Raw genomic sequence first — 288,358 nt, 5'->3', positions numbered from 1 at the left:
CCCGGTTTTTGAATATTCAGACTTTTTGCTAGACATTTTAGTTGGAGGCGTGGCTTTGTTGTTCAGGAGACGCAGGCGAGGAAGACGAGCCGGTGTGCTGGTCAAACTCCGTCGGCACGGATTTCGAACAGCGCTGCCGAGTATTCACTTAGCGAATCTCCGCTCTCTTCCTAACAAAACGGACAAACTACATCTCAGCCGCACAAACAAGGACTTTTTAAACTCTGCTGCCCTGTGCTTCACAGAAACCTGGCTGAGTGAAGCCATTCCGGACAGCGCATTACATCTGCCGGGCTTCCAGCTGTTCAGAGCGGATCGCATCACGGAGTTAACGGGGAAAACGAGAGGCGGTGGAACATGCTTTTACATCAATGAAAGTTGGTGTACAGATGTAACAACGTTAAAGAGGATGTGCTGTCCTAATTTGGAAGCGCTCTTTATTAACTGTAAGCCTTTCTACTCGCCGCGGGAGTTTTCCTCGTTTATTCTGGTGAGTGTGTATATCGCACCAAACACGTGTGTGAACACAGCGCTGCAATATCTGGCTGATCAGATCACAGACATGAAACAACAATACTGGGACTCAGTTATTATTATTCTTGGGGATTTTAACAAAAATCTCACACGTGAACTGCCAAAATACAAACAGCACATCACATGCCCCACCAGAGACAGGAACATACTGGATCATTGTTACACAGCAATAAAGGATGCATATCGCTCTGTCCCTAGAGCAGTTTTGGGACTTTCTGATCACTGTCTGGTTCATCTTCTTCCAACCTACAGGCAGAAATTAAAATCAACCAAGCCAGTAGTAAGGACTGTAAAGAGATGGACCAATGAAGCAGAGCGGGAACTACAAGTCTGCTTCGATTGCACGGATTGGAGTGTTTTTGAGGCTGCAGCCACAGACCTGGATGAGCTCACAGATACTGCTACATCATATATCAGTTTCTGTGAGGATATGTGCATTCCTACTAGGACTTATTTAAAGTTAAACAACGACAAACCGTGGTTTACAGCAGAGCTCAGGCAGCTTCGTCAGATCAAAGAGGATGCTTACAGGGGTGGGGATAAAGTCTTGTACAATCAGGCCAGGAACACACTGAACAGGGAAATCAGAGTGGCTAAAAGGAGATACTCTGAGAAGCTGAAAACATGTTTTCAGCTAACGACAATGCATCAGTGTGGAGTGGCATGAAACAACTCACAAATTACAGGACTCCTACCCCCAACCCTGTAGAGAACCAACAACTGGCTGACGACCTGAATGTGTTATACTGCAGATTTGAAAGGCCCAATCTCACACCCCACACCCACTCTGACCTTCACTTCACACAAACACCAACACCTCCTGCAAGCCCCCCTCCTCCTGCTACTCAACCTGCACTTAAGATCTGTGAAGATGATGTGAGCCACGGCTTTCGGAAACAAAAGACGAGAAAGGCTTCAGGCCCAGATGGCGTCTCATCAGTGTGTCTTCGATCCTGTGCTAACCAGCTGGCCCCCATCTTCACACAGATCTTCAATAGATCACTGGAGCAGTGTGAAGTCTCATGCTGCTTCAAACGCTCAATCATTATTCCTGTCCCAAAGAAACCAAAAATCACTGGACTTAATGACTACAGACCTATTGCCCTGACGTCTGTGGTCATTTTTCCCTCAGGCTATCCATCTCATAAACAGTTAAATTGCCCCATTGAGCAATAACTATATGCAATAATCAGTTTAGTCTTTTCTTATATTTATCCAACACATCCAACCTCTTCTGCTATTTCATTCCTCTGAAAAAAAAACAACAAAAAAAAACAAAAAAACATTTGCACTGTACATAACAGATTTGTATTAGATTTGCACTAACCATGTGTATGTGTGTATGTATGTATGTATGTGTGTGTCTGTACATATGTGTATAATTATTTTTTATTATTATCTATGTCTTGCTGCTGTTTTTGTATTGTTGTACACTGAAAGCTCTTGTCACCAAGACAAATTCCTTGTATGTGTAAGCATACTTGGCAATAAAGCTGATTCTGATTACAAGCTCTAAAACTGCTCCAGTGAGAAATCATTAATATCTATGATTTGTTTAATGTCTTTGGCGTTTTGCTGTAACACAAATCACTAATTATTAAGCAAATGCGTGAAGACGTGTGCCATTATGTTTAAAATGTAATTGCTGTGATTAGTGGTAATGTGACCATTTATCTGATTTCAATTGGGATCCTCACAGAACAGCGCTGAGATGAGTGGCTGATGAGACATGACGTGACAACTCACGTTACATCACGTATACTCAGATTTGTATGTGCATGTTTATTTGTTGTTTAATTCATTTTTATACCCATTTGCAGTCTCTTTATCCTCTCCATGCTCACATTGCAGCGAGTCAGAATAACTACTGTAATAACTCTAGAAAATGGGCAATTTATTCATACACGTGTAATTCTTACACATTTTAAAAAACAAACCTGTTTATTCATCCAAATAACAACGTCTGAAAGCTGAAATTCATGAACACTTAGAATTGCCAACATTTCACCCTCCAGGGGCGACACTGTCATGCATCAAGGGCTGAGAATGCACTAATTCATTAGAGTAGCAGTGTATGTGATTCCCTGCATGCTGCAAAAAAGATCGGCCCTGATTCTAGGCATGATCGGCCGATCTCCGATCACAGACTTAAGATGAAGATCGGTCGATACATTTTCCCGTTTGGCCGATTTGTTTCTTAAGGGCACTGAAAATCGCCTGCTTGCATTTGAAGCGACCGAGACATGTAAATGACAATTCGCGGTTTGTTTTGTTGTTATGTGTCATCGTGTTACTACAATAATAGACCAGCCTGCAACACAGTGTCATTTAAATAGTCTGCATTTCAGAGCCGTGGCAGATTTGTTTGAGCTCATAATGTTAAAGTGCTCGCCTGTTTCATTCTCCCGCTCTCTCCACAACAGTTCCCTGGATCATTTAAATGTCTTGTCTAATGATAAAAGGCAAAAATCAATAAAACTAATAACATACGCCGTCTGCAAATATGCGCATATCTTGTTTAAAGAGATGTAATAAACCTCACAAAACTTGGGCAGATCCAGCATCCTGTGGAGCGCTCATTTATTTACCTCTAAAGCACGCATTTTATCAACCTCTCCTCAGCAGTTCCCTGTCACTTAACTTTCTTTTCTAATGATAAAAGGCAAATATTAATAAAACTTCTATTATATACCATTTGCAAATATGCAGATATCTCGTTTAAATAGATGAAAATCCAGTGTTTTCTTCCCGTTGAGCACTCATCTAATATCTTCCTCTGAAGTGCATATTCTATCAGCCAGAATCAAAAACTTCAGGATCAGGATCAAAAGTTCCACTGATACACAAATCATGATGGTCAGTCAGTGACAAACCAAGCAGGCGATCCAGGCCATTTAAACTGTCAGGAGATTGCTGCTCACGCTGGATCCGCACGGGAGTGCAACTTCAAAGTAAGAGCGCTTCACGTGTGCTATAAGTAAATGTCTTATTCACTGTGTACTGTATGTACAATTGGTTTGATTTGGTATTTTTTGAGAGTGCGATTGCTAACGTGGACATGCCATCCATGGTTGCTGGACTACTTTGTGTACTGTTATTTCCTTTTTCCTAATATATTAACAATTTCTTAATGAACTGTATGTGGAGTTTAAAAATCAGCACTCAGAGTTAAAGATAGGGAGATCCAAGAGTTTTTTTTTGTTTTGTTTTTTTTGTTTTTTGTTTTTTTTTTAGCAATGTTATGTTTGTTATTTACTATATTAAATTGTGTGATATATCGACATTGTATCGGCCTAACGGTCACCCTGCTCTCTGGATATCGGCATAGGCCATTGGAAAAACCCATATCGGTTGACCACTAGTCTTGAGACACTTTTTTTTTCTCCCAATTTTTGGAATGTCCAATTTCCAAATGGCGTAGTGACTCACCTCAGTCCGGGTGGCAGAGGACGGATCACCGCTGCCTCCACATCTGAGGCCGTCTCCCATCTTATCACATGGCTCGCCGGGCGCATCACCGCGGAGGCACAGCACATGTGGAGACCTCACGCCACCCACCGCGGCAACCACGCCCAACTCACCACGCACCCCACCAAGAGCAAACCACCTTATAGCGATCTTGAGGAGGTTACCCCGTGTGACTCTATCTTCCCTAGCAACTGGGCCAATTTGGTTGCTTAGGAGACCCAGCTGGAATTGAAATGCGGCAAAACAATCAAAGACGTTTGTGTAGTGCATGTTTACATAGAAAAACAAATGGTAAACTGGATGGTTGCAATAGCATTCTGTGTGAACAACCCCTTTGGTGGACAACCCCTTTTTCTTGCTCTATCAGCATTTCTTAGATTTAGCAGTGAGTTTTTAAAATGCTGTGTATCTCAAGATCCTTCCATTCTGTTCATTTCTGTTGTGCTTCATCTGTTTGAACAGCCCCTGGGCTCATAGTCTGAGCCGCTTCACCACGAGTTCAGCCGAATAGAACTGTGTGATGAGGGGGAGGGCGTGGCCAGTCCGTGAGAGTGCACGGCTGGCACTGAGTCAGCGGGAGAGAGAGAGAGAGATAAAGGGGAGCTGGAGACATCAGTTAGAAAGAGAGAGAGAGAGACGCATGTGCTGTGTGTGTCTTCTGTTTGTTTTGCTGTAAAGCACTTTGTTATGATTAAGTTCAGTTGTACCATTAAAAGTTTGTTGATGGTCCACCCGGTTCCCGCCGCCTCCTTGCCCATCCTGAGAACTGTTACATTGGTGTCGAAATCCGGGAAGGAGGAGAGATGCGCTGTCATGGAGTCCTCACTATTGCCGTCCGTCTGGAAGCGGAGGAGCTCGCTGCCATTTTCCTGGAAGGGGAGGAGCCTGCTGCTGTCCATCAGGAGGTGGAGGAGTCCACTGTGGACCAGACGACAGTGTGTCCAGGGACCGGTGAACCACTTTTTCTCTCTCTCCTCTCTCTCTGTCTCTCCCGCTCACTCTCTCTCTCCCCTCTTCCACCCGTCATCTCTCCCCAGGTTCCAAGGAGGTGGGGAGGACCACCGGGTGTCGGAATGGCCAAAAGTGCAGCATCTCCCGTCCAGAGATGGGGGTAGTAAGCCGGTCCGGATGGCGCCCCGGCCTTAATCAGGCGGTGGAGGAGTGTGACGAGGAGGAGGGGGTGGCCAATCTGTGAGGGTGCACGGCTGGCACTGAGTCACTTAATCAGCGCGAAGGAGAGATAAAGGGGAGCCGGAGACGCGGCTGGAGTTGGCGAAACAATCAAAGACGAAACAATCAAAGACGTTTGTGTAGTGCATGTTTACATAGAAAAACAAATGGTAAACTGGATGGTTGCAATCAGTTAGAGAGAGAGCGTGAGACGCACGAGCTGTGTGTCTGTGTGCGTCTTCTTTTTGTTTAGCTATAAAGCACTTTATGTTTAAGTTTAGTTGTACTATTAAAAGTTTGTTGATGGTCCATCTGGTTCCAACCTCCTCCTTGCCCATCCTGAGATCTCTGTTACACACTGCTATCTGAGAAATACCATCCTGAGATCTCTGTTACACACTGCTATCTGAGAAATATTACTACCATAAATACAACTGTAATGGGGGGGCCTGGGTAGCTCAGCGAGTAAAGATGCTGACTACCACCACTGGAGTCACGAGTTCAAATCTAGGGTGTGCTGAGTGACTCCAGCCAGGTTTCCTAAGCAACCAAATTGGCCCGGTTGCTAGGGAGGGTAGAGTCACTTGGGGTAACCTCCTCGTGGTCGCTATAATGTGGTTCGCTCTCGGTGGGGCACGTGGTGAGTTGTGCGTGGATGCCGGAGAGTATAGCATGAAGCCTCCACACGTGCTATGTCTCTGCGGTAACTTGCTCAACAAGCCACATGATAAAATGCGTGGAGTGACGGTCTCAGACGCGGAGGTAACTGAGATTCGTCCTCCGCCACCCGGATTGAGGCGAGTCACTACGCCACCACAAGGACTTGGAAGGACTCCACTGAATTTCCGCATTGGAAATTGGGCATTCCAAATTGGGAGAAAAAAAAAACTGTAATGAAGAAATACTGTGGTATTGCCATTTTTATGAAGTTTAAGTCTGGGGTAGTACAACCAGTGCAACACCATGTTAGCATACAACTTGTCTATTGAAGTGTTTTCCCTGCTTCTTTCACTTTTTACTTAACATTTGAGAATATGAACCGTTTTTTGATCTGCGGCGCAATATCGAGGGAAGCCAGGTTGAATCCGGCATATGATCAGTTCTGCGCTATCCTATCACTGTGGCAGGCTTAATGATAATGCGTGGATGATGAGAGAAGCCTGGTTGACGTGCATGCTCCAGATGTCGAATGTGCACTCCAGACATTATGAATGAAGCACTCTTGTTTTAAAATCTGCCCCCAGTACTTCCAGTTGTTATGACGTCCCCTGAACACTAGCTAATAACACTTTGACATCAACACCATAGGTATCTATATTGCAACCGCTTGACCGGAAGTTCCAAGACAAAGTTTTCAAGATGGCTGCATGCTAGTTTCTTTGATGCATATGGTGAATAAAGCACTGAGCGCAAGATGAATATCATTTGTTGCTTCAGCGGCCCAACATTCACACTTAATGCAGGAAAAACTCTGAAAATGTCACCCATTAAAGTGGCTAGTAAGAGGGATAGTGCTTCTCGCCACTGCTGATTACTATCCGCATTTGGTAGGTGGGTGGGTGTTAATGTCAAGCCCTGATATCATGTAATTATTTTTATTAAACTATTGCTATGAAAATGTAAAACAACATTAAAGGAAGAAACATAACTGATGTAATAAAATCATCATCATCTCTCTGTTGTTCCTCTGCTGTGTTTTATTCTTTTATCTTCTCCTGCTTCACTTCAGTCTTCACTCTCATCTTCATCAGGTTCCTGCAGTCCAGCAGCTTCACTGAACACATCTTCACTGGTGTCTGCAGCATCTGCTGTTCTCCAGTGTTACAGACAGATAAAAAGACTCTGACACAAACATCTGCACACAAACAACAAGAACAGCTTTGTAGGGGGACACGTGACGCCATGTGAGAAGCAGACGTGTGAGTGACTAGCTCTGCACACTTTGCTAGTTTTTTAATTATTTTCATGATATAATCTAGTGAGATTCGATACACCCAGTTACATATTTGCTCTTTGAGGTAAACATGGCAAAGAAGTCAAAATCCTCAGACTCTGGAGACATTAAAAGACACTTACGTGCTCAAGCTGAGGCCTCTGACGGAACTGCGAGCCGGGGACTCGATTTGGAATGCACGTCGGGAGAAGAAATTCAGCGTCAACTGTCCAACATCTCTGTGATGCTGACGAAGGTTGTTGCTGACTTGGAGGATCTCGCTGTAATAAGTCGATCGATTACGGTGATGGAAACAAAATTTTCTGAGTTGGTCACGAGTGTCGGTTGTTGAGAAACGGATCAATCATCTGGAATCACCGGAAAAGGAATTATCCGCTAATCCGCCCGTGTCCAAAACAGTCTTGGATCACATTTTGGAAAAACTTGAATATTTCAAAAATATGAGCCGAAGGAATAACATACGGATTGTTGGAATTCCTGAGCATGAAGAGGGCAGAGATATGGTGAAATTCCTTGACGAGCTCTTCCCGAGTCTGCTCGACATAACAGGCCATAAACTGGAAATCGAGCGAGCTCACAGAGTCCCGGCTCGCGGATCTGCTGGGGGAAACAGGCCCCGATCAATTCTTGGCAAATTTCTGAGATCATCCGATAAAGATCTTTTGTTGCGCCAGGCGAGGAGCAAAGGAAAGCTTTCTTGGAGGAGTCACAATATTTTCTTGTTCCCAGACTTTGCGAGTTCAACAAGAGAGAAAAACGATCGGTTTAAGGAATGTAAGAAACCGGCCAAACTGAGAATAGACACCAGGGACAGCAGCAAAGTATATACATGTCCCAAACAGGCACTCTCCTTTATAAATACATTGGAGTGAGTAAGCCATTTGATGTTTTTTATGTTAGTGGACTAACTTGCTGTTCAGTGACTCGATTGTCTGAGGAAGCTGGGTGCCAATTTTGTTTCTTTTTGCGTTGGCTCTGCCTAGTGGCTGGAGTTTGTTTTGTGGCATGACTCCTTCAAGAAACTTTTGCATTGACGGAAGATCGCTTTTACACTGAAGTTCCTGGCCAGATTGAGAATGGATACTATGGATAACTGCAAAATATCTACATGGTCACATAATGGACGTCTTTTATAAAGTTGACAGGCTGAGTAAGTCATGATGTACTTTAATATGCGGCCTCCGAGTGAGTTTGGCTCTTAATCATCCGAGGAACTGGGATGCCTGTTTTGTTTCTTTTCGTGCTGGTTCCACGTAATGGCTGGAGTTTGTTTTTGTGGAGTATTTTCGCGAGACATTGGAATGATTTTGTCATCTGCTGCACTCATAACGGCCGCCTCACTGAAAAATTGTCTGTCTGTCCGAGGAAACTGAATGGCGTTATATCAGCTGGAAGTTGTTTTGTGGAGGAACACACCTTCAAGACAGTTCTGTGAATGAATCTACATGTTCTTTGTGTTTATTCTGCCTGTTGGCTGGGGTATTTTCTGTATGTAATTTTGCTTCACAAAATTTGTGCAGAAGCACCGGACTTGAGCAATCCGATGGAAAAGTTGTCATGGGGGCTCTCGTATGCATACATGGACCTTCTGAGTTTAGAGGGATTGACGGCGGTTGGCGCTGTCATGCGCGGGGTTAATGCGCACGTTTTTTTTTTTTCTGTTTGTTTTGTTCGGGGGGAAGTTCGGGGTTTGATTATTCCATCAAAGTGGACTGTATAATCTTGCTTTTGACACACAATGTATTTTTTTATTTTATTATATCAATATGTCATTAGTTAATATGAGTGGATTATCTCTCTCCACATGGAATATGAATAGGTTGGGGCATCCCATAAAAAGAAGGAAGGTTATTTATTTTCTTAAGCGTAAGAAATATGATAGTCTTTCTTCAAGAAATGCACCTTTCTCCGCAGGAAGCTGAAAAATTTGGGAAGATATGGGGTGGACATGTTTTCTTTAGTGCTGGCTCAAGTAAGAGTAGGGGAGTGATTATACTGATAAATAAACATCTACAATTCAAATTTCTCAAACAGATTAAATATAAAATGGGAAGAGTTATTATAGTTTTAGCAGATTTTCAGGGGCAAAGGTTGATTTTGGCTAATATTTACGCACCTAACGCTGATGATCAGGGCTTTTCATAGATCTTGAATGGATGTTGCAAGCCACTGGCACCCCTCCCAATATTATATCATGAGGAGACTTTAATATTTTGTTGGACTCAGTCCTTGATCATAGCGAAGCAAAAGTGTGTAAGCCCCCTAGAGCAACATTGATGCTTAACAAGATGTGTAAAAATCTTGGTCTTGCAGATATTTGGCGACTTGTGAACCCATCTGGTAGGGATTATACATTTTTTTCATCTAAGTCCCTTATTTCATCTGTTGTTGACTGCTCAATTGGAAATATCTTAGTCTCAGATCACGCCCTGGTGAGTTTAGAGGTGTTGCCACATACGGAGAAAATAAATCATATAGTTGGCACTTTAATTTATCCCTTTTGCAAAATCCTGATTTCCAACAAATGTTAAAGACTGAAATCAGTGTTTATATGGAGACCAACTGGTCCTCAGTATCCTCTGTGGGTGTGGCTTGGGATACACTTAAGGCAATTTTTAGGGGCCGGATAATTCAGTATGCCTCATTCACCAAAAAAGCCAAAGCACGAGAACTCGTGGAGTTGGAAGGGAATATTAAAAGTGCAGAGGCGGAGCTGAAGCGCTGAATGTCGTCTGATGGCCTCAGAGAATTGACCCAATTGAAATACAGATATAATACTATTTTGTCGCAGAAGGTGGAGTTTTGGTTATTCAGGGAAAGACTGTCATACTTTGAGTCGGGTGACAAAACAGGGAAGCTTTTGGCTAGATATATTAAGCAGAGAGAGTCTTTTTCTACCATTCGCTCAATGAAATCAGCTGGTGGTGAAATTTTTACCTCGGCCATTGATATTAATAATGCCTTTAAAGAGTTCTACAGTGCATCCAGAAAGTATTCACGGCGCTTCACTTTTTCCACATTTTGTTATGTTACAGCCTTATTCCAAAATGGATTAAATTCATTATTTTCCTCAAAATTTTACAAACAATACCACATAATGTCAACAGGAAAGAAGTTTGTTTGAAATCTTTGCAAATTTATTAAAAATAAAAAACGAAATAAATCACATGTACATAAGTATTCACAGCCTTTGCCATGACACTCAAAATTGAGCTCAGGTGCATCCTGTTTCCACTGATCATCCTTGAGATGTTTCTACAACTTGATTGGGGTCCACCTGTGGTAAATTCAGTTGATTGGACATGATTTGGAAAGGCACACACCTGTCTATATAAGGTCCCACAGTTAACAGTGCATGTCAGAGCACAAACCAAGCCATGAAGTCCAAGGAATTGTCTGTAGACCTCCGAGACAGGATTGTATCGAGGTACAGATCTGGGGAAGGGTACAGAAAAATTTCTGCAGCATTGAAGGTCCCAATGAGCACAGTGGCCTCCATCATCTGTAAATGGAAGAAGTTTGTAACCACCAGGACTCTTCCTAGAGCTGGCCGCCTGGCCAAACTGAGCGATTGGGGGAGAAGGACCTTAGTCAGGGAGGTGACCAAGAATCCGATGGTCACTCTGACAGAGCTCCAGCATTTCTCTGTGGAGAGAGGAGAACCTTCCAGAAGAACGACCATCTCTGCAGCACTCCACCAATCAGGCCTGTATGGTAGAGTGGCCAGACGGAAGCCACTCCTCAGTAAAAGGCACATGACAGCCCGCCTGGAGTTTGCCAAAAGGCACCTGAAGGACTCTCAGACCATGAGAAACAAAGATTGAACTCTTTGGCCTGAATGGCAAGCGTCATGTCTGGAGGAAACCAGGCACCGCTCATCACCTGGCCAATATCATCCCTACAGTGAAGCATGGTGGTGGCAGCATCATGCTGTGGGGATGTTTTTCAGTGGCAGGAACTGGGAGACTAGTCAGGATCGAGGGAAAGCTGAATGCAGCAATGTACAGAGACATCCTTGAAGAAAACCTGCTCCAGAGCGCTCTGGACCTCAGACTGGGGCGAAGGTTCATCTTCCAACAGGACAACGACCCTAAGCACACAGCCAAGATAACAAAGGAGTGGCTCCGGGACAACTCTGTGAATGTCCTTGAGTGGCCCAGCCAGAGCCCAGACTTGAACCCGATTGAACATCTCTGGAGAGATCTGAAAATGGCTGTGCACCGACGCTCCCCATACAACCTGATGGAGCTTGAGAGGTCCTGCAAAGAAGAATGGGAGAAACTGCCCAAAAATAGGTGTGCCAAGCTTGTAGCATCATACTCAAAAAGACTTGAGGCTGTAATTGGTGCCAAAGGTGCTTCAACAAAGTATTAAGCAAAGGCTGTGAATACTTATGTACATGAAAGATTTCAAACAAACTTCTTTCACGTTGTCATTTTGGGGTATTTTTTGTAGAATTTTGAGGAAAATAATTAATTCAATCCATTTTGGAATAAGGCTGTAACATAACAAAATGTGGAAAAAGTGAAGCGCTGTGAATACTTTCCGGATGCACTGTATCTTGATATTTATAGTTCCACGTCTTCATCTACTGATGAAGATATTAGAAATTTTGTGGAACCATTAAAACTCCCTAAACTGACGACTAAGCAAAAAGATTCGCTTGATTCTGAGATAACCTTGGAGGAGCTTGCCGAGGTAATTAAGAATCAGAATCAGAATCAGCTTTATTTCCAAGTATGCTTACACATACAAGGAATTTGTCTTGGTGACAGGAGCTTCCAGTGTACAACAATACAAAAACAGCAGCAAGACATAGATAATAATAAAAAATAATTATACACATACGTCCATACACACATACACATACGTAGTGCAAATCTAATACAAATCTGTTATCTGTTATGTACAGTGCAACTACAATCGGTTATGTACATTGCAAATGGTTTTTTTTTTCTTCTCTCTCAGAGGATGGTTAAGAGGTTGGATGTGTTGGAGAAATATAAAAAAGACTAAACTGTGTATTGCACAGAGTTATTGCTCAATGGGGCAATTTAACTGTTCATGAGATGGATAGCCTGAGGGAAAAAACGTTTCCTGTGCCTGACGGTTCTGGTGCTCAGAGCTCTGAAGCATCGGCCAGAAGGCAACAGTTCAAAAAATGTAATGGGCAGGGTGAGTGGGGTCCAGAGTGATTTTTCCAGCCTTTTTCCTCACTCTGGAAGTGTGTAGTTCTTGAAGGGGGGGCAGGGGGCAACCAATAATCCTCTCAGCAGTCAGAACTGTCCTTTGTAGTCTTCTGATGTCTGATTTCGTAGCTGAACCAAACCAGACAGTTACTGAAGTGCAGAGGACAGACTCAATGTGTCAAAGTGTGTCTCCCACTTCAGGTCCTGTGAGATGGTAGTGCCCAGGAACCTGAATGACTCCACTGCTGCCACAGTGCTGTTTAGAATGGTGAGGGGGGTCAGTGTTGGGGTGTTCCTCCTAAAGTCCACAGTCATCTCCACCGTTTTGAGCGTGTTCAGCTCAAGGATGTTTTGACTGCAACAGACAGCCAGCAGTTCAAACTCCCTTCTGGATCCTTGCATGTGTCCCTGATCTGCCCAGATGTTGCAGAATATGATGCAATCCCATGTTGACTGCATCCTCCACAGACCTGTTTGCTCAATAACAAAATTGAAGGGGGTCTAGAAAGGGTCCAGTGATGTCCTTCAGGTGGGCCAACACCAGTCTCTCAAATTATTTCATGACCACAGACATCAGAGCGACAGGTCTGTAGTCATTAAGTCCTGTGATTTTTGGTTTCATTGGGACAGGAATAATGATTGAGCGTGGGACTTCACACTGCTCCAGTGATCTATTGAAGATCTGTGTGAAGATGGGGGCCAGCTGGTTAGTACAGGATTGAAGACACGCTGGTGAGACACCATCTGGGCCTGAAGATTTCCTCATCTTTTGTTTCCGAAAGACCCGGCTCACATCATCTTCACAGATCTTAAGTGTAGGTTGAGTAACAGGAGGGGGGTTGCAGGAGGTGTTGGTGTTTGTGTGAAGTGAAGGTCAGAGTGGGTGTGGGGTGTGAGAATGGGCCTTTCAAATCTGCAGTAGAACACATTCAGGTTGTCAGCCAGTTGTTGGTCCACCACAGGGTTGGGGGTAGGAGTCCAGTAATTTGTGAGTTGTTTCATGCCACTCCACACTGATGCAGGGTCATTAGCTGAAAACTTGTTTTTCAGCTTCTCAGAGTATCTTCATTTAGCCACTATGATTTCCTTTTTCAGTGTGTTCCTGGCCTGATTGTACAAGACTTTATCCCCACCCCTGTAAGCATCCTCTTTGGCCTGATGAAGCTGCCTGAGCTCTGCTGTAAACCACGGTTTGTTGTTTTTGAACTTTAAATAAGTCCTAGTAGGAATGCACATATCCTCACAGAAACTGATATATGATGTAACAGTATCTGTGAGCTCATCCAGATTGGTGTCTGCAGCCTCAAAAACACTCCAATCTGTGCAATCGAAGCAGGCTTGTAGTTCCTGCTCTGCTTCATTGGTCCACCTCTTTACAGTCCTTACTACTGGCTTGGTTGATTTTAATTTCTGCCTGTAGGTTGGAAGAAGATGAACCAGACAGTGAGAAACTGAGACAAAGCTGCTCTAGGGACAGAGCGATATGCATCCTTTATTGTTGTGTAGCAGTGATACAGTATGTTCCTGTCTCTGGTGGGGCATGTAATGTGCTGTTTGTATTTGGGCAGTTCACATGTGAGATTTGGTTTGTTAAAATCCCCAAGAATAATAATAACTGAGTCCGGGTATTGTTGTTCTGTGTCTGAAATTTGATCAGTCATCTGTTGCAGCACTGTGTTCACACACGCGTTTGGCACAATATACACACTCACCAGAATAAACGAGGAAAACTCCCGCGGTTGTTACATATGTACACCAACTTTCATTGATGTAAAAGCATGTTCCACCGCCTCTTGTTTTCCCCGTTAACTCCACAATGCGATCCGCTCTGAACAGCTGAAAGCCTGGAAGATGTAACGCGCTGTCCGGAATGGCTTCACTCAGCCAGGTTTCTGTGAAGCACAAGGCAGCAGAGTTTAAAAAGTCCTTGTTTGTGTGGGTGAGGAGATGTAGTTTGTCCATTTTGTTAGGAAGAGAGCGGAGATTTGCTAGATGAATACTCAGCAGTGCTGTTCAAAAGCCACACCGACGGAGCCTGACCAGTGTGCCTGCTTGTCTCCCTCACCCGCGTCTCATTGCACGTTTAAACAACACAGCCGCGCCTCCAACTAAAATGTCCAGCAAAACGTCCAAATATTCAAAAACCGGGAAAAGGTTGTCTGGTATATGCTGCCGAAAGTTCAGCAGTTCGTCCATGGTAAAACTGACTGGAAAAATATTACTAAACACAGGACAAACAAACAAAAACAACAAAAGAACTGAAGAGCTACACACCAAGGCGGCAATCTGCGGCGCCATCTTTTATACTGCCTACAGGCAAGGCTCTGGGGCCAGATGGCTTTGCCGCTGAATTTTTAAAATCTTATGCTACAGAATTGGCTCCACTTTTGTTAGAAGTTTATAGGGAATCAATCCGCCAACTATGACACAAACCCGGATTAGTCTGATTCTTAAAAAAGGACAAAGATCCAAGCGAGTGTAAGAGTTATCGTCCAATTTCCCTGATCCACCTAGACGTTAAAATTTTGTCAAATTTTGGCTAACCGATTAAGTAAAGTTATGACATCTCTTATACATATAGATCAGGTGGGGTTTATTCGGGCCATAGCTCTTCTAATAATATTAGGCATTTCATCAATATCATGTGGTCAGTAGCGAATGATCAGTCTCCGGTTGCTGCCATCTCACTTGACGCCGAAAAGGCATTTGATATGGTAGAATGGGATTATCTTTTTAAGGTTTTGGAAATATACGGGTTCGGGAATACTTTTATTGATTGGATTAAGTTACTATACAGACACCCGATAGCAGCAGTACAAACAAATGGATTAATTTCAGATTATTTTACTCTGGATAGGGGCAATCGGCAGGGATGCCCTCTTTCCCCCTTATTGTGCTGTCTTTCCCCGGAACGATTAGCAGCCACAATAAGGAAGGAGGATGATTTTCCAGGGGTGGTGGCGGGAGGTATGGTGCATAAGTATCTGCTTTACACAGATGATATTTTATTATTTGTCTCTGACCCTACCAGATCTATGCCTTGCCTCCACAGAATTATTGGTTCCTTCTCTAAGTTCTCGGGATACAGAGTCAGTTGGTCTAAATCCGAAGCTTTGGCTCTGACAGCATACTGCCCAGTAACGGATTTTCAACCAGGCACCTTCCAGTGGCCTAAGCAGGGCATTAAGTATTTGGGAATTTTATTCCCAGCAAATTTGTCCGATTTAGTAAGTTAATATCGACCCTTTAATAAAAAGGTTTTCGAGTGATGTGGGCAGGTGGGCTTCATTACATTTATCTACGACTGGGAAGGTCAATGTTATTAAAATGAATTGTATTCCAAAATGTATCTAACTGTTACAATCTCTCCCTATAGATGTCCCCCTCTCTTACTTTAAGCAATTTGATAGCATAGCGAAATCCTTCATTTGGAATGGTAAATGTCCCAGGTTACATTTCAGCAAATTACATAGGCCAATTGACAAAGGTCGGCTAGGCCTACCCAAGATTTTGTTTTATTAGTATGCATTTGGTCTCAGACATTTGGCTCACTGGTCACTTCCACCTGAGAGAGCCCCTCCTTGGTTTTGTATTGAACATGAAGTTGTTGCCCCATTTCGCCATTGCAAAGCCTTTCTATCAAATTAATTGAAGTTAGGTTACACCCCGTTATCTCGCATTTGCACTCGGTATGGACAAAAGTGTCCAGAGTGTTTAATTCAGACATTTATTTAAATGTTGCCTCAAGCATATTACTGAACCCAAAATGATGTATTGATAGGTCACCTTTCTGCTGGTCGGAGTGGATTGTGAGGGGGGTTGCTACACTTGGTGACCTATATGAGAGCGGAGTGTTGAGGCCGTTTGAAAATATGGTTCAGCATTTTGGGATTAGGGGTGTTCAGGGTAAGGGATATACAATTTTATAAACTGATTCAGTGTGTGTATGTTCTGTTTGTGTAATCCTGTTTTTTTTTTTTGTTTGTTTTGTTTTTTTTATCAATAAAAATGTTAATAGAAAAAAAAGCTCTGTAGAACAAAATAACCTTCTGAGATGGTATACACTGAAATGTGTGCTTTGTGTTTGGTTTCATTTACCTGACAGCAGGAATATTGGATATTAGCCTATAAAATGGTTCATTCAACATATAATCGACTATATTGAACTCATTTAACATCTGCTGAATTTAAAGAGCTCATTTATCAGTGAGTCCTGTGTGTCTCTGGATCTCTGTTCAGAGAGATTGTCCAGCAGTGGTGTGGAATGATACTCAACATGATATTCTCTGCATGATTTCTGCTCGTTTCTCCTGAAACTTAATATTTTAAAGCGTCCGTCACAAAACTGCCACATACAGCGATAAGCTAATTTTACGATCATTAAAACGGCAATGAGAGAAAAATAACATAATAAATATAAATCTCACAAATGAAATGCCCTGAACACACCAAACTGAGTGTTCAAACAGTTCTACTTGTGTTGTTTAATGGCGGTTTGCAAAAAACTTCTGATGCTTTTCCACCTCCTACTGCACTGGAGTGTTGAGTGATGCGTTTGGGAAAACCACTGCTGTGTGTGTGTGTGTATATATATATATATATATATATATATATATATATATATATATATATATTGCTCATGACGTCATATCAGTGAAGCCACTGCGCCACCATATTGGTATGCCCAAACATTCCAATGTCCCTATTGACTTAATAGGAAATCAGCGAGTAAACATTAGTCATTCAATCACCGATTTTATATCTGAAATAGGCGTGAACATCCCTACAATGCAAACGTCCCACACATGTAATTATTTATTTAAAGTCAGAATTTTTCCTGTTTCTTGAAAGCCCAAGTGAGTTATATATATCTTCTGTATATCAAACAGTATCCACCACTAACAAACTTCATCAGTGAACAGATCAGCTGCACCTAAACACGTTCACTGAGGTAAAAAGCTACAAACAGACATTTTCAGACTTATTTATTGTGATCATCTAAGTGTTTGTTCAGAGTTACTTGTTTTATGTTTTTATCAAAAAGTGGCTTGTTCTCGTGGTCACTTGAATAAGAGCGTGCACGCTATCTCCCTCTAACACATGCGCAGAGAGGGAGACACGCAAACCAAAGTTGGTTAAAATTAAACTGATATGCTAGATTGAAAATGGCAAACGATCACGTATTTATGACATGTATCCAGAGAGAACTTCAATATGAAAACAAGCATTACAGCTTATGGACAGTTTTGCCACTTCCTTTGGAGATCGTTGTGCTGCACTGATAGACTGAACACCAGGGCAGGTGAATGCTCTGACATTGCGATCCGCGGATATCTTCTTCCTCATAAGGAATATAATCGATAACGAACAAATTAAACATGATTGTCACTAGAGGTCTATTATGAGGAGGAGTGCGTAGCCGGACTGAGAGGATGCACGCCCAGTACTGAGTTGTCCAATCAACAGGAAAAGTCAGACCCGGTATGGAAGGTTGCCCCGGCCTGAATAGAATGTGACGAGGAGGAGGGCATGGCCGGGCCGAGAGGAGGCGTCAGTGATCCAGTTTTATATATATATATATATATATATATATAATAAATAGCACTGGCTGTTCCTCCCCTCCCACCTCCTGCAAGAGCACTGTGCCCTGCCCCTGTCAGATGCATCAGTCTGCAAAATAAAGGGGAGAGAGAAATCAGGTGCATGTAAAAGCAGCCCCCCACACAGTGCAGACTTTACCTTAAGGAAGGCCTGTTGGCACGAGTCTGTCCACTGGACCGGATCGGGAGCCCTCTTTTTAGTAAGGTCAGTCAGCGGGCTGGTGACATCAGAATAACTAGGCACAAACCTTTGGTAGTAGCCAGTCATCCCCAAAAACTGCTGTACCCCCTTTTTAGTCTTGGGCGCTGGGCAGGCTGCGATCGCTGCGGGTTTGTCAACCTGTGGACGCACCTGCCCGTGACCCAAGTGGAACCCTAGATACCTAACTTCCACCCACCCAGTTGCACACTTCTTCAGGTTGGCCATGAGTCCCGCCTGTCTCAGCGCTCTCAAGACAGTCCTCAGATGTAGAATATGCCACTGCCAAACATTACTGTAAATGATGATGTCATCTAGATATGCGGTGGCATATGCCGTGTGCAGTCTGAGGATCTTGTCCATAAGGCGCTGAAACATGGCCGGGGCTCCGAAAAAACCTAACGGAAGAGTCACAAATTGGTGTAATCCGAACAGTGTGGAAAAAGCCATCTTTTCTCGGGACATTTGAGTTAAAGGAATCTGCCAATAACCCTTCGTTAAGTCCAGCGTTGAGTAAAATTGAGCCGCGCCCAACCGATCGAGTAACTCGTGGCACTGGAAAAGCATCAAATTTGGACACGTGTTCACTTTCCGGTAGTCAATACAGAAGCGTACCGAGCCGTCGCTCTTCAGTACCAGAACTACCAGGCTGGCCCAATCGCTGTGCGACTCTTGTATTACGCCCATTTCGAGCATTGCCTCTAATTCTTCCTGAACAATCTTTTTCTTGTTTTCAGGAAGACTATAGGGGCGGCTATGAACCACCACCCCCGGGGTGGTCTCGATATGGTGCTCTATGAGGTTCGTATGACCAGGTAGGGGTGAAAACATGTCCTCGAATTCCTCTTGCAACCAGGCAATATCTGTATGATGCGACAGTGAGAGGTGGTCTCTGCAAGGGACCGGGGTGAATGAACTTGATTTGGGAGATACCTCCGGCCCGAGCTCCGCCCTTTCCGGAACTACCATCGCCAAGGTTACAGGTACCGCCTCCTTCCATGGTTTGAGGAGGTTGAGGTGGTAGGTTTGACGTGCTCCTCCCCTATCTGTTCGCCTAACCTCATAATCGAGATCTCCGACTCGTCATGTGACCTCAAAGGGTCCTTGCCACTTGGCAAGTAATTTGGAGCTCGAAGTGGGCAGCAATACAAGCACTTTATCTCCCTATACGAATTCCCATAGTTGAGTGCCCCTGTCGTAAAGTCGGCATTGATGTTCTTGCGCTTGGAGCAAATTCTCCTGTGTTACCTGCCCCAAAGTGTGGAGTTTTGCTCTAAGTTCAAGAACGTATTGAATTTGATTTTTACTATTCGAAGGTCCTTCCTCCCAAGCTTCCCATATGACGTCAAGCACACCAACTAATACAAAGCGATGGCCACGTGCAGTCCGCTCTAATGGCTCCATGAGATCCATACCAATTCTCTCGAAGGGGATCTCGATCAACGGCAGTGGGTGCAATGGCGCTTTTGGGGTAGCCAGTGGATTTACCAACTGACATTCACGGCACGCCGCACACCACTTGTGAATGTCCCTGTGAATGCCCGGCGAAAAGAAATGGGCCATTATACGGTTCAAAGTCTTTTCATGACCTAAGTGGCCGGCCATTGGATTATAGTGAGCCGCCTGGAAAAGTGTTTCCCGATTGCTCTTTGGTACTAACAGCTAAGTCGTATTCTCTTTGGTTTGAGTGTCCTGCGTCACTTGATACAACCGCTCTTTAATAATAGAAAAGTACGAGTATGTGAGCGCAACACCGCGCTGGAGCTGTTGACCATCAATTACTTTCACTTTATCAAAGGCGTGCTTGAGGGACTTGTCACACGACTGCTCCAGAGGGAAATCCCCCTTAGGGAAGCCCCTGAGAACGGGAATTCCCTCGTCTGTGTCATCCTGACGTGGAGCTGACGTTGACGGCCCTGGCACCGCCTCACCAGCCATAGTATCACACGTCACACCCCACGACACTACTTTGCAGAACCCATCCACACACATTACCCTCAATAGATTTTTAAAGCCGGGCCAATTGGTTCCCAGAATTAGTGGATGGGTGAGGTGGGGATTAACCGCAGCCACAACTCTATACCTTTTTCCCCTGAATTGTATCTCAGTGGTAACCACCGGATACCTGTGAATGTCACCATGTACACACCTCACCCTCACAGTTTATTTTTATCCAATGCCCCGCCTTGCACCAAGCTTTGAGAACAACCTGTATCCACCAAAGCGTGATGTGTATCCCCTTTTACTCTTACCGGTATTCGATACGCCCCTGCCTGATCGGGGGCAGCCTGTGGAGCGTCGGGGATCCGGACCAGTGTCCGGACCAGTGTACAATCTTTAGGTTGTTTCTACCCTTTACATGCATATCAACCATACTGTCACACATGATTTTGAAAAAAAGGATTTCTTTATTTCTCTTATATTTGATAATATTTTTACTGTTTAAAATCTACCATACAGTATATATAGCAACATTGGTTTGATGGTTTGATCTCTACTTAGTTACTTTTTTTTACCCTACACTTTGATGGCGGGTCAGCACCCTTCTTCCATTTGTGTGAGGCACTGAAGTTTGTGAACAGCTGGTGTCACAACAGCACTAACAGGGCCCATCCATCCATCCCAGCAGATGATAAAGGGGCGGGGTAGTAAACAAGTAGGGTGACTGCTCTTTTGTACCCCCAAATTAACACTTTTTTAACACCCAAACTAAGGTCTATTGTATGGTTCATATGTCAGTTAAGATGCTTAAAACCAATCCAACACAAATGTGTTTTCCCAAACTCATCCACTTTCCGGTCCAGTAGTTGGTGGCAAAGCACCATACGTTTTGTTGGTTTTGTTTTGCAAACCGTCATTAAGTTAAGAGTTTATTGTCATATGTACAAGATACAGTGTTACACAGTACAATGAAACAAGAAGATGAGAGAAGAACTCAAAGATTTAGCACTAAGTCGGTACGTGTTTAATGTGTTTCACTTAATTTGAGAGATTTATATTTATTTTGATGTGTATTTTTCTGTGTATGTTGTTTTTCTCTCTTTGGCAATTTAATTATCATAAACTGAGCTCATTATCACTGTATGTGTTGGTTTTGTGATGGACAATTTAAACATTCAAGCAGAAATCTGAGAATGTCTTCTATAATTTCTGATTATGAGCTTGTTAAATCCAGAGGATGATTTTAAATGAGTTTAATAAAGGTCATTGTATGTTGAATAACCCTGTTAGAGGCTAATATTCAATAATATTCCTGCTGTCACGAAAATGAAACCAAACACATTTATATTTACACCATGTCAGAAACAAAGATATTTTAATTAACAGAGCTGTTCAGGTGTATAATTATTTAATAATCTTTTTGAGTTCAGATGTTCATCATGAGAGAGCAGGTGGATGTGATCTGCTGTAAATCAGTAGGAACTGATCTGTCCATGCTGGATATTGATGATTTCATCACAGAAATCTCTCAGCTAAAGAAAGAGATGACGTCACTGAAGGCAAAGCTGATGGAGAGAGATGGCAGTTTACAGGTTAAACATTCATTTCATCCTTTAACTGAATCACTGTGTCTGATTGTTTTTTTGTTTTTGTTTTTTTTTATGAAGAAAAGTCTTGTAAGATTTTGATGAACATGCTTTGACTGATATCTTAAAATCTATTTTGAATGAGTTAAAGTTGAGATTGTAAGCCTTCAAATGATGTGATATGACTGTGACTCTGTGATGATGAATGGTACAGATGTGATTGTGTGTTGTCAGGAGCTGGAAAAGGTTTCCTGTCAATCTTCAGTGTGTGTAACTGATAGGACCTCTACAGAATGTCAGGATTCACTGTGAGCCCAGGAGAGACAGAAAGGTAAGGATTGACACCAGTGGGAAATCACCTCTAATAGCTGTTTGAGGTGATTTCCCACAGATGTCAATCCTTACCGTTCTATCTCCCCCAGCCTCGCTCTCATGCCCCCATCACCACACTGTGCTGGTACTTGTTTTGGCTTCAGTAAAGCATGTGGGAGGCCTTCAGGCCCTGTCGGTCCATGACTCTTGTCTAGACTTCGGACCTGGCTACAGGAAAGCCGTGCTTAAGACTAGGCATAGTTATGTGCTTACGAATTTAACCACTCAAAAACTGCAGACGCCCTGCCCTGTTAGGGCCCTGCGTGTGTATGCTAAATGAACGAGTCAGTTCAGACTGATAAAAGAGCCCTTTGTTTGCTTTGGAGGAAGCTCAAAATGTTTGGTCATATCCAAGCAGAGACTTTCTCACTGGGTTGTTGACACCATTGTGCTCACTTACAATTCGCAAGGTGTACAGTGGCCAATAGTGGGTATGGGTCCATTTCACCAGGGGCATGGCTTTGTCCTGTGCTTGGGTGAATGGTGTGTCCTTGCAGGACATTTGTCTGGTGGCTGGCAGGGCTTCCTCTAACACCTTTGCCAGGTTCTATAACCTGGATGTTTCTTCACTCTCTTCCAAGGTCTTGGCTGTGATGGATGGTTAATTTCCTTGTGTCCGTCAGGCACTGTGTAAAATAACTGTGTGTGAAAAAGGCTTGGAGGATCATCAGAGACTCCAGCCACCCAAGCCATGGGCTGCTCTCACTGCTACCATCAGGCAGGCGGTATCGCAGCATCAGGACCCGCACCAGCTGACTTCATGACAGCTTCTTCCCCCAAGCAATCAGATTTTTGAATTCTTGATCTCCAACAATCAATATACATCAGCACTGCACTTTACTAATCTTATTATCTCACACTGGACTGTCATAAATTATATTCTCTCTTAACAACACACTGGCAACTGACTATCAACCAACAGCCTGAATGTAAATACAGCACAATACAACCTACTGTATATTTTATATATACAATTTTTTTTATTGTATACTGTGTATTCTATATTGTGTGTATGTGTATTCTACATTGTGTGTATTTTATACTGTACATTGTATATTATTATTTGTATATTGTGTTGTGTAAATCTGATGTTTATTGTTAATTGGTATATGTCTCATCACTGTCATGACTGCTATGTTGCTCAGAACTGCACCCAAACTTTCACCCACTGTTGCACTTGTGTATATGGTTGAGTGACAATAAAGTGATTTGATTTGATATAACCCTTATGTCTAACTACCTGGTTGGCTGTGGCATTTGTTATGCATTTTCAGTCTGTAACTGTTCTATGCTTTTCCCACCACGGTTTGGATGCACATTTGCACATATGTGCGTGTTTGCTCTATACAATTAGGACTGACTTGACAATGTTTCACTACCTCGAGGCTAGTGTAGTTGTTTAACTCTGCCCCCTTCAAGAGGACTTTTTGGTTCTCCCTCCTTACTATTCTTCAGTATGAAAAAGGAGGCTGTGTTTGAGCTTGTCTACCCTTTTGACTAGTAGAACAATATGTGAGTGCAATTATTAGCATGACGTGATGGTATAGGGCCCCCATAGCATCAGCAACTGAAAAAGTGTTGAAGTGACTGACTTGAAAGGGAACGCTCAGGTTACAACTGTAACCTCAATTCCTTGACTACTACTGATTTCTTGCTGCAAAGGGACCGAGAGATGCACTCTCCTTCCTTCAGGAAATCCTGATGATATGGTGTTGTGTTCCCACTTTTCTGCCCGTGATGATGTCCAAATTGGGGCGGAGTTTCAAGCGCCATCTGCCAATAGATTGGTGTGATTGTTAAGGGTTTCAGAGATCATTACTCCTCGAAGGAACTCCCCGTAGCATCAGCAACTGACGCAGTGTCTCGTTCCCTCCTTTCAGGGAACTGGAGTTACAGTAGCAACGTTTCATCATTCAAATGTCAAAAAGTTCCCTGTCTATTTTTATTTTTGTTTTAGTGCTCAATTGTCTTTTGAAAAGGTGCATGTTCTCACCCTCATGTTTCTCCAAACATATATGACTTTCTTTCTCTGGTTGTGGTTCACATTCAATGACTATAATCATGAAATGCAAATATAAGTTAGAATTGACAGCATAAATATATACCTTTTGCACTGCAAAATAACAACAACAACAACAACAAAACCTGAAAGTTTGTCAGCCATTAAACAAGGGTTCAAATGTGAATTCTTTTTACGTTTATTCCTCCTGACTTGATTTTTGTCAATTACTGTGTTCATTGAAGAGCTGATGGAAGTGAAAAAGGAAAGTCAAGAAATGAATGAAGTCCAGAATAAAATTCAGTATCAGAAATATCATGATTTAATAACTGTTGAAGAATCTTTGAGTGGCTCAAAGACTAACAAGAATTTCTCACCAGAAAAGAATCAAAGAAGAGCAGCCAAAAATACTTTCACCTGCTCTCAGTGTGGAAAGAGTTTCAAATGTAAAAGTTGGCTTAGTATGCACGTGAGAGTTCACACTGGAGAGAAGCCTTTCTCATGCCATCAGTGTGGAAAAAGTTTCACTACTAAAGCACACCATAATGTAAACATGAGAATTCACACAGGAGAGAGGCCTTACACATGCAATCAGTGTGGGAAAATTTTTGCATGTGCACACCATCTCAAAGAAACATCTTCTCTTGCACTCCGGTGAAAGGCCATTTGAATGTGATCAGTGTGGTAAAATATTTGTTTTGGATTCAGGCCTAAAACGACACCTGAAAACTCACACAGATGAGAAGCATTACAATTGTTCTTTTTGTGGAAAGAGTTTAAACACCTGTACTATTTTAAAGATCACTAGAAACTACATATCGGTGCTGGAGCTCATACGTGCTTTGAATGTGGGAAGATCTTTACTGCAGCCGGCAACTTGAAACAGCACCAAAGAATTCATACTGGAGAAAAACCTTACAAGTGTTCACACTGTGGAAAGAGTTTCACTCAATCAGAACACCTGAAAAAACACGAGAGAATCCATACTGGAGAAAAACCTTACAAATGTTCACAAAGTGGAAAGAGTTTCACTCAGTCATACAACTTGAAAACACACGAGAGAATCCATACTGGAGAAAAACCATACCACTGCTCTTCATCTAAGAAAAGTTTCAGAGCAGCAAGTAATCTACATAGACATATGTAAAAGTAAATTGCCCAAGTAGTCACAGTGAGCAAAAATCATCTTCAGGTCCAACTCTATCAAGTAAATAGTTGGAAATTCAGATAAACCCAAAGATTGATTCCCAACCAGGGGGTACACAAAATAAACTGGATTGTCCTTTGTTTAACCCAGGGACGAAAAACTAAATATTTTTCATTTTGGTTTGTTCTGAGCAAAAACAAATTTTTTTTCGTTCCGGTTCAGAAGTTCCGCAGCCTCCTTTCCAAAAGAATTGCAATACCAATTGAAATACCAATTGCAGTGTTGCCAGATCTCACAAGAGAAACAAGCAACATGGTCTGGAAAAACAAGCCCAAAATAAGCCACTTGCCTCACCAAAATAAACGAAAATAAGCAATATTGTTTTTTTCCTGTGTGGTAGATTTATCGGCATAGAAATCACAACAAGCAGTTAATTAACAGTTAAGTATAATTTTAATTACAGATCTGCTTCTGAGTCAAATCCCGGCAGCATCAAATCTGTATTAATGTGTCATATCTAACAATAATTCAGTGAAGACTTGGAAACAACTGAGAAATGTACTTTTTGATCTCTAATAATGTTGTTCTACAGGTCTTCATTCTGAGAATGTGACATCCACAACGGACAATTAGGCAAATAAATGTGTGATGCAGCAGTTTCCTTCAGGTTCAAAGCACATTTTTCATTTTTTCGGGCAACATGAAGTGGTGTAAATTTACTATGATAAACCCTTTGGCCTTTAGTTTCATGAAAAAAATTTCAGAACAAAATTAACCGGTTATAACCGGTTACCAGCATTTAAAAATACAATTTTCATGAGAATGTATGACAAAAAATGACTTAAATATTGATCTGTTTCTCACCCACACCTATCATATCGTGTCTGAACACATGGATTTAACCACTGGAGTCATATGGATTACTTTTATGCTCCCTTTATGTGGATTTAGGATTTTCAAAATTTTGGCACCCATTCACTTGCATTGTGAGGACCTACAGAGCTGAAATATTCTTCTGAAGTCATACATATCTGGGATGGCATGAGGGTGAGTAAATCATGAGAGAATTTTCATTTTTGGGTGAACTATCCCTTTAAGCATATTTAGCAGAATACCTTTGATAATTCATTGATTATTTGTCACATTGGCAGCATGCACCTGACGTACGTTCTCTACTGGTTAACCCCCCTTCTTTGAGATCGTTTGAGAAATACCTTGCTAGTGATGAAAAAAATGGTTGAAATGCCTGACTGCCACACTTTCAACCGAGAGAAAAGACGAATGTGAAGAGGCTACAGATTTTTTTATTATTTTGTGAAAATTATGTAATTATTTAGGAAACACTGTTATTGCCACTAATTACGTCTAATCATAAGTTGACTCATATGAAACGATTTATTTTTTGTTGTTGATGAGTAGGCTAAACGTCATCAGCAACTTCGCCTTTTCATTATTGGTCATTCTGTGAAATCAGTGCCTTTTCCATTTCAAAAAGGTTTGTTTTAAAACAATTTAAAACAAAATTCTGGAAGGTGTAAACATGCTATCAGAAAAAGAATGTCTTTAAGTGTTAATAAGTTGCACTGTTCCATCTCAAGCTAAATGTATTTTTCTAAAATATGTTGGGATAGGCCTATAGCTATGCCTTTAAACAGTAACAGTGTTGCCAGTTTTACAGTTGATTTAAACACCATAAGGTTTATGCTCAAGATCATGGCACTACAGTGTCATGTTTAGCAGAAAGATAATTTAGTGCTGATATTACAAATGTCCACTTTTAATTTATCAGTTGTTTTCTGTACAAAATCATTGTAACAGGGATGACAATTTAAGAACATCCCCTTCTGAAAAAAACTAAAAAAATAAGGAAACAAGCTAAAAGGCAGCCTCATAAAGAAATACAATGTAAAAAAGCATTCTAGTGTTCTTCCAGGATCTTCCTTGTATGTGGCTTGATTCATGCGTAGACCTGGAGAGGCCTTCAAGCCACAGTGTCTCGCACCCACTGTGAAATTTGGTGGAGGATCAGTGATGATCTGGGGGTGCTTCAGCAAGGCCGGGCAGATTCATCTTTGTGAAGGATGCATGAATCAAGCCACACACAAGGTTGTCCTGGGAGAAAACTTGCTTCCTTCTGCTCTGACGATATTCCCCAACTCTGAGGATTGGTTTTTCCAGCAGGACAATGCTCCATGCCACACAGCCAGGTCAATCAAGGTGTGGATGGAGGACCACCGGATCAAGACCCTGTCATGGCCAGCCCAATCTCCAGACCTGAACCCCATTGAAAACCTCTGGAATGTGATCAAGAGGAAGTTGGATGGTCACAAGCCATCAGACAAAGCAGAGCTGCTTGAATTAGTCAAAATGTGTGATTGAAAATCAGGTTTATTCCACCAAATGTTGATTTCTGAACTCTTCCCAAGTTCCCAATACTCTTCCCAATACACATTAGTATTGTGTTGTATAAAAATGAATATGAACTTGTTTTCTTTGCATTATTCAAGGTCTGAAAACATGGCATCTTTTTTGTTATTTTGACCAGTTATCATTTTCTGCAAATAAATGCTCTAAATGACAATATTTTTATTTGGAATTTGGAAGAAATGTTGTCAGTACTTTATAGAACAAAACCAAAATGTTCATTTTACCCAAACCCTTACCTATAAATAGTAAATCCAGAGAAACTGATAATTTTGCAGTGGTCTCTTAATTTCGTCTCACTTCTATAAGCTGTCAACAATGTAAAATACTGTAGCTAAGGTTATATTGGAATAATTGCTGCATCTGAATAAAGACATTACATTTTGTAACTGGATCACTGATATTGCCTGTAAACTATACTGCTTACCAATTAAAATGTAAATAAACAATAGAAATTCAGAACAGACAGACATGATATGAAGTAAACATGTAAAAGTTTTATTCATGAAAACATCCATAGAATTATTCTAATGACAAAAAATGCTTTGTTAATCTGTACATTATTCCTCATCTACTTCATCCTCCAAATACTTTTTTTTTCAGAGAGCCTTACAATGTTTTAAATAAATTTTTTTTTTTTTTTTATTTTTATTTTTTTTTACTTTGGTTTAACTACAATATCTGTGACTCCATGCACCTGAGTGAGTTGACGACAGTCCATGGATGCAAGGAGTTTCTGGATGCCGGGAAACGTTGGAACAAACTTCTCCATCAATGTAACTGTTGCAAGCTTTTCCACATCACTGAGAGAGAGAAAATACACTTGAATTTTGAAAACTGAAAGTTTTTCACACTTTTAAGTACAGTACACTTCCATCAAATAATTTACATTTAGATTTTTGAGCAGACACTTTTTATCAAATCTAAAGTGCATGATAAAATCACTAATCTAAACTTAAAGTAAAATAATGAGTCTTACCCATACACAATCTTTCTGACGCTCTGCATTCCCAATCCCTCTATACGAAACAAAACATTCTTCAACACTTGTGGCAGTGGATTCTGGAATGTGATCTTGACAGTCAACTCTTTACCCACCACAGCATCCCCTAGAGACTGAAAGAGTAAAAACACATTTACAAAATCAGTGTAATAGTAAGTGTTACAGTAATTGCATTTTGAACAAGCGTAAATGATAGATAATTTCTAAATTCTATTTGTGAAAATGGAGTTACAGATATCAGTAATTGTGCTTTTTAATAGTTGAAATTCCATATTTCACATTAAGTAGTGTTATTGTCTTTTTTGAAAAGAATTAATGTTTTGACTAGTGCAAACCTAAGTACTGATATCAGGAATCAGCCTTTTCAATAGTAGTAATTCCATTACTGATATCAAGAATTAACATTTTTACTAGTAAAAATGTAATTGCTGATATATATACACTACCAGTCAAATATGTATATATATATATATATATATATATATATATATATATTTTTTTTTTTTTTTTTTCCTTCACATTTTAGAATAATAGTAAAGTCATCAAAACTATGGAATAACATAAATGGAACTATGGGAATTATGTTGTGACTAAACAAAATCCAAAATAAATCAAAACTGTGTTATATTTTAGCATCTAGTCCCCCTTTGCCTAGAATTTGCAGACATGTACTCTTGACATTTTCTCAACCAACTTCTTGAGGTATCACCCTGGGATGATTTTTAAACAGTATTGAAGGAGTTCCCATCTATATGTTGGGCACTTATTGGCTGCTTTTCTTTATTATTTGGTCCAAGTCATCCATTTCAAAAACGTTTATTTTTATTTTTATAATGAAATAAATTAATATGGTGGCACAATTATATTTTTGTCTACAAAACTAATTTTAAACATTTAAGCATACACCTTCAGATCAAAAGATTTTTAAGATCATGAGAAACATTTCAGTCAAGTGTTTCAAAACTTTTTACTGATAGTGTAATTCATATCCTGCACATAATTAAAAGTCAATTCAGCTTGCCATAAATCATGATGCTCAGCTGATCATGACATCAGCCAACACAATTCAGATGCTTATCAGAATGGTTCTATTTAAGTCCTCCATTTATTCATTGTCTAAGCTGCCTTTCCATTGCATGGATGCAAACTGCACTTAATAGGACATGCTGCTTTTTTTATCTGTTTGGGTAATGGTGACATGCTTGATGCCATAAGCTTCTGTCTGGCCAGATATTGATGACATGCTTGTTGCTGTAAAATCCTATCCAGGAAATGGCGAAATGCTTGTTGCTTTTAAGATCATTTAAGCTTTGCTTTCATCCCCCAGCAGGTTATCTTCAGCATTTGTAAATATACATTTGGAATTGCATTCCTTCGATCTCTCAACATTCCGGCTGTTAAGTCAGCAGGCAGCAGCATCTGTTGGTTTGGATAAGTTTGTCATAAGGTTTTTGTTTTGTGAGGGGGGGGGGGGGGGTGGTTGCAGGTATGGTTCCCAGAACAGAACCATACCGCCAACACCAACAGACTGATTCAATTGTCTATAAGTGAATAATAGTAGAGTTGTCAAAATTAATGCATTAGGTATTTATAATTAATGCGTCAGAGTATATATTTGATGGAAGGGGTCCTGACTGCAAGGGTTCATGATTGATCATGCAGTTATTCATTGGGACTCAGGAATAAAGAATGTTAATTTCTTTTTAACTTGACACTGTGCCTAAAACACGTGGTGGTCCTGCGCAAGACACTAAAAAAACAAAAAACAGCATGATGCAGCACCTAGGTCAAAGACATCTGTCCAGCGCATGTTTACATAGAAAAACAATTGAAAAACAGTGCACATGTACACAAAAATGCATGTGAACATCCCCCAACTCGCCTCATACTTAGTGAGACCAGTCCCGAAACTGGAAGCTTTGTCCCACAAGTCATAAGCAGTGTTGTAAAATAAAACCACATAAAAAGTGCATTTTCTATCATCTTCCCCAAAATTACAATCCCACATTTAAACAAAATAAATAAATAAAAACAAAAATCAGAAACTGTGATTGCCATTTAAAATCGATTTGCGCAGCTGTCATTTTCTAGCTAGAGTGTGGGAAATTAGGCTAACCGAAAGAAAATGGATCAATCCTGAGCTCCCAAAAAGAAAAAGAGACTTTCAGTGCTGGTAGCTTTCGCTTTGAGCATTCCTGTCACCAAAGCATTCGTGGAGAGAGAGTTTTCGCTAATGAGGGCTGCATGGATGGAACCAAGCCAGTGTGGACCTCAACAAAAGTGAACTTCTGCTGAAGGTAACTACAGCTGCACCTGCCAGGAGTTCTACAGAAACATACTGAAGGAGAAGTTCCTGCTTGAAGCTGCCAGATCCGACAAAAAAAAAGAAAAAAAAAAGAAAAAAAAATACAAGATTAAGATGCACTGAATCCGGTAAGAATGCACTTAATCTTTGTATAGTCTAATAAAGGAGGATAACTTAGTCACTACTTAACGAAATACATTTTTGCAAAAAATTTTGATTTAAAGCACATTATCATCCAACTTCACGGCAAATAGATGTTCCGTCTAATATAAAATCAACATTTACATAGTCAAATAATAGTAAGTTCTCTCTCTCATCCATGTGTCCCACATTGTCCAACAAAATCACGTCTGCTGTCCTGCAACAGAGCAAAAACCAGGTGATCCCCCTACTAATTCTTGAAAAACGATCCTGAAATCCGGCCCAAAATGTTGGGTCCCGTCAGGCTTGGGTTGGGTTGAAAACCTCTATTGCACATGTACAATAACTGAATAGTGATTTAGGTTATCGAATACAGGTGCATTGAAAAATTAACCAAATAACGACTATCCATGCACATTCCTAGTATATATTTATTTATCTTATCCTTCATGTGTTTAAATGTCAAATGCCTTTTTCTCTTTCTCTTATTAGTGTAAAGGCATCATTGTTATACCAAATCTAAACACTCTCTAGGCTCTATATTTTATCACTACAGTCCCAGTTTGGTCTGATTTATTTGTATTATTATTATTCCAAAAATTGCACGTCATGTGTAAAATACACATTGCAATTTCAAGAATGTTTTAAAAATGTTTGTTTACAATGAGACGTATCCTAACTGCAACCGAAATGCAAAGTCATTAAATGACTTCACACCATTTTTCTACATCTTACACTAGACTGACATGAGAATGACTGTAAAATTTGAGGTCTTTAAATAATTTCCCCCAAAATTCCTTATAAAGTCTAGAAGTAGAAGTAGCGTTAGCTTACAGTGAGGGTAAGATCTGGTGTGCGCAATCTGAAGTTGAACTGGGTGGCCAGAATCTGTCTGGTCTGATTGACCCGTCCAGTGACTGTGAGCATCAAAGCGCCCTGGTCCACCAGCTGGTCCATGTAGTCCCGATAATGTAGCGTCCAAGGAATGGTCTTGACTGAATGAGACAAGGAATAATGCATTATTGACAATGCTAAAAATTCTAGAAATGAAATTGGGGTTGGAAATTGGCCTAAATTTTCATTTAAGAGACTAACTGTCTGTCCATCTACTGATCATTTCCTTATCTAGATTTCATTTTTATATACTTTAGATCATTTTGACTTGTTCTACAGTATATACATGCTTTTGGAAGCCTTTTGTTTTAATAGACAAACTGTGCTGCTGCTCCTCACCCTCTTGTGGTTTGAGGACAACAGGACTTTGTTCTTTCTTCACGGTAGCATTCAGAACTCCAGTGTAGTACATGACCGCCACCTCAGAGAGGAGCGTTGCAGTACGCTGCACGGAACTTTTGTTCCTCAGAATGATGGACAGTTTGGCATCTCCACCAATAAGAGGTCCAGCCCCCTCCATTATGATTTCAATGGTCACATCATTGGCGGTGGGGGAGGGATACACCGTTGGCTTGGAGCCGTAATGACTGGCAGTTTCCACAGCCATACGCTCCTCCTCTGAACCTGACAGAAGTGTTAGGAAGGTCAAGAGAAGTGTGAATTGTTGCTTTCATTCAAGATGTCCATTAAGCACATTTATGTAAAAAAACAGCATTGACAAGCCAAAACATGTCTGGTCTGAAGGGAACCTAGAGCATTATCATAATTGAAATGGAACCTGATAAGTGACTGATTTGACTCCACATAAGGGGGCTGGCGTAGTGGGCTAAAGCACATAACTGTTAATCAGAAGGTTGCTGGTTTGATCCCCACAGCTACCACCACCACCATTGTGTCCTTGAGCAAGACACTTAACTCCAGGGGGGAGTGTCCCCGTAATAAGTGCACTGTAAGTCACTTTGGATAAAAGTGTCTGCCAAATGCATAAATGTAAATGTACATAAGCAACATATATGGCAACACAAAGAGTGCTCCTGATGTGAAGCGCAAAGGAGACTTGACTTGCAATTTATTCCAACAGTGTTTGATGTTAGCTAACAACATGACACTATAATTATCATAAATATACAGAGCACGCACAAATATTGAGTAATTTTTTATTTTATTTTGCTCTACTTGTCGTCTATCTTGGATGATTTTTTTTCTCTGAGCTTATCATTATACCTTCTCCATAAAGGATATACGTATGTGATGCTGCTTTAGAATTTGGGCAAAATGGGGTGTCTTAAACCAGGGGTTTATGAACTGGGTCCAGGGAAATCCCCCTTTCTTAGAAAAAAGCATACCTGCCAGTACCGCCACTTCCTATACGCATATTGCGTAGTCTGCGTAGGGCACCAGCTCCCTTGGGGGGGTACCAGAAACACTATCGGCTGCTGTTCCTCGCACGTTATTCAAGTACACAATAGCAGTCACGGAACACAGACGATCGCCTTGCAGCATGTCAGATTATCGCCTCGCACCCTCAGCCCCCCACCCCCGTCTGATGATCGCTGAACTCTGCATAGGGCATCAATTTGGCCAGCCCAGGCTCTGATACCTGATAAACTATTAGAGCAGCTTTTGTGTTAGGCAACGCACCAGTGATGCTTTAAAATGCTGTTTAGGTAGGCATATCACTCAGTTTTAGAACAGAGCTACTGTGTTGGAACAGAGTTAATGCAAATAGACGTTTTGCTACCCTCGGGGTATTTGTAGAGGTGCGTGATCTCGATACGTTGGTCGGAGCCCACTGCTTTAGTACTGATGCGCTGGCCAATGGAATTCTTCTCCACCTTGACTTGAGTGAAACTTCCATCTGCTTTCCGCTGCCAGTAGATTTTATCACTGTTCACCTGAAATAAACATGTTAAACATTTAGGGGTGAATTTACTAAACTGTGCAACTTTTGTGGAACATTTTTTATCTTCTCCCTGACTAGTGCATGTAAATGCAAAAATAACCTGATGTAAAATATTTTTTATCTAAACATGGCTTTTGATGGCAAACTTTATCAGTGACCATTTTCTGACTTAAATAGTTTTGTATTTTTTTATTTATAATTATTATTACATATTTTATATATATATATATATATATATATAAAATGGCACTGACTTATTCATGTTCCATCTTGGAAAAGTATGAACAAAAAAATGTGATTGGTTCATCTCCATATTTCCAATATCATACAGTTTTTAATTGTCATTCCAATTGTGTATTTCAATATCACACATTATACAACAGTTAGTTCTGTTCCTTGAAAATGATTGGACAAGAGGTGTTGTAGCAATCAGAACCAACCTGCATGGGAAATTGCATAATTCCTTTAGTAAATCAGGCACTAAAGCAGTGCAGAGAGTGCATGCAAAGAAACCATGCTATCATCGGGCATAATTCATTCTGTGTTTGTAAAAGAGTAAGACAAATGAAGGTACAAATTGCACGTAAATATGAAAGCTCTTACTTCAGCAAAGACGAATGGAGTGTCATACTTCAGGTTGACTTGTCCGTTGCGGACAGCGGTGACAGAGCTCGGACCGCAGCGGTAGGATCCCTGGCTGGGCTCCTGGGGGGTTGCATCCACCACCTGCCATCCACCATTACCTGCTGGGAGATCTGGACGGGACATCCAAGACTCGTTCCACACATGGAAGTTCCTACAGATGGAGAGCGTTTCAAAACAAAGCTGATTTAAACATAATTTATTACAATGAAAAATAAACTTGTGGTTGTTGTGGTGACAGGGTAGGGCAATTTGAATCTTACCAGACAGAATCATTGGTAAGTTCTTTAATGAGTTCAAGATTCTGGTCAATATAAATGTCTGTGGTCAAAGAAAGGTCCGTGTCATGAGCCGAGTTGAAGTTGGTCACACAACGGGTAGGAATCCCAAGACATCTTAACACTAAAAGAGAGAGACAGACAGGGAAAGAAATATACCTGAATAATAAGACATCCGGTTTAATGGCACAGACATTGGAAGGTAACTCTATCGCCCCCCTTGAGTACAGAGGTTTATTACCACCACAGTTAAGCAAGAACGCACTTTATGTTCAATGGGACCACACACTTGCAATACATTGACTAAGCATTTGCGTACTTGCACAGAGTATACTTCTGGCCTAAGTCAGACAAACAGGTTGGAGGTTGTCATATTTAGACACTAACTTACCCGAGTTAGTGACTCCAGCATAGACCCAGCACTGGGCGAATTTGACAGGCGTTCCTGAACTTTTGAAGTACTGTCTCAGAATGTCACCACTCCCACTCCAGGCTGTGGGGGAAGTCCCGCCCTCATAGCTGTCTGACCAGTTACCTTGCAGCACACCACGATCATCATTGGAGTTAACCTGTCACAGAAAAGAGGTGAAAATATTGCCCAGCAAGCACAAAACATGTTTACGGCATTGCATTATGGTTGCAATTAGGTTGTCACCGCACAACATTTTAAAAGCCAATGCATTTTAAGCTAAAACACAACATTAAGTTAATGTTTTTGACCTCAAATGATTGGTTCTTTGAGAAAAGTTATTTTTGAAATGGTGTGAAATACCTGCCTGTTTAGTTTTCATTTAGTAGCCTCAAAAAATAATTAAAGCATTTTCACTACGAAAACAAAACCAGGCCAAACTGCACCGTTTGTGGGTCTGCATGTTTTGTTTAGGTTTTTAAAAATGTAATCTAAAAATAGTGATGTTTTTAAAGTGTGCATTTTATAACCAAAATACAACATTGCAACATTTTGGAACTTTTTTTTTTTTTTAACTAACAAATCATACAAACAGTTAACTTAGTTAAATAAAATTGCTGATAGTGTTTGTAAAAGCAAAAAATAACCCCATGTAAAATAACTACTGCCAAATATGGCTTTTAATGGTAAACTTTGTCAATGACTATTTCCTGTCTTAAATAATTAACATTTTATATTTTAAAATTTTGTATAATTTATTTATTTATTATTAAATATTTGATACTTTTTTTTTTTGCAAAAAAAAAAACAAAAAAAAACTGGTACTGACATCAACAGGTTCCATCTCAGAGAAATATTTGCAAAACCATTAGATTGGTTCATATTCATAATTTCAATACCACACAGATTTTAAAGGGGGCATCAAATGGAAAATTTTCCTTGATATTTAGACATATAAGAAGTAACTGTACCATAAAAACATACTGTACATTTCAGAACTCAAAACTTCCTCCGCATTTATAGTTTCCACCCAGCTGAAACGCCTCATTTGGAAAGCTGTGTGTTCGTGACATCACAACGCCCCACATCATGTGTCATCGCACCCGCCCACTGGCGTTCAGTTCGTATCGTAAACAGAGAGGGAGAGACACAGGCCTAGTGTGACGGACTATTCCTGAACACAAAAAGTGTACCCATCTGGACTATTTTGAAGTTTTTTGTGCATGTAACATGCATTACACAGACGTCTTTGACCATAGTCATGCCGCTTTTAAAAGACGCGGTGTCAAATTACAATTCAGAAACGGAGATGTCATTCAGTTTCATTCAGCTGCTCTGCGTCTTGCTGTTCTTGCACCCATCTGCGCTATTTTTAATAGTCTTTGACCGTTTGGATGTGTTTCTGGCAATCTGCACCTCAGTGCACTATGTGTGAGCGTCATATTTCACTTTGCTATGGACTGTGTATGTGCGGCTAATGTCAGTGTGAACTGCTTGTGAACATAATATGATTCAAGCTTTGCAAAGGAACTTTTATTGAAGAATGGGGCAGTTAAAAACACTGCAAACCTGTGAATAACAGTTTCATTCATGAATATTTCAAATGTCATGACTGTTTGATAGTTATGGTGCTGATGTGCTTGAGTGAACAGTTTAATATACTCCTATGCAATGTGTTGGATGTGCGTTATGTGTAAACGCTGAAATTGAGTTTTATAATGTTGTGGAGAGCTTGTTTATTCTCTTCAGATTGAGTTTTAAATATGGCTGAATTTAAGGGGCTGCACAATGTTAGCAAATTAGAGCAGTGGGCATATACATTGAAGTTTAAAGGAGCCGCTGAGGCCAAAACCAAGTGTTTCAGTCAGATGGCCAGATACAGGGTGGAAAATAATCATTTATTTCTAAACTATGACAGTTTTGGTGGAAAAAACTTTACTGACATTCAGGGAAGATAATAAAATTATTTTTAAAAAATTACCATTTCATGACTCTGTTGCGAGGAGGAGGGCGGGGCCGGGCCGTGATGAAGCACGCCCGGCCCCTAATCAGGCTAATCAAGCCAACGAGAGGGGTAAAGGAGGCTGGAGGCGGCACATCGAGAGAGAGAGAGAGAGCTACAGGGAGCTGCCCTGTATGTGTTTATGTTTATGTGTTTTTGTTTAATTAAATATTACTTTGATGCTTCATCCGGTTCTCGCCTCCTCCTTTACATTTTACCCTGTTACATCGGTGCCGAAGCCCAGGAAGGAGGATGGATGTGCCGTGGTAGAGTCCTCGCCACTACCATCCACCCCAAAGGAGCAGCTGCGGCCATCCACCGGGGGACGGAGGAGTTGCTACCGGCCGCCTGGACGCGGAGGAACGGCCGCCATCTGCAAGGGGAGGAGGGGCTCACTGCTGGCCGCCTGGAGCGGTAGGGCCGCTGCCAGGGGCGGAGGTGTTCCCTACCAGCCGCCGAAATGCGGAGGGGCGTTCTGTCCGCCAGGGGTCGGAGGACTGGCTCCGGTCTGCCCGGGGAGGAGCGGCTGTTGTCCACCAGAGGGTGGAGGAGTGATCGAGGACCAAGCGATGGCGTGTCTGGGAACCGACGAGCAAGATTTCCTCTCTCTCCTCTCTCTCTCTCTCACTGTCGCTCTGCGTTGGCCTTTCCCTCTCTTTTTTTTTGGTGCTTTTTCCCTCCCCTTGTCTCCCTCCCAGGTCCGAGAAGGCGGGTAAGGCCTGCCGGCCGGAAAGGGGGAGGGGGGGAGTACGTCATGCCGGAGGCTCCCCGGCCTGAAGCAAAGGAGGGAGGAGTGTGGCAAGGAGGAGGGCGGGGCCGGGCCGTGATAACGCACGCCCAGCCCCTAATCAGGCTAATCAAGCCGACGAGAGGGATAAAGGTGGTCGGAGGCAGCAGGTCGAGAGAGAACTACAGGCAGCTGCCCTGTATGTGTTTATGTTTGTGTGTTTTTGTTTAATTAAATATTTCTTTGATTCTTTGTCCGGTTCTCGTCTCCTTCTTTCCATTTTACCATGTTACAGACTCCTTTAACTGTGATTCCAAATTTGTATTCCAATAATTCACACAGTAAATTTGAATAATATTATTCTGCCAAATGTATTTCCCAAATCATTGTCAAATCCATGATTTCTTGATTTATGGCATCTGAATATGTCTCACCAGAGCAGATATCACTCTGGTCACGTTCACAGGGTCTCTCCATGCTGTCACAGCAACCCGACCCCTCTCCAACAAAAACAGACATGCTTCCAGAATATTCTCTTCAAACTGAAACAAATAAAACAAGTTATATAATATAATTAAAGCAATTGAGATTTATTTTGCAAACTTTGCTCAATCTTAATTTCGAAGTTTGTAATGCTCTGATTTGGAGCTGGATGGGTTTGGCACATGGATTAGAATTTAATGAAATGGGGAAAATACTTCCTAAACCAAGGCTGCTAAAACTGTTGTGTTCTCTGAAAGAATTTCTCACTTGTGCAAAGTTCCATGTTCTGGTTCCAATTTGTTGCTCGGTTCCATAGTAAATTCTGCCCATGTTATTCAGAACATATTCTCTCCTCTCAGCCTCATTATCCATATACACAGAGTCATCTGAGGGAGGGAGAGAGAGACATTTAAAGATACAGTGTCACTTCAGTGAAGAAAATAATGAAAACAGAGTTTAATTCTCTTTGTCTTTCGGTCCTTACCTTCACACCAGGGGTTGAACAGCATGTAGAAGTCATCATTTGCCGCGTATGGTAAAGACATACCGTGCTTCAGTGAGTATGTCCCAACGGAGACCGTGTATCGGCCAATAGGAGCGGTCGGTAGGGTGTTCACTGACAATCTGATCTTGGTGTCTTTCTGCTCGACGATTTTCATCTCCCAGCTGCCGTCTTGCAGTTCATCTACTAATGGAACAGTGATGCGTATCCCCCTTATGCTCGTAAAGATGTAATCTGTGTCAAATATAAAAAAATAAAAAATACTTGGAATATAGTACTATAATACTTTTATGACACTCTTTATGTCCTTTTTTGCGCATTCTGCTAAATATCTCCTTTGGTGTTCCACTGAGGAAAGAAAGTGACATGGGTTTGAAACAACATGAGCTTAATAAATGATGACTGTTTGTTATTTTTGGGTGAACTGTCCCTTTCACATAGCATATTCATCTCAGGAACAGTGAGGCCTCAAGCTAATAAACATTAATAAGTGATTCTAATAAGTGCTGGCAGTCTGTTAAATGTCTTAACGATTTAACTGTAACCAGATTGTCTGTCAGTGAGTCAGTTTTAACTATTAAGAAAAGAGAATTTAGGAGTGGTGTGATTATCAACGGATTAGATGTCATAACTCGTCCTGGCCCAAACCCAAATGTTATGTGACTCATCTCCTTCAGGAATCAGAGCAGGAATGCAGTGAATGCTGTGAATTAATTCTTCTGTCAGTTTCACTGTTTTGAATAAACAGAAAGTTGAGCTGATAATTGAGGTAACTGTTGAAATGTTCAGTATTAATCTTTCTTTCTCTGTCACAAAACTGATTTACTGTTCAAACAAACGCAGTTTAACTCCGGATGGAAAACATATGACAAGAAACACAATAACTCATTCTTTCATTTCCATAGCTGCTGCTTTGACAATGTTTTATGAGTGAAAGATGAATACAGAATATAAAACAGGATATTGTGGCAGCGGGGGCGTGGTCAAGCATCTCTCCGGAGAGAGAGAAAGCGGTAAGGGCGCTTACACCTGAGTTAAATTATGTCTAACACCTGTCTCTAATTTCAGTGAGCACGGGGAGAGCGGCATAAATAGAGCCACACAGCAGGTAGACGAGAGAGAGAGCCTGGGCACCAGAGAGCCAATTGTGAAGCCAAGAGTTTATTATTTCAAGAGTTTATTTTTGTGAAGTAGTTTGTATATTTTTAGAGTTAGTCATTGAAGAGTGTAAGATCCCTGAACGAGTGCATTTGCTGCAGTAAGGAGAATAAAACGCTTACCTGAACCAGGAAATCTGCTTCTTGCTTCCTCCTTTCCACTGAACCCCTTACACATATCTTGTCAAATTCATTTCTTTTTAAATCAGATCAAATCCCTTTATTGTCATTTAACCAGACACACAAGTGCAACAGTGTGTGAAAGTCTTGGGTGTGGTTCCAAGCAACATAGCAGTATGAAAGTTACAATAAACATCTGATTTACATATAACACAGTCTACACATCTTGTAACACAACACAATATACAATATACACCTAATAATTCACAATATACAGTATACATTCAGCTGTCAGTTGATAGTCAGTTGCCAGTGTGTTATTAAGAGAAGTATGAAATGTAAGTCCAGTCTAAGGCTTTTATTGTTTTGTTGTACCTCCATTATATCTATCTATCTATCTATATAATCCTGTTTTCTTTCTTTCTATTATTAAACTTGAAATGTTTTTCATATTTATAACATCTGTTCAGCTCTGTGGAGCACTTTGGTTCAAAATCTGGCTTTTTAAATAAATGACTTGACTACATAAATGACCAAACAATGCATTTTTAAAAAAAAATGTATTTATATTATTACCATTTTATTTTAGAATGAGTACGAGTACTGTTACTTCAATTTTGCTACTCGCTGATACCAAGTCCAATAACATATTTTTTTTTCTGAACTCCATATCAACAGTTTATTTCAATAATATCATCAAAATGGTGTTTAAATAAATTAATTCATTAAAACTTTAATCAGATGAAAATATTTGAATTAATTTTCAACATAAAATGTTATTATTTTTTATCAAATTAAGTGCTTATATACAGAGCCTCACAGCACAATCCAAAATACAACATTGGAGTTATAGTTTGTCAAATAAAGTGCTGCATAACAGAGCATCAGAGATGTTAGATACTGCTTAAGTTATTAGTAGTATTAGTTGTAGTAGTAGTACTACAGTGAATATTATTATATATTATAATATTATATATTTCTGTCATACATTTTCCCTATAAATGTAGATTTTATTTTGAATTTAAATAAGTATGTACTCTGTATGTGCCTCGTGCTTCAATGTGAATTTGCACTCTGTTTACTGTCATCTGCTGCAAACAGAGCATGCGATGCTCATGACGTTGTTTTCCCTGTACGAGTCTTGGAGGAGCTTTAAAAGAGGTATGAGCAGTCGGTGTCAGTACAACACTGTATCCACACACTCACAAGCGCTCACATTTGAATTACATGCAACTATATATTTATCTCATTAAATCACAGCTTTTGCGGTTAAATAATCTCACTAGGACATAATGTGACTTTAATTTGTGGGCTGAATGTTTACGTAGTGACAGTCATACGTCAGATGGTATCGGTTTTTGGTATCGGAGCATTTTTACAAGTACCAGTACATGAGCGCGGTATCGGACTAATACCAGTACCAGTATCGGGACATCCCTAATTATTATTTAGTATTAATTCATTTATTTAAGTGTTCCTAATTATCTGCTTCTGTTTCTGATACTGATTTTAGTTGTGATTCAGATTCATGTTCTTTTCTGTTACTGATTTTTATTGTCATTATGGTTTTGATTGATAAGCGTGTTCTTCTGATTTAAATTATGATTCTGAATTAAGTTCTTCCTATACTGATTTTTAAATTGTGATTCTAAATGTGATTCTGCTTTTCGTTCTGATTTGGATTCTGCTTTTGATATTTAAGTTTCATTGTGATTCTGATTCTGAAAAATCAGGATTTTACTGTTAGTAAAGAGAAAAGGAGCTGATCGAGCTAAAAACACAATCCGTAAGGCAGTCAAACTCTCACCCAACTTCAGTTGCAGTTGCAGTCTGTCAGATTTGGGGTTGAAAGGTCGTGAAAGCTCGATCCACATCTGAAAGGTTTGCCCTCTGCGGATGATCAGTTTATCACTGAAGAAACCGTCTGTGTGATGCTCTCGCCGGTTCTGTCCATCCTTGGATTTCAGGAGGTCGATGGATCGTACGGACAAAAGAGTGTCTGGGAAAGAACGAGAAATAGAGAGAAATCATTTAGAGACACAGGACACGTGCACACAGCAGATAAATTCCGTTATTTAACAGGGTTTCTTTTGTGCAGCACAAAAGAAGATGTAAGGCTGAATGTCTCAACCACCATTCACTTTCATTGTATGGAAAAAAAGATGCAGGAAGTGAATGGTGACATTGAAGAAAAAAATAATGTAAGTTTGGAATAGCATGAGCTTTACATGCAGTTGTCACTCCCAAAACTTTGCTCTATGTTCTTGTTTGATAACTGAAAACAGTTGTTTTGTTAGGGTAGATATATAGCACACCTCTCTTTTGATTATAAACATGGACATTAATACAAGCTTTAATGGTAGCATTTCATCTCGAAAGTGCGCCACCTACATGTAAGTGGTGGTACTATTTTAAAGTAGACTCATTTTGAGTGAAAAAAGACAATAACTAGAATACTTACAAATTGTATCTGTCTTTTAAAAATATAAAACCATGATTTATATTCGAAGTTTTTTTTTATTTCAGAATATAAACGTCTGCCTGGTGGATGAAAAAATGAACAAAAAAATCCCATAGACTTCCATTGAAAAAGTCCCCACGCATACAGTATCTACATATCTTCGTATCTCTTTTGACTTGGGCCAGTAAGCAACGATCTTGCAACCATTTAATAATGCTGCCCTAGTAACGTCCTAGAGAAGCAACACCCCAGTAATAACCCCATCTGTCTACTTAGTACTTTCCTGACAAGATTACATACATTTTATGCAAATTAGCTGAACTGGAGCCACACCCACAATTAGCCATGCCCCTCTTTCTCATTTACATTTATGCATTTGGTAGATACTTTTATTCAAATAAAATATTCCCTGGGAATCAAACCCCTAGCGCCTTCAGTTGAGAGAGACACTACAGGAATTTTATATTTTCTCCTCACCTGCTGCTACCGCTGATACAGGCGCAGGCACAGACGCAGGCACAGGTGCAGACGCAGGCACAGGTGCAGACGCAGGTGTGCTGGCCCTGGTACCATCAGTTGGTTTAGGGTTAGGCGTAGACATTTTTGTGCCGACTGAAATATATGGAAAAGCATGAGATATAAACAGAAAGAAAGAGACTTTAAACTACATATAGGTGTAAAGTAACAACACAAAACAAATACTAAGACATTCTAAAATGAACTCATAGGCTATATATAATGTCTGGCACTACTGTAAAGTGGTGTGATGTAAATGTCTAATTATAAAAACATTATCAAGAATTTCCTGATTCTTGAACATTGATCAACTCCCACACGGAATGTACAGCAATTATCATAGTTCTTCTGCACAAAGGTGTCTATAATGCTCTCACATTAATAATGGCCTGCAGGGGATCTGCCTGTCACCTGGAAGCTTAAGTAAAAATCCCATTACATAATTCAGAGGTGTAGAAAAGCCCTCAGTCACTTCAATAACTCATCAGTTTGGTGTGTTACCCAGAATCTATAATAAACCAAAACACAGAGTGCAACAAATCTGTTCTGAAATTAGTTTATCAATCAATCAATAAATAAATAAATATAGAGATAATGTGTGCTGGTTTAAAAAAAAAAATAGAATCATTTTAAAGTATTATAAAGTTATTATAAAACTTTTACTTAAAAAAAAATTAAGTAGACAAAACAATATAACTATTTTTTATCCAGTGGTCTCATAATGCAGACCAAAGTGTTAATAATCATTCTTTAAAGTCTCATATACATTTAAAGTACATGAAAATTTAACTTGGCTGTTTGAATTCATGTCTAATAAGTTTATTTGATCTGTTAAGCTTTAGTCTATATAAGTTGGAGATTGAATACTGTCTAAATATCGAAAGGTAATAGTAACACTTTATGATAACTTTTATTAAAAGCTTTATTATTTTTATTAATATAACAAATAAAATAATGTAACAATAAATAGTGATCTATTAAGCATTACATAATGTAATGACATTATTTCATACTTAATATATCACTATTTACAATACATTACTTTAGAAAAAGTTTAAAACATTTATTCATATTCAAATTTAATACTGACTGATCATTTAATATTTTTTAATATTTGAATGTTTTATTATTTTTATATACAGCTTGTTAACAATAACTGAAACAGTCTCATAACACAAGTACCCACCCCCTCAAAAAATGAATGCATAACTAAATTAATAAGGGGAAAAAATGTCATTTTTATTTGTATAGTGCTTTTCACACCAGTCGTTTCAAAGCACAGTGTATTATGATAACAAAAAATAAAGCTGTATTATCTTAGTCATCATTGCGCGATTTGACAAAAATGTGATTGCAGATTGTGCTTTAATAAGTAAATAGTATTTGTTTTTTAGACCCCCAAATTAGCAAGCCAATGGCGACTGTGGCAAGGAATAAAAAAACTCCATAAGAAATGGTACCGTTCTTGTATCTGTATAAATTCGTACAAAAATGTCAGATTTAAATTGGAATTTGCATGAAGTGCTAATCTGTCAGGCATGTGTCACCAAGATAAGCAAGTTTATTTATACACTGCGTGGCCAATTATTAGGCAAATTGTATTCCTCAGGATTCATTTTATTGTTGAACAAACACAATGCTCTCAGTCAATCCAAAATGTTATTGAACCTCAAACCTGAATGTTTAACAAAGAAAAAGTGAGTTTTGTCTTTCTCAGGGGAATATATAAGTGTGCACAATTATTAGGCAACTATTAGTGTGCACAGTTAATATGCAACTAAATTACAAAAATAATTTCTCCCAACTCAATTGTTTATTCTCAATTTTTAGAGTAGGTGCAACAAATAAGTAACACAAAATGACAATTAAATAACATTTTTGGCCAATATAGCCACCCTTCTTTTCAATAACTGCCATGAGCCTTCTATCCATGGAGTCTGTCAGTTTCTTGATCTGTTCATAATCAACTTTCACTGAAGCAGCAACCACAGCCTCCCAAATGCTGTTCAAAGATGTGTATTGTCTTCCCTCGCTGTAAATCTCACGTTTGAGAAGGGTCCACAAGTTCTCAGTAGGACTTAAGTCAGGTGAGGAAGGGGGCAAAGTCATTATTTGGGAATCTTTGAGGCGCTTGCTGGCTAGCTAAGCAGTGGAGTACTTGGATGCATGTGATGGAGCATTGTCCTGCATAAAGATCATGGCCTTCTTGAATGCTGAGGACTTCTTCCTGTACCACTGCTTGAAGAAAGTACTTTCCAGAAACTGGCAGTAGGTTTGAGAGTTGAGTTTCAGTCCATCTTCAACTCGAAAAGGTCCAACTACCTCATCCTTAATGATAACAGCCCATACCAGTACCTCTCCTCCACCTTGTTGGCACCTGACTCGAAGTGGTGCCCTGTATCCATTAGTGATCCAGCCATAGGCCCATCCATCTGGTCCATCAAGAGTCACTCTCATTTCATCTGTCCATAAAACCTTTTAAAATATGTCTTCATGCATTTCTTTACCCAATCTTGATGCTTCAACTTGTGAATATATTCAGTGGTGGTCGAGTTTCAGCATTCTTGACCTTGGCCATGTCTCTGAGCACTTGACACCTTGTACTTCTGGACACTCCAGGTAGGTTGCAGTTCTGGAATATGGTAGCATTGGAGGATAATGGGTTCCTGGTAGCTTCACGTTTAATTCTTCTCAAGTCTTTTGCAGTTAATTTGCACCTTTTCTTCTCCATGCGTGTTTTGCGCCCCAGTTGACTATTCGCAACAAAACGTTTGATTGTCCAGTGGTCACACCTCAATAGTTTAGCTATTTCAAGAGTGTTGCATCCGTCTGAAAGGCATTTTAACATTTTTGATTTTTCAGTGTCAGTTAAATCTCTTTTTTGGCCCATTTTACCTGAGGTAATGAAACTGCCTAATAATTATGCACACCTTGATATAAGGAGTTAGTCACTTTCGCCACACCCTCCCTAATTACACAAATACATACCACCTGAAAATTATTGAATCCAATAAGCATTCAAGTTTATATGGTTTGCAGTTGGAAAATGTGCATGGAAATAATGATAAGATCAGAATACTCACTTGCCTAATAATTGGGCACACAGTGTATAAGACATTTCTTACTCAATAGTATTTAAACTGCTTTATATAGGAATCATAAAGAAATAGAGAAATAAATATACAGTATATATGTCAAATTTAAAATAATTTAAGAACATTGAAATTAATACATTTTTACCAAGTTCTTCTGAAGCGTTTCCTGTGATTGAGATCGCTGTGAATGTCAGGTGTTGGATGACCTGCAGTCTCTCCACTCGTCTGACTGCTGCAATTCAAAGAATTTTTGGCAGAGTAGCACATGAGACGGCAGCTTTTATTTACCTGTGTGTCGCCCCTCCTACTTAAGCACACTGTGTCTCAAAGAAATTATGAAAACCAATAATTGATTTTACAGTTGTTTTGTCTGTGAAACAAGATGTACCTGTCAGTGTTCAAATGTTGTACTGGAAATATTCAAGGAAAAACAGACAAACATAAACCAAAGAGCTCAAAATCTCTGCATCACAAATATATGCAAATAAAAGGCTGATGAGAGAAATATTTTTCAATAAAATTTAGCGATCGTGAAATTTTGAATTTGGAGCATTATATACAGTAAACAATAATAATAATAATATATTTAAAATATCGCCATTTTATTACATTTACACATTTGACAGGCACTATTACTATTAAAAGCAACTCACAATGCATTAAGCTATACAGTACATTATATCAGTATGTGCATTCCCTTGTTACAGGAACACAGAAAATGTATTAGTTCAAAATGTATAACATTTTTAGTATTTAATACAATATGTAATAACAATAATTATTTATTGTTGCCATTTTTGTTTCTTTTTTTGTAGTTTTTAAAAAAACACCATAGCTCTGTTTCACTATCAAAACATCGCTCTGTTTGTTTGAGCGTCGCAAACCAGCCCGAGACAGCAACATGGACCTGTGGCACGAGTTTGGGGCGGGACTATCTGTTAGTTCGATCAATGGAAGACTGGGGGGAAACTTCGGGAAATCTTTCTGAATATGGTCATTTTTGCAATTATGTTTGGTTCTGCCATAAATTGTTTTACTTTTTTATTTTTATTTGTATCATTTTTTATCATTATAAATGAAATATTTATTTTCTGATCAGGGGAAAGTGTTAGGAAAACCTATTTGATAACTATCATTAATTATTAAATTCCATTTGGTGACTTTACTACCACAGAAACAATCTACGTGTTTACTCTTAAAAAATGAAAACTCCAGATACCTACACCCAGAATACAAATACATACACTTACTAAAAAAAAACATAAAATGTTTAATAAACACGTTTCCATAAAGCCCTGATGTATGTTACATGAAGTCACACAAAATAAATGAAACCTGTTTAACACAGGGGGGGAAACAGAGGGAGAGAAGGATTAGGAGGAAGAAATAGAAAAAAGGTGTGTCCTTTAATTTTCACTACTCTTTCAGTGCTATCATCACTGTGGAATGTGTATTGTATGTATGTGGAGGGTGAATCAGTTCGAGATCTGGGGCTGCACTGAGAAAATTCAATACAGTAACAAATGCTTTTATCTAAATGACTTGTTTAGGCTATTGTTCACAAAAAATGGAAATCACTAGTCTCTCAAAAGGGTCAGACCTTTAATTTAACTATCCTCAACTATCCAGGTAATTCAAAACACAAATTTATTCAAATAGCCACCAGTGTTTCTAAACTAAGAAGTGAAGGTATGAATTATACTTAATAAAATAACAGTCCAAACTAGAAAATAACATTCAAATTACATTGTGTTACAGTGTATCAAACTTTTGTTAGAATTGTGTTGCAAAAGAACACATCAGGCTCGACAGTCTTCACTGTAAGCTAATGCAAAGCAATTCAGAATTGAAATATGACAAGTGACCTGTCAAGTTTTTTTCTTTTTAAACCGAGGTGAAATATGCTGTTTTCATTGTTATAATTTTTCTACATTGCCTTGGGATCAAAACAGCCAAACTTTCGCAATGTTTTTCAGATGAAAGATTGCAACCTTTTTTAATGTTAATTACACAGTTAAGAGGTACGAAATGATCACCTAGATTTTGTACTTCAATTGTAACATTTGAAGCTAGAGATTTTTCTTCTACATTTCTTCTAGATTCTCTGAATCTTTGAATTCATTATTAATATCTGACAACTTCTGATTTACAGTAAGAGTTGAATAGTATAGTGACATCCATGATTAAATGTTTTTATTGTGAGGAGGAGAGATATAACTGTAGCCAAAAGGGAAATTTCATGTAATTTAGCTCTGGTCGTGGATTGGACGTGGCCTCTTTAAGAGCTTTGCGACACCCGCTTTTTTAGAGACGTGAGACAATACGTTGGGCAAGAGAGCTCCCGGTTTTGTTCATCATTTGAGAATCAAATTTTACACAAAATGCTCATAAATTGCATTAAATATGTGTACAGAAGAGTTGCATATTAAAATTGAATGTTTATTATGGGTTATTTTTGAAGGATGAATATGGAGTGCATGTGTGGAGTATGACCACGTTTTGCATACATGTGAGGTATCTTATTTATTGATTTATAGCTCGGGTGAATAAGTGTAATACATGTTATATGTGGAAATATTAGAGTTCTTTTGTTTTTAACTGTTGTACATATCCCTAAAGGCTTTTCAAAATGCATAAAATGCTTTGAGTGATTTAAGCAAGTACTTGAATGTATAAAATGCTATAAATGATATAAGCATGTATTAAGATGATGTCTCTGCTGAAGCATATGGGTAGGCTAATGCCCTGTTTGTATTTTCTTTTGACATTATGAATGTCAAAAAGAATGTTTTGGACTGACAGCCTCGGTCACTATAATTGAAAAAGATGCAATGAAAGTAAATGGTTACTGAGGTTGACATTCCTCCTAACATCTCTTTTTTGGGTTAGAACTATTTTTTCTAACTATTTCTGTATTGAAGGCAGCACTGATATCAAGCAAGACCAAAACAGACTAGACTTGTAAGACATTCACCATAAATGCAAAAGAAAAGGCATGAGAGGCAATTAAGATTTTGTGTACTATGGTCAGAAATTAGGATTCCTTTATGGAACAGTTTGCCTCGCCAAACACACACCTACATATGACATGTCCACAACCCTATACTGACTCATGAGCTTATTCATTAAGGGCCCTTTTGAATTGTATAATTATAAAATCAACACACTTCCTTGAATCTTTAATTATGGTGATTAAAGAAGTCACGCACCTGCATGAATAACTGATCAGAAACACCAACATCCAGAAGGACTCAGCGGACCCACAGAATGAATCAGTACTTCATTACAATGATTTGAGACAAAATCCCGGAAGCATAGAATCTTTGTTGTCTTGCCAAGTTAAGCACAACATCTCATACGCCTCATTCAATAATAATAATAATAATAATAATAATAATAATAATTACAGTGCTGTGAAAAAGTATTTCCTGATTTCTTCTGTTTTGGTGTATATCTCATACTAAATTGTTTCAAAAATTCAAACAAAATCTAACATAAAACAAAGGCAATCTGAGTAAACACAAAATAATTTTTTTTAAATGATAATGTTATTTATTGAAGTAAAAAAGTTATCCAATACCAACTGGGCCTGTGTGAAAAAGTGTTTGCCCCCTTAGTTACTAAATCCCCAAATCTATGAAACTGCATTCATAATGGGTATGACTAGACACACCCAGGCCTGATTACTGCCAGCCCTGTTCAATCAAATCAACACCTAAATAAACGTTTTCAGCAGCATTAAGTTGGCTAAAAGGTCTCACCCAGTAGCACACTGTGCCAAGGTCGAAAGAAATTCCAGAAATGATAAGGAAAAAAGTTATTTAAATACATCAGTCTGGGAAGGGTTACAAAGCTATTTCAAAGGTTTTGGGACTCCAAAGAACCACAGTGAGAGACATTATCTCCAAATGGAGAAAACTTGGCACTGTAGTGAACTTTCCCAGTAGTGGCCAACCTTCCAAAATTCCTCCAAGAGCACAAGGACGACTCATCCAGGAAGTCACAAAAAAGCAAAGGACAACATCAAAGTAACTGCAGGCCTCTCTCTCATCAATAGACGACACTGTTCATGACTCCACTATCATAAAGACACTGGTCAAAATTGCCATCCATGGAAGAGTGGCGAGGCAAAAACCACTGCTAACCCAGAAGAACATTAAGGCTCATCAGAATTTTGCCATAACACACCTAGATGATCCTCAAACCTTTTGAGAGAATGTTCTGTGGACTGATGAGTCGAAAGTGGAACTACTGTTTTTGGAAGACAGGGGTCCCGTTACATCTGGCGTAAATCAAACACAGAATTCCACAAAAAGATCATCATACCTACAGTCAAGCATGGTGGTGGTGGTATGATTGTGTGGGGGTGCTTTGCTGCTTCAGGGCCAGGGTGACTTGCAATAATTGAGGGAAACATGAATTCTGCTCTCTACCAGAAAATCTGGTCATCAGTCCATGAGTTGAAGCTCAAGCGCAACTGTATTATCCAAAGTATAGGAGTAACGCCCGTTTCACACATGATCCGTCTGCAGTACATATGTAGTACATATGCAGTACATATGTGCGCAGTACGCAGTGCAGAAGCAGCACACGCTTGATTGTGCTTTCACATAAGAAGCGTTTGCATGTGCGCCACTGATCCGCGGCTTCTTTATACCACAAATACAACAAAGGGTAAGTAGTACACCATTATTTTGATTTTAAACATTTAAACATGGTACTTCTCTTACATGAAAAAGTAGTATCACAAACATTTTAAATTAAAACTAACCATCCACACAAACAGCCGAGGAAACTGCCTCCCATGCCTTTTCTTTTGCATTTAAATCTTTACAAAAGAAATCCTGCAGGTCATAGAGAACTTTATGTTCCCTATCTGTCACTCACTCGACGTTGTGTCGATGTAGTGACACTAGGGGTCACTCTTGGGAGCCTGAGACACCTCTGGTCTTTGATAAAAGGCCAATGAAAATTGGCGAGTGGTATTTGCATACCACTCCCCTGGACATACGGGTATAAAAGGAGCTGGTATGCAACCACTCATTCAGATTTTCTCTTTGGAGCCGAACGGTCGATGCTTACTGAGCTGACTGTTCATTCACCTCTGCTGGATCTGATGGCGCATTTCAGCGGCTTCTCCCTCCTCTGCACTGGTGCACTACAGAGAACGCCCCTGGGTGCTTTGGCAGAAATAAGAGAGTACATTTTTCTAAAAGAGTATATTTCTCTAAAAGAGCGGCACACACGGAAAGTCTTTTAAAAGACGCGTCTTTTTAAAGATGCCTTTCTGTTTGTGTGTTATTCCTGGTTGCGGTCGTTATCTCTCAACTTCTGACGGTCACGATCGCTGTCTGGGCGTGACCCACATGGAGACAGCGTTCATGAATGGATCATGTATTCATTGCGAGAACATGACCATGGCAACGTTGCGGTTTCAGCTTGCTTTCGTAAGAAACCCGTCTCGGTCCTTCTACCCAGCGTGGCTAGCACTGAGGGAGATTTGGGGACCCCAATGTGACCACCTCCGCCGGGTATCCCCCCACGGACCTCCCACTCCCCAGCATGCTCGATTGCCCTGATCGGGCTTCCAGATGAGTCTGCCGGCTCGTCTCACGGTGAGTTCGACCTCTTGTTCGGAGCCCGCGAAGCTGATGAGCTCTCGAGCACAGCATGGGAGAGCGGGCTTGTCCAGTCGGACGCAGAAGCCTCAGCTGGGCTCCCCCTCTCGGGTACGGTCGCCCTGTCACAGACTGACGCGGAAATGACGGACATGCTTTCCCGGGCAGCCGTGGGCATCAGGCTAGAGTGGAACCCTCCGCTCTCCCCTGAACCCTCGCGGCTTGATGATTGGTTCCTGGGCTCGCAGCACCGCTCACAGCCATGCCCCACTCCAGTTCCTTTCTTCCCGGAAGTGCACGAGGAGCTGACAAGGTCGTGGGAGGCACCCCTTACTGCCCGGTCCCAATCTTTCAGCTCCCCCGCCCTCACTACCCTCGATGGTGGGGCGGCTAGTGGCTATTTGGCGATTCCCCCGGTGGATAAGGCATTTGCGGTGCACCTATGCCCGCGGAGTGCTGCCACCTGGTGTGGGCGTCCAAAGCTCCTGTCCAAGGCCTGTAGGTTTATGTCATCCCCGATGGCCAAAGCCTACAGTGCCACTGGACAAGCCGCCTCCGCCCTGCACGCCATGGCTCTCCTCCAAGTCCACCAAGCCAAGGCGCTAAAGGAACTGCACAAGGGTAATTCCACCCCAGATTTAATGCAGGAGCTGCGCTCGGTGACCGACCTCAGTCTCAGGGCGATGAAGGTCACGGTGCGGTCTCTTGGGCAGGAGATGTCCACCTTGGTGGTCCAGGACTGCCACCTTTGGCTCAACCTGGCGACCGAGATGGGAGAGGCCAACAAGGCACGGTTCCTTGCTGCCCCCATTTTCCAGGTTGGCCTATTCGGCAACACCGTTGAGGACTTTGCCCAGCAGTTCTCGACGGTGAAGCAGCAGATGGAGACTATCCGGCACATCCTGCCCCGGCGTGGTTCAAGATCCCGCGCCCCACCTGCTCGTCACCAAGGGCGTCTCCCTGTGGTGACTGCACCGGCTCTGCCACAGCCCGCCCCTTCGGTACGGCCCCGGCGTGGAGCCCACCGCAGGAAGCAGACGTCACCCGTCTCACGACCCAGGGATGAAACCCACTGCCTTGGAGCAGGTAAGCAGACCACTCCATCCCCCGTTGGAGGGCCGGGAGGAGAATCTTTTGTTGCCTTTTCATTTAATTTCGCCGCATGCCCAAGTGGCTGCGGTATCCAACAGTTCAGCAAAAGAGCGGTTTCCTCGTTCCCTGGGTCACATACCCGGTGTGCACGGCCGTCATCACGACCACCATCCACCATTCCATTTTGGCAGGTTTGGCGCTCCAGCAGCGGTCTCCCCGCCCCTGCGTGCCCAGCTGTGGCACAAATCCACCCCCGATGTGACAGTCTCCACAGGTCACAAGGACAGACCTCTTCCTCCCCCATCCCAGGCTGTTCCGGGGGTGGTCACAAGGAGCCAGGTAAGTGCTTTGATGTCCCTGAACTCAGCACGGCCACAACATGCGTGGCACCTCAGGCTCCGCCCCGCCACGAGGCCCCACCCGCGTCACCCCACCATTGTCCCCTTGGTGCCCCTCGCCCAGAACTTGGACGCATGGCTTGCGCTTTCCAATCTGTCGTGATGGCTGATCCGGACCGTCCGACTCAACTACTCGATTCAGTTCGCCAGGCTTCCACCAGATTCAGTGGTATCCACTTCACCTCGGTGAAGGGCGAGAACACTGCTACCTTGCCCGCGGGGATCGCTACCCTCCTACGGAAGGAGGCGATAGAGCCTGTCCCTCCGGCCGAGATGAAGAGGGGTTTTTACAGCCCCTACTGCATTGTACCAAAAAACGGTGGTGGGTTGCGGCCAATCTTGGACCTGCGAGTACTGAACCGGGCTTTGCTGATGCAAAAACGCATCCTAGTGAGCGTCCGGCATCAAGATTGGTTCGCGGCGGTAGACCTGAAGGACGCGTACTTCCACGTCTCGATTCTACCTCGACACAGACCCTTCCTGCAGTTTGCATTCGAGGGTCGGGCGTATAAATACAAGGTCCTCCCTTTCGGCCTGTCCTTGTCCCCTCGCGTCTTCACGAAGGTCGCAGAGGCAGCCCTTGCCCCGCTAAGGTAAGTGGGCATTCGTATCCTCAACTATCTCGACGATTGGCTAATCCTAGCTCACTCTCGAGATGTGTTGTGTGCACACAGGGACCTGGTGCTCTCGCACCTCAGCCGACTAGGGCTTCAGGTAAACTGGGAAAAGAGCAAGCTCCTCTCGGTTCAGAGCATCTCTTTTCTCGGCTTGGCGTTGGACTCAGTCTCGTTGACGGCGCGCCTCAAAAACGAGCGTGCACAGTCAGTGCTGACCTGTTTGAAGGCATTCAGACAGAAGACAGCAGTTCCACTGAAACTGTTTCAGAGGCTCCTGGGGCATATGGCATCCTCAGTGGTGCCATAAGTCCGGGACAGCTAGCCGGGTGTATCGCTTGCGCATAGCGCCTTTCACCTCCCCTGAGCTGAAGACGTGCGCTGTTTACTCCCAGTAGTTTTCACAAACTGTGTTCCCTGGATGATTTCCTCCAAGCCCTGTGGCAGACGAGTTTGCGGAGAAATTCGCTGCCGGCTCAGTACATGTGCTAACTAAGCCCTGTACTGGGGTAGGTGCTCCGCATGTGGTGGTTCCCCGTAGGTAACCCCATGTGACGTATATCTTTCAATAATTAGTTTCCCTGTTGGTAAACTGTGTCTTTCTTGGGCAGAGTCCCCTCTGCCCCAGTCACCATGCTTGTAGAAACTCCTCCCCCACAGGGTAGGACCTACTATGGGACTTCTCCACATGACATACTTCCGACAAAGTTCGGCAAGACCATGTGACGTATTTCCACTCAAAATACCCCCCCCCCCCCCACCTTTGGGCGGGTGTGGTCTCCGCGGTGTCTTCCCCTTTGGAGTGACACCCCCCCAACTAGATCTGGTGGCCCCAGTCGGTTAATTCCTTTTTTTTGGGGAGAGGAAAAAAAGAGGATAAGAGGCCACGACTGGGCTAGCCTGTCTCTATCTTTTGAGCAGTCGACTTGGGAAGTTCATGATCAAAAACCCTCCAATGTGGCTGAACTAAAGCAGTTCTACAAAGAAGAGTGGGCCAAAATTCCACCACAGCTTTGTGAAAGACTGATCTCCAGTTATCGGAAGCCGCTCCACCACGAGGACCTACTAAGTAATGGGAATTGGGCATTCCAAACATTCCAACATTTTTTTAAATAAAATACTCACCAAATTTAGGCAATATTATGCCAAGGCATTGTAGATGCTAAATTGTGAACAGATTTTTGATATTTTGAATGGTGTTGCCATGGCAAAGCAATAAATTAATGGGAAAAAATGGGAAACCGGAAGTGCACTGTATGATTTTGGTGAAAATTCAGCTGTATGTTTGGTAATGGGGCTGATTACATGGATGCGGCTATTAAGGTTCACGGTCATGGCACCACCAACTGGAAACAGGAAGTGTGGAACTTACAGCAGACTTTGAAATAGTCCTCTTACATTTACCCATATCACTTCAGAATTGTTAACAGTAATGTCAAGACACCGCTGATGTAAAATTTTGAAGGGATTCTTGATAACTTGAAAAATGTAGTCATGGCAACGGATCAAATTCTATGATGTTGTAATGTATTTGGGTGTATTTGACAAACTCAGCCATATGTTTAATAACGCTTATGACATGAATGTGGCTATGGTGGGTCACCTTTATAGGGCCTCCTGCTGGCAACAATAGATGTTCAAAGGTATTCCAAAACTTGCCATAATTACACATTTCATTTGCCACACACATCAAAGTTGTTAACCATTATGTCTGAGCAGAAGGTAAGACATGGTGTCTTACTTATTTACTCGACCAAATGCATGTGTCTATCATGCATTGTTTTCCGAAAGCCACAGGGTGAAAATGGACCCATGGTGCTTGGGCCCATCATCGCTGCTTGCAACTATGTTTATCTATAAGAAAAAAGAAAGTAAGACAGAAAGACAGACAGGCAGGCAGAAGAAAGAAAGAAAGAAAGAAAGACAGAAGAATGAAATAAAGACAGAAAACACAGAAAAGACAGAAAGAAACTAGAAAAAGAAAGTAAGAGAAAGACATACAGACAGATAGAAAAACAGAAAGACACAAGGAAAGACAGAGAAAGAGAAAGAAAAAAAATTAAGACAGAAAGAGATAGACAGACAGACAGACAGAAAAGACAGACAGAAATAAATACAAACAGACAAAAAGAAAGACAGGAAGAGAGAAAGAAATGAGAAAAATAAAAAAGACAGGCAGACAGACAGACAGAAAAAAACGAGACAGACAGAAATTTAAAAGACAGACAGACAGACAGACAGACGGAAAGAAAAAGAAAGACAGGAAGAAAGACAGACAGAAAAATAAAGACAGACAGACAGACAAAGGGACATACAGAAAAGACAGAGACAAAAAAGAAAGACAGACAGAAACGTAGACAGACAGACAGAAAGAAAGAAAAAAGAAAGTAAGACAGAAAGACAGGCAGGCAGACAGGAGAAAGAAAGAAATAATAATTAACTGCCTTTCATCTAGTTCATTAACACTGAGCTGAAATATTAATTTAATTAAATACAAAATATCCAGACAGGAAAAGTAAGTTTCTTGAATGAAGCAGAGAAGAGACTGTGAGCTGCAGCACATTGTCAGAGGTCTGAGAGTTTTCATTATTTGGGTGAACTATTCCTTTGATTAAATTATGGTAATCTGAGACATTTAGTAATATGGACGGTCTACACTCTGGTCACAGTAAATTGCAGATGCTGAAAGAGCAAAAATGTGCCAGATCATCCTTATTCACCCTATGTAAAGTGAAAGACTTTGTTTGGAATAAAATACTGGCATACTGTTTACTGCACAATAAACACTACTAATACTTAAAAAAACTAAAAAAAAAAAAAAAAAACATTTGAGTACATATTATAAAGACATAAATATTTCAAAGAGTAGGCTAGTGCAGTAATAATTATCTTTGAAAGACATTAATCATTGACAACAGGTCAAATAGAGAGATAAACCAATTGTAAACAGCTGGAAACAAATTTATTAAATTTTCAACAAACATTTTATTACACTGCGACAACACAAAAGCGTCTCTCCAGATCGAGATAGACATGCCTGAACATGATTACATCATGGGCTTTTTTTTTTTTTTTTGGATCAAATACTTCCTTAAGAGTTGATCACCGAAAAACAACTTTACGTGATGTTATCTTTACATTGGCTCGTTACTACATCATGTGATCGTCAATGAAAACAAACAACCTAAACAGTAACACATCTGTACACACACACTTTTACATTTGCATTGAACACACCATACATGTAACAACCTGCTAGTCATTACATGCATGCAAAATACTTGTTTATAGTAGAACAGGATGTACTGTAACGGCAGCTAAACTAGTTACAGTATTGGCATGATAAAACATCAGTATAAAGTCCAACTTGAAATATTCAAGTCTTGAAAAATAAATAGTAATTTCTTTACATGGTATGACTCGTGTGTAGTAATACATTGAATATAACAGTGGTTGAGTGTTAGTTACCTTTATAACACAGTGGATTATCAGTGAGGTTGTTCAGGTTAGTGGATTAAATGCAGTTTTAGATAAGAAACAAATTCTACACAAGTACGCAAATGTCATGGGCTGTGTCTCGTTTGGAAGTCTGCGTGCTAGGTAGGACGTGTCCTTTGAAGGCTGCAGTTTACCGAGCGTCCTCCTTTAAACAATCTTGTTTAAATGAGACAGCCTTCGTAGGAGAGAACGGAAACGGAACATAACATGGTTATTATGACAGCACGCCACTCTTTAACAAGCGCGAGCGCTTCGAGTGAGACGGTAACAAAGTCCCTTTAGAAGGGAATGTTTGAGGTAAATTTTAGGAGAGTTATGTTGTAAAGAGAAAAGAAAATAGATTTTACAGGTGTACTTTTAGTCTAATAATTTGTTTTAATTATATATTAATATAATTATACATATTATAAACTCTGCACCCATCTACTGAGGTACTTCAACTTGGGAATTAACATTACTTGCGTTTGAACATCATATTTACGGGCAAATTGGCGTCATTTATTTTTAGACATTTCCATTGAAGCAAAGAATTGTGGGTTGTGAGTGCCCACGAAGGATACACCTCATGCATCCTCCGAATTCCCGTGAAAGGAGATCACATTCAAAGGCTGCATTCGAAGTGTCCTACTCGCTTTTATGAAACGAGACAGCCTCGATGACATATGCGGCCGAGAAATGCAACCTCCGGAGGACGCAGCCTTCCAAATGAGACACAGCCATTGTTTCGCGAACACACTGCAAGCATATGGTCCTGCGTTGCGGTACCAGTAACAAACTCAAGGGGGCAATAGGGTTCCCTTCACATAGCTAGCTAAAAACATATCGGCAGTTTATTTAACACACTTTTAATTCAACATGAAATCAAAATTGACCCTATTTACTTCCTTTTTACACATTCCTGGACTTATTGTGCATGATTTGTGTCGTGTTATTTCAAGTAAAATGAGTTGCAAATGACATTTCATGCTGACTTAAATTAACTTGCTCAACAAGATTCTCTTCACACGTCTGCTCAGCCATGACAGTAGTAAAGAAGCTGGTGGTAGTGTTGAGATACAAATTGCATTCTGACACATTTCAGATTGCAAAAATGTGTGAAATTGAGCTTAGAGTAGCTAGAAGCGTTTGTGTTCACATACTTACGGAGACTATGTTTCAGGCCTTACAAATGCACTCTGCACACAGTGTGCTGATTTTTACATCTAACACACAAGGTTAAAGCACTCTTTGGTTTGTGAATATATCCCTTTTTGTTTTTTGACCACTTCTTTTCTATGGGTTCACATGTGATAAATCACCAAGGATCTGTGAAGGTAGTAGATAATTTATCGAATTTCCCTCCAGTTTGTGTGTGTAGTATGTATACAGCTGGGATATTTGATGATATTAAACCCAAATGATGAGATAATCAAGTGTAATTGATAGGCCATATCAGCACAGTGTGTGGGACAGAATGCAGTTATAAGAAACAGCGAGTTTTCTTCACAGCAGATGTACGTACAGTAAACGTCATGATTGAATCTGTTTCAGGCGATATTTGTGTGTGTTGTTCTAAACTCACAGACTACGTACAGATGTGAGGTGACTGGTTAAAACATAAACACATAGTAGTGTGTGTGTGTGTGTTTGTGTGTGTGTGTGTGTGTTTGCTACATTTTTAAGTGGACAGGCTCGCAGTGTGTGTGGGTTTGGGAGAGTCGTTTCAGAGAGTTTATGTGAGTCCAATCTCCTCTAGGACGCTGCGGGGAGTCTCTGCTTCCTGTGAGAGGGAAATTAACATTTTCTCTTATTACATTTCAAATGAGTTTGTTTTTGTTGCACAGACCAACATGTAACATCAAATACAATTATTTTTTTTTTTTTTATAAATAGATCAAATTAAAATGTTGGGTTTGTTTTTATTATATATACCTAACAATTAATAGCAAACAGCAAACCAAATCTTTGGATTTGTTTTCATTTTAAAAGTCCAACATTTACCAGCAAACCCTAAATAATCGAAAAGTTTGGTTAGATATAGTAAATAATCTAAAAATGTGGTTTGTGTCCATCTAGGCCCAACATTTACCAGCAAATAATAAATAATTGAAATGTTTGGTTTGTTTTCATTATAAAGACCTTATATTTACCAGCATATACTAAATTATCCAAATGTCCAGGTTGTCTTTGTTATATCCACCTTTTTCCTGAATGTTGAAGTGTTCCATGATTTGATTGTTTTCAATATCCGGTCTCCAGTGTTTTCACTCGCATCGGCATATACTCTTAGCGAGTAATATAATGTTTAAAGGCATAGTTCACCCAAAAAAAAAAATTATCTCATTATTTACTCACCCTCATGATATCCCAGGTGTGTATGACTCTCTTTCTTCACCAGAACACATTTGAAGAAAAATATCTTAGCTCAGTAGGTCCTTAAAATGCAAGTCAATGGAGATTTCTCTTTTGAAGCTCCATAAATCACAGACAGTCAGCAGAAACGTCATCCATACGACACGAGCTGTTAAATTAATGTCTTTTAAAGTGATACGATCGCTTTTGGTGTGAAAAAATGATAAATATTTAGGTATTTTTTAACTATAATCAAACGTGAGGGTAAGATTCACGAGAGGGTGGAGTTCAAGCGGTCTCTCGTGTGACGTATTCGCGTTGCCATGATACAGACCTAATCTCACGTTCTCCTCTCAGTTGAGACATCCAGAATAAGCACACAAATGCACCATTGTGAATAAAGAAAAAGATAAATACAGAGCTGAACCAAAACCAACTAAGCTACTGTACAGCGTTCAGCGCTGCTCTTCCGGTTGTGAAGCACATGCGTCAGTTCTCGCGTGTTTCAAATGCCAATGCGATTATGTCACACGTGCGTACCGCTCCATGACCGAAGCATGATTTAGAGTTTAAAAAAGTACTGAAATATTTATCTTTTTGCACCAAAAGTGATCTTATCGCTTTAGAAGACATTAATTTAACAGCTGGTGTTGTATGGATAATGTTTATGCTGACTGTCTGTGATTTTTGGAGCTTCAAAAGAGAAACCTCTATTCGCTTGCATTTTAAGGACCTACTGAGCTAAGATATTTTTCTTCAAATGTGTTCTGGTAAAGAAAGAAAGTCATAGGCACCTGGGATGTCATGAGGGTGAGTAAATGAGAGAATTTTCATTTTTGGGTGAACTATTCCTTTAATGTTTTACATTTGTAAAAATTGTCAAAAAACATGTGACCGGGGCGGACTGGCCATAGGGAGAACCGGGACTTTTCCCGGTGAGCTGGCCGTGAAACGGGGCAGAATGGGCTGCGATAAGCTGAAATGGGCCTGTAACAGGACTGGTCAGTATGGGGAATGAGGAAGCATGGTTCAGGTATCTTTAAACTCTTTATTCACACAGTAACACTCGGGGTCATTACTCTCTCTCCCTAGGCTCTGGCGTGGGCTCCCCTTATTGCTCTTTCTGGATTACTGCAACAAGAAACAGCTGTTAGACCTAATTGTCACCCAGGAATGAATCCTTACCACTTCCCTTTCCCTGGACAGACACTCAACCACACCTTCGCCACACACCCCCACTGCCCGACTCAGGCCAGGGAGCCATCCGGCCTGCCCATCACTCCTCCCCCCATTTCTGGAGAGGAAATCCATGACAGCCATTTGCTGCCCCGGCGTGTGGACCACCTCGAACTTAAAAGGCGGTAACGCCAGATACCAATGGGTGATCTGCATGTTAGTATCCTTAATGCAGTGGAGCCACTGGAGCTCAAGGTTGGGAGTAATACAAGCACTTTGTCTCCTGGTGCAAATTCCGTAGCCGAGCTCCCCTGTCATACAGCCGGCTTTGGTGTTCTTGAGCTTGGAGCAAATTCTCCTGTGTTAGTCGACACAAAGTGAGGAGTTTTGCTCTAAGATCAAGAACATGCTGAATTTCATTTTTACTGTTTGAAGTCCCTCCTCCCAAGCTTCCCGCATGATGTCGAGCACGCAACGTGGCTGATGCCCGTACAGCAGCTCGAAACAGGAAAACCCTGTGGAAGCTTGTGGGACCTCTCGGACTGCGAATAACAGGGGTTCGAGCCACTTATCCCAATTTCTAGCGTCCTCGTGCACGAACATACAAATCATATTTTTCAGGGTTTTATTAAATCATTCCACCAACCTGTCTGTTTGTGGGTGATAAACACTAGTGAGAATCGATTTAATACCCAATAATTCGTACAGTTCACGTAGTGTATGTGACATAAAAGTAGTGCCTTGATCAGTGAGGATTTCCTTTGGAATCCCCACTCGGGAGATAATTCTGAAGAGTACCTCTGCAAAATTGCAAGCTGGCATGTTGCACAGAGGCACTGCTTCTGGATATCGTGTTGCGTAATCCACCAGAACTAACACAAAGCGATGTCCGCATGCTGTCTGTTCAAATGGCCCAACAAGGTTCATGCCAACTCTCTCAAAGGGGACCTCAATTAATGGCAGAGGGCGCAATGGTGGTTTTGGGGTGGGCAGTGGATTCACCAACTGACATTCACGGCATGCCGCACACCACCTGGGAACATCCCCGTGAATACCCGGCCAATAGCAACGGGCCATTAGACGGTTTAGTGTTTTTTATCACCCTAAGTGACCCACCATTGAATTATGATGAGCCGTCTGGAATAGCATTTCCCAACGGCTCTTCGGTATAAACAACTGGGTTGTATCTGTCTATGCGTCCTGGGTCACTCGATACAACCTGTCTTTAATAATTGAAAAATACGGATATGTGAGTGCAATGTCTGGCTGGAGACACTGACCATCAATCACTTTTACTTGATCAAAGGTGTGCCTAAGGGTCTCGTCTCGCGACTGCTCCAGAGGGAAATCCCCAGCAGGGAATCCTCTAAGCGCTGGGGAAGCCAAGACTTCCCCCTCCTTTACATCATCCTGATGTGGAACTGATATCCGCCACCCTAGCCAGTGAGTCACACACCACACACAGATACGCTTTGTCACAGGGGTGGTTGGGTAGAGAGGGAGTGTGAGAGAGAGAGGTAGAGGGAAGAGAGAGTGAGGAGAGAGAGAAAACGAGGGCTGCTCCACCTGCAGGTACGTCACCATATGGTCCCGCTGCCTCTTCCAGCAGTGCCAGGCAGTGGCACTGGACCCATTCTGTTGTTCCGGTCGGCAGACAAAGAACGAACATAACAGTTTCCCTCGCGGGATCAGTAAAGTATGTCTTATCTAATCTAACGAACTGCTCCAGCACCACCAGATTGACGACTCCCTCGGTGTTGCACTCCTCCGCCAGCAGCCACTTCCAGCAGTTGTCAGGGAGCTGTTGGGTGAGTGCTGTCGTTGTTGCTCAGGGCTGTAGCCAACCCATTGCATGATGGCTTTCTTTAAGTCCTCATACACCAGGAGGTTCACAGCAGGCAGGTGTTGGGCCATGAGCTGGGCTTCCCCAGACAACAGCAGCAGGAGGCAGGCCACCCACTGTGATTTTGGCCATTTCCACAGCTCTGCCGTTTGCTCGAACAACTCGAGGAATGCCACTGGTTCATCATGCGGGCCTATTTTCATGAGGGTGAGCAGGGGCATGGAAGGTGTTGGGTCCAGTGTCACAGCTGAGTCTGGCTCCTGGTGTATGAAGCTCCGGAGCGCTTACCCACCCAAAGTAGACCCAGGCACACCCAGAATATTAGACATTATTCTTTGACTTCAAATATATATTTACAAAATAGTTTTAAAAAAAATGCATAAATTCTGATTTCTGAGAGCATGAAAGAACTGTTTGAATGCACCGCTTCTCTACTGTAAAGGAAAATTTGGTAAAAAAAAAATAAAATAAAAAAAGTATACGAAAATTTGGCCCATCCATTTTTATTGGGGCCCACCCAATAGTAATTTCCTGGCTACGCTCTTGCTTGCAAACACTACAAAATCTACAGTGCATCCGGAAAGTATTCACAGCGCTTCTCTTTTTCCACATTTTGTTATGTTACAGCCTTATTCCAAAATGGATTAAATTCATTATTTTCCTCAAAATTCTACAAACAATACCCCATAATGACAACGTGAAAGAAGTTTATTTGAAATCTTTGCAAATTTATTAAAAATAAAAAATGAAAAAAATCACATGTACATAAGTATTCACAGCCTTTGCCATGACACTCAAAACTGACCTCAGTTGCATCCTGTTTCCACTGATCATCCTTGAGATGTTTCTACAACTTGATTGGAGTCCACTTGTGGTAAATTCAGTTGATTGGACATGATTTGGAAAGGCACACACCTGTCTATATAAGGTTATAACACAGTTAACAGTGCATGTCAGAGCACAAACCAAGCCATGAAGTCCAAGGAATTGTCTGTAGACCTCCGAGACAGGATTGTATCGAGGCACAGATCTGGGGAAGGGTACAGAAAAATTTCTGCAGCATTGAAGGTCCCAATGAGTACAGTGGCCTCCATCATCCGTAAATGGAAGAAGTTTGGAACCACCAGGACTCTTCCTAGAGCTGGCCGCCCGGCCAAACTGAGTGATCGGGGGAGAAGGGCCTTAGTCAGGGAGGTGACCAAGAGCCCGATGGTCACTCTGAAAGAGCTCCAGCATTTCTCTGTGAAGAGAGGAGAACCTTCCAGAAGAACAACCATTTCTGCAGCACTCCACCAATCAGGCCTGTATGGTAGAGTGGCCAGATGGAAATCACTCCTCAGTAAAAGGCACATGACAGCCCACCTGGAGTTTGCCAAAAGGCACCTGAAGGACTCTCAGACCATGAGAAACAAAATTCTCTGGTCTGATGAAACAAAGATTGAACTCTTTGGCCTGAATGGCAAGCGTCATGTCTGGAGGAAACCAGGCACCGCTCATCACCTGGCCAATACCATCCCTAAAGTGAAGCATGGTGGTGGCAGCATCATGCTGTGGGGATGTTTTTCAGTGGCAGGAACTGGGAGACTAGTAAGGATCGAGGGAAAGATGAATGCAGCAATGTACAGAGACATCCTTGATGAAAACCTGCTCCAGAGCGCTCTGGACCTCAGACTGGGGTGAAGGTTCATCTTCCAACAGGACAACAACCCTAAGCACACAGCCAAGATAACAAAGGAGTGGCTATGGGACAACTCTGTGAATGTCCTTGAGTGGCCCAGCCAGAGCCCAGACTTGAACCCGATTGAACATGTCTGGAGAGATCTGAAAATGGCCGTGCACCGACGCTCCCCATCCAACCTAATGGAGCTTGAGAGGTCCTACAAAGAAGAATGGGAGAAACTGCCCAAAAATAGGTGTGCCAAGCTTGTAGCATCATACTCAAAAAGACTTGAGGCTGTAATTGGTGCCAAAGGTGCTTCAAAAAAGTATTGAGCAAAGGTTGCGAATACTTATGTACATGTGATGTTTTTTTCGTTTTTTATTTTTAATAAATTTGCAAAGATTTCAAACAAACTACTTTCACATTGTCATTATGGGGTATTGTTTGTAGAATTTTGAGGAAAATAATGAATTTAATCAATTTTGGAATAAGGCTGTAACATAACAAAATGTGGAAAAAGTGAAGCGCTGTGAATACTTTCCGGATGCACTGTAACTATTGGGTTTATTTTTTATATGTATTTCCAAGATTTATCATCAAACACTAAAAAATCAAATGTCGGGTTGTTGTTCTTAAGCATGACAAATAAAGGCAAGTAGAATATCAGTTTAAACACACAATGTTCCTGTAGTTTGTGATCCTTATTTAAATAGATATTATCATTTCCCAATAATAATTTTCCTTTCCAGTTGGAATGTCGATCTTCACACAGATCTTCAATAGATCACGGAGCAGTGTGATGTCCCATGCTGCTTCATATGCTCCACTATCATCCCCATCCCAAAGAAACCAAAAATCACAGGGCTTAATGACTACAGACCTGTCACCCTGACATCTGTGGTCATGAAGTCATCTGAGAGACTGGTGTTGGCCCACCTGAAGGACATCACTGGACCCTTTCTAGATCCCCTTCAATTTGCTTATCGAGCAAACAGGTCTGTGGATGATGCAGTCAACATGGGACTGCATCATATCCTGCAATATCTGGACAGACCAGGGACATATGCAAGAATCCTTTTTGTGGACTTCAGTTCGGCTTTCAACACCATCATCCCAGCTATTCTCCAGACTAAATTACACCAACTCTCTGTTCCCACGTCTATCTGTCAGTGGATTACCAGCTTTCTGACAGACAGGCAGCAACTTGTGAGACAGGGGAAATTCACATCCAGCACCTGTACAATCAGCACTGGTGCCCCCCAGGGATGTGTGCTCTCCCCACTACTCTTCTCCCTCTACACCAACGACTGCATCGCCAAGGACTCCTCTGTCAAGCTCCTGAAGTTTGCAGACGATACCACTGTCATCGGCCTCATCCGAGATGACGATGAGTCTGCATACAGAAGGGAGGTTAAACAGCTGGCTGTCTGCTGCAGTCAAAACAACCTTGAGCTGAACATGCTCAAAACGGTAGCGATGATTGTGAACTTTAGGAGGAACACCCCAACACTGACCCCCCTCACCATTCTAAACAGCACTGTGGCAGCAGTGGAGTCATTCAGGATCCTGGGCATAACCATCTCACAGGACCTGAAATGGGAGACCCACATTGACTCCATTGTGAAAAAGGCCCAGCAGAGGTTGTACTTCCATCGCCAGTTGAGGAAGTTCAACCTGCCACAGGCGCTTCTGATACAGTTCTATTCAGCAGTCATTGAGTCTGTCCTCTGCACTTCAATATATGTCTGGTTTGGTTCAGCTACAAAATCGGATATCAGAAGACTACAAAGAAAAGTTCAGACTGCTGAGAGGATTATTGGTTGCCCCCTGCCTTTTCTTCAAGAACTATACACTTCCAGAGTGAGGAAAAAGGCTGGAATCACTCTGGACCCCACTCACCCTGCCCACTACCTTTTTGAACTGTTGCCTTCTGGCCGATGCTTCAGAGCTCTGAGCACCAGAACCGTCAGGCACATGAACAATTTTTTCCCTCAGGCTATCCATCTTATGAACAGTTAAAACTGCCCCATTGAGCAATAATTAATGTGCAATACACAGCTTAGTCTTTTTATATTATCCAACACATACAACCTCTTCTGCCAATTCATTCCCTTGCACTGTATATAACCGATTTGTATTTAGATTTGCACTACGTATGTGTGTATGTGTGTATGTATGTATGTATGTGTATATATGTGTGTACATACATACATACAGACATGTATTCTTGACATTTTCTCAACCAACTTCTTGAGGTATCACCCTGGGATGCTTTTGAAGGAGTTCCCATCTGTATGTTGGGCATTTATTGGCTGTTTTTCTTTATTATTTGGTCCAAGTCATCAATTTCAAAAACTTTTTTTTTATTATTACATTTTAGATTTATAATGAAATAAATTAATATAGTGGCACAATTATATTTTTGTCTACAAAACGAATTTCAAACATTTAAGCATACAGCCTTCAGATCAAAAGATTTTTAAGATCATGGGAAACATTTCAGTCAAGTGTTTCAAAACCTTTGACCGGTAGTGTATATGTGTATATATATATATATATATATATATATATATATATATATATATATATATATATATATATATAATGTATGTATGTGTATGTATGTGTGTGTGTGTATAATATATATATATATATAGTCTATTGTGTATTCTATATATACTTTATTTTATTTTCAATATTTACTTATTTCTTTTTATTCAATTTTTTATTATTTTTAAAAGTCATGTTGCTGTATTTTATTGTTGTGCACTGGAAGCTCCTGTCACCAAGACAAATTCCTTGTATGTGTAAGCATACTTGGCAATAAATCTCATTCTGATTCTGTAAATCTGGCACTGAATAATGTACTCAAAATTATTCAACCATTTAATTTTCATGAACACACCTGTAAACAGTCTATTTAACATACATTTTTTAAAAGGCTGAACACCTTTCAAAAGATATAACACAATATTACAAACACAAACACTATATGTGACTTGACAGATATGATGTCACACAAAACACAAGCCGTTTCTAATGGGTTTTAGTTGCTAGCCAAGAGATGACACCCGATAACAATTTTTCCCAACTTGTAAATCACATTCATGATTTAGAGATTTAGAGTCTATTCCATGTGACTGCTTTTACAACGTTGTGGTGTACATTATTATTATGTTGTTTAGGATCTGGCATGTTGCTCGGTGTCACCCCTCTGGGCACAGCAGGTTTGTATGAAGCACAGGGAAATGAGATGAGCCAATTTTATCCTCTCAGAGCTTAAAATAATCAGTATGTAGGCTGGCACATAGAATGAGTCACTGATGACACAAACATTTACGACACACACACACACACACACACTTACTTTGGCGTCCTGAACAGCATTGAGACATACAACAGAAGAAGAATAAGAGATTAAAGCACATAAATGATTTCAGTTTAAAGGTTTAAATTTAAATAAAAGATTCTAAAATGTGATGTCATTGGAGAACCATTTCCACAAAGAACTTTATATTATTTTGTTCTTTAGAAAACCATCTGCTGTAAAACCTAGAAACCATTTCCACATTGGAGAACCATTCCACAAAGAACTTTATATTATTTTGTTCTTTAGAAAACCATCTGCTGTAAAACCTAGAAACCAAAAGACCCAGTGAAACATCAATAAACTTTATAATCTCCAAATGACTATATAGCAATTTAAGAACCCTACTGTGGAAAATAGTTTTTGATTAGAAGTGTGTTCTATACTGAACAACCACTGAAGAAACTTTTAATTTTTTAAGTCAATATGAAACCAAGGTTCACAAAGTATTTTATTTCTGTAATTACATATTTCGATTGATATTCTACTATTTTGAAGAGAGCAACAAAAAAAAAATGTAGGAAGAGAGAAAAAAAGTTAAGACTTAGGCTCAGGAAGGAACTGAGACACTTTTTCTTTTTTTTTCATCGTTATTTTTTTTTTTTCACCTTGCGGTTCAGGGCTTCCGTAGAAAACAAAATATTGCTTCTCAAAGTAATTGTATCTTGTTTTAAGGATGTTTAAATAATTTTACAGGAAAACAAGACAAATATTCTGATTAAGAAAAATATTTGCAATGTACATCCAACACATTCTGAAGTGTAAAACGGTCACAAAATAGGACATACTGTAATGAGTAGAACTCATTTAGATATTTATTAAATATATTTAGTATTCAAAATAGGATATACTGTATATGGTAGAATATAAAATAGAATATTCAAGTTTATTTACTTACCCAACTGGAAAGTGAGCAATAATGCACACCAGCTGTTCTATTGGTTGTATGTTAAAGGTGCTATCTCTGTTGTATATAGTTATTTATTGTCATTTATTGTTCATTTGTATATGTTCATTTGCATATGCTCAGAAACGGCCCTGAAATACAGTATCAGCTCAGTGCTGTATAGACATATTTAACATTTGCTTCTCTTCAAGAGTCTTGAATCATTCATGATTACTGAGCTGCAAACACTCCCGTCGGAATTAAAACCCAATTAGTGTTTCACCCCCCTGGTCTCGAGCCAGAGGAGGATTCTCTCCTCTTGACAGCTGACGGGCAGGAAGAGCAAAAATGAACTTGAATGATCACACTGAACACACCAAACCACAGGAAATAACCAAACACACAACACTCATTTCATTCAGTTCAACTGTGTTCAAGCTATACTCTATGGATGAATCTCACAAACACACATCTGGGTCATATTTCACCCCACAATTATGTATCCAGAACTTAAATTTTACATTTAAGTTTTTTGCATGCTAATTCCCAATATTATCACTGATGATTATTACTCATTAGATACTCAATAATACAATGATTTTATAAAATCAGTATAAATTCAATACAACAAATAAATTCTCAATACTGTAGCGTATTTTTACTATATCATACAGTATTGTAATACAATGATTTTTCATTTAAATTGACTATCAACATAAATTAAAGCCATTGGAACAAATCCCACCACAACACATGGCACAATTTAAACGATTTATCATTATTTTTTTAAGATGAATATAATGAGAATTTCAAAGTGTGGGGAACATGTGCTTAATTTTCATAAAAAAAATGTCACAATACAAAAAAAAATCTCAATGGTCATAAAAATAGCTTAATTTTCTTTAAGCAAAATACAATTTATGTCTTTTGATTTGGAAGCAAATATGATCTGGGTATGTTCTTGCCAGGTTTTGTTAGATTCACCCCCTACAATCAAAAATAAAGCAATTATAAAAGCAGGCAAGTCACTTTTAAATTTAAATTTTATTTATTTGTATTGCATTACAAAATGCACAACAATTAACATCCAAATCAGCCTACGTATTTCACTGACCAAATCACGGATAATATTTTCATGGGTTGATTCATAATGTACTGTGCAAACTAACGCTAATGTTGATTTGTTTTTAACATCTAATTCTATAAATATAGACCAAAATCCATTCATAAATTGTACAATGAACATTTACTGTAAGTGCAAATTTCTAGATTTCTAGTGCAAAACATCTATAATGACATCAGAAATCCAGATGCCCCAAAACGTATTGTGATTCATGAAAACAAATGACTCTTTAGTTTGATATTTTGTCATCTAATGCAATTACATTTGTACATTTTTATTAAAAAAAAAGGAGCATCGCTTCATTGACCCATACACTAAACACTTTAAAATCATTAAGTGCTAAAATAAAAGAATTTGCAATAATGTCAATTAGTGAGCTAAAAAAGAAAGATTCATTCCTTTCATGATTCTTTCCATGTCTTGTGACCGTTCCTCATCGATGTCGCAACACGTCTTGATGCACCATATTTGAATATTCGCAAACGCAAATGAGATTTGAGCGCCACAGCAAAGGGGAAGATTATAATATACAGTATATTATACTTCTATGGACTACTTTTATCATGGTTTATTTAGTCATTTCTGGAGCTTGGCAATAAAAATCACCATCCACTTTCATTGTAAGAAAAACAGCAGCTTGGACATTCTATCTAATATGAGTAAATGCTAACAGAATTTTCATTTTTGGGTGAACTATTCCATTAAACACACTGATAGCCCCAAAGATGAACATAATGAGAGAGAGAAATAGGTGTGTATGCAGTGAACACAACATGCAACACACGATCTGACAGCATGGAGGTGAAACTGGTTGCCCCAAGATGCAGTTCTTTGTAGGACGGTGGTGGAGAGAGGCGGATCCAGAAGGCGTGTTGTGCGGGGAGCAGGGCTCAGCATGCATGATGGACATCAACCAACATCCGTGACAGCCAATCAGTACACAGGCACGTTAAAGTATTCATGTCGTGGCTGAAGAAGAGACACACACACACACACACACACACACACAACACACACACCACTGAAAAGTGTGCAGTTAACAGTGCCAACAACTGTGAGAGATACACACATGCACAGTGCAGGACACAAGACAACATGCAGTGGAAAACAGACAACAACACAACTGAAAGTGCAACCATCGACAGCACACAAAGGAGCTGTAACATGGTTATTTATAATCGATTCTACAACTAATTTCACTTTGAGCCTGATCTATTGAAAAATGACTATGGCGATGTTTTTGCAAAATCACATTATGTGGTTCCTTACACACATCGCAGCAGTTCCGATGTGAACTTTTTTGTGCGGCACTAAAAGTGAGTTAAATTTTCTCCTAAACAAATGAGGTTTTTAAGGTTAATGCTCTAGTGAGTTTTATATCAACAAAACTGGCCACCCTACCCTAAACCTTAAACCTAAACCTAACCGATAGTGTCATAAAAAGCAAATGTGAGATGAAAACACAATTGCTGAAACACCAATGTCATTTTGTGGCACTTCTATGACACTTTTGGCCCACGTGTCGATTTGCGAGCTCCTCAGGACTCGTACCCTGTTCTTACGGGTACATCGCAAGTGCAACGCTCTATCAGTTGAGCTGCTGTGCAATTTGATCCCGCTCGAACAACCTTGTAAATGTAATTGTTATGTAAGATTAAAATGTATTCAAGAGCTATAGTAAAGCTGTTTAGATATCATAAGATAGCACTGTGTCAGGAACAGGACAAAATGTAAGTGTTTATGAACTGATAATCTGCTGTTTTACTTGTGATTTGTTTGAAAGTAATTGTTGTGTACATTTCACCAGGAAACTGCTACGAAACATACAACAAGTCACGTAAGAACAATTCTATTTAAACATGGAAAATGTAAAAAAATGAAACATGGTAAGTGTCTAAAACATGGTAATGATATGGTACATTTGTACAAGTGGCTGTAATGTAGTCTGGTTTTACTCCAAGCTCTTTGTCACTGTATTTCACTAAGGCAGCTGTATTTACACCTCCTGACCAGCAGAAGCCGCTGTCCTGCTCAACTTCAGTTCATGCTACAATTAACAGACATTATTTAATATTATAAACACGTTTTCAGTTTGGATGTAAACTGAGGGACAGGTTTGACTGTAATCTTCCATGAAACAAAAACCAAACATACATAACAACTGGGCGCTAACACAAATCTGCCTCTATGTGCACAAAGACAAAAACACAAACACTGAAGAAATGTGAACAATGAATTACATCTACATAACCTGGTCATCTAATCACCATTTCCTTACTCCTATGCTGACAACGGTGAGACCACTCTACAGACTAACGGAAATCCACACACACACACCTGAATCATGCTAACCTGAACCGGTTTAACTCTAGAATAGTCCAGAGGACTCAGCAGACATGTTCTGACCCCGAACACCTGCAGGACAGATTTTACAACAGATAAATGGCAGCATCAGGTGACTAGCATCCAGTTGCTAACCACTTCAGCAGTGTGTAGTCAGGGTAAAAATTCAGACCTTTTAAATGTCACCCGTCCGTCCGTCTGCCTACATGTTCTATCTACCTGTCTGTTTTTTTTGTCTATCATTTATCAACCTGCCTGACTGTCTGCAAATTCAAGCCTCTTCTTATCATGAACTGCCTGTAGAAAAGCTATCACATCACATCCTGTTTCACTGTTAAATCTATATTGGATCCTGCAGGTTTCTCATCAAAGACTAATTCAAACTAACCTCACTCTAAATGTGCACCGCTGTGTCTCGTCTGTCCCCAATAATTAATTGGAATCACACTGCATACTGCAGGGGCTTTGAGCACTGAGTCTGTGAGGAATTTCTTCTGTTCTTTCAGGAATGTTCAGCAATGAATTTCCCAGATCGAGCGCTTTTATTAGCCAGCGGAGTACTGTGGTACACAGAATGAGGGATTGTGTACTTTCAATTAAAAACATCTCAGGAAATAGAGGGAGGGGATTTAGTTGGTGGTGGTGGTGGTGGGGGGTTAAAGTAAAGCTACTCAGACAGCATTTCAACAGCATTATAAAGTAGGACAGATGCCTCTGCTATCTAATAGAGTATAATATGGTAATCAGATTATTAATATTAAAACGAAGCTTGGGTAAGTGGGTGAATCTCACAATATACGAGTCCGAGCCATATTTCTCCCCCAAAGTAGTACATTATAATTATATGCAAAATATGATTATAAATAGCCTATTATAGAGTATATACAGTTGGCAAGGAAAGATTATTTATCTTAGACAATGGTAATTCAAAGTGTTTTACATAAAAATGATAAAGAGAAGGAAAAATAATGAAACATACAAGTCAATTTTAAAATCATTAAGAAAATAACTAATGAGGATGAATGAGAAAATTTGCTTAAATGTCATGCAAATAATGTCACAGAACTTCTTCCAAAATTTGTGTTATATTATGTTTGTGGAGTTGAAGGCGTGGTCAAGCGCCCATCTGGGGAGAGAGAAAGTGGTAAGTGGTATCTCGTGGTGCTGGAGCAATTCATCTCCCGACTACCGAAAGGATTGGTGGAGTGGGTCCAGTGCTACCGTCTGGCATTGCTGGATGAAGCAGTACAGTTGGCGGAGGACCATTTAGCGGCATACCCAGGGGCCGGCGTGCCCCGCTATCTCTCTCTCTGTGATCCCTCCCCCGCCCCTTCCTCTCCTTCCTTCCGACCTATCCCGTTCCCCCGGAAATGGTGGAACAGTCCCTCGAGACCGGTGCCCAGGCCTCAGGGGTGTATTAACCCTCCTGTCTCCCTCTCCCCTGGCTCTACCCATTCTTCCTCTCAGGTGGGGGAAGCTGCTGCCACTGGTGTGGGTGTGAGGTTCGGGCCGATCTGTTGGAGTTGCGGGGAGCCAGGTCACGTCCACGAACAGTGCCCGGTGATGGAGGTGGGGACATTGATCCGGGTCCCCGACACTCCACGGGCTGCCCCCGATCGAGCTGGGACATACCAAATACCTGTGCGTATTAGGGGGTACATACCAAGCCTTGGTGGATTCAGGATATAACCAAACCTCTATTTATCAATGCTTGGTTCAAATTGGGCACTGAATACAAATATCGGGTGAAGGTGAGGTGTGTGCACGGGGATATTTACGATTATCCTGCCATGACCATCACTATTTTATTTCGGGGTCAAAAGCATAACATTGAGGTTGCGGATGGTTCCCCCAGCCTGAGTTGGGCGGTGGGTGTATGTGGAAGTGAGGGCGTGGTCGTGCACCTGTCTGGGGAGAGAAAAAGTGGTAAGGACATCCACCTGAGATGAACTGTTACTAATTACTGTTTCTGTGTGCACAGTGAGATTCGAGGGAGATATAGGACGGAACAGTCCACAGAGAGAGGGGAGAGCTGCATGGAGCAGAGTGTTCCAGAGTGCCATTTGTATTGCTGAAAAGCATTAATTTGAGTGTGCCCACTGAAAAGTGGAATATATATATAGACTGTGAAGCTGTGGGAAATAAAGCCCTTTTGAGTTGGATCTCGCCGTCTCCCGCTTTCTCCCTAGCCAGGAAAACTAAGAACTTTTTTACAATGTTATATTATATATGTAATTATTTTTCATTTCTGGGTAACCTGAACATATTCTTGCCAAATTTAGTGAGATTCATCCAATGAATGTATTAAAAGGGATACTTCCCCAAAAATGAAATTTCTGCAATTAATATACACAGTCATGTTGTATCGAACCTGTATGACATTCTTTTTTCTGAGGAACACAAAAGCACATGTTAGGCAGAATGTTAATATCAATCAGTCCTTAACATTCTGTCAGACTTCTTCTTTTGTCTGTCATGGAGGAAAGAAAGACATACAGGTTTGGAACAACCTGATGGTGAATAAATTACAGAACTTACCTTTTATTCGTTCAACTATATCTTTAAAAGTCACTGAATGTGATGTGAAAATTCAACTAAAACTAAAACAAGAACCTCAGCTGGAAGAGACAGCAAAAGAGAGACTGAGAGAGAGAGAGAGAGATCACATCATAAAATGCAAAACCTTCAGTCGCATAATGTGATTTACACTGATGCAGTGGGATATGTATGCAGAACCAAAGCCCCAAAATGAAAAGAAACACACACACTCTCTCTTTCACTCATCCTGAGCTCAGACACACACATAATCACATTCCTCTCCTCAGACACTTCATCAGTCCTTTACTGAGGGAATATTTCATATCTTTTAGCAGGCAAAACTGGAGAGCATAAAAATGCAGTTAAAACATTTCTCCTCATCCACTGTTTTCTCAGCCAATTTAGTTTCAAGCGTTATCATGCCAAGCGTCAACACACCGACACCAAGAGTGTCTGATTGTGGAGGGCGAGTGAGAGGAACCAGCAACACGCATTCAGAATATGACATGCATGTATTTGTAGAATATGTGTTTGATCAACTGCTGAATTAAATACAAATTTATGACTAAAGGCCTTACAGAAATGACTTTAACTAGGCCGTATGACTGATACTGCATTCCAATTCACATAATATTTGTTTTTGTATCGTATGCCAATCTGTAGTATGTTCCAATACGCACTTCCCCATCACCAGTAAAGTACATACTTTTAGTACATAGTATATTGATAGAGATGCAATGGAATAGAAGCAAACTGCTTAATGCTTACTGTATACTGCACAGTATACACCATAACTGCTTAGAAGCAGTATGCAGTATGCAATGATGACATTTCAATGAGTAGTTTTAACACTGTATTCACATCTAACAGTATGTTACATGTTTAATTCTGTGAGTGCTGTCCAGGCATCATTTTGGAAATAAGAACAAAATAATAAAGAGTTCACACGCTCCCCCTCACGTTACCACATGCCCAATCAGCAATTAGCTCAGAAAATTTACCAACAGGCAGACAGGGTGGGTGGGACTCCAGTCCCTTATAAGATCTCCTCATTGGCCAAACCTCCCTAGTCTTCAGTCTGGCTCTATATGGACAGAAACACCAGCCAATCAAATGGCCCGATTCTACGAAATGACGACAATCTGTGCAAATGTGTTTCACAGACAGGCAGGAACTGTTGGAAATGGATTAAGATTGTAATCCATTTAATGTGTACGCTGATTTAGTGACTAAATAAAGACTTAAAAACAAAGCTTAATCTCAACCTGAATGTAAATGTGGTGGATTTGGACACTGACATTCCTGGAAAAATCATTATTAACATTAAATATTTAGTCATGAAATTCTATAAATTTCTATAAATATAATGAAAAAAAAAGATATCTTCAGATCATAATTTATATTTACCATTAAAAGATTTTAATGGATTATTTTAAGACATTATTTTCATGACAATTAAGTACATTTAATTTAAAATTATCTAAATTATCTAAAGGATCGGTGATGATCTTGAGGTGCTTCAGCAAGGCTGGAATCGGGCAAATTCGTCTTTGTGAAGGACACATGAATCAAGCCATGTAAAAGGTTATCCTTGAAGAAAACTTGCTTCCTTCTGCTCCGACAATGCTCCCCAACTCTGAGGATTGTTTTTTCCAAGAGGACAATGCTCTGTGCCACACAGCCAGGTCAATCAAGGTGTGAATGGAGGACCACCGGATCAAGACCCTGTCATGGCCAGCCCAATCTCCAGACCTGAACCCCATAGAAAACTTCTGGAATGTGATCAAGAGGAAGATGGATGGACACATGCTATCAAACAAAGCCGAGCTGCTTGAATTTTTGCCCCAGGAGTGGCATAATGTCACCCAACAGCAATGTGAAAGACTGGTAGAGAGCATGCCAAGACGCATGAATTCTGTGATTGAAAATCAGGGTTATTCCACCAAATATTGATTTCTGAACTCTTCCTAAGTTAAAACATTAGTATTGTGTTGTTTACAAATGAATATGAACTTGTTGCATTATTCGAGGTCTGAAAACACTTATTTTTTTTGTGTTATTTTGACCAGTTGTCATTTTCTGCAAAAAATGCTCTAAATGACAAAATTTCTATTTGGAATTTGGGTGAAATGTTGTCAGTACTTTATAGAATAAAACTAAAATGTCCATTTTACTCAAAAACATACCTATAAATAGTAAATCCAGAGAAACTGGTAATTTTGCAGTGGTCTTTATTTTTCCAGAGCTGTATTTTGATTTTGGTGTGAAACATGAACAAAAACATTTCTTAGTGAGATTCACAGTTATGCTCATTTATAAAATATTTAATCAGTTAAAAAAAAAAAAAAAAAAAATTTGTGAGTGCAATCACTGTAAAATTTAAAATAAAAATCCAGTTATCACAAACAACTGGAAAAATCATGGATATTCATTGGTTTTAAAAACTTAAAGTATATACAGTGCATCTGGAAAGTATTCACAGTGCTTCACTTTTTCCACATTTTGTTATGTTACAGCCTTATTCCAAAATGGATTAAATAATTATTTTCCTCAAAATTCTACAAAAAATACCCCATAATGACAACGTGAAAGAAGTTTGTTTGAAATCTTTGCAAATTTATTAAAAATAAAAAACGAAAAAAAAAAAAAAATCACATGTACATAAGCATTCACAGCCTTTGCTCAATACTTTGTAGAAGCACCTTTGGCACCAATTACAGCCTCAAGTCTTTTTGAGTATGATGCTACAAGCTTGGCACACTTATTTTTGGGCAGTTTCTCCCATTCTTCTTTGTAGGACCTCTCAAGCTCCATCAGGTTGGATGGGGAGCGTCGGTGCACAGCCATTTTCAGATCTCTCCAGAGATGTTCAATTGGGTTCAAGTCTGGGCTCTGGTTGGGCCACTCAAGGACATTCACAGAGTTGTCCCGTAGCCACTCCTTTGTTATCTTGGCTGTGTGCTTAGGGTCATTGTCCTGTTGGAAGATGAACCTTCACCCCAGTCTGAGGTCCAGAGCGCTCTGGAGCAGGTTTTCATCAAGGATGTCTCTGTACATTGCTGCATTCATCTTTCCCTCGATCCTGACTAGTCTCCCAGTTCCTGCCACTGAAAAACATCCCCACAGCATGATGCTGCCACCACCATGCTTCACTGTAGGGATGGTATTGGCCAGGTGATGAGCGGTGCCTGGTTTCCTCCAGACATGACGCTTGCCATTCAGGCCAAAGAGTTCAATCTTTGTTTCACATGGTCTGAGAGTCCTTCAGGTGCCTTTTGGCAAACTCCAGGTGGGCTGTCATGTGCCTTTTACGGAGAAGTGGCTTCCGTCTGGCCACTCTACCATACAGGCCTGATTGGTGGAGTGCTACAGAGATGGTTGTTCTTCTGGAAGGTTCTCCTCTCTCCACAGAGAAACGCTGGAACTCTGTCAGAGTGACCATCGGGTTCTTGGTCACCTCCCTGACTAAGGCCCTTCTCCCCCGATCACTCAGTTTGGCCGGGTGGCCAGCTCTAGGAAGAGTCCTGGTGGTTCCAAACTTCTTCCATTTACGGATGATGGAGGCCACTGTGCTCATTGGGACTTTCAATGCTGCAGAAATTTTTCTGTACCCTTCCCCAGATCTGTGCCTCGATACAATCCTGTCTCGGAGGTCTACAGACAATTCCTTGGACTTCATGGCTTGGTTTGTGCTCTGACATGCACTGTTAACTGTGGGACCTTATATAGACAGGTGTGTGCCTTTCCAAATCATGTCCAATCAACTGAATTTACCACAGGTGGACTCCAATCAAGTTGTAGAAACATCTCATGGATGCACATGAGCTCAATTCTGAGTGTCATGGCAAAGGCTGTGAATACTTATGTACATGTGATTTTTTTTCGTTTTTTATTTTTAATAAATTTGCAAAGATTTCAAATAAACTTCTTTCACGTTGTCATTATGGGGTATTGTTTGTAGAATTTTGAGGAAAATAATGAATTTAATCCATTTTGGAATAAGGCTGTAACATAACAAAATGTGGAAAAAGTGAAGCGCTGTGAATACTTTCCGGATGCACTGTAACCACCAAAAATAAAGTAATTTGACTACAGTTTAATGTGTTTTAAACCAAGCCTTACAACTGATCTGTCCCTGTTTTACAAATGACATGCATTTCACATACATACACATACACACACACCCACACACACACACACACCCACACACACACACACACAAGATTTATTTACAAAATCTAAGAACAATATAGTCATAAACTCTCAACACAGGGTAGCAGCAAACTTCACAATTCTCTCAGACTCATTAAAACCCAAACATGAAACACAGAGGTGACCTAAAAACAGCACGTAAAGGCCAAAACCCCCCAGTCGAGACTACAGCAGCCTGCGTGGCTCACACTGCATGCTAATGCCTTCAATGTTAACATCACTGCAAAGCAGCTGCACTTTTATACACTAATTATCAAACTCACACTGTAACCTGAACTAAACAGGTGAGAACAACTGATTAAATTGTTTTAGCATTGCTAAACCGTTTCTGCTCCATCAGTAAATTGCACATTTAGGTCATGTCTCGCTGTTTAAGTACGGACAGCATGTCTTTGTGCTCTCGTTCTCTTTTGTCTGCCTGTAATTTGAATAAGTCTGTCAGGAACAGTCAGAAATGATGAACCACACCTCTGTTCTGCTATAGGCTCAACAAACTTGGATTCAAATCTCAAGTTCTGATACGGACAGCGAATTAATGTGTCTATTTGGCTTCAACGGTAACAAATCCCTAAATCAACTTTAATCTAGCATTAATTCAACCTTTTCTGAATCACATCACTTATTCATTCACAAAGCCTTTTGTAGATGCATTTAGTTAATGTCAAGAAATTCTTGGGGGAAAACTAGAAGCATAAGTTATTTTAGATGGTAGGAATAACTGATCTGTTTGGTTTCATTAGTGGGTGAATCTCATGAAATCTGTCGAGAACATGTCCATGTTATATTTCACTTCAAAATCAGAAGAAAACAAAGCTTATTTTTAGCACCAATTTTGAATTTTGTCATGAAAATTAAGCAAATTTTCCTCCTAAGTTTTCATTACTGTAATGCATCCAGACGTTTTACTTTTGAGTAATTGCCATCGTTCTAAATGATTCACAAAAGATCAAAAGTAAAACATTTGTAAGCATTACGGTAATGAGAATGAGATTTTTTTTTACATTATTGTAATGAGAATTTGTGGAGGAAATATGCCGAATTGTCATTAAACTAATGTCACCACTCAAAAAGAAGTATTAATTAGGCAAAATTTAATGTTTCTTTTGTTTTTGGGGTGTAATACAAACCTGGTGATGTTCTTGACAGGTTTTGTGAGATTAACCATAATAACTGATTATTCTATAGTAACTAGTAACACTTTTCTGACTGCTGTGGGTTTTATTGAGAAGGATTCAACATGCCATCAACTTTCTGTGTCCAAATCAGAACAATCATTTTCATTCGGAGGTTTTGGTTCAGGCTGATGTGGTGTCCAGTGGACGCTGTAGCATCATTTGGGAAGTGTTGACGTTCATGACATGTTGAAAACACTCACTTTCGGCTGGGCTTGTTGTTGATTAATGACAACTACAGCTACAAGGACTACACACGCTAACATCTGACGGGAGTTTCCAAATCAATAATCAATAAATCATACCTGGAAGCAGATGGATCTGAAAATCTAGATTCTGTATAGAGTTTGGTGGGACAGAGAGAAAGCAAGAGAGGGAAAGACAAAATGTCAAATAGTGTAAAAATTTACTGCAAATTAGCATTTTTGTCTTGTTTTCTAGTAAAACATCCTAAACATCCTTAAAACAAGATACATTTACTTGAGATGCTAAACTGCGTGAGATAAAAACACTAATTTTCAGGGACTACAGTATATCTTGAATGAAGTCTATTCTTCTTAACTTGCTGGCAAATTCATTTTGTTGTGTTTTGTTTAGTTTTGAGCATAAATCTAACAAGATATAGTGAGGTTTTTTTCTTCCTTTTTCACCCAATTTGGAATGCCCAATTCCCAATGTGCTTTTAAAGTCCACATGGTCACGCAGTGATTCACCTCAGTCCAGGTGGCGGAGGATGAATCCCATCTTATCATGTGGCTTGCTGAGCACAACCATGCTCAACTCACCATGTGCCCCACCAAGAATAAACCACATTATAGTGACCACGAGGAGTTTTACCCCATGTGACTCTACCCTCCCTAGCAATCGGCCAATTTGGTTGCTTAGGAGACCTGGCTGGAGTCACTCAGCATGCCCTGGGGTTTGAACTAGTGAGCTCCAGGGGTGGTAGCCAGCGTCTTTACCACTGAGCTACCCAGGCCCCCAATATAGTGAGTTTTATGCTTAAGACAAAAATGCCAGTTGGGTGATAAGAATAAACTTTCCTAGATATATTCTCAGAAAAAGCCATGCCAGCTTCAAAGGCTTTTTTCCTGGTAAAAAAAAAAAAATTAAAATACAATAAAAAGTATAGTCATTAAAAACCTATACGGTTTTAAAATCTACTTTTGATGAAAACTAAAACAGACAGATTTGTTAAGAAATCATTTCAAGAGTGTAAGCTGAATAATTTGCTTCTTAAGTAAATTTATCTTGTTTTAAGGATGTTTGACATTTTTACTGGAAAACAAGAGAAAAATAGAACGAGTAAGAAAATGTATTTAGTAGAATTCAGATACACTGTTGAATAATTCTGCATGACAGTAACAAAATAAGGAGGAAGAAACAGAGAGATTGGATATTTGTGTGACAGCTGACAGCAGCCCCTGAAATACCAAAAGTAATTACTGAGCTGTGATAAAAACTAGCATCAGTTTCCCAGCATACCTGAATTTAAAGGTGAAATGTGTCATTTCTGTGCCACTGGAGGCAACAAACAGAACTGAAAGAGTGCAACAGTCTGGTTCTGGAAGTAAAAAACTATTTTTCTCCATAGGGGAACTGACTATAAACGATAACTTACAAACCTTTAAAGACAGACCTACTGTGTGCTCCGAGGTTGTTTATCGATGGTATATGCTTCTGCTGAAGCCATCAATGGGTGTCATTTCAGCTTCATTTAAAAAAAAAAAAACATGTTTAATAGCAGAATTCCTGCTGATGAACTACACTACCCATGATCCTGAAGAGAGATCCACCAATCAGAGAAACGCAGCCAACAAAGTGTGCCAAAAGAGCTCTGCAGCGACCACCCACTCCCATGATGGACTCTGAATATCGTCGGTCTCCCTACACTATTAAACTACTTATATATTTGTAAATATCTGAATATGTTGCAGTATACTTCAAATATATTGTTGCTATACTTATAATCAACAACTTTAAATTGATAATTGTATATTTTTTTCGATTGCGTCATTCGCAGTGCTTCATGGGATTGTAGTTCGTTCCCTCATTAAAGACGTTCAGTACACAGTCTTGTTCCTTTGTCTTTTTGTGCAATTTTCAAATACTTTTTTCCTTCAAATCAAAGTTTGTAATGTTGTGAATGTGATTCACCTCGGAGCTGGCTGGTTTGGTTCATGGCTTAATGCAGGATTTTATTAAAACTCCACAGAATCAAATGAACAGGCGGGCACTATTGTGCTCTAATGTAATTTTAGTCACGTCTCAAACTTATGGCATTGGTTGAGTCAGAAGTTTACTTGTTCGGCTGATTTTTAAAAGCATCACAGCTTTTTAGTTGACCCTACACATTAAACTGGGATATGAAAAAGTAAAATTACACAAGTTAGATCAGATATTGGAGCCTGTACTCTACAGTAAGACTTTGTCAGTTGAAGGGATATTGTGTTTGAAAGCTTTGATGCTCTACACTGTAACAAACAAAGAAGTGTTTTGTTTTGCAAGTGCCGGGAAGACTCGGTAATACACACATTTTCAGTAAGACCAGTGTGTGTGTGTGTGTATGTGGCTGTTGTTTGAGCCAATAACCAATGAGTCATTGTGAACCTGTGGCTCAAGGGGGAATATCTACCTTTCAATTCATAGAGAGAGAGAGAGAGAGAGAGAGAGACCAAACTGCAGCCCTAAAGCCAGAAACATAAACTTCACAAGTATTCAAATGCAAATGTAATCCAATTTACATTTATATTATACTGTATATCAAGTCATTTAGCAGATGCTTCTGTCCAAAGAAAACCAAAGAAAATTTTAAATGACAAACATAACAAGCAATTCGTCATACAAGAGCCAATTTGTTCTACAGTAGTACGTACATAATGCACGTTCTTGCGTTACCTTGGTGGTAACAAACCACCAGGCTTGGGGAGTAACGGAATACTTGTAATCAATTACAGTTACATAAAAAGCCAACGTATTCAGATTACAGTTACATTTGGTGAAAATTGGGATTACTAGCAGGATTAAAATTTTTTAATTTATAACAAAAACAAAACAAACAATCCTCCTGACATAAAATGATAAAGACCGCTGCTTGCTTTAGTACAGAATACAGATATGATAAGATGTACAATTGAGATCACATCTGGTTCTCTCTTGTGACTCTAGCTCCACTTACTGTCGCATGCACAATTAATACATTTGCACATATACAGTCAGAGTGCAGGGTCCGCCATGATATGGCACCCCTGGAGCAGATAGGGTCAAGAGCCTTGCTCAAGGGCCCAACAGTGGCATGTTGGCAGTGCTGGGGCTTGAATCCCCGACCTTCTGATCAGCAACCCAGAGCCTTAACCGCTGAGCCACCACTGCCCCCCAAATAACAGCTGTCTCACATCAACACAGTGCTTTTGAGGTCAAACGAGGTCAACCATTAAAAGGGCTGTTTCATCGCAATGGCGACTGGAGAAATATTATAATTTTTATGGAAATTCCAACATTCTTGTCTCTTCAATGGAGAAAAGGGAAACAACATTACAGTTCAGTGCAATTTACCTTCCAGCTGTGAAGATGCAGTGATTTTCCAAGGACTCGATACATAATTTAAAGAAGCATTTAAAGGTAAGACCCACACGAAAATTATGTTAGCTAGGATAGCTAAAATGAGTCATAAGTGTTCCCTGATTTCGCCGTCCGACCATCAATCGTTTTCGCGGGAGCAGGAATAGAAGCGGAGAAACGACCACTCCCCCCGGCGAATGGCCAGTATTCACATACACGAGACCCCTACTGTCGAAACTTTTGTGTGACTTCTCATTTCCATCTTAACATCAGTTGAAACTCTAAAATTGTTCTCTGAAATGAGTTCATGTTGTAATGACAACAGTAATTGGGACAGCATTTCTTTTTTTATTTGTTAAAAAAATCCAGATTGTACACATGAATACCAAATAATTTGAAAATGTTAATAAGTTCTTAGGGGAAAGTGCAATGGATCATTTATCTGATTTTGATACTTATTATAAATGTACGTAAAGAAGTTCAAAAGTATGGGTGAGGGAGAAAGTGGCAAATGTAACATTTGAAAACTCATAGAAAGTAGGAATATGTAAATCAAGACACACTAAAAAGGTTTGAATCTATTTTGATCTATTCTTTAAAACAAGATATTTTTTAAAATATTTTCTTATTATTTTCTTTATTTTTTTTGTGAAAATCCTCCTTAAATATAAACATAGAATCACCCATAAACATTAGCTGGTGATGTTTGACTGTGGATCATGAGCAACCAGAGGACAGACACTGGAGGCATTAATAATAATAATGATGATGATGATGATGATGATGATGATGATAGCCTGTGATCTACCTATTGCAGTCGGAAGTTAATGAATGGTCAGTGCTAATTAGCCTACATGCTAACTGCACTACATGGCAGAATTTAACTTTGTGGTGTTTTTGAATCTGAGGTATATCCTGTCATATTTTGTTTAATGTTAACCAAGTCATAATTCAGTGCATCTGTTCTAACTGTATTTGCTTGATGAGAAAATAAACCATTTTCTGTAACAGATCAGCTGATTTGGTTGCTGAGTTTTTAACATATTCTGTTTTCCTAATAAGGAGGCACTGTCGCTGTTTTTCATTTTTTTTCTTATATATAATAATAGCTACATTACTCAAACATGGTTTGTTTGCATTCAGAAGGCATGATTAAATGTCTTTGAGAACATATTGCTTTTCTCTTTATTCACATATGCAATCTTGAGGAAATCAAAAAGTAACAAAGTAATATGATTACATTATTTTCTTATTGAGGTAACTGGATTAAGTTAGTGATTACATGTTTACTAAGTAATCAGTATTTGTAATAGATTACATTTTAAAAGTAACCCTCCCAACCCTGCAAACCACAATACTCAAGAGGGCGATAGAGTTACCTTCAGAAGTCTGTGCCATTAAACCAGATGTTGACTAACTTGACTAACTAACACGCCATGACAATAGTTGACCTGAAAGAGAACAACTGATAGAAGAATTTAAACTAATTTCCACTATAACGCCCCTAGTGGCAACGCTGAAATTAGAATGCATACTCGCGTCACGATACGAGTTGCAGTCTGACAACTTTCCAAAAACATAGTCTACGCGAGTACGTGAACACAAACGTTTCTAAATACGCAAGCTTTTCATCGTGTTTTGGAATGTGTGAAAATGCAAGTACGAATTGCTTTCTCAGCATTACCACTAAAGGAAAACCGATATATCGGTTTTAGCAATTAATCGGTGCCGATAGTTGCTTTTTGGCACTATCGGTTATCTGCAAAAATATGGCGATAGTTGCTGATATTTTTCCCCCTAATTTTTTATTCCTTATCAATAAACCTCATCTGGTGACATATACACATACAAAACACTTCATTTGATGAATATATCTGCTATAAAAAGCATAATTTGGTAAATATTTACATACAGAGCATTGTAACGAAGCCAAGTCTCTGTAACTTCAAAATAAGTCAAGTCAAAATAAGTCATGTGCATATTTCGGTTTGTTTATACTTAAAAGTCCTGCATTATGCACCAAATCATAATTTTTCTGGTTATTATTGGGATTTTGGTTGCACAATATACTGCTTTTGGGGTTTTATTAATTCATTCTTGTAGCCTCAATGTCTGTGCCCGTCATAGTAAGGAAAGACTACATTCATAGCTATAATCAGTTATAGGTCTTTTCCACAAACTAAGTTATCAGTATCGGCAAAATCCACTATCGGTCGACCTCTAGTTACATTTACATTACATTTATGCATTTGGCAGACACTTTTATCCAAAGCGACTTACAGTGTACTTAATACCCCCGGAGCAACCTGGAGTTAAGTGCCTTGCTCAAGGACGCAATGGTGGTGGCTGTTGGGATCGAACCAGCAACCAAGATTACCAGTTATGTGCTTTAGCCCACTACGCCACCACCACAAGTTACCACAAGAGGCTAGTTAGTTTAACTCGACATGCTTATAGCTAGCTATCTGAATAATAACACGTCAAATTAATTGGCACAAATGTTTTGAAGGTAACTCTATTGCCTCCTTGAGTACTGAGGTTTGTTACCACCACAGTAACGCATGTACGCAAGTATGTAAAGCAGGGATGTGCGGTTGCAATGCATTTGTCAAGCACTCACATCTGCGTTCATGTAATTGTATAGAGAATGTTCCTGGTATAACATGTACAGAACGTTACGTCACTCAAATTTGACTCGGTTTCCTTCAGTTCAAACAAGCTCCTCCACACAAAATTCCATTTAAATCTTCAGCTTTCACATTTCCTTGGAGTCTTTTTCAATCAGCACTATTAAAATCAAATCAGAGTTCTCCAGAGTTCTCTAAATCAAAGATCTCTGCATGAATGGCAGTTAAACTCGACATGAAGTTGATCATGCTCACCTCCTGCAGGAGATCGGCCTGCTCGATGGCTTTCAGAACGTTCTTCTTCGACGTCTCCTGAGCTTCTCCTCCCAGCAGGAACTCGTCCAGGATGAAATAGGCCTTCTCAAAGTTAAAGATGATATCCAGCTCGCACACCTGAGTTGGGGAAGAAATCGTGTTTAACAGCCTATAACACACATATACCTCATTAAGACTCTCTCAAATATACACGCACACGGTATATCGGAGGAGACTTGATACGACGGTGGTAGGTCTGATCACTGACAATGATGAAACGGCCTACAGAGAGGAGGTGCTCACTCTGATACGCTGGTGTCAGGAGCACAACCTCTCCCTCAACGTCAGCAAGACAAAGGAGCTTGTGGTGGACATCAGGAGAAAAGACAGAGAACACAGTCCCATCACCATCAATGGAGCACCGGTGAAGAGAGTCAGCAGCTTCAAGTTCCTCGGTGTCCACATCACTGAGGAACTCACATGGTCCGTCCACACTGAGGCCGTTGTGAAGAAGGCTCATCAGCACCTCTTCTTCCCGAGAAGGCTGAGGAAGTTTGGAATGAACCGCCACATCCTCACACAGTTCTACACCAGCACTGTAGAGAGCATCCTGACTGGCTGCATCACTACCTGGTACAGCAATAGCACCACCCACAACCGCAAAGCCCTGCAAAGTGTGGTGCGTACTGCCAGACACATCATCGGAGGTGAGCTTCCCTCCCTGCAGGACATATATACCAGGCGGTGTGTGAAAAAAGCTCGGAGGATCATCAGAGACTCCAGCCACCCAAGCCATGGGCTGCTCTCACTGCTACCATCAGGCAGGCGGTATCGCAGCATCAGGACCTGCACCAGCTGACTTCATGACAGCTTCTTCCCCCAAGCAATCAGACTTCTGAACTCTTGATCTCTCACGATCAATATACATCAGCATTGCACTTAATTAATCTTATTATCTCACACTGGACTGTCATAAATTATATTATATTCTCTCTTAACAACACACTGGCAACTGACTATCAACCGACAGCCTGAATGTCAATACAGTAAAATACAACCTACTGTATATTTTATATATACTATATATACTTTTTTTTATTGTATAATGTGTATTCTATATTGTGTGTATGTGTATTCTATATTGTGTGTATTGTATACTGTACATTGTATTATTATTTGTATATTGTGTTGTGTGTAATTATGTGTATATTAGATATGTAAATTGTGATGTGTAAATCTGTTTATTGTAATTGGTATATGTCTCATCTCTGTTACGACTGCTATGTTGCTCGGAACTGCACCCAAGACTTTCACCCACTATAGCACTTGTGTATATGGTTGTGTGACAATAAAAAAAGTGAAGTGAGACTTACACTGCCGAAGTATTTGTCAAGCAGCTCGACATATCGATGGATGATCTCCAAGGTGATCAGCTCGTTGTCTTGATCTTCAATGGCACAGCAGAAATACAGACTGGCGTATCTATGACAACATAAACAACAGCTGCTGTTTTAATACACAATCATTAACTGAATCAAATTTATTCTATACTTTTATTAAGTAGTCAACCGATGGCTTTTCATATATAATATTATACAAATTATTATTCTTTATACACCAACTGTCCTAGTGGATTATTGTCCTATGAATGTGTGTTTTAATAAGATTATGTGCTAATTTTTTCTGTTAACACTTCATTTATTTGTACACTCTTCTCACACACAATCTCTGGATGCTGAGCGAATGGTTTTCTCTGTAATACAGTATTGCTGTGTTCAGCAGAGAGGATGTTGATTCGTTTAGTCTTCAGGACGGCCGTTCGTCACTGTGTCTCACACAGTTTGTGTGTGGGTGTGTGTGAGTCTGATAGTGTGAATGAGAATTATCTGCACTGATTCTTGTGTCATGTCTACCATTAGATTAGAGAAAAAGCAAAATTTCCTCAACATTTTCCAATCTAGTGACAATCACTAGAATGTTCTTTATACAAAATGTACCATTTCAATTTATCTTCGTTTTATTTTCAAATCAAAATTATGACATTATCACTGACTAACTGTTCTCAGACTATAACATTTCAAATTAGGGATGTGAATTGTAACGAAATACAGTAACAGTTCTAGATTCATTTCGAGTTGGACATGACAGAAGTCATAACTTCCAGGGCTGCATTTCCTAAAAGCATCGCAACCTTAAGTTGACCGTAGAGACCACTGGCACCAATGGTTTCTACGATCTACTTACTGTAAGCTTATGATGCTTTTGGGAAACACAGCCCAGGTCAGTGAGATTAATTCAGTAATTTCTCCCACTAGCACTAATGTGTTTTTGATTCAATAAAAAGAATCGGCTCATTAGCATCATACGATTTTGACTTCTGATACAAATTAATACAAACTGTCATATGAGTATTGGCAGGACACTGGTCGTGCTGTGTGTTTTGCACTGTAGATTCAAAAGAACCGGCTCAATAGAGTAATTCATTCAGGAATTGAATTTGTCTTGTAGCGCTGTATTCCGAGCTGTAGATTCAAAAGAACCAGTTTAATAGTGTAATTGGTTTGGGAATTGGACTACACTGGCCACGGCATGTTTTTCGCACTTTAAAAGAAACAGCTCATATTAGTCAACAGTTCGGGAATCAGACTACACTTGTAGCGCTGTGTGTTTTATGCTGTAGATTCAAAACAACCAGTTGAATAGAGTTATTCGTTCAGGAATCAGACTTGTAGCTCTGTGATTCGAGCTGTAGATTCAATAGAACCAGTTCAATAGTGTCATTGGTTTGTGAATTGGACTACACTGGTCACGACATGTTTTGCGCTGTAGATTCAAAAGAACCGATTCAATAGAGTCATTCTTTCGGGAATTGTACTACACTGGTCGTGCTGTGTTTCAAGCAGTATATTCAAAAGAGCCAGTTCAATAATGTCACTGGTTTGGGAAATGGACTACACTGGCCACGACGTGTGTTTCATGCTCTAGATTTAAAAGAACCAGTGCTAAAGAAATTATTAATTCAATATATTATTGTAATTTTTATATTGCATATTTCTGCATGTTATTTTCATGTTTAATAAAGTAAGTTTCATCCCCATCATTATTGAATCCTCGTTTTATTTTATTTTTAGTTAACAATGTTATTGTATGAATTGCATAGACTATGGTGGCAAATCAATGGCAATAATCCGCGCGCATTATTGACGCTCACACACGCGATATATTTAAGCCACGCGAGAAAAAATATCGCAAGCCAAAAGGCTCACAATATGTTACAGACTAATCGCATTTGGTTGCACAAATACGCGCGTTATCTGCGGCGTTTTCCTAATAGTATAATGAGTCCCACCCGCTGATTTCCACAGCCAATAAGTTTGAACTGTTCCCACCCAATCAACAATGAACTGAGTCAGACCAGACTCATTATGCTATTAGGAAAACGCCGCAAATAACGCGCGTATTTGTGCAACCAAAATGCCGTTTTAGTCTATAGCGTATTGTGATCCTTTTGGCTTGCCATCGAAAAAGGAAGAACTCGCGCGCACGAAACAAACTCTCGCACTTGAAGAAACCTCTGCCGCGCAAGCAAAATCATTCTTCAAAATTTGCTCGAGCGAACACTTTTAATTTTGTTTGTTGTGGGGCGGGCACTTGATGTTTTGTCTGTAACCTTAAATAGCATTGGTTATTCCCTTTTCCAGGAAGTTAGTTGTGACTGGCTCCCTTTTATTTCGAAGAACCATAACAAACTCACCTGTTCTTTGCGAGAGACAAGGCTTCATCAAGGGACACTGCACGTGAGTCATTATTACTTTATTTGTTGCTAATTCTTCATATAATAACAGGGCTGATGTAATGTTATATAATGAATGTAAGTACTGTGTATCTTTGCCAGACAATTTAAAAACATTAAGTTGACCTGCTAATTGTTGCATTCCTGTGATGTAACTATAGAACTTTAAGTTATTTATATATAATATAACATACAATCTAACTTGTGTCATTGCAGTTGTAAGACACTTTATAATTAAATGAAAGGTTGTGAGCCCAGGAAAATAAATCATAGCCTTAGTAACAGGAGGATGCAACGTGTCTGCGTCAACATTGGTAACTTTAAACCACTGATTTGAAGTTGCTATATGGTGACTGTCTTTAGTTTGCATAATGTATATCACTTTAGATTTTTAAAAAAAAGAAAAAAAAAGTAAATTAGTGTACATATAAATAAGCATGCAATATAAACATTTTAGAGAAAGCATTTTTTATTATCAGCCTAGATATTACTGTCTTGTCAATATGAGTGGTTGATTGTTTTATTATGCTTTCCCTCCCTTGTACAAGGGTTCCTACCTACACGTCACCCACAGCTATGCTTTTAGGCCTAAACTGTGCCTAAATTGTAGTTAATAGCTGTAGTTTACTACACCAGGGGCATTTTAGACTTCTTCACAGGATACTTTTCAGATGACACTTTTTAGATCATTGCTGTCATACAAATGCATAGCCAGCAGCCATATCACCCTGTAGCTCAAGACTGGTTGCAACTGAAGCTAAGCAGGGCTGAGCCTGGTCAGTACCTGGATGGGAGACCTCCTGGGGAAAACTAAGGTTGCTGCTGGAAGAGGTATTAGGGAGTCCAGCAGGGGGTGCTCACCCTGCAGACTGTGTGGGTCCTAATGCCCCAGTATAGTGATGGGGACACTATACTGTAAAAAGGCACCGTTGTTCAGATGAGACATTAAACTGAGGTCCTGACTCTCTGTGGTCATTAAACATCCCAGGGCACTTCTTGTAATGAGTAGGGGTGTAACTATGGTGTCCTGGCTAAATGCTCCCCATTGACCATTCTCAATCATGGCCTCCTGATAATCCCCCTCCATTAACTGTCTCTATAACTCTCCTCTCCACCAATGTGTGGTGAGCGTACTGGTGCACTATCCAGGTGTATGCTGCACACTGGTGGTGGTTGAGGAGAGTCCCCTGTTCACTGTGTAAAGTGCTTTGAGTGTAGTGTCAGAAAAGTGCTATATAAATGTAATGTTCATTCATTCAAATGTAGATGATTTAACTCTAAATGTGAGGAAACATAAACCACCTCAGAAAAATAATTTGTTGTTTTTTTAACACATTTTCCAAGACTCAAAAAATTCAATTTCACACTATTTTAAATACTGTTTTTATTTTTAATCTTAAAGTTTCTCCCATGAAAATACCGTAAAAGATATGACCATTTATTTCAAGGTCTGTGGCCTTCTCACAGTATGCCACGATGCTAGATAAAGATGGTTAAGTAATGCCAGAGCTTTTATTCCAAGTCACTTGACCTGAGTAATTGCAGATCTCTTTTGAATATTTTTGTAAGATATTTGGCCCACTTACAGTCCCTCCCCCCAGCCTCTCAAATATCTGTTGCCCCCATAGGAAAAAAACAAAAAAACATTTAAGGGTTAAGATCACTAGGTGATCACTTATTACTTTGTAATGTTTGTTGCTTGTTTCAATTATATTTTGTTCTTTATTCTGCAGCACATTCTGAAGCGCTATCTTTTGGAGCAACTTCTCTGTGAGAGAGCACTTTTGAGAACTCCACTTGACCTGGATGACAAGGAGTTTGTGGGTCGCCAGCAGCTGTATCTCTTGACCGGCTCTCACTGAACCTGCCTTTCATCGGAAGAAACAACTCAAGACTGTTTAAAAAAAACTGAAGCCCTTGTGGCCTTATACTACACATAAAGCAATAAAACAATATTATTGTGGTCAATGATAATTATGAAATTTCAGTGTGATACAGAAGTGCAATACTTAATTCAATGACATGCTACTCAACACGATTTACTTTCCAATCTGAGATATTGAACTTGAGTCATTAGCGAGAGCACTGTGTAAAAGGGAAACAACATGCCTAGCAGGCTCCTGCAACTTGGCCTAACATGCATGAAAAGGGAAACCATTTGTGACGAGGCAGACGAGAAATGAGGATCTAAATGCAGCTTTAATGAAAAACAAAAGATGAACAAAGTAAAACGAAACAAAAACATGGGAAACCAGGCACAGAACATGACAACACATGTAAAGACTGACAAAGAAACCAGGGGAAACAAGGGCTTAAATACACATGGGCAAACAAGGAAACGAGGAACACCTGGGGAAAATCAGGGGAAAATCAATCAGAAAATGAAACTACAAAAAGGACTACAAACTAACAGGAAACAGGAACTAAACAAGAATTAACATAAAAGTCAACACAAAAACAAGGAATATGTGACAGAGCCCCCCTTTTAAGGAGTGAATTCCAGATGCTCCAAAAAACAAAAACAAATTGTTCATGGAGTGTGGGGAAAAAGAGGTAGTTCAGGGGGGCACAAGGGGCAAGGGGAGCAGAGGAACAAGGAAAAGACAGGGAGGCTTGAAACCAAGGTGGAGCCGAAGGGATGGAGAGCCAGAGCGATGCTGCAGGCTTGGAGGATCAAGTAGACCAGACCAGATCAGGTGGATGACCAGGAGACCAGGGAGACCAGGACAGATCAGGCAGATGGCCAGGAGACCACGGAGACCAGAGCAGATCAGAGCGGATGGCCAGGAGACCAGGGCAGATCAGGCGGATGGCCAGGAGACCAGGGCAGATCAGGCGGATGGCCAGGAGACCAGGGCAGATCAGGCGGATGGCCAGGAGACCAGGGCAGATCAGGCAGACGGCCAGGAGACCAGGGCAGATCAGGGCAGATCAGGGCAGATCCGGCGGACGGGCAGGAGACCAGGGCAGATCAGGGCAGATCAGGCGGATGGCCAGGGGACCAGGGAGACTAGGGCAGATCAGGCGGACGGCCAGGAGACCAGGGCAGATCAGGCGGACAGCCAGGAGACCAGGGCAGATCAGGCGGACGGCCAGGAGACCAGGGAGATGACCTCAAGGTGGGGACTGGGTCAGGAGTCCTGGGAGGCGGCCGCAGGGCCGAGACAGGGTCAGGAGGCCTGCGAAGTGGCCGCAGGGCCGAGACAAGGTCAGGCAGTTGAGCCACTGTAGGAGGAGTCTCTGGGGGAGTGGGCGGAGCCGCTGGAGGAATATTCTCTGGGGGAGCGGGTGGAGCCGCTGGAGGAATAGTCTCTGGGGGAGTGGGTGGAGCTGTTGGAGGAATAGTCTCTGGGGGAGGGGGCAGAGCCATGGAAGACTCTGGGGGTGGAGCCGTGGCAGGCTCGAGGGGCGAAGCCGTGGAAGGAGGAGCCATGGGAGGCTCGAGACAAAGAGTCCTGGATGAATGAGAAACGACCTCCGTGGTCACGAACATGGGAAGAGACTCGGGAATGACCTCTGTGGTCGTGGGCATGGGCAGAGACTCAGAAACGACCTCCGTGGTCATGTACATGGGATGAGACTTGGGAACGACCTTTGTAGTCGTGGGCATGGGCGAGGACTCGGGAACAACCTCCATGGTCGTGAACATGGGCAGAGACTCGGGAACGATCTCTGTGGTCGTGGGCATTTTCGGACACTCGGGAATGACCTCCGTGCTTGTGTACACGGGAAGAGACTTGGGAACAACCTCTGTGGTCGTGGGCATGAGCGAAGACTCGGGGACGACCTCCATTGTCGTAGGCATGAGCGAAGACTCGGGAATGACCTCTGTAGTCGTGGGCATGAGCGAAGACTCAGGAACGACCTCCATAGTCATGGGCATGGGCAGAGACTTGGGAACGACCTCTGTGGTCGTGGGCATGAGCGAAGACTCAGGAACGACCTCCATAGTCATGGGCATGGGCAGAGACTTGGGAACGACCTCTGTGGTCGTGGGTATGGGCGGAGACTCAGGAACGACCTCCGTGGTCATGTACACGGGAAGAGACTTGGGAACGACCTCTGTGGTCGTGGGAATGAGCGAAGACTCGGGGATGACCTCCGCAGTCGTAGGCATGAGCGAATACTCAGGAATGACCTCCGTAGTCATGGGCATGAGCGAAGACTCGGGAATGACCTCTGTGGTCGTGGGCATGGGCGGAGACTCGGGAATGACCTCCATGGTCGTGTACATGGGAAGAGACTTGGGAACAAACTACGTGGTCGTGGGCAAGACCGGAGACCGGTGATTACCGGAGTTTGTATTGCATGCGCAGGAGATTTCGTGCGCGCGAGGGTTTAAAACAAGCATACGAGTTCTTCCTTTTCCCTCGCATGGCTTTAATCTATCACGCGTGCGAGAGTCAATAACGCGCGGATTATTGGCATTGATTTGCCGCCATAATAGACGTACTTTTGTAGTATTATGGTGTACTTGCATTATCAACTGAGGCTGTACAATATAATATAAAATAATAAAGTGTTCATTGGACTCATTTCAGCCATTTCACAAGTTTTGCCTCTTAAATTGATAAGTGTAGTACAAAACAAACATTAATAGTAGATAAAACACTTGAATAATCATATTATTGAGTGATTGCGGAGAGTCCCCTGTTCTCTATGTAAAAGCGCTTTGAGTGTAGTGTCAGAAAAGCGCTATAAGTGTAAAATTCATTCATTCAATATATGTAAATACAAGTGTTGTTTATCTTTATCAAAGCAAGTACTATTTCAGTTTTAAATATTAAATAGAATAACATAATATCAACACAAAAATAGCACGTTATATCTCCCGGTCATGATCACACACAGGCGATGTCCAGATAAGCTCAAATCATGAGATTCATCCGATAGAAGCTCAGTGCCGAAACACAACTGAAGTAAAGTGTTCTTATGCAAATTGCTTGCAGTTTTAAGTTTCAACCACAGATGTCACTAGAGAGCACAAAGTTACGTAGTGCAGCTTTAAGTTAGACAGACATACACATATGTATATACAGGTAATTACTGCTACTTTTTACAAGTTTATTTTAAGAATAGACTTCTCTTGTAAGGTTTCACAACTCTGTCCCTGCTTTGTCAACACTATCAGACATAAGAAAACATTCATAAAATCAGGTAATATGAAAGTAATATAAAACATTTTCAAACACTGCCAGCGTGCCATCTGAGGTTTTTTTACCCAAACATATAGTATACGCGTCCTCCACACTCCCTGCTTAACAATGCTAATGCTGTGTTTGGGCAAGCACTTACAGAGACTGAGGGGAATCAATCTGGAAGAAAACCAAAACCTGATCACAAACCAGACTAAGAGGATAAGAAACAGAGGAGCTTCTGTAGACCTGAGGTCACGAGAGGTCACATTCATTACGACTGCAGACAGTCTGTTCATCATTCTTCTCTCTTCTGTCTCACTCCATATGCCTTTTTCAGTTTCAGTGTGCTTTACTGGCATGACAAATAACTAAATTTGGATTGCTTTAGTGTGTGCAGGCTAGCTGCGTTCAATGTAATTAACGAAAATTAAATACAAATAAAATAAAAATGCAATAAAAAAAAAATGCAATAAAAATTATTTAAAAAAAAATAAAAAAAGTATTATACTATTGTGTATATATTCTGGATAAACTCATTGGGGTTTGACTATGTGTATGTGATTATGCATTCCTGCTTTCAAACACGATGATCTTAAAAACCCCAGTAGGTTTCTGGAGATCACGGCTAAATTCCTCACGAAATTAAGGACAAAATGAATGTACAGTACAGAAGACCCTTGAAGTGTTTCTCTGGAGCTCTGCTGCTGGATATGAAACAAGCTAAAGGATAAATTAAACGTGCACTCACAGCCCTAACACTACAGAACACAAACAATACACGAGCCACAGCGTACTAATAATAACCTGCTCATTTCAGCTATGCCATAAAACACAATAAAATATCTTACAGTGTAATAAATCTATCTGCCAACAGAATATGAGTTTGCATTCCACTCTTGTTCTCTGGCACACACACATTTGGTGTAAAATAGGGCCATGATACCTCAAATCATGCGGCTTGTTGAGGTGAGCTGTGATATTACTTTACTAAGAGATCAGACTTACAAGTTTCGCCTAGCAGACGATAAAACAAACGAAAAATTCCATAGACTTACATTGAAGGAGGGACCCAAGTCATATCTAGAGACCAGAATATCTTGCGGGTGAACCCTTTTGACTTGGGCCAGTAAGTGATCACCTAGCAACCACCCAAAACACCCTAGCAACTGCATAGCAACATGCTAAAACCCATTCAGAACACGCATTAGCAAGCACCCGCTAGCATTGCAGCTGCTAGTTTTGCACTTGCAAACCAATAATTACACTGTTCGCACAGGTGGGCTGTTTATGGGTCACTGCGTGTGTGTGTGTGTGTGTGTGTGTGTGTTGTTTCTCAGGTCACCATGTCTGGCCCTCTTCCGCTACCATGGAAACAACATCATCTCAACACTCCCATCGACTGAACGTTCGCTTTCATTGGGATCACACACACTTTCATGAGGAATCTCAGAGAGAATGTCATGTCTCAGACAGAGCAGCAATTAATGCTACATTGGTGGTTCAGTTTTAAAAATGTCTGAAAACGACCCTGTTTGCCCCCAACATTCTCATTCCAGAGAAGAAAAAAACAGGTCCCATTCATCAAAGCTTTCAGTGTGCGCCTGGGGCACATTCAAATTCCTAAAGGAATAAGTATCCCTGTTAAATATTTTGCGCCCGTAAACCAGCTTTGCATGTGAATACTTTAATAATTCCGGCTTAATGCGAATGTCAGCATTAATGAAAAGTCCTTTAATACTTTAAATTCAACGTGAAATCAAAAGTGACATTTAATACACATTCTTGGTCTTATTGTGAAAGATTCATCTGTGCATTTTATTGACTTAGTAACAACCTGGTCTGATAGAATCACGTTATTCTACCTACATTTTTTCGAAATGGTTTTTATGTGGCTCGTTGTACATATCGTGGCAGTTTCATTGTGCGCTACAACAGCAATGACTTTCATTCACTTTCACACAAATCACAAATATAACGTCAGAATATCAGTTTATAAACACGTACTTTTCGACTTGTTCCTAAAACAATGCTAGCTTATGACATCTAAACACTTTTACTATAGCGCATGACTCATTTTTACGTTTGCATTACATAAACAACTACATCTACAAGCTTGCGGGATCAAGTTGCACAGTAGCTCAACTGAGAGAGCATTGCACTTGTGATGTAAAGGACTCAGGTACAAGTCCTGAAGAGCACACGAGTCGTGAGCCCAAAGTGTCATAGAAGCACCACAAAATGTTGTGAATTGCATTCTGCATCTCACATTTGCTTTTTATGACACTATTGGTTAGGTTTAGGTTTAAGGTTTAGAGTAGGGAGGTACCTTTTGTTGATTTAAAACTCAATTGAGCATTAACCTTAAAAACCTCATCTGTTTGGGAGAACATTTAACTCTCTTTTAGCGCCACTCAGTGGACATTGCACATCAGAACTGCCGTGATATGTGTAATGAACCACATAATATTTTGCAAAATTGTCACCACAGTCACAAAATTTTCAACGATCCGATTATTTTTCAACCACCTGTCATAAAGAAACCACTTTTCACTATCCAATCAATTACAGATGAAGAAAATCAAGTCCCACACTTCATTATGTTCTCATTGAACATCCTTTTTCACTTAAAAACACTTCAGAGTGTTGAGATGAGAATGTTGTCTCATGTTGACTAACCCTAAAACATTCGAATTCGTATTAAAGGAATGTTCCGGGTTCAAAACAAGTTAAGCTCAATTGATAGCATTGGTGGCATAATGTTGATTACCACAAAAAAATTATTTTGACTCATCCCTCCTTTTCTTAAAAAAAAAAAAAGAAGCAAAAATCTGTTACAGTGAGGCACTTCCAATGGAAGTGAATGGGGCCAATCCGTAGACGTTAAAATACTCACTGTTTCACAAGACGTGAACAATATGCGTGTTAATATGATTTTAGTGTGATAAAATCACATACTAACCTTTCCTGTTTAAAGTTACAGCCAATTTTACAGCTGCCATGACGATGTAATGTCAACAAACCCTAAAATGACTGTAAAAATGATGATTTAAACAAATTTACAGCTCAAATAATACACAAGTTTAAACAGAATAATTAATGTAAGTGCTTTTATACAATTATAAGCTTCACATTTCTGCCTTTGAACCCTATAAAAATTGGCCCCATTCACTTCCATTATAGTGCCTCACTGCAACCTCGATTTTTGCTTTTTTTTTTTAAAGAAAAGGAGGGACGAGTCGAAATATATTTTTGTGGTAATCAACATTATGCCACAAATGCTGTCGATTGAGCTTAACTTGTATTAAACCCAGAATATTCCTTTAAGAACATTATGTGCAAATCCCAGAAACCAAGTGAAAGAAAGCACTGCTTTGACTAAAGTCAAACTTGGTCTAATATTTAAAGACATTTGCCGTCAAGTTGTTCTCTGATAAATCAGTAGCTAAGATGTAATTTATTAACCTATATTTGAGTTTAATTATACACACACACAAAAAAAAAAAAAAACACATGAGAGCTCACAAAACTCATGAAGACTGGGCCAGCCTCATACTTATGTATTTCAGTGGTTCCCCTATATGCATTGTGCAGTGGCTCTACGCCACTGCTGAATTATGAGTGCCACTCTTGGGATTTCACATGGTTTATTTAATATTCTTGATGCAACATAACACTTGCCAGTCCCAGTCAGCTGTGTGCTTTCTACACTGCGAAAGGGACCCCACCACATACACACACACACACACACATAAATACACGCACTTACTCACAGTGATGTCACCACGTGTCAAACTTGCTTCAGTTCAAGTGGCCCGCGAGCTCATTTCCGAAAGGTAGGATGACAGGGGATCGCAACGTTTCACTGAATAATCAGTTAGCGCTTTCCTCCTGAATATTAATGAGTTCCCCTGTCATCTGTATGTTTTGGAGTGCATTTTGCTCGCTTCAAAAGCAGAATGTAACAGAGCTTCACGGATCAATTATCAACACGGCTTAATAATAGCAGCACGAGGGCAGAGCAGGTGCGGTAATTCACGGACTGGTCTCAACCAAACAACAGACTATTTTAAATGCGCCTGTGAACCAGTGAGATGCGCTGCGGGGATCGCGATACCCGTTTGAATGTGGTACAGAATTGTCTGTTGCAAAACTCTTATGTCTCGGTGATGAAACTAGTTTAAAACAAACAGCCCCCACATTTTAAACGACACTGACAAAGAAACAGGAGAAAATGTAAATTAGAAGGCTTTTCGATTCTCAAATCACAACACTTATAAAAATGTACCATGGATTTACTATAGTAACACTAACTGTACTGTATAACCTATGGTAGCTGTGGCAGAAAAACTTTCTAAATGTATTTAGACTGCTGTTCTTTTTTTTTTTTCATAACAAAAATGCCATAGTTCTTTATATAGAACCATAGTGACTAACCATGGTAGTGAGGAGCCATGCATGGTTTTATCTATGGTTATCATGGACTTATTACAAATATCATTGTTAAAACTACGGATACTATGGAAGAACTATGGTAAATTGCGCACACAACAGCACCGCTGCTGAAAAATCCTAGGGGAATTGCTGTCTCTCACTACTTTGACTTAGGTAGATGACAGTAACTACTTTGTAATCAGACTACACCCAACACTGCAAATAGCTTACTTAAGTTATAGTTGATTCTGCATATTAAACTGGGATACAGCCACACTGACCTTTTATAAACAATTTTAAGGTCTCTCCACTCCAGGAAACTGCACATCTTGGGCTTTCGGGCTAAGACGGTCTGCACCAGCTCCCGCGTGATTTTCTTCTTCTCCTTGTCGGACAGCGGCACGTACCATTTCTGCAAACGGAGCTTCCCCTGTCTGCTGAACAACAACATGAACTGCATCTGCGGGGACAACAGGAGACGACGAGAGAAGACAGATCAGAGAGAGGTTGCATGTTCTCTAAAAGGATTACTAGCAGACACATGTCGTCATGTGACAGGCGTGAAGCTCTAAGCAGAACTGTGTCATCAAACCCTCTATCAAACATGATGTGAGATCTTTACACCCTCATGCACACCAGAACAAAGCAATACAATAAAAAATTAAATGATTCTTAAATGATCTTCTGCATACAAATACTACATTCTCTCCAGTAACCGTGATATAATAATAATCAAATCCACACAAGAGTGAATGGACTTTTGCACTGGCAGAAAATAATGTATTATTTGAATAATTCCAGCCTAATAAAATCCAGTTATTCCAAGTTAATAATAATAACAACAAACACGATGGATTTGACAACCTGATTTCTTCTGTTTTGGTGTATATCTCATTCTAAATTTTTTCAAAAATTCAAACAAAATCTAACATAAAACGGCAATCTGAGTAAACACAAAATACAGTTTTTAAATGATAATTTTATTTATTGAAGCACAAAAGTTCCCAAAAAAATCCAATACCAACTGGGCCTGTGTGAAAAAGTATTTGCCCCCTAAGTTACAAAATCCCTAAATCTATGAAACTGCATTCATATTGGGGTTCAGCTGGACAAGACACACCCAGGCCTGATTAATCAAATCAATACCTAAATAAAACTTTTTCAGCAGCATTAAGTTAGCTAAAAGGTCTCACCCAGTATGCCAAGATCGAAAGAAATTCCAGACATAAAGAGGACAAAGGTTAAATATATCAGTCTGGGAAGGGTTACAAAGCTATTTCAAAGGCTCTGCGACTCCAAAGTACCACAGTGAGAGCCATTTTCTCCAAATGAAGAACACTGGGCACAGTAGTGAATCTTCCCAGATGTGGCCGATGTTCCAAAATTCCTCATCCAGGAAGTCACAAAAAAGCCAAGGACAACATCCAAGGAACTGCAGGCCTCTCTTGCATCAATAAAGGTCTCTGTCAAGGGGGCCTGGGTAGCTCAGCAAGTAAAGACTCTGACTACCACACCTGGAATCGCAAGTTCGAATCCAGGGCGTGATGAGTGAATCCAGTCAGGCTTCCTAAGCAACCAGTTGGCCTGGTTGCTAAGGTAGGTAGAGTCTCGCTCTCGGTGGGGCGTGTGGTGAGTTGTATGTGGATGCCATGGAGAATAGCTTGAGCCTCCACATGCGCCAAGTCTCCGCTGTAAAACGCTCAACAAGCCATGTGATAAGATACACGGATTGGCGTTCTCAGACATGGAGGCAACTGAGATTCGTCCTCTGCCACCCGTATTGAAACGAGTCACTATGCCACCATGAGGACCTAGAGTGCATTGGGAATTGAGCATACCAAAATGGGGAGAAAAGGGAAAAAAATCCAATAAATAAATAAATAAAAAGGTCACTGTCCATGACTCCACTTTCAGAAAGTTGGGCAAAATTGCCATCCATGGAAGAGTGGCGAGGCAAAAACCACTGCTAACCCAGAAGAACATTAAGGCTCATCTGAATTTTGCCAAAACACACCTTCATGATTGTCAAAGCTTTTAGGAGAATGTTCTGTGGACTGATGAGTCGAAAGTGGAACTGTTTGGAAGACGGGGGTCCTGTTACATCTGGTGTAAATCAAACACAGAATTCCACAAAAAGAACATCATACCTACGGTCAAGCATGGTGGTGGTAGTGTGATGTGTGGAGATGCGTTGATGCTTCAGGGCCACTTGCAATAATTGAGGGAAACATGAATTCTGATCTCTACCAGAAAATCTTAAAGGAGAATGTCCGGTCATCAGTCTGTGAGTTGAAGCTCAAGCACAACTGGATTATGCAGCAAGACAATGATCTAAAGCATAGGAGTAAGTCCACCTCTGAATGGCTCAAAAGAAGCTAAATTAAAGTTTTGGAGTGACCTATTCAAAGTCCTGACTTGAACCCGATTAAGATGCTGTGGCAGGACTTTAAACGGGCAGTTCATGCTCAAAAACCCTCCAATGTGGCTGAACTAAAGCAGTTCTGCAAAGAAGAATGGGCCAAAATTCCACCACAGCGTTGTGAAAGACTGATCTCCAGTTATCAGAAGCATTTGGTTGCAGTTGTTGCTGCTAAAGGTGGCAGTTAGTTTTTCACGTGGTTTTTTTTTATTTTTTTTTACTGAATTTTGTGTTTACTCGGGTTGCCTTTGTTTTAAGTTATATCTCGTTTGAAGATCTAAAACAATTTATTATGAAAATACACAAAAATAGAAGAAATCAGGTAGGGGGCAAATACTTTTTCACATCTCCTGAAGTAAGGAAAAACATAAGAAACTAATACAATGCATACATTTTAAGATATGTAACGTATATAAACTCAGCAAAAAAAGAAACATCCCTTTTTCAGGACACTGTATTTTAAAGATAAGTTTGTAAAAATCCAAATAACTACAGATCTTTCTTGTAAAGGGTTTAAACGATGTTTTCCATGCTTGTTCAATGAACCATAAACAATTAATGAACATGCACCTGTGGAACGGTCATTAAGACACTAACAGTTTACAGACGGTAGGCAATTAAGGTCACAGTTATAAAAACTTAGGACACTAAAGAGACCTTTCTACTGACTCTGAAAAACACCAAAAGAAAGATGCCCAGGGTCCCTGCTCATCTGCGTGAACGTGCCTTAGGCATGCTTCATGGAGGCATGAGGACTGCAGATGTGGCCAGGGCAATAAATTGCAATGTCCGTACAGTGAGACGCCTAAGACAGCGCTACAGTGAGACAGGAAGGACAGCTGATTGTCCTCGCAGTGGCAGACCACATGAAACAACACCTGTACAGGATCGGTACATCTGGATATCACACCTGCGGAACAGGTACAGGATGGCAACAACAACTGCCCGAGTTACACCAGGAACATACAATCCCTCCATCAGTGCTCAGACTGTCCGCAATAGGCTGAGAGAGGCTGGACTGAGGGCTTGTAGGCCTGTTGTAAGGCAGGTCCTTGCCAGATATCACCAGCAATAACATCGCCTATGGGCACAAACCCACCTTCGCTGGACCAGACAGGACTGGCAAAAAGTGCTCTTCACTGACGAGTCGCGGTTTTGTCTCACCAGGGGTGATGGTTGGACTCACGTTTATCGTCGAAGGAATGAGCGTTACACAGAGTGCTGTACTCTGGAGCGGGATCGATTTGGAGATGGAGTGTCCGTCATGGTCTGGGGCGGTGTGTCACAGCATCATCGGACTGAGCTTGTTATCATCTCAACGCTGTGTGTTACAGGGAAGACATCCTCCTCCCTCATGTGGTACCCTTCCTGCTGGCTCACCCTGACATGGCCCTCCAGCATGACAATGCCACCAGCCATACTGCTCGTTCTGATTTCCTGCAAGACAGGAATTTCAGTGTTCTGCCATGGCCACGAAGAGCCCAATCTCGATCCCATTGAGCACGTCTGGGACCTGTTGGATCGGAGGGTGAGGGCTAGGGCCATTCCCCCCAGAAATGTCCGGGAACTTGCAAGTGCTTTGGTGGAAGAGTGGGGTAACATCTCACAGCAAGAACTGGCAAATCTGGTGCAGTCCATGAGGAGGAGATGCACTGCAGTACTAAATGCAGCTGGTGGCCACACCAGATACTTACTTTTGATTTTGACGCCCCCCTTTGTTCAGGGACACATTATTCCATTTCTGTTAGTCACATGTCTGTGAAACTTGTTCAGTTTATGTCTTAGTTGTTGAATCTTTTTATGTTCCTACAAATATTTACACATGTTAAGTTTGCTGAAAATAAAAGCAGTAGAAAGTGAGAGGACTTTCATATATATTTGAAAACTCTACTTTGCTTACTCAGGTTTCCTTTGTTTTATGTTACATCTCGTTTGAAGAACTAAAACAATAGAAGAAATCAAGTAGGGGGCAAATACTTTATCTTCTGAAGTAAGGAAAAACAAACTAATACAATGCATACATTTTAAGATATGTATCGTATATATTTTATATAGGCTATTTGAATTAAAATATTTATTTTGTTATATATTTCATATAGATGATATATAGATTATCATTACAATCAAACTGCATTTTTAATGTGGTGCTATCAATTAATTTATATAAGTATATTTTGATAAGAAAAATCACATAAGAAAAACATATGTAGTTTAAACCTTATAATGTAAGCATTTAAAAAAATGTTAACAGCCTATATAGATAGATATTGCACATAAATGCAATTCAGTACAGATAATGTTTGAATATACTATTATATTAATACACTAGTCTGATCCACAATATAACAATAATAAATATAATCAAACATGTTTATGTGGAGTTATCAATTAACCTGAATATAATTTCAAAAAAATATATTTTAAGATATGTAACACTTTATATATTTTTACACATTCCTTATAAATAAATACAATAAAATTCAATATAAATTGAAAGCATTCTAATATATTATTATGCTAATCTAATATACTACATCATAAAATATTATTATCAATTATTAAAATAATCAAACATTATGTGGCGTTACCAATTCACTTTAATAAATATATTCTGATAAAAAAACAAGAAATAATATATATATATATATATATATATATATAACAGATAATTTAAGATTATAAAGCACACACACACACACACACACACACACACACACATATATATATATATATATATATATATATAAGTGTTAAATATTTTTAGATATTGCATATAAATACAATACAATTCAGTATAAAATGACAGCCTTCTAAAATACTGTTATATTAATGCACTAATCTAATATACTAGATTATAATTATGCTAGATTATCAATATAATCAAACATTTGTATGTGGAGTTATCAACGAACTTCATTAGCAGTTTTCTTATTCCAGTCCTGTGCACAGAGCTCGGCGTTATCGCTATTGATATTACAACCATAAATGAGATAAAACCCGCAAATTCAAACAACACATCAACAGACTTTTAAATTAATACATTTATTTAAACTTAAATCAGGCAATAAACATGTGATCTCCAGCGCATGCTGGTTCTTCCAGTCACTCGTAACCTTCTTCAGAATGAAACAGATATAATGAAACATGACGTACCTTTATGAAGAAGTCAGTGTGTTAATGAAGAATGGATTTACATGAGTTCAGGATTCACAGTGTTTCGCGTCTTGTGTACAGCCGTCAGCTGATGACTCTTTACTCATTGGTCGCAAGATTCGTTTGGTGATTTCTAATTGGCTCGGAGTTACCGTTATTCCCGCCCACTCCGGCATATGATTGGTTGATTCTTATGGCAGTCAGTGATGAAGTCACTCCTTCTCTCAGTGTTGTTGGAGGGCTCGTGAGCATGTAAAGGTGGCCAGACTGTTTAGGAATAAACACCAGGGTCAAATGTAATGTCACTTTTAAAAGCGTATGTTGTAAACACATTCAATCTGCTAAAGCCTAATTGCTTATGTGCTAAACACTAATTCACATAATTATATTTGTTCTGGCACTTATGAAGATGAGACATTAATACTGCAATGAAAAAAGCCGCACTCCATTGCTTCATGCCATTATGCATGTAGCATATTCCGTGCATGCATTGTGAAGTGTGTTCTTTATACATATACAATATATAATGTTTTTAAAGATACTTATTATTGTATTTTCGTGGAGCAACCCAGGTTTTCTCCCATTATGTATAGGGTGATTCAATCTGATTCTCTAAATGTATAACATTTATAATAGACACTGTGGCTGAAGAGGTAGTTTGTAATCAGGTAAAACAATAATGGCATAAACTTTTCAATTACAGATTATAGCCTATACATATAAAGTCAGGTTTATTTAATATAAAGTCTGTTTCAAAGAGAAACCATTGCCTAAGCATATTATGGATTTAGGGGTTGAATGTGGTTAAATGCAGGCGAGATTTCCTTATAATTTCAGTGGATCCCTTCTGAATCACACCAAATAATGTACATTTACACTATAGCGTCACCTAGTGCTGAACCTAGTGCAAGTGTACTGTTGAGAAGTCAATGTTACAGAGCATACAAAGTCCAAACTAAAATTAAACCTGTTAAACTGAATATTTACAGTTCAAGCAAATTAATTTACTTGACAATGTTTTGGAAAAGCAGCAATAAAGTGTATTCAAATCATTGCACACAAATCCCTCTGAAGGTTTTCAATGCCTGGGCACAGCAGGGGCGATGCTTGGATTTTTTCACAGGGTGGCAGGGCAGGGGCCAACGATCAGTCTGTGGTGGCCAAGAAATTCCATCGGCCGGTTGGTGTGGGTGGCCATCATTGTCAGAAGCGCGTGGATGCAGTGACACCCGGGACGGAGAGGTTCAACTGAGTGGGTTGGGGCCACCCCTCTAGCGCCACCCCTGGGGCACAGGGATGGTGATTCTATGTTCCGAGTAAACTCGCATCCAGAGCAGCATATAAAATGTTTAAAATGATTTTTTTTTTTTTAAGACTTCGTTACTCCGTTTGAGCATTTGTGACATGCGCGAGTAATTTGTATATCCCCTTTGAAGACTCTTCGGCTGTAAAGAACATGAATTACGAAAAGCGGTTATATTTTATCACGCGCTGCTGTTGCCAGGCAACTCCCGGTGCGTGGTGAACCGAAGGGATTTGCCTAGCAACATAAGACACCGAAACTTAAAAATGAGACGATACATGAGTGACGAAGTTTAAAGAGGTCATGCAGAGCCTTTTATTAGTTCTTGAGGCTTTAGTAAAGTTTGTGCACTAAAAACATATTCAAAGTTATATACTAATAAAATATTTCCACCCTCATTTGGACCCTCTGCAAAGTCCCTTTCAAGGGAAGTCAGTCCACTCGGTGGCCATCTTTGGAACCCTTCCAGGCAGCCATTTTCAATGTCAACAAGTGGTATAAAAAAAGTACAGCTAATTGAACGGGGAAAAGACTGAAATCTCCAAAGTGGTTGGTCAAGATAAATCAAAACATTTTAAAATAAGACAATATCATACATTGGGCTTCTTTAGCTCAAAACTATTTTTCAGGCTGGCCAAGCAATTGCACATGCTTGAGTTTGACAGGCGATGATGACTGGCTGTTTTACCTAAGGTAGGACTTCTTTTTCTACATTTGTTAGGCATTCTAGTTTCTCGTTCATTTTGATACCAGTAGTCCATCTTGGATGCTATAGTCTCTGCCCTCGATCAGAAACACCGGGTTTTGGTGCTGCTTCTCCTTTGAGACTTACCAGTAAACACCCACTGTTTTGATTGTCTATTCTTGACCGACCTGCTCACTTAACACTACTGGGTGGGGCTAAAAAAAAAAAAATTAAAGTAGCCGTTGATGTGTTGAGGCGGTAAAGATGCACATTTCTACCACAGTGTGACATCACATACTTCGAGGAAATGGAAAATTTATCATTCTGACAGCTTGGTTTCAACAAATGCTTATGCAGCAAGGAGGAAGTTTTGAGTACTGAAACTTAGACAAGACAGCAGGTTTTCAATAGCACAGGGACTTCTTGTATCAAAAGATCTGAGTCCTCATGTCATGACTCATTTAACAAACTACATAAATGTAGCTGCAGAAACGATAAAGTCTACACAGATAAGGTAGTCAATATGCAATAAGGCCCATCTTTTTAAAAACAATCTTTATTCATAGGAAGTATTTACAGGTCTAATAAAAAAAGTTCAGAGCTGATATTGCAGCAGTCATGCACGTCTGCCCCGGAGTGCACGCAAGGCGGCAGTGTGGATCTCGCGCTGCGTGATGACACGCCGCCTGTTGAACTTGGAAAGTCGCGCGGCCTCGGCGCCCACCTGTGCATGCACACCCGTCAGGAGCCTCATCACAGTGACAGCATCAGAAACAGCTGCACTGAACTACAGGAATATATAAAATTAAAAAAATAAATAAAAAACTTGATTCAAGTTGATAACTCATACAGAAAAGCCCCCCCCCCCCCCACATTATGAACTACTACTTAGGATTGTGGGGAGACCAGGGCTAGTTGTCACAAGGGCTATATCTCAGTAACAAAGTCCACAGATTCCTTATAGCCTATACATAAAAGCAGGAATCAAAACTACATAAATGACATTAAAACTTGGAGAAATTTGATGTTCAAAAAGACTTTACTCTTTAAATTTAATGGAAATGACAACTCAAAAGGTGACAAATTGCCTCGGTCTCCCTATAACTTAATCACAGAGCTTTCACCTCTACCAATGAAACCACTCATTTAAAGAGAAGACATGTAAAAACCTAGAAGTATGTAACTAGTACAGAAATCCACAATATAAGAGTACACAATATGATTAGAAACTCTAGGATTTTATGGTTGCATAATACTTCCACCTTATGCTTCAACACACCTTCTCAATCTTGTAGATATAAGCAGAATATGCTATGGTGCTCCACTTATGAGTCCAGCCTGTTCTTCTGGATTTCTTCTGCAGGGGATTGTGTCTTCTGTTAAATGTTTTCATGATTAAAGCTGTTCACAAGAAAAGTTATAATTCATAAGCAAGCACGTATGAACATTCACTGGACGCTTTCCTTCAACACATAGAGTTGCGTCTAACCTGTGTTGCTGAACTCTGTCTGAAGATTAGTCTCATCACCTGCACATTTAATTGTGTCCTCACCTCACTCAGGTGAAGAAGTTTAGGGTTAATTAGATCTTACTTGCATATGATTGCTTCCAATCAATGTTAAGCCACATTCAGACAGACTTCTATTGTATTTGTTTCTGTGATGTACAGTAACATTGTGACCTGAATGTTATCTTGATTTACTTGCAAAGTAAAAAAAAAACAAAAATCACAAATTAGATTGCTTAATCGTTTCTTCTAGACAGCAATGAAAGTCTTCTGTTTAGATCAGTGTTTCTCAATGCTGTCCTGGTGTACCACTTACACTACACATTTTGGAAGTCTTCCTTATTTGACATACTCAGTTCAGATCAAGGATAATGAGATAATCAGTAGAATCAGGTGTGCTGGATAAAGGAGACATCCAAAATGTGTAGTGTTAGTGGTACTCCTGGAAAGGACTGAGAAACACTGGTTTAGATGTTTCCCCTGAGATTTCCACAATGTCTCAAAAATAAATAAATAAATATATATATACCAAAGTGCCAGAGAGATCTCAATATTCTCCCAAGACCAAATGATCTGAGCTACAGTTATGTTATCCACATTAATTTGATAGTTCAATACTTTACTGTATGTCACCTATTGTCTCATGTGTCGATTTTTATTTCTCCTTAAGAATTTGAACATCTGATACGAAAATGATACTTTAATAAAACACAACTGAGAAGTTCATTATAGAGAGAGGAAGTGATGAAGGGCAGATCAGGACTATTATTGGCTGTATGGAGTACAGTGGATTACAATAATCCAGAGCACACTGAATGCACATTGAACTGAATCAGCACTGCTCATCAAGATGGACTCGAACATCCTGTGTGTGTCTCTGCTGCTCTTCACTCAAGGTACACAGTGTGTGTGAGTGTTTTATGAGGTGCTTTGTGGATGAATGCAGAATCGGTGTGTTTTGGTGGTTAATGGACTCGCAGCAAGTCGGTGGTCATTTCCAGGAACTTGACTGTCTGGTTATTTGGACTTTGGCAGATGCTCTTTATGTAAAGTGCTCATTTACTAAATGGAAAATAATCTTGTTGTTTCAACTTAAAAAAGTAAGTGTTCCTGCTGACTTAAAATTAAGAGGGAAAGTTCTTTAAACAGAACAAAGTTGACTTAAATCAAAATAACTGGTTAAATAAGCTTAATGTCTTTTTAAAGTAAACTTGACTTTCTCAACTTAATCAACATCATTCAAATTAAATTCAAACTGAACATTGAAGTTCAGTTACTTTTTTTCATTATTTAATTATATTGATAACCATAGAAGTAATTAGGGCTATCCATTGTAAGTGGTAAAATAAACTGCCATTTGATGGTAAATGGTCAGACGATGATCAGAAACCAACATTGGATCCCTTATTCAGATTTAAATGGATAGTTCACCCAGAAAGAAAATTCTCTCATTATTTACTCACCCTCATGATATCCCAGGTGTGTATGACTTTCTTTCTTCACCAGAACACATCTGAAGAAAAATAGAAAAATTTCTTAGCTCAGTAGGTCCTTAAAATGCAAGTGGATGATGATTTCTCTTTTGAAGCTCCAAAAATCATAGACAGTCATCATAAATGTCATCCATACGACTCCAGCTGTTAAATGAATGTCTTCTAAAGCAACACGATCACTTTTGGTGCAAAAAGATAAATATTTAAGTACTTTTCTAAACTCTAAATCATACTTCGGTCAGGAGTGGTATGCACGTGTGACAATCGCATTGGTATTTGAAACATGTGAGAACTGACACACGTGTGTCACAGCCGGAAGAGCAGCGCTGTTTACAAGTGAGGAATGCTGTACAGTAGCTTGGTTGTTTTGGGTTTAGATCTGTTATTATCTGTTTCTTTACTCACAATGGTGCATTTGTGTGCTTATCCTGAATGTCTCAACCGAGTGGAGACCATGAGATTACATCTGTACCATGGCAACGTGAATGCATCACACGAGAGACCGCTTGAACTCCACCCTCTCGTGAACCATTGGATTATGGTTAAAAAGTACTTAAATATTTATCTTTTTCGCACAAAAATCAATCGTATCGCTTTAGAAGACATTAATTTAACCGCTGGAGTCGTATCGATGATGTTTATGCTGACTGTCTGATTTTTGGAGCTTCAAAAGAGAAATCACTATTCACTTGCATTTTAAGGACCTACGGAGCTGAGATGTTTTTCTATTTTTCTTCACATGTGTTCTGCTGAAGGAAGAAAGTCATACACACCTGAGATTTCATGAGGGTGAGTAAATAATGAGAGAATTAAAATTTTTGGGTGAACTATCCCTTTAAGACTGCAAGGGGGCACATATGGGTATCAACAGTAATTAGTCAATAGTGAATGCTGGGAATCTGAATATATGAGCATGATGTGCAGAGTTCTCTTGAATTATATATTTTTTAATTTAGCTGAATAGTATTTCTAAGTTCAGTGACTTAGATTCAGCTGACAAAAACTTGGATAACTGAATTATATCAACAAGATCAATCAGGGCACTTATTCTAAATCTACATTTAAAAAAGATAATAACTAAAAGGGACACTCCTTAAAATCACAACTGTGCTAGTTATAATCAACTCTGAAGTGAACTTATAAGTTTTGAAATATCAGTGAGTGTTTTTCATAATTAGGCAAAACATACAGTGCAAAAAATAATTTTCTTAAAGCTGAAGTATGTAACTGACTATGTTTACATGGACATCAGAAAGCCGTTTATAGCGAGAAAGCTGCTAAAGGCTCAAAATCAGTGTTTGTGTTTACATGAGCTGTGTTCACGGATTTCTCTTATCTCCCGTATACATGTGGCTTGATCTGTAAGTAGCTTTCTCCACGGCAACGTAATTTTCTCACGACGCTTGTGTAAATAACAAACATGAGATCCAAGGAAGACTAAGCTATTTTATTCTCTGTTTCTTTGCTTTATTTCCAGATATTCAGGAGTTGCTGTTGTGTTTTTTTTTTTTTTTTTTTTTTTTTTTTCACTTTCTATCAGACCTGCAGAGGAATTGCACTGCAATAATGGGGTTTCCCTCTTGACGTGTCTTATCTCGGTCTGTTTATGCACATGTGCACTCCTCAAAAACCAGTTAGAACGCCTCTTATGCGTTTACATGTCCACAATAAGCCGCAGTCTTCGGGAGAAACCTAGTTGTGTTAATCCCTTAAATGGCGTAAGGAAACCAGCGTTCTTGTTTACATGACATTTCAGAACGCCACTTTCTGTTAAAACCCTGGAATAAACTGTTTTCTAAAGAGCATGTAAACATGGTCACTTTTTCTGTTAAAATACTTTTTCCTACCCATCCTTAAAATGCAGAGACAACTAAAAGTAAGTCATTCATATGTTAATTTTCTCGAAAACTGTAAGCACATTGTCTCTCTGGGACTAGGAAAATCCTCTGTTTGTTTTGAGCGCCCCATCTATGCAAATACATTGACTCAACCAATGGCGCGAGTTGGGGGCGGGACTATCTCTTTGTTTTGCCAACGGCAGACAAGGGGCGTATTCAGAAAGCTGTTTTGAAAACAAAGTTTATTTTTTCAATTCCGTTTGGTGGTGCTAATGGCGCAGAAATTACACACTTCAGCTTTAAGTAGTATTTTTGTCTTGTTTTCCAGCAAAAATATCTAAACATTCTTCAAACAAGATGGAAGTCTAAGAAACGAATGAAATATAAAAGCATGTAAAAGGATTCATTGGAAAAAGAAGGCCGTCAGTATAGACCTTCACTAAAATTAAATAAAAATAATAGATTGATTGATTGATTGACAGTTGGGGTTTGAATTAACGAGCATTCCGTTGGCCCATTTAAACATTCCGTCAATGTAATTCTATTGAATTTTTCAGATTTTTGATCATCTGTTGTGCGAAAACCGCAAGTCCAAACAATAATAAATGATATAGAGCTCTAGTGTATTCCAGAACAGTCTGTTGGTTTGTGCCAAGTTTGGTGGATGCAGCTTTAAAGCTTTAAGAGGAGTTCTAAGCCTTTTCTGAAAGTTTAAACTAGTTAAAAAAGTTTTAAAGTTTGAAGAATATACAGACATTAAGTAAGACAAACAGCCAGCTCTTTCTCATCATAATCATTTATTATCTTTTTTCTCATGTTGATTTCTGGAACAGTCATCATTGTGGTGAACACACAGGGGGTGAGTATGTGAGCATGCCTGTGTGTGTTTGTGTACATGTGACAGTGTGTAAGTGTGTGTCATGATGTGTGTGTATCAGAAGTCGGAGATGCCGTGGTCTTATGAAGATGACGATGATGTGAATGTGAAGGCAGTAAAGGAGAATCAGACACCGATGGACTGCAGCTGTGACTGTCAGGCTGCTCGACCCACCGGAACACCAGCGACCTGGACCACCATCAGCCCCACAGCATCCACACACAGCAGATCCCTCGAATGCATGCCGGGTCAGTGTGTGGGTGTGTGTGTGTGTTGAGAAGTTCCATGGAAAAGACATGCAAGGTCATGCCGTGAGTGCCAGCGCTACTTGTTACTGGGGAGACTGTGCACTTGGCAATCAGTCTGAGTATGCGTGTGTGACACTGCCACCTTCAGAAAAGAGCACTTTAACTGATTCAGGGGATGTTGCCAAGAGGCTTTTGAGTGATTATGTAAGTAACGATCATCCGTGATGCATCATCGGCTAATACAAATGACACATGAACAACACATGACCTCAGTCTGCTAAAAGAGAAATTTACATTACGATAAAAATATTAACAGACAAGGAAGAAAAGAGCTAGAGTGTCTGTTTTAAGGAGAAAATGAGAGACAGACTGGGTGTGAAATCAAAGAATGTGCAAGAAACCAAAGAAGAACCCAGTGTGATGCTACAGTATGCCAGTACATAATCTCATTACTAATGCAGAAATGTGTGATGCCCAGATTACAGGGCCTGAAATAGCTGGGGTCATTCCTGGAATTCGGTAATATTTCAATCCCCCAGACTTTTTAAAGTGGTTGTTCACTAAAATGAAATGTTGGAAGCTTTTTACAAGAATTATTGCATTAAAATAGTCTTTATCATTGAAGAATGTCTTCTTTCTATCTTATACCAAGCGTCTGGTCATGTCCCTGAGGCACTTCACTGAATTTGTACCAAGGGAATAATTACAAAATGTGCACACTGTCTATAATTGTTGTCATTAATGTAAACATTCATTTGTGTTTCTTTGCTGAGAAAGATATTTTACCAGGAAAAAATTGCATGATTTTCTTTTTTTCAGTCTGAACTCAACCCCATCACACCAACCATTTTCAGCCCGTAAACATTTTGGTTCTACCCATACATTATAAACCAGAAGTGACAAGCGTTTTTTATAACAGCATGGAGCAGAAACAGGCTAGAAATGTCATAATTTGTATTCATATTTTGAAGTGTGTTATCGTCAAGCTCAACAATTCAACCCTGTCACATAAAATTAAGATATTAAATCAGTACTTTTCAAAATGATATTTTAATACATAAATATATATAGAATTTATTAATTTCATGCATGCTACGTGGTCTTCTGTCCTACACCACATGAGGAACAGTGGCAATTTGTCACATTTCTTTACTGTCTACCTGTGACGGGGTTGAGTTATTCACTACATTTATGAATAATTGAACAAAAATATGGAATTGTCAATATATTATACATTACAAACTCTACATATTTACTTTCAGAGTTGGGAGGGTTACTTTTTAAACATATTCCACTACAGATTACAGAATACATGCTGTAAAATGTAATTAGTAACATATTCTGTTAGATTACTCAAGGTCAGTAACGTATTCTAAATACTTTGGATTACTTCTTCAGCACTGGTAGATTTTTTCACTTGTTTTGACTATAAAAACTCTGGCAGTACAGTAAGACAGAATACACATGTTAAAAATACATTCTCTGAAAAACCTAAATATCTTATGCAGTGTTGTTTCTAAAATAAGATAAATCAAACTGATCTTGTTTTAAGGATTTTTAGATATTTTTACAGGAAAACAATAAAAAATTATTATCTTGATTAAGATTTTTGCCCTAATATCAAAGGTCTTACTAGAAAAAGAAATTATGATCCAAGGTGAATTTTCTTGATGAAAAAATATGATCGTGTCTGGTAACGTGTGCATGTAAAATGGCTAGAAATAGCATTTTATCTTAGCATAAAGCTGACAATTGGCATGCACTGGCATGACTGGAAATAGCCTCCTGAGAGTGTTCCAAAGATGGCCAACAGTGGACTGACTTGCTAGAAAGACTTTGGACAGACCTTTTCTGTGTTTGTTTACATTTGAATTTTTGACAGCTGGAGTTGGAATGCTAATTAACGAGCATTCCATTGGCCCATTTGAACATTCCATCAATGCAATTTTATGGAATTTTTCAGATTTTTGATCATCCGTTGTGCAAAAACCATAAAGGGGGCCGCACACCGGATGCGTCTGGCGGACGAAATGGTGCATTCTAAAATTCGAAACAATTGTTTTCAATGAAGGTACGCACACTGCCGCCTGATAACCAAATTCTACCTCTAAAATCAATAGGCAATGATTGGTTTTATTGGAAGGTTGATCCAGAACGAACCAAGGACATCCTACTTGTACTCTGCTTGTGTAAATCATTTTAAAACTTGGGCACATTTTACATAGCACAGTTAGAATAGATGATCTGATGTTGTCATGTTCCTCTCCTCCCATCAGAGTGTCCATACCACAAACCACTGGGGTTTGAGTCCGGAGAGGTGCTGTCAGAACAGTTCAGCTGTTCTAACCAGGAGCAGTATGTGGGCTGGTTCTCCTCCTGGACCCCGAGTAAAGCTCGACTAAACAGCCAGGGATTCGGGTCAGTGTCCAAGAACAACCTTATGTGATTGCACAAAATTTTGGGCTACTGCTGAAAAGATCAGTATAGTTAGTCACATTTTAAGTTTTGGATGCTGGTGTGCTGGTGTCCCCACCAAGAATCTTAACCAGCAAGACTTCCTTGGTTACCAAGCTTTATCAGAGAGACTAAAATCCAGTTTTTAATCCAAACAACATCTACTAACTGCTGTTATCAGCATACCTCATGCTAACTAGCATGTGCTAGTTTTGCTGGTGGCTAGACCAGCACTGCACCAGAATGAACGGATATAAACCAACCTGAAATTCATGGTGGTCTAAGTTGGTGTTTTTAGTAGAGTAGTATGAAAACTTGACAGTTTGGGCTTAATCTAGTCCAGACTTAGGCCTCACTGAACCTGTGTGAGGTGCAGCTATATGTAACCTGTCTGAAGTCAGTGATCATTCTTGGTGTACTTTAAAAACCGTTTTGTCATCTGACATCATTATAATATAGTCTATCTCTCGTTTCTGTACCAGCTGCGCATGGCTGTCCAAATCTCAGGATGCAAGCCAGTGGCTTCAGATCGACCTGCTGGAGGTTCGAGTGGTGTCGGGTATAATGACTCAGGGCCGCTGTGATGCTGATGAATGGACCACCAAATACAGCCTGCAGTACCGAACCCATGACAACCTCAACTGGATCTATTACAAAGACCAGACCGGAAACAACAGGGTGAGAATGCAATGAATATAAGCCTGATAAATGAGGAGGTTGCAATGGTTGTTGAGTGGTACAGTTTGCTATTGTATTTTAACTGTTACACCTATGTGTTTGGCAAACTTGTTTTATTTAAAGCAACTTAAAGTGCATTCAAGCTATTAGGCTTGGGATCAAACAGTTTTCCAGATGATTATAGATCTATATCAACATTTTTTGAGATATGAATAGGGCTAATCGTTGTATATGTATATATCACATAGCCTACACAATTTATTTTCAGTTAAAAGTATATCTGTTTGTGGTTTGACAGCTTGAATGAAGCCCATTCAAGGATACATACTGAGAAGCTGCACGATAAACGTCGCCATTTCTAATCATTCAGTTTGCGCAGTTCCACCAGTTTCATACACTAATGTGCAAACTCATCAACGTCACTCTGTTCATTCTTAAAGTACAAAAACCTTCATAAATTTTGCGTGTTTGGTGAGTACATTCACAACTTCCTGCCACCTGCACCGCATCGTTGCTTCCTGTGTGTGATACCATGTGTCTTGTCCTACCCGCAATGCGATTAGTTCTTTTCCAGTGTTCAACCGGCTTCAGTATTAAGTGCATTAATATTATATCACCCCCTTGTGGTCTCCCAAAGCTATTACACCAGACTCCATTAAACAGAAGGCCAACTGACTGTGATTTGGAAGGCACTGCCTCCCTAGATTTTCCCCTCAGAAACGAAACATCTGACGCTCCCCACACTGGTCGGATGGTGAAAGGAGAGAACTTATTGCCCACCCTAATATTCCAAATGCCCTTTCCCCCACCGCAAAGGCCTCATCCTTGTACGGGACTTGCACTTTGTAAAATGCAATACTGCATTACCATTACTGATACTTTTACTGACTAAAAAAGGGTGTGTGAGAAATTTCCTGTGATTTATACCGCTTGTTGTGGCAAATAATGTGCTTTTTTTGGTGCGTTGGCTGACCCTGGTGCCCCCTCAAAAAATAGGTGCATGATGCCCCTGATAGATGTTAGACACTATATAAGTTCTGACTCAGTTTAATTCCCTTCAGCTTTTTGGCCACTTAAATACGGGACATAGTGCCATCAATATTGGACATTTCGCCATCCGGGTTGTTTGGGGGCCATCCCCTTGAGCTTTTCGACACTAAAATACAAAACAATATGTCTTCATCTCGGCCAAAATACAGGACATCCCGGCTAATATGATAACACTAACACATTCCAAGGTAGGACAGGTCATTTACCTACCTTGACCGTTTAATGACCACTTTTATTGCTTTTGTTGGATTGTTTTAGGTGTTCTATGGAAACACGGACCGCTCCTCCACAGTGCAGAACCTCCTGCCCATTGTGGCACGGTACATCCGAGTCCTGCCTTTGGGTTGGCACACCCGCATCGCCATACGACTGGAACTGCTCATATGTATGAACAAATGCGTGTCCATCTATTAGAGAGACAAATTATTTATCTCTTACTATTGAGACTAATAATTACAGTATACTACCTTATAACCATATCTTCTTTATGAACAAAATCAAACAAATTACCAATATTTGAGCTAAAACAAAGAATGCTTTGAGTCTTTATTGACCTTATTCACAGCAGCACCCTCTTTGATTTTTCATGGGAACAACGATGATGTGAGGGATATATCTCGTCAATGGGCTGCACTGCAGTTTAAAGTGTTTTTGGATCCTTCCACGATTTCCAAAATGTTTAGTAGACAAAAAACTCCAGACAACATGAATTGTGGAAAACCAGATTGGATCTAGGAGCTTTAGATTTATACAGATTTATACTGTGCGTGCCATTGAAGAGTCTATCCCTCACAGCCTCGTTGTCATTCCCATTAACAAAATCAAAGATGGCGCTACTGAGGTAGAGACGTAAACTTGGATTTAATAAATGAAATATTTCATAGATGTTATCATTTACTTACTACTAAAATCCACAAAAATGAAAAATGAGAACTGAATTGATGCCACATATGTTTTATGAAGCAGCAATATTTATCACAGGTGTAAACATGAAACATTTGGACAATTTGATAACTCACTTTTGATTGTGTTCAACTTTATTCAAGGGTTAAAACATCTTATGGTTCCTTAAATAACAATTTAGCATCTGGTAACATCAAATCTTCTCAGTTTGAAGAACAGGGGAGACCGGGGCTAGTATATTTTTTTTAGGGTAAATTCATTTTTGAAAGTCAATTTCTGCATAGGCACAAAGAAAGTCTTGATTACAAAAAGATATGGAACATTTCCACTATTATTGCCCAGGGGAAAAAAGATAGGGGCCTACAGTTTATTAAACACACGTTGTTGACATTAATAATGAAAACACACATTTGTGTAATTGGACTTTTGACCCAAAACTTTTTACTCAGAAGTTGTTCCTTTGACATGAAAAGTTTGGAGAGAGATATATTAAATTAGATTTCATCAGCTCTTCGCTTTAGCATAACTGATTTACAGTACACATGGACAACATGGCTGAATGGATTAGCGGCTAATTCACCTATTTTATCAGGTTTATGATCTATATTTTCAATCATCTAGATGATAATTTCCTATATGTCTGTTAAAAGTCTCATAGCAATGTAATGCATATTGTTCATACATAATTGACATTTCCTGCAGCTTCCTACCGTATGTTTCCAGGAAATCATGGCGTTTGACATCTCGTGTACTGGCTGTTCTTTATTTAGAAGGATTATCTGGCAAATGTTAAATTACATATTGCATAAAGTTGATAAATTATTATTTCTCTTCCTCATGTACATACACTGGCTCTATTTCCCTAAAACATTTAACACATAAATAGCCTCTGCATCTTATATCCAGATATTGCATGTAAAAGTGTATTTGCAGTGTTCAAAGAACTTCAAACCTGAGGGAATCAGAAAAGTATATTTTGTAAAAATGAATCTTGCTTCAAAAATAAAAAAGGCATTTTGAAGTCTTTGCTTAATGTTTTTTTGCAGTGAATATATTGATGTCCAGCAGGTGGAGCCACAACATTTCATATAATTTGGTCAGTTTTGGTATGGGTAACATTTTTTGCTTAAATTTTCATTTAAAAGGCTTGATTTTTATAGATTATTAACAAACCCACACAAGACCCACACAAAACCCAGATAGAGCATCTGGGACGCCTATGCAAAGCGGACGATGGAAGCGATGTGCTGTAAGCAATGGCAGCCGTTCTGGAACTGGACTGGACACGCTCCTGTTTTCCAAAATCCCACCCTACAAAGACACGCACACCATTATCATCAGAGACGGAGGAATGATTCTCTATGTCACTGGTAAGAAAAATAAAGTAAATTTGCAATTTGATGTCAGCAAACCCGAATAGTTACACTCATGGGCGTCACTTTCTTTTAAAAAGTGGTGGGGACAGTTTCAGTGTTTGATAACTTGATCCACACATCTAACACCTTCAGTACTGGATTTTGTTGAAGATAAATACATGGATCAGTGAGCATTTACTCCGATATGACTGATTGGTCTCATGGCAAAGTTTTCGCCTCTAGTACGAGTTCCAGGTTCTAATCCACCCTAATACAACATTTTATTTTAATAAACAAAGAATGCATCTGTACTTCATTGGATGTATATCATGAGCGGGGACACATCTGTTTGCATTTTGCATTGCGATTTAACTGAAAAAGAAGTCCGAGCTGCGGAAAAGCGGAGCGAGTACAGCCCCTCTGGATGCATGAGAGAACATTGCCCCCGCTGTTACTTAACGCTCCTTATAACGGCCGCAACGAGCACTCATCATAACCATGAAAAACTTCAAAATCCGATAGCGACAAATGTTGTTTACATGATACAAAAAGTGGCTTTAAAAGTCAATATATTGTTTATTTCTATACTTTAGAAACATAAGCCTGTCATTGGCCTACAGTCCACAGCAATCCATTTTGCAATTTAATTCGTCAATCCGTCCGAGATAGATTTATTATAGGGGTTTTTCTAAGGACGCGTCAATGAACACCTGCGCCATACAGATGCTTTTGGAGTGTCTCACTTTGGTTGTTATGTGTCATGATCAGTGTTTTTAGGTCGCTGAATCAAGTTAAACGTTGTTTGAAACTTAGAAAAACACGCCTCGAGATCCCTGCATTCAGAATTGCACTTAATCCAGCTGTGTTTGAACGCAAGAACACATGCTCATCTTGTGCTGTTGGCAAACTGCTGCTAGTGTCAAGCTAGCCTGTGGTTTGTTGTCTGTACAGCTGAAGTTTTGCTTACTGCCCCCTGCTGAAAAGAGGTGGTACTTCAAGCTTGAATTGCTCCGAAAGTAGGAATAGTTCATATTACAGTCTGGGGACATGATTAACTGCAGTGGCGGATTTAGGCATGGGCGACTTGGGCAGTTGCCCAGGGCGGTATCTTGCGGGGGGGGCGGCACGAGGCACCCACACAGACCACCCTACCCCTACCCCCCCCACCTCCCCGTCAACAACTTTGGGGGCATGTTGAAGCGGGTTTCGCCCAGAGCTCCATACAAGCTAGAACCGCTACGGATTAATTGTGTTAATTCTTTAACACGTTATTTTTAGATAATTAATCATTCTGAATTAACATGATAAATCGACAGCCCTAATAATTATATAGTATAATTTTTCCCATTTTGTTAACAACATTGTTCTCATTTCACAGTTTTCCCCATACTTTACAGGTGGATAATCTACCAAAGTTTAGCGAATCGGTTCAATCTAGTCATTACTCGGTTCAAAACAGCATCACTACTGGCCAAGGCCCACTTCCATTTCTCCCAGCGGCTTACAGGGTCTGTCACAGCGACAGGTGTGATTTTTCATGGCACCTATTTCAGTGATATCTAGCAGGTAATAAAAACTAAAATCGCAAAAATATGACTTTTAAAATAGAATGCATCGCTTTCCAGATGATGCGCAACATATGTGCGCAATCTGGGAAGCACACGTACTTATAATCACACAAACAAACGCATTCTTACCCTTAATTACTCTTAATATCTACTGATTTCCACTGAATTGGAAACAGAAATTACTCAAAGACAATATCATAAGATACAGTATACTGTAGTCTTATTCTATAGTTATAAAATAAATCGTCTATACATTAATCCTTTGACCTGCTTAGCCAAATGTGAGTTACTTTGCAGACTCAGATAATATATACTACAACCAGAGTATAAACTAAAGCCTGCACATACAGTGCTATACATTTATATATTTCCATGTACATATAGATATATAATCTTCTTAAGACTGTAGTTTTCCAATAACAAAAAAGATACAATTAAGTACATAAATAATATAAGAAGTGCTATCAAATATTAAAACTTTAAAACAACAAAAATAAAGATTGAGACATGTAGACCTACCCTTAAAGGGATACTTCACCCAAAAATGAAAAATCTGTCATTATTTTTACTCTCTTTAATCTCTTTCTATTCAAAACCGTACTATTTTCTTCTAGCGAACATAAAAGGAGATGTTAGGCAGAATGAAAGCTTCAGTCACCATTCACTGTATTGAAAAAAAACAGATCCAGTGAAAGTGAATGGTGACAGGCTAACATTCTTCCTAGCATCTTTTGTGTTACACTGAAGAAATAAAATCATACAGGTCTGAAACGACATGAGGGTGATTAAAAAAATGACAAAATTTCCATTTTTGAGTGAGTTATTCCTTTAAAATATAAGAAGAAAAGGCCCATTAGGGGGCGCTGTGTGTCAGATTTACAGTGCAGTCTCTTTCAGGTCGTTCAGGTTTGGCAAACGCGAGCGGAAGTGACGACTGAAACCATTGGGACCCGGTTTGGAGGTCAGCTGTTCGGGATAAGGGTTTCCCTCTGGCCGACCTAGAGCGGTGGAGTGCCAGGTGGACTCCAGGGGCCCGGGGCCCGGATACGCAGCCTGGCGGCCTTTGGGCTGCATGGAGCTGCCATGGCTGCGAGGCTCCACGAAGCTGCTGCTTTTTGAGGAGGACTGGGTAGGCAGGGGGTAGTGGAGGTCAGTGGAGGTCTGGTTAGAGGACGAGGTGAGATGAAGAAGTTTCCGCAAAGACTTGAGAGGCTGAAAAAGACACAGGGAGATAAATAAAAAAACTGAAACTCCCATGAATATTTGCAGGTTTACCCTGACCGTGGGAACCCTGCTTATCGTGGAAGAAAAGAGATATTTTGGCAAATAAAATTGCAGGTGTGTTACCTGTGAGTGAGTATCAGGTGTCCTCTCGGTGGGCCAGTCCATGTCACGCTCTCTGTCCTGATCTTGGTCGCGATCTCGCTCTCTGTCGCGGCTGCGTTCTCTGTCTCTGCTCCGCGTGCGATGTCTGCTGCCCTGATGGCCGTACGACCGCAGTGATTTCTGCATCAACGCCTGATCCGGCCCCTCGCTCGCCACCTGACCAATGACACGTGTTACAGTGCTGTCAATCACCCTGAAAGGTGTACATTATAATTTAATACATTAAGAAAGAAAAGAAGAGAAGCCATGAGAAGATTACCAAACATTCAATTGTTCTTCCTCTAGGACAATAAACTCAAAACTAATCAGATTAGATCACTATTACTGGTACCTTCAATGAATAGGGTGGCAATTTTGGGTGGAAAGGGATTTATTTAATTTGAGTTTTTTATCAAATGGTCTGATGTTGTTTGAGGTGCTTACCTTAAGACATTTTTTGTGTCCACCTCAGGAGTTAAACTGAAGTAAATATTCTATGAACTGTTTTATTTCTGTTCATTTAATATGATGTTTGGCATTTTTGCAAACTTTTAACAAAAATGTGGAACACTGAATATAGTTTAAACCAGTGATTTTCAATCTGAGGGCCAAAATGAGGTGCTAGTGGGTCCGTGAAAACATTTAGAGAAAGTTTTACAAATTTGATAATATTATTATTATTTCATTCTGCTTTTTAGAAACTATAAATACATTTAAACTGAATTGAAGTTTTTCTTCTCTTGGTAGAAATATTTGCTCTCAACTTAATACAAAGTTAGTTACTATATTTGTTAACACAAATAACAATGAACAATACTTTTACAGCATTTATTAATTAAAAACATTATTTCAACATTTACTAATATATATTTTAAAACAGAAGTTGCATATATTAACATAAGTTAATGCAATAAGGACTAGCATGCACTTACAATGAACAATTGTGTTTTTATCAATCAACATTCACCAAGATTAATAAATGCTGTGTAAAAATATTGTTCATTGTTAGTTCATGATATCCAATGTATTAACTTATGTTGTTACACGGCTATCTGGAATACTCTATACTAATTGGTCAATGGCGCCATCTAGTGGTCTGATATTTCTCAGTAACAATTGCATATCCACATATCAGACCGCTCATCCGGGTATTGCGAGCAATCTTTGCTGCTTCTCGGATCACTGTGAAGTTTCTACACTCAAATCAATGTTTCATGTGCATTTATTTATTTGGCAAGTAGTCTTGTAATAAGATGCATAATGAACAGTCAGACGTTCATTAATTACAAAATAAACACCAACAGAACTCCGACGCAAACCAAAGGTGGATTTCAGATGTTCAGTGCTATGTTTAATGATTAAATAATTTCAAGGCAAATCAATATGATTCACCCATGAATTTATTTATTTTGTTAATAGCCGTGTAATAAGCAGGATAATGTAAAGTCATCTGGTCTGTTATCGCAAAATAAACCCCTTCAGGGTGATACAAGAGTTCTCCGCTTCGTGACGGGGTCCTGATCACTTTGTCGGGGTTTATTTTGCTATAACAACCAGCTGATGTACATTATCCCATAGATAACAAATTGTACCTTATGTGTTACTGTAACCGATGACAAAATAAAAGCCAATTTATTAATTCTGCAAATAACATTGTTTTAAAATCACGCTTACGATTTTTCTCCCGCAGTATAAATGGGACTATATAAATGAAAATATAAAGCTGCCTTCATATTTTAGGAAGGGGGTCCCTCGTGAGGGGATCATCATGTTTGGGGGTCCTTGTCATCAAAAAGTTTGAAAACCCCTGGTTTAAATAATTACAATAACTGAATAAAGCTAGTTAGTTTGGGACCAATAGTTGGTTTGCAGTTATTGATAAACTTATCCAAACTGTCTTATCTTTATGTTAGATAAAAGTTGACATAAAATTAATAATAGTTCTTACTACAAATATATGGGATGTGTGTTTCTAATGCTTTTTGGACACTAATTTGTACCCTATTCATGGAAAATGACCAGATTGCTGTACATCAGTCACATTCAAATCACTGATGAACTTTTATAACAACATCAACACCAGATCCAGGACGTCTGTGATTCTGGATAAAAGCATTCCACCACCAAGGTTAGTTTTGAATCTTTATATATATATGTGTTTAATACTGTTTTAGACTCTGTATGACTTCTCTCTATCCGTTTCTGTGGCTAAATAAATCTAAATTGGCACCAGACACGCAAATCAAATAATTGTAAGTATGAACAAGTCATTTCTGGGCTGCGTTTTCCAAAAGTGTTGTAAGCCTAAGTAGATCGTATAAACCATTGGCGCCAATGGTCTCTACGATCAACTTAAGCTTGCGATGCTTTAGGGAAACGGAGCCCTTGATGGTCTTTGAGACTAATGACGACATCACAGATCTGGGAACCACTGAGGAGACATGTACTCAGCCCCCCTCCAAATAACCGATTAGTCCTGTTAATTCATGCAACAAGAGCGGTTTAGTTTGTGTTAGAGATGTGATGGCGTATGTACAGTACGAAGACTCGTGTACCATTGGTGTGGCCACTAGAGGGCGTCTTCTCTCAGAGGAGCTGCGCGTGATGCTCCTCTGAGAGAGACAAAGAGGAAAGAGAGGTTTCCTTGTGACGGGAACTCGCTCGTCACCGGCGGCTGTCTGCAATACAAGAGACAAAACTCACACAGAGAGGAAAACACACTCACAATGGGCAACAAACACCATAACAACTCACTAATCAAACCAAGACCAACAGGACATGACAAATTATAGGGGTTCAGGTGAGGTCTTTTTTTTATTAACAATTTTTATTGATTCCAGTCACAGATTAAATAAGCATGACAGAAAATACGGAATCAAATTATATGAACTTAAAATCCTTCCCTCTGAACATCAGGTGAGTTTTTAAAGACATAAGATTTGCTTCTGGTTTGGGTTTGTAATGAATGAAATATTCTTATTATATTTTTATAATTATATATATATATATATATATATGGGGGCCTGGGTAGCTCAGCGACTGTGACTACCTCCCCTCGAGTCGTTAGTTCGAATCCAGGGCGTGCTGAGTGACTCCAGCCAGGTCTCCTAAGCAACCAAATTGGCCCGGTTGCTAGGGAGGGTAGAGTCACATGGGGTAACCTCCTCGTGGTCGCTATAATGTGTGGTTCTCGCTCTCAATGGGGTGCGTGGTGAGTTGTGCGTGGATGCCACTGAGAATAGCGTGAAGCCATGTGATAAGATGCGTGGATTGACGGTCTCAGACGCGGAGGCAACTGAGATTCGTCCTCCGCCACCCGGATCGAGGTGAGTCACTACGCCACCACGAGGACTTAGAGCGTATTGGGAATTGGCCATTCCAAATTGGGGAGAAAACCCAAATAAATAAATAATAATAATAATAATTAGGGGTGTGACGATACACTTAGCTCACGAGATGAGACGATACACGATACTGGGTTCACGAGAACGAGACGAGATGATATTTTAACACTATATACTATATGACTGGAAAAACGCAGGTGCATTTTGAAATGTTTTAACTAATCATCTTGTAATGAATGTCACTTTAGTTCTACTTTCTGAGTATGAATTATCATATGCAGTAAAAGATAGAACAATATGCAAGCACTGTAAAGGGTTTTGCCACAAACTCAACTGACTGGCTTCTCTCCTGTATGATTTCACATGAGTCTCTTCAGACCTGGTTGATTTTAGTTGAGAGCTGCGGTGGTGCTGAAGGTGTCTTTGCATAGAGCTTGTGTTAGCCGCGGTGTACGGCACTATTTTCTTACAGTGCTTACATATTGGCTATGTCTCGTTTGGAAGGCTGCGTCCTCCGGAGGTCGCATTTGTCGACCACATACTTCATCGAGGCTGTCTCGTTTCATTTTTTAAAATTATTTTTAATTTTTTTATTGGGAATGTAAAAAAGGTTAACAATTGTATAAATGAAAGTGCATATACATAAAAGGCAAAAATTAAAAAAATTAAACGAGACAGCCTCGATGACGTATGCAGCCGATAAATGCGACCTCCGGAGGACGCAGCCTTCCAAACGAGACACAGCCTTTGTTCGTGTCTTGTCTGTCACTCTGTCGCCATTTATTGTTTCCACCGGGTACCTAAAATGCTGCCACACAAACGATTTAAAAGTGGCGGGGGGCATCTTCTATGCTAATTTCACCCTCACACTCCGTCATGCTGATATCGTGAGACAGCTTTTCACCTCAACGAGAAATATCTTCACGTTTTAATATCGCGAGATCTTGTGGCACGAGATCTCGTCACACCCCTAATAATAATAATAATATATACATATGAATATGTAATTATTTATTTTTATTTAAATATTATTAATGAAACATGTATATACTTATTTAAAATGTTAATATTTTATATATTTTTAAATTGTAAAATCATAAAATTATTACATTGTAAATTTTTTTTTATATAAAAACGTACATAATATGATTTATTTTCATTTAAATGTATGCGCTAATTTAAATGAATTAATATTTATATAACAATTAATTTTAAACATTTTATGTAATAATACCATGTACATTTATTACAAAAAGTATTATTATAAATATTTTATTTTCAAAATTTACTGTAATTCTTTTTGCACGCTTACAAACTCCATACTGGAGTCAGAGCCAGTGAAAATCTGTTTGCTCAGAGAGGAAATTAACAAGAGGGCGATGTTAAAATTTGACATTAATGGTCAGGTCTTGTTTATGGGCCTGGTTTGGGCTTAACACACATACAGACCTCTAGGCTTTCTCACACACTTGCAGTACATGTGAAGGATACACAAAACTGCACAACTTGAATACATAAAAAAGACTCACACACTACACAGACTCACAGTTTGTGTCTTCTTTTTCTTTTTCTTCATGGATCTGAAGAATCCATGTTTCTCCTTTTCTTTGGACGGTTCTGGTGGACTCATATCCAGCGGCTCAGACCCCGCCCTTGTAAAACAAGAGGCAGTTCAGAGGTTAAACCTACAGGAAGCTGATAATAAAGTTGATGATCCATAACTACTATACATACAACACTACCGTAATTCAGTGCTACCATATCAAAAATGCAGTGTTGTATAAAAGTGTGTGTGTGTGTGTAAAGTGTGCCATCACCAGGGGTCATAGGGCTGTTGGTGTATGTTATGGCCGCTGTCCACCATGACCCCTGAACTCTCGAGGAAGGAGTTATCAGGTCTGGGTGACGGTACTGAGGCAAACAGAAAAAGAAAACATGTTCAGTTTTGGATTAGAGTGGGAATAATGCTCCTGGAAAATTCTGCAAAACATCACCTTTTGTGTTTCACGGAAGAAAGAAAGTCATAAAGAACATGATGGTGAGTAAATGATGACAGGATTGTCTTTTTTGGGTGAAGTATTACTTTAATGAACAAAAACAACTTTTTGTGTTGACGTGTGTGATTAGACTGACCTCTGTAGAAGCTCCCAACCCGGCGTGGAACAGATTCACTGTACATCATGCGGTTCTCTTTGGCTGATCCACTGTCATCTGCAAGCTGTTCATTATACACACCTCCCTGCAATATACACATAAACATACATACATACAACACACAGACTGGACACCAGTATATTCAATCTGGTCTCTTAGAATGAACATTAACTACATTTCTGCAAACTGACTTTTACGTGCCGCGCTCTACTGTACGTTTCGTCGCAGTTTCCTGGTGAAATGAACACTAAAGGGGCTACAACAACTGTGCATTTTATTCACTTTCACACAAATCACGAGTATCAGGGACTAAAAACAAAATGGTTTTCATTTCGGTTCGTTCTGAGCAAAAACTGTATTTTTTCGTTCCGGTTCAGAAGTTCCGCAGCCTCCTTTCTAAAAGGTTACCGGTAAGTACATAATAAAGGAACGGCTAATAACTTTCTTTTTAAAATCACAGTACTCCGCGCAAAGCAGTGGGTGAAATACCAATTGCAGTGTTGCCAGATCTCACAAGAGAATCTACTAACAAACAAACAATTTACATAACAACAGTGAAGCATTAAAATACTGTTTGCTTGATTTAAGTATGAATAGGCTTTCCTTTCCATGATGACATCTCTGATTAATTTTCACAAAATTAAAACAAAAATCTGTTAGTTTATTATGAAAGGCTAACATGCTGATTAATGAAGCTAAAATGTACACAGAAAAAACTTTATAGTCTAAAGGCGGCACGTTAACTTGACACAAAGAAATATTTCTCTCTAGCGCTGAGCGTGCTTGATTCCCGCTCCGTGCGCGTATGCCTACACAATCACTTAGCCAGGTCTCGGATAACTAGTACAAAGATTTAGATCTCTGTTTGGATTGAATTGTCCTTCAGTCCGGATCCACACAGGAGTCCGCCTATTGAGTACCCCTGCTCTAACGCATAATTTGAAAAACGATAAACGTTAACACTTGTGTTAAAGACCAACCTACATTTGCACACTTATTCCAATGTGATTAGCTTGCACGAGTAGCTCACCTACCTCACCGGCTCAAGCCCAACCAAGCACACAAGCTGACATGTGTAACAAAAGTGTAATAGAAGAGACAAGATATTACATACTTGCTTCAGAATTTTGTTTTAGGACTCTATCGGTTAGGTTTAGGTGTTGGTTTAGGGAAGGTTTTCTTTACCTCTCATTTTCTTTTAGAACACTATTGGTTAGGTTTAGGTTAAAGTTTTAGGTTTGGGATGTACGTTTTACTCATTAAAACCTCCATCTAATATTCACCTTAAAAACCTCGTCTGATTATGACAATTTTATTCACTTTTGGCGCCCCCCGCTGGACAGTTCACTGGGAAACTGCAGTCAAACGTGTAATAAGGCATGTAATATAGTTGCAATAATGTTGCCATGGTTACATAATGTTCATGAGTCCAGGCTGAGTATATAATACCATACGCTTCCTGAAACAATTCTTTCTAGCTTCCCCTCTGCAAAATCTACACATACTCCAAACAAAAAGAAACAAAACTGAAAAGCAAATATGCAAAGCAAACAAATGGGAGCAGAAAGAGGAAGACAGAGATATAGAGAGGCAAAGACAGTGTGAAGGAAAAGAGAAAGCACAATGGGCGGACCTCGCTTTTTTGCCGTGGCGTGTGAAAGGCGGCGGTGTTGTCCCGTGTGGACTCCTGGATTAAAGGTCGCGTGTGGCTGACTTCAGCAGCCGTTGGGTCGCTCTGTGCATGGAGAGATGAGAGCAGGTGAGGCATAAAGCTCCCGGCACACATTCGTACCAGCACTCATAGACATGTAGGATCTTTGCCAAAACCCAAGTAAGCTGCCTACCTAGGCATCACAGGTAATGTATCCAAACAAAAAGGTACAAAATAATTTTTTTTAGTAAAAAAAAAAAAACTAAAGTAGTAAACATATCCTTCACAAAGAAGGTAATCCTAGAATACATTGAGACCAGATCAATTAAATTTTTTTATGCAAGATGACATATCCATACTTTGGATATCCATGTTGATTTTAAATATATATATTTATTAATTGCTGGAAAGTATGGACCCATTTCACAGACTTTAATGAAGCATTTTCTCTTTAATGTAGCAGCGTAATTATACCTGTAGAAAACTTTTAAATGTTACTTTTTTATTATTATTATTATTTAGTGTAAATTAATAACATTGCTCTTTGTGTTACATTACCCTGTCATTAAAAACTAGTTACCACTGTTGTGATAGAGTTTCAGTCACAATCCATCTCTCTCTGTTTTGGAAAGTTGTGGAAGCATAATGGTCGATTTTTCCTTTTGCTGTTGGAGCCACTTTGAATGCAAAAATAATATTTGCTGTGGTCTCCCATGCACTGTACCTCTATAGAAGTTTACTCTGCTATAGTTTCCTTCCGCATTTTAACCATTCACACGTTCCAGTAGAGTCTGCATTAGCATGTTGCTAAGCTAAAAACTCGATATTCTAATCTTGTCACAAAAAATGCACAGAACAAACGAGTATTCAGATATTTGGATGTTCTCTGTATTGTTGTGCCTAAAAGAGTATCGCTTGGTTAGCTTAGCAACATGCTAATGCTCTCTGCTGGAACCAGTGGTGAAACTTAGGCAAATAAATGTTTTCACTTAACATGGGGAGCACTATGTGTCCAGTGCATGTGATTGACTGTTGTTGTGCGGGATTTCTCTGACAAACGTTTGCTTTTTTCCAACGAGAGTCTACGGGAGTAATATGTGTTTGAGTCATTTCAAGCAGAATGTTATTGAAATAATCCAAAATATTACAAAAATGTAACATTGACACGAGGTACCCAGAGAAGACACACATTCATGGCAATCTCATTCATGCCTATGGGAAGTTCTGCAAAGCTTGTATGAGTGAGCAATGGTAGACAAGGGGGGCAGAGCTTAGGGAAGGGTCAATTGCGGTCAGATGTATCTAAAAGAGTTTGCGTTCACATACTTGCGTAGAGTATGTTTTGGCCTATAGAAGGTAGTTGTTTATGTAGACAGAGTTCTTAAAAGAACAGCTTAGAACAGCATAGATTCCATATGATCAAGGTTGGTTTATGCTGGTTAGTATTGCCTAGGTGCTGGTATCGCTGGCAAAACTTAGCTGGTTGACAAAGGATGTCTTGTTTGAACAAGCTTTAAAGCTTGTTGGGGACACCAGTATCTCTTGGTGAAGACCAGCATTCAAAACAAACATATGCTGGTAAGGCAGCTTACTATGGTTTGGAAGAGTCATAACATTTACAATCCACATATCCAGAGTTCATCCAGACCAACCACAGGACACACTCTTCACACGCCATACCGCTCACAGGCATCAGGAAGCATGCTGAAATGCTTTGAGCAAGCAAAACACACCGAGAGACAAAACATAAAACTCTAGAAAAGAGATTGGACTGACCCTGATGTTGTCTAATCCTGCGTCACGTGAAGCAGAGCTGCCCGTGTGTCTCGGCAGGGTACGATGCTGCAACTGAGGAGTCAGGAGCTGCAGACTGCTGGCCCTGGTGGGTATCCCCTGTCCCACCGTTAAACCACCCCCCTCAACCCCATGGGGTCTCCCCCGTTCCCGCTTGACATACATAGAATGTCTGTGCGGCCGCTGCTGGGAGGAGAATGGGCTGGTGTAGCCCACGCCATAGGGGAACTCATGGGGCGATGAGAGAGAAAGACCTCCTCCACCTCCAGGGTCAAGCGCATCAGCTGCATTACTGTCATTTTGTTGTTGGCTCTTTTGCCGTGATGAGGAACGGCGGACGGAAGTCTCCACCATACTTCCGTCACGCTCCAGTTTGCCTCGACGCCCCAAGGCAGGACTGAGTCCGGATCGGTCGCTATGTTGTAGGGATGGACTGCCTGCCGTCGGCAAGTTTATGTTGAGGTCCAGGCAACTGCCGGGGAAGTATCGCGGAGATCCACCAGGTTCATCTGGGTGCAGGCACATGTCGCTGAGGTTGCTCACGGATTTCGTGTCACTAAGCACGCCGTGACTCTTTGACAAACTCAGATATGACGACGACCCCTTCCCGCCTGAGGACGATGTTGCAGAGTCGCCATAACCATGACGACTGTGTTTCTCTTTGTCGCCTATCAACGTACTAGTTTTGCCCTCCACAAAGGAGTGGCGGTTTTGGGTACGAGGTGTGTTTGATTTCAGGTATTTCGCCCCGGGGCCGTCTGTCGGCTTGCCAAAGTCAAAGTCGGCAACTTTCGATTTGGCCTCCTTGGCATGTTGCAGACTTGCCAGGTCTTTACCGCATGATGCAGAGCGGTTAAGCGGTTGAAAGGATTTGGGATGCATAACTGGACTCAGGCTGTTGGCGTTAAGTACTGACCCGTTAAAAAATGCCTCAGTGCTGGGTGGATGTAGGTCTTCGTGACCGTGGCGAGGCAGACTGGAACAGTCGCGACTATTGGAGCGATGGTGACTTGTACTCTTTACTCCATGGCCCCTAAATAAACACAAATGATCAATCAACAACCAATAAATGCTCTTTCATGTAAATTAGATTTTTTTGTCCTAACCAGTTGTGACTAATAAACAATTAATTAACAACAAGCGATATCAATTGCGATTTGTAACATCTTTCTTGAATTTTTTGAGTGCCAATCAACATCTTTACCCAAAATTGGATTCAAAATGCAAAAGAGATAACTGAGATGATAACTGGCTGATTTAAACATGAATGTAATGAGGTCATATGACAACAATGTAGCATATTACTGCTTGAAATGTTTACTGTTGCGTATTGTGAACTGTTCCACATATTGTTTAAAAAAATGAGGCAGCCTAGCCAAGCTCTTTCCCAATGACTCAACACAATAAATTACCTGTTGGAGGTGCTGTTGTCAATAAGAGGTTTTCTCTTGGAGGAGCGGACGGGTGTAGGTGTGAGAGGGCCAGGTCGCTCTGTCAGGCGCTGGGTCTGGAAGGCGTGGTGATTCAGACTCTGCTCTGTCAGGAAGCGTTCATTTGGATTTAACAACAACAGGTTCTGAAAATGCAAACCAAAGCCATTATTTTTGGGTTATTTTGATTTTCGGGACACAGACAGGTTTTTGACAGGTTTCGTGAGATTTATCCTAACAATCATTTATAAATATTCCAAAATCAACTGCCGGTACTGAAGTTCTGTCAAAATTCTTTGCAACAGTGAACTTGTGGCTAATTTGACTGGAGAAATAAGGAAATCATTGTGGTGCAAATATAATTATCACACAATTATGGTGGTGATGATATATCACCTTCACATAATGAAGAGCTGAAACGACTATGAGTCACGCTCATTAGCATAAGCACAGACTAGCTGTGTTAACCACTAACAAAAGCAACATGGTGACTGTATTAAACTCGCTCTTGCTCTCTCTGCTTCTTTTGATTGCCAAACAGAGCATTAAAAACACAAATATCTCAAAAGCGTACAAATAAAGTGGATTTTGAAGGCTGTGTATAGTCTTGTGAAGCTAGCAAGAGTTTTGACTATTAGCATAAAGTCTGGACCACTTTGCATCTTATTCTAAACCAGCTTAAGCCAGCTAAAACCAGGTAACCAACTAAGGCTCTTTTAAACTCTTTTTATCAGTAAGGTTTTTCTTTTCTGTTCATTTCATTTTAATGTTATTAAATTATCTTTTTCCATGTATAATTTTACTTCACGCATCAACTAAGTTTTTATTTTCATGGGCATCACGGTCGACATTTAAACTTTCACAGTTACCGAGTCAGTTGACAGGTGCAGAAAGAATTGACAGAGTGACAGTGAATTAGAATTAAACACCATCTGCCTCACAGCATTCTTCAGACAACCATTATAATGACAAATCAGCATCACAGGTAAACAACAGAGAAAGAGAAAGAAAATAAATGAACGGAAAGGTCACAATCATGTGCTGGAGCAAACAAATAAACAAAACAGAATTGCAATGATTATTTAATAGTTCATACAGCTTTATGTCAAGGCTATTAGCAAGAAAACTGCAAACAATGTCTCTCTCTCTGTCTGTCTGTCTGTCCACATGTAACTAGATTATATATCCCATGCAGAATTACATTTCCTTGCCATTTAGAAAAACCTAGAAATTAAAGTTTGATTTGTAACTCGTCCCGCATTGTTTGTGCTACAGACATGTATAATAACTCAAATCATTTGGCTTGTTGAGAAGTGTGCTGTTACTTTACTAAACAACGAGTCTTATGAATTTCATCTGCCGGACGATAAAACGGGTGAAAAAATCCCTTAGACTTACAGTGAAGGAGGGACCCGAGTCATATCTATCTAGAGACCAGAAATAACCTAGAACACCCAAGTAACCACATAGCAACGTGTTAAAAACCACCCAGAATGCCTTAGTAAGCACATAGCAACATTCTAACAGCATCCAGAACAACCCAGTAACCGGGTAGCGCCATACTAAAAACTCTAAAAATCACCCAGAACACCCTATAGTTACTGCATAGAAATGTGCTAAAAAAAAACACCCAGAATGCCCTAGTAACCATCTAGCAACATGTTAAAAAACACCTAGAACGCCCTAGTAACTGTCAAGCAATATGTTAAAAAACCACCCAGGACACCCTAGCAACTGTACAGCAATGTGCTAAAAATCACCCAGAACATCTTAATAAGTGCATAGCAATGTGCTGAAAACACCCATAACACCCTAGTAACCGCATAGCAATGTGCTAATTCAACCAGAACATCCTAGTTACCACATATCATTGTGCTAAAAACATCCACAACAATTTAGTAACTGCGTAGCAACATACTTAGAAACTCTAAAAATCACCCAGAACACTCTAATAACTGCATAGCAATGTGATTAAATTCACACAGCACCCTAGTTACAGCATAGCAACATGCTAAAAACCACCCATAACATCTTAGTAACCACATAGCAACATGCTAAAAACTCTAAAAATCACCCAGAACACCCTAATAATTGCAATGTGCTAAAAACCACCCAGAACACCTTAGTAACCGCATAGCGACGTGCTAAAAGAACATCCAGTACACTCTAGCATAATGGCAAAACTTTTGGCAGTTTTTCATCTGAAATATTGATGTGAAGGATTTTATTAGAATTGTTTAGACATTTTGTCTCTACAAAAAAAGTAAAACTAAACAAAAACACATGTGTCTCTTACCTTCATGAGGTCAAGCAAGATAGGGCTGATGATTCCAAGATATCTTCTCTCCAGAGTCTGGGGATGACTTACTGAGGGAAACTACACACACACACACACAAAATCAGGAGAAACATATATAAAAAAGTCCTGCCTCCACACGTCTCATTCTTGATCTGACTGGTGTGTGCTATATCGTCTCAGCCCAACAGCCCAAATAGTTTACAACAAAACTGACTCACAAAAACTAAAACTGTGTCCTGTCAAATAGTGATTTCAGAAAACAGTTCAGATGGATCCATATGTCACTGTCTAAATAGTCATATGCATTTTTCAAGTGTTGGTTTGAATGGCAAGACAGACAGAAAGAGAGAGACAGATGGACTGACCCTTAGCCCGTGAAATCGTGGGTTATTGTAGAAGAGTTTCATCTGTTCAGGTGGCAGGGGTCCTAAAACCTTCTGGATGGTGAAGAGCTGGTCGATCTCGCTTTCACCCGGAAATAAAGGCTGACCGTCACTCAACTCACCCAGAATACACCCGACTGACCACATGTCCACCGCCTTACTGTATGGAGCCCTGAGAGAGCAACAGAGAGACAGATAATGAATCTACAAAAACCTTGTGGGATTTGAACCTAAATCCTTTCAATTACCAGCCAAGATCTTTAACTACTAGAATACAGTATTGGGCATCAAAACTATAGAAATATAATTAATCTCTCTCTCATATATATAGATACGCACTCACCCCAGCAGCAGTTCTGGCGAACGGTACCATCTGGTCGCAACATACTCAGTGTAGTTTGCATCAGTACTCTCTGAGAGATCCCGAGCAAAACCTAGAAGAGAAACCACACAATATCAAAAACCGTTGACCAATTATGAGCGATCTGGCCAAATTAAACTTGCTTAATTAACGTTTTAAGATGACGTTTACTAGACTAAATTGAGTCGGGGTTTGCATTAGGTTACCAAGTTTGCTGGTCAAAGCTACACATAGACTGCAAGACTGCAAGACAGAAAGTTAATGTAAATCGCTAATAATAATTTGATTTAATGAGAAATATTTGCGCTCATTTCGAAATCTCTGACTTTTGATTGCCGGCTATGGTATCTTGGCAAATACGAGTTTAAGACATTTAACATGCACACCAAACCCCTGATAACTACTAAAAATCTGCTTAGTCAAAAATCAGACAATATCAAAAAACAAAGTTTACATGAGACTTGCAATCATCTGATTATTTTCAGCTTTTGATGTAAAAATGCAAACGGTCATGGGAACTTGTGCATGTTGTGAATGTCAATAAAGGTGTTTACCATTGGGGTAATGGGCAAAAATCTATGTGCGCCAATTGGCTTTTGCTTAAACGTTTATGACCTTACCCGATAAAGTACTGTAAAACCGTTAAGACATTTACATGACCACACACATTTAAGAGCAAGGCTAGAAGTGTGCAATAAGTTTACGCTTAAAATTTAAAAGTCCCCGAAAACATAAGTCACTCATATGTGGTACCATTTGAAAGCTTAGAATCTGAACTTTTAAAAGAACACCATTACTTTTGCATTTATGTTACATAAAATAACAAAATAAAGTCATAAACTTAGCGTTGCAAATGAGCACCACCTAGAGGTGATGATGTAGAAACATGCGTATGAACAGAAAAGTTTTTCACATAGCACTTGAACAAACAAGTCATATATCAGATGAAAGCTCTCGTTCTCAGGAATTTGACTGTACAGTTTATTTTGTCGCCCTACCACCACAGCTCAAATGATTATCAAAAGAATCACAAAGTGAATTGTGACAACATCTCACGTCTGCACCAATCACTGCTTCTACTAACTACTTCAACTAAACTAATTCAATGTTATATCTCCGATATCCAGAACATTTTAAGTCCAGCAGAAAAAGCATAAAAAAACAAATCATCTTCAAAATACACTATATGGCCAAAAATTTGTGGACACCATATGTGCTTGATGAACATTTGATTTCAAAATCTCAGGCATCAATTTCCCCCTTTGCTGTAATAACAGCTTCCACTCTTTTGGGAAGGCTTTCCACAATACTGTATGTAGTAACATGGCTGCAGGGATTTGCTCTCATTCAGACACAAGGCTATCAGTGAGGTCAGGAACTGATGTTGGTCGATGGGGCCTGACTTACAGTTGCTGTTCCAATTCACCCCAAAAGTGATCAGTGGGGTTCAGGTCTAGGCTTTGTGCAGGCCAGTCAATTTCTTCCACGCCAGACACAGTAAACCATTTCTTTATGGACCTCACTTTGTTCACAGGGGCATTGTCATGCTGGAACAGAAAAGGGCTATCCCCAAACAGTTGCCACAAATTTGGAAGCACACAAAGCCCAAGCCATTTCATAAAGAAACATTAAGATTTTTCTTTACTGGATTTAATGGAGTAACCAAATTCGTTAATTAGAAGGGGGTGTCCACAAACTTTTGGCCATATAGTGTATGTTATACTATTGGTAATGAAATGTTATATATTAACACAAAGCTGAGGATCTCAACTTTCCAACGGTAGACCTTCTAGTCCATTCAGAGACTGAGATGTTCAATGAAACAATGAGGAACATGCATGCGATCTGTGATGGAAGGTGATAAATGAAAAAAAAAAGGGAAATTACCAGCATTAAATGCTTGCAAAGTTAGGACAAAAAAAAAAAAAAAAAACTGTAAACATACAGTATTATAAAGGGTGTATGATCGTGCATCTAAACGCACTCATTGTTGAGATCTCTTCTGAAACTCTAGAGATACATGGGAGATTACTGAGTTTTTTCCCAGAAGAAACATTTGAGAGGCAGGAGACTTCAGCAAAAGTCTCAGTTTGCTCTCCATTGATCTCATTGCTGTCTAGGAGAAATAACTGAGATAATAAACAAGTTCTTATCTGTTTTTCTTCTTTTTTCAAGGAGAGAGTCTGCGTGTGTGTGTGTCAGCATTTCCAAATGAAAACATCAACACTTGTCTCCAGCACATGTCTAAAATGGATAACAGACAGGCTGACAATCGAGTCTGGAGCGCGAGACAGACAACCTGCTGTTGTCTCAGAGCCGAGGGCAGCAAAATGATTGGTGCCTCATGCTTACCAAAGTCACACAGTTTGAGCACGTCATCAGAACTGATGAGGAGATTTTCTGGCTTGATATCTAGAGAGAGAGAGAGACAGAATGAGGCAGAGAAAGAGAGAGAGAGAGAGAGAGAGAGAGAGAGAGAGAGAGAGAGAGAGAGAGAGAGAGAGCAGGAGAATTGGAAAAGTACTGTACAGTATACATATAACTGAGACTATTCTGTTCTTTTCTATTCTATACGATTCTATTCTAAATTGATTATTCCTTCCAACTACATTCAAAATAATCACAATTATAGATTTTTGGTCATAGTAGCATTTTGTTCTCTTTGACTGTCACCACTACCATTCAAAAGTTCGGAATCACTGATACATTTTTGATCTTGAAAGAAATTGGTGCTTCTGTTTACCAAGGATACAATAAATTAATTAGAAATATGGCAAAAAACATTGGCATTGTTGAACATTATTATCGGGTGTTTCTCAATGCTAAGAACGCAGAGAACAGACTTTTTTATGAAGACCAGTCTTGCCAAGTTACCTTGGAAGAATGAACTCGAAAGGACATGAGGACATAAAATGCACCTATATGAGTTTTGAGATATGCTGCAATCTTCCTGTTGCGCAATTGACCATCTAAGCACATTTGTAGCCAGTTAGAGAGCTACAGACTTCATCGCACACCAGTGACGTTTTGCAGGACTAGTGACATTGCAAAAAAAAAAAAAGGCTGTTGACAATCGCTTCCTCCATTTGTTTATTACTTCATTATGATGCCCAAAAAAACAACAAAAAAACAAATGTTGATGGAGTCTGACAACTCTTACAAGGTGTCAGACTTTCTCCATCTTACAGCGAGAAACTCTTGAGGGAAAACATAACAATAAATGTCCTTCGTCTGCCACCATAGTTCTGCTATGTCTTCGCGGACTTCAAATGGGTTCTTGCCCACAAGACACCATTTGATATACCCTCGATTCGGCCTGATCAAGGACACATCCAGGTAATTTAATGCATTGTCGGTACTTGCACTGTTGAGTATTGAAATTTAACTACAGATGTGAATGATGACGTTGATTGAGTCCACGAGAATGTAAGAACACAAAAGAATGCACATTGAGAAACAGCCGCTATGTTGGCTTGACTTATTCTACAGACTTTGTTTAGGGTTTTTCCCAAATCCCCAATCCGAGACCAAAATTTTTACTCCTCGTAGAGTTACATTCACCAAACTCAGCACAGACCTTCAGACTGTTCTGACTCACTATAGCTTTTCTAACTAATCGGAATAACAGTTTTTGCACAGCGGATGACCAAAAATTAGGAAAATCCCATAGATACAGTCGGCAACACATCATACCCAGGGATGTGGTTTAGTTTAGGGGAAAGCGAAGCCTTGTTACCATAGTTACTCACACATTCCTTTGAGGAAAAAGGGGAGAAATAGCCAACAAATTTGGCTATTTTAACAATGAAAAATATGACAAAAAGCTATTGTGTAGATTTTTTGCATTTCAAACACTGCCAAAAAAAACTAAACTGATTTTTTATTGCCCGCCAACTGACAGAAATATAAGCCTAAAGAAGGGCACTGTGGCTGCAGTCGACCAATATGCTGGATATGTGGTTTAATGTATTTGGGAAACATTCGAGCGGATTCAAGACTAAATCGATTATCATATCATCACAACAGCAGCTCCAGCAGAGTCATAATGATGACATGCATACATGAGATACATGAGAAAACTCGACATGATCACTCCGCTCTGCTTATTGGTTTTCATGCTTTAATCAATCAAACATTTCTAAGGGGATGTATTTCTCGATAAGTTCGGTTTGTCGTTTAGTGTTAGTAAATGTAAGCGCAGCGTAGTTCTAGCGGGAAGACTAGCAGCTGTACATCATCGCACCATTAGCTAGGTAACTCCTAGCCAATCACATGTAAGCCATTGCTTTATAAGTCTGCTCACATTATCACATTGCTGTTTCAGTTGTGCTAACATGGCAACCTCCACCATCCCACCACCACCAGTCGAGTCCCGTCCTGCACGGGGGTAGGCTCCTCGCCCCTGCCTCCTATCTCTGGCAGGATATGACGGTTCCGAGTACAACTTCTTTGGACCACCAGACGGGGCTTACGCCAAAGAGAGACATTACATTTTCTGTTTTATATTCATCAAATAAATGTAATCTTGAATTTCACTCAAGTCTGCAAGTCTTCCTGATAGAAATGGGGTTTCTGGTAAAGTTGTTGTGAAATATGAAATTTGAGCTATTTTAAGTGAACAGTCATTTCATTAATCATCAACCATAATAAAAGGTATAAATAAAAATGTTTTATGACAAAATATTAACGTGACAGTCATAAATGTAAACTTCTGTCTTGGGGTGGCCTGGCGCTGCTAATAAACTACTTTATGGCTCAACAACTTGCAGCCACAGTGCTCATCTTTGGGCTCATATTTCTGTCAGTTGGTGGGCAATAAAAAACCCATTTCGGGTTTTTTGGCATTTAGAATATAAGCAATTTAGTCCAGTCTACCAGTCACCTAACGTCCCGGTCACACTACACTTCACACACCATTTTCTCCCATTCGAACACATCCGAATACGGGAGTCCGGAAACTCAAGCTCATGCGAAGAAACTTCACAGTTCACTGCGTACAAAAGTTAAAGTTTGGCGAACTCTGACCAATAGACCAATTGACTACTTACACTCAGCCTCATGATGTACTTCCACTTAGTTTCCGGTTAAATGTGTTTACATGCGCCGTAGTTGCCTAATTCCCGAAACGCACTTAAAATGAGTGTTAGAAAGAGGATTTTAAAGTACGGATCTTTTTAGAGATAGGAGAAGAAATATTCGGAACATTACCGTGTACAGCTTTTTCAAAATTCAGTGGAAGAACAGTTTTCAGAGCTTTAATTCAGCCCGAGCTGATCTAAGAAAGACTAAAGGTCTGTAGCAGACATTTAACCACAGATCAGCTCGAAACGCAAATGAAAAAAGGTGGAAGGAGACAAAGGGGGTCAGCACCAGCAGCGCTCTTTGAATTAAACAACTACATGCTTCAGTCATTGCCATGTTACCTATGTGAGGGAGAGAGAAGCGATGAATGCATGCATCATCCTGTTTTTATTAAATGTAGGTTTTAATCTTTATTTTGTCACTGTTTCACTGATGAGTACTGTATATCGTAAATGTTGAAATGAAAATGCGTAAGTAAGAACTGCTAAAGATACTGAGTTATAACGTTTGAAATAGATTAAATATACACTATATTGCCAAAAGTATTCGCTCACCCATCCAAATAATTGAATTCAGGTGTTCCAATCACTTCCATGGCCACAGGTGTATAAAATGAAGCACCTAGGCATGCAGACTGCTTCTACAAACATTTGTGAAAGAATGGGCCGCTCTCAGGAGCTCAGTGAATTCCAGCGTGGTACTGTGATAGGATGCCACCTGTGCAACAAGTCCAGTCGTGAAATTTCCTCGCTACTAAATATTCCACAGTCAACTGTCAGTGGTATTATAACAAAGTGGAAGCGATTGGGAATGACAACAACTCAGCCACGAAGTGGTAGGCCACGTAAAATGACAGAGCGGGGTCAGCAGATGCTGAGGCGCATAGTGCGCAGATGTCGCCAACTTTCTGCAGAGTCAATCGCTACAGACCTCCAAAGTTCATGTGGCCTTCAGATTAGCTCAAGAACAGTGCATAGAGAGCTTCATGGAATGGGTTTCCATGGTCGAGCAGCTGCATCCAAGCCATACATCACCAAGTGCAATGCAAAGCGTCGGATGCAGTGGTGTAAAGCACGCCGCCACTGGACTCTAGAGCAGTGGAGACGCCTTCTCTGGAGTGACGAATCACGCTTCTCCATCTGGCAATCTGATGGACGAGTCTGGGTTGGGCGGTTGCCAGGAGAACGGTACTTGTCTGACTGCATTGTGCCAACTGTGAAGTTTGGTGGAGGGGGGATTATGGTGTGGGGTTGTTTTTCAGGAGCTGGGCTTGGCCCCTTAGTTCCAGTGAAAGGAACTCTGAATGCTTCAGCATACCAAGAGATTTTGGACAATTCCATGCTCCCAACTTTGTGGGAACAGTTTGGGGATGGCCCCTTCCTGTTCCAACATGACTGCGCACCAGTGCACAAAGCAAGGTCCATAAAGACATGGATGAGCGAGTTTGGTGTGGAAGAACTTGACTGGCCTGCACAGAGTCCTGACCTCAACCCGATAGAGCACCTTTGGGATGAATTAGAGCGAAGACTGTGAGCCAGGCCTTCTCGTCCAACATCAGTGTCTGACCTCACAAATGCGCTTCTGGAAGAATGGTCAAAAATTCCCATAAACACACTCCTAAACCTTGTGGAAAGCCTTCCCAGAAGAGTTGAAGCTGTTATAGCTGCAAAGGGTGGGCCGACATCATATTAAACCCTATGGATTAAGAATGGGATGTCACTTAAGTTCATATGCGTCTAAAGGCAAATGAGCGAATACTTTTGGCAATATAGTGTATGTAGTGTGGTTAAATCTATTTTAGCACAATTACTTATTTATTTATTTTATTTGGTAATGCAATGGCTTCATTCTGTTTGGAGTGATTTTTAAAGCTTGTTTAACGTTTTAAAGATTTTAAAAGTTATTTGCAATTGTTGTATGGTGGAATTTATCGTTTAATCTCAACTGGTATGAAATATCATCAATGAATGAAACGTGTTAATGAGACGGCCAGACTGCTGCAAGTTATACATGTTTGATTTATTATTCAGGAGCGGAGTTTATCTACATTTAGAAAGGAAAAAATATATCTCTTAGAGGCAAATTTCAGCACATTATAAAATTGAGACATCACGTTAGCGCCAAAAATATGATTTATTGATTCAATCAACTGACAGCTCTAAAACAAAGAAATAATCTGCCTTCCCATGAATAAATCTCTGCACGTAGACACGCTGAATGCTGTAACTGGAAACGCCTGAGCCACACTACTTGTAGTCCATAGAATGTCGAAACGTCACACGCTGACCTCTTGGCTCAATTCAATACATAATTGTGTTACAAAAAGTGCGTTTTTATTGTTGCAGGAAGGTGAGTAGATGGCATATTTGAATATTTCTAATATAATATTATTTGTTATTTGTGTGCTTTCGTGCGTGACATCACATCCTGGTCCGTGTTGCTCAAAGCCTAGTGTGACCGCCCCTTAATCCTTGAGAAATTATTCTAATGTGCAAATTTGGTACCAAGAAACTTGTCATATTATTAGAACAGTTAAAAACAGTTGTGCTATTTAGTGATATTTGAGCATTGCAATACAATGTCTTTTTTGCTTGAGTATTGAGTACACTTTCATTTCACTTTTTTCACACCTATTTCAAAAACATAAAAATATTGTGGTGATTCCAAACTCTTAAACGCTAGTGTATGTGTGAATGTGAATGTGTGTTGGTGTTATGCATACATGTGATCTCTCACCTCTGTGGACAATATCATTCTTATGGCACCAGTGAATGGCTTTGATCAGCTGATAGATGTAGTTCCGAACCTTGTCAGGTGGAGCACCGTTGGGCATGTCCTCCAACAGCTCCAACATGTTCTACACACACATTCAATCATCTAAACAAATCTATGCAGAGGTAAATGGGGCTGAAGGTCTATGTGTGTCTCGCTCTCTCTTACCTTCTCGACATACTCAAAAACGAGGTAGAGTTTCCCCCGCCGCCGAAACGCCTCCTTCAGCTCTACGATGTTCTCCTGCTTGAGTGTACGGAGCATTTTCAGCTCCCGCATGGTTGTTTCCTTCACCTCATCATTTTCTGAATCAAAAGAAAGAAATACAGTGAGAAAGAAAAAAAAAAAAACAGCAGAATGCGAGGGCACCTAATCTCAGGGTTATTTTTTTTATTTTATCCCCTTATCTCCCAATTTGGAATGCCCAATTCCCACTATTTAGTAGGTCCTCGTGGTGGTGCGGTTGCTCACCTCAATCTGGGTGGCGGAGGACAAGTCTCAGTTGCCTCCGCTTCTGAGACGTCAATCTGCACATCTTATAACATGGCTCGTCGTGCATGACACCGCGGAGACTCCGCATGTGGAGGCTTATGCTACTCTCCACGATCCACGCACAATTTAACACACGCCCCATTGAGAGTGAGGAGGTTACCCCATGTGACTCTACCCTCCCTAGCAACCTGGCCAATTTGGTTGCTTAGGAGACCTGACTGGAGTCACTCAGCGCACCCTGGATTCGAAATCGCAACTCCAGGGGTGGTAGTCAGCGTCGGGTTATTTTATTTTTAAAGAATGTTGTGGTAGAAAATAGTCTCATCAGAACTGGGAACTGTTGAGGGTAACATGCTACAAGTAACACGTTTTGTGTATTTAGATCATGTTTAGGAAGTAACGTGTACAATAACATGTTTACTTTTTGAATTTACACCATAACACTTACGTTTTTTAATAAATAATGCATGCTACCTTTCAAGTTACATTATTTATTGACAGAAAAATACAAATGAAAACATCTCCCTTCCCTATAATGCAGTTACGAAGACCTACACAGTGTGCGCGACGCATGTGAACGAATACTGCGTTACAGTCATTGCATGGTAACTACAGTATGTTGGAGAATCATTAACATACCACTTTGAGAGAAAAAAGAACAATGGCATCTGATGGTAAGAAAAAGTGATGTAAAAGTAACAAGCACATGACTCTTCCTAAAAAGAAACTATACAATGCAATTTGTTACTTTTACTAACACAATAATGTAACATTTTACTTTAAAAAAAACATTCTACAACACTGGAACTTCATCCCAGTGTTATTACCGCCAATGAAAACTACAATGAAAACTAAACGGAAAAAATGTTGTTAATGGATAAAATAAAAGCTAATATTTTTTTAGGGAAAAAAATAAACTAAACTAAAATATATTTTTATATCCTTGAATTAAGGAAAATAAAAATTACCTTTAATTTGTTTTAGTTTTTAACACAGTATATAATAAAACTTCGAACCTTTGCAACCCGCTTTAATTAAGCATGTACTGTAAATGTCACAAGATAGAGGTAACGCAACACTACTCTGAAAAATGTAACAAAATTAAGTATATATTTAAATTATATCAGTTAATGCAGTTAGTTTTGGCTGCCGTAAAATACTAAAACTAAAATAAAAACCAGCTACACTGAAACGAAACAACAAAAAAAAAAAGCAATGAAAACACAAACTAAAGTCGAAGAGTGAACTAAATAAATTGGAAAGAAAGAAATATATTGGAAAGACAAACTGATAAGAAATTACAAATGAAAACTAAACTCAAAACTATAATATTCTGTTTCATTCTAACATAAAGACATAACATTAAGCATCTATTTCTGGACATTGAATTCATGTGGTGTGTAAATCAGGTCAGACGAAAGTCTCCGATACCTTCAGATATTGTGAATGCAGTTTTCCTACATAACTCAAGCTTTTTAAACACCTGCGTCTGGACTGTAAATAGAGAGGATGAGTCTTACCCTCACTGTCCTTGAACTTCTTAATGGCCACAATTTCATTTGTCTCCTGAAATAGAAGAAAGAACACACTCACACACAGGTCTGGCCATTAAGTTTCAAATGAACTTAGAAATTCAACAGAATTTCTACACGTAACGAGATACTGTAGACGAGCGCAGGCAAGATGGAAAAGAAGTACATTTTACTGAGTGAATTCACTCTATTCTATATGATCTGTTTACTATGTTTAATAAATACTAGACCAACTTTATATTAGGGATCTTAAACTAGTATGTACTACTTTGCATTTGATACAATGAATTTATTATGTACATAATTTGTGTTGTTGCACTTAACTTAAATTTAAAGTATCTTCATTTAATTACATCTGTAGTACTAGTGTTAACCCTAACCCTAAACCTTACACTAACCTAATCCTTACTCTAAATCCTAACCCTAAACTTAAACTTAACCTTACCCTAAATCCTAACCCAACCCCAACCCTTATCCTAACCCCTAACCCTAACACCCTATCTACACCGGCTGCGTTTGTTGATGCAACGCGACAGCTTGAGGCTGTCTACACTGGATGCAATGACACAGTAACACGGATGGCAGGCTCGGGGTAGTGGAGCTCTCCTACTCTTTTGTTGTTTTTGGTTGTTTGTCCTGTGTTTAATCATTTTTTCTCCAATCAGTTTTACCAGGGACAAACTGCTGAACATTCAGCTGTGTTGTGAGATGCTGGTAAAGCTCCGTCAGCGTGGCTTTCGAACAGCGCTGCCAAGTATTCATCTAGTGAATCTCCACTCTCTCCCTAACAAAACAGACAAACTACATCTCCTCACCTGTACAAACATGGACTTTTCAAACTCTGCTGCCTTGTGCTTCACAGAAACCTGGCTGAGTGAAGCCTTTCTGAACAGTGCGTTACATCTGCTGGGCTTTCAGCTGTTCATGGAGTTAACAGGGAAAACACGAGGCGGTGAAACATGATTTTACATCAGTGAAAGTTGGCGTACAGATGTAACAACGTTAAAGAAGATGTGCTGTCCTAATTTGGAAGCACTCTTTATCAATTGTAAGCCTTTCTACTCGCCACAGGAGTTTTCCTCATTTATCTGGTGTGTGTTTATATTCCTCCACAGTGCTGCAACAGCTGGCTGATCAGATCACGGACATGGAACAACAATACCCGGACTCACTTATTATTATTCTTGGCAATTTTAACAAAGCCAACCTCACCCGTGAACTGCCAAAATACAGACAGCACATTACATGCTCCATCAGAGACAGAAATACACTGGATCATTGCTACAAAACAATAAAGGATGCATATCGCTCTGTCCCATGTGCAGTTTTAGGACTCTCTGATCACTGTCTGGTTCATCTTCCAACCTACAGGCAGAATCTAAAATCAGCTAAACCTGTAGTAAAGGCTGTTAAGTGATGGACCAATGAAGCAGAGCTGGAACTACAAGCCTGCTTTGACTGCACTGATTGGAGTGTATTTGAGGCTGCAGACACCAATCTGGAAGAACTCACAGATACTGTGACATCATATATCAGTTTCTGTGAGGATATGTGCATTCCTACTAAGACTTATTTAACATAGAGTTGAAGTCAGAAGTTTATATACACTTAGGTTCAAGTCATTAAAACTCATTTTTTAACCACTCCACAGATTTCATATTAGCAAACTATAGTTTTGGCAAGTCGTTTAGGACATCTACTTTGTGCATGACATGAGTAATTTTTCCAACAGTTGTTTACAGACAGATTGTTTCACTTTTAATTGACTACACAATTCCAGTGGGTCAGAAGTTTACATACACTAAGTTAATTGTGCCTTTAAGCAGCTTGGAAAATTCCAGAAAATGATGCCAAGCCTAATTTAGCTTCTGATAGGCTAATTGGAGCTAATCGGAGGTGTACCTGTGGATGTATTTTAAGGCCTACCTTTAAACTCAGTGCCTCTTTGTTTGACATCATGGGAAAATCAAAAGAAACAGCCAAGACCTCAGAAAAAACATTGTGGACATCCACAAGTCTGGTTCATCCTTGGGAGCAATTTCCAAACACCTGAAGTTACCACGTTCATCTGTACAAACAATAGTACGCAAGTATAAACACCATGGGACCACAAAGCCATCATACCGCTCGGGAAGGAGACACATTCTGTCTCCTAGAGTTGAACGTAGTTTGGTGCAAAAAGTGCAACTCAATCCCAGAACAACAGCAAAGGACCTTGTGAAGATGCTGGAGGAAACAGGTAGACAATTATCTATATCCACAGTAAAAACGAGTCCTATATCAACATAACCTGAAAGGCTGCTCAGCAAGGAAGAAGCCACTACTCCAAAACCGGCATAAAAAGCCAGACTACAGTTTGCAATTACGCATGGGGACAAAAAGCTTACTTTTTGGAGAAATGTCCTCTGGTCTGATGAAACAAAAATGGAACTGTTTGGCCATCCTTATGTTTGAAGGAAAAAGGGTGAGGCTTGCAAGCCGAAGAACACCATCCCAACCGTGAAGCATGGGGGTGGCAGCATCATGTTGTGGTGGTGCTTTGCTGCAGGAGGTACAGGTGCACTTCACAAAATAGATGGCATCATAAGGAAGGAAAATTATGTGGATATATTGAAGCAGCATCTCAAGACATCAGCCAGGAAGTTAAAGCTCGGTCACAAATGGGTCTTCCAAATGGACAATGACCCCAAGCATACCTCCAAAGTTGTGGCAAAACGGCTTAAGGACAAAAAGGTCAAGGTATTGGAGTGGCCATTGCAAAGCCCTGACCTCAATCCGATAGAAAGTTTGTGGGCAGAACTGAAAAAGCGTGTGCGAGCAAGGAGGCCTACAAACCTGACTCCGTTAACTCAGTTCTGTCTGGAGGAATGGGCCAAAATTCCAGCAACTTATTGTGAGAAGCTTGTGGAAGGCTACCCAAAACGTTTGACCCAAGTTAAACAATTTAAAGGCAATGCTACCAAATACCAATCACTGGAGCAGTGTGAAGTTCCCTGCTGCTTCAAACACTCCACCATCATTCCTGTCCCAAAGAAACCCAAAATCACAGGACTTAATGACTACAGACCCATCGCTCTGGTGTCTGTGGTCATGAAGCCATTTGAGAGACTGGTGTTGGCCCACCTGAAGGACATCACTGGACCCTTACTAGATCCCCTTCAATTTGCTTATTGAGAAAACAGGTCTGTGGATGATGCAGTCAACATGGGATTGCATCATATCCTGCAACATCTGGACAGACCAGAGACATATGCGAGGATCCTTTATGTGGACTTCAGGTCGGCTTTCAACACCATCATCCCAGCTATTCTCTGGACTAAATTACACCAACTCTGTGTTCCAATGTCTCTCTGTCAGTGGATCACCAGCTTTCTGACTGACAGGCAGCAGCGAGTGAGACAGGGGAAATTCACTTTCAGCACATGTACGACCAGCACTGGAGCCCCCCAGGGATGTTTGCTCTCCCCACTAATCTTCTCCCTATATACCAATGACTGCACTGCCAAGGACCCCTCTGTCAAGCTCCTGAAGTTTGCAGATGACACTACTGTCATCGGTCTCATCCAAGATGACGATGAGTCTGTATACAGAAAGGAGGTTGAACGGCTGGCTCACTGGTGCAGTCAAAACATCCTGGAGCTGAACACGCTCAAAACAGTGGAGATGATAGTGGACTTTAGGAGGAACACCCCAACATTGACCCTGCTCACCATTCTAAACAGCACTGTGACAGCAGTGGAGTCATTCAGGTTCCTGGGCACTACCATCTCACAGGACCTGAAGTGGGAGACCCACACTGACTCCATTGTGAAGAAGGCCCAGCAGAGGTGGTACTTCCTTCGCCAGATGAGGAAGTTTAACCTGCCACTGGCGCTGCTGATACAGTTCTACTCAGCAGTCATTGAGTCTGTCCTCTGCACTTCAATAACTGCCTGGTTTGGTTCAACTATGAAATCGGACATCAGAAGACTATAAAGGACAGTTCAGACTGCTGAATGGATTACTGGTTGCCCCCTGCCCTCGCTTAAAGAACTGTACACTTCCAGAGTGAGGAAAATGGCTGGAAAAATCACTCTGGACCCCACTCACCCAGCCCACTACCTTTTTGAACTGTTGCTTTCTGACAGGCACTACAGAGCACTGAGCAACAGAACCATCAGGCACAGGAACAGTTTTCCCTCAGGCTATCCATCTCATGAACAGTTAAAACTGCCCCATTGAGCAATAATTATGTGCAATACACAGCTTAGTCTATTTATATTTATCCAACATAACCTATCTCTTCTACTATACATTCTCTTGCATCTATATATAACAGATTTGTATTTGTAAATACGTATATACAGTTGTGCAAAAAAGTTTGCATACCCTTGGAGAATTGGTAATATATGTACCCTTTTTAAAGAAAACATGAGTGTGCAGGCAAAACACATTTCTTTTATTTCTTATGGGATTCATATTCAACTGTAGGTTATAACAGAATGGCACAATCATAAAACAAAACATGGCAACAAAGAAAAAAATTAAATGACTCCTGTTCAAAAGTCTGCATACCCTTAGTTTTTAATACTGTGTATTACCCCCTTTAGCATCAATGACAGCATGCAGTCTTTTGTAATAGTTGTCTATGAGGCCCCAAATTCTTGCAGGTGGTGTAGCTGCCCATTCGTCTTGGCAAAATGCCTCCAGGTCATGCAAAGTCTATGGTCGTCTTGCATGAACCGCATGTTTGAGATCTCCCCAGTGTGGCTCGATGATATTAAGGTCAGGAGACTGTGATGGCCACTCCAGAACCTTCACCTTTTTCTGCTGTAACCACTGGAGGGTCAACTTGGCCTTGTGCTTAAGGTCACTGTCATGCTGGAAAGTCCAAGAGCGTCCCATGTGCAGCTTTCGTGCAGAAGAATGCAAAATGTCTGCCAGTATTTTCTGATAACATGCTGCATTCATTTTGCCAACAATTTTCACAAGATCCCCTGTGCCTTTAGAGCTCACACACCCCCATCAGTGAGCCACCACTATGCTTCACAGTGGGGATGGTATTCTTTTCACTATAGGCCTTGTTGACCCCTCTCCAAACATAGCGCTTATGGTTGTGACCATAAAGCTCTATTTTGGTCTCATCACTCCAAATGACAGTGTGCAAGAAGCTGTGAGGCGTGTCAGGGTGTTGTCGGGCATATTGTAACCGGGCTTTTTGTGGCATTGGCACAGTAAATGCTTCTTTCTGGCAACTCAACCATGCAGCTCATTTTTTTTAAAGTATTGTCGTATTGTGCTCCATGAAACAACCACACCATCTTTTTCCAGAGCAGCCTGTATTTCTCCTGAGGTTACCTGTGGGTTTTTCCTTTGTATCCCGAACAATTCTTCTGGCAGTTGTGGCTGAAATCTTTCTTGGTCTACCTGACCTTGGCTTGATATCAAGAGATCCCCGAATTTTCCACTTCTTAATAAGTGATTGAACAGTACTGACTGGCATTTTCAAGGCTTTGGATATCTTTTTATATCCTTTTCCATCTTTATAAAGTTCCATTACCTTGTTACGCAGGTCTTTTGACAGTTCTTTTCTGCTCCCCATGGCTCAGTAGCTAGCCTGATCAGTGCATCCACGTGAGAGCTAACAAACTCATCGACTATTTATACACAGGCACTAATTGCAATTTAAAAAGCCACAGGCGTGGGAAATTAATCTTTAATTGCCATTTAAACCTGTGTGTGTCACCTTGTGTGTCTGTAACAAGGCCAAACTCAAGGGTATGTAAACTTTTGATCAGGGCCATTTGGGTGATTTCTGTTATCATTATGATTTAAAAAGGAGCCAAACAACTATGTGATAATAAATGGCCTCATATGATCACTATCCTTAAATAAAAGACGATTTTTGCATGATCAGTCATATTTTCAAAATCAACGCCAAAATTTCACAATTTCTGCCAGGGTATGCAAACTTTGTGTATTTCTATACAGACTTATATTTTCTATTCACTTTTTATTTTTATTCTATTTTTTTTTTATTATCATCTCTGTCTTGTTGTTGTATTGTTTGTGCAATAGAAACTTCTGTCACCAAGACAAACTCCTTGTATGTGTAAGCATACTTGGCAATAAAGCTAATTCTGATTCTTCTGATTGTTCTAAACGGTTTATTTGTGTTGTTGACAGTAGAAGCGGCAGCGCATGCTGCGCAAAATGGAATGGGACACCCGTTTACTGTCGGCTCGACGGACACTCTGCAACAGACGCTTCCAGTGTAGACAGCATCACTGATTATAATAGGTTCAATTTCTTTCGAAATGCCACGTCGCGCTGCTCGCGTCCAGTGTAGACAGAGTGTAACCCAACCCCTACTCTAAACCTACCTATACAGTACTGTACATCAACCTCTGTACATCAACCTCAGTAGCAGCAAATGTGAATCTTGTGAGAGTTTTGCAGATCATCATGTAGTTACACAATAAATACATTGTATTGTATGTATTTTAATGTTAGTACATAGTAGTTAAGACACCTTATGGGACCGTATATATTTTTTTAAATGATGCACGGAAAACCGTGTCAGAAATTGTTGGCATTCTGAGTGAGTTTGATTCATATATTGATAAATTGTTCATGATATGAAGCATTATTCACTGCCACAGTATAAATAAAAACACTTTCACCTCCAAATTTTAGAAAACTGATGCTTTTTTTTTACAAGCAACACATCTCATTTGTGATCAGATTTGTAAAAGCTCTAACCAGTTGTGCAGTCCACCAATAACATTAGTGTGACCAACAACACATCCAGTGATCACTTTCAGTCTGAACAGCTCATAACACTTTCTGTCCTCTCTCTCTCTGGCCTATTTTACTCTCTCTTTATACTCTTAGTGTCCTTCAGTGCTCTACCTCCACTATCAGAGACAAACACAGAGAGAGAGTGAGTTCACACTTACAAATACAGCTTACACCACTGAAGAGAGATATCATAAAAAAGCAGAAGTGTGTTTGCATGTACGCGCAGGCTTTGGGTTTGTTTGTAGTAAACAAAAAGTGCTATAGCGCAGGTGCTATAACCGCTGATGACGGCAATTTAATAAACCTGACACAACACAAATATCTCTGTAGATTATGAGCCCTTTAAATTCTCGAGCTTTTGTTGACGTGGAGATATTTATGGGACTCATTTAGCTCTAAAAGTCCCAAAGATCACGGCAGATCGATTTCCTGTCTGTCATTAAGACCAAAACAAGTCAACAGCTGTCTGTTTGCCATCTGAAGCTCCCTGCAGGTGATCTGACACAGGTCACCGGTATTTACACCAGTCCAAATATTATATTTCACCTGTCATACACGTGCTTCTGACACAAAGAGTGAGTGATGGTTTGTCAATGACTTCTGACCCCTGCCTCATCTCAGACTAGAACCGTTTTGCTTTCAAACATAATGCTTTTGCAATAAATGTACCACAAATGCCGTATATTTAGGTTAAGATAACGTGTGAACAGGACCAAATGTTGACATGTTGGTGAAACAATCTGGAAACTCTACTGCAATTTACCATCTTTAATTTATAAAAGTGGTCAGGAACTGTCCTTTTACAGATTCAAAAAGCACTTCAACATATAGGGGCTGTTTACACCAAACACATTATTTTTCCAATTGTTTCCTATGTAAACATGCACTTACAGATGTCTTTGACCGCTTCTCTGCCTTTTGTTGTTTTTTTAGATTACGTGTCAAGTTAAAAATAATTTGTTAAAAGAGATAAGCTGTTTTCGTGCTTTTAAGCGCAAGGATGCGTTCTGTGTGAACTGCCCCTAATGTTACCTGTGTCTCGTCTGAGTGGCACATGAAAGGATGCAGTATATTACAGATATGAGTTTAACAAAAACACTATAACTCTGCCAAAACTACTCTTGAAAAATTCTGGTGACATGCCAGGAATGCTGCAATAACAATTTGTGTTTTATGATTAATAATCTACATATTCTCTGATGGCTCAAATGAAAATGGCCCTTAAATGCCTTCTTTGATACATGGTAAAGGGAGTGTGGAGAGAATACTGATCATACATTTGTGCTTTATTTTGCATTCAGTAATTAGTCTGCAAATACACAAAGTCTTAGCAGCGTACAAGAGTCCGACATAATAGAATAAATGAGGATTTCATGAAGTGCATCTAAGACTACAGGATTATTAAAGACTACCGGGAGGAATTTTTCATCCATTGCTCAGCTCAGCATGAGTCTGTGAAAACTGAAGAGACAGACAGAAAACAGGAAGTTGAAATGAGGATAGACATACCGAGAAAACACACTTGCAAAACACTTTTCAAAGCAAGAAAACTGCACATTAGTGATGTATTTTTAAGCGAGCAGTTGTTTAAATGAAGAGGACAGTGTGATGTACTAAGCGGTCAATCATGCATTCCATTCACATGTTGTAAAGAGTAAAGAGATGCGAATCGATGATGCAAAAAAATTGCAATAAAACATTCACGGAGAGTGCGTTACAAATTTTTATCAGTCTATCAGAAATGGTGGCACCAGATATATGACCCTAAAAGCTTATGTCTTATTGACTGATTTCCCGCAAACCCTTTCCACCTTAAATTACCATGAATGATTTTCCGAACAATTTACGATGCAGATGGACGATCCAAAAGTCACATTTAGGCAGCATAAAAGTTATCCACATGACTCCAGTCGATCAATGAATGTCTTCTGAAGCGAATCGCTAGATTTATGTAAGAAACAAGTCGATAATTAAAACGTTTTTAACTTTAAATCGGCGCTTCCATCCAGGGCTCTGATGCTGTTTAAAATGGCCGAACTCTCATGTGACGTTCGTTCTTCTGTTTTAAATAAGCACCGACTCACTTACGTCACGTGACAGCTACGTGATGTGTCAACTGCTGACAGGAAGTGTTTTTTAAAGTTAATAACTTTTTAATTATCGATTTATATTTTACACAAATGTATCGATTTGCTTCAGAAGACATTCATTGATCGACTGGAGTCGCATGGATCACTTTTATGCTGCCTAAATGTGACTTTTGGACTGTCAAAGTGCTGGCACCTGTTTACTTCCATTATAAGGACCTGACAGAGCTCTTTCTTCTTCTAAAAATCTTCATTTGTGTTCTGCATCAAGGTAAGTGAATAATGAGAGAATTTTCATTTTTGGGTGAACTATTCCTTTAAAACCATTCTCACGTACATTTTCGCATGAATGGTTTTCTGATTTTTTTCTATAGGAATTGTTATGCTCTTTGTCATGAATGAGGCCAAATGTGAAAGGGTGCATCAGGATTCACAAGCAGAATACATTTTCTGTATAAGTCGTTCGTAAATCCATTTAACCATAAATTATGTCATGAATGGTTTTATGAACAATTTACACAGAAATAAGTTTTGCTTGTCATCATGAATGAGGCCATATGTGAAGGGGTGCATTGGGATTCACGAGCAAAATGAATTTCAGTGTAAATTGTTCAATGAACCATTTGTTCATAAAACCATTCTCATGTAAATTACCACATGAATAATTTCATAAACAATTTACACAGAAATTCACTCTGCTCGTCATGAATGAGTCCAATTGTGAAGGGGTGCATCAGGATTCACGAGCAGAACAGATTTCTGTGTAAATTGTTCAATAAACTATTCTCACATGAATTACCAAATGAATGGTTTTCATAACAATTTAAACAGAATTTCTTTGTTCATCATCATAAATGAGGCCAATCGGGATTGATGAGCACAATTAATTTCTGTGAAAACCATTCGATCGTAAAAACCATTCGCACCTAAATGACGCACAAATGGTTTTATGAACAATTTACGCAGAAATTCGTGCTTGTGGTCATAAATGAGGCCAACTTCAAAAGAGTGTTCATTATTTCATTTTAAATCATTGTGGCAAAAATTTGCACCGAGTGTGAATCGGCCTCGAGTCTTCTGAACATACGTTTACCACATGTTAGTTTAATAGTTTAAATCAAGACACTAAATATTGGCTGCCACTACAAAACACTGAGCTTTGTTAGACCCAATTCTCTGCTGTTGGTGACAAATTTGTGTTGACTGTGTATCTGCACGATAAGAACATGGACTGGGGTGTTAGAGCTAAACTGGTTTATCTGAGCGTGCAGAAAGATATCGCAACACCCTCAAGGGTCTGCGCTCGCTCGCGATAAACAAACCATCCATCCAACCACTGCAGGCTAATATTAATGTTGCATGTCAAACAGTCACTCTGTCCTGATTAAAAACACACAAAAGTGCTAAAAAAATAATCCACTCTAGTGACATTATGGAGGACTAGCGCCAAGACTTTAGGGCATGCAGGAAATTAGAATATAACAGGAATTAGTATGTCATGCATACTAATAGCACACTGTGCTTCCCGATGTCGAGTCAAACGGAACCACACGGAGATGTAGACAATGTAAACAATACAGGAAGGTGGTGAGAATTCAGCAAGACCGCTCGTGCTATTTTAATCTCTCTGACAGCTTGACGCTAACACGCTAACACCAGACCATTCGCTTTTGCACCTTGACAATGAAGCAGCAAGTGGAATTAGGATGATGATGGAAGTGTTTTCAAAATGCCCTTCTGATTTTTTTAAAGGATCTCCTAAATCATGAAGATGATTCAGTCTGCAGTGAAGAGATCTAGTTGTCAGACAGTCTGATGTGACCACACCGCATCATAAAATAACACAGCACAGTCTCTCTGACAGAATGGAGCAACGGTTTTGTCTCTAACACACTCGTTTACACACACACACACAGCGCACACACTATTCTCTGAAGTGTCCTACTGAAATGACCTAATTTACACTCGATTAAATGCAAAACTCTCCCCTTCTCTGTTCTCTCCTTGTCTCGTCTCTTCTCATGTGGTGTTGTCTCTTCTCTTCTTGTCTTTTCTAGTTTTGTCTCTTCTCTTCTCATCTAGTCTTTTCTTGTCTCTTCTCCTTTTGTTCCTATCTGTTCTCTTCTCTACTCATCTTTTCTAGAGATTTTGCTTCTCAACTCTTCTCTTAAAGTCTCTTCTCGTCTAGTCTTTTGTCTTATTTTTTCCATCTCTTCTCTTCTCGTCTTTTCTCTTCTAGAATATTTTTGTCTCTTCTTTTCTCTTCTCATATTTTCTCTTCTCATCTAGTCTTTTCTTGTCTCTCCTCTTCTCATCTTTTCTCATCTCTTGTCATCTCTTCTTGTGTAGTCTTTTCTCATCTTTTTTATCTGACCCCATGTAGTCTTTTCACTTCTAGTCTTTTTTTGTCTCTTCTCATCTTGTCTTTTCTCGATGTCTCTTCTCATCTCATCTCTTTTCGTCCAGGCTTTTCTCGTCTTTTCTCTTCTTGTCTCGTCTTTTCTAGTCTTTTCTCTCCTCATCTCTTCTCGTCTGGTCTTTTTTCTTCTCGTCTCTTCTCGTCTTGTCTGTTCTCTTTCATTTTTTTCTCATATTTTCTATTCTCTTTGCATCTCTTCTCGTCTCTTATTTTCTCTTGACCATTCTTCTCGTTCAATCTCATCTCTTTTCGTCTAGTATTTTCTCGTCTCTTTTTGTCTCATCTTTCCTCGTCTGTTATCTTCCCGTCTTTTTGTATACTTTCTCGTCTCTTCTCTTTTCTCTTCTCTTCTCTTCTCACCTCATCTGTTCTCGTCTTGTCTTTTCATCTCTTCTTGTCTTGTCTTCTCGTGTAGTCTTTTCTCGTCTTTTCTTTTCTAGTCTTTTTTCATCTCTTCTTGTCTTGTCTCTTCTCATTTGTTTCCTTCATGACATCTAAATTCTTTTCATCCAGGCTTTTCTCATCTTTTCTCTTCTCATGTCTTCTTGTTTCAACTTTTCTAGTCTTTTATCTCCTCATCTCTTCTCTTCTCATCTGGTCTTTACTCATCTCATCTCTTCTATTTGATCTCTCTTCTCATCCAATCTCATCTCTTTTCGTCTAGTATTTTCTCGTCTCCTTATCTCATCTTTTCTAGTCTTTTCTCTCCTCTCCTCGTCTCTTCTCTTCTCGTTTCCTCTCGTCAAGTTTTTTCTTGTCTCTTCTCTTCGTCTTTCTCCTAGTATCTTCTCTTCTAGTCTCCCATCTCATCTGTTCTCTTCTCATCATTTCACATCTCTTTTCATCTCTTTTTGTCTTGTCTTCTCTTCTCATTTAGTCTTTTCTCATATTTTCTCATGTATTCTTTTCTCTTCTAGTCTTTTTTCATCTTTTCTTGTCTTGTCCCTGCTCATATTTTCGCTTCTCGACGTTCCTTCTCAACTCATCTCTTTTCGTCCAGGCTTTTCTCATCTTTTCTCTTCTCATCTCTTCTCGTCTGGTCTTTTCTCTTCTCATCTTTTAACGTCTCGTCTCATCTCATCTCTTTTTGACCACTCTCCTCGTCCAATCTCATTTCTTTTCATCTAGTATTTTCTTGTCTCATTTTTTCTCTCCTTGCCTCTTCTCTTCTCATCTCTTCTCGTATGTTCTCTTCCCATCTTCCTCACATTTTCTTGTGTCATCTTTTCTCATCTTTTCTTGTCTCTTCTCATCTAGTCTTTTCTCTTCATCTTTTCTCTTCTCTTCTAGTTTCTTATCTTGTCTGTTCTCTTCTTTTCTCATCCCTTTTCATCTCTTCTTGTCTTCTCTTCTCGTGTAGTCTTTCTCATGTATTCTTTTCTCTTCTAGTCTTTTTTCATCTTTTCTTGTCTTGTCCCTACTCATATTTTCGCTTCTCAACGTTCCTTCTCAACTCATCTCTTTTCATCTAGGATTTTCTCATCTTTTCTTGTCTTCTCTTCTCTTTTTGACCACTCTCCTCGTCCAATCTAATTTCTTTTCATCTAGTATTTTCTTGTCTCATCTTTTCTCTCCTTGCCTCTTCTCTTCTCATCTCTTCTCGTCTGTTCTCTTCCCGTCTTCCTCACATTTTCTTGTCATCTTTTCTCATCTTTTCTTGTCTCTTCTCATCTAGGCTTTTCTCTTCATCTTTTCTCTTCTAGTTTCTTCTCATCTTGTCTGTTCTCTTCTCTCATCTCTTTTCATCTCTTCTTGTCTTCTCTTCTCGTGTAGTCTTTTCTCATCTTTTTATATGATCTCATGTATTTTCTCTTCTAGTCTTTTTTCATCTCTTCTTATCTTTTCTCGACATCCCTTCTTTTCTCATCTCATCTTGCCTCTTCTTCTAGTCTTTTCTCTCCTCAGCTCTTCTCATCTGCTCCTTTTCTCTTCTAGTCTTTTCTTGTCTTGTCTCATCTTGTCTGTTCTCTGCCCGTCTTCTGATATTTTCTCATCTCTTTCCATCTCGTTGTCTCCTCTTCACATCTTGACCTCTCTTCTTGTCCCATCTCATGTCTTTTTGTCTAGTATTTTTCCTCTTTTCTGTTCTCGTCTCTTATTGTCTCATCTTTTCTAGTCTTTTCTCTTCTCGTCTCTTCTCATCTAAAATTCCTTAGGAGTTAGGCTGGGTGATATGGCAATATATATCATGGCAATGATATAAAGTGTCAACCGGTAGAGATTTTTGTATTCTGTCTATATCGTGGTACGTAAATATCCGTGTGTGCGATGCTCCACCTGGCAGCACGTGAGACTGATACAGAGAGAGACACGAGCAAACATGGAGAGGAATTTATTTTTGCATTAAATGGTGTCGTTTTCTCACGCTCTAGCGCTCTTTCTGATGCACGTGTGCCCAGTGAGTGAGAGAGAGAGAGCACACCTGAGGTTCTAATCACTTTACATTCCGAGAGAACATGAGAAAGAGCTTGTTAATAAAATGCTGCATTCTCTGTGGTGTGAGACTGACCCTTCGCTATATGCTCTGCTGCCGTTTGTTACCGTTGCTGATGTGATCAAGCTTTCCTACTGGCATCATGGTGAGAGAAGCAATTGCACCGATCCTCAGTTAATTACCTCAGTAATGATTAAATAGTGTTTTTAACAGCACATTTCTTTTTAGTAGGCTATATATTTGCCAAAAAAAAATGTCCAGTATCCAATGGAAGGCTAAATCCAAAACAAATATGTGATGGCGGGATTTAAACTTGGATTGAAAAACCAATGCAGAGTTGATAAAACAGCTCAAATATAGTTTTTAACAATTATTTTATTTATTGATAGTTTTCTCATTTCTAAGGACATGGCAGGTCAACCATTAGGCAAATTTTGATAAATCAAAATGAAACTTTCATATATTTTTTTTTTATTTTTTGGGTAGGCTATATCATCATATGTATCATTATCAAACAAACATTATATGAATATAGCTAAATAGTTTTTTCCTTATATCGCCCACCCCATTGCATGGTTATTACATAAAAACTCTTTTTTCATATAGTGATACATTTGAATTTTTTTCCTCCTTAGCATGCCCAATTCCCAATACGCTCTAGGTCCTCGTGGTGGCGTAGTGACTCGCCTCAATCCAGGTGGCGGAGGACGAATCTCAGTTGCCTCCGCGTCTGAGACAGTCAATCCGCGCGTCTTATCACGTGGCTTGTTGAGCGCGTTACCACGGAGACCTAGCGTGTGTGGAGGCTTCACGCTATTCTCTGCGGCATCCACACACAACTCATCACGCGCCCCACCGAGAGCGAGAACCTCATTACAGCGACCACGAGAAGGTTAACCCTACGTGACTCTACCCACCCTAGCAACCGGGCCAATTGGTTGCTTAGGAAGCCTGACTGGAGTCACTCAGCATGCCCTGGATACGAACTTGTGACTCCAGGTGTGGCAGTCAGTGTCTTTACTTGCTGAGCTACCCAGGCCCCTATATACCGTGATATAAATGTACTCATACCGTGATACAGAATTTTTGTCATGTCGCCCACCCCTACTTAGGAGTATTAAAAAGACACAAATTAGTCAATTGTTGACATACTGTAAGAGTATAGAGCTATAAAATTAATGTGGATAGCATAGCTCAGATCATTTGGTCTTGGGAGAGTCTGATGAGAAAGTTCATACTTTTGAGTTTTGACTTTTGAGTGCTGACTTTGTTATCTTGGAAAATCTGAGCACAGTTTGAGAAATTGTTAAGATCTCATCTGAAACCCAAAGGGCACACATGTAAGATTACTTAGGTCTTTTTTTTTTTCTTATGAGAAACATCTGAGAATCAGTATAAGTAAACTTCTCTAACTGCTCTCTTGTTGTTTAGGAGAACAAATTGAGACATTAAAGAGATGTTATTTGTGATTTTTCTTTCCTGTGGCGTTTGAGTTTCTCTCAGACTGTTCAGATGACCCATTTCACACTTTCTGCATGAACCAGATCCTGTATGTGGTGTTGGGGAGCTATAGAAAAATGTGCAAATTAATGTTTTTTTGGAAAACACTTATGAAGGGTTTCATTTGAAATGCAGATGGTCAGCAGTCAATCAAACCTGATCTCAAGTCACTCGAACTTCCCTGAACAAAGTTTCTCTGTGTGACACGTCCTTCACATCTGATCTCTGAACAGCACTGCTATCCTCTCATTATCCTTTCATTAGTCATGTCATACTGAGACATCAGAATCACAAAGTGCACAAGTTGTGCTGGGAACACCATTAAACACACACACATTGAGCACCTGCGTCCACCCAGAACAAACAGCTGGGAAAATCACCGAGTGCATATAAATAGCTCATGTGAAAGGGGTTGGGTCGTTGGCCGTGTTTCAGAACAACCTACATATCCTCCCCATTCCAGCATCATCTATTTATTTCACCTGCTAGTTTAAAGCAAAGCAAAAATGTATGAATACAAACAAAATGTCATTGCACATGCACACAAGTTTGTTATTTATGAAATCATAAAACATTGTTTAAAATGAAGACATGCAGTATTGAGTCACTTTGTGCAATGCATTTTTAAGTGACTTGAGTGTAACAACACTTATTGTCTTCATTTTTAACAGTACGCCTATATTTATTGTTTTATTTCAAACCTAACAAACTTCTTTTAGTGAAATGATTTGCTTGAAATCTGTGCTTGTGTGTTTCTTTAAAATAATAAAATGCCACTTGCTCTGATATTCTGTTATCTAATGCAGTGACATTCAGACATCTAAGAGTGATCTAATATTTTTTCTGGCCACTGTTTACCAACAAACTGACTCTGACTGGGATATATTACCAAAATCCAACAAGATGGTTTTTAAATTTGACATGAGAGATCATGAACCAGCTTTCACCAGCATTACGAATGAAAAACATCGAAAACATTCAGCAGAAACCTACTGAGGTTTTCATTTTTGACCAGGAAACCACAGCAGAATAAATGGCTCATGTAACACTGATCTTCAATATTTAAGCAAGCTGGGATTTCTGGGATTTCTCCTGGTGTTTTTTTTTTTTTTTAATATTTACCACAAACCCAACAGAGGTGAATCACTGCGCCACTGTTTGTGTGTTGTGGCTCATATTGAACTGTTCAAGGTCTCAGGTGAGATACAGACCTGAAAAAAACAAAACAAGCTGAGAACACATTTGAAACCAGACTCACTCACAAACAGACTCAGGGAGCATTTGAGAATCTCACACCAAAATGAAACTGCGTTCAATTAAAACATCCATTCGCAACACGCAAACGTGTTTATTTGAACTCGTTGTTGATGGCATGGCAGCGTGTGAATGCATATTTAGTTTTACAAATTAATTGCAAATATTTCATGAGTGTCTGTGAGCCCTAAAGAGGCTGCGGTTTGCCTGAAGCTTTTTAATTCTGATAGGAAACATTTGGGTCATGTTGGGCGAGGGAATTAATTATGGTGAACTTCTCAAACTGGACGTGCAGGTTCTTGAAATCCATTCAAAAGCATGTCAAGACATGATCTGAGAAAAACGGGCAAAACCACAAAAGACAGCAAGTTTTTTGAAAAAGTTTAGTTTGAATCAGACTAGATTAGATGGTTACTGCTACCAAACCTACCAGACACCCATCTAATATACTGTATATACACCAATCAGCCACAACATTAAAACCACCTGCCTAATATTGTGTAGGTCCCCCTCGTGCCTTCGTAGTATGCACGAGGGTATTCTGAGATGCTATTCTTCTCACCACAATTGTACAGAGTGGTTATCTGAGTTACTGTAGACTTTGTCAGTTTGAACCAGTCTGGCCATTCTCTGTTGACCTCTCTCATCAACAAGGCATTTCCGTCCACAGAACTGCCGCTCACTGGATGTTTTTTGTTTTTGGCACCATTTGGAGTAAATTATAGAGACTGTTGTGTGTGAAAATCTCAGGAGATCAGCAGTTACAGAAATACTCAAACCAGCCTATCTGGCATCAACAAGCATGCCACGCTCCACACCACTGAGATCAAATTTTTTCCCCATTCTGATGATTGATGTGAACATTAACTGAAGCTCCTGACCCGTATCTGCATGATTTTATGCACTGCACTGCTGCCACATGATTGGCTGATTAGATAATCGCATGGATGATTGTTGGTGCCAGATGGGCTGGTTTGAGTATTTCTGTAACTGCTGATCTCCTGGGATTTTCACGCACAATAGTATTACTCCTGTATTTTACAAGTATCCTTACCTGAAACCAATGGTGCAGAATCATCAGCATATAAAAACAAGTTACAATCACAAACAGCTTGCATATCATTTATATATAACAAAAACAAAAGAGGACCGAGTACACTTCACTGGGGAACTCCATTATTTACAAGCGTCATCTCTGAAAGGATCCCTCCAACTTCTACCCTCTGAGTCCTCCCAGTGAGATAAGAAGTCAACCAAGCAATCACTGTATTTGAAAAACCCATCACACTTAATTTATGTAAAAGTATTGACTGATTTACAGAATCAAATGCTTTTTGAAGGTCCAAAAGTACCACACCACACAATTTTACATCATCAATATGTTTCCTTATATAATCTGTTAAATATAGTAAACAAGTTTCTGTGGAATAAGACCTCCTAAAACCTGACTGCAAATCATAAATTAATCTATTTTTGCAAACATACATCTGTTTATGCGCAACATAAGGATAGAGACCAAACGGTAATTCCCAGGATCATATCTATTCCCTTTCTTATATATTGGAATAATTTTTGCAATCTTCATATCAGATGGTACTCTACCCTTTTCAAGTGATAGATTAACAATATATGTAATAATATTTGTACAGTTGAAGTCAGAAGTTTACATACACTTAGGTTGAAGTCATTAGTCATAGTAATGTTTTAATCACTCCACAGATTTCATATTAGCAAACTATAGTTTTGGCAAGTCGTTTAGGACATCTACTTTTTGCATGACAAGTAATTTTCCCAACAATTGTTTACAGACAGATTGTTTCACTTTTAATTGACTATATCACAATTCCAGTGGGTCAGAAGTTTACATACACTAAGTTAACTTAGTGTATTAATAGCTATAAACTCGTCAACAATTTAACTAACTATAACAACGCTGCTCAGAAAGATTTTCTTCAACTTGTTGCTCCGCCATGACAGTAGCTAACCTGAAAGAGAAAACTGACCAGTAGAAGACTGCTAATGACACCTATAGTGCCCCTTGTGGCAATACTGAGAATGCAACATTTACTTGCATTGTGTTATAAATTGCGTTCTGACTAGGGCTGTCAATTTAATGCAATAATTCAGTGCAATTACCAAATAATGCGTAAAAAAAAATTACGAATTTAATCATGTCCCTGGATCGTAATAAGGACTATTCCTACCATCGGTGCAATTTTTGCTTGAAGTACCACCTGTTTTCAGCAGGGGATAGTAAGCAAAACTCCAGCTGTTTACTCAGCGTGCAGCAGTACAGAGAACAAACCACACTCAGGCAGGGGCGGACTGGCCATAGGGAGAACTGGGACTTTTCCCGGTGGGCCTGCCACGAAACGGGGTCGAACAACCCGCGGTAAGCTGAAACGGGCCGCCGCATTATTCCAAACGGGTTGTCCGTGATATGCAGCAGGGGGCCGTGATATGCAGAAAAGGACAGCAACGTGAGTCAAACTACAAATAACTTGACACAGCAACCTTAAAATGCTTTTTTCATGGCACAACGCAACCAAAGTGAGACGCTCCCAAAACATATGTCTGACGCATATTATAAAAGCCCTTATAATAAATCTATGTTGGACAGATTGACGAATTCAATCACAAAATGGATTACTGTAGACTGCAGACCAATGATAGGCTTATGTTCAATAATATGGAAATAAACAATATATTGACTTCTAAAGACACTTTTTATTATATCTTATTAATACTTTACTCGTCTGCCACAATAATGTAATGCATTTTAATTATCTAATAATAATATCTATTATTATTTTTTTAATATACATTATACAGTATTTGTAATTATCTAAATACAACTTTTTAATTATTTAATCATTATATATTGAATTATTGTTATTTGAGGGGCAAATATTTCTCAGCAAATATTTCTAAACGTGAGTAATTGCGATTAATTCATGTAATTAACCGGCATATAATTTAATTAATTCAATAAAAATTTGATAGTGATAGACAGCCCTAGTTCTGACACATTTCAGAATGCAAACAAAACTAAATTGAGCTTTCATAACTAGAAGCTCTTCCATTCACATACTTGTGTAGAATATGTCTCCAGCCTTAAAAATGTAACATTAGCATATACACTAACCACTAGGCTATGGCTCTGGCCTTGAGATAATTTCACTTTCATTCAGCTCCATCATTTGAGTTCAACATATCTGATCAACAACAATTCCAACAACAACTTTTCCAACAACAATCCCACAGCCATAACAGAGAACATCACAGCCCAGCACCTGAGCTAACTTGGTTAGCCGTCGAGTGAACATCGTTCTGCGTGGCTGTCCAGCAGGACAAGGCTGCAGGTGTGAGCAGCAGATGGTGTGAACTCTGTTTGAGTGGGTCACATCAGCGAGAGAAGAGAAAGAGGCTGTGTCGTGTTTAACGGAACAAGGCCGAGACCGCCACAGTGAGACCATCTGTGTGACGGCCGCAGGGCTTAACAGACCAATACTGCTCATGACTGGAGGAGATATTAATAGATAAAACCACCATATGTCACATCAACAGCACTGAACTCAAACCGGTTACTCTTGTTACGTTTCTGAGATCATTGGCTATGTTTGCAATGGAAACTAGCATACTACTAAATGCACGCTGAACAGTATACTTAGCATACTGCATACTTTATTTAAAAAGTACTATGTGAAACAGTATGCAATGGTAAACATTTCAAACAGTAGTATGCTAAATCTGGCAAAAAGACCATTTTCACTTTGTGGACGATAAAATGGGCAAAAAATCCCATTAAGGGACGTGAGCCATATCTAGAGACAAGAACATCAAAAGAGACTTGTGTTGTGGTATCGCAATTGGTTTCAAGAATCATCAAATTGCTTTTTATACATAAGCAAAATGGACATAATAATTGCAATATACCCAAATTTAGCAGATTCGAATCAAATTAAATCAAAATCGAGAGTTTGGAATTGGAATCGAAACAGGAAATCTGTATCAATACCCAGCCCTAGTGCACAGTATTCATACTACATACTACTTATTTCAGAATTAGTACATAGTTTGCCATTAAAAACATCCCCACAATGTAAAGCCCAGCAAAGCTGGCTTCAGATAAGATGCAAGTAGTGTATTAATACGTTTACATGCATAATTCGCCTTTTCGAAATCTCACGTAAATGCTTTAGTCCGCCCGAAAATGAACCAGTCCGATTTCTGCAAGGTCAGACTAACAGACATAGATACTACGATTGTAGCTTGGCTTCGTCCAGCATGTATACATCTTAATCAAACTTAAAATTGGCCTTGGCATTGTGCGCACACATGAGGCAAAAGACAGGGATGGTGCGCAAAGTGTTTTTAAAGGGATAGTTCACCCAAAAATGAAAATTCTCTCATTATTTATTCACCCTCATGATATCCCAGGTGTGTATGACTTTCTTTCTTCACCAGAACTTTACGAGAAAAATTACAAAAATATCTCAGCTCAGTAGGTCCTTAAAATGCAAGTGGATGGTGATCTGACTTTTAAAGCTCCATTAACATCATCGATACGACTCCAGCGGTTAAATTAATGTCTTCTAAAGCGATATGATCAATATTTAAGTACTTTTTAACTATAATCCATCGCTTCCAGTAAGCTTCACGAGAGAGTGGAGATCTCACAGTCTCTTGTGTGACGTATTCGCGTTGCCAGGATACGGACGTAATCTCACTTTCTCCTCTCGGTGGAAACATCCAGGATAAGCACACAAACGCACCATTGTGAGTAAAGAAACAGATAAATACAGATCTAAACCAAAACAAAGCATCTGTCCAGCGTTCCTCCTACTCACTCGTAAACAGCACTGCTCTTCCGGCTGTGTTGCACATGCGTCAGTTCTCGTGTGCCTCACGTGCCAACGTGATTACGTCACACGCATACCACTGCTGAACGGAAGTGATGATTTTGAGGTAAAAAAAGTACTCAAATATTGGTCTTTTTCACACCAAAAGTGATCATGTCGCTTAAGCAGACATTAATTGAACCACTGGAGTCGTATCGATGACGTTTTCTTCACATGTGTTCTGGTGAAGAAAGAAAGTCATACACACCTGGGATATCATGAGTGTGAGTAAATAATTAAAGAATTTTAATTTTTGGGTGAACTATCCCTTTAAATCATCGTATTTAACCACGCATGTCAACGAACTGAATGAATTCCTGGAGAAAATTCTGTACATACATAAACTCAGTTCAATGGGAGTCATTCTGAGATACTGTCTCATGAAGAACCGAGAACCACTTTTTGAACAAATCTTACCTTGTGTCTGCACTTCAGGACGACACCGTAAGCACCTGCAAGAGAGAGAAAAAAAAATTTCACGAGTCAAATTTTCACTTGGTACTCTTTACCTGTCTTTACTGTGTCTTTGTAAAATTGATTCTCTCCAAATGCATGTCAACGTGCCAAAACCTCAGTATAAAACCCAAAGAGTGTTTTGTGTACTAAATTAAGTGATTGAAAGGAGGGCATGGTAAAAACAAGGCACTGATTTACACATTTACCTGTTGTCACCTCTAGAGAGAGAGATTTTAAGAGAGGTGTTTTCATTTGAGACCTCTGGGACACAAAAGCAACAGAGGGTCCAATTGCTGACAACAGTTTGTTTAATCAGGCGAATTCATTAAAAATCTCAAATTAGTATGTTTAGCCCAAACAATCCACAAACTGGTACACAGGTGTGCTTAAACGAGAGTGATTTTCCGATTAAAGTGTCTGTGTGTGTTAAAGTGGGCTGTGGTACGCTTTTGGCACTGTAGATGATATTGGCACATTTTGTGGCACAAATCTACAGTCCCTCAGGAGCAGCAGTTTCGAATGCAAGTGAGGAACCCATCCAACTGATCTGGGATGGTATCCGAGAGGAGTCTTTTTTAACGAAAGCTGCTCATTTGCTAAGCCAAGCATCATTATTACTATTGCTCATACTAAGGGTACGTGACTTGAACAAACCCCAAATGCAAAGTATACTTGCTGAGGAGTGATGTGTTATTACAACCTGGGCCAGTAAGCAAAAAAATAAGCAAACCGTTTTGAAAATGCTCTCCATTACGGCATACTTTTAGTTTACTTAAAGTTTTGAATCGAAAATGGATTAGTGTGGATGTAACCGTAGAAACCACATAGCAACTCTTACAAAACTCTCAATTAATTTCACATGCAAATATGAGCTTGCTATTCACCGAAAATGTTTGCCAGAGGTTTGCAGCTCTTCACCAGTAGTGGTGAACCTACAGCAAACATTTGGCAACAATGAAGAGCTTGCCGCAAAATTCATTCGCATGAAAATTAATGAGCGATGAATTTGCGGCAAGTTTGCCAGAACTCTAGATTTTTGTAAGGGAATGTGCAAACAACCACTCAAAACACCTTAGCAACTGCATAACAACTGCATAACACTCTGCATTACCACACACTTTGGAAATCGATGATGTTAGGAAACTGAAAACACATTTTTCAAACAAAAACAGAATAGTGTGGCTGTAGCCCATGTAACCACATAGCAAATCCCTTACAACCACTCAAAACATCTTAGCAACTGCATAACAACTTGCTGACCAGTTCCACCAGGATTTCACGGCACTTTTTCTTGATTATTGCGGCCCAAAATGACTGAATTTGCTGTGGTTTTTCTCAAATATTTTGATGCAATTTGCAGTATTGTTTTGTGTTGTTTTGCAGTGAAAATGCACAAATCATCATTGCATACCTGTATAATTGTGTCAATGATGGTGTGAATGCAATTACATGTAAATATTGTAGTGCACAATAACTGAATCTGCAGTTAGCAAGCATAAAATAATAAATACACACAAAAATACCATACATTTAGGTGAATATGTTGTCTATATATGTACATATGGGCTATGCATATGTTGTCTATATGTACATATAGGCTATGTGACCTTAAATATCAGTGAAAACCATATATGAACATATACTGTATTTCATTTAAGTGTTTAGCATATATTTAGATTCGTATTGTATTAAGTACTTCAAATTCTAATCACATTTTACTATCCAGCTAAGGGAATTTTAAGTGAATACAGAAATGCCATAAACGTTGCTGTTTCACGTTAATTTAACACTCGTGTATTAGCAAATGTTCCTGTCCCTTGCAGGTTCATACATGCAGGGTTAATGACACGCAGTGACACAGAATCGAGGTGGAGATGCTTACTGTTGTTACTGTGGAGATGATACAATGGCAGCTGTGCAGTTGAATATGACGCGACTGCTTCAAGCTTTTCAAGCATTTGTTTTGCCACTGACAAACATGAAGGAAAGCGATGGGAATACCTCAGATTCACGGTTTATGCACTAACAACCACTCAAAACACCTTAGCAAATGCATAGCAACTTGCTAAACAAACTAAATTAATTGTTCTTTTTTTCCACGTTAACACAAATACATTTTCGTTCGATAACAATAATTTTGCTACACATACGTCTCATCCACACTAGAAGGGCATTTTTCTCCACGGAAATTGGAGCATTTTGAAAACACTCTCAATTACCACACACTTTGGAAAAGGATGATGTTATGAAACTGAATGACATTTTTCAAACGAAAACGGATTAGTGTGGATGTAGCCCAAGTAACCACAAAGAAATGTGCTACCAACCACTCAAAACACCTTAGCAACTGCAACTAGCAACTTGCTAAACAAACTAATAGCAACAAATTAAACATTTCATTTCAGGCCACTTCCACATTAATCAGCGTTTGCTTGAAAACGCATTCATTTCGCTACGTTTACGCCTCTCATCCACACTAGAATGGCGTTTTCTTGACAGAAAATGGAGAATTTCAAAAAAACTCCCCATTACCACACAATTTGGAAAAAGATGACATTAGGAAACTGAAAACAGACTTTTCAAATAAAAAAGGATTAGTGTGGATGTGGCCTTAGTTTCATGTTTACAATCCGTGACGAGGAGGAGGGCGTGGCCGGGCCGTGAGGGTGCACAGCTGGCACTGAATCAGATGATCAGCGGGAGAGCGAGATAAAGGCGAAGCCGGAGACGGCAGTTCTGGTGAGAAAGAGACGCACGCGGCATGTGTGTTCGTCATATTTGTTTTATGTTGTTTTAAGTTGAGTTTTGACATTAAACTTTATGTTGACTGTTCAGCCAGTTCCCGCCTCCTCCTTGACCGACCTTTTACCTGTTACAGTGGTGCCGAAACCCGGGAGGGAGGAGGGATCCGCTGTCACGGAGTCCTCGCCGCTGCCGTCCGCCCAAAAGAGCAGCCGCCAAGAGCAGGAGCAACCGCTGCCATCCGCCGAAAAGGGGATGAGCGGTTCCATCTGACAGGGGTCGGAAGGCTCGCTGCCATCCACCGGGGGAGGAGCGAGCTGTCATCCACCAGAGGGGAGAAGCGGTTGAGGATCGGGTGACAGCGTGTCCGAGAACCGGCAAGCAAGTTGTTCTCTCTCTCTCTCTCTCTTTCTGTGTATCCCGCTCACCCTTTCCCTCTCCCCACACTTCCCCTCGTCTCTCACCCAGGTTCCCAGGAGGCGGGGTGGACCACCGGCTGACAGCATGGCTGGAAGGGCAGCGTCTCCCCTCCAGAGATGGGTGGGGGGGTAAGTCAGTCCGGTGGTGCCCTGGCCTGAATCGGGTGGGGGAGGAGTGTGATGAGGAGGAGGGCGTGGCCGGGTCGAGAGGGTTCCCGGCCGGCACTGAATCAGATGATCAGTGGAAGAGTGAGATAAAGGGGAGCCAGAGACACCAGTTCGGAGAGAGAGAGATGCACGCGGCCGTCATGTTTGTTTTATGTTGTTTTTAGTTGAGTTTTGACATTAAACTTTATGTTGACTGTTCAGCCGGTTCCCGCCTCCTCCTTGCCCAACCTTTATCTGTTACACAATCCCTTCCACCAAAAACTAGTTTCCCAAAATCGCATCACTACAGCAATGTCTAAAAATGTGACGTTACCATATAAGGCCAACCAGCACAGTTTGACTGCTTTTTAACCAATTAAATTACGTAACTGGACTTCACTGTACAATAATCTTTAATATATATATATATATATATATATATATATATATATATATATATATATATAAATGCCCTAAAAACATTTTTTACAATGACAACAACCTCTTCCAGAATTGAAAACTAGTCAGAATATCCAATTCTACACACAAAACAACAGTACGAGACCAGACAATTAAACCACAGTAAAAAAAAAAAAAATCAACTAAGAGGACTTCCTTTAGGACATGATGCTTTGCGTTGGGGTCCTGATCACCCTGTCTGGGTTTATTGTGTGATAACAACCGGCTAACTGTACATTATCTGGCTTATAACAGCTACTAACCAAATAAATAAATACATGGACATAACATATTAATTTGCATTGAAATCATGTAATTTGAGAACACAGAAATCTCTGAACAGCTGAAATCAACATCTAGTTGCGTTGGAGTTCTGTTGGTGTTTATTTTGTGAAAATTACCATCTAACTCATTGTTCAGCCTATTACAAGACTACTTGCCAAGTAAATAAATAAATGCACATGAAACATTGATTTGTGTTGAAATTATTTTATTATCTTACTTGAAGAGATCGCACAGTGAGCCGAGAAGCAGGAGAGACGGCTCGCAGAACCTGGATGAGCGGTCTGATACGTCTTAATCCCCGGATGTGAGGTTGTTACAGAGCAATATCTGACCGCTGGGTGGCACCATTGACCAATCAGAATCGAGTATTCCATGTAATAAGAGGGTCATATTATATGACAATGAAAGAAAGAATAGTCCGAGAAAAGGTACGAGAGATAAGTGTTTTGGTCACTATAGTTGTCTGAGATGATTAAAAAAAAGAGAAATTGAATGTAGTTTCAAACATATGCGTCAAGTTTGTAGAAATTTAATCTTTATGCCCATGTTGGGATATATATATATATATTTAAAAAAAACTCTTCCAGACTACTTATGCCAGCATTTCTATTTTTCTTTACTTTCTCCGGAAGCTTACATCACTTTCTGACTTTTAGGTCCAAGAAAATGTCCAAATGACTTTGAACTAATTTTTTATTAAATTGCATTTTTTATTAATTTTGAATAACATAATAGATCTGGACCAGACAAAAAAAAAGAAGAAGAAAAAAAAAAAAAAAAAAAAAAAAGAGCGTCACTACATTGACCCAGGTAACATTTACTTTTATTTAACAAAACGTATTCAGGAAATTAATCTGACTGTAAATGGACAGAGGTGGCCTGATTTAACTTCTTAAAGAATTAGAAGCTGCACAGAAAAAACAAAAAAAAAACATTTTAAATGGGAAGGTAAAACTGGATTAATCATAGCCTGAATTTTCTGACAAAATCATTAAGGAGATTAACAATGATGGAGACACTGATTCATATAATACGACATCAAGATGTGATTACATTAGTGGCATGAATAATAAAAAGGAAACGATATTTAATATGGACAGAGATTATTTGCACTTTTTTTAGTTCTGTAAACGAATATAAATAACGTATACGTACATCAAATATAAATCAAGACTGTTCTAACTAACAGAGTATTTAAGATAATCTACAAAAGAAGACATGTCAGAAAGAAATCATTTTAATATCTCACTTGTGTCTCTCAGATAGCGATGAAATTACAAATCCGAGCTATGTTATCCATATTGTCAACAACAGTCTAATTTGTGTCTATTTTTATTTCTCTTATGGAATTTTAGGAGAAACATCCGAGACAAAGTAGATACTTCAACTAAACATAACTGAGAACTCCGTTAAGTCTCCTGAGCTTTGAAAGAGTATCCTCTGAGCAAATCAATGTTCCTCTGGGATCACCTCGAGCTCTGAGTCACTCGATTCATCCTCCACTTCACAAATGCGATGACATCATCTTGCAACTGATGCGAAAGGAAGAGGAACCAAAATAACAGCACATGCACATGCGAGTGTCCTGCGGTGTGGCAGCCTGCATGATGTGCATGAGTGCCCGGTATCTCCAGAACTCAATGTACTGTATGATAAAGACGTGATGCTGGCATAGCCACAGGCATCCACAGCATGATCTAAAGCCCTGTCCACCGCTATCCACAGCTCCAGCCAATCAGAAGGAACGTTAGATGCATCTCTGAACAGTTAGCTGAGGACGTGAGTCTCGAAACTCACGTGAAACAGGCTAATCTTCAGTGTTTATCCTAACATACTTTTTCCAGAGGCCATAAAACCGTAACTGGCACAACAGTGGACCTCAGTGAGGTCAAGATTCAACAAGAGTTTCCACAGGTTTTTGTTGTGGATTTCATGTGAGTAATGAGAATATTCAACATGAAATGATCAAGCATCTTGTAATGGTTCAGGCCTGATCTCATGTACATTACGTGACCGTAGCAAAAATTTAGCAAATGGAAATTCCGTGCCTCATTACATGTTTGGCTGCAGTTTCTCAGTGAAATGTCCTTACCCTAAACCAACACCTAAACCTAACCAAAAGTGTCCAAAAAGATCAATGAGAGGTGAACAAAACAGACATCCTTACCCTAAACCAACACCTAAACCTAACCAAAAGTGTCCTAAAAGATCAATGAGAGGTGAACAAAACAGACATCCTTACCCTAAACCAACACCTAAACCTAACCAAAAGTGCCCTAAAAGATCAATGAGAGGTGAACAAAACAGACATCCTTACCCTAAACCAACACCTAAACCTAACCAAAAGTGTCCTAAAAGATCAATGAGAGGTGAACAAAACAGACATCCTTACCCTAAACCAACACTTAAACCTAACCAAAAGTGCCCTAAAATATCAATGAGAGGTGAACAAAACAGACATACTTACCTTAAACCAACACCTAAACCTAACCAAAAGTGCCCTAAAAGATAAATGAGAGGTGAACAAAACAGACATCCTTACCCTAAACCAACACCTAAACCTAACCAAAAGTGTCCTAAAAGATCAATGAGAGGTGAACAAAACAGACATCCTTACCCTAAACCAACACCTAAACCTAACCAAAAGTGCCCTAAAAGATCAATGAGAGGTGAACAAAACAGACATCCTTACCCTAAACCAACACCTAAACCTAACCAAAAGTGTCCAAAAAGATAAATGAGAGGTGAACAAAACAGACATCCTTACCCTAAACCAACACCTAAACCTAACCAAAAGTGCCCTAAAATATCAATGAGAGGTGAACAAAACAGACATACTTACCTTAAACCAACACCTAAACCTAACCAAAAGTGCCCTAAAATATAATTGAGAGGACATAATTTCCCCAAACCAACACCTAAACCTAACCAAATGTGTCCTAAAAGATAAATGAGAGGTGAACAAAACAGACATACTTACCCAAAACCAACACCTAAACCTAACCAAAAGTGCCCTAAAAGATAAATGAGAGGACATCCTTACCCTAAACCAACACCTAAACCTAACCAAAAGTGCCCTAAAACATAAATGAGAGGTGAACAAAACAGACACCCTTACCTTAAACCAACACCTAAACCTAAACAAAAGTGCCCTAAAAGATAAATGAGAGGTGAACAAAACAGACATTCTTACCTTAAACCAACACTTAAACCTAATCGATAGTGTCCTAAAACAAAATGAGAAATGAAAAACACATTTTCTGAAGAAACCACATCATTTCACGTAGCTTCTATGACACTTGCATTTCAAGTGTCAGCTTAAGTGTCTGCACTTTAATCTGTTTTGTGCACTTTAATCTATTTCGAATGCTACTCTTCTGATGCTAGTGAAACTTTGTAATATGGCACTTTTTCGTACTACTGTCTCCTTATGATGATTCGCTTATGTGTTCCTCTTTTGTAAGTCGCTTCGGATAAAAGCGTCTACCAAATGAATAAATGTAAATGTACTTCAAAGTTCAAAGTCCAATGCTCTATCAGGTGAGCTACCGCGCAAGATAATCACATTGAAACAATCATGTGTGTAAATGTAAATGTAGGTGAGTTTATAATACAAGCGTTAAAATGTGTAGTTTTCTCAAATGATGCGTTGTAGTAAAAGTATTTCGATATCATAACAGCAGTGAGTAAAGTTCAAAAAAATAAATGTTTATAAAGTCATAATCAGCTGTTGTACTCATGATTTGTGTGAAAGTGAATAAAATGAACAGCTGTTCTAAATTTAAGTGACTTCTTCATTTGAACCCGTTAATTTACATGAAATGCTTCGGAAGTCCCAGTGCTACATATAAGAGAGAGGACAGTTTAAGCGAGCGCATTTATTTACTGCCTCGGCTCCACTGCTCACATTTGTTTATAATGTGACAAATGAAACGTTTTGTAACGCTACAGCGCTACTTGTTGGAAATGTAACTCATTACTGGAAAAGCGAAACTATTATGGAATTAGCTCAACTACTGTCATGCAACCCAAAAATGTAATTAAGTTAGTAGCGTTACACTTTTAGTTTTACTCCCCAACGGCGCACAGATGTCAACAGTTTTGTGGCAACTTGTTTTACACATTTCTTAAGAGTTAAAGTAAATGTGGATGTCACTCCCTAAATTTTTCGAGAGTGTAAACAACCAAACTGTGTGTGAACAGAACCAAATTAGATTACAATTAGGAGTGAAAACTGTTTTTAGCTACAGTGTGACTGTGGTTATAGAGCAAATCTCAATGAAATCAATTGATATTCAATTAGCTTTGAGCGGTGAGAGGGTAAACATTGGCATCAGTCGGAATGAAGGAATACAAGAGAAGACAGAACAGCTGAGAGATTAAACTACTGATGGCCAACAGAGAAAGACCAGAAACTGATCTACTGACAGCTGAACACACAGCATGCAACACACACACTGCCAAACACACACAAATATGCATATGAGCACACAAACACACTCTCATCTACTGTCAATTTGAGAGCATTACCTCCTACACTCAGATTGATTCTACATTATTATGTGTTAATCTGGATTATTTTACATAATCTTCAATCCTCGTGATCTTTATAATTGACATTGCTCTCCTTGGGCTATGTGAAACTTACTTTGCAACAGATTAGCTTTAGTCATGAATGAACAAGAATTCCCTACTATTAACCAGTATTTGGAGAGTTTGCTAAGGCTAGCATCAGAAGTAGCTATGGTTAGTTATTTAAACAAACCTCTAATGTATTAAACTTCACTGAGTAACTCGTCCTGCACCGTAACAATTTTCACCTGGTGGACGATAAAGCAGGCGTAAAAAATCCCATAGACTTAATTAAAGGAACCAGAGTCATATCTAGAAACCAAAACATCATGGAGACTTAGGCCAGTAAGCAACCACTCAGAACACCCTACTAACCACATAGCAACACAGTAAAAACCACCCACAACACCCTAACATTATGGGGGTGTGTTCTGCACAGGCAAGCACCAGTCGCATTTTCTTCAGATTGTGTAAAAATCTAGTTAGAATACTGTAGACTGACCCAATACCATTTTAGACTCATTTTCTGGGTCTGGAAAACCATCTGAAAGACACAGCGTACATCCAACGATCTGGACACACACACACACAGATAACACACACTCTCTGCAGTTAGTGGGGCATCTGTGTGTGAGAGATAGATGGAAGAGTAAAAATAACCTCATCTCTTGAGACTTTTACCACACCCTCATTCAAAATGTACAGAATAAGAGAGAGAGAGAAAGAGAGAGGTTGACTTCACTCACCTCAAACATAGATAAATTACATAGAATTGTTCACTGCAAGTTAAGCTCAATCGACAGCATCTCTGGCATAATGTTGATTACCAAAAAAATTGATTTTGAATTGTCCCTCCTTTTCTTTAAAAAAATAAAATAAATTCTTTTTTTACAGTGAGGCACTTACAATGGAAGTGAATGGGGGCCAATCCATAAACATTAAAATACTTACTGTTTTGAAAGTATAGCTACAAGATATAAACATTATATGTGTTACCATGATTTTAGTGTGATAAATCCCTTATTAACCTTTTTTGTGTAAAGTTATAGCCACTTTTAAAACTTTGTTGCCATGCTGTAAACCCTAAAGCCCTAAAACGACAATTTAAACAACTTCACAGTCAAATAATAGTTTTAACAGAATAATTAAATTAAGTGCTTTTATAAAATTATAAGATTCACATTTCTGCCTCCAAAAATTGGCCACATTCACTTCATTGTAAGTGCCTCACTGTAACCATGATTTTAGCTTTTTTAAAGAAAAATTTATTTTTGTGGTAAACAACATTGTAGGACTCTGTTTATGAGTGCGCAAAACGTAAACGTCTTATCCAATTTTCATAAGAGCACTGATTCTAATCACAATTTTCGTGCCAGCACAAAGCGCAAGTGGGCATAGGTGGGAGTGTTTGCGCTATTGTGAGTGTATGCGTGCAAACTGTGGGTGTATTGTTTGTTAACGAAGTGCCGCAAAGAGCAATTTGCTATTTTCCAGAGAAATAGGTCATTGCGTTAAGACATTTGAAAACCACGACTTCACTCAGCACAAAGTTTGAGCTCAGTTCCTGCATTTGCAGTTTGGAGATTCAACCAGCAGGTGGTAATAAAGTTCCTGTCCAAACTCTGAAAATATAGTGGAACGTCAAATTATGTCCTTGATGATCAGAGTTGGAGTCTTATATGAAACAAAAATGTATGAGATTTGTTAAACTATCTATATGTCATGATTTATTTTTCAATTATTATTATTACTATTATGTTTAAATTTACAATTGTATTATTGGTCTTATTTGTAAGCCTAAATGTACTTTTCCACCTTAGAGTGATTTTTAAAGCACTGCAAAACGGGCCAGTGGAAGAAGTTGGAGACAGTAAAATGTTTGGAATTGGTAGGCTATTATTTTTTGACCACTTCATTATTGATTCTAATTTCATTTCGTTTAAAGTGTAATTTCAATGTATAAATATTTTTGGTTTAATTTTTTCATGTTTCGATAAATAAATAAAAATTTTCAAAATCAAAATCGACCGATAGAAGTGAAGTGCATGCCGATAAAATCACTGTTATTACTAGCCATGATTTGTGTGTTGGTAGATAAAAATGATACTTACATTCTCTGTAATTTAACAGAGAATACATCCAAATTCTGACGTAAATCACATTTTCCATGCGTATAAAAGGAGCGGGTTACTGTCATAGAAATATCGACAATCATCAAGGAAGCAGTTAATGCACAAAAGAACGTAATTTATTCTTCTAATTCATCGCATACAGTCCATTTACACTACCAACTTCTTATGAATGTGCCATCTTGGTTTATATTGCTGGTGCTAGAGGAAATGAACTATATAATAGGATGCAGATGGTGAAATAATAACCGGAGAAAACCTGAAAATTCAACTGCACTTAATCCAGCCCAAACCTGATTTTGCCAAACCCACTTGCGCCTAGACTTAGCGCATGCTTGCATGAAAACACCGAAACTTCATGGCCATGCCCACTGACTTTGCGCTTAATGCTTGTGCTCTTAAAATAGGGCCCTATATCACAAATGATGTTGATTGTGCTTAACTTGTACTGAACCTAGAACATACCTTTAAGTTCACATTTAAGTAACACTTGATTCATGTCATGAACAAGATGTATAAAAATGCAACATTCATATAAGTCTTCATACGCTTTACGCACATGCAACAGTACATACCAATGACTGCAGAATATAAAACAATTCAGTCAAATATTGAGTCACTATATCTCATCTACTGTAAAGATAACCCTTACAAAAATCGAGAGTTCATAGCAAATTTGCTGCAAACTTGCCGCAGATTCGCCACTGACCATTTTCACATGCAAATGAGATCTGCAGCAAACTCTTTATTGTCGCCAAAGGTTTGCCAGCGGTTCACCACTACTGGTGAAGAGTTGCAAACTTCTGGCAAACATTTGCAGCATATCACAAGCTCATTTGCATGCAAAAATACTTGTAAATTTGATGCAAGTATGCCACTAGTTTGCAGAACTCTAGATTTTTTTGTAAGGGATTATAGATTTGTATTTTTTATTTTTTTAAGAAAATGTGAGTGCCTTTGCAAAACTCACCGTCATGATGCTATGGTATTGTAGTTGGTTGCCAGATTGTTGCAATGTGGTTACTGAGGTGTTCTGGGTGGTTTTTAGCATGTTGCTATATGGTTGCTGTCAAAAAATCTAGAGTTCCGGCAAACTTGATGCAAACTTGCCACTCATTAATTTCACATGCAAATGAGCTTACAATTTGGCTAAAATGTTTGCCAGAAGTTTGCAGCTCTTCACCAGTTGTTGAACCTGCAGCAAACCTTTGGCCACAATGAAGAATTGGCCGCAAAGCTCATTTGCACGCGAGTGCCGAATTTGCGGCTTGTTTGCAGCAAGTTTGCCGTAACTCTAGATTTTTTGTAAGGGAGTATTTTGAGTTGTTTTAAGTACGTAGCTTTGCAGTTGCAAGCCCTCACAAAAATCGAGAGTTCATGGCAAACTTGCAAATCACATGCAAATAAGCTTTGCGGCAAATTTTGCGGCAAATTGTCCATTGTTGCCAAAGGTTTGCTACAGGTTAACCACTACCGGTGAAGAGCTGCAAACTTCTGGCAAACATTTGTGGTGAATCACAAGCTCATTTGCATATAAAATTAAAATGTGGCAAGTTTGCGGCTAGTTTGCCAGAACTCTAGATTTTTTGTAAGGGTTGGTGTTCTGAGTGGTTCTTAGCATGTTGCTATAGGGTTGCGAAGGTGTTCTCAGTGATTTTTAGCACATTGCTATGCAGTTGCTGAGGTGTTTTGATTATGTTGTTATGCAGTTGCTGAGCTGTTCTAAATGTTTTTTGCATGGTTGCTATGTGGTTCCTAGGGTGTTTTGGATGGTTGCTATCTGGTACATCTCAAAAGAGTCCACACTTCAAACCTCTATGATATTCTGGTCTCTAGATATGGCTCGGGTGCCTCCTTCAAAGTAAGTCTGAGGAATCCCACCCCCCCCAGGTAAAATATCGCTGTATTTTACATTTTACAAGTACATACATTTACATTTATGCATTTGGCAGATGCTTTTATCCAAAGTGACTTACAGTGTACTTATTACAGGGACAATACCCCCGGAGCAACCTGGAGTTAAGTGCCTTGCTCAAGGACACAATGGTGGTGGCTGTGGGGATCGAACCAGCAAACTTCTGATTACCAGTTATGTGCTTTAGCCCACTACGCCACCACCACTCATACTCACTGTTACAGTACAACTCTCCTCAACAAGCTGCATGATGTCTGTAGTAGAACAAATGGTGCAGGACAAGTTACATTTTAAATCACCTATTCAGTAACCTTAAGTATGAGCAAGAAGAAAAATAGGCTAGAGAAGGATAATCAGTTTCAATAAATGAAATAACTGCTTTATAAAAGGCAATACAATCCATAAAAAGCATTTGTGACAAAAGATGGAGAAAAAAACTAGATAAACAAAGTGTAGGAAAAAGTAAGAAAGATAAGTAGTTGATAAGTAGTGTCATGAGAGTTGATGCAGATTACTTCTGTGGATTTATGAGTTTGTGAAATCTTCCTGTTTCTTTAGGAAATTTAGTTTCTGCCTCATTTCACTTTTATTTGTCAAAATCAATCAAGTTTGCCCGTACTCACCTTCCCCGACAATCCCAAGAACCTCAAACCTGTGCATGACATCACCGGAGTTGGGGTTACGCATCCAGTCAAGCAGTCGCCGGGCGACGGAGGAAGGGTTCAAGGGGGCGAGTGCTCGTCATGGTTACGGGCTGGCATGGGGTGGCCTGGTGTGGAATCACGGGTCGAATCACCGTGAACGTTTGAACATGATGTTGTCCGTCAGCACACACCTGCACCTGTGGAAATATAGTACATTGCAGTAAATTGCATTAACGGTTTCTCAAGAGCTAATCAAACCTGAATATCACAATGCTCAATACAGCCCAGTGGCGGTACCGTAGTACAGTGATGGCATCAGATGGTGATACCATGGTGCTTTCAAGGTACTTTGATCACATCAGCATTGTATTTGGCTAATATGATCAGAACACAAGTGGAACGTTCATTGGCGTAAATATAGCTGCATTTTCAAGCTGGAAAACAAAAGATGGACTACGTTCAACAGCACCGAAAGCTTTCCAAAAGAAACCAACATAAATCTAAAAATACACCCCGAATCCTAAACAAACATCTGAGCAAATTCAAATGACACAGCTACGTTATCTCACAGATGGGTAAACGCTCTTTATTTCCTCATGGCGAATTTGTTGCGTTTCACATGTGGTGGCAGTGATAAGCATTTGTGTGTGTGGGTCACGGATAATTAGGATTCAGCTATAAATAGTCGACAGCAGAACCATATTCAAAGAGTGAGACGTTGATCTGAAGGAGAGAGCCGAGATTCGACATGTCCAGCACTTTGATAAGAGAAGAACACAAACAGAGACAGTTAAAGGCTCGCAGAGTAAGAAACAGCTCACATAACAGCTGAAGAATTGAGTTTAGATGAACCAGATGAGGCACTAACAGACCACAGAACAAAGGTGGGAGAAAGATTTAATAGAAAAATAAAATAGAAATAAAATATTTAGACTTTTTTTTTATGAGGGTATACCTTGGTACATTCAACTAGATGGTTAAATTAGCCTACGTCATTACCCAAAAATGAAAATGATGTCATCATTTACTGTATCACCCTCATGTTCCAAGCCTGTATGACATTCTTAGCTTTTCAAACATCCTTATGTATGCTGAGATGGTCAATTTTCTCAAAGCTTCTTTCGAGACAAATGTACAGTAGTTATATATGGTTCAAAAAGCTTTAGCTATTGCTGTTTAATGCCCACAGAAACCACGGTTAGAGCAAAATTTGACCAATCAATCCGATTTCAGCTGACATTTTTTGTTTTGCAAATACTTTTTTGATGAAAGATAAATATAAATGATGATTACAGACAAAATATGAAATGCCATGATAATTTTGCCTATTATTTTGGAGCAAAACTACAGGTAAAAAAAATTACCTTAGAAAGGTGTCAGCACGATGATTGTACTTTTCCACAAAGATAGGAATTCAGCACCCCAGGTTGCATTATATGCCAATGGTGAGAGTCCAAAAATGAAAAAAAAAACATGCCCTTTGTTTTTCCAAAGCTGGAGTGCCTATAACTCCAAAAGCCTTAAAGATATCTTAATATCCATTGGAATTCTGGTTCAAAACAAACTTTCCGTTTTGTATCTACATTTTCAAGGCCCTATGTGGTTCAATCCCAGAGATATGGGGCTTTCAATATGGCTCCATGCAAATATTTTACCGACTTTCGATGGTCGAAAACCAAATGTGGGTCACATGATGTGAAGCTAGTTTTTCTTGTCCAACAAAACAAAAGTCTGAAGTATAAATAATGTTGAAACTAGAAATGTATCGTAAATTGTTAATAAAAAACAATCAGTAGTGGTCCAAACACCAAAGGAGCTGAAAGTATACTGTATTTGCACAGATTTTCTTATTAATCCTTTTCCACCAGTAAAGTGTCTGGTGCGTCAAAGACCGTAATTCATAGAGATTCCAAACTTGGTGGAATGGTCCCAAATCCCCCTCGCTACTCAGGCGCACATACACATCCCTCTGACACTAGGTGGTGCAATAATTTGCACATTTACATTTTCGCTAATAACTCTGGAACCATTTGGGCTAAAATCAAACTTATTTTTGCTTTGCATCTATAAGCGCCCTCAAATGAAAAGTCACATGGATGGACAGTTAATATTTTAGCTTTAATCATCATTTATGCATTTCTTTCACCAGAAAAATAAAAAAATCCAAAACAAAAGTTCAACCCAGGGACCTCTGGTTGAGTTGACATGGAAAGACCCAGAGGAAAACTGATGACTAGAATTTCCAACAGTATTCCAAAATCTTCCAGAATTAATAAAAAACACACAAGAGTGATAAGGTTGCTGGTGTTGCTTCAGATAAAAGCGCCAGTTAAATGACTATTAATTTCCAACCATAGTTGAACTAATACTAAACTCTGCATTTGTTAATACCGGGTCTCAGTTCATGCACAACTTGCAAACAGATGAATGTCTTTGTCGTCTGTGTGCAAGTGTGTATTTGCTGGCATAAAGTCATGTGTGTCATCACTTTAGACTCTGTCTGATAATCACCAAACAAATAGTCTTGGTGACAAACGTAAATTCTGTTTATCACAGTGAGCGAGTTTGACAGTCAAACAGTGGGCGAGATATCAGTGTGATTAAACTGGGAAATCATGGCATGAAAATAAACATATTCACCAATAACTACATTTAAAAGTCACTACATTTAAAAGTACGTTACACGTTACTATTTTTGCTGTAAAATGCATTACTAACAAACAGCAGCCTAAAGATTACTGTTGGTTAACATTTTGTTCCCTCAGTGACATCAGACAAAAACGTAAAAAAAAATTCACATCCGGAACAAGCTGTATTTAGATAAAATATTTTTTTTTTTTTGTAATTTGTTGAATTAATGTACTTTAAAAAAGATTTATACAAGAAGTTTCAAGGACTAAAAATTCATTTACAGGCAAAGTAAGTTTCAGCCTTTTCAGGGCCCTTAAAGAAGTTCCAGTGTTCTTGCAGGTGATCGTTCACGTTTCCATGAGCGCATTTTCACAAATAAAATGTCAGATTAATTTTCCATGCATATGAGCGCTGAACTCTAATTCAATCAACCACTGTGTAAAGTGCTAAAAATACTGCCGTCAGCCTATAAACATCAAACATCAAAAATAGCAGACCAGTAAATGCTCCGACTGAAAAAAAAAAAAGGGGGCACTTCGCAGTTTTGCAGCACAAATATATTTGGCCAAAAACCTGACACACTTTCGTAAGAATGGCGATATATTTATGAGCAGACATCAAAAACAGGGTTTAAAAGAGATTTGTGTGTGACGTCTGGCTGTTTAGTGCATCAGGTAGCTTCCTTATTTGTCATTTTCTTAGCTATAAATATGAGAAAATAGATCTTTCTCATCCGGAGCCAATGGAGATCATTTTAAAGACCCCATGACTTTTAATCCTCATGGCTTTGATGCCATCTACTCTTTCTCTTTCAGGAAAATGGACCTAAAATATTGATGACATCATCTTGCACTCAGGGGCATGTCTTAATATTTGTCTAATCAAATGCTCTCTAGTATCCTATGACCACCTGCCTTTGACTAGCAATATCAAGAAGCAAATCACGGTTCATGGCTCTGATGTAAACTAAAGTCTCTTGGCTATTTAAAAAAAAAAAGGATGAGCCCCTTGATATGTACCACTTCAACTTCCTGTTTCAACAAAGGACTGCTTTGTGTCATTTCATCAGAGTAATAAAGAAATAGAGTAATGCAAAAATACAGAGCGGGATGTGTACCAAACAAGTCACGGCATGAAAGAACTTGTTATTAAAATAATGTTCCGGCCCAGGTTCAATGCAAGTTAAACTCAATCAACAGCATTTGTGGCATAATATTTATTAGCACAAAAATTAATTTAGACTCGTCCCTCATTCATTTAAAAAAAAAGCAAAAATCATGGTTTCAGTAAGGCATTTACAATGGAAGTGAATGGGGGCCAATCAGTAAACATTAAAATACTCAATTCAAAATACAATATGAATGTTAATATGATTTTAGTGTGATAAAATCACTTACTAAGATTTTCTGTGTAAAGTTATATCCAATATTAGCTTAAAACTTTGTTATCATGAAGACGTAAAAATGTAAATCCTGTTATCCTGCAAAAAATTACGATTTTAACAACTTAACAGCTACAGCTTTTAAAGAAAAATGTAAGCAAGTGCTTTTATAAAATTGGAGGCTGACCGATATATCGGTTTTGCCGATTAATCGGCACCGATAACTTATTTCTGGAACTATCGGTTATCGGCAAAAAAACACTGGAGCGGTTGGGAAGGGTCCACTGTCATTATACAGTATGAGAACAGCCTTTAGAGGCGAAATAAAAATGATCACTTCACTGATGTCTTGTGGTGTTTGTTTTGACACATGAGACTACACTCTGCATGGAGCGGAACACTTCAGATGCGGATTTAAAACATCAACAAAAGAACAGGTATGTACACAGTACACTACAGTACACACTGTCATATCATTTCAAGTAATTTTGTTGACTAGATGCTGCATTAGTAGAGATCAGCATAAATTTTGATATTTCAACATCAGTTCCTATAATACATCTATAACACACTGTGTAAACACAATAGTTACACTCGGGACCTTCAGGACAAAAATGTCCCCAATGAAACCCACTAAAACTGCAATATTTGATCCCAGTGTCATTAAAGCATAAAATCATGAATTCTATGATATTATGCTTTCATTCTGGAGCCCTGGCTTCAAAATTTACATTTTTAATATTTTCCACCAGATGGCGCCATTTTTCTCATGTTTAGCCTATGGAGCAAATACATGCTTTTTTCCTATTTTCTGTTTGCTGTATTATAGAGCACTGCAGGCCAATTGAATAAATGATGCAGCTAAAATTGTGTGGGTGTGTTGGTATGGATGTCAGAGTGTGTTTTGTATGTGTGTATTGACAAATTTGTGCGTTTGTGTGTAAAAAACATTGGCATTATGTAAACAAACTGGCATTTAACGGGTTAAAATCCTGAAAATGAATGAATATTTGGTAGTTATGATCAGGAATGCTGTTGGTTAAAAAATCTAAGTCAGTGAAAGTGGAAAATAATATTAATATTTTACATTTCTATGGCAGTTTTTTAACGCAAACATTGTTGTCCTCTAAGGACCTCTGAGTAACTTTTTTTATTGCCGCACAAGGGTTAAATCGAACCTCAAGCAGTTGTGACAAACTGAACTGCTGATCAATGTGACAAAAATACGTGCAAGTCCTACACAAATGTTTAAATGTCACGATTGTTACCATCTATTACCATCTATTTGCATTCGTTTATATCCAGTTGGTCACATTTATGCGCTGTGTGCCAGCAAAGTTGCACATTTAAAGCTAATGACGTGAGAAAGCAAATTAATATCTTCATGCAGCCAAGAGAAACATATAAATGATTCAGAAACGCATCTGATTTCAATTCGGTATTTTTATCCTCACTATACGATGACTTCAGATTGATCACATCCTTGTGCTAAAAAAGGCTAGACACAGCACGACAAATACAGTTTAACAGAAAGCAGATGTCTCAATATGCTTTTGAAGTTCTTTTTAATTAGACACATCATCTAAAAAAAACAGCGCTCCTGCACGAGACGCTGAATAAACAAAAAAAAAAGATGTTTGTCTAGTGTGCGTTTACATAGAAAAACAAATAGATGGTTGCAAAAGCATTCAGTGTGAACAGCCCCTTACAGTGGGTGGAGGTACTTGCTCTCTTATAAGCGTTTCTCAGATTAAGCAATGAGTTCTTTAAACGCTTTGTCAGGAAAGATGTTCAACTTGGGAATGTGTGTCTCGAGATTCTCACGTTCTGTTCCATTCTGTTGTGCTCCGTCTGTTTATTGTCTGTTTCATTTAAAAAACTACAATACACTTTTAATGGTTCAGTCAGTACTGTTTATTTTTGTAATAAATTTCAGCACTATTTTACTTTGAGTGTTATTTTTTCATTCAGTATCAATTCTAAAAACTATCGGTTGATTAATCGGTTATCGGCAGGTACTGCCCAACTTAGTCACTGGTATCGGTAAAATCCACTATCGGTCGACCTCTAATTATAAGCTTAAAATTTCTGCCTTTAAACCCTCCAAAAATTGGCCCCAGTCACTTCCATTGTAAGTGCCTCATTGTAACCTTGATCTTTGCTTTTTTTAAAGAAGGGATGAGTCGAAATTAATTTTTTTGGTATTCAACATTATGCCAGAAATGATCAACTTGTCCTGAACCTGGAATATTCCTTTGCACTGATGCAAGACCTTTAATTCATTTGTTTTTAATAATCTTGTCTTTTAGTTTGCGGACTTCACCTCCTGATCTGCGGCTTAAACACGTGCACGCTCACCGTCTGTTTCTGGGTTCAGTCCCCAGAGTGAGAAACACAGAATGAGAACACGGAAAGAGGGCAAGGGGAAAAATGACAGAGTGAGAAGTCTGGTGTGACAGGCTTTCGGAATACAAATGATGATGACCTGCAGCTCTTCTGATATAATTTGTGCATCTGATTGTTCAGAGAGATGAATATAATATGAGTGGGAATTGCTGGAATTGAAACAAAAGTTTGTAATTAGGAAATGGTAAAACAAGCCAAAAGCAGAGATGGAATTCATAAAGCACCAGTCAAATGTTTGGACACACATGAATGAATTTATGTTTCTTACAAGCTTAAAAACCTTTTGATCTAAAAAGCTTCTGCTTAGATGCTTAGAATTAGTTTAGTAGACAAAGATTTTGATGTTCAGATTTTCAGTGAATAATGACTTTAACCAATTAAATTCTCTTTCCTTACAGCTATTGTACGGTTTCAAAAGATGTGGCCTATAGTGCTCGAGTCATCTGGACCGCTTTTATGATGTACTGAAAAAAAAATGCTTTGAATTTACATGATTAAATCATGTACATCAGTTCCGCATGAATCAATTAATTTTATTCCTCTTGGTTTAGCTCATTAATTCTTTATCAGAAAAACAGAATTTGTTCACGTAATTTCAACACAGTGGAATAAAGTTATTTTTAAATGGCCCAATTAAGTAGCCTCAAAGTGATTTATATCGTGTATGTTCGTGTATCCATCCTCAATCTAAGCAAAAGCTCCACTCTTCACCACAGTGGTAACCCAGCACAACAGAATCAGTTCTTCCCCTTTTTCACCCAATTTGGAATTCCCAGTGCGCTTTTAAGTCCTCGTGGTCGCGTAGTGATTCGCCTCAATCCGGGTGGCGGTGGACGAATCTCAGTTGCCTCCGCGTCTGAGACCGTCAACCCGCGCATCTTATCATGTGGCTTGTTGAGTGTGTTGCCACGGAGACATAGCGCGTGTGGAGGCTTCACCCCATCCACTGCAGCATCCACGCACAACTCACCACACGCCCCATCGAGAACGAACCACATTATTGTGACCACGAGGAGGTTACCCCATGTGACTCTACCCTCCCTAGCAACCGGGCCAATTTGGTTGCTTAGGAGACCTGGCTGGAGTCACTCAGCACGCCCTGGGATTCGAACTAGCGAACTCCAGGGGTGGTAGCCAGCGTCTTTTACCACTAGCCCCCCCCCCCCCCCCAAAATAACAACATTGAACACTATTAAGACTCCGCCTTTTCTCGTCTTGCTCAAAAATGCATAAAATAACACTTAATTTCAACATTCACATCAAGTCCCATGCAAAGCATGCTGGGAACTACATGTTCCCTTGCCCACTTTATTGAAAATACTTGATTGGTTCACATAATTTAGTAGAGTGCACATTCTAGAGAATTACATTAGTCGAAAGCAAAGAAAACAAGTTTTGAAAAGAAACACAATTTTGTTGTGTACGTCTCAAATAATATGATTTAGTCAATCGGACAACCAGCGTTTTCCTGGGGGGGTTCAGTGTACTTTTATGGTGCTTTTTCGTGCTTTTTGAAGTTTAAAAGCCTCTCTCCCCAGTGCATGAAAAAAAAAAACTACCAGTACAATTCTTAAAAATGTCTGCTTTTGTGTTCCACAGAAAGAAAGAAAGATATGGGTCTGGAACAACATAATGGAGAGCCATTTTTGGGTCAGCTATTACTTTAACTTTGTAACTGTAAATAAGAAGCTGTTTTGGAGGGGGAAAAAATCCCTCAAGAATCAGTGGTTTACCTGTCCATTTTTACCTTGGATACACACATACTCAGACCATACTGGGTCATCTCATGACTCCTATAACATGAGGGATTCAGACCCTACATCATCTCAACATCCTCAACATTAAGGATTTCAAACCCAGAGAGCATCATAATTAGTGATAGACCGATATATCGGCCAGGCCGTTTAATCCGCCGATATTTGGTTATTTTGCGATTATCGTCATAATCCGATAACCATGTTCGTTTGGCCGATTAACAAGAGTGTTACTGTAACTTTCCATTGTGTCAGCTCCAAAATAATGGAATAATATGCCAAATTTACTCAAAATCGGCTTTTAAATATATATATATATATATATATTAACAAGCATTTTAGATGACACATGTAATGTTTGGGTTAATTTTTGCCGTTAATTACATTATTTATTTGCAAGTGTCCCTACTGGACTTTTATCAAGTTTTATGTTTAGTATGTTTCAATGTATTGTATGTTTGTTTGTTGGTGTTCAGGAGGCTTTGTCCTTCTGCCATGCTGTTATTGTAAATAAGAATCCTGTTCTTAAGTGACTTCCCTGGTTAAATAAAAGGCTAAATAAAATTTTAAAAATGAAATAAAATTTACCAATAGATTTGTCAATGGATCCTGAACATTTTCTGTGTTCAGGGGTTTTTTTCTTTTCAATTATGAGCAAATTTGAGTACATATTGCATAAAATAAGTGTTTGTTTCACTTTAGAAACTTTGTGCACATCTGATTTGCTGTTGTTAAATTGTATTATGTTTATCAGCATTTATATCAGCCATCAGCCATCCTGCTCTCTAGATTTCGTTATTGTTATCAGCATCGGCCTTTGAAAAACCCATATTGGTCGACCACTAATCATAATCCATTAAACATAAACAGCTGTTAATTCCTGTATCAGCTCATCTCTTATGATCATGTGCTGGTGATCACTTCATTAATATTGTTATTCCTTAAAGGGATAGTTCACCCAAAAATGAAAATTCTCTCATCATTTACTCACACTCGTGCCATCCCAGATGTGTTTCTTTCTTCTGCTGAACACAACTTAAGATTTCAGCTCTGTAGGTCCATACAATGCAAATAAATGGTGACCAAAACTTTGAAGCTCCAAAAAGCACATAAAGGCAGCATAAAAGTAATCCATATGACTCCAGTGGTTTAATCCATGTCTTCTGAAGTGATATGATAGGTGTGTGTGAGAAACAGATCATTATTTAAGTTCTTTTTTACTATAAATCTCCACAAGCCCCGACCAGTAGGTGGTGATATGCAGGAAGAATGCAAATCGCCAAAAAAATTGAAGAATGTGGAAGTGAAAGTGAAAGTGGAGATTTATAGTAAAAAAGGACTTAAATAATTGATCTGTTTCTCACCCACACCTATCATATTGCTTATGAAGACATGGATTTAACCACTGGTGTCATATGGGTTACTTTTATGCTGCCTTTATGTGCTTTTTGAAGCTTCAAAGTTTTGGTCAACATTCACTTTGTACGGACAAACTGAAATATTCTTCTAAAAATCTTTGTGTTCAGCAGATGAAAGAAAGTCATACACATCTTGGATGGCATGAGGGTGAGTAAATGATGAGACAATATTCATTTTTGGGTAAACTATCCCTTTAATACTGTTCCAATGATCACATGTTATGTCTGCCTTACAGGTTATGCTATTCTGCATTATTTTTATATTCGCGTGACTAATGCAATAATGTAATGTGGGAGAGTCATGTAGAGTAACGCAAGCATAATCTTATCTAATCAAATAGAATAGAATAGAATGCCAACCCTGCTGGGGAAAAAAACAGCTAAAACCAGCCTAAGAAATGCAAAGAAATTCTGAATTTTCCATTAAATTTTCCAGTCAAAAATTCATGCTGTAAAATGTCATGCTGTAAATATAATTTTTAGTGAGAAAAAAAAAAGAGAGAGTAATACATGATTAATAAAATAGGCTAATGTAACAGTTAGAAAAATTAAGAGTAGAGTATTGTAAGAGTAGAGCAATGCCATTTACGGGTAATGTGTAGATGGCACTGGTTCATATGTTCATTTATGACTAATATACACTGATCCATGTTTGCACTGCAGACAGATTCACGCACAGTCACATCAGCACAATATCCCACATATGAAGCCCTCATGTATGTGTTACTGTACTGGCACAGCTCAATGTGGATGTCTGTGTTTTGGTTCGGCGTCGCAGAGATCTGCGCTGCGTGGGAGTCACGCGCACATAGAAACACGGAGCTGTAACGCACGAACCACACACAATATCAACACCAGCACGAGACACTCTATAATTATCATTATACGGTTCGAGTGACAATATCACAACACTGTCCTGACCACAAATATAATGACCGCATCTAAAACAAGTGATGCGGTGAAATCAAGCGTGACAGCACTGAAACTCACAGGTCTGGTGGAAACAGCAGCTTAAACAGAACATGAGCGGGATACTCACGCGTTTCTCCCGCGAGCAGATTTAGGACACAGTAAAGTCCCTCACATCCTCAAACGCACCTGAAGCCGCACTGATACAGTATCAACAGCAACAGTTTATAGACTGGCGTCACTGAAGCCAATGAAAATGATTGACGTTTTTTACAGGCACACCCTTTCTGGAATCTGCACCAATCAGGAGGCTGTTTGTGCAGTGGGGGCGTGGCTTTCAGTCCTACACAGAAAAGAAACGCGCATTTCTCAAAAAATTTACTATATAATATAATATAATATAATTTAATTTTACATAATGTAATATGATATAATATAATATATAAAAAAAACTGATTTACTTTAATACTGTTTATTTTTTTATTTTTTTTTTCAGTTGAAAATAATTATTTAAACATAATTATTTGTATTTATTAACTTTTTTCATTGTTTCTTTAAATAATTAAATAAACTGAATAAAATAGACATTTACAATAATGGTAGATATTTAATTATGGAATGTCATATTCTCACAACCAGTTCAAAACACACTCACGCCTCCTAGTGTACATAAGAAGATCAGCATTTAAGTTTTAAGATATCAGACGGACAGACAGACAGACAGACAGACAGATAGATAGATAGACAGATAGACAGACAGACAGACGGACGAATGACTGACAGACAGACAGACAGACAGAGAGACAGACAGACAGATAGATAGATAGATAGATAGATAGATAGACGAATGAAAGATTGACAGACAGACAAACAGACAGATAGATAGATAGATGGACGAATGATTGACAGACAGACAGACAGACAGACAGATAGATAGATAGATAGATAGACGGACAAATGATAGACAGACAGACAGACAGTCAGACAGACAGATAGATAGATGCTTTAATAAGTACTAATAATTAATAAGTAATAGTTAATACTATAAAAACTCATTTCTATACAGACTGATGTCAGCCCTCTACATGTAATGAAATGCAGAACACTCCAACTGCCCAAACACAGTTAATATGAGTGCATTACTTAAATAAAGAACACTGAAAACCCCTAAGAAGTTAACTCTACTCAGCTGAGTGAGTAATCTTGTTCTGTCAATTGAACTGAGTAATGGTGTGTACAATGGTGTCACTTGGTGTTCATATACAGGTGCATCTCAATAAATTAGAATGTTGTGCAAAAGTTCATTTATTTCAGTAATTCAACTCAAATTGTGAAACTCGTGTATTAAATAAATTCAATGCACACAGACTGAAGTAGTTTAAGTCTTTGGTTCTTTTAATTGTGATGATTTTGGCTCACATTTAACAAAAACCCACCAATTCACTATCTCAAAAAATTAGAATACATCATAAGACCAATAAAAAAAACATTTTTAGTGAATTGTTGGCCTTCTGGAAAGTATGTTCATTTACTATATATGTACTCAGTACTTGGTAGGGGCTCCTTTTGCTTTAATTACTGCCTCAATTCGGCGTGGCATGGAGGTGATCAGTTTGTGGCACTGCTGAGGTGGTATGGAAGCCCAGGTTTCTTTGACAGTGGCCTTCAGCTCATCTGCATTTTTTGGTCTCTTGTTTCTCATTTTCCTCTTGACAATACCCCATAGATTCTCTATGGGGTTCAGGTCTGGTGAGTTTGCTGGCCAGTCAAGCACACCAACACCATGGTCATTTAACCAACTTTTGGTGCTTTTGGCAGTGTGGGCAGGTGCCAAATCCTGCTGGAAAATGAAATCAGCATCTTTAAAAAGCTGGTCAGCAGAAGGAAGCCTGAAGTGCTCCAAAATTTCTTGGTAAACGGGTGCAGTGACTTTGGTTTTCAAAAAACACAATGGACCAACACCAGCAGATGACATTGCACCCCAAATCATCACAGACTGTGGAAACTTAACACTGGACTTCAAGCAACTTGGGCTATGAGCTTCTCCACCCTTCCTCCAGACTCTAGGACCTTGGTTTCCAAATGAAATACAAAACTTGCTCTCATCTGAAAAGAGGACTTTGGAACACTGGGCAACAGTCCAGTTCTTCTTCTCCTTAGCCCAGGTAAGACGCCTCTGACGTTGTCTGTGGTTCAGGAGTGGATACGACAACTGTAGCCAAATTCCTTGACATGTCTGTGTGTGGTGGCTCTTGATGCCTTGACCCCAGCCTCAGTCCATTCCTTGTGAAGTTCACCCAAATTCTTGAATCGATTTTGCTGGACAATCATAAGGCTGCGGTTCTCCCGGTTGGTTGTGCATCTTTTTCTTCCACACTTTTTCCTTCCACTCAACTTTCTGTTAACATGCTTGGATACAGCACTCTGTGAACAGCCAGCTTCTTTGGCAATGAATGTTTGTGGCTTACCCTCCTTGTGAAGGGTGTCAATGATTGTCTTCTGGACAACTGTCAGATCAGCAGTCTTCCCCATGATTGTGTAGCCTAGTGAACCAAACTGAGAGACCATTTTGAAGGCTCAGGAAATCTTTGCAGGTGTTTTGAGTTGATTAGCTGATTGGCATGTCACCATATTCTAATTTTTTGAGATAGTGAATTGGTGGGTTTTTGTTAAATGTGAGCCAAAATCATCACAATTAAAAGAACCAAAGACTTAAACTACTTCAGTCTGTGTGCATTGAATTTATTCAATACACGAGTTTCACAATTTGAGTTGAATTACTGAAATAAATTAACTTTTCCACGACATTCTAATTTATTGAGATGCACCTGTACAATGAACATAAATATTTAAGTTAAGGGCACTAAATCCAAGTAGACCTCAGATTTGCTGTTTAAAAATTGTTGTTCCTACTTAACAATTTTACTTGAATGGACTCAAATTTAGATCACACAATAACTTAGTTTATAAAATGAAGATTAACTGATCCTAAAAGCCAATCATTAAGTAAATGTATTTCTCCACAAAAATGCATACATGCCGGTAGGGTCCAATTTGACCAAAGGGGACACAGATCACCCTAATGGTGACATCACATGAAAGACTATTTGCAACAAAACAACATAAATAACAGACTACTACAAAAGAGTTTAAACATCTATGAATTCTTAATAACAACTAGTCTAATTAAATGTCTCCATTTGTTCCCTTTGATCAAGAAAACATCATTTAATAATTCAAGTGCAAGGCATTATGGGTATTCCCCATGGCTTCAGTTTTGTACTTAATAATTTGAGTTATTAACACTTAAAATCTTAAGTCTATTGATTTTTTATGAAAAAATAAGTTCAAGGTACTTAGATATTTGAGTTATGAGCCCAAACCTTTTCATGTAATGTTTAATTAAGACGACTTGATTTTTCCAGTAATGGCAACATTAGGATTCACAGTGAAGAAACAGAACAATTGAACAAAACAAAAAAAGGTGGAAATATACAATAAACATGTAGGAAACTAATTAATTCTGAATCATTTTGGTTGTTACATTCAGGGTCACGCTGAAAACCCAAATAAGTTCATTGCACTCATTTGTTTGAGCAAACTCATTCTCTCAATTCCACTGAGTAATGGGGTCTCCCAAAACTTGAGTATTTAAGTTCAGTTAACTTGGTTTTCAAGTAGAGTGAACTCAACTATTTAAGTTGAGTTAACTACATGCAAATAGACGTACCTCAAATTTGAATTTAAATATTGTTGTTTCTACTGTTGTACATTTTAATTGAATTGATTCAATTTTAGATCAAACAACAGCACAGCTCAAATAAAGATGATAACTGATTCTAGGTCAGTTATTAAATCATTCTTTACAGAAATGCATATATGCACTTCAGCTGTACATGCACAAAAAGAACTGAGATTGTGTGACTAGGGTCCAGCTTGACCAAAGAGACACAGATCACCCTAATGGTGACATAACACCAAACATCTCTTTGCAACAAAGCATAAATAATACAATAAAAGAGCTAAAACATCTACAAATTCTTAATAACAATTATTTAAATTTGTTCCCTCTGACCAAGGAAACATAATTCAAGCAGCAAGGGATTGTGGGTATTCCCCGTAGCCTCAATTTTGTACTCAGTAGTTTGAGTTATTAACACTTCAAATCTTAAGTCTATGGATTTTTAAGAAAAATAAGTTCAATGAACTTAAATATTTGAGTTATGAGTCCAAAACTTGACATTTCAAGTAATACTTAATTAAGACAACTTGATTTTTACAGTAATGACAACTTTAGGGTTTACAGTGCATAAGTTTAGGAGGGCTTGAGGCAAAAGGTTGTCAAAAGGAAACAATGAGGTTTTGAGTCAAAAGTATAATAACACAAATACACTATATTGCCAAAAGTATTCGCTCACCCATCCAAATAATTGAATTCAGGTGTTCCAATCACTTCCATGGCTACAGGTGTATAAAATGAAGCACCTAGGCATGCAGACTGCTTCTACAAACATTTGTGAAAGAATGGGCCGCTCTCAGGAGCTCAGTGAATTCCAGCGTGGTACTGTGATAGGATGCCACCTGTGCAACAAGTCCAGTCGTGAAATTTCCTCGCTACTAAATATTCCACAGTCAACTTTCAGTGGTATTATAACAAAGTGGAAGCGATTGGGAATGACAGCAACTCAGCCACAAAGTGGTAGGCCACGTAAAATGACAGAGCGGGGTCAGCGGATGCTGAGGCGCATAGTGCGCAGAGGTCGCCAACTTTCTGCAGAGTCAATCGCTACAGACCTCCAAAGTTCATGTGGCCTTCAGATTAGCTCAAGAACAGTGCGTAGAGAGCTTCATGGAATGGGTTTCCATGGCCGAGCAGCTGCATCCAAGCCATACATCACCAAGTACAATGCAAAGCGTCGGATGCAGTGGTGTAAAGCACGCCGCCACTGGACTCTAGAGCAGTGGAGACGCGTTCTCTGGAGTGACGAATCACGCTTCTCCATCTGGCAATCTGATGGACGAGTCTGGGTTGGGCGGTTGCCAGGAGAACGGTACTTGTCTGACTGCATTGTGCCAACTGTGAAGTTTGGTGGAGGGGGGATTATGGTGTGGGGTTGTTTTTCAGGAGCTGGGCTTGGCCCCTTAGTTCCAGTGAAAGGAAATCTGAATGCTTCAGCATACCAAGAGATTTTGGACAATTCCATGCTCCCAACATGGTGGGAACAGTTTGGGGATGGCCCCTTCCTGTTCCAACATGACTGTGCACCAGTGCACAAAGCAAGGTCCATAAAGACATGGATGAGCGAGTTTGGTGTGGAAGAACTTGACTGGCCTGCACAGAGTCCTGACCTCAACCCGATAGAGCACCTTTGGGATGAATTAGAGCGAAGACTGCGAGCCAGGCCTTCTCGTCCAACATCAGTGTCTGACCTCACAAATGCGCTTCTGGAAGAATGGTCAAAAATTCCCATAAACACACTCCTAAACCTTGTGGAAAGCCTTCCCAGAATAGTTGAAGCTGTTATAGCTGCAAAGGGTGGGCCGACGTCATATTAAACCCTATGGATTAAGAATGGGATGTCACTTAAGTTCATATGCGTCTAAAGGCAGATGAGCGAATACTTTTGGCAATATAGTGTATGTGTTTTCTGAAGCATTGGTTCTGTAGTAAATTAGGATATTGTTGAGAATACAATCCTTCTGAAATTATTTTTTTAATGTATTTTTGTAATAGCTATTGGGTAAACATGCGAACACAATAAAGCCACACTGGCAAGGGCCATTTTTCAAACATTTTACGTAATGTCATATTATTTAAAAATGTCATACAATTTATGAATTGCAATAACTATTCACAAAAACAATAGGTTCATGTATTTGCTGTTTCATGCGCTAATTATTTTACTGTATCATTTATTTATTAAAAGGCAATGAATAGCCTATAGTATGACATATCATAGTAGGCTAGTTATATAAAGTTATACATAATAATAACAACAATAATAATAATAATAATGTATTATTATTGCAAGTAGTTCTTTATATTTATTAATTACAGCTTTATTTAGAAACAATAGAAGTTAATGAAATCCTCACGATATATTAAAACAAAAGTTTGTTTGTTTGTGTGTGTGTGTGTGTGTGTGTGTGTAGACCAACACGTATTGCTGGTGTGCGTATGCGCATGCGCAGTAGTGACTTGAAACATGGCGACAGAGAGCTGTGAAAAGTGCTGAATTCTCTCTACATTTCGACAAAATCACGAAGGTTGGTGAAAATTTTAACACCTTTCTTCTTTTCCTCCATGCGTTATGTGATTGATCGTTGTATCAGATGTAAATGGTCAGTCTTCAAAGAGGCTGTAAATGAAGATCTAGACGTTTGTTTTGCCTGATGTCAGACACTTTCTGTCATGTTAGCGATTGTTGTTTTTATAGTAATTATATTATATTATCTATACTATTATAGATGTTTTTTGTGTTTTATTGGCTTTGATCATGATGCTGATGATGTGTATGATCAGTGGTGTGTGTCGTTATCGGGTGATGACGTTTGTTTTATTTCAGCTGTCAATCACAGGCGTGTAAATGTTGTGTAATTGACTCATTTTTTGTGATCAATATTTATTTATTTTTTTCGTACTGCTTAAGAGCAGAGAACATCACAGAGTTTACATAAACAAGCACTAAAAAGTACTAAAAATAATTATGGTGCTACTGTTTTTTTTTTTTTTTTTTTTTTTTGGACATGTAGTGTAAATGGTGTATACGTATTAATACCACACTATACATTTAAAAGTACCATTACTGTGCCATGGCAACAACACAGTGAGGGTAACATGGAGGAATAATAAATAAAATACATCGGCAACTATCTGCATCAGTTTCTGCTGGAAAACTGGTAGTTCCAATAAGCGACTATCGGCACAGATTAATCTTTAAAACCGATATATCGGTCAACCTCCATTGTTAATAACAGTTGAAATTATGTTTTATTTTTATTTTTTTTTTTGGTGGAAACTGGTAACCATGGTCAGTTTCTGCAAGGGATTAGCTGTGTTATTGTCCAGCTGTTTTATTTGGTAATTCATTTATTTTAATAAAATAATGGACCGATACTGGAGCAGATGTTTGTTCATGATGTAAATATGAAAAATGTCTTTCTTTGTTTGAGACCTATGTATATGGCCTGTCAGGTGGAGGCTGTTTGTGGTGATTAAATCACTCATTTTGTCTCATTGGAGGAGGATCTGTCTGATGTACAATGGGTGGTGGGTGTATTATTGTTCCTAGTGAAGCTGTGACGCACACCGTATGATGCAAACTGCTTGAAATCAAACATGGAAACACTGAAAGAGTGTTTGTAGTTGTTAATGGATTGCAAATGCAGAAAAGAGAGAGAAACTGAGATAAACCCCGCCCACTCTACACAAATAACACCTGCATCAGCCAGTAATCTCCGCCCACCTGCCCCGTCACTCACAGCACTACAGCGTTTACCGTGTTAGTGTTTCCCTCATTCAGTCATATGACTTCATTTCTTCCATGGAACACAAAAGGAGATGTTAAGCAGAATGTTTGTCTCAGTCACCATTCACTTTCATTGTATTGAAATAAGTGATGAAAGTAAATGGCGACTGAAACTAACATTGTGCTTATCACCGTTTTAGTTCCGTGAAAGATCAAAGAAAAAGAAAATGTAAGAAAGTCATATGAGTTGTGAACAATATGAGGGTGAGTTAATTATGGTGAAATATCCCTTTAACTAGTGCTGGATAAAAATATATCGATTTTCTGATTAACTGCAATCTTCATTTGAATGATCCAGATATTGATTCTTAAAGGAATATTCCGGGTTCAATTCAAGTTAAGCTCAATCGACAGCATTTGTGGCATAATGTCAATTACCACAAAAATTAATTTCGACTCGTCTCTCCTTTTCTTTAAAAAAAGCAGAAATCTGGGTTACAGTGAGGCACTTACAATGGAAGTGAATGGGGCCAATTTTTGGACGTTAAAACACTCAAAAGTATTATAAAAGTATAGCCACAAGATATAAACGATATGTGTATTAGCATGATATTAGTGTGATAAAATCACTTTTACTAACCATTTCTGTGTAAAGTTATAGCCAATTGTACAACTTCATTGCCATGACGATGTAATGTCAACAAACACTAAAACGACTGTAAAAACGTCAATTTAAACAACTTTACAGCTCAAATAATTTGCTGCAAATAATAATAATAAGCTGGGGTCAGAGTGCAGGGTCAGCCATGATATGTCACCCCTGGAGCAGATAGGGTCAAGGGCCTTGCTCAAGGGCCCAACGGTGGCATCATGGTGGTGTTGGGGCTTGAACCCCTGACCATCTAGTCATTAACCCAGAGCCTTAACCGCCAAGCCACCACTGCCCCTCACTTCCATTCACTTCCATTGTAAGTGCCTCACTGTAACCCAGATTTTTGCTTTTTTTTTTTTTTAAAGAAAAGGAGGGACGAGTCGAAATTAATTTTTGTGGTAATCGATATTTTGCCACAAATGCTGTCGATTGAGCTCAACTTGCATTGATCCCGGAAAATTCGGAAAAACTATTTGAAAGTTTAGTTAATTAATTAGTAATAGTTTACCGCAAAAAGTGCATGTATACCCTCGTTAAACTTAAGATAAATTTTTACCGTTAATTATTCAGTAAAATAATACTTTTTAAAACGTTTTTTTTTTTTTTATATTTACTGTGAAATGAATTATTATTATTATTATTATTAATGTTAATATTATAATTTTTTTGCCGTATATGTTAAAGTAACTATCCATTAAACAATTAACGTTTTTACTGTAGCATTTTTACATTATTTACCATTAAAATTACAGACATTTTTACAGTGTCTGTTAACACAGTTCGAACGCTGTTTTTACATTTTTTTAAATTAATATTTTCGTAATGTACCAAGTTCGAAGGTTTCCTGTATAATTTATAGCATTAGCTATAAGAGAGAATTTCTTTCTTTTGTAGCCTAAGCAAAATTGATATTACAACTAAAATTTATCCAAATTAATCAAATCGAGAGCTTGTAAATCGGATTCTAATCAAATCAGGAAATCTGTATCGTATCGATACCCTGCCTTACCTTTAACAAATTATTTATTTCACTTTAAGATTTAAACGTGTCAGTCAATCTTTTTTATTTATTTATTTATTTAATTTTTTTTATTTTTTATGGTTCATTGAAACTATTGGAATTAAGGTTCGTGAGGAGTGCAAATGACTTTTTTATGAAATATTTCTGAATGTTGTGCCTTACAAAAAATCTAAACTTGCCGAAAATTTGCAGCTCATTATTTTCACATGCAAATGAGCTTGTGATTAGTTACAAATGTTTAGCAGAAGTTTGCAGCTCTTCGCCAGTTGTGGTGAACCTCCGGCAAACCTTTGGCAACAATGGACAATTTTTTTGCATGTGAAAATTATCAGTGGTGAATTTGCAGTGAACTCAATTTTTGTTGGGGGAAAAACTGGCTATCGTAACAGGTCTAGCTGCTGGGTTTTTATGAGGGTTTTTTGTGTGTGTGTTTATATAAAAAATATATTCTTGTCGTTAGAATGTCGATAAAGGATTGTGACGTAAAATACCACAACTCTTTGAAATGCTCCAATGCTCGTAAGTTTGTATTTTTCTTTTGGCAGTTCTTTAGTCACTTGTGGAGTGTTTTGCCTTTTAATTTACATGAATGATGTGTCTTTTAGCATTTGACACAGAATCATCTCAAATAAAATTATTAGTCATTTGAGAATCTCAAACACTCATATGTCCCCGTGGTGAGATGCATTCATGGAGTGTTTTGAACTGTAAGGGATGGGAACTTCCCACAAACACACACTTCATTTTAACAGCCCACACAAACACACACTTCCCTTTGCAAGAGTGAAGAGCATGTATTTAACAAATTAAAATGAGCAAAATCTACTGAATTCACTGTGACACGGATATGAGGATAATTTTGGTGTCTTATTAGATTCATAATTAAATCCACACACTGGCAGACAATTACAGGAGGAAAAATGAGCTCAGTATTTATGTCAAGCAATTAAGAGTTCATTTGACGAGCGTCTTGTGTCACCTCTGTATTTCAGTCAGACTTTCTTGTCCATTTGTTCATCGACGTCGTGTTCGAAGGTTTCGGCCGCAGAATGTCAGTGTTTTTGCTCAATAGCAGAGTGAGTAAAAAACAGAGTTTACTGTGTTTTGGCCTCAATACTTGCTTTTCACAGTCAGACTCAAGAATACAATCAAACTTTAATGTGACAGCTCTTAGTCTGGTTTTCAGTAGTCTCAGTTTTCTCAAAACGGCAAGCTCTGATCTAATTGGCTGACTTAAGGCAAGTTCTGGCTGTCATTGACAAATAAGGTTGCCCGAGATGATAAAAATGAGAAATCGACGTATCAATGTCGGTTTCACTAGGGGTGGCCGATATGACCAAAACCTTATATCACAATATCCCTAATTTTATATAACAATAGCGATATTTATCACGATATTGTTACATTTTTCAAAAAAATAAAAATTGGTTTATATATTAAATAACCATATTGTAATGCTCATTTTTGAAAAAAAAAAAAACAGTCGTTGAATTAAATACTTTATAAATTAAAACTACTTCCTCTTATATAATTTTCTCTTTATTTGGAACTTGACAAACATAGCCAGAGAAAAAATAAAAATAAATAAATAAAAAAAGTATTCAAAAAGTGGTAATCAGCATAACTACAATGCTAAATTTCATATTTCAGTCTGATGTTGTTGACTACTATTATTATTATAACACTATCTAACATCACTCGAACTTTTATTTTATTTTATTAAGGGAGATGAGGTGTAGTTTAATTGTTGGTGTATGACACATAATTGTTTTAGCTGTTTTCCTCGTAAGTGTTGGTTAGAATGTCAGGCTCTCTCACCATTTGAGATGTTTGACTTCCTCCATAGCACTTTAAAGTAAAACAACTCAAAACTAAAAGAAGTAAAATGGGTCACGCAAGTTTTGAAGTTTGTGCCGCGATAGAGAGAAAGCGGGTTGAGTGGCGCAAGTGTCAGTGGAGCCCAATCTGGAAGCCTGCTGGACTTACGCGCACTTTCATGCTTCAGAGATAGCGCACGCAAAAATTGCGTGAAACACAGCTGCGTGTTTCTGATGAGAAGCATATTCTGAATGTGAGATTAATGTCATTTAATTTGCTTCAGCTGTCCGAAATTTCTCTTGGGCGGCCGCCTAAAAATGGTCAGTACCTGAAAAACCCTGTTACTTAAATTCTCTCAGTCTCACGTGAAGCCGCCCCGCCTTCCTCTTCCACTTCTCCAATAGAAAGTGTACCGTGTACGTGTTACGTGAATAGAATGAGGTGCATATTTCTTGCCATGCGTTGGCAGTTTTCCGTAACCGCGGTAGAGAGGATAATCCAAATCCGGTTGCCAAATTTCTACCAGTTTATCACGTCGACCGGTATATCGCCCACCTCAAGGTTTCACACATTATTTTAAAACATTTATAGCATTTTCAAAACAAAAAAAAAGATTTAATGACTTTAAAAGTGACAAGTGGTGTAACCCTCAATTCAGAGTTAAAAATGGCACAAATCATGTGAACGCGACTTCACGATTGCTGTAGCCAAGATTATTATTGTGGAGAATGAGAGTTTAAGAGATTTAATGCCCATTGTAATGAATACTCAACCTATGGGAGTTCTTTCAATTAGACAACCTCCCAGTTAGACTTTGGAAAACATGTAATGTTACTTGAATTGGTGCTATTTTAGTGCATTTCTATCTTTATATTGTGGAATACTTTGTTTGGAAACTGTTAATAAAACATTATTGTTACATATTCTTTTCTTTTCTGAGAAGGAACAAAATGCTTTTTGACAGGAAAAGAAGTTAATATAGAGTCAAATTTAAGTACTTTTGAAATCTGCGATTAATCGCAATGAACTATGAAAAATTATGCGATTAATCACGATTACAAATAGGGATGATTCGATACCTGGATCGGTATCGGCTCCGATACTGATGTTTTTAATTGGATCGGGTATCGGTCCTACGAGCCCTATCCAAATCCGATACTGTGTGTTAGTCTTGTTCGTTACTGTCAAGCTCCAAAAATGACATAAAAGAACCATAAAAACACCACTAAAGTAGTTAATATGACTCTGCATTTTATTCAAAGACACTTGAAGACGTGTGATAGCTCTGTGAATCACAAAAGGCTGTTTAATAAGTAAATATATAAAATGCACGCGCAGCTCTAGCGCGTTATTGAATGGCGCTGCTCTGTTTACACACTCGCGGCTATTTTTAGCCTTCACAGTGGTGCGCAATATTTAAGCGCTGCTCACGAACAACATTTCAGATGTAGATGCTCAAAAGTTTGGTTCACTTATAATATGCATTTAGAATGGCACCGGAGGTGCATTTTACCAGAATCGAATTAAACTACTGTGAACTTGTCTACTAACAGACACATACAGGACTTCCTGGAGAGTTCAGAATGTCAAAATAAAAGCCCGAGGGTTTAAAAGTTAAAGGTGCACGATTGCGATATTACTATATATTACTATTATAATATATTATTATTATTATTATTATCATCGTTTGTTTACAAATTATTATAATATTTACGTTTAACAAAATACATTTCGTGGATTTTTCTATCTGACCTGTTACTCGTCTGAGATCATGCCACTCCGATGATCCGATCTGCTTTAGCACTAGATTTTAAAGGCACCTCTGCCTTATTGTTAGATTATTAAGAGATTTTAATATTCATTTAATTGTTTCATTTTTATTATTAGATTTCCCCCCTTTTTCTGGATGGCCTGAAGGGCACCTTTAGATTTGGGCACTATATACATGTGTGTGCCTCAGAGGGACGCATTTGGAGCGTTTCACTGGTATTCAGTATTTTGTTTTACAGAATATCTGTATGCATCATGGGGCATGATTAATTGCGTTCATTTTTTTGACACTATATTTTTTATATAATGAATCACATTGAATTGAGGTGTGGCCATACACGCCCACTTGATGGCACAGAAAGAGACTACATTCCTTTAAAAGGTCTTAGATTGGGTCAGAATCACACACAAGCCCGGTTACACACTCGAGGGCAGAGAAATCTGTGTGGTTCTGGAGAGAACTGCAGATCTGACTCTCTCTCTCTCTTCTCTTTCTCTCTCTCTCTCTCTCTCTCTCTCTCAGGTTTAGAGTGAGATCGTGTGCTCTGGTCTCTTCGGTATCTCACAGTAGTTCTTGTTGCCGATGTTCAACATGGGCCGAACTACACTGAAAGGTAAAACATAGAAAAACAGTTATTGAGTATTGACACATCATGGGAATATTTGCCTCTAATACTTTTTAATTTATGCTGATTTCAAGTGTCTGGACATGTTCTTCCCTAGAGTTTCACCCCTTATTTGGAGATTGATGTTCTTCATAATTCATATCCGCATATTATTTTCTTCTTCAGATCAGAAAGACGCTAGGAGGGAAAAGCCAGGCAGGAGTATGTCTCTTACAGGTCCTGGACCAGTCAAAGGTAAGAACCTGCTCTCACACACTCTCTCAGGTCATAGAGTCATCTGAGGCACTGACCTGAGATCACAATTCATTTTTGTAAATAATTGTGTTTTTTTGTTTTTTTGTTTATGGAAATGGAAAAGTGATACCTTGGATAAAACTGCAGCGTTTTGATTCATTTTGAGCCATATTCTATTTTTCACCTTTCTCCTATTCAGATTTTTTTGATGATTGTTGTATATTGATGGCATCTGTAATTGATATTATAATATTACAACACTTTAGTATTCTCTTGTAGTATTACAAGATAATGATGACCTAAACAAGGCCTGCCATATAAATATGTGATTTGAATGAGTGTGTAAGTACTTTATGTGTGTCTAAGTGTGTTTTTGTTCTGTGCAGTGACTGAGTCTTTCTCATGGGAAGAGTATTTAAAGGAGACGTCATCTGTTCCTGCCCCTCCCAGCTGTTTTAGACAGGTAAGTCCCCATGTCCAGACAAGTCTAGTTGAGGAATGACCCATCAGGGTTTGTCTCTGTAAGGAAAGTTTTGGATCATTAGACACACAGGTTTTTTTTTTTTAGCCAGATTCTTTAATAAAGCAATTTATTACACAGCTTTTTGGAAATCTTGATTCAAATTGGTCAGTCACTGTATTGAGCGGTCAGATATTTTTTCTATAATGACCACTAAACTGTATATTTCTACATACCAGGGCCACTTTCGTGGCTGTTGAATCAGTCCTGGTTCTCCCATCCATGCAATTTAGAATAACTAATTATATTGCTAATAAAATAAGTCTTTGTCTGTTTTTTTTCTTTCTTTATTTGGTACTTAGCTGTGTAATAAGTGGGATAATGTTAGCCAGGTATAATAGGTGTAAAAAAGGTGTGTAATGATGTTTTTTTGTTCTTTTTGATTTTAGTCTCGGATTCCTCCTCCTAACGACTTCAAGGCTGGAATGAAGCTGGAAGCTCGAGATCCTCGTAACTCCACTTCCACCTGCATCGCCACGGTGATGGGCATGATGGGTGTGAGACTTCGCCTACGTTTGGACGGCAGTGACAACACCAACGACTTCTGGCGACTGGTTGACTCCTCTGACATCCAGCCAATCGGAACCTGCGAGAAGAATGGAGACATGCTGCAACCACCACTGGGTACAGTTGATTTCTCTCCCCCTTTAACAGCTGATCTCACGTCCTTTTAACAGTGACTTCACTTCCCTTTAACAGCTAATCTTACTTCCCTTTAACAGCTGATCTCACGTTCCTGTGATGGCTGATCTCACTTTCAATTACCAGATGATCTCATTGCTCTGAACAACTGACATCACTTTCCTGTAACAGCTGATTTCACTTCCGTTTATCAGCTGATCTTACTTCCCATTACTAGATGATCTCATTGCACTGAGCAACTGATTTCACTTCTTGTAACAGCTGATCTCACTTCCCTTTAACAGCTGATCTTACTTCCCTTTGACAGCTAATCTGTGACGCTTTGAAAACTGATTTCACTTCCCATTGCCAGATGATCTCATTGCTCTAAACAACTGACGTCAATTTCCTGTAACAGCTGCTCTTCCCTTTTTGCTTTTCCCTGTCTTTCCTTTTTACAGCTGATCTCACTTCCCTTTAATTGCTAATCTAACTTTTCTTTAACAGTGGACCTCACTACCATGTTACAGCGGATCTTACTTCTCTTTAACAACTGATCTTGCTTTCCTTTAACAGCAGATGGCTGATCTCACTTCCCCTTGTCTGCTGATCTTGCTTCCCTGTGATGGCTGATCATACTTCCTTTCAACAACTGATCTCAGCTTCCTTTAACAGCAGATCTCACTTCCATTTTAAGAGCTGATCTTAGGGGCAGTGGTAGCTCAGCGGTTAAGGTTACTGATCAGAAGGTCGGGGGTTCAAGCCCCAGCACTGCCAAGATGCCACTGTTGGGCCCTTGAGCAAGGCCCTTGACCCTATCTGCTCCAGGGGCGCCGTATCATGGCTGACCCTGCACTCTGACCCCAGCCTAGCTGGGATATGTGAAAAAAAGAATTTCACTGTATATGTGCAAATGTATAATGTGTGATAAATAAAGAAAATTATTAATTAATTATTGATCTCGCTTCCCTGTGACGGCTGATCTCACTTCCCCTTGTCTGCTGATCTTGCTTTCCTGTGATGGCTGATCATACTTCCTTTCAACAACTGATCTCACCTTCCTTTAACAGCAGATCTCACTTCCCTTTTAAGAGCTGACCTCGCTTCCCTGTGACGGCTGATCTCACTTCCCCTTGTCTGCTGATCTTGCTGCCCTGTGAAGGCTGATCATACTTCCTTTCAGCAACTGATCTCAGCTTCCTTTAACAGCAGATCTCACTTCTCTTTTAAGAGCTGATCTCGCTTCCCTGTGACAGCTGATCTCGCTTCCCTGTGACAGCTGATCTCGCTTCCCTGTGACGGCTGATCTCACTTCCCCTTGTCTGCTGATCTTGCTTCCCTGTGAAGGCTGATCATACTTCCTTTCAGCAACTGATCTCAGCTTCCTTTAACAGCAGATCTCACTTCCCTTTTAAGAGCTGATCTCGCTTCCCTGTGACAGCTGATCTCACTTCCCTGTGACAGCTGATCTCGCTTCCCTGTGACGGCTGATCTCACTTCCCCTTGTCTGCTGATCTTGCTGCCCTGTGAAGGCTGATCATACTTCCTTTCAGCAACTGATCTCAGCTTCCTTTAACAGCAGATCTCACTTCCCTTTTAAGAGCTGATCTCGCTTCCCTGTGACAGCTGATCTCACTTCCCTGTGACAGCTGATCTCACTTCCCTGTTATGGCTGATCATACTTCCCTTCAGCAACTGACATCACTTTCCTGTAACAGGTGATTTCATTTCCGTTTAACAGCTGATCTAACTTCCCATTATTAGATGATCTCATTGCTCTAAACTACTGATGTCAGTTTCCTGAAACAGCTGCTCTTCCCTTTTTACTTTTCCCTGTCTTTCCTTTTTACTGCTGATCTCACTTCCCTTTAACGGTGGACCTTACTTTCCAGTGACAGCAGATCTTACTTCCCTTTTACAGCTGATCTCACTTGACTTTAACAACTGATTTTACTTCCCTTTAACAGCTGATCTCACTTCCTTTTTACATCTGATTTCTCTTCCTTTGAACTGATAAACTGACGTCAGTGTTTGTTTATTTGTTTGTTTTTTCCTATCACAATATTAAACATATTGCCAAGGAACAGTCGTCTAAATGAATGAATCATCTAATGCAAAGTGGTTAATGTGTACAATGTGTTGTACAAACAAGTGGGCCAGTATAACCACTTATTTGTTTACGAGTCATTTCTCTGATGCAGTTTTTCTTAATGAACTCAGGCCTTGAATAGCAATAACTGAACTTCCTGTTTGGCTGCAGTGTTTTGAAAGCTGAGTGAAATTGTTGGTAGAGATTAATTTCATGTTCACAGCTGATTATACAGGAGCAGAATTATGGAGAATTATTCATTTCTCTCTTATTCTCTTAGGTTTCAGGATGAATGCCTCATCGTGGCCGATGTTTCTCTTGAGGACTCTGAATGGAGCCGAAATCGCACCTGCCACAGCATTTAAAAAGGTACTAAACCTCCAAAGATAGAATTCATGCAAACACACCTGCTCATTCACTGTTATTTCTATTTTCCACATTTTAGAATAATAATAATGAACTGAATTTTGTCTAGTGCTGTATAACAATTTGACATCATACAAACTCATTACAAATGTTTAGGTTTGAATGACACTTGCGTTCTCTGGTGTTATTCCATCAGGAGCCCCTGGGGCCCCCACAGAACGGTTTTAAGCCCGGGATGAAATTGGAGGCGGTAGATAAAAAGAATCCATACCTGATCTGTCCAGCAACCATCGGCGAGGTGAAAGGCGAGGAGGTGTTTGTCATGTTTGACGGTTGGAGGGGCGCATTTGATTACTGGTGTCGTTACGACTCGCGGGACATCTTCCCAGTGGGCTGGTGCGGAGTCACCAAACACAGCTTACAACCGCCCGGCAACAGCAGTGAGTGATGATTTAATGAAACTCTTGCCGTTTTAAGGGGGGTTGTGTAGTGTTCTGTTTGTGGACTGGTAACTGAGACATTGTTGATTGAGCGGTTGATCCATAAACTATCACCAGTGTGACCTTAAAAAAAAAAAAAAAAAAAAAGAAATAGTTACCTGAAAATAAAAATTCTGTCATTTTCTTCCATGGAACACCAGGAAGTTTACTTAAAGTCGCTTTGGATGAAAGTTCATTGAAGCGTCCTACATGCTTGTGAGGGATTTGAATGACTTGTCTGTTCACCAGGGGGCGCCACAGCTCTCTGTCAAATTCAACAGCTAAACTGGAATAGTGTGACCCTCATGAAATCACATGACTACTGTGTAATGGTCACAGATCTTCTGAGATGAAAGCACTTTTCACTTTGGTCCATTTCAGCAGATCAGCAGCTAACCAGAGCATTTTGGTCGACTCTGACTGAACGAGCTGCGTGCAATTTTCCATCGATTTCTTTTTAATTATGTCTGGTTCTGTTTTTAACGGGATCTCTATGCAAAAGAATCATAATTCAGTTCTTTCTTAATATGCAATAATATCCATTACCGTGGTAACTTGCCCTAAAACCCAGCCCTCGTCTGGCTTTGTCGGATTAAAGTAAAAATAGAGTGCTTATTTCATAGAATTACATTTAATTGAAAAACTCATCCATTCACAGCTCAGACAAAGAGCCTGACGTCAACATCACTGTCAATCATTTTGATTGTCATGGCGACCCAGACACTGACCCCACCTGCACAAACAATCTCCCACTGAATTCTAATGATTTAATTAAGACTAATAAGGGATGACCAATGATGATAATTGTGGCTGAATTTAGCAGGATTGAGGAAATCTCTCAGAACGTATATTTTTACTACGTTTTTTTTTTTAGTGTCGTTTAAACTAGAAGTTCATAATTAATCTTTTAAATTGCATACATGCACCGTTAGCACCTTTAGAAAATAACCAGGCTCCAGAGAAAAAATCAAAGGCTCAATGTTCTGAACATAGCATACTGTTGTTTGAAACGTTTACATAGGGATGCACGATTATAGCAAAAATCATAATTGTCGATTATTGCCCTTGATATTGTAATCGCGATTATTAATGTCGATTAAAATATTAAATTACCGTGACGTCACAAAGTAAGCAAAGTAGCAGATTTCAATGGTGGATATGAGCTGCGCTCCAGTTTCTTTTAAGCATTAAATATTGTAATAATGTTTGTTAATGTTAGGCCAAATAAAACTTATTTTAAATGGATATCTATGGTATAGAAAAAATTTAATTATTGCTAAATTACTGCTTAAATTATTAGTCCACATACAGTAAATAATATGACATATTCAATATTCAAACTTATTAACAGCCGATTTAAATTGACCAAGTTACTGCGTTCAGTAAGCCCTTTGGTGGCGAGACAGGGGACCGTTCATCCCGTTAGATCTTCAGTGGTGATCTTGTTTATGTACGATCATCGTTAGATCATTTTTGGCCTCAGTGGTGCACTTTGGAAATGAAAAACAGTAATTTGCGATTTAGAGTTTGTGCGATTCGTGAAAATGTTAAATCTACTAATGCCAGCTGTGTGGCAAATGGGTCTTATCACAGCAGATGCGATAACAATGACGGTGATTCCTGAAATATGCTATTCATGCCATATTCTTTATGTTGGCTACACCTCCAAAACAAACCAGATCAGACCTGCATTTCGACACAAGCTCAATAACACTCTGCACAAAGATCTGCACTCTTGCGAATGCTCTCATTAAAAACAAAGCTGTCTAATCAGCATAATAAATCAATTATTTACACCGCGTCTATGCCTTGATTAGAACGGGATCATTTTAGTTTTGTCGTGTTGCTCATTTGCAGTGTATTTAACATCTACGTTCAAAGCGAGCGACGCAATATGCAATGAGTCCAAAATAATTCCAAAGTGCTTTTCGCTCTTGTTCTACAGCTTTTTTTCGAGTCTCAGGTGATGTTTCTTCAGTGTTAATTTTCGTGTGCCACCGCGAACAGAGGTGGGACATAAAGCAAGCATCTGGGCATTCAGACGGTTTAAAACTTGCGCATTAGGATCAGTTGTCATTACTGATAGGACGGAGGATTAATTTAAGCAGCTCTGATTGGCCATTGCTATTTCATTGCTCAACGGACATGTTAGTGATTGGTAAGAATACTCAACCACTGCAAAAACACGTTATAAATAGAAACCATTGAAGCAGCACGAGTTGACTTAAATTGAACGCTGTAATCGTCAGTTTTCGCAATTACATAATCGAGGCAGCCGTAATCGCGATTAGTTTTTCGATTAATTGTGTAGCCCTACATTTACATAAAATATTTTTATTTATTTATTTTGTTGGATTTTTCCCCTTTTTCACCCAATTTGGAATGCCCAATTCCCAGTGCGCTTTTAAGTCCTCGTGGTCGCGTAGTGATTCAACTCAATCCGGGTGGCGGAGGATGAATCCCAGTTGCCTTCGCGTCCGAGACCATCAACCCGCGCATCTTATCGCATGGCTCGTTGAGCGCTTTGCCATGGAGACATGGCGCGTGTGAAGGCTTCACGCCATCCACCGCGGTATCTGCGCTAACTCACCACGCGCCCCATCGAGAACGAACCACATTATAGCGACCACGAGGAGGTTACCCCATGTGACTCTACCCTCCCTAGCAACCGGGCCAATTTGGTTGCTTAGGAGACCTGGTTGGAGTCACTCAGCACGCCCTGGGATTCAAACTAGCGAACTAGCGAACTCCAGTGGTGGTAGCCAGCGTCTTTACCACTGAGCTACCCAGGACCCCACATAAAATATTTTCGATAAAATAGTAAATCTTTGCAATGTACGAAGTAAGGCCACGTCCACACCAATACGTTTTTGTTTGAAAATGCATTCATTCCGCTAGGTTTACGCCTCTCATCCACACTTGAACGTCATTTTCCTCCACCGAAAACTTTCGAAAGATTTTAAAAACGCTCTTCATAACAGCATACTTTGCAAAAAATGATGACGTTAGGAAACTGAAAATGGCAACGGTTTAAAACTTAAACAGTTAGTGTGGACGTTCCTCAGCAGTACACTAGTCTTCCATTTCAAACATCGCTAAAGAAATGTGTACTAATTCGTAACTTTATTTGTTTTTCTTTATTTGTGGTTTATTGTTCCGTAATGCGAATTGATGATACTATAATCTGTAAATTTGCTCCGAGTGAATCCAGATTTTGTGTTTATAGTGGACTCATTTTGAGATGATAATGTTTAAAAGTTTTTGTGGTCATGTGTTGACTAGTGTTCATTCAGTCTCAACTTGAATTTATTGAGTTTCAGCTCCGCAGAAACATTTCGCCAAATTACACAAAACTCTGTACCGCATCTCCGGTTGCAGTGTTTATAATTATGAGTCACATGTTTTGTTGCAAATTAAATGATTTGCTTTGGATCTGGATAATATAGCGTGGCCTGGTGTGTTTATTTTTTCCAGCCATCCAAGTTATTATGTGTAAATGAGATAATTAGCGAGTGAGCCAGTGCAGGTCAGCAGGGATTTGAGCATTTGAGTGAAAATAAATCCAGACTAACATAAACACACACATCTGTGTGAAAAGTCAGAGAATAACCAGAAGAACAGGACGTACGGAGAGGAACAAGTGAAGATCTGTGTGTGTTTACAGTAAAGACTGACAGCCACAGAAACGCATTTAACCGCTGTAACAGAAACACAAAACGTACAAAATCACACACACCGACACTCCTCATATTAAATTAGAATGCAAAGTCTTTTAAAGACCACATGAAATGGCTTGACAAGCGCAGTTTTCGTTCCTGTGTTGACGTATTTTCTAATGAAACCGGATGTTTAGGCACAACACATCGTCATATTATTATTTATTTTTTCAATAACCAATAGAATTTAGTTCACATCACGGCGGTGAAACATAATTTGATACCTGCTATTGTTAGTCAGAGGCAGTTGGTATTGGGGGAGAGGGATTCTCATTCTAGAGAGCATTTGATTGGATAAAAATCTGTGTAGTGCAAGATGATGTCATCAGTGTTTTTTGTCCGTTTTCCCTGAAAGACACTGTAAATTTGAAATCCATTTATCTGCTAAAATATTTTTTTTGTGCATATAGATGATCTCAAAAACTCCAATTTTGGGGTTTTATAGTGTCTTTAAAGAAAACAAATGCTTATTTTCTAAATTCAGGGTTTGTCACGGTCATGGAAAAATATGTTTTCTAGGCCTGGAATACTCTATTGTCTCAGATTTTTGTTCTGTTTTAACATTTTCAGTGGCTTATTACTCGATATTCGTCAATCACTTATCACTTTCACTTTAGAAAAACAATTCAAAGCTTTACTTTTCTTTAAATACATTTTTTTACTTCAAAATAGAAATAAAAAAAAAACTTAAAAGCCCTATAAAAAGATGTTTTAATAACACTAGTAATTATAAATGACTGGAAATGTCATGGTGTTAATTAGTCTAAATGTGCGGTTACCATGTTAATGTTAAAAAAATCAAATCTCTTACCTGCCTGCCTGTAGTCCTCTGGGAGTTGTTTGGAGATTATTTTCACATTTCCTCTACCATGGTGAACTCTACGCCCTCTACACACTCACGGAAGTGTTCTCAGTAGTTCTCTACCCGCTGCATTCATTCATATGTGCGGCTGATGTCTGCCGGTGTGTCGGGATTTGATAAGGAGTGTTTTTGGAAGACTGATCTAACACTGTGTGTGTGTGTGTGTGTGTGTGTGTGTGTGTGTCAGAGGTGAGTTCAGCTGCTTTTATTGCATTTCTATCTCTGTCTCACAGCACTGTTGGAGCACACAGCCTTTATATATCTCTATTGTAGTTATCTGTCTGTATCATTGTCATATTTGGCTGTAGTGTTTTGTTTTGTGTTGTGTTTTTGTATAGAAGATTTTTCATTTTAATTTGTATGTCTTTTAAAAAAACAGTACTGTGTTAAAATGACAGCATTAGATGATAATGGTACTTTGCTATACAGTATATGGTGTTTAATATGGTTGTTAAAGGTACTTTAGAGAAAAACATGCTATTAAATATGTTATAAGTAGAATTTAGTGATTTGAAAAATACGATTTTGTAAATATATGTGTATGTGTGTGTGTATGTGTATGTGTATATATATATATATATATATATATATTAGTGTCCGAAATATATCAGCCGGCCGATATTAGCCTTTCACCGATATATCGGTATCGGCGTATATTTTACCGATTTGCACCGATATGAAAACTTTTTTTCAGAACATGTAATGCAGAAAACAATACTTTAGAATTGGTGTCATAGTGTAGTTTGTCCAGCAGAGTGCGCTCCGACTCCATTGTTTACAGAGCTGACTCTGAGCTGACGGTGGCTCTGCAGACAGGGCATAGTTAAGCGGTGTCTCGGTAAGTTAAGTAGTTTATGAAATACATACTTGAAACTTAATAAACAATGAGTGTTGATTTCATGCTATGTTGTTACGTAGTTGGTGAGACACAATGCTGGAAAGTAAAATAAACAATGTCCGTTTTTTAATCTCCGTGACAACGAGCTTATAGTTAACTAGCTAATCACGTAGCTACTTTCAGTAACTACGTTTCCATCCAAGGATTTTTTTGCGAGAAAAATTTTAGCGCATCAAAATAAAGCTGATGGAAATGCAAATTATTGCTAAAATTTCACAAGTGTCGACATAATATTTTTCTGTTTAACTCTAGCGCATAACCTCTATGTCGATACTTCAAATGTCTCGAAAAACACCTTTTTTTTCGAGAAAATAGCCATTAACGCAAAAATATAGTGTCAAATGACAGAATATACCCCAATCGTTAGCCTGTGTTAATCATGACGACAAGGTATACATCCATAAAAGCTAATTAATTGAATGTGATTATGGATTGATCTGAACGGCATATAGATCTGATTCTGCAAACATGACACTTCCAGGAGTGCCAACACAAATATGACAAGTGCACGGAGAACAAATGAATGGCCACTGTTTGAGATTAATTTAATCGCGGTAGCCAACCGTTTATTTATTAAAGTTGCTTTTATACACCATTCAGAATAATAGACAGCAGTCATGGAATTAGCCCATAATACAAAAAACATTTCTGTGCACAAAGATGTTTTAAATTAAAAAATAAATACACAATATTTGGAGAAAAGCTTCAGTGTGCTTTTTTGAAACACTAACATTGTGTAACATTATTGTTTAGCTTACTTTTGAAAAAATGCCGGCAAAATTCGCTGTATTAAATTAAATAAATTACCAAACGATAAAAACATTAAATTAAAAAAATTAATTACCAAACGAAAAAAAAATATATTTTTAGACCTATATATGCCTTTTGTTTACACAAACTTAAATTCTCCTTTCCCTGTTCTGTAGATGAATAAAGTCGGCTGAAAGACATTTTCTACACTTCAAGACTATAAACTATCAGAACTATTAGTCCAATGCAGAGTTCACTTTCAGAAAACCAGCTTTTGAACATTTTAAAACTTTTTAATATTTTAAATCTAACACTCTTTACCTCGGATCGCATTTGCTGAGCTTCTTCAGAAAATGTAAATTGTATTATGACACTAAAATTAATTTTAGATGATAATCGAGTTCAATTGGTCGTTTAAAGTTGCTGGACAAATATACAGGACATAATGCAGTTGTGATGGCGATGCTTTAGATTACATGATTGTTCAAAATAGCCTATTGAATATCAGGAATGTATCATATATGTAACCCTGATATTACACCGTATACATTTTTATTTATATGGTGAATATAAAATTAATTGATGGATGGTCCTTATACTAAGACTGAAAGTTTCCCGTGGTTCAGGTTGCCAGCTTGAACAGGGCCGTGACGATTCGCTTTCGGGTCGGAACCGGTGGCAACCTGCGGTGGGTGCAACATCAGGACCAATTTTACAGTCCTATCAGAAGGGCAACAGCTCCCGTTTGATTGCAATTCCTCGTCTTCTGATTGCATTTATTTGTGAATTAAAATGACAGTAAGCTGGCTAATTTCAATGAATTGTCTCAATACTATCCCCATTTTACCAAAACTTAGGAGGAAAATGATCAGGGACATCTGGGAGGCGAATTAGCGATAAACACACTTCTGAATGGAAACGGCTTCAGGGCAGATTTCTTTTGCGCTAAACCAAAACTAATGCAACAAAGTGTTTTTTTAAGCATGACATCATCACGCACACCATTTTTATCGATAAAAGACCATTTGAATTGAAACAGGCAGAAGACGGCAAATTTCGCAAAATTTTTTTATGCATTTTCACTTTGTAGATAACAAAATAGTGTGAAAAGTGGATGGAAACTAGTTGTCAGTTGAGTGGAAGCTAATGAGTAAACATGTATTCACCAAACTGTTTTGTTCAGGATTCACAGTTTGCTGCCCCCTTCAAGCGAACAATTCCAGTCATTGCATTTACAAAATGTAATATTTAAAAGTCTGGTTTTCCACCGTTGTATGTTTCCCCTGAACGTGTATAGTAGAATACGGTGTAACACCACTGCCGCTGTTTATCTTGACTCGGCAGTATTAAAATAGTCAGCATTTGACTGATACTAAACAGTAATACTGTAAGGTGCGTGAGAAGTGCCCGACAAGACAACCACATCTATGGCAAGTGCTACAGGAAGTGTGGGGTGAAATGTCACCTGAGTATCTGGACAAACTGACAGCTAGAATGCCAAGGATCTGCAAAGCTGTCATTGCTGCACGTGGAGGATTTTTTGATGAGAACTCTTTGAAGTAGTTTAAGAAGTTCTGAACATTTTTTTTTTTTTTTTTTTAAATTGTAATAGTAATTTTTCACGTTATTAAAGTCCATTGTGATCAGTTGAATGCCACTTTGGTGAATAAAAGTACCAATCTCCATAAGAGCAAAATCTGTACATTATTCCAAACTTTTGGCCGCCAGTGTATATATATATATATATATATATATTACAGTATATGCAGTATTTTTTGCAGAGAGCCAACTTTAAAAAAGTACCATAGTATTACACTGTTTTTTTATTTACATTTACTGTGGTAATACTATGCTATAAATGCATATGAAGTACCATGAAAATATTATACAACATGGTAAGCACTTAGGGCCATGGTATATTTTCAAGTACCCTATTATTTCCAGCTGATACCATCAGTGTGCCAGATACCAAAATCTGCCAGTTCAGTATTTTTATTTCTAGTTATTTTCCTGTCCTATACTCTCTCTTTCCCTCTTTAGGGCAGTAGGTCATATTGTAACTGAAACCCGTCAGTGTGATTGCTGCCATATGCTCAAGTATGAGTGCTCAGATCTCTGGCAAACTCTTTAAGGGCTTTTTTGCTCCTGCATGCCCTTTAATTTACTTGTACTAAAGCTATTTAGGGCAAACACACAGACACACATCGCCCTCCTACTCAACGCTCTCAAGGGCTTTTGTGTGTGTTAAAGGACATTATGTTTTTAAAATCTAAAAGTGTGTGTGTGTGTGTGTCTTGTCTAAAAGTTACTGTTTTTTTCTCAAATACAGTACAATATAGGGCTTACAATTTTTTTCATTTTGAGTTAAAAGAGGTGCTTCCTCTTCTGAAGCCCTGTCTTTGGCAGATGCCTGAATACAGTTTAAAATCCTGATTTGTGTGATGTTGTTGTTTGTTCTAGCAATAAACAGTCAAATAAAAAGCTTCAATTGAAAAAAAAAAAAATAATTGTATTTTTTTATTGCAGTCACTCTTTCGAAACCTCTTCCTGCACCGTCCTCCTCTTCAAACTCTAAACCAATGCGGCGCTCCATGCCGTCTCCATACCGGCTGCCGACACCTCTTCCCCCACTCCCTGTGAGAAAGGGCATCAGGGGGCGGCGACCGAAGAGTGAGACTATCGCGCTTCTGAAAGCACTGGCAGCTTCCACCGCTGCCCAGGACGCGGAAGCACCAGGGGGTGCCACACCCCAAACCATGCCCGTCTCCCAGCTTGAACCACGCCTGTATAAGAAGAGGGGACCCAAACCGGGAAGCAAGGTAACGTTAGAGTAGACTTGAGTGTATTTATTAAAGTCACATTTGAGGACAGTTGTTGAGAGTTTAATTTGGTGAAGTGCTGTAGTAGAATAAGTATTCATTTATGTTTCTCAGAGAAAGTACAGATTTCTCCAGAGCCCCATGTCTATAGCTGCAATCTCAGACACCAGGGTGCCCACGACACAGATGCCCAGCGATGGACACTCACCTTTGGGCTGCCCCTCATCTGTGGTTTCAACTGGTAAATAAATGTGTTCACTCACAAATACATCTTTTAGTATTCTTCACACCAGCGCACAGGGTAATCAGATCTTCATCACAATATTCAGACAATATAAACACAATAATAAGATCAAATAACAATCTGCAATAATCAGACCACATAACTGCAATATCATAATAATTAGACTACTAACCACAATGATCAGATTATATATCTACTATAATAAGACTATCAAACTGTACTAATCAGAGTAAATGTACAATAATTCAACTGTATATCCACACTAATCTGACGGCAATAATTGACTATATAGCTACAACAATCAGACTATATATCCACAATAATCAGACAGCAATTATAAGACTATATAACTAGAATAATCAGGCTTCATAACTGTAAAAATCTGAGTGCAGTAATCTGACTACTTAACCACAATAATCAGAAGGCAATAATCAGACTGTTTAACCACAATAATCTGATTACATTACAACAATAATCAGACTATATATCTACAATAATCAAACTACAGTATACATGTCCACAACAAACAGATGGCAATAATCAGGCTACATAATTACAATAATCTGTCTATATAACCTCTATAATCTGACTACAGTATATAACCTCAATAATTAGGCTATATATTCACCGTAATCAGACATCAAAGATTAGTAGCAATATTAGCCTTCCATCGATATATCGGTATCGGCGTATAAGTTTACCGATATGCACCGATATGAAAACTTTTTTCAGAACATACAATGCAGAAAACAATGCTTTAGAATTGCTGTCATTACGTAGTTTGTCCAGCAGAGCGCACTCCGTCTCCATTGTTTACAGAGCTGACTCTGAACTGATGGTTCTGCAGACAGGGCGGCGTTCAACGGTGTCTTCTCGGTAAATTGCTTACTAGTTTATGAAATACATACTGGAAAGTTAATAAAAAATGACCCCATCATTTTCCCTTTTCAATATAACTAATATAACGTTAACCCTGTCCCTGACAACCATGTCACTCATGTCTGTTTGCTGTTAGCCTGGTTTGTCAATGCAGTCAGTAATGTAGCAGATTGAAAGGTAAACATCAGAGCATCTTTTTGCAGCTCAGCAGACAACGGTGTGGTGGTGGATTGTGTCTGTTGAGTGTTGATTTCACGCTATGTTATTACCTATTTGGTGAGACACAATGCTGGAAAGTAAATAAAGTCCATCTTTTACTCTCTGTGACAACGAGCTTATGGCGAACTAGCTATCCATGTAGCTACTTTCATTGTTGTCAGCTGAGTGGAAGTTAAAGAGCACCTATTATGGCTTTTCAAATATTACCTTTCATGTAGTGTTTCAAAAATCAAAGTGCACAAAATATGGAGTTATTGACTCCCAAAAGAAAGAACCGATTCTGAACACCTGAAACGAGTCTTTAGTAATTCCAGACTTACTTCTTGTACTAACCTACGTAATTTGGTAACAAAAACCCATCGATGGTCTGTTAACATGTACAGCCAGTGCACGCTGTTAGCCTGTTAGCCTCTGCTAACCGGCTAACTCATGTTATTGTCAAACTACATATAAACTTACCACAGAGAAACGTCCTGTTCTTGTCGTGCTTGCAATGGTGGTTCGGGTTGATCTTCCGATGTATCACTATCGGACTCGTGCTCAAATTGGTAAGGTAAAACAGACATTTTTTCGGACGGAGCTGAAACTCGGATATGGTAGTGGCCGTTTCCTTTCCGACATGCGCTGTAAGCAATAGACCAATCACAACAGACTGGGACAGCTGACCAATCAGAGCAGAGTAGGCTCTCTGAAAGGAAGAGTTTTGAATGAATCCTTTAGAACGGGTCATTGAAGGAGTTGTTTTTGACACTGGGGAAAAAAAGGTAATCCTGCATTTTAAATTATGAGCAAATTAAAGTGTTTTTTGACCTCAGTTGCATGTAAATCTATTGTATGAGACCTTTAAAACAAAATTAGGCACATTTAAAAACCATAATAGGTGCACTTTAATGAGTAAACATGTATTCACCAAACTGTTTTGTTCAGGATTCACAGTTTGGTACCCCCTTCAACCGAACTATTCCGGTCATTGCATTTACAAAATGTAATATTTAAAAGTCTGGTTTTCCACCGTTGAAAGTTTCCCCTGAACTTGTATAGCAGAATACAGTAACACTACTGCCGCTGTTTATCTCTTGACTCAGCAGGTGTAAATGCTTCTTGTTTTACAACCTGCCCCTAATTGACTGGCAGTATTAAAATAGTCAGCATTTGACTGATACTAAACAGTAATACTGATGTTTATTTAGCTATTTATTTTATTTTTATTTATTCTTTATTTTAATGGTCAGCAATTGACTGATACTAAACATACAGTACTGATGTTTATTTAGCTATTTATTTTATTTTGTTTATTCTTTATTTTAATGGTCAGCATTTGACAGATACTAAACAGTACTGATGTTTATTTAGCTATTTGTTTTATTTTTATTTATTCTTTATTGTAATGGTCAGCAATTGACTTATATTAAACAGTACTGATGTTTATTTGGCTATTTATTGTATTTTTATTTATTCTTTATTTTCTCAAATGTTCATTTCTAGAATTTGTTGACAATGTATAATAATAATGTCAAATATTCTTTTATAAAAATATTTGCTTAAGAAAGCAGTCTTCTGGGTACCTTTGCATAGTCATATCGGTGCAAAATCGGTGAAAAATCCACATAGAATAGGTCTGTTTTCATTCCAGCTCAAAAATGAACTATATCGGCCACCATATCGGTAATATGTGATTTTTCCCTCTCTAAAATCAGTATCGGTCTAAAAAAAATCCCATATCGGTCGGGCTCTATCAATGATAAGACTATATAACTACATTTATTTAGGCAACATAACTGCAATAATCAGAGTACAGTAATCTGACTACACAACCACTATAATCTGACTATATATCCACAATAATCAGACAGTATTTATCAGACTATATAACTACAGGTTACATAACTGCAATAATCAGAGTACAGTAATCTGACTACATAACCACAATAATCAGACTGTATAACCACAATAATCAACAATAAATCCACAATAATCAGAATGCAGTAATAATAAACGATATAACTAGAATAATCAGGCTAGATAACTGCAATAATCAGAGTACAGTAATCGGACATCATATCCACAATAATCAGACAGTAATAATCAGACTACTTAACCACAATCATCTGACTACAAAACCACAATAATCAGGTTATATAACCACAATAATCAGATGGCAATAATCAAACTACACAGCCACAATCATCTGACTATATAACCTCAAAAATTAGACTATATATCCACCATAATCAGATGACAAGGATCAGACTATATAACTTCACCAATCAGGCTACGTAACCTCAATAATCTGACTATATAATTACTATAATCAGACTATACAACCACAATAATCAGACTATACAACCACAATAATTAGACAGCAATAATCCGAATATATAACTACATTAATCAGGTTACATTACTGCAATAATCAGAGTACAGTAGTCGGACTTCATAACCACAATCATCAGACTATATAACCATAAATATCAACTATTATCCACAATAACGGGACCTGGGTAGCTCAGTGAGTAAAGACGTTGACTACCACCCCTGGAGTTCACGAGTTCGAATCCAGCCAGGTCTCCTAAGAAACCAAATTGGCCCAGTTGCTAGGGAGGGTAGAGTCACATGGGGTAACCTCCTTGTGGTCGCTATAATGTGGTTCGCTCTCGGTGGGGTGCGTGGGGAGTTGTGCGTGAAGCCTCCACACATGCTGTGTCTCCGCGGTAACGCGCTCAACAAGCCATGTGATAAGATGCGTGGGTTGATGGTCTCAGACGCCGAGGCAACTGAGATTGAGGTGAGTCACTACGCCACCACGAGGACTTAGAGTGCATTGTGAATTGGGCATGCCAAATTGGGGAGAATAGGGGAGGAAAAAATTAAAAACCTATTATCCATGATAATCAGACGGCAATAATCTGACTACATAACCACAATATTCAGACTGTATTTCCACCATAATCAGATGGCAAGGATCAGACTATATAACTACTATAATCAGAGTACATTAATCGGACTGCATAACCGTAATTGTTATACTACGTAACCACAATATTCAGACTAAATAACCACAATAATGAGAGTACTGTACATAATCACAATATTCAGACTGTTCGCTGTACAACCACAGCCACATCAGTCCAATTGATGATTCTACATAATCCTTATAGTCGGGCTACATTGTTCAAACAGACTGCACATCTGCCTTACACACAGCACTAACTGTATCATGTCACTGTCATACTGAGATGAATAATGTTCTGTTTGGATTCGTTTTAAGAATGTTAAACTGGTTTCTGCACAGTACTGTTTATTCATGCATTTCTCTGTCTATCCCTCTATCAGTGTGTGTTTATGTGAACAAACACGGGAACTGTGGGCCTCATCTGGACCGTAAGCAGGTTCAAAGGCTGCCGGATCATTTCGGTCCAGAGGCCGTGAACCTGGTTCTGCAGCAGACGGTCCAGGCATGTCTAGACTGTGCATACCAGCCCAAAGTTCTTCTGGGATGCCTGCAGAGTCAAGGTGGTGGAGGAGAGGTGGTCAGAGGTATGAACAAACATTTAAAGTGATAGTTCACCCCAAAATGAAAATTCTGTCATCATGTTATCACCCTCGTGTTGTTGCTAACCCACATTACTTTTTTTCTTAGAATGATCACATATATATCAAAAAATGATAACATATGATTTTATTAGCTCTCTGTGGTGAAATGCACATCGTTTCTATGTAAATTAGACTTATTATAGAGTGTCTTATTCACAAAATTTGCCTGCCGCAATTAATGCTACGCTGCTTTCTGCCGGCGGTAAGCACAATTTGAAGATATTGAAATGTTTGTTTACATTTTGTAGTGATCATGCCAGCAGTAATTCATCAAATGATGAAGAGTGTTTGTGCCATGCAGGTTGCGTGAATTCCCCCCTTTGTGTTGTAATATTATTGTTATTTCTCTCTGCTCAGTCCGAACAGATGGCGGGACGCGGTTAGTGAAGCTTCCATCTGCATCCAGCGCTGCATTCGTGTTGCGTTTTCTGGAGCTTGTGTGTCAACACCTGCAGTGTGATAATCTGTTCAGCAGTCAACCGTTCAGTCCACACAACACCTATGACCGCTCTAAATCAGGTATACACACACACACACACACGTTAAACCAAACATCATGACTCTGTTTCATAACATAGTGAGCTGCCTGTTAAGTGTGGTTATGTTTGTGTGTAGTTAAAGAAGTGATGATGTTTTATGTTTGTTTGTTTATAGAGATGTGTTTGTTTAGTTAAAGAGGAGCTGTTGTTTGTGTTATTAAAGAGGGGCTTTTTTTGTGTGTGTGTGTAGTTAAAGAGATTTTGTGTTTGTTTGTGTGTTGATGTAGTTAGAGATGTTGTATGTATAGTTCCTATTTAACTTATTTTTTTTTTACTTGTTTTACTCTTTAGCTGTTGTTTGATTGTTTATTTGTGTAGTTAAGTATGAGCTGTTGTGTGTTTGTGTAGTTAAAGTGATGTTTGTTTGTGTAGCTAAAGTGGCACAGTTGTTCGTTTGTTTCTGTAGTAAAAGAGGAGCTGTTGTTGTTTGTTTGTCTAGTCAAAGAGCTGTTGTTTGTTTTTTTTGTGTAGTTACAGAGGAGCTGTTGTGTGTTTGAGTGTCCTGTGTAGTTATGCATGTTTGTTTGTGTAGTTAATGAGGTGCTGTTGTTGTATGTTTGTTTGTCTGTTTGTTTAATTTAATATGAGCTATTGTTGTTTGCTGGTTTGGTTCTTTATTTGTTTAGTTAAAATAGTAGCTGTTCTTTGTTTGTGTAGTTAAAGAAGCGCTGTTGTTTTTGTGTTGTTATAGAGGAGCTGCTGTTTGTTTGTTTGTATAATTAAATAGGAGCTGTTGTTGTTTGTTCGTATAATTAAATAGGAGATGTTGTTGTTTGTGTAATTAAAGAGGAGCTGTTTTTTTGTATAGTTAAATGGGAGCTTTTGTGTAATTAAATATGAGCTGTTGTTGTTTGTTTGTGTAGTTAAAGAGGAGCTGTTGTTTGTTTATTTGTGTAGTTAAAAATGAGCTCTTGTTTGTTTGTTTGTTTGTGTTGTTAAAGAGGAGCTGTTGTTTGTTTGTGTAGTTAAAAAGGAGCTGTTGTTTGTATAGTTACATATTAGCTGTTTTTTGTTTGTGTAGTTAAAAGGAGCTGTTATTTGTTTGTTTGTATAGTTAAATAGGAGCTTTTTGTTTGTTTGTTTGTTTGTGTAGTTAAAAAGGAGCTATTGTTTGTGTTGTTAAAGAGGAGCTGATGTTTGTTTGTTTGTGTAGTTAAAAAGGAGCTTTTGTTTGTTTGTTTTTATAGTTAAATAGAAGCTTTTGTTTGTTTGTGTAGTTAAAGATGAACATTTGTTTGTTTGTATAGTTAAATAGGAGCAGTTGTTTGTATAGTTAAATATGAGCTTTTATTTGTTTGTTTGTTTGTGTAATTAAAAAGGAGCTGGTGTTTGTTAGTTTGTATAGTTAAATAGGAGCTTTTGTTTGTGTAGTTAAAGAGAAGCCTTTGTTTGTTTTGTTTGTATAGTTAAAGAGGAGCTTTTGTTTGTTTGTTTGTATAGTTAAATAGGATCTTTTGTTAGTTTGTATTGTTAAATAGGAGCTTTTGTTTGTGTAGTTAAAGAGAAGCCTTTGTTTGTTTTGTTTGTATAGTTAAAGAGGAGCTTTTGTTTGTTTGTATAGTTAAATAGTGTCTTTTGTTTGTTTGTGTAGTTAAAGAGGAGCTTTTGTTTGTTAGTTTGTATTGTTAAATAGGAGTTTTTGTTTGTTTGTGTAGTTAAAAAGGAGCTGTTGTTTGTTTGTTTGGATAGTTAAATAGGAGCTTTTTTTTGTTTGTGTAGTTAAAAAGGAGCTGTTGATTGTTTGTTTGTTTGTATAGTTAAATAGGAGCTTTTGTTTGTTTGTGTAGTTAAAGAGGAGCTGTTGTTTGTTTGTTTGTTTGGATAGTTAAATAGGAGCTTTTGTTTGTTTGTGTAGTTAAAGAGGAGCTTTTGTTTGTTTGTTTGTATAGTTAAATAGGAGATGTTGTTTGTTAGGGTGTATAGTTAAATTGGAGCTGTTGTTTGTTTGTTTGTTTGTTTGGATAGTTAAATAGGAGCTTTTGTTTGTTTTGTTTGTATGGTTAAAGAGGAGCTTTTGTTTGTTTGTTTGTATAGTTAAATAGGAGCTTTTGTTTGTTTGTGTAGTTAAAAGGGAGCTGTTGTTTGTTTGTTTGTTTGTTTGGATAGTTAAATAGGAGCTTTTGTTTGTTGGTGTAGTTAAAAAGGAGCTGTTGTTTGTTTGGATAGTTAAATGGGAGCTTTTGTTTGTTTGTTTGTTTGTTTGTATAGTTAAATAGGAGCTTTTGTTTATTTGTTTGTGTAGTTGAAAAGGAGCTGTTGTTTGTTTGTATAGTTAAATAGGAGCTTTTGTTTGTTTGTGTAGTTAAAGAGGAGCTGTTTTCAGAATCGTCGTCTCTGAACAGAGGTGTGAAACGGATCTCCAGAGATTCTCCACCGTACTGCGCTCCTCTCTCCCCAAAACTCCTTCACACAGACACACACCCCTCAGAAGGTATGCGAAGTGTGTGTGTGTGTGTGTGTGTCAGGTTAAATAATAATAATAAACGTAATTTCGAATTATTCTTCAGTTAGTAAAAACAAAGGAAATACATGTTTATAGTAAGGCTCTTTCAATCAAAATCTAAGGGGTAATGTACAGCACTGTGAAAAAACATTTAAAATCTGAATTTGTCGTACTGTTTCCAAGGGTATAACCATAACTCTTGAGAAACGCAAAATCAGATATTTCAAATTTTTGACATGATTAACTATAAATAATCAACAATTCATTTACAGACAGCCCTATTATAGTTTACTTATAAAAAACAGAATGTTTTGTTACTCTAAAGAGAAATATAATATGTGTGTGCGTGCGTGTAGCAGAGACTCTTCCTCCCGAGGAGAATGGCTTACTGAAGGAACAGCGCTTTATGGACTCCGCCTCCAACTCAATGACGCCCCGCCCACAGACCTCGAGAAGCACCTCAGACTATCAGTCTCCACCCAGCAGCCCGTATTACCACGGAAACGGCCCACCCCTGCGACGACAGGCCTCCAACCCCTCCACACAGACACACAGACGAGTGGAGGGTGTGTATCTCTATATCTGTGTGTGTCTGTGTGTAGCTTTTCACGATCAATTTCCACCCTCTCTCTGACCCCTACAATTAAACAGGCTGTTTTTGTAACTGAACCATTGAGACTTTAATATGTTATGATTGGCTAACCTCTGTCTACCGATATTGTTCATAAATGGGTGTTGATATGTATATGTGGGTGGTGGTTATTCTGTATATCTCAACATTTTCAGCGTTTTGACAATGTTTACACATCTCAATATATATGTATATTCTCTAAACCATGATTTCAACCAACAGCAATTATAGTGAAATTTTTTTTTTTTAACTAATCAAGGTACATTTTGTTTCATTGAATGAACAGAAAGAAGACTATTGAATCATTTTCAGTTAAACTGTATACACCAGTATAAAAATATATAGTAATAAAGGGCAATTTTTACCTAAAAATATTTGTATATAAGAGAAATGCCAATTTTCCAGCCTTTTTTTTTTATTTTATTTTTTTTACTAAATGAACACAAGAATGATATTTAATAATTTTCATTTATACAGTATTTTATTAAATAAACAATACATGTTTTGAAACAGCAATATGTATCTACTTATATTTTTACTTAATATAGTAAAACATTCTTGGATATTTTTGAGTAATGACTAAAATTAATCGCCGCATTAGAGTTTTGAATCGATTTAATTAAAACGGACAGTTTGCACCAATTCGCGAAAATTAATCGAACTTACCAACTCATGATCACCATACGTGCGAGTCGCAACACAAGGAAAAATTGCGAAATTAGTCAAATGACAGGAATTCAGGTCTTCTGGAATTTTAATAACGAAAAATAAAAGTGCATTAAAATCATTGCGTTATATTTTTATTGCATAAAAAAGCTGGAAATGGAAACACCAAGATGCAAATAAAATCTTCAAAATGCTCGCTTGTGGCGGATACATTTTCACTAACATAAGAAGACGTGCATAAACTACAATCTGAACACATTTACTGAATACATTCCTATAGGCATATAGATGCACAGCAAACAAATCAGTTGACTGAATTCATTTAAAATACTAGAGCTAAAGCCTGTCACGAAAATGATTGGCTACTACTACCTCCCAAGACTGTGATGCGCTTTTGTTCCCAGACATAAGACATCTGCCACCAATCGCAAGCAAACACGAGGTTTGTTAGAGCGTTTTGTTTACACACTCTAAACCGCAAGTAATTTACTACCTTGAACAAAAGAGCTGTATGGAAACGTGACTAACGACACTTTTTTTTTTAAGGCCTTCTCGTTTCTGTAACACTCATATTAAAAGTCGCAGATCTGAAAAAAGGCCTGCAGGAGATCAGAAAACATTAAAGACAGACAGGTTAAAGCCAGGCTGAGAAAACAGCATTAGCATGATCACATTAGCTTTGCTGCAAATCAAATTTCTCTCTTTCTGTCTTTAGCAGCCAGCTCTACCACGGGTCCTGAGGCCGCGGCAGATTGTGTCGCTCCCAGAACCCCAGGTCGGAGTCCCTCGTCCTGGTCCATAGAGGAAGTGATGCAGTTTGTACGAGACGCTGATCCGACAGCTCTGGGTCCACACGCAGAACTCTTCCGAAAACACGTGAGTGATTTACTGACCATCCTTCGCACTCTCTCTGCTCACCCGCGGCTTTATTTCTGACTCTAAATCAACTGTAGTTCTCGTATGGCGACATGTATCATGTGTGTTTAGAATGATCCAGCCAGACTCAAGTTCATCTTTCTACAAACACAGACACTGTCTGGACAAACTCACATCTGTGTCTACACACACACACACACACACACACACAGACTAAATAAACGTAGCAATGCTACTGAATTAATTACATTGTTCAGTAGCATTGACAGTAGCTCAGAGGTTTTAAAACAGTGAAGCTTGTCTAGTAACAAGTAGCGGTGTAATGTAAAATCAAGCATCCGATTGAGTCTTGGTTGTTTTGATTCCGGAAGTCTGTTTCCCATTGTTTTTTGCCATAAGAATTTCAGAAAAGAGTTGTAAGCCATGAACCAAATCAACCAGCTCTGAGGTGAATCACAACATTACAGACTTTGATTTGAAGTAGGGCTGTCACGATTATGACATTTGGCTGACGATTAATTGTCAAACAAATAATTGCGATTACGACGATTAATTGTCTCTTTAAGGACTTTCACGATTAATTGTCATAGTGTGCTTTTTTCTTCAAGTGTGCTTCACACAGTACACCTTAAGAAGTCATTTTTATTTGACTTTAAATATATAAAACAAATAATAAAACAGGGGTATATTATTTCTTTTTAAGGCTTTAAAAACTTATGAATGACATGAAAAATTATGTTTTAAATATCAAAATATTTCTAAATACTTCAAATATGTCTCTCTTTAGTTTTGGTCAACTTTAGTTTTTGGTCAGTTTTACATTTACACTAGGGTTGCAACTAACGATTATTTTGATAATCGATTAATCGGACTGTTAGTAGAACGATTATTCGACTATTCAGCGATTATTGCAACGATTAATCATTAGCTCTTAACCGATTATTCAGCTTGTGCCCCGACTTAAAAGGTTGTATTAAACATGCTTACAATAAAGAGGACAAAATCATCATTTAATTCAGTATTCACTGAATATTATATTCAACATTCTCAGATAATCTTTTTCTTCTGCAGTCTAGCTGCTAAAGAAAATGTACGTTTAATGACGTAATTGAATTCAAATGATGGGAAAATATCGAATTATTGATTTAAAGTTTTTGATTTGAAGAAACAACATACTTTTAAGTTTATTGCAAAATATTCAGATATAAACAAATATATATGTAGTTTCTAGGGTGAGCGACTCAATTGCAGTGGGCGGTCGCTGCAGAGCTCTTTTGGCGCACTTGGTTGGTTGCGATTCTCTGATTGGTGGATCTCTCTTCAGGATTGTGGGTAGTGTAGTTCTTCATCAGAAATTCCACTCTTAAATGTGATTTATTTGTATTTTTTTAAACTAAGTTGAAATAACAGACTGATTACTTTAACAGAAGCATATACCATCGATGAACAATCTCGGAGCTCACGGTAGGTCTGTCTTTAAAGGTTTATAAGTTACCTTTAATAATCGATTGCCCTATGGAGAAAATGAATGGGAATTTTGCTTCCAGAACAAGACAGTTGCACTCTATTGTCATCATGAAAATAGAAATGGTAATTTAGCATTTTTAGTCAAATTTTATGTGCAGATGTCTTAAAGTGGGTGAGCCATCCCTTTAAGTTGATGCTCTTCTCTGTCATGTTTTAGTTTTCTGTATTTAACTATGATAAATGTGATATGGCGCTCACGTTCCCTCTCTGTCTGTAGGAGATAGATGGGAAAGCTCTGATGTTGCTGCGGAGTGACATGGTGATGAAATACATGGGGCTGAAACTCGGACCGGCACTCAAACTCTGTCATCACATCGAGAGACTGAAACAAGGCAAAAAGTGAAGACGCAAACACAGACCTTACTGGATTAGACAAAGAATCTAATCTCCATACCAATGTACATTGCATACAGACGCACTGCAGAGGGGCTGATGGGAAATGGGCCGTATAACTGATCAGAGGGCTTCAGAACGCACTACACCACCTGATCTTCTCTCCATAAACACACTCTCTCTGTCCAGGTTTATATTCATTTGATGCATTACCAGAGTGGACTGATGCTTTGAGGAACAATTGTGCAACTCTCTGGGAATGTTTTTACGAGACAGGAAAAGACTATTTTACCTCAGAGATTGTCAAATGGATAGGAAGTCCAGAGCGCAGGTGTGATGAAGCATCTGTGAGTTAAAGTTTATACCTCCTGCAGTCTCGCCCCAAAGATGTAGACTCTTCACGGGCCGATCATCTCATCGATGGTGGGCGTTCTGGAGTCGGATGTGCGTTATTAATCTCTCTACCTCCCTGTGCTGTCATCATGCTAGTCCACAAGTGTTGTGGCCGTTGTTTCTGGAAAAACTCAAAGCCACTGAAATTTTTTTTGCGTTTTTATAATATCGTCAAGTCTTGTCTTGAACCCTGGTAAATGTGTTATGTTTATGTGTATTTAGGTCACATAATGTTGTCACGAATTTACAAAGGACAAAGACGTCATGTTTTTAAACTGCTCAATTTTGTGAATGAATTGAAAGGGTTTGACAGATTTTTTTTTGGTCAGAGATGAAGTAATTGAGTGCAAGCTAAATCCTTCATGTCATTGTTTTCAATCCACACGCCCATGTCAAAAAAGCCATTTAAGTTGACTTCTTTTAAATCTACCTCCTCATCATGCTAATAACTAAAAGCCACTGATAATCTTTTGCATTTTGGTCCATTTTTAATCGAACAGCAGTTCAAAGTCCGTTTGCTTTCAAGTTAAGTCTAGTGGGAAAGTATTGAGGTTACAACACCCTAAATGTGTGAATCTGAATGTGCATAATGCAGAAGAAGAAGAAAAACAATAAGGTTGTATTCGTTAACATTAGCTACAGTAGTTAACATAAACTAACAATGAACAATACTTTTACAGTGGTTATTATTCTTAGTTCATGTTCATTTCAACATATACTAATACATTTTTACAATTAAAAGTTGTATATGCTAACATTAGTTAATGCATTATGAGCTAGCATGAACTAATAATTATGTTGGCTCGACAAAGCCAACATACTGTTATTCAACAGTCTTGGTTTAGGGTTTTTCCAGAATTCCTAAACCAAGACCAAAATTATCAATTGTAACTCCTCCTAGAGCTTTCAAGCTACACCCACCAAACTTGGCACAGACCTTCAGGCTGTTCTGACTCGGGTTGCTATGACTTTTTAACTGATTGGACTTACGGTTTTCCCATAGTGGATAATCGAATATCCCCAAAATCCCAAGGACTTTGACAGAGTGGTCAAACGGGCCAATAGTCCAGCTGTCTCTGTCAGGCCTGTGTAACCTTTAAACTATTTTAAACCAGGCTTTGTCAAGCCAACATCAAAACTTTATAGATCTAGTTAATAATTGTGTTTCTATAAATGAACATTAACTACGATTAATGCTATAAAATATATTGCCCATTTTAAGTTCATGATACCTAATGCATTTACTAATTTTAACAAATAGAACATTACCGTAAAATGTTACCAAAAAAAATCCTATTTGAATCCTAATTTCAGAAACATTCAAATGTTGTGCATTGCGACATTATTTTCCAAACAATTAAACACATTTTCCACAAATGCATCCAGTCATTCTGCTTTTGAGTATTTTCTGAATTCTCTTATTTCAACAGTGATTCTCATTAGATTTTCATTATTGTATTTACTGTATTACAGTAAAAATGACTGCAGCACAATGGTGTATAAATACAATCAGCATTCAAGGCAGTACAAATACTATCATGATGTAAACTCAAAAATATATTTTAGCCTATTTTTAAGATTTACGCATTTTAACTTCATAACAAAATTCCATACAGTTTTATTGTGTAATGTTTAACTAAATTAAATTAATAATATGTATAAATAATTATTTTATTTTTTTAAATATAACTCAATTTGTATATATTTAAATATACTTCAATTTAAATTCTATTTGATGGAATATTTTTATGAAATTGAAATACGTACATCTTAAAATTATTTTTACTATACTATAAAAATTAACCAGTATTATATTTTTCATGAAATAATTTAAATAAAATGGAAATAATGAAATACAATATCATTTTTATTTGATTTAAATACAATAAAATTTATATAATTTAAATATATCATCACACATGAGAATGGAGGGTCATAAATGTGCTTAATTTTGATGAAAATTATGTCACAATGCAAAAAATATAAATGGTCTTAGAATTTGGCTTGATTTTCTTTTTATAAAATAAATTGTCTTTTTTCTTTCTTTTGATTTGGGTGGTGAAATGTTTACTTTTTCTTTTCAGGTTTCATTAGATTCACCCATTTTATAATTTGGTTGACTGAATTCTTCACCCATATTGGCAAGTCTTGGCACTTGTAGTTCTTGGTTGAAATGTTTAGTGTAGGTTTAATCAATTTAACACCCTTGAAGGATTTTCTTCTTTAAAAAAAATGCCAGATACACTCCTATAAATCTTAATCATATCATTCTGTTGTATAACTAATATATCCAACTTTATTTTTGTGTGTGTGTGCTGTCTTTGTCTTCTACCGCTATTTATTTTCGCCCGTCCTTCAGTTTTCTTTCAACTCTTTTGAGTTTAGACTTCAAGTGTTGTGAATATCGATGTTCCAGAAAATTCAGAGATAATATTGTTTGAGTTGGCTTCGGCTTAGTTAAAGAAACTCGTCATTTGTTTGAGCCGTTCGTCGAGCTGTTATCTTTGGAATGTTTGAATTTATACGTGTTACTGGGTGTTGCAAAGTCAGGCTTACAATTGCTGTATGTCAATCACCTGTTAGAAGGCCTACTCCAGTTATCGAACAGTATTCAAGAGACATGGATAGATGGGGAAGCAGTATGTGGATCAGTAATTCATTGAAAGTGCTGTCATCTACGTCTAACCCTGTTCGTTTAAATGAAACGCTATAAAAAGCGTCATTGAACTCTTACGGGAATGTCACTAAAATGTTGAAAGTTTGGTTCAGTGTGAATGCCAGTGAAAACAGTCAGCTTTCTCTTGACGTTTGTGCGACATCTTGCGATAATTCTCAATGAGCCAGTTTACATGCACACACCAGTACACTGATTACTCCCAAAATGTTGCTTATTTAAAAAATCAGCTAAAAAAAAAACATGTTTATATGGGATTTGAAATAATCCTGTTATTCTGCTTTTGACATCAAATGGTGAAAAAACGCAAAAATCTACCCTTGTTGATCGGTTTATTCATATGCCGTTTGTGACCTTACACTGATAAGGAAACACTGTTTAATGCATATACATGACCACACACGTTGTCGGCTTATTAAGCAAAATCGGTGTAAGAATGTCTATGTAAATGGGCTCATTGATAGATCAGTCTTAAGTGGTGTAATATGGGTTTAACCATAAAACTCAGCTACAGGAATGTACATTTTTGTAGAGATTAAATATTTTAAGCTAAACATGTTGTATATGGAGGTGGGAGATGTGCGAATGCATTCGGTCTTGTCGTTGAATATACCTTATACTGCCTTCCGATGCTTTTTACTGGGAGGAAGGATCCATTTTAAATAACTACATTTAAATTGCCTTGCTTTACTTTAGGACTTCTCAGGTTTCTTTTGTAACGTAGCATTTCAAGTTAGTCGTGAATGTGACCGTCTTACTTAGATTCCTTGTTGACCTTTTTTTTCTTTGTAAAGAAGCAAATGTACTTATAATGTTGTGCCATAGAGACGATCCATCAAATGATTGGATACCAACTCTTGTCAAAACATAGGAATAAATACACAATCTTGATACCAGAGACATTTTTAATCATGACATTTTTAAAGGCAATGCATTCTTCACATACACATTTTCAACATTTTAAATGATACAAGTAATAAATAAATAATTTAAATCATGACCAGCCTTTTTTGCCTTCTTTTATCCATTCAGTTGTTTACAAAAGTTATTCACGGTAGAAAATGATTGATACTTAAATTTCAGTACGTATAAAAGAGTTCTCTGACACATAAATTAATTCACATCATAGAAACAATCGAAACTGGTACTCATGCCGAAGGTAATTGTTTGTAGTGGATATTTGGGAAAAGTGAGACTATATCACATGCTGAAAAATGATTTAAGGCTTTACAGTTAACACACACACACACTTTAGTACTGACGTGAAGACGAGTAAAATTGCACAGCAGCTCATAAAAAGTATTTAGTGTTAAAGTCAACGTTAAGTTAAAATGAACCCTATTTACTTTATTAATACACATTTCTGGTCCTTATGTGCACAGCACATCATTGCATGTTATTCTAAAGTGAAATGATTGTAATCTTTTATCGTTATGTAATAACTTGCTCCGCATCTGAAACGACTTTACTTTTCCGATGACATCACCAGGCCCTTTTACTTTTTTCAGCCCCTCCCCTCCAAAAAATTGGCCCCATTTACTTCCATTGTAAGTGTCTCACTGTAACCTCGATTTTTGCTTTTTTTAAAGGAGGAACGAGTCAAGATTATTGTTTGTGGTCATCAAGATTATGCCACAAATCCTGTCGATTAAACTTAACTTTACTAACTGAACCCGGAATATTCCTTTAACATTATTAAATTGCCTGGGCAACCTAATCAGCTGGAAAGGAAAGTAATTTAAGAGGTGGGGATTACGAAGACAAGCATTTTTATTTGGAATAACATGCACTATAAGATCAGGAATGTATATTAAGTACATAGGGTCATTTTTGATTTCGTGTTACTTTAAGAAAGGAGAAAGAAAAAATGAATAGTTTACTGATTACATTTAGTTTGCTAAGGGCAACACACTTTGAAGAAAGTGATTTGCACAGACCTTAAGCACTGTATATTCACAAAACTGTCTGACGACAGCCTGAAGAATGACTTTCGGACAAGCCCTCAATCTTAACAAAGCACTAATAAGCAATTTAACTCAGATTTGTTGTTGTTTAGGGCGATCCCCCTGTTGATTACTTCGTTTTAATTTAGACAGACAGAGCAGGCTGGGGAGACATCATCCACCCCAAAGGGAAGATGATGAAAACTACGCTTTGTTGCTACTGACAACCATTTCCTCCAATCATCTGACTTAATGAAAGTGAGGTCTGCACTTTGCCAAATCATTATCGGGCTGCCATGCTAACCCCTCTGTTTCTTCAAAAAGGATACTCCGCTCCAGTGGCCCAATGATTAATACATTGATTAGGGGAGTAAAAGGTCGCAGTTCCCTTGTACAGTTCATTTAGAGGAGAAAAAAAAAAAACCTTCTTGTGTTCTGAGTGTAAACCAAAGAGCAAGACAAGAATCTGTCAGTACCATACATTGTGTTTCATGTGAGGACCCCACGACTGCTGTATCACTGACAGCTGGCCAGGATTCAAAACGGAGCTCATGCATATTAATGGCAATGCAGATTAAGTATTATGTATAATTCATGAAGATGTGTGGGTAAAATAAAAATGCATATTTGAGGAAATTGTTCTGGCATTAATGCAGGAAATGCTAAAGATTATTAGTGCATTTTGGCCAATTCTGATTGCTTCATTCTGAGCATTCTTTATCCTGTTTACTTCTTATGATTGCTTTATAATGAATTAATCAAATGCCAACTAACAGACCAGAGGAAGCCTACATTGATCTAAATAATTTGGACAGCTTAGAGAACATCTTAAGCCTTATTTCAGCCAGAAATACCTTTAGCATCAGCAATCCCTGGTTCTCTCTGCACCTCCATGTCCACTTTCTATCACAAACTCAGTAGCTCTTTCTTTGTTTATGTCTTTGATTACACTTTCTCACTCTGTGTGTTAAGAGTAAATACTATTTTCGGGGAAGAAATGCAGCCAGTCGTTGCTTTTTTATAGGTAATATATGAATCTCCTGGGAGCTCACTTTCTTCACTTTGATGCCTCTGTTTTTGGGGATTTTTTTGAGTGGGTCACTGGATTCTCCTCGCTGGTCACCCTGGACCCTGGGCAGAGCTGCGAATGCACCCTGACCAGCATCACGTTCGATGGAGAAGTTCTTTGTAGAAACCCCTGACAATCCCTTTAGCTTGCTGCAGAAAATGGCAGGCATAGCATCTTTGACCGACACAATGACTTTGGCAGTCTGCGACGTGCTGACTATCTCAATATTGCCACTTCCACCAAGGGCAGATTCGTGTACTGCCCCAGCCATTGCGCTACTGTGGCCACTGTCTACCACCCATTTGTGCTGTCGACTGAACTCCAGAGATGCTAGACCACTTAGCAGCTTGGTATCTAGTTTAGGGGTGCAGTCTACAGGCCGAAGAACACCTAGAGCTAAGGCTCCACTGCTTACGTCATCCCCTATGCGGCACGCTCTTTCCCGTTCATAGGCCAACGGCCCATATGTGCTACGAGACTGGATGCATGTCTTTCTTATACTAGGCACAGACAAATCAAGGACACTATCTTGCTGAAATGGTTGGACCCCTTGCGGACTCTGAACATGCATTGACGGTTGAGGCGCCCTAATGGATAAGTCTAGCACTTCCCCATCTGTCACTACAGGGGATGAGGAAGAAGGAAGAGGCAACTGGACGAATGTCATTTCCTTACCAGGTAATGTCAAGTGAGGGGAAATGTCACTAAGGGTAGTCTGTGTGCTTTTGTTCCAAGTACAATTCGATTTAGGGGAGTCTACATCTACTTTTGAGCATGTAGAAACAGGTACTGGGATTGGCACTGGGATTGGAAGAGGCACTGGAAGAGGGATGACAATGGGATAGGGGATGAGCAGAGTGGCTGGAGGCACCAGAGGGGCTAGTGGGGAGCTGTAGGGGTGTGAGAGAGGGGGAGGAGGAAGGAAAGCAGAGGCGAGGTCTACTTGAGGGGAAGACGCTGAGTGACAAGTAGGTGAAAAGTTCCCTTGGCCGGGAAAGAGATCCTGCAAGATTGCAGCAAAATTAGGGTTCTGAAGGAGAGTCAATAGACTAGTATCCAACACTGGACTTGCACCTTTCTGGTCCAGAACTGGAGGTGGACCGAGAGCAAGGGATGGGTTCTGGCATAGGATGTTGTTCGGAAGGGTTTGTTGAAGCAATTGAGGATTCAGATGTTGGAGGACTTGTTGTTCCAGGACTAGGGGCAGGGACATGGGACCCTGGCTGGTCATCAGATATGAAGTTGCTCCTGATTGTCCAACTTGAGGGGCAGCTGGGCCAGCAAGGATAGGCAGCACCACTGGATTCTCGCCCAAGCAGATTGGCTGAAGGACAGTTGTTGCGACTTTCAGGGCAACACCGTTTGGAGACTCAGCAGCAGGGGTCACCACCGGAGTGGTTTGCAGTGTTAGCAGTGGTGAGAGGGATTGTTTTGTGATGGTAGGAGAGCTGACATTCCATGTCTCGGTTGGTATTATTGGAGTGGTCTCGCTTTCCAGCTTCCCAACTGGATCAGTCATGGTGGCAACATTGTTACAGACCTCTTCCTGAGGGTTTGCCATGTCTATGGCTACAGAATCTTTAAAAGGTTCTTCCATCTTGTCTTGTTTATGCTATTCACTTTCAGGTGCTGTAAGAAGAGGATTCCATGGTTTTCTTCAGTTCAGTTGGGAGGCCAAACCCTGCAGTGTCAAATGGAAGAGGATTAGTGGTTAGTAGCAAACTGTATTAGTATAGATGTTTGCTGTAAAATGAAACAAATCAGCATTAACTGTTAGCAGTCAACATATAAACTGCTGATTTACCTTTTTAAATGACAGAATTTTCAGTTTTGGGTGAAATATCCCTTTAATCAATTATCCTTACCTGTTCTCTACAACTTAATAGCCAAAGCTAACAAGGCACCAAGGAGGCATTGTTCCCTACCCTTCTAAAAATTCAACCATCTGTGTTTTTGTTTTTCTACAGAGAGCTTTAAGCTGTCAGAATGATGTCACAATGCGAGAGTGGAATCACAGACACAAACAGAATTATGGGAGACACCAGAAGTGAGTTTACAAAGACTGGGAGCCTTTAACACAGATAGATGACTGTGTTTGCCTGGGAGGAGAGCAAAGAGAGCATGGGGGAAGATTGGATGAAATTACGTCGCAGAGTGCCTGGGTTTATTTGTTTATGAGCCAGCGTTAGGGTGGAGTTTATTACACAAAATGCTGCCAAGACTATGAAGTGAACCTCCCTCTGGCAAACATAGAGAGATGAGAGAGAGAGAGCACCTTGAAGGAAGAGAGAAATAGAAAGAAAATAAAAAGGGGGAGCAAAGAAATATGGGATGACTAAAAGCGAAGAGTCAAAACAGAAGAGAAAAGTAAAAACGTGAGGAAAAAAAGAGATCAGACAATCTAGAAACACTGCAAACAATCTTTAAAAGAAATTGCTTTGACAGCACCAAATTTCTGGTCTGCATTAGGTACCCAGTAAGCATTGCAACAATTCAATGCTAACGTGAAACAGAATGCAAGAATAGACCAGAAATCACACTACAATCACATTTGTGGCTCTTTCTACAAATTTGGTACACTTTGGTGTCGCATGACATTTTTTAAAAAGCATTAGATGCACAAATCACATATTTTTTACATTAAATACATAAGATAAATGATTATCAAGCATAAAAATAGCTGAGCATGAAAAGTAGCTAGTTTTAAACACATCAAATGTCTTCCATACTTAGGAAGTGACATCATTTGGACCCTTTCTACTGAATTACAGGAAGACTACTAGTAAATAATCTCATTCCTTTTTCACAATGTTTACACAAATTGAAGTACTGGCTGTATTTGTCAAGCTCAACCATTCAATCCTGTGTTATTATATGAAACAATTATCAAAGAAATATTTTTCTTTAATTTATGGGCAGTGTTGGGTAACGTTACTTTTAAAAGTAACTCGTTAGAATATTGCGTTACTCCTTAAAAAAGTAACGTAATTAATTTTTAAAAATTTTTATGGAAAGTAAAGCGTTACTTTACTTTTGCGTTACTTTTTTCTCACAGCCACTTTCTCTTCTGCTATGCATTCCATACAAATAAGCCATGCATTGCATACAAGAGACATTACAGGTCATGATAGCTACTGTACAACATTCATGTCAAAACAACATAGTAAACAAACAGATATTTAGAAAGTACAGTAGGTGTTCATGTCATATTTATAATAAAGAATCAATAACATGAATATGCATGATTTGTTTTTCCATCAACATGGCAGCCAATATGAATAATGAAGAATAACCACTGTCATACCTAAAGCTGCAAAGTCCAACACTTGAAACTGCATCATATCTGTCATCATATGCTGCCCATCGACAATGTCAGAGTCGCCACAACTTCAAAGGCGCATGTTGATACAAACTGAATGGAATCATTTTTAATGCTACCAAAATGTCATAAAAAAATTTGTTTCATGAATCAAACTACTTGTTTATTATAAAACAAAAATGTAGAATATTTTCTCTGCATACACAATCGATGTAAAACGTTGCTCGGAGCCACTGATCCAGAGTCAGCTTTTCTCCTCCCATTCTCCCAGTTACAGGGAGCTCTATCACGGAGCAGTTCAGCTGCATAAGTCCGTGAATTGAGCGAGTATCATGTAATGGCCAGTGGAAGACTAGTCTTATAATCCCTCTGCCTAAACGCTTTTACTGATTTTTTTAATGCGGTGTGTATTAACAAATGAATCAACCACGTTTCACTCGACCGAATGTTGTTGACCCCATATCACGCTAAAAACACGAAATGCACATGCACGTTAGCGAGTTGATTGACAGACAATGTCTGTATCTAAAAGGTGATTGGCTCTTTTACCTGCAAGGCAGGACTTCCATTCTACATCCATTGACTGTTGGGTGCTAGAGCTTCTTGGTTGGGCGTTCCAGTTTCTCCCATTCATTTAAATACAAGTGACTTATCTCCATCTGCTAAATAGTCTCTGGCCTCACACTCTATAGAAATACAATGCCAATCATGCACTACGTCTCCTCCCCGAAGTTTCACACTTTTACTCCTGATTTCTCGCAATACAGGGACAGTAGAGGTGTACAAAAGCAACGCATTACTTTATTTAAAAAGTAACTGAGATATTACGGTCTATAATAAAAAATATTGCGTTACTTTACTCGTTACTCGAAAAAAGTAATCTGATTACGTAACATGCATTACTTTTATCATGTTACCCCCAACACTGTTTATGGGAAATTTTACTACAAACCAACATTTGGTCCCAAAATATGGCTAGCTCCAACAAAGTGATAGCTTAATTTAAGCTAAATTTGCAACCCTGTTACCCTGGTGTAGTTTGTATTTATTTTTATTTTTTATTGCTTGAAAAATACAAAATCTTTTGGTAACAAGAAACCTCAAATTACATGAATAGGTAATAAAATAGCTCATATAATATTTAGAAAATCATAATTGTATGTATTCCATACTGTTGAAGGCAGCAGAAAGGCTCATGCTAGTGCAGCGAGTTTAGCACAACTGTCTTATCTGTGATTTTTCAGGCAAGCAGCAAAACAAAGACAAGCTGCCAGCTGATTTAGGACCAATTGTGTCCCAGAAAGAATTTCAGTGCCATTCTACAGCCCTGAATTTCCAAGGCCATGCTGACGGGAGAGCAGTGGAAACAGATAAGGAAAGAGACGACCTCAGCACGTCTGCTCCTCTTTGATTAATCCTGACAGAGTTTTTCAATGACCCTAAATCAACTCTCTCACTGAGTTCTGCTCTCAAATATGACATTCTATACATGTGACTTCTGAACTGTCTAGCAGAATTCCTTGTTTTCCGGCTATGCTTGGAATAGCATACTACCACACTACTCTTACTATTAGGCTACTGCAGTATGTATACTATACAAAATATGCACATTTTCTGTATGGATATTTGACCTACCATTCCCAGTGTGACAAATGAACCACAGGAGTAATATTCACTGTAATTTTAACATCTTTTTCTTGACTCATATTATTTGACAGTCAAAAGTTAGGATGAAAAAATCCAAAACTGGTTCAATAATTTAAAAATTGTTATCAAACTTAAAATGCAAAATAACCATTTTCATTTCTGATACGATAACTGGAGGCCACTTACGCAAATTAAACATGCATGATTGCATGGTATTGCATTCTGAACACAACCTTTGTCTTTCTACCTACTCTCAACTGTGGGTTTACATCGGGACGGAAGACGTTAAAAGGCGTTTCAGTGTTTAAAAACTGCCATGAAGATCAGCTTTATTAGAATGAAAAGTAACTGAAATTATATAATTTTACTCTTATAGCTGATACTTGGCTGGCAGAACACCGATGTTTGCACGTCAATGAGTGTAGGTCAAAGTTGTTTTGATGATCCAAGAGTGTAAATTAGATTCAGTGTGAATCCACAATATCTGTGGGAATCTGAAATGCACAGAAAACTAGAAGTAAAACAATGACTATAAAAATTCTTATATTTCATTCAATAGAGAAAAGTAGCACTGAAATACCCCATTCAGACACAACATTAAAACCACCTGCCTAATATTGTGTGGGTCCCCCTCGTGCCACCAAAACAGCGCCAACCCGCATCCCAGAATAGCATTCTGAGATGATATTCTTCTCACCACAATTGTACAGAGCAGTTATCTGAGTTACTGTAGACTTTGTCAGTTCGAACCAGTCTGGCCATTCTCTGTTGACCTCTCTCATCAACAAGGTGTTTCCATCTGCAGAACTGCCACTCAATGGATGTTTTTTGTTTTTGGCACCATTCGGAGTAAATTCTAGAGACTGTTGAGCATGAAAATCCCAGGAGATCAGCAGTTACAGAAATACTCAAACCAGCTCATCTGGCACCAACAATCATCCATGCGATTATCTAATCAGCCAATCGTGTGGCAGCAGTGCAGTGCATAAAATCATGCAGATATGGGAGAAACTGGAACACCCAACCAAGGAGCTCATGCCCAATGGTCAATGGATGTAGAAAGGAAGTCCCACCTTACAGGTAAAAGAGTCAATCACCTTTTAGATCAATTCAAGAATGCGCATTAGCTATACAAGCCGGGAAAAGTTCGGTTTTTGTGTAATATGAGGTAAAGAAGTACAATTTATGATACCAGTTCAATCAGATTTTACTGCTGATTTAAAATATGCTCTTTGATCATAATCTTGACCAACTGTTTTTGAGATTTTGGTCTTTCTCCATTCAAGTAGATAGGAGCTGCACTGGCATGACTGGAAATAGCCTCCCGAGAGCATTCCAAAGATGGCCGACAGTGGACTGACAGGGTGTTTCTCAATTCTAAGAACGCAGAGAACGGACTTGTGTTCTTATGAAGACCAGTCTTGCCAAGCCACCTTGGAAGAACAAACTCGGAAGGACAGGAGGATGCAGAACGCATCTATTGCGAACTTTGAGATGTTCTGCGATCTTCCTGTTGCGCATTTAACCGTCACAGCACATTTTAATTCAGCGAGAGAACTACTGGCATTATCACACCAGTGACAGCATTAATATCATCACACCAGTGAGGTTTTGCAGGACTGGTGACACGTTAAAAGAATAAAGTCTGTAAACACTCATTTTCTACAGCGTGAAACTCTTGTGGAAAAAACAAAATGATAATTGTCCTTCGTCTGCCACCGAGTTCTTGCCCACAAGCAAAGTCTTTCTAGCAAGTCAGTCCACTGGCAGCCATCTTTGGAATGCTCTCGGGAGGCTTTTTCCAGTCATGCCAGTGCAGCTCTTATCTACTTGAATGGGGGGGGGACACCGGAATCTAAAAAAATGGTCGGTCAAGATTACGAACATTATGAGATTAAGAACATATTTCAAATCAGCAATAAAATCGGATAATATTGGAATCATAAAGTGCACTTCTTGACCTCATATTATGCTAAAAAACAAAATTTTCCCGGCTTATATAGCTAATGCGCATACACGTTAGTGAGTTGATTGACAGGCGATGTCTGTATCTAAAAGGTGACTGGCTCTTTTACCTGTAAAGTGGGACTTCCTTTCTACATCCGTTGACCACTGGGTGCGAGAGCGTCTTGGTTGGGCGTTCCAATTTCTCCCATTCATTTAAACAGAATGACCCATCAGTCTTTGCACAAACATATCTTTAATTTAACATTAGTCTCTGCATTCTCCACACCAAAGACACCAAATTACGTCATGAATAACTTGGCACATTTGTTTAAGTATTTAGAAAACAATCATGCTTCAAATGCTACCCAATTATAGCGCGTTACATCTGCCAGGCATTCCAGCTGTTCAGAGCTGATCGCATCGCGGAGTTAACAGGGAAAACGAGAGCCGGTGGAACATGCTTTTACATCAACGAAAGTTGGTGTATGGATGTAACAACGTTGAAGAAGATGTACTGTCCTAATTTAGAAGCGATCTTCATCAACTGTAAGCCTTTCTACTCGCCGTGGGAGTTTTCCTCGTTTATTCTGCTGAGTGTTTATATCCCGCCACAAGCATGCGTGAACGCAGCGTTGCAACAGCTGGCTGATCTCATCACAGACACGGAGCAACAACAGCCGGACTCTCTTATCATTATTCTGGGAGATTTTAATAAAGCTAACCTCACCCGTGAACTGCCAAATACAAACAACACATCATATACCCTACCAGAGAAAGAAATATATTGGACCACTGCTACACCACTGTAAAGGATGCATATCGCTCTGTCCCATGTGCAGCTTTAGGACTCTCTGATCACTGTCTGGTTCATCTTCTCCCGACATACAAGCAGAAACTAAAATCAGCTAAGTCTGTATTAAGGACTGTAAAGAGATGGACCAATGAAGCAGAGCTGGAACTACAAGCCTGCTTTTACTGCACTGATTGGAGTGTTTTTGAGGCTGCAACCACAGACCTGGACGAGCTCAAAGATACTGTGACATCATTTATCAGTTTCTGTGAGGATATGTGCATCCTATTAGGACATTTTTATCATTCAATAATGATAAACCATGGTTTACAGGAAAACTCAGACAGCTTCGTCATGCCAAAGATGATGCTTACAGAAGTGGGGATAAAACATTGTACAACCAGGCCAAGAACACACTTACTAAGGAAATCAGGGTGGCTAAAAGAAGTTACTCTGAAAAGCTGAAAGAACAGTTTTCAGCCAGTGATCCTGCATCTGTATGGAAAGGCCTAAAAAGCATTACCAAATACAAGACACCTCCCTCTCGCTCTGTAGAGAGTCAGCTAATGGCTGATGAACTGAATGTGTTACACTGCAGGTTTGAAAAGCCCAGTTTCACACCCCTCCTCCACTCTGATCTTCACACACACACCAACACCTCCTGCTACTCAGTCTGCACTTATGATCTCTGAGGAGGATGTGTACCAGGCCTTTCGGAAACAAAAGACTAGGAAAGCTTCAGGCCCAGATGGTGTTTCACCTGCCTGTCTGAAAGTCTGAGCTGACCAACTGGCCCCCATCTTCAGTTGGTGTTCACCATCACCATCATTCCGATCAGCAAACAACCCAAAATCTCTCACGTCTGTGTTCATGAAGTCGTATGAGAGACTGGTTTTGGCCTTCCTGAAGGACATCATTGAGTCTGTCCTGTGTGAGACTGTCTATAATTGTCTGGTTTGGTTCAGCCACCAAATCAGACAGAAGGAAACTACAACGTACAGTCAGGAGTGCTGAGAGGATTATTGGTGCCCCCTTGCCCACCCTCCAAGACCTGTACATCTCCAGAGTGAGGAAACATGCAGGTAGAATCACTCTGAACCCCACACACCCTGCCCACTCCCTCTCTGAACTGTTGCCCTCTGGCCGGCGCTACAAAGCACTGAGCGCCAGGACATCCAGGCACAAGAACAGTTTTTACCCTCAGGCCATTTTCCTCATGAACAATTAAACTGCCTCAGGACTCCCCCATAGTGCAATAATGTAAATACACATCTCATGTACATTTGTAAATTCACATATTTAATTCAATAACTGTACATACCCCTACCTTGCACATACATTACCACATGTACAAACACCATGCTGTTGTCCTATTATTTGTATGTCTATTTATACTCTTACCTTGTTTTATATTCTGTCTCACTGTAAAATTCTGTGTGCAATTGTTTCTCCTATCGGCAAAAAAAATAAATAAATAAAAATAAATAAAAAATTCCTTGTGTACGTGAGAACACTTGGCAATAAAGCTCATTCTGATTCTGATTCTGATTCCGATCTGTGAGAGCCAACAGCCAACAACTTGGATATTAATCTTGAGTGTGAATAAAAGTCAGTAAATTACAACCTACCATTGGAGAGCCAACAAGGTGGCTCGCCAAAGCCTCTGTATGATTTGTTTCTGAGATATTGCGTTCCAGATGGGCCTGCCGTGGGCCAGTGGATTCCTACATTGTGAGACAGTTAATGCAAACAGCATTTACAGATGCACCAGTGAGTGTGTTGACTTGGGCAGGTGAGATCGGTTAGTTTTGTATGCTAAATCAGGACTGAAACAGTACAGTAACTCGAGCACAAGATAAAGCCACCAAATACACTTTCTGCTGTTTAAAATGTCATACAATAACGTTTGAAAAACATCAGTTCTCTCATGTGATTATAGATTAAGAAAGTCATACACTTCTTAGATAACGAGAGTGAGTACAGTATATCATGAGAGAATTTGTATCTTTGGGTGAACTATCCCTTTAAAAGCAGACACTTTTGAAAATAAATGTTGGCATAAGTAGTTTGGAAAAATCATTTATTATAAAAAAAATAAATACAAAAAATAAGCAGTTAAACAATTTTGCTTTAAAATATTATTTATATTTGAAAAACTTTTGGTCCATTAATTCAAAGTCAGGTGATGTAACCAACATGTAGGTTGCCCTTTTTTTTTATCATGTGACAAGACAACCATAAAATAGACACTTATGACTATGTGTGAAGTTGTGTAAAAACTTAAGGTGCATGGCAAGTATTTTAATACATTTTACTTGATGGTTACACCACTTAAAAATTTTAAAGTCATTAAATCGTGTTTAATGTATTTTTAAGAAGTAAATATTTTCCAAAAATGTATTAAACCAAAATTAACACAGAGTACATTTCTAAGAACTTGACACGTGTTTTAAACTAGGACTTAAAAAAAATTATATGTCTTCTTTTTTTATCATCTTGGACAACCTTATTTGTCCGTGACCCATTTGTTGTACTGAATTTTATTAATGCTGATTTTCATAAACAATTAATCAATGTGTAATTATTTCAGTATTTGCATTACGATAATGAGAATTGTGTGTGGGATATAATAGTCATGAAAAGAATGACCAAATACAAATTATCTTAATTGTCCTATATGAACATCTGCTTTATTTTCTTTAAAAAAAACTTTGGCATCATTTAATCATCTTTATTACATAATTTACATTTCTTTATATTTTGGTTTTGGTATATTTTAAACTCTGATAAGATTAATATGATTCCATAGATGTTTTGTATCCTACAGTTGTCTTCATCTTTGTTCGTCTATCCGATAATAGTGCACAAATCCACGGGCATGGCAACTCCATTCTAAAAGTGGAAAACGGCACAGATGGAACAATTTAGCAATGATTTTCTATTCCATCTACAGCCAGTGTTGTCATGCCAACTGCAGGGCTAATAAATCCATCTCCTGTGTTGCTTGCCCCCACCCCCACCCCCAACCACGACCTCTAAGAACCAAGATGGAGCCCAGAAATTATTCTACAAACATTTTATTCTAAAAAATTCAACTACAAACTGAGATCGCACAACAGCAGTCTTCTTTTCTCAGCACAGCTGATCTGGTAATGAAATTAGCCGAGTTATGTTTCCACTAACTTAACAAGTCTCCAGGCGATGTGCACACTGAGGTGAATTTCAGAATTACAGAAATGCACTGCTAGAGTGTGTCTCAGAGTAACAGGCCAACTGAGGCATCAACATATTAGTATAAGGACGATTTCACACTAGAGTTTTTGGTGTGTACCTATGTCCGTTTCCTGTGCGAATTCGGAATTTCCCGTGTGAATGCTGTTTTACAAATTCTGATGCACAAGTTTGTGCGCTAAAAAAGCCAGATGCAACGAATAACAACAGAAGAGGGGTCTCGAGATGCGTTTTTAAAAGTTGATGTTCTTGTTTTTTTTTCTCCCCTTTTCTCCCCAATTTGGAATGCCCAATTCCCAATGCACTCTAGGTCCTTGTGGTGGCGTAGTGACTCGCCTCAATCCAGTTGGCAGAGGACAAATCCCAGTTGACTCCGCGTCTGAGACCGTCAATCCGCGCATCTCATCACGTGGCTTGTTGAGCGCGTTACCGCGTAGACATAGCGCATGTAGAGGCTTCACACTATTCTCCATGGCATCCATGCACAACTCACCACGCGCCACACCAAAAGCGAGAACCACATTATAGTGACCACATGGAGGTTACCCCATGTGACTCTACCCTCCCTAGCAACCGGGCCATTTGGTTGCTTAGGAGACCTGGATGGAGTCACTCAGCATGCCCTGGATTCGAACTCGTGACTCCAGGGGTGGTAGTCAGCGTCTTTGCTCAGTTGATGTTCTTTTTAATCTGGCATGGCAAAACACAGTGCTCTTGTGCGAAGCACTAAAAAACAGTGAGGCACGATGCAATGGTCAAAGACGTACGTTTAGCATGTGTTTACATAAAAAAAAATCTATTGAAAAACAGTGCAAATGGAAAAACACATTCGGTGTGAACGGCTCCAAAGGAGTCAGTGAAACTCTTGAAACTTAATCGAGGATATGTTGCTCCTAAAACACAAGAAAGGATATGAACGCAAAGTCTCAGTAGTCTCAGTTTCGTGCATTTTTATGTTGTTTGACAGCGCAATGTGTGTGTCCCCCCAAATGTTCGCTCTTGTGAGGAAAGCCGCGATGCTCTGTATTGTTGTTGCTGTGATTCATGAAGCGTTCCATTCAACTCAGAGAGTCTGACTTTCCACCTTTCAACTGGAGAAAGTGCAACGGAAGGACACTTTATATTGAATTTTAACTTGGAAACTCGTGCAGAAACTCCCATTTTGTCGAGATACAGGTGCATGTTACTTCACGTAGGACAGGGAGGTTTACGGTCAGTGACAAACATTTACTTTTATTAAATAATATCCATTAACAAGTTAAAGTTCTTACATGAAATGACAATAAAACGTGTTTAGCAAACGTTTTGCAGAGACAAGTGTTCAAAACACGGTTAATTACACTCTCTTTTGATGATCGTAACGATAGCATTGCAGCGTTGTATCAGTTTGGTTGCTATGAGACATTTCTGACAATCAATGTACCCCTCAAAACCACAACGTAATCAATCTCAAAATTAAAAATAAGCTCCCTCTTTGTTTGTGTGTTTAGTTGTCAGGTAATTGTCACTGGATTTCAAACTAAGTGAAAAGTCACATCATGCGTGATCACTATCGATCTCATTTTCATGATCGATGATTGCTGCCATGTCTGAGTACTCGTGCCCATCCCTAATATATATATATATATATATATATATATATATATATATATATATATATATATATATATAAAATGTATATAGAGATACATGTATACATATACCACGTGGCTGTTGAATGCTTGATTCTGATTGCTTGACGTCTAAGGTGTGCGATTATTTTTCAAGTAAACGCACAGCTATGAAGTAGTTCCAGGTCTTGACCGCATAACAGTTACACATCACTTTGCCAAATTATTTCAGTTATTTCAAAGAGCCCTACAGGCTACCACAACAACATAACCAGTTAAAACAATGACATTGGTTAAGTCCTTGGGCTCCCTCTCTCTCTCTCTTTCGCTCTCATCTCACCCACACACCATACATGCTACCACAGCAAAATAACCATATAAAAAAAGACATTGGTTAAAGTAAATCAGTTAAGAACGTTCAACAATGTCTATAATATCCTACATTTATTTCAATTTCGGTTGAAAAGCTCCCTCGTCTCCCCCACACTTACACATGCTCACACACATACATACGCATGCACACACACACGCACACACACACACACACACACACACACACACACACATTGAGACTCGTGTTGCACAAATAGAGCCGCACCCCCTGCGACTTGATCAATACAACAGTTTCTATTTGTATGTTTCAATGTATTTCACCCTAATCAGCCGCACATAGCTAATATATAAATAGCATATATATATATATATATATATATATATATATATATATAGCATATATAAATATTTTTCTCCAAAACACGGCCACAATTATTGGCACCCCTAGAAATTCTTATGAGTAAAATATATCTAAAGTATATTCCCATTCATATTTTAAATTTTAAGTGCACCTGGGTGACTAGGAACATGAAATTGTTCAGCCACGACTTCCTGTTTCACAGGGGTGTAAATATGAGGTAACATACAGGCCAAATTCCCTTAATCATCAATCACAGTGTGTTAGACTAAAGAATACAGTTCTGATGTGCGGCAAAATGTTGTGGAGCTTCACAAAATGGAAAGTGGCTATAAGAAAATAGCCAGAGCATTGAAAATGGCCATTTCCACCATATATAATTATCAATTTCCAGTCAAATGGAGATCTTAAGAATCGGCCTGGAAAAGGTCGTGTCTATATTGTCTAAATATCAGACATCACCTACATCACCACATGATGTTTGGGAGGGTTTCAAGAAAGAAGCCTCTGCTCTCATCCAACAGCAAACTCAAGCATCTTCAGTTTTCCAGACACTACTGAAACTTCAAATACGACCAGGTTCTATGGTCAGATGAAACATAAAAAGAGCTTTTTGGCAGCAAACACCAGAGATGGGTTTGGCGCACACAGAGATGAAGAAGTACCCAATGCCCACGGTTAAATGTGGTGCTGGATCTTTAATATTGTGCGGCTGTTTTTCTGCCAGACGTCCTGGACATCTTGTTCGGATACATGGCATCATGGACTCTATCAAATACCAACAGATAAAAAATCAAAACCTGACTGCCTCTGCCAGAAAGCTTACAATGGGCCCTGGTTGGATCTTCCAGCAGGACAACGATCCAAAACAAACATCAGAATCAACACAAAAATGGTTCACTGACCACAAAATCAAGGTTCTGCCATGGCCATCCCAGTCCCCTGACCTGAACCCCATAGAAAATTTGTGGGGTGAACTAAAGAAGAGAGTCCACCAACATGAACCTCTGAATTTGAAGGATCTGTAGAGATTCTGTATGGAGGAATGGTCTCAGATCCCTTGCCAGGTGTTCTCCGACCTCATAAGGCGTTATAAGACAAGACTCAGAGCTGTTATCTTGGCAAAGGGAGGTTGCACAAAGTATTGAATAAAAGAGTGCCAATTACTGTTGTCAAAAGTACCGGTACTTCGGTACAAAGTCGATACTAAAATAAAAAAGATGTAACGATACCAATGTTTTGCAGTAGTACCGAGCACCGACTCAATCCGGTACCAACGCAGTATGACTGAAATATGACTGCTTTAAAATGCTCATTTTGAGCACGTGCTCTGTTACTCCTTACACTGACATGGAAAATATATCAAATTAAATTCGTGACATGTCCTAGAGTGATTTATTAAACAGCTAACGGCTGCAATCTTCCTGTGGATGAGCTGCGTACTTTGTATAAATCTGCTCAAACGCTCCACAGACATCGAGAATCATTCGCGTTGTATGAGATGACAGAGCAGAGCACTCATCCACTGTGAACTACGCAGCACATGCAAACTATGTATTTATATAATGAAATCACAGCATTTGCGCTTTAATCTCTCAACTCAACTTTATTTATATAGCATTTAAAACAACAGCGTTGACCAAAGTGCTTCATAGTAATACAATTTAAAACATAACATTTCAAAATTACCACATACACAAACACCAGTATTCTAAAATCCAAACACTCCAAAACCGTGTCCTTCATTTAATTTTTTCAAACACAAAGGTAAGTGTAAAGAGATGAGATTTCAGATGTGACTTAAATGTCTTCGATGATCACACTGGGCAGTGTAGCGAACTGTTTATCCAGTAAAGTGAAGCTTCCTTCAAGAATAATAAAAGCACAATTTAAAATAAAAGTTAGATGCCTGAAATTGAAGAAATTGTGACAGAAATATATAACAACTGTATAGTAAAATATAATATTCACTGTAATAATAATAATAATAATAATAATAATAATAATAAAGCAATATATCACAAGCAAGACTGTTGCTGAATAAAAGTTTAAAAAATAAAATGCAATGACATGTTGAAAAGTTCTATTTTCACTTGTAAAACCATTTTGACCATGAAATTAAATTAAACTTTAAAACATGGAGTTCTGGAAAATAATTATTATTATTAAACTATAATTATTAAACTAATTATTAAATTATTAAAAATAACTAAACTGGTGTGTTCAGTAGCACATTATCATATTTATGCTGTGGTATTGAAATTGGTATTGAGAACCGTTAAAAATTTCACTGCTATCGGTACCAACTACTGAAATTTTAGTACCGTGACAACGCTAGTGCCAATAATTGTGGCCAACGTGTTTTGGAGAAAAATATTTATTTAATAATGAGATATTTTCCCTGTTTCAATTGTTTTACTTCAATTAAAGGTTAGATTTTTGTGATTTTTTTGGAATGAAAGATCAAAAGGATAAACAATGCACATTTTTTTCACAGACTTCTTTGCTCATATATACCAAGGGTTCCAATATTTTTGCCACAACTGTACATACATATATACCATTATTTGCACCAGGTTTGGGGTGCAAATAATATCTGCCACTATTTGCACTGGGGTGTAAATAGCATATACAATTATTTGCACCAGGGTGTAAATAGCATCTGCCAAATTTAAGTTCGTACCCTTTTTGAAAACAAAATGAAACCCCTTTCTTTGGTGGATAAATACTGATTACATAAAAAAAAAAAAAGATCCATAAAGTGTCTAACTGCTTTTCTCATAGCTCCACTGGTATCTTCCCATAGTAAAATCGCATCCATGTGTGCTGTGGTCAGCCCCATATAGAAGAACTGACACTTCAGAGGGGTTTATGGGTTGCAAGTGTAGCAGAAAGGCAGAAATAAGCCTGAGAAGCTGAATTCAGGCAGAATTGCCTCTGGGTGCCTTTTACATCCCGGAACAAGAGCACATGTGGTACATCCAACACCATTTGAGCACACACACTCGCAGAGAAGAGTCTAACAAGAGCAATGTGTGGTTGTAGTGTGCAAATTTAATGCATACTGACGATCATCAAATATTCCACAAAATAAGTGGTTTTAAGCAATTTTGCGTACATCTTATTTGCTGACATTCTTATTATATATATATATATATATATATATATATATATATATGGACATCATATTAATGGGCAATCCTAATTTTTCAATACTGGCATTGGTCATTAAAAAACATTGTTCAACCACTAGTAGAAATGTCAAAGGCATTCTGTGACATCATCATCATCTCACTGTACACACACTTTACAACAGAGGTATGTTGCTTTACATCCAGTAAATGTATCAGATAAATGAAGAGGAAAAAATTCAAATGTGCAGGACTTCATGGTACAGACACAGTACGGCACTAGATTCTAATTTGATATAATGTGGGACAGAAATAGTTGGTAAAGCCACATGGAAACTGTAGTGATTTAAGTGCATGCACACACTCAAGAGTTAATAGTTACATGGTGTTTACAAAAGGACCTGACCTCAGCTCAGCGATTGTGAGCGTGCATTACAACAGAGGCCTGTTTTGTCTTCCGCCTCTCCTCTTCTACCCCATAACTGTCTCCAGTAGCTATTGTGTTAATCTTGAACCAGATACTGCATGAAAAGCCTGTTGATTTCAAACATTCTATCTGGCTTTAATGTTCCTCCAGCTCCCTTTATGACATCACCAGTGTTCCAATTGCTCGGGTGATAACTGGACCACACCACCTGCTGGTTCTGCTCACTCCAGGATCTTATCAGTCCATGAATGGTGCATTTGTGCAGGACTGCCCAGCACGACCCGAGACAGCCAGACGGGAGAGGAAGATTACAGTGAGGAAAGGGGGGTGTACACAATGACACATCTATCCACACATACACAAACGAACAGTCATATAGAGGACCTGATCTGAAGAGGATGAGGTCATTTTTGTCGATGTGTTGCCAAAACATCCCACACACACACAGATAAAGGTTATGGCAACAGCACAAAGATGTTGGAGATTACCATGACATCCTAAATGCAGCTTCCACAACCTTCCTCTGGCTGATTTATAGGTACTTGCTGGAGTGGTCTGGGTGGTTGTTAGGGTGTTGCTTTGTGGATGCTAAGGTGTTGCAAGCTGGTTGCTTAAGCTCAAAGTATACTTTGATTTTGATGTGAATACTCAGCATCTGTGTACAGTCGAACGCGAGCCTGTCAAATTATATTTCATTTGACGGTGCGCGCATACACAGGTGGTTGGCACATGCACGCTACGACTGTACGAGGCACCGGACAATTTCTCTTCAAGAGTTTAGACTCATAAAGATGTCTTTATAGTCCTTCAGACTCGAGTTATACAAATGCAGGTATCTCCTGACCTGCTCACACACATGCTCTTGACGTGCACACCACTATTGTTTTTACCTTGAATGAACTCTTCTTCTAGCATTTCTTTGTGGCAGCAATGGCTCAAATGTGAGTATTGCCACCTTGTGGACACACTAATTAGTGCAAATAATTCCAGGTGCATGCGCACTCTGCGCATTCGAAGACGTACGGTTAGAAAAAACAGTCTGCACGCGTTCAGTGCTCGAGCATTCTGCTGATGACAAGGTTTGCGTCACGTGTCCTGGGTTGTTGACCGAAGTATACTTTGGGCTTTAGGTGTTCTTAGAGGTTGCTATGGGGTTGTTTGTGATTGCTAAGGTATCCTTGGTGGTTGTTAGGCTTTGCTTTGTGGTTGCTAAGGAGATTTTGGTGGTTGCTACTGCTAGTGTGTTATCAGCTGATAGCTAAGGTGTTCCAGATGCAGGCCTGTCGTGATTATTAAATAACCGCCTGATCGCGGTTATTTGATCTAACAGCGATTATTGGGCATTCTAATTCCAATCACATTTTAATGCCCAAATTAGGGAATTTTAAGTGAATTTACTGAATGAATGTCATGAACGGTGCGTTTGTGTGTCATTCAGTTGAACTTCAAGTCCGAGCATCAGTGAGTTGCACCACGGCGCTAATGTCAACCAGCACCTGTCCGGAAGAGTACATAAAGCGCTCTGATTCGTGTGCTGTCAGCAGAGGCTTGCGACAAACTCCTGCGAAAAGATAAACTAACAAGTATAAACTTTGATAGTGAATGCAAAGCACTCTGGTTTCACTTTAAACGATCATGTAATGGCAAATGTTTCTGGTTCATACACGCTGTGTTAATGACACGCAGTGACAAAGAGGAGGAGACGCACGCTTATTTCTGTGGAGTGATAAAATGATGAAACGAAATCTCAAAGGTTTTGCTTCATGACAAATAACTGCTCATATGTTTAATCAAAGCATTTAAATAACGTGTGAAATTGAATAAATTAAGACAGAAATATTTTACTATTGCATAATATAATATAAAAATTATATTTTATTTTTTATAAAAATATATAATGTAAAATAGCCTATATGAGTTAAAAAAACAACAGTGTAAATGTAAAATAGACAAAAACTAAAGTTGGCGAAAAAGAGAGACATTTTTTAAGTATTTTGAAATATTTGGATATTTAAAAAACAAATATTTCATGTCATTAATAAGTTTTTAAAGCGTTAAAAGGAAATCATATACCCCTATTTTATTATTTGAATGATATATTTGAAGTTAAAAATGTAAAAATGACTTCTTACGGTGTACTGTATGAAGCGCACATGCAGAAAAAACACACTTTAAGAAATATTACAATTTATATGACAGTTAATCGTAAAAGCCCTGAAACTGACAATTAATCGTTATAATCGCAATTATTTGTTTGACAGTTAATCGTCAGACAAATGTCATAATCATGACAGCCCTATCTAGATGGTAAATGGGGCATTGCCAGCTGGTAGCTAGGATGTTCTGAGTAGTTACTATGGCATAGCAAGCTGGTTGCTAGGGTGTTCTGAATGGTAATTGGGACGTTGCTAGCTGGTTGCTATGGCCTTCTGAGTGGTTGCTAGGCATTGCTTTGTGCTTCCTAAGATGTTTTCGGTGGTTGCTAGTGTGTTACAAGCTGATTGTTAGGTTGTTCTGGGTGGTAAATAGGTGGTTGCTAGCTTTTGCTAGGGTGTTCCTGATTGTAAATGAGTCATTGCCAGCTGATTGGTATGATCTTCTGGATGGTTGCTAGTGTGTTCTAAATGGTTACTATGGAACTGCAAGCAGGTTGCTAGAGTGTTCTGAATTCATAAATGGGGCGTTGCTAGCTAGTTGCTCATGACTTCTTGGTGGTTGCTAGGATGTTGCTTTGTCTTTCCTAGGGTGTTCTTGGTGGTTGCTAGGCGTTGCTTTGTGGTTGCTTAGGTCTTCTTTATTGCAAGCTGGTTGCTAGGGTGTTCTGGATGGTAAATAGGGCATTGCTAGCTGTTTGCTAAGGTCTTCTGGGTGGTTGCTAGCGTGTTACTTAGTGGTTGACAGGGTGTCCTGGGTGGTTACTAGGGTTTTGGTATGCAGTTACATGGGTGTTCTGGGTGGTTGCTAAGGCACTACAGACTAGTTTCTAAGGTGGTGCATTGCTAGCTGGTTGCTGGGGTCTTCTGAGTTGTTGCTGAGGTGTTCTGAGTGGTTACTGGGGTGTTTTTGACAGTTGCTAGGGCACTGCTATGTCATTCCTAGGGTGTTCTGGGTGGTTGCTAAGGCACTGCAAGCTGGTTGCTAAGGTGATGCAATGCTAGCTGGTCGCTAGGGTCTTCTGGGTTGTTGGCTGAGGTGTTCTGAGTGGTTACTGGGGTGTTTTTGACAGTTGCTAGGGCACTGCTATGTCATTCCTAGGGTGTTCTGGGTGGTTGCTAACCACTGCAAGCTGGTTGCTAAGGTGGTGCATTGCTAGCTGGTCACTAGGGTCTTCTGGGTTGTCGCTGAAGTGTTCTGAGTGGTTACATGAGCATAGCTATGTGGTCGCTGGGGTGTTTTTGACGGTTGCTAGGGCACTGCTATGCCATTCCTAGGGTGTTCTGGGTGGGTGCTACAGGATTGCAAGACTGTTGATAGGTAGTTGTTTGCAAAAAACTCTAATTGCTTAGAAAAGTAATAACACACCTATTTTCAACAAACCACAAGACTGTCCTTCTGCCTAACATCTCCTTTTGTGTTCCACGGAGTCAAATATGTTTGGAACAACATCATGGTGACAAATGATGATGCCATTTTCATTTTTGGGTGAAATGTCCCTTTAAGCAAAAGCTACAACACATAAAAACTTGGTCTCGGATCAGTTGTTCAGTGCTCTGGAACACCCCATCAGTGGTCTGTGGTGGCAGATGCTATAAATAGGTTCCACTGGGGGTGCTTTTTAATTAAATATGAGGTAATATGATCTGTATAGGGCAACAACAGATAGGCCACCCCTGTACATCCGTTATCATTAACAGCTAAGTGGCCCTCATGCACAGTAACTCAACCCCGCTGTTATGACAACAGGGTCAGAGGCCAATAACAGAATCTATAGTGAAAACAATGGGACACTCAAACAAGCATATACACAGCAGAAGACATTAAATGGATGTGACAAAACACTTTAACTGGTGATTAATACAGTGAAATCAAACGCTACATTACTGTATCACCTGTGAGAAGACGCTGATAGGTCATATAAGATAAAATATGAAACAAGAAGGAAGGTTTGTGTTCAGTATTGTCAGTTATGGGTGAACGACATGGTTATGCTTGTCCACTATCTAGACCAGCACCAAACCAGCACTTACCTGCATAAACCATCTTGGACATTCAACTGTACAGTATATTAAAAGCTAGTCAGAGCAGCTTTGCAACTGAATAGCAATGTCCTGGCACCCATCCACAACACTCCAGCATGAGACAGTGAGAAACTTATATCCCAGTGTAAATTTTTCCTCAGAAAATGTAAAAATCTAGTTCGTTTTCGAATTAAGCAATTGTGGTGAGTCTCAATTATATTAATATCTAAGTCTTTATCCTGTTGTTGCATTAGTGTGATTTTAATAAATAGACATGTCTGCCTGAGAGTGTTTTGGTCTTGAGTTTCTGCATCATCTGAGGTTGTTTACCCCCGAATACAACATTCTTTCATTTAAACACACACACACACACACACACACACACACACACATGATGTCACTTCCCACTGCATTATAAAACACTGTCCAACAGATGCGGGGACACTAAGTCTGAGAGGGACATTCCAGAGTCGACTCATCTGTGGCTTAAGGCCTGAAATAAGATTAAGCAACTACTTGAGAATTACACGGATTGTCTGGAACTATGAACCAATGTCCCTGTCAACTGTTCACTACTACTTTGCAAATACATATGATCGGGTTGGGCAATATACTGTAGCTAAAATGAATATTACGTCCAGGGGCGTAACTAGAGGGAGGGCGGGGTGGGCAGCCGCCCTAGGGCCCGGGGTGAGAAGGGGCCTGCAATGGTCGACCAAAAAATCATAAAAATAACAGCAGGCCCAGGGGTGATGAAAAACGACCAAGGCCCCCCAAGGAGAGGGCCCGACAGTTTTTTGCACTGAGGCCTGCGAGATCGAAGTTACGCCAGCTCGACACTTTTGACATTATTCAAGCCTATATCTTGATATTTATGTACTCTATTTGCTCTGTAATGTCTTAAAAATTGTGATTTTTTTTTTTTCAATCAGAAGAACCAATATTTTGGGTCAAACCGCAAAGTAAATTAAAAATGTTTAATGCAAGATGTACAGTAAAAATCTAGTTAAAATAAACTGCATGTTTTTACACAGTTTTTTGCTAAATGAACAAAGAAAAAATATAAATATGCACAAGAGTCACTGACAAATAGGTGATAAAAATTAAAAAATATTTTCAAAATCCAGTTTAAAACACACGTGGATGCAATCTTTGTGCCCATGTTGATTTCAATTTTTTTTTTTCAAAACATTTATAGCATTTTCTACAAAAAAGTGATTTAATGACATGACTAATGATGTAATGTGGTGTAATCATCAAGTAAAAGGTATTAAAATACTTTCCTTGCACCTTGAATACATGAGTGTACATAACTTAATAATTTATTTAGAATATATATGTTTTCAAACATATTTTCAAGCTAAATATATATATATATAAACATCATGGATTTTTGATGTCAAGCTTTTTCAGGGTACCTCCATATGACCTGAACAAAATATGCAACAAAAATTTAAAAAAATATTGAGATTTAATGATATGACAAAACAATATATATTTTTTAAACTTCACACACATTTGTTACATGTTGGTTGGAGCAAATGACTTTGACTGGGTGGTAAAACAAATTGCAAATATTTATAATATTTTAAAACAAAATTGTTTCACTATTTTTTATTTATTAATTTTTTTAAGAAAAAATGATACAAAATTATTCCCAACAATTAGCTTTTTTTTAAATTTCAGCTTTTAATTAAACGTTGATTTTTTTTCCTGTCTACTTACGGTTACACCACATGATATTCATATGATCAACATTAAAGGAATAGTTCACCCAAAAATGAAAATTTGCTGATAATTTACTCACCCTCAGGCCATCCAAGATGTATATGACCATCTTTCTTCATCAGAACAGGATTTAAGATTTTTAGGAAAGTATCTCAGGTTCATAGCTTCATCCAGTGAATGGACACCAATTTTTGATGGTCCAAAAAGCATATTTAGGCAGCATCAAAGTAATCCACATGACTCCAGTCGATTAAGTAATGTCTTCTGAAGTTAATCGATACATTTGTGTGAAAAACAAATAGCTAATTAAAACTTTAAATCGGTGCTTCCGCCAGCTCTCTGTAGCTGTTTGAATTGACCTAACTCTCACGCGAAGTACGTTCCTCTGTGGTAAACAGAGCGGAACTTCTGAATTCTCGCATGAACGTGCCAACGTGATGACATCACACGACAGCGACGAGGCATTCAGTGTTTACAGGAAGCGATTTTTTCAAGTTAATATAGTTTTAATTAGAGATAAGTTTTTCACACAAACGTATCGATTCACTTCAGAAGACATTACTTGATTGGCGGGAGTCATGTGGACTACTTTGATGCTGACTAAGTGTGCTTTTTGGACAGTCAAAAATTGGTGTCCATTCACTTGGATTGGATGAAGCTAAGAACTTGGGATACTTTCCTAAAAACCTTAAATCCTGTTCTGATGAAGAAAGAAGGTCATATACATCTTGGATGGCCTCAGGGTGAGTAAATTATCAGCAAATTTTCATTTTTGGGTGAATTATTCCTCTAAGGCCCGGAAGAAAATATCAACTCAATTGAAACAATTGAAAACATGTTCATCATAGTAGAGGTGTATGGACTCTTTTCGTACTTCCAGGTTTGAAAAAGCAGAAGTAAACAATTGCTGGGTAAACTTCGATATATGTGAATGGGAGTAAATAGGAGACCATTCCAAATATAATTTTTGTTCACCTATTTGCTCCAATGTCAAAAGAAAAATGCCACTGTTACATTTCAAAAACTTTTCAAATGAAGAAATAAATAAAGAGCGATGGATTACGAAAGATGGCAAATTTATTGTCACTCTCTCAGCAGCTGTATTAGAAACCTCTTCTCATCTGTGGTAACTCATTTTTTCAAACTAATTCCAGAATAATATAATACAAAGTATAATGTTATAAATGTACACTAAATATTTAAAAAAATTACAAATATAAAAAAGTTTGCTAGAATTACGCTGTTAAATAAGGCAAGGAAACGCATCATCACAGTCTGGGAAAGGTGGTCCATTGAAGAATTTCTTTTGTGTAAATTGCATTTTTAATATTTTTTACAATTATTTAATAGATCCGGATAAAAAATTAAAAAAGGTAGGGTCCTGTTATCACCAGCAAGATAATTGAAATAAATATTCCATATTGCCCAGCCCTTATGTGATTAAAGATGAGATATTCTCCAGTTAATATGATAATTATGAAAGTATGAATGAATGTCGTCTTTATGATGTAAATGTTTCACTAAACAGCAAGTGGTTAATGAGAGTGAAGTAGGTGTTGAAAAGCATTAATGTGTGAATATACATTTTGCTGATAGGCAAACAAGTGCTTTGCAGGCCAATTTAATGAACTTGCTATGATTTGTCATTCTTAGTATTTGTGTATGTGTGCACTCAAAGGTCAAGAAAATCCAACCTCTTTATGATCCATGACATTGGAGATTCATGACAGCAAATGTGACCTAATGCTTTTAAAAGTGCACGTGTGAATCCATGAGGCAGCACTGATTAGCTGAATTGACTGAACCAAGGACATAAACAAGAGTTCCACGGTTACCATGGACACCATGCAGACCACAGACACCATGCAGACGCCCCCTCCCCCAATTATGATGTCACAGCCTCATCAAGAATGCAACGTGTAATGCCATTCTGCATTCTAAAACAACATCACCATAAGATCCCTAACCTTTTAATTGTATTTCTCTATGCACAAAGCATTTCTCTTGCTAAAAGCAGTCTGTTCGTTCTGAATACTGTTGTATAAAATGTCGAGAGTATCTTGTACCATCACCAAAACTATCGAATTATTCCAATAATCCTGAAAAAAGAAAAAGAACGTCGTTTTAGGCATTTAGATGACCTAACACGTTGTTGGATTATTAAGCATAATCAGTGTAAAATCATGAAAACTTGCCATACTGCGACTTGATGCACCGTTTTTGAATGTATGCTAGCACAAATTAGATTTGAGAGCCACGGCAAAAGGGAAGATTTTCAGTGAATAACAGAAATATACAACATAAGTCAGATGTACTTCTTTTATGAAACTTTCAGGGTGAATTTGTTTATTTATTGGAGCTCAAAACCCACAGTCCCCCCCATTCACTTTCATTATATAAGGAAACTGTGGACATTCTGCTAAATATCTCCTTTTGTGTTCCACGGTAGAAAGTCAATCAGGTTTCGAACAAAATGAGGGTGAGTAAATAATGACAGAATTCTCATTTTGGGGTGAACTATCCCTTTAAAGGCTGTGTTCTGTCAACAGCACAGTCATCCACGAAAATCAAGCTTATGTGAACCTTTCCAAATAACATTTGTCTACTTATTATTATTAGGCTAGTATTAACAAGAGCGTGCCATAATTATAAGTGTGAAATATCCTAAAGGTTTCTGCGGTCCACGAATCCCTTTAAATCCATGAAAGATGCCCGAACACCTGTGCAGCAGCCCGGCGCCGTTTACTGTTTCACTATAGAATGACACCCTATTATAGGATAAACACTATATAATAAGGGTTTAATATTACTGTAGTATATTGAGATGAGCAATGCGCTCTCCAGTGTCGATGCGCTGATAAATCGATTTCTAAAACGCAGAAAAATACACCGTGCACTGAAAACATGTACATATTAAACATATGCATGAGATAATGAGATATAGACGATCAAACATTACCTTTGAATGAAATGTAACGTCGCTCCACAATCCGCCGTTATTTCTGGATTTTCCTCGTTTTCTTCTTGTGCACCCGCTCGATCGCGGCAATAAATTGCTGGTTTTGTCCTCCTAACGGGTTTGATCGTGACAGTGACACACAGCAGCGCATATGAGACGCGAATATTCTTCTGTGTATGTCGGTATATGTGGCAGATTCAGGCCTTTATCGCGTATTTCACCGTAATGAGCGACGGATGTGTCGGTGTGACGCTGTTCTGTAGCCGTTCAGCCGTTCTGAACCTCTCACCCTCTCTGTCTGTGTCACACACACATACGCACGCACACACTAACCCTACATACATTGTAGCCTAATGCTTGCTCTTGCTCTTCATAATGCACTGCATTATTTTACAAAAAAGTAAAAAGTGCTGTACGAATGATGGTATCAGGTGGTAATGCCATGGTATTACCATGGTACATGCCCAAAACATGGTATTGCCATGGTATCATGCACAAAAACATGGTATTACCATGGTACACGTCCAACAACATGGTATTACAATTATTGTGCCCAAAAACATGGTATTATTATGGTATTATGCCCAAAAAACATGGTATTACTATGGTACATGTCCAACAACATGTTATTACCATGGTATCATGTCCAAAACATGACATCACCATGGTATTATGTGCAAAAACATGGTATTACCATGGTATCATGCCCCACAACATGGTATTACCATGGTATCAACCTCAAAAACATGTTATTACTATTGCATCATGCCCAAAAACATGGTATTACCATGGTAACATCACCCAAAAACATGGTATTACCATGGTATCAACCTAAAAAACATGTTATTACTACTGTATCATGCCCAGGAACATGGTATTAACATGGTACATGTCCAACAACATGTTTTACCATGGTATCATACTCAAAAACATGGTATTACCATGGTATCAACCTCAAAAACATGTTATTACTACTGTATCATGCCCAAGAACATGGTATTAACATGGTACGTGTCCAACAACATGTTTTTACCATGGTATCATACTCAAAAACATGTTATTACTATTGTATAATGCCCAAGAACATGGTATTACAATTATTGTGCCCACAAACATGGTATTACTATTGTGTCATGTCCAAGAACATGGTAATAACATGGTACATGTCCAACAACATGTTTTTACCATGGTATCATACTCAAAAACATGGTATTACCATGGTATCATCCTCAAAAACATGTTATTACCATTGTATCATGCCCAAAAACATGGTATTACTATGGTACATGTCAAACAACATGTTATTACCATGGTATCATACCCAAAAACATGGCATTACTATGGCTTCATCCTCAAAAACATGGTCTTACCATGCAGATGTCTAAATAGTTAATACAAGCATTGGTTTACCATTAAAGGAAAGTATTGTTGATGTACAATGGAACTGTGATGGTATCAGATGGAATTACTATGGTACTTTGAGATGCACCTTAGTGATACCATGATACATGTCCAGAAAACCATTGTCCAAAAAACACTATATTACCATGGTACATTTTTTATTAATGTAGAAACTAGAAAAATATCTTTTAGCTGATGTTACTGATCTCTCTATATCAAGTTTAATTCTAAATCTCATTGAGTCCAGCTACAGAACACAGTCATAGAGGGAAAATGTACCATAGTAACCAAAGCTTTAACCAAAATAAAGCCATTATAACTGTTACTACTGTAAAATCATAGTAAATTAATTTGGCATCTCTGTCACACAGTGTAAAAAGCTCTTTTCATTTAATTTATTATCAGTAGTGACTATAATATCAAGTGAACATAATTGTTTTGTAGTAAAAATAACGGTAGTAACAATAAGTGTTTGGATTTATTGGGGCCAAAATACTGAAGGTAACCCAGGGGCTAGTAACAACAGGTTCGACTGATGAAGATGTTGACATCACCCGGCTCTTAAATGGTTATGGGTAAGGTTTGGGTACCTGAGGCTTATCCTGGATTAGCTTTCATTGATGGCCTCCGTCAGAAGATGAGGGTGGGTGGAAGGGGTGTTGCTGTCATTCCCAGGGGGGTCCATATCTCCAGCGAGCAGCCTTGGGCCATGCCTGCAGGCTGAATCTGCTGGGGGAGAATGCTTAATGGGTTTTAATAACCAGCACGCTGCCGAGCCACACACACAAACCACACCAATACAAAACAACAGAAATTAAGACACATTATATGTGGATATATCCTTTTGTTTATCATTTAAAATGGTCTGCCTGCTAATTCTGGAAGTAAAAATCCAATTCATTTTCTACATATGCAAATTGATTTTAACGATAACTTCTAAAGATAGAACTACCGTGAGCTCAAAGGTTAGATTATATACAAAGTATATACAAAATTGATTGTATATACTTCTGTTGAAGCCATCAGTCCGTGTTCGGTGTTTGTACACAGCAATGGCTCTGTAAATGGGAAAATAAACAAAGTGGAATGGACCGATCCACACAACACTATTCCATAAAGCTTCTGAAGGAGCACTGAAGGTAGGGGTGTGTTTGTTTGGCTGTTGAGTTCAAATATCAACAGTCTTTCTCAGGAATCGCTTACTCCACCTTTAAGTAAAAAAAAGATTTTTTTAAAATTATGTTTACTAGCAGAATTCCTATTGTGAAGAACTACATTTTCTATGATCCTGAATTACTTGAAAACCAATTAAAGAATCACAGTGAACAAAGCACGCCAACAGAGCTCTGCAGCAACGCAATCAAGCCGGTCTCCCTGCACTCTCAAACTACTTATACATTTGTATATATCTGAATATTTTGCAATAAAATTTAAATGTATAAAATATATTTTTATACTTATATTCCACAACTTTAAATCAACAGTTTTATATATATATATATATATATATATATATATATATATATATATTTGGAGTGTCTATTTGCACCTTATATATATTTTTTTGGAGTGTAAATAGTATCTACCACACAGGTCAGCTATTTGCACCCCGATAGTCTAAAGGAACCAGAGAAATATACGACAAACCAAACAATAGATGTTGCTGCAGTGGCATGGGATGTAAAGATGGTGTGTGAAGGTATACTGTTGTCCTAGCGACTGTGGTTCAAATCCGTGTTTTGTCACACTCTTTTTCTCATCTGATTTCCTGTTTCCTCGCTTAATATTCCCTTTAATACTACTTAAAATAATAAATAAAAATGAATATAAATGTTGATTTCATCGCAGTGATTTGCTCACAGTGAATGTTGAGGAGAGCAGAGAAGGGCTTGATCCTGAGGCGGGGTCTGTCGATCGCAGTCGTTCCCCTCCTCTTACTCCCGCAGCTCAGCATCACTTGTGTGTAGATTGCATCAAACCAAGGTTATTTTTTCTAAGGTAAGGTTAAGGTTAGGTTTAGGGGTAGGGGTAAATGTAGTGTGTCTGTGGGACTCTAAATAACACAATAAACACACTGCAATGATGCCCTTATACTGTATGTTAGTACTTAAATATGAGTACAAATAGTATCTGACACCAGGGTGCAATTAGTATCTACCATTATTGCACCAGATCTGGGGTGCAAATAATATCTGCCACTATTTGCACTGGGGTGTAAATAGCATATACAGTACCATAATTTGCACCAGGGTGCAAATAGCATCTGCCATCTGCCATACTTTTTTCATAATTTTTAATTAGATTATGTCATTGCAATGCTTCATGGGATTGTAGTTTGTTCCCATAAGTCTTGTACCTTTGTCTTTTTGTAGATTGTTAAAAACCTTTTCTTGCTTCATTAATCAAATTAAAGTTTGTAATGTTGTGATTCACCTCAGAGCTGGTTGATTTGGTTCATGGCTTAGAAATCTTTTCTGAAAGATTTTATTAAAATCCCTATGGAAAATTGAATGGGAAAAATATTTCCGGAATCAAGATGGTTGAAAAAGTGGGCCGAGCTGATGCAGTATATCTGTCTCACACTACCAAATAAAATTGAAATAAAGAAATAAATAAAAATAATTTGCTGCTATTTGTGTTTGATTTCAGAAGAGTGTTCATTCTCTTGCATCTAGGAAGGTTCACACTTTATACTTAATGAAGCTAAAATGAAAAATAAACAAGTAATTTCATGCACTGTTTGCCACTGGGAGAAAATAGCTCAAAAGAATAAGAGAGAAATATTAAAGGCTAGAAAAGGTGGAAATTGTACGAGTGGGATGGAAGTCTCTCTTTTCCCTCCCACTCATGTAATTTCCATCTTTTCTAGTGCAACATGAAGATAAAGACTGGATAAGGAGAGCTCCAAGATGAAAGAGGAAAATGACAAATATTCTAAACAGAGAGGTAAAAAATACATGAAATGACTAGCATTATCAAAAGGGTGTCAAGAGAACAGACACAATGTGCAGATGTGAGTGAGTACACAAAGCACTATTATGAGAAAAAAGGAAGTTGCATCTATCCCTGCGACAATAATGATGCACAGCACTGACAGAGTGAATTTAGGTCATCCTCTCCCTCCAAACCACTCCACACTCCTTCATCCCCCAATCCAAAATGGAAATTGACAGCATGTGTTTGTGTATGTGTGTGTGTGTGTGTGTGTGTGTGAGAGAGAGAGAGAGAGAGAGAGAGAGAGATCGTGCTGCCGGCATGCTGTTTGGAACTTGCTGCAGTTCTGGCTCTTTAATGTGTACTTCCTCTTTGAATGTCCACTTTCTATCACTCAAATCCAGTTAGCTGTGGCCAAGGTGGGCCAGAAATGCAGGCAGTGATGTTGCACACTAAATCCAGCTAAAATGATTTACATGGTGACATTTTGTAAAATCAATTCATTAGAATTTAGCCCAAATCTGATATTTCTTGATATTTCTGTATGTTACCTTACCTTGCCCCATACTGAATACCAACATACCATGCTAATTTTAAAGGTAATTTTTCCCCCATTAAAAAGTTTTACTCCTAAAGAAATTAATTGTAATGGTATAAAATCATGCACACTCACATGAGATGAAGACTCTAGTCATATCAATAACCTTATAAAAGCTGTTTTATTCTACATGGGGCAGGGGCGCCCTCATGGGGGCTGCCATTTTAGAATCACATGATCAGCTGAATACTACTCGCTTAATCTCAGTAATTGTCTTGTTATTGGACACTTTCACTCTTGGATTAAATTAATCATGGCTGACTGTGAATAGTGAATTTCTACAATGGCATCTGTAACTGAAAACTATTGATTTTGAATTATGCTGCATCCACACCACTAGGTGTCACTGTAAGTCCAAGATGACACAAACAAGCATCAGCAGCGTCACAGACCCGAGTTTGCATCTATCCTAGAAACCACAAAGTAATCGTGTTCACATAATTAGGGGTGCTAGGATCACTGTGACAACCGCCTCACTGCGGTGGTGAACTTCCTAGTAGTGGTGTGCACCTAAAGTCATCAACCTAAAATAAATTCATGAAATAATAGCATATAATGAGTAAAGTGAAGCATTATATCCTTTGTTACCGTGTTGTGGATTCTTCATGCTAGAGATGTATTAATTTTCCCATTTTTTTAGCGACTTTAGGATTTTGTGCAATAGCGCAGTGTTACGGCACTGGCCTACACACAACGCGAGGTAAGCATAGTGCGCAACATGTTCAAGTTTACCTGTGCGTTTGCTTTTTTGTCTGTATTCAATGATGCACTTTTTAAAGTATGATCCACAGTAAACACATAATTTGCACATGGCCGCTCCCCCACTCCCTAACCACTGTTTACCAGTGGTTGTTGGCTCTTAATCACCGTGGGGGTAAAAATTTGCCAATGCAACAGCCCTACATATAATCAATACCAAGCGTGATTATGAGGTTCAGTTGTCCCTATAAAATTGCATTTTTACTCCACTGTCAGTTAGGTTTAGGGTTGGGATTTGGGGGTAGTGCTAATAAAATATGCATTTCTCTTCACTGTATTACATTTACAACTAAAAACATCTCGCTTTACAACTCATTTTTGGCGCCCCTCTGTGGACATTTCATCTGGAAACTGGTGTTCATACCTGCCCATATGTTCAATAACACTTCCCAGCTGCTTGATTTTATATCTGTAGAGGTATAATAAGTTGCATGACAGTAAAATTAAAGATAGTACTCTTATGGTTCATACTGTCTATGTAAAAACAAACTCATAACTTTCTTTGCAAACTCAGTGTTTGTTGTAATATGAAGAATTCTGTCCACTGATAACATGCGTCAGGAAATTGGCTGCGGATACAAAGCTGCTCTGAACAAATCAAAGCTCTGCTGGACATGACTCTCATCAGTGCAGCGTTACAAAGAGAGAGAGAGAGAAAAAAGAGGAGATTGTTATTTCTTCTTAGAAGTCAAATGGAGAATGTGAAAGGACGTCTGTTTTCTTTCTTCCTGTTCCATGCCCTCAAACAAGCTTGAGTTATTATCACAGAGAAAGAACAAGACAATGTTTAGTGTTGTCATGACAGAGGTCCAGTACTCAACAACTTGGGAAGCACAGAAGTCCTTATAAAAAAAGAGACTGTCAGTATAAAGTGAAATTTGATTGCTTTAGTTGCATTTTAGAGAAATATTTTTGTTGTATCATATCATCAGTGATATCATTTTTCATTGTATCCGTTAATGCAAAATGTCTACTAATAAAGAAGTTTTTTTTTAAGTTGTAGAAAATAAAATGAATAAATGTAGCCTATGCCCACTATACACAGTGGATCGGGAGCTATAGTCCTTCATAACTTTAATAATCCGAAATTGGTTTTTGACCCATTACAAACATGGAGGAAAAGGACATTTATCGACATGTGCTTGAGCTTTTGATTTGTACAGACAAAATACAACCCCATTCCCTGTAAGTCATAATTCTCCAGGTGTGTCTGTGTGATTAATGTTATTAGCATTAGCATGCTAATAACATTTGTATCCTTCTAGAATGGGAAATTATTTTGTTTAAAGTGGGCAGTTGTTTATTTGTATTTTTTTTTTTTTTTGTCAAATTCATTTCTGTTAAATCTCCATGTTTTATATAAAAAACATATTTGTGTCATCAATGAGTGAATTATTGCCACATGTGTCATTTTTGGCACTTAAATGCATCTGTTCCCTTAAATGACGCTGCCACCTATTGGAGATAAGCAGTATTTCAAGTGAAGTTTACAAACAGCATTTTTGTTGTTCTTTCTCCAGAAGGGGGCGCTTGATGGTATTACACAAAACACCAAACACCACACCTGCCAGATTCTGTAAATAATCTGAAACATTTTATCTCCACTGTCAAGGCACAGCAGTATAGTTGGTAATTTCCATTTAACCAATTAATCACAAAAGTCAAAGACAAATAATCATCTTTTCATATTTTGCCATTTCTTCTTTAAACAGTTCCCACCTGAATTTTAGGTTCTGAATCTTATATGTTCTAAATCTCACCATCTACATATTACTTATTCATTCTTGATATTTCTGTCCACTTTATACTTGTATTCGTGGGGACTCTGATTTGTCTTTGTACTTTGCTTTAAGGCAGCAATTCTAATTACTCTGAAAGTGTATTGATGTCATTTATTTCTTAGAAATGGAATATACCAAGAATAATTGTGTTAGGTTCTTCATAATTACGCCAACAGCTCACTTTTGCATAACTATTATAGGCCTATTTAATGAGTAATATAGTTATAAAAATAAACTAATCTGTATCTTCTAGGCAAATTTCTCCGGATTTGAAAATAAGTAGTCTAAATGTATTCAAGCAATGTCCATGCACAAATTAACCAAACAGATTACAAAATTAATAAAGGCCCTCTAAAGAAGCATTTAACGTAAGCAAACCACTTTGTAAAACAACAAATAAAAAATAGATGAATATTGCTCACCCTTGCCTCAGCCAGAGATTATTTAGCAGAGACATGCCACTTCTATTGAAATGAATGGGAGAACCAAGAAGCTCTGAGTGCCCAACGGTTAACAGATGTAGAAAGGAAGTACCGCCTTACAGGTAAAAGCCAATCACCTTTTAGATACAGACATCACCTGTCAATCAACTCAATAGAAGGTGCATGTGCGTTAGCTATACAAGCCGGGGAATTTTTTTTTTTTTTAGCATAATATGAGGAAATGAATCACAATTTATGATACCAGTATTGTCAGATTTTACTGCTGATTTGAAATGTTCTTTGATCATAATCTTGACCAGCCGTTTTTTAGATTTTGGTCTTTCTCCATTCAAGTCGATTGGAGCTGCGCTGGCATGACTGGAAATAGCCTCCCGAGAGTGTTCCAAAGAGGACAGTGGACTGACTTGCTAGAAAGACTTTAGCTGTGTCCCAAACGCCACACTATACACTATGCACTCAGCCATGTAGTGTATGAATTTTCAAAGTGTAGAATCATCCCAAACGGAACACTTAAAGTCCCTGTGAAATCAAAATTAAAGTTTTGCTGCTTTTAGTCTATATTTATTCCCTTTATGGTCATCAATATGCTAGTGTACTTCCAAATACTGACAAAATTCGTTAAAATCAGCAGTCTCTCTCTTCCGGCTTTACAGACCGAGGCACAGTCATGATGGCACAAAGCACCTGAGAAACTTTGTCCAATCAAATGCTTTAAAGAACGAGAACACTCCCTCCCCCTAGCGTGTCTGGCTGTGTTCTAACTGGCGCTGATCATGCCTTCGCAGGGTACTTCGAAAGGAGCACAATCCATGCTGTAGAGTCAATTCCAAACAGATTTTCCGATAATAATCACTTATAATTAGTTTTGACTTACCATTATCACCTTTCAGCCTTCTGAAGCTCTCACAGTGGAGGGTAATTGTCTTCGTATGGAATAGGGCATAGGGATGATGACTTCTAAATAAGACACTCAAAAGCCAAAGCTGAACAAAAGGAAACTCGCTGGAGTTTATTTATATTTTTCTGCAGACGGAGGTTTCTTGGAAATACCGCTTGAGTAAGTGTTCTTTATTCTTTATGCTTAGTGTACTGTGGACAATTTAGCTTCTACTCGCATGTTTCACATTCATCTGTATTTGCACAAGGGCTCCAGCCAGTGATGTAGTAGTGTCTGAAGAGGTGGGCACACTGTGAATTTATGAAGGACCACCCCCTTTTAAAAAAACAAAACATGCACCCGGTCTCTAAAATTTATATATTTACATTTATATACATATGTAAAATGTGTAAAAAAAATATATATATATATATACACATAGTATATATACATAGTGTATATATACACTATGTAATTTGGAATATCCGCAAAGCCGCGGGCCCAGACGGCATTCCGGGCCGCGTCATCAGAGCGTGCGCGAACCAGCTGGCTGATGTTTTTACGGACATTTTCAACCTTTCCCTCTCTTTGTCTGTAGTCCCCACATGCTTTAAAACATCCACCATTGTGCCTGTTCCAAAACAATCAAAAATAACTTGTTTAAATAACTGGCGTCCTGTTGCTCTGACCCCCATCATCAGCAAATGCTTTGAGAGACTAATCAGAGATTACATCTGCTCTGTGCTGCCTCTCTCTCTTGACCCGTTGCAGTTTGCTTACCACAACAACCGCTCCACTGATGATGCCATTGCATCTACACTACACACTGCTCTCTCCCACCTGGAAAAAAAGAACACTTATGTGAGAATGCTGTTTGTAGACTACAGCTCAGCATTCAACTCCATAGTGCCCTCCAAGCATGATGAGAAACTCTGGGCTCTGGGCTTAAACAGCTCTCTGTGCAGCTGGATCCTGGACTTCCTGTCAAGCAGACGCCAGGTGGTTAGAATAGGCAGCAACATCTCCTCCTCACTGACCCTCAACACTGGAGCCCCACAGGGCTCTGTTCCCAGCCCACTCCTGTATTCACTGTACACACATGACTGTGTGGCAACACACAGCTCCAATGCCATCATTAAGTTTGCTGATGACACGACGGTGGTAGGTCTGATCACTGACAATGATGAAACAGCCTACAGAGAGGAGGTGCACACTCTGACACACTGGTGTCAGGAGCACAACCTCTTCCTCAACGTCAGTAAGACAAAGGAGCTTGTGGTGGACTTCAGAAGAAAAGACAGAGAACACAGTCCCATCACCATCAATGGAGCACCAGTGGAGAGAGTCAGCAGCTTCAAGTTCCTGGGTGTCCACATCACTGAGGAACTCACATGGTCCATCCACACTGAAGTCGTTGTGAAGAAGGCTCATCAGCGCCTTTTCTTTCTGAGACGGCTGAGGAAGTTTGGAATGAACCGCCACATCCTCACACGGTTCTACACCTGCACTGTAGAGAGCATCCTGACTGGCTGTATCTCCGCCTGGTACGGCAACAGCACCGCCCACAACCGCAAAGCCCTGCAAAGGGTGGTGCGAACTGCCAGACACATCATCGGAGGTGAGCTTCCCTCCCTCCAGGAAATATATACAAGGCGGTGTGTGAAAAAAGCTCGGAGGATCATCAGAGACTCCAGCCACCCGAGCCATGGGCTGCTCTCACTGCTACCATCAGGCAGGCGGTATCGCAGCATCAGGACCCGCACCAGCCGACTCCATGACAGCTTCTTCCCCCAAGCAATCAGACTTCTGAACTCTTGATCTCCCACGATCAAAATACATCAGCACTGCACTTAATTACTCTTACTCTTATATCTCACACCGGACTGTCATAAATTATATTATTATTATATTAGATTCTCTCTTAATAACACACTATCAACCGACAGCCTGAATGTCAATACAGTACAACACAACCTACTGTACATTCTATATATGCTATATATACTTTTTTATATATTTTTATTTTTTATTTTTATTGAATAATGTGCATCTATATTGTGTGTATTGTATACTGTACAGTGTATGTTATTATTTGCATATTGTTGTGTGTAATTATGTGTATATTAGACTTTAAATTGTGCTGTGTTAATTTGATGTTATTGTAAATTGGTATATGTCTCATCACTGTCACGACTGCTATGTTGATCGGAGCTGCACCCAAGAATTTCACACACTATTGCACTTGTGTATATGGCTTTGTGATAATAAATGTGATTTGATTTGATTTGATTTGATATATATATATATATATATATATATATACACACTACTGGTCAAAAGTTTTGAAACACACTCATTCTTTATTATAATTTTTTCTTTCTCACATTTTAGAATAATAGTAAAGTCATCTAAACTATGGAATAACATAAATGAAACTATGGGAATTATGTTGTGAATGAACAAAATCCAAAATAAATCAAAACTGTGTTATATTTTAGCATCTTCAAAGTAGTCCCCCTTTGCCTAGAATTTGCAGACATGTACTCTTGACATTTTCTCAACCAACTTCTTGAGGTATCACCCTGGGATGCATTTTAAACAGTATTGAAGGAGTTCACATCTATGTTGGGCACTTATTGGCTGCTTTTCTTTATTATTTGGTCCAAGTCATCAATTTCAAAAACTACTTTTTTTAATTAAATTTTAGTTTTATAATGAAATAAATTAATATGGTGGCACAATTATATTTTTGTCTACAAAACTAATTTCAAACATTTAAGCACATGCCTTCAGATCAAAAGACTTTTAAGATCATGAGAAACATTTCAGTCAAGTGTTTCAAAACTTTTGACCAGTAGTGTGTATATATTTTCCCATTAAAAAATAAAAAACATTGGCTGTTGAAATTATAGTCAAATAATTTCAGGGTAAGTTTCTTGCTGGCATGGTGCACAGAACAACTAAGAACCATGGTGTGGTAACTTGATGTTAAATATGTAATTAAAAGTAATTTTCTGTGTAATTTCATCAAAAATCAGAGATTTTGTTTATTTGTTTCCTAAGTATCGAGTTAGTATCAATACCGAGGTACCAGGGCTGGTATCGTACCGAAGCCAAAATATTGGTATCGGAGCAACCCTATATCCATGAAAGCTGCAAAATTGATTACACTGAAACTGAAACTGTGGTATGATGTTGGACAGTTCAATCAAAATGATTGCGCTCCCTTTCTCCATTGCGATCGGTTTGATTGACATGGATGCGCACGCTCGCTTGCTCAATTAATTTTTAACAGATATTCGCTTGAGGTAAGAACAAATTGTTTTGCGAAATACGTGGCTGATTTTGAATTCATAACATGTTTACATTGTAAAACATAGAAAATAGCAGTAAAATATAAGGGATGCGCTGGAGAGAAACAACTCTTGCGCCTCAAACAGCACAATCACTCTGTCAAGCACCTGACACAGCAACCGCTCAACATTAAACTGTATGATTATTATGATCTTCTGTGTGTTTATAAAGTGCTCATGTGCTGGACAACTTGGGTCCTGTTCTTTCTGCTTCAACTTTTCTCTGCTGTTTTTCATAATGAGTTTCATAATGCAACACATTTTTCACTTGGCAGTGAAGTGATGTCACTGACGGGGCTTCTCTGTGCTCACCGCAAATATCCAATTAATCGATAATGAAATTCGTTATCGATGATTTCCATTATCGATAATTATTGATTAGTTGTTGCAGCCCTAAAACAAATAAATGCATCATCATCAAAAGTAATCCATATGAGTGGTTAAATCCATGTCTTCAGAAGTGATATGATAGGTGTGGGTGAGAAACTACGGTGGCTCTGAACCCCACGGTGAAAAAAATGAAGAGAAAAAAACAAATCTTTTTTGAAGATTTGTTTTTTTCTCTCTTCAAAAAAAATTTTTTTTTCACCGTTTTTTTTTTCTTTTTTCACCGTGCGGTTCAGAGCCACCGTAGTTTCTCACCCACACCTATCATATCACTTTTGAAGAGAGAATATTTTTTTTTTTTTTTTTTTTTGACGAGAGAAAACATTTTAAGACTTAGGCTTTTTTTTTTCACTCTTATTTTTTTTTTTTCCACCGTGTGGTTAAGAGCCACCATAAGAAAAAGATAAATATTTAAGTAATTTTTTACTATAAATTCTCCTTCCTGCCTAGTAGGGGGCAATATGCATGAAGAAAGTGAATCACCAAAAACACAAGAAGAAGAATGTGAAAGTGAAAGTTTAAGTGGCGCTTGACTGAGCAGGGAGGAGAATTTATAATACAAAAGGACTTAAATATTGATCTGTTTCTCAGCCACACGTATCAAATCACTTCTGAAGACATTGATTTAACCTCTGGAGTCTTATGGATTACTTTCATCAGGGCTCGACAGTGCGACCGATTCAGTCGCATTTATTAGTGAAAATTACTGCATGCGACCATGGAAAATTATTTGGCCGCACCGGTGCGACTGACATTTGAAACCTTAACTTATGAACTTGTCTAGTACCATCAGAATAAATACTCATGTATGCATATAACATTATATACAAAATACTTTTTAAAAGTGTTTTTATACTAGTTATTTTGCAATAAAAGTGCGGTTTTCTCACATTTTGCTGAGACAGACAAAGCTGAATCCAGCTCCTTATTCGTGGAAGCGTGTACTGGCGCACTCTCTATTCCTCCCTCTCTTTTCCCTCACCATGCATGCAGGGACTGAGCGAAAGGCACATAGGCAGATATACCATGTAAAGATGGTATAAGCGGAGTTTCTTGCTTGTTTTATCTGTCAAAATGATGGGCAGCCAGCGTATGAATTCTCCGTCTATGTTTTTAAATTTGGTAAATGATGATGACTTAAAAAGTGGCGCTTGTGCATGAGATCCTGAAAACATATCGATACCCAGTGCAATGATCAAAGACAGCCAACAAGCACATGTTTTACAAAAATAATTACACAACAGCATGTACGAATGCAAAAACAGATATTTTGAATTAAGAGTGTGAGGTATTTTATGTGAGCGTCATATGGTCAAAACATTATGTCCAGCCCTGAATGTGGAACTGAAGTGGGGGTTAATATGTTGGTTATTGCAGCACTTTTCCTGCAAATGTAATGATATTCATTTGGCGTTTGGCACTTTATATGCGCTAAATGTGCTTCCTCATCTGAAACAAGTGCTACTCAATCCTGGTTTTCGAGCGAGCCACCACAAAACCACTTGCGTTCATGTGCTCTGCTCCTAGTCACCACAAAACCACTTGCGTTCATGTGCTCTGCTCCTAGTGCTTTGAGCTCCGAGCGCGTGTGACATAAACGGTTAACAGTTTTTTTTGGGGGGGGGGGTTCCCCTTTTCTCCCTGATTTGGAATGCCCAATTCCCAATGTGCTTTTAAGTCCTCGTGGTCGTGTAGTGATTCACCTCAATCCATGTGGCGGAGGACGAATCCCAGTTGCCCTTGTGTCTGAGACCACCAACCTGTGCATCTTATCACGTGGCTTGTTGAGCGCGTTGCCACATGCGTGTGGAGGCTTCACGCCATCCACCGCGACATCCACGCTCAACTTACCATGCGCCCCACTGAGAATTAACCACATTATAGCGACCACAAGGAGGTTACCCCATGTGACTCTACCCTCCCTAGCAACCAGGCCAATTTGGTTGCTTAGGAAGCCTGGCTGGAGTCACTCAGCACGCCCTGGGATTTGAACTAGCGAACTCCAGGGGTGGTAGCCAGCGTATTTTACCACTGAGCTACCCAGGCCCCCCAACAGTTAACAGTTTTTAACTGTTAATCAAAGTCCAATATTAATCTCCGACTGTGCTCCTAAATTTTTGACTGTGCTCCTAAAAAATTATCTTAGGAGCATGAGCGAATCTAAACAAAATTGTTAGCGTCAAGCCCTGCTTTAATGCTGACTTGTGTGATTTTTGGAGCTTCAACATTTTGGCACCCATTCACTTGCATTGTATGGACCAAAAGAGCTGAGACATTATTCTAAAAATCTTCATATGAGTTCAACAGAAGAAAGAAAGTCATACACATCTGGTATGGCATGAGGGTGAGTAAATGATGAGAGAAGTTTAATTTTGGGGTGAACTAACCCTTTAAAAAAGTACATCTTTTTATTTTTTTTCCCCCAAAGTCATAACAGTTCTGCAGGGACAGTCACTGGTTTCTTCTTAAAGGTTTAATGTGTTTTTTTTGTTTTTTTTTCACTAAACAGGTCAGTAAAATGATGTCTTGATTACTATAATCTTGAAATGCAGTCATCAGACAGAATTGATGGTTTAAATATATCTTTTGTACAGCAAAAATCACAAATAAATACTGGAAGTTTGTTGTGTTCTGCCATTAAATTAGAGTTCAATTTGATTTGTCTCTCTTAAATTGATTTTCGTCTATTTACTGTGTTCATTGTAGAGCTGAATGAATTGGAGGAGAAACTTCAGTATCAGAAACATCACGATTTAATAACTGTCAAATAATCTTTCAGTAGTTCAAAGACTAAGAACAGAGCAGCTAAGAAATCTTTCATTTGCTCTCAGTTTGGACAACGTTTCACATTTAAAAGCCAGCTGGATATACATATGAGAGTTCACACTGGAGAGAAGCCTCACATGTGTCATCAGTGTGGAAAAAGTTTCATACTTAAAGGACACCCTAATTATCACATGAGAATTACACTGGAGAGAGGCTTTACACATGCAATAAGTGTGGGAAAAGTTTTGTATACTCAGCCGATTATAAGAATCATCTCCAGTATCATTCTGGAGTAAGACCATTTCAATGTGATAAGCGTAGTAAAACATTTGTTTTGGCAGCATTCCTAAAACAACATCTGAAACTGCACACAAATAAGAAGCCTTACAAGTGTTCAACATAATCTCTGCATATGCCTTTCATCTGACACACGCATCTGCTTTTCACATGAGTGTTGTGCACACTATTTCTAGAGAATGCAAGTGCATGCGAGTCCAGCAGTCTTCTTGATATTACTGCTCCTGAGACAGGAGAGCGCAGAGTGGGATCTGTCGTGCTTCGCTATCTGGCTTCTCTCGATTTGGCGCCGCAGACAACAAACCTTACATGATGCATTTGAATCCGTCATTGCAAGTGCTATGGAGGAAGTCAAACATCTCAAATGGCTGGACAGCCCGACACTCTAACCACCACTGAGGAGGAACGTTTACATTTACTTAAGAAAACGGTTTATTCCAGGGTTTTTGCAGAAAGCGGTGTTCTGAAATGTCATGCAAATGAGAACACCTGCCATTTAAGGGATTAAAGGGGTCATGACATACTATTTTTTTAATATATATAATTGTATTGCCCCCTTGAGGTCCACTTATAATGTTAATATAGTTTTTTGCACCAAAACAGTCATAATTTAGAAATATATAATCATTTTCCACCCTGTCTCTGGCCCTCTGTCTGATATGCTTGGTTTCAAGCTATCTGGCCCTTTAAGACTTCAATGTAAACACCCACTGTTGTGATTGGCTAACATCGTGCAGCCCTTCCAATACAGCCATATTTGAATCGCAATCCAAAGAAAATGAACAACGTCCACAATGAACAACTCCACATTAACATATTACGTACATCCAACACATTTCATCTGAATATTTCAAAAACTGTAAACACTCAATCAGCACTATAAACTATCAAACAGTCATGACATATGAAATGTTCATGAATTACTTTGTTTACTTATGTTTTTGCAGTCCAGTAGTGTTTAAACTGCCCCATCTTTCAATAACAGTTCCTTTGAAATGCTTGAATCATTTTGTGGTTCACAAGCAATCCACACTGAAATCAACCGAAGGCATACATAAATCCAGAAGACATGAAGGTGTCCCTTTTGGATGAATCTCCCATGACAGGCCCTTCTCTCTCCACTTCACCTGTATGTTGTTGACCGACTGTCTGAGCACCAGTGGGCGGGGCCAAGGGTGCGATGATGAAAAATAGGCATTGATGTCTCGCTGAAGAGGCATTCATATGCAGATGAATTTGGTCCTTGTGACGTCACAAGTTCCACAAATTCCAAACGTGCCGTGTCTAGAACCTGGTTTAAATAAATAGTTTTTCTATTAAGGAGGAAGTTTTCAATTAAGATACTTACAGTATGTTTTTATAGTCCTATGACCTCTGATATGTCAAAAGGTCAAGGAAAATTGTAATCCTCATGTCATGACTAGCGGTCGACCGATATATCGCCAAGGCAGATACATTTTCCCGTTTGGCCGATTTATTTCTTGAGGGCGCCGAAAATCGCCTGCCTGCATGTGAAGCGACTGAGACATGTAAACGACCAGTCACGGTTCGTTTTGTTGTTACGTTTGTTGCAATTTAAACGGTCCGCATCTCAGTGCCACGGCAGACGCGTTTGAGCTCATAATGTTAAAGTGCTCGCATGTTTCATTCTCCATCTCTCTGCTCAACAGTTCCCTGTAACTTTTAACTGTCTTGTCTAATGATAAAAAGGCAAGTATCAATAAAACTAATATCATACAGTGTTTTCTTCCCGTCGAGCGCTCATCTAATATCTTCCTCTGAAGTGCGTATTCTATCAGCCTCAATCAAAACTTCAGGATCAGGATCAAAAGTTCCTCTGATTCACAAATCATGACAGTCAGTCTGTGACAATTAAAGCAGGCAATCCAGACATTGCTGCTCGCGCTGGATCCGCTTGAGTGTGTGAGTGCAACTTCAAAGTAAAAGCGCTTCACAAGTAAATGTCTTGTTCACTGTGTACTGTATGTACAATTGGTTTGATTCGGTATTTTTTGAGATCCATCCATGGTTACTGAACTACTGTGTGTACTGTTATTTCCTTTTTCCTAATATATTTTGTGCAAATAAATTACAAAAATTTGATGATTAAACAGAAATCAGAAGAAACTGCTATCTATCATTTAAAATTAAATATTCTTTTTTAGATTCTTTTTTACAAAGTTAAATTTTTGTGTGAAATTGAGTAAATATAGTGCTAAATAAGAGTTTATTTTTATTTTATTTATTTTTTTAGCAATTTTATGTTTATGTTATTTACTATATTAAATTGTGTGATATATCGGCATTGTATCGGCCAATCGACCAACCTGCTTTCTGGATATCGGCATCGGGCATTAAAAAACCCAAATCGGTCGACCACTAGTCATGACCACTTTTAGAGAAAGTGGTTTAACACACCTGGGTTTCTCCCTGAAAACGAGGCTTATGTGGCCATTTAAATGCTTAAGCTGCGTTCTTACAGGTTTTTGAAGAGTGTGCATGTGCGTGAACAGACCGGATAACCACGTCACACAGCGGAAATAATTTGAGTCGCATATATACGGGAGTAAAGAGAAAGCCAGTAACATAGTCCATGTAAACACATATGATGATTTCAAGCCTTATGCAGCTTTCTCACAATAAACGGCTTTCTGGTGTCCATGTAAACATAGTCACAGTGTCACGCGGCAAAATGAAGGGCTTTAATAGAATTTTCAGGGAGAGTCTTAATTCTAAATGTATTTTTTATTTATTTATTTATTTTTTTTTTTTACACATAGAGTTCAACGGACACATTATACAGGTAATAATCTTTGTTAAATGTACATAATATTAGTGGACATATTATAATTACAATTTCAGCAATATCTTCTGCCGTTTTCCAGTGGACTGTTTTTAATAATAGGATAAAACAGGCAGATTCCATTCCAGGGCTCCTTTTTTCACCCTCCTTTACCATTATGCTGTAGTGGCAGCCCATCATGGAATTTCTCAGAGGAGGCAAATATATAAATTAGTATTGAAATAGCAAAACAATTAAAGATTGCAGAGGGTCTAAATATCATGTTTTATCATATGTTGTGAAAATCCCAGGAGATCAGCAGTTACAGAAATACTCAAACCAGCCCATCTGGCACCAACAATCATCCATGAGATTATCTAATCAGCCAATCGTATGGCAGCAGTGCAGTGCATAAAATCATGCAGATACGGGTCAGGAGCTTCAGTTAATGCTCACATCAACCATCAGAATGGGGAAAAATATGTGGAATAATAGGGTTAATAATAGGGCTCAAAACAGTGTTACTATGAATGCAAACTTTAATACAGTGAAAGACACTCTATTAGCATAACATAAATATATATAAATAAATAAACATTTCCAACATTCGTTTGAATGTCCATGTACTAAATTAAAATATTTGATGCCATGAGTGTACCTTCATTAACTATTACTATTATTTTGAATGGAAAATGGAAAATGAAGCAATGTGATAACAATTTTACCTGGTCGCAAAAAGTAGTCCGTTAATTTACCTGATGAACTTTCACCTTTTGCTGACCCTTTATGCTTCAGCTAATGTGTGTTTCTAAATCACGTGCACCTTTATTAGCAACTGACACATAAGTGCCAGCTTTACATGTCATACATTCTGCTTCCCACGGATCTCGACCTGGACGAAAGCATGGGAATTTTTTGTGCAAATCTTCTGTAAATTTGCACTTTCGTTTGGGCATTGTTTCCACTGTTATTTGCTGCTACTGTCAAGCAACTGTTTGATGCCGAACACAACAGCGCTTCACGCGTTCGCGGAGAGATTGACAGGCAGGAATTTGGCCAATAGTTGCTGCAAGCCTCTTATAATTGACCAATTGGTGTGCGAGAAGGCGGGATTTACAAAGAGGGGTTAAAGCAATGCAAATTTGCGGGCACACACAGTAAAGTATTAGACCAGATGCACATCATAATGCAACTAAAGCCGAATCCCGGACATTTTTGCAAATTTAGAAATCCCGGCCGGACGCTTTTTTAAATCCGAAAAAGAGGACATGTCCGGGAAAAAGAGGACGTATGGTCACCCTATTTAATGTAGTGGCTGATCGGTGTATGTTAATAATATTAACATCATAGTACACAATTATTTATTACTAGTGCTAAATATGAATACATAAAGACCATTCTTTACAGTGACGAATATGGAGGCCTTTCCAATGTGTTCTACATTGACAATATTATAGTGTAAAAACTTTCTATATTAAAAAAGCACAATTAACAAATATTGTTCACTTGGAATGAATATCTGTGGTGTGCGTGACTGAAAATGACATGTGAGACATCACATATTATATGTTAGGTAAAGACTGCTGTATATCATAATAATGCTTTAAAATTATAATTTTGGGTGTAATCTGAAATTCCACGACCATTGTGTTGTTATCAAAAAGGCACAAATGCGCAGACAACTTCTGAAAGTTACTGAAATTTACCTGAAATAAACTAGCTTTGGAACATAACCTTCTCAGGAGCAGGTTAGGTTCAAAGAGGAGGTTGCTATGGTTACTAACATATTTTGAAAGATACTCCGGTTTGTGGAACCGAAAACTTGAGTTAAATTTACCCGATTTAGTTGCATAACCTGCTTTTGCCACCTTTGGTGGCAAATGGAGTAATACAAAATGGGAAAAGGCCATTGTACAATCCCAAAGACACTGTGACCATCATCTACAGGAAGGACTTTGATATGAGTGGCTCACCACCACAAGTCACATGGTGACTAGATGGCCAATGGCAGGTCTTGCCACAGCTGTCACGTCAAGTGATGATTTGCCTGTAACATGCATGGTCTCTCTTCATTGATGTCTCATATTGTGCTGTTACGTGATGAAGCTTGACTAAATTTTTTGGCCTCAGTCTTGAAAGCTTACACCTTTCTTATAGTAAATAAAAATAAAAACATGTACAGTAGCTTCTCTTGTTCTTTTAAAATATTGCATAAAATGTATTACCAATTTTAAAATGGTTAAATCTTCTATTGTGTAGAAACCGTATTTATTTCTTGGGTTCTTGATGTGTTTTAATAGACCTCTTGTATTGACTTGATTGATTTGAGAAACAATCATCCTTTTGACCTGTTTTAAAGCAGAGGTATAAATGGAGAGACTTAAAATTGCCAGGCTTTTATTTTTTTGCACCTATATTGTCCAGCCTCTATTGAGGTGCATTAAAACAACTGTCCATCTTTACATGCCAACAGCTATTGGCTGATCATGTACTTGTCCCAGATTGATTTAAATGAAGCCATTGTAAAGTCATGCTGTGTTTATCTCTGGTTCCTCAGTGGTGAAAAGTTATTGCCATTGCCAATGGTCAGGCAGCCCCACAAGATGTCGTGGTTAACACCGTTGTTACAATCACCTGCTCTCCTGGATTCAAACTGACTGGAGTGTCTAAAGTCACCCGTGGAGCAGATGGTTCCTGGACACCAAGTGTTCCCACCTGTGTGCCAGGTAGATTATCTTCAATTGTGCTGACTGCCGTTTATACATTGCATGTCACGTCAATGTAATCCCTGAGCGTTTCTTTATTGGCTAATATTACATTTATGGCATAAACCGTGATCATGTGCAACAGTACAACATGACAAGCAGTGTCGATCTGCCTGACTCCCTGTATCATCCACATGGATAACATACATTCACATCACCAGTGTAGCAATGTTATCGCGTTCTTGCAGTGTTTTATATTTGACCTTATTTAAAATAAAGGTCTGAAATCTGCAACAATCTACAACCAAGTTTTAAGGAACTTTAATCTTTTGTCTTTTTATAAGAAGTTTAATAAAAGCAATGTGTTTTAGTGTAAATTTAAAGCCCAGTCTGCACATAAAAAGTGCATTGTACTGAATATATCAAGAGAAATACCAATACTCATTTAAGGGTATGGTATTAAGATATTTAAACTGTAGGCTACATGCACATACTTTGCTGGACATTTCATGTGTAGTGCTTTTTTTGTTTTATTAAATGCACATTTCCTTCCACTGTAAGGAATTTATCCAATGTTAGTTTGCATTGTTAGAAATGTTATTTAAATTTTTCCTTTAAACTTTAAAGAAATCAAACCCAAAATACTGTTCAATTGAGAATTAATTTGTGACCCTAATCTAAACGTGTCCAATTATGCTGCTGATCACTCACAGTCTCCTCAGTGACGTGTCCAGTCCTTGCCATTTGCCAATGGTCAGGTATGCACACCAACTTGTTCATGTAACAGTGTTATCACCTGCTCTCCTGGATTCAAACTGAATGGAGCATCTAAACTCACCTGTGGAGCAGATGGTTCCTGGTTGCCAAGTGTTCCCACCTGTGAGCCAGGTAGGTGATCTGCCTGTATAAGAACAAGGTTTATAATGGTTGTCAAAGATTCCCTCTTACCACACGTGTCCACTCAACAGAGGAATGCTGTTACATTTTGGGAGAGACTGTATGTTTGAACTCTCCCAATGTAACATTCCTAAAAGGTCTTTTTTTTTTTTTTTTTCTCTGTGTACCCTGTTCAGGACCTGTGGTGACACACGGAGTGATAAAAAGTGGAGCGAAGTCATGGTACAAATACCATGATACTGTGATCATCACCTGCAAGACTGGCTGTTCTATGACTGGTGCATCAGAGGCCAAATGTGGATCAGATGGCCAGTGGCAGGGCTTGCCCCAGTGTGTGATTTCTGCATCACATTTACTCTGAACGCAGGCTTTGTACCATTCACCACCAGTTGAGAAAAATAGACTTGCTCTTAAGTGGGCATAACATATATGGTTGGCTTGATGTATTTTGACCACTTTAACGGGAAACCTTTTACCATTTAATTATTGCTGGTGTTTATATAATGTCAACTGTACTTGTTCCATCTGTCTTTTGTGCTACTAAAGGACCAGTCTTTGACTTGTAGAATCCTTGCTTGTGAATTAAAATCACCTTTCTGATTTTGTCATTTAAGAGTTTTGTCTAAGTTTTTTTCTAAATTGCAAATTAAGTTTTATCGGTACAGAAGTGTACAAGTTAGGTCTCCGCGGTAACGTGCTCAAACCACGTGATGAGGTCTCCGCGGTAACGTGCTCAAACCACGTGATGAGATGCGCGGATTGACTGTCTCCGATGTGGAGGCAACTGCAATTCGTCCTCCGCCACCTGGATTGAGGTGAGTCACTACACTGCCACGAGGATTTAGAGCGCATTGGGAATTTGGCATGCCAAATTGGGGAGAAAATGGTACATTTTCTTTTAACAACTGAATATTTTTTTTTTTTTTGCATTTGTGCAGTTTAGCCTTACTCCTCTCACACAAACAGACACATTTATGTCATTCCATTCAATACTTTTTTTGGAACTGAACACTTGCAAATGTATTTAACCCCCAAGAATTTGTGTGTGTGTGTGTAAGGAGGTTTTTGGTTTCTTTCTGCAGGCTGGAACGCTGCAACATTGAAGAGGAAGGTTGTGCTGCTCTGATTTCAGCCCTGAGTTCAAACCACTCACACCTGAAAGGAACTCTGAACACTAATAACCTTGGAGACTCAGGAGTGAAGCTGCTCTCTTATCTAAAGGATCCACAATGTAAACTGGAGAAACTACTGTGAGTGAAATTGTCATAAGTGAAATGTTATTTATGTATATAATACTCGTTTTCTTCTGTTTGAACATCTCTTGGCTGTTTTTTATAAGGTTACTAATAAGGTTAAGTTATTACACACACTCCACAAATGTGGCTATATGCAAGTTATTTCACAAATGGGAAATAAAATATACTTTATTTTGAAATGCATAATCAGTATGATGTAATCAGTATCTGTATATAATCGGTAATGGTACGTTTTACATAAGTGTTTAAAAGGCTCAAACACATTCATACAGTGCCTGCAATGTTTTCCAACACTTATTGTTTTTGGACCAACATGATCACATGGGAAGTTGACATGTTGCTACTGAATGTTCCAGTACACTGACATCAGCCCCATTCTGCCAAGTTACTGACCAGCATCATCTCCAATCAGACATCTTTACATTAATTCAAGTGTGTTTACCTTTTTCTGTGGCATGACTGATAGCACGTTCCATCAGTTTCCTTGGAGACCTGGGTTTTCATCCTGTGTTGAAACTAGGAATTAATTGTTCACATAACCAATGATGTGTGTTTTCCAGACGTTCCATTTTCCTTTTTAGATTACATTTTTACTCCACTGATGGTTAGGTTTAGGGTTTGGGGTAGGGTGTATTGTTAATTAAATAGACATTCCGGTTGAATGTATTACTACATTTACAACTACAAACAAATTGCTTTTGCTGTCACTGTGGATATTTCACCCAGAAACTTGAGCTCACACGTGCCCTTATGTTCAATAACACTTCCTGCTTTGGCCACTGGGGGCAGTGAATTGAATTATAGTAAGTGCAGACCAATTTCAGCTGAAAAACTTGCAACCGACTGTTGCTGAATTCACAGTGTGATCAGTCAGTTTTGACATCAGTCCAAAAATGTATATGAATATGTGTGTGAGTTGTGAGTGTGAGTTTTCTTCTCTCTGCAGGCTGTGTTGCTGCAGAAGTGGAGTGGAAGGTTTTGCTACTCTGATTTCAGCTTTGAAGTCTGACCCACACACCTGAAAGAACTGGATCTGAGCTGGAATGAACCTGGAGGTTCAGAAGTGAAGCTGCTCCGTGATCTACTGAAGGATCCACAATGTAAACTACAGAAACTATAGTGGGTTATGTTATATTTATTATGCTATCAATTAGTGAGGTCTAAAGTAATGGTACTTTAGTACCAAGTTGATACTAAAATAAAAAAGATGTAACAATACCAGTTTTTCTGCAGAACTGGTAATGGCTGCTTTTAAATACTCAAGCTTATTTTAGGGTGTGTTCTGTAACTCCTTTACACTGAAATGGACAATTAATCAAATTAAAATTGTGATATGTCCTAGTGTGATTATTAAAGCACAAAAGGATGCAGTTTAATTAAATATAAAGTCTGCATGTGCTGCATGCTTCAAAGTGAATTTGTGAAGCTGCTCATAAGCTTTAAACACCATATTTTATTAGCATCGCGTGCTGTGCTTGTTGGAGTAGATGACAGAAGAGAGCACACATTTACTGTAAAACATGCAATGTGTGCAAAATATATATATTTATATTATTAAATCGCAGCATTTTGCTTTTTAAAAATCACAAAGGGCCATATAACCAACGTCTTATACAGAAGTGTGAATCTACTGTCTTAACACAGAAAAGCCGTGAAGTAGGGTGACCAAACGTCCCCGTTTTTGGTGGCCTGTCCCTGACTGGAGCTGTCCTTGGAAATGTCCCTGTTTTTCCTGAGCGTTCAAGACAGCGTTCAAAGTGAAATATTACATTGCAAGAAAGTCCGAGCAGCAAAGCCTACCGTGTGCTGTTTATTTTGGCCAACAGAGGGGGCTGCTCGCTATAGCAGCTTCAATTCATTCATCTTCCTTTACTGATTACTTGGTCGGGCCATTAAGAACTGGACCAGGCAATTGAAGAGAATTATCATCATTGTTATAAGCTTCAAAGTAAGGCACATACTAGCTATTTATGTTATAAAGTTATATTGTTATTTATTTTATAACAGGTTCTGAATTTGGCGCGGGATTGTACTGCACAGTGTAAAACGTTCCTGAAAGTTTGGTCTTCATAATGTGGGAATGACCGCACAAACTGTAACATGCTGGTGAAAAGTAGTCAAATTAATCCCCGCAGATGAACAAATAAAATCAACTATTTTATTTTTAATCGGTGTGTGTGTTGTGTATTTCAGCACAATCGGCCCACCACCCCCTCTCCCTCCCTCTCGCACTAGTAATATTCACACACTGACTAAAGGAAGCACCTTCTCACATCTTTACTCATTTGTTGTATTACCATATACCCGAAATAAATTTAAAATAAGAATATGACATTAATAACATGGAAAATAAATAAAATGTATAATAAAATATCTGCAAAGAAATGTACTGCAAGTCAGTACATTACAGCATAGATTTGCACATTGCAGGGAACAAGTGAGTGAAAAGGAGCACCATAATACATAAGACTTGATCAAAATAAATAAAAGGGAGTAATTAAGAAAAACAGGTCCATATGAGATGCGCAAAGAGTTAGGTAAAATAGTATTATTATCATTATTACATTGAATATATGATGATGTATGTTTTAGATGCTAAATGTTTACATTCTTCACTGTATTCCATGAAATGATTAAGATGCTCAAAGGGCAGGACCCCTGTGCTGTGGAGTCAGCTGCAATAATTCCTCGTTGTTATACATGTTTGTTTAGTTCACTTATGCCACAATGACATCTGTACAGCACAGAAAAGAATGAACTCATTGAAGATGAAACAGAAGAGCACTAAAAATAATCAACTTTACCTCAGTGTTTGAATTCATTGAGACATAGGCTACAGTATTCAATAGAGCATGATATACCACACTGTAAAGAATATTTACATGATTTGTTAACTTTATATTTTTGCCAGATCAACTTAGATTTAGTAATTTGTTCAGATAACATAAGAATCTGTGTTTTTATTAAGTAAACTAATGGCACAATGGCAATGCAC

The 288,358-nt window shown here is 38.9% G+C and overlaps 6 protein-coding genes and 1 long non-coding RNA gene across 20 annotated transcripts; 2 read left to right on the top strand and 5 right to left on the bottom strand.

Annotated features, from left to right (window-relative positions):
* Nucleotides 1-28,060: 28,060 nt before the first annotated feature.
* LOC127418763 (protein-glutamine gamma-glutamyltransferase K-like) lies at nucleotides 28,061-46,472 on the bottom strand. Of its 2 annotated transcripts, XM_051659561.1 has the most exons (15): nucleotides 46,367-46,464; nucleotides 43,504-43,634; nucleotides 43,088-43,222; nucleotides 41,957-42,148; nucleotides 38,855-39,106; nucleotides 38,638-38,756; nucleotides 38,322-38,429; nucleotides 35,141-35,318; nucleotides 34,735-34,873; nucleotides 34,433-34,625; nucleotides 33,668-33,821; nucleotides 32,266-32,550; nucleotides 31,867-32,027; nucleotides 28,563-28,699; nucleotides 28,061-28,386 (listed from the first exon to the last, which is right to left on the bottom strand). In XM_051659561.1, the coding sequence occupies exons 3-15, from the start codon at nucleotides 43,209-43,211 to the stop codon at nucleotides 28,242-28,244; spliced, it is 2,187 nt and encodes a 728-aa protein (XP_051515521.1). In that variant the 5' UTR covers nucleotides 43,212-43,222; nucleotides 43,504-43,634; nucleotides 46,367-46,464; the 3' UTR covers nucleotides 28,061-28,241. The 2 variants fall into 2 exon arrangements, with proteins under 2 accessions (XP_051515521.1, XP_051515522.1); XM_051659562.1 differs by lacking the exon at nucleotides 43,504-43,634 and having other exon boundaries at nucleotides 46,367-46,472.
* Nucleotides 46,473-56,898: 10,426 nt separating this feature from the next.
* Nucleotides 56,899-105,548, bottom strand: LOC127418841 (AP-1 complex subunit sigma-2). 5 transcript variants are annotated; one of them, XM_051659699.1, is made up of 7 exons: nucleotides 105,470-105,548; nucleotides 100,179-100,357; nucleotides 87,909-88,017; nucleotides 86,536-86,673; nucleotides 80,398-80,428; nucleotides 72,165-72,242; nucleotides 69,713-70,796 (listed from the first exon to the last, which is right to left on the bottom strand). In XM_051659699.1, the coding sequence occupies exons 2-6, from the start codon at nucleotides 100,355-100,357 to the stop codon at nucleotides 72,196-72,198; spliced, it is 504 nt and encodes a 167-aa protein (XP_051515659.1). In that variant the 5' UTR covers nucleotides 105,470-105,548; the 3' UTR covers nucleotides 69,713-70,796; nucleotides 72,165-72,195. The 5 variants fall into 5 exon arrangements, with proteins under 5 accessions (XP_051515661.1, XP_051515659.1, XP_051515660.1 ...); XM_051659700.1 differs by having other exon boundaries at nucleotides 72,180-72,242; XM_051659702.1 differs by lacking the exon at nucleotides 72,165-72,242 and having other exon boundaries at nucleotides 69,714-70,796.
* A 4,233-nt stretch (nucleotides 105,549-109,781) lies between these two features.
* On the top strand, nucleotides 109,782-118,908 carry LOC127418826 (retinoschisin-like). 2 transcript variants are annotated; one of them, XM_051659678.1, is made up of 6 exons: nucleotides 109,782-109,860; nucleotides 113,129-113,154; nucleotides 113,234-113,420; nucleotides 115,697-115,838; nucleotides 116,357-116,552; nucleotides 117,861-118,908. In XM_051659678.1, exons 1-6 carry the CDS (start codon nucleotides 109,815-109,817, stop codon nucleotides 118,014-118,016), a joined length of 753 nt encoding a protein of 250 aa, XP_051515638.1. In that variant the 5' UTR covers nucleotides 109,782-109,814; the 3' UTR covers nucleotides 118,017-118,908. The 2 variants fall into 2 exon arrangements, with proteins under 2 accessions (XP_051515638.1, XP_051515639.1); XM_051659679.1 differs by lacking the exon at nucleotides 109,782-109,860 and adding an exon at nucleotides 109,910-110,064.
* Nucleotides 118,618-205,001, bottom strand: LOC127418746 (cyclin-dependent kinase-like 5). 4 transcript variants are annotated; one of them, XM_051659517.1, is made up of 19 exons: nucleotides 204,885-205,001; nucleotides 181,210-181,427; nucleotides 167,880-167,914; nucleotides 146,076-146,121; nucleotides 144,232-144,368; nucleotides 144,028-144,148; nucleotides 138,562-138,621; nucleotides 136,192-136,282; nucleotides 135,831-136,020; nucleotides 135,463-135,543; nucleotides 133,149-133,312; nucleotides 131,719-132,769; nucleotides 129,925-130,026; nucleotides 128,271-128,376; nucleotides 127,955-128,048; nucleotides 127,684-127,789; nucleotides 125,349-125,471; nucleotides 122,776-122,970; nucleotides 118,618-122,640 (listed from the first exon to the last, which is right to left on the bottom strand). In XM_051659517.1, exons 2-19 carry the CDS (start codon nucleotides 181,271-181,273, stop codon nucleotides 122,305-122,307), a joined length of 3,102 nt encoding a protein of 1,033 aa, XP_051515477.1. In that variant the 5' UTR covers nucleotides 181,274-181,427; nucleotides 204,885-205,001; the 3' UTR covers nucleotides 118,618-122,304. The 4 variants fall into 4 exon arrangements, with proteins under 4 accessions (XP_051515477.1, XP_051515476.1, XP_051515479.1 ...); XM_051659516.1 differs by lacking the exon at nucleotides 204,885-205,001 and adding an exon at nucleotides 191,860-191,965; XM_051659519.1 differs by lacking the exons at nucleotides 125,349-125,471; nucleotides 204,885-205,001 and adding an exon at nucleotides 191,860-191,965.
* On the top strand, nucleotides 197,803-234,202 carry LOC127418761 (polycomb protein SCMH1-like). 5 transcript variants are annotated; one of them, XM_051659558.1, is made up of 15 exons: nucleotides 197,803-197,996; nucleotides 204,983-205,073; nucleotides 205,251-205,319; nucleotides 205,706-205,782; nucleotides 206,229-206,463; nucleotides 208,830-208,918; nucleotides 209,112-209,355; nucleotides 218,147-218,439; nucleotides 218,554-218,680; nucleotides 223,115-223,318; nucleotides 223,733-223,894; nucleotides 226,217-226,345; nucleotides 226,714-226,923; nucleotides 228,370-228,530; nucleotides 230,275-234,202. In XM_051659558.1, the coding sequence occupies exons 2-15, from the start codon at nucleotides 205,043-205,045 to the stop codon at nucleotides 230,398-230,400; spliced, it is 2,157 nt and encodes a 718-aa protein (XP_051515518.1). In that variant the 5' UTR covers nucleotides 197,803-197,996; nucleotides 204,983-205,042; the 3' UTR covers nucleotides 230,401-234,202. The 5 variants fall into 5 exon arrangements, with proteins under 5 accessions (XP_051515518.1, XP_051515517.1, XP_051515516.1 ...); XM_051659557.1 differs by lacking the exons at nucleotides 197,803-197,996; nucleotides 204,983-205,073 and having other exon boundaries at nucleotides 205,103-205,319; nucleotides 228,373-228,530; XM_051659556.1 differs by lacking the exons at nucleotides 197,803-197,996; nucleotides 204,983-205,073 and having other exon boundaries at nucleotides 205,103-205,319.
* Nucleotides 205,228-205,816, bottom strand: LOC127418862 (uncharacterized). Its single transcript, XR_007893554.1, has 3 exons — nucleotides 205,670-205,816; nucleotides 205,450-205,551; nucleotides 205,228-205,375 (listed from the first exon to the last, which is right to left on the bottom strand). It is a non-coding gene; the product is annotated as an uncharacterized LOC127418862 (long non-coding RNA).
* A 142-nt stretch (nucleotides 234,203-234,344) lies between the features above and the next one.
* Nucleotides 234,345-262,428, bottom strand: LOC127418779 (retinoic acid-induced protein 2-like). Its single transcript, XM_051659597.1, has 2 exons — nucleotides 262,128-262,428; nucleotides 234,345-238,150 (listed from the first exon to the last, which is right to left on the bottom strand). The coding sequence occupies exon 2, from the start codon at nucleotides 238,064-238,066 to the stop codon at nucleotides 236,381-236,383; it is 1,686 nt and encodes a 561-aa protein (XP_051515557.1). The 5' UTR covers nucleotides 238,067-238,150; nucleotides 262,128-262,428; the 3' UTR covers nucleotides 234,345-236,380.
* Nucleotides 262,429-288,358: the final 25,930 nt, after the last annotated feature.

The sequence above is a fragment of the Myxocyprinus asiaticus genome, chromosome 28 (assembly GCF_019703515.2).
Source record: "Myxocyprinus asiaticus isolate MX2 ecotype Aquarium Trade chromosome 28, UBuf_Myxa_2, whole genome shotgun sequence".
Classification (NCBI taxonomy): domain Eukaryota; kingdom Metazoa; phylum Chordata; class Actinopteri; order Cypriniformes; family Catostomidae; genus Myxocyprinus; species Myxocyprinus asiaticus.
The sequence above is the reverse complement of the archived record's forward strand: the minus strand, read 5'-3'. Positions and strand labels throughout refer to the sequence as shown.

Excerpts from the sequence above, each read along its gene's own strand:
- LOC127418841 (XM_051659699.1), bottom strand. The coding sequence starts at position 100,357 with ATGCAGTTCATGTTGTTGTTCAGCAGACAGGGGAAGCTCCGTTTGCAG. Across the intron at positions 86,674-87,908 it reads TTGACAAATACTTCGGCAGT|GTGTGCGAGCTGGATATCAT; the intron begins GTAAGTCTCACT and ends TCCCCAACTCAG. Across the intron at positions 72,243-80,397 it reads TCAGATCCATCTGCTTCCAG|GTGTTCGGGGTCAGAACATG; the intron begins GTATGATTTATT and ends TCTGTCCTGCAG.
- LOC127418761 (XM_051659556.1), top strand. The coding sequence starts at position 205,169 with ATGTTCTTCCCTAGAGTTTCACCCCTTATTTGGAGATTGATGTTCTTC. Across the intron at positions 205,320-205,705 it reads AGGTCCTGGACCAGTCAAAG|TGACTGAGTCTTTCTCATGG; the intron begins GTAAGAACCTGC and ends TGTTCTGTGCAG. Across the intron at positions 209,356-218,146 it reads ACAACCGCCCGGCAACAGCA|TCACTCTTTCGAAACCTCTT; the intron begins GTGAGTGATGAT and ends TTTTTATTGCAG.
- LOC127418826 (XM_051659678.1), top strand. The coding sequence starts at position 109,815 with ATGGACTCGAACATCCTGTGTGTGTCTCTGCTGCTCTTCACTCAAG. Across the intron at positions 113,155-113,233 it reads TTGTGGTGAACACACAGGGG|AAGTCGGAGATGCCGTGGTC; the intron begins GTGAGTATGTGA and ends TGTGTGTATCAG. Across the intron at positions 116,553-117,860 it reads ACCAGACCGGAAACAACAGG|GTGTTCTATGGAAACACGGA; the intron begins GTGAGAATGCAA and ends GGATTGTTTTAG.
- LOC127418746 (XM_051659517.1), bottom strand. The coding sequence starts at position 181,273 with ATGCGTAACCCCAACTCCGGTGATGTCATGCACAGGTTTGAGGTTCTT. Across the intron at positions 136,283-138,561 it reads GCTCAAACTGTGTGACTTTG|GTTTTGCTCGGGATCTCTCA; the intron begins GTAAGCATGAGG and ends TTTCTCTTCTAG. Across the intron at positions 127,790-127,954 it reads CAACAGCCCTATGACCCCTG|GGCGGGGTCTGAGCCGCTGG; the intron begins GTGATGGCACAC and ends TTGTTTTACAAG.
- LOC127418763 (XM_051659562.1), bottom strand. The coding sequence starts at position 43,211 with ATGTCTACGCCTAACCCTAAACCAACTGATGGTACCAGGGCCAGCACA. Across the intron at positions 38,757-38,854 it reads GTTCAACCCCTGGTGTGAAG|ATGACTCTGTGTATATGGAT; the intron begins GTAAGGACCGAA and ends TCCCTCCCTCAG. Across the intron at positions 32,028-32,265 it reads TGTCCTCAAACCACAAGAGG|TCAAGACCATTCCTTGGACG; the intron begins GTGAGGAGCAGC and ends TGTCTCATTCAG.
- LOC127418779 (XM_051659597.1), bottom strand. The coding sequence starts at position 238,066 with ATGGAAGAACCTTTTAAAGATTCTGTAGCCATAGACATGGCAAACCCT.